The 288,358-nt window shown below is 42.7% G+C and overlaps 3 protein-coding genes and 3 long non-coding RNA genes across 17 annotated transcripts; 5 read left to right on the top strand and 1 right to left on the bottom strand.

The window, feature by feature from the left end:
• The first annotated feature begins 48,683 nt into the window (after positions 1-48,683).
• On the top strand, positions 48,684-50,514 carry LOC121078839. The gene is made up of 3 exons (XR_005824761.1): positions 48,684-48,772; positions 49,434-49,517; positions 50,288-50,514. It is a non-coding gene; the product is annotated as an uncharacterized LOC121078839 (long non-coding RNA).
• Positions 50,515-57,866: 7,352 nt separating this feature from the next.
• LOC121079225 lies at positions 57,867-68,684 on the top strand. 2 transcript variants are annotated; one of them, XR_005824944.1, is made up of 5 exons: positions 57,867-57,953; positions 64,178-64,350; positions 66,647-66,781; positions 67,373-67,424; positions 68,602-68,684. It is a non-coding gene; the product is annotated as an uncharacterized LOC121079225 (long non-coding RNA). The 2 variants fall into 2 exon arrangements; XR_005824943.1 differs by lacking the exon at positions 57,867-57,953 and adding an exon at positions 63,496-63,661.
• Positions 68,685-79,856: 11,172 nt separating this feature from the next.
• On the bottom strand, positions 79,857-85,612 carry LOC121079205. Its single transcript, XR_005824934.1, has 4 exons — positions 85,554-85,612; positions 82,369-82,460; positions 81,432-81,520; positions 79,857-80,221 (listed from the first exon to the last, which is right to left on the bottom strand). It is a non-coding gene; the product is annotated as an uncharacterized LOC121079205 (long non-coding RNA).
• Positions 85,613-86,942: 1,330 nt separating this feature from the next.
• SALL4 (spalt like transcription factor 4) lies at positions 86,943-101,915 on the top strand. 5 transcript variants are annotated; one of them, XM_040575963.1, is made up of 5 exons: positions 86,943-87,309; positions 95,308-97,839; positions 98,459-98,766; positions 99,774-99,872; positions 101,353-101,915. In XM_040575963.1, exons 1-5 carry the CDS (start codon positions 87,240-87,242, stop codon positions 101,356-101,358), a joined length of 3,015 nt encoding a protein of 1,004 aa, XP_040431897.1. In that variant the 5' UTR covers positions 86,943-87,239; the 3' UTR covers positions 101,359-101,915. The 5 variants fall into 5 exon arrangements, with proteins under 5 accessions (XP_040431897.1, XP_040431894.1, XP_040431896.1 ...); XM_040575964.1 differs by lacking the exon at positions 86,943-87,309 and adding an exon at positions 90,111-90,360; XM_040575960.1 differs by having other exon boundaries at positions 86,980-87,309; positions 99,774-101,915.
• Positions 101,916-113,344: 11,429 nt separating this feature from the next.
• ATP9A (ATPase phospholipid transporting 9A (putative)) lies at positions 113,345-174,858 on the top strand. Its single transcript, XM_040575821.1, has 28 exons — positions 113,345-113,533; positions 122,286-122,430; positions 123,201-123,314; positions 126,698-126,806; positions 132,919-132,977; positions 133,832-133,883; positions 134,458-134,552; positions 135,851-135,931; positions 137,288-137,363; positions 140,278-140,354; positions 140,960-141,120; positions 141,867-142,009; positions 143,116-143,228; positions 146,012-146,224; positions 151,301-151,462; positions 156,569-156,661; positions 157,498-157,581; positions 158,473-158,643; positions 160,598-160,696; positions 160,950-161,039; positions 161,160-161,304; positions 162,143-162,207; positions 162,968-163,123; positions 164,489-164,553; positions 165,400-165,508; positions 166,798-166,855; positions 168,805-169,008; positions 170,172-174,858. The coding sequence occupies exons 1-28, from the start codon at positions 113,466-113,468 to the stop codon at positions 170,306-170,308; spliced, it is 3,144 nt and encodes a 1,047-aa protein (XP_040431755.1). The 5' UTR covers positions 113,345-113,465; the 3' UTR covers positions 170,309-174,858.
• A 2,901-nt stretch (positions 174,859-177,759) lies between these two features.
• NFATC2 (nuclear factor of activated T cells 2) lies at positions 177,760-286,906 on the top strand. Of its 7 annotated transcripts, XM_040575534.1 has the most exons (12): positions 177,760-178,693; positions 180,227-180,412; positions 187,600-188,133; positions 204,922-205,431; positions 206,813-206,981; positions 223,187-223,389; positions 224,758-224,930; positions 234,836-234,976; positions 249,217-249,272; positions 250,319-250,445; positions 251,988-252,683; positions 280,812-286,906. In XM_040575534.1, exons 4-12 carry the CDS (start codon positions 204,935-204,937, stop codon positions 280,865-280,867), a joined length of 2,118 nt encoding a protein of 705 aa, XP_040431468.1. In that variant the 5' UTR covers positions 177,760-178,693; positions 180,227-180,412; positions 187,600-188,133; positions 204,922-204,934; the 3' UTR covers positions 280,868-286,906. The 7 variants fall into 7 exon arrangements, with proteins under 7 accessions (XP_040431468.1, XP_040431466.1, XP_040431464.1 ...); XM_040575532.1 differs by lacking the exons at positions 177,760-178,693; positions 180,227-180,412; positions 187,600-188,133; positions 280,812-286,906 and adding exons at positions 195,611-196,048; positions 276,231-276,281 and having other exon boundaries at positions 204,405-205,431; XM_040575530.1 differs by lacking the exons at positions 177,760-178,693; positions 180,227-180,412; positions 187,600-188,133 and adding an exon at positions 195,612-196,048 and having other exon boundaries at positions 204,405-205,431.
• Positions 286,907-288,358: the final 1,452 nt, after the last annotated feature.

Here is a 288,358-nt window from a genome sequence, read left to right as displayed (position 1 = left end):
TTTTATTGTTTAAAATGTAACGAAGCATGGCATTTATAATCTGCTGGCTGGGAACATCTTACTTGTGAAAAAAGAGGCCACAGTATACCCTGCTTTTATGGATGCTAGCACATCCACCTCTGTTCCCATTCCCTGGAAACTGGCCACAGAGGCACGTGTTCTGGTCAGTGCCTGGTTACCCTTGCAGGGCAGACCTGGTGTGCCCAGCTGGGACACTGGTGCCCACAGCCCTTTCCCAGCTAGGTGGTTCCCCAGCTGATGAGAGCTACAGAAGCTGGACTGATGAGGAACTCAAAAAGGTACAATAAGCGAATATGCCAAAGAGTTAGTACTAGTGAAAAGTAGCTAATTTAGTTCTGCAGGTACTGAATGTAGTGGCTTGTCTGCTTTGTTTATAAGCAAAGTCCTCCAGCATCGATGTTTGTGAAGTTCCCAGGCTTTCCTGGAGTAGCCTCACACCGGACAGTGGTGTGCTCTGGGTTACATTACACTTGGTTGACACAAGCTTGCTTTTCTCTAGTGTAAAATATACTCTGCTGAAATTTGGAGTGTAATGTTAGTTTCTTTAAATATCAGTAGGCCAGGACCCTTGAACTCTGTGCCAGACGACACTCTTGAACAGCAACAACAAATTCCTCATGTGAACTTCATTATCCACTCCTAATTTTTAGAAGTTATCTAAATTCTATCTATCATAAACCCTTGGCAAAACAACTGCTAAGTTTTGATAAATATTTGATAAGCCTCAGGATTTACTAGGAAGATTCATGAGGGTCCCCTCATCCCTCCCACACACACTATAGGCTCTGGAATTCTCAAAATATTTGCACAGGTTGTGTGCAAGCAGTGCGTGTGGACACGTGGCTGCCCACTGCATGGAAAACCTCCAGCTTCTCGTCTTTGTTTAATACAAATGGATGCAGTATTTTGGCTTGCCAAATTCTCCAACCCACTGTGTACTGAAATAAGATTGGGAAGGTGAAAAAAAGTTTTGTATTAGTTTAAAACCATGTTTCTTTGTCCCAGTTGATGTTTTGACTAGTAAACTTAATCTGTGCTCCATGCAAAATAATAGAAATAGTTTTACCTTCTGTGTATGTCAGTGAAGTCAGATAATTTAGTAGGCTGAAACTGTGATGTAAAATACCTGTTTAATAACTTGTCATACCTGTTTTTATAACAGGTTATTAAAAATAATGATTAAAGATATTTTCAGAATGATATGGAAACAAGAGAGAATCTTGCTCTTGGTTTGGGAGAGATCTTTGCACACATTCAGCATCAGTTACCATCCCAGGGAAAACAGTCAAATTCTGTGTAAAAGCAGGTGTCATCCAGACTTTTCTTTCTCTTCTTGATGAAGGCCCAGATAAAGACTTCCCTCAAGTCTGACAGTTATTTTTCTTGGGAGCTGATTCCAAGCTTTATGCTTCAGAATTTGATCAAGCAGAAAGGTTGTCCAGCATGTTTGACTGCAGTGCCTCAGTGCACTACAGGCTGCTTCACAGGTTCTACCTATCTTGAGGTAGAAGCAAGAGTTTTTCATGTGTTGCTCATTAAATCTCAATAATATTCAATGTAGTCTTACTTAGAAAAAATATTTTTTGAAGTTTTTATTTAATGTATTCAAATTTCTGAATTTTGAGTGTATTCACCTTTTCCAAGCATCTTAAAAGACTTAGGATCACGTTAAAACTCCATTTCTGTTGCAATAAGTAATGGACTTAGGGAAACTCTTGAAGAACTTGGATCCAGCACTACAATTCCACTATAGATCTATTATAAGAGCCCACAAGCTTTTGCTGAGGACTGCCTGTCCTCCTGGCCAAGGACACTAGGAGTGGGAAGACCACAGGGATCTCAGTTTCCCATAGGGCATTACATGATATTTAATACGAAAACCTAACCTGGTAGACTAAAAAGCTGAGTAATACATTGCAAAGTCTGAAGGGGGAAACTTTGCGTCTTCATTTCAGTGATATTGGGGATGAAATGATTTTAATACTTAGGACAAATAGTAAGTGGGAGGTCAGTAGGTAGAGATGAAGAGCGCTCAAAAGGTCAGCACATCTTACTGTGGAGCCAGGAAGAAAGTAGATGAAAGAGATAAGAGTGCTAAAGAGTGAGATGTTTGCTGGCTCCTGATACAGTACGAGCTGCCTCTACAGCTGCTTGAAACATAGCCCTATCAGGGCAGTACAGAGTTACATAGATCACAAGAAGAGAGCAGTTGTTTAACAGAATTTCTTCACTACTACATTTGGATTAATTGAATCCTGTGCAAGACCTTATCAGGAAGAGCTGTCAGCAAAGAATTCCAATAATCCAATCAGGAGGTCACAAGTGCAAGAATAAGTATCTACAAATCGGATTGGGAGAGCCAAACCTGAAGCCAAGCAATATTCCAGAGATGACAGAATAGATGATTTCACCACATTGCTGATATAATTAACGGAGATTGATAAGTTCATCACAACACCCACATTTTGTTTGTTGTGCTGGTAAAGGTGGTAATCTAAAACTCTGACAAAAAGGCAACAGAACAAAACAAGAAGAGTAAATCAGGTAAAAATAGCAGCTAAACAATTGTCTGTCGTTAGATATGTCATGTCAGAAATTATGAATATCAGATATTTTTAAGCAGGTGGGCCCCATGCCAACCACCACATTAAGTACAAAGATAGAGTGGTAGATGAGTTAGAGATTATAATTAAGAAAATAAAATAATAGGACTGTGTCAAAAAGTCATCTAAAATCAACAGTTACTCTGCAGTTTAGATATTTATGAATATTGTATCAAACTATTCTTGGGAAGGAAGAAATATTTCAAGTGGATGACTCAAACCTTAGTCACTTCTCACAGCTCCTACGTGTTTCCTGTTGTATATATCAGAGAAGTCACTTATTCTGAGATATTTTATATAAAAATAAGGCTGTCCATAACTGAATGAAAAACAGTAAATCCAACTTTTCCCAGTCTGTTGATGCAAGGTGTTTTGTTTTTTCTTATAGAAAAGGTTAGTCTCAAAAAGGAAAATGCAAAGTGTGCTCAGGACCGTGTCATGACTAATGAAAGCAATGGTAATTGTGCGTATAATTTTTGGCCCAATTGAAAGCTGGTATTCAACCAGAATGTGGGGATTCCTGGCTTGAAAGGAAAGGAGGATAAAAGCTCTCTGATTTGGAGCAACGCTAGCTCCGTGAATTACCAAGGTGTAAGAAAATGACATGATATATGCTGTGAATAGGTCTTCCTTGACCTATGTTTGTTGAAGCAGTATAATGTGATGTTCTTTAATTTTATGACTACAGATGCAGAAACTATAAACATACACCTACACGTTGTTTGTTTTATTTCTGTTTGAGTGTTGCAAGATAGTAAAACCTGCCTGTGCCAATAAAACAAAACGAACCAAACATGAGAACAAGGGAAATATGTTAAGTTCAACTTCACAGGGAGAGAGTAACTTTGTGATTTAACCCAGTGTGACTGAGGGGTGATTTGGTCTGTTGCTGACTGCATAAAGGTTTTCCTGATCCAAGAGGTGCCTCTGTATTGTAAAACCTTGTATTTCTAACCTTTAACATCTTTCCAAGAGTACTGTCCATTGCTTTCACATCATTATCTGAGTTTAAATACCTCTGATCTGAGCTTGTTCTTCCTTAATCTTTAAACCTTGCTTAGTGCTACCTTCATACTTAATCATTCTCCCACCTTGCAAAGCATTTGGGGATCATTCCGATGATAAATTTCAGCTTCATCAGCTACTGACCCACATACACTCTGCAGCCAGACTGCAACCGCTTGTCCCTGTAGGTCCTGGGGTAATGGTATAGTTAAAGAGCAGCTGCTGGCATATATATGCTCTGTCATCAAAGGGCAACTGATGTCCCACATTAACCAAATGGATCTCTAAGGAATTTCAGTGATAGAAATCAACTTTCCTTCCCAGGAGAAATTATAGCACATCTGCTTTATCACGGCTGGACACTGCGCTTATCCTGACAGTTGTCTCATCCAATACTACAGCTGTGCCTATAGGTATGGCACTGAGGTTTTGACAGTACACGGGGACCTCCATGCATCTTGCTAGGGTTCCCCATGACTGTCAGAGATGTTTCTCTGTGTGTCACCAATAAAATAGTGTGGTTAATAACACGTATTTATCCATCTAATGATTAAAAATAATGGTAGTTGAATTTAAAATGTCTTTTTATATGTCGACAAAAATGCGTAAAAGAAAATAATCTTGTGCTTGGTATATGATTAACCTGTGGAATTTACTGCAGTGGATATTACTGAGGCAAATAGTTTAGTAGGATTTAAGGATTAGACACATGAATAAGAAGAGCATTTGCTAGTTACCTTCTCTAGATTTAAGAAAGGTAATTTCTTCCTGGTGCAATTTGATACATAAGGTGAGCAAATGATCACTACATAAGGCTGGGTAATGTCTTCTCCAGCCCATGATTCCCAGCAGGTCTCCAAGACAAAGGTTCTTCCTTCCTGGAGGAGGAAAAGGTATCAATGTGCTTGTCAATCAGGCAAAATACTGTACTGGGTGCACAACTGCTTTCTTCTGTTGAGGGATTATTTTGTGCCTGTGGGTCAGGTCAGGACTATTTCACAGCTCCAGCAGTTCAGGGGTTTGCCCTCCCACCTTTTCTTTTTCCTTTCATAATTTCGGAAAGCCTGACAGTGTGGCCAACGCCCTTCCTCAACGCTCATTATAACTAATGGACAAGCCTATTTATTATAAAGTCTGTTAAAGAGTAGTTAACAAGCCCTGATTTCTATTTAACTGTCACTCTGTAACCTGCTTAAGAGCAGAGCTGCACTCTAAACATAATCATCTCTTAATGCTTCTTATTTATTTATTTAGAGCCAGTATAAACACCATAGGGCAAAACCTCGGCTGATACATCAGCGCACCCCCAGCAGCAAGGGTCTGTTGAAATCAATGGGGCTTTGCTGATTTACATCCCCTGAGAATCTCCGCATAAAATAAATTCCGTCCAGGAGGTATGAGATACATGTATATGCAGAAGTCAGATAAATTGGTGTGTTTGTGTGACACACAGCCGTTTCAGGGTCAATGGTATGTACAGAAATCAGAGTTCCTTTAAAAGAAAACTTAACGACTAATCCAACTTATTAAACCTGATTTATGTTTGTTAAAAAACAGTCAGGTGACAACTAACTGATGCATATCTTTATTTGCTTTGGTGTAATCCTGCATTTTTGTTTTGCACTAGTAGATATGATGTTTCACTGTTTTAAGGTCAGAGTCTAATTTCAGATGTCACAAGAAAGGTAGTGTACTAAAAAGCACACTGCAGCTTTGTGTGCATGCAAAGAAAAACAGATATTTTGCAACAACGAACTTCTCTGCAGTCACGGTAGATATAAACTGTCCTGTCAACCTTAAAAACAACAAAAATACCTTTAAATCAAGAACTTGCAAAATGTTTTTAAAGCTGTCATCCTAGCCAGCCAAATTTTTAGTAACTTGCAAAAGTACTAATTTATTTATTTTACTTGTTGATGTTAGTCTTCAGAAAAATATGTGAAGATTTTGTTCTAAGGGAAATGAATGTGCGTCCAGTTTTTGGGGGCCATGGTCCATGACGTGCACAATTAGAAGTGTAAGTTGAAATAGGTGGATTTCTATGAAGTAACATTACCATTGTATATATTAAGTATCTTAACTGACTAATTTTTCTGCTGCTTCCTCCCCTCCCCCAGGAAGAAAAGACAAACGGAAACTTTTGACATAATTATTTTTGTGTTTTTAGTGATATAGCCCTGACCCTCAAAACATGACTACTGTACTATGACTTATTATAATGCCGTGCCATGAAACACCTCATAAAAATAATGTTATTGCCTCTGCTTTCTTCTGGACCTTTACAGGAAAATTGCTCTCAGTCTGCTTAAATCCTGTTACTTTTCATAACAACCTCCTACAAATAAAAGCAGTGTAGTTAGTTAGGTTGACATGCACAAAACAGAAAAATAAGGTAGAAGTTTGAATTTTTTCCCCGTTTTGTTTATTGCTTTGTCACTAACCAACAGTTGGAAGAAAAAAAAAAAAGTAATTGGATGTTTTATAATTTGTGACCATTTAAAAGAATAAATGACCTGAATCAAAGGTCAAAGTCTTTGTGCTTTCTGCAGTAGAGAGGTTTTTGTTTTGTTTTCCCCTGAATCTTGTTATACTGGAAAAAAAAAAAATGAGGCAGACTAAAATAAAAATCTCCCCTGTGCAGATTCCCTCCCAAAGACAATTCATAAAGGATCTTTAAAGCTTCTGATTGAAACGCCTTTTTCCTTAAAGGTTGCAAATATCAACAACATTCCTGCACACTGTAATCAAATACTTTCCCAAAAAGCCATGGAATGTGCCATAATTTGTCAAAGATCCTCACTGACAAGTTTTTAGTAAAGTCCACTACAGCAAACCCTCCTCGGCCCCCTTGACCCACGTAGCAAGAGACCTTTGACCTGATTTGGGCCTCTTTTATGAGCTTCTTTCACTCTGACCAGATGGCTAAACTATCAAAGGTTTTTATGAGTAAAAACTGCTTTTCAAACTTGCAAGTTGTATATTTCTCTCCATGTTAATGTGAACTATCAACCCAAAGGCTTTAAATTGAAAACACAAAAGGTGCTCTGCAGCTGCCCGCTCTGCAGCAGCACCTCGCATTGTGCTGGCTGGGTGGGGATGTTTGCAGAGTAAACAGCTGATGTCCAGATGAAGACAGTTTAAGGCCAGATAGTTTAAAAAACACCCATCGAAACCCTAATAAATTATTTCTTCCCTCCTCTGCCTCCCCCCCTCCGGATATTGTTTCGAGCCTCTAATGTTGTGTTTGCATATTCATTCACAGCTACTGCCAGCCCACCCTCTCATCTGCGTAGAGACCACTACCGTGAGAGGCAAATTGGGACTAATTAGACCAAATCGTGTCAGAAACAAAAATAGGGAGATTACAGACTTCTCAATCAGTTTGAATTTCAATACAAACATCTCTGAACACCTGGGCATCGCTTTCTTGAAGGCAACTGCGCTGTCGCATTCCTTGCTGTCTGTGTGTTTTCAGAGAACCTCTGGCTCTGATTTTTGATCTAAGATCAATAATGGAGGTTTGTCATTACTGTACCATTCATCTGGTCCACATTATTTCTTTACAGAAAAGAAAATCAACATCTTTTCAAAATGTATTATACTTTTATATAAAATAGTAATATACAACATATATTTTACAGCATCTGACCTTCCTTTTTTTTTTAACAGATATTTAATAATTTTAAAATCAAGCTAATATAAATCATGGAGGGATTAATAAAGAATAATCATACCTTCATAGGGTTTCCCAAGAGAACTAGAAATATAATCTGCTCTTCCTCTTTCTCACAGGTTTCCAACAGCTCTTTTTTTAACCCTTCAGGTTCTGGCATGCTTTTCTTGCCATGTTGTATTTGTGTTACATTACTGGAAAGTCAGATATTGTCAAAGTTGCATAAATGCACGTAGTACAAATTTGGGAACAACCTTATTTTAATATTGTTAATCAAATGTATCTCGGGAAGGGTATTTCTCTAATTCAGTTTGAAATGAGGGCCTTAAATAGTTCTATATTTTTAAAGTCTACTGTCCTTTCTCTTACTTTAAATCACAGAAGGTTTTGTTCAAAGGGAAATAATGATGTCAGAGTAGGATTAAAAAAAAAAAAAAAAACAGTATAGGTAAGAAGTGTCTGCTTAGTGAAGCCAAGGTGGCTGCTAACATCACGCTCCTAGCTCGTACAGTTGTCCATGCATTCCAGAACCACGTAGACCATTCCTGTGTCTTCTCTTCAGTAGTTATTCAGACCTACTGTACTTAGAGTGTCAGTCATGCCAGCATATTACAAGTGACAATAATGTAGAGAAAAATGTGTAAAAATATTTTTTTCTCTTACCTCAGAGAAAAATTCAGCTTATCCTTACCTTCTGTCTAAAGCTTTTCACTTTCTCAGATTTCTTTACATGTGACTTGTTAATCCATCAGTCTTGTTTATCCAACCAGGTTTATTAATGACAAATGTTGCTGGCCTTGCTGAGTTATGACTGTAAACTGAAAGAATATGAGGGCCAAGGTGAAAAGGTGATTTCTTTATAACAGCTGTAATTTATCCTGGGCTTTGGCCAGGCCTTTGATTTTGGACTGGCCCTGGATATAGTATTCCTACTGATTGCATTAGAATAGCCCTCAGGGGTCATGCTGAATTCCAGGGCCCTGGAACCAGTTAGAAGAATGGAAGATGACCATATGTGCAGGGTTAGAGAATGATAATAAGGTGCAGCACAATACAAGCCCTGGTGTTGTGGAAATCCTCTGCTATGCCTTGTGCATGCTGTCATTCATACAAGCATTGCATAAGAAATGCATCCCAGCTTGGGCAAGAGGAGGAGAAAAGAAAGCAGGAAAAAAGAAATTAAGTCTCTTAGTTAGTCTGTGGGTTCATTAAATGTCTCCTGCAATGAGAAGTTTTAAGTATCGTGTTACTTCTGTTTAGATTTTGAAAGGATGGGAGAGGCCAGCGCCACCTAAAGCAGTTTCAGCAATTGTTTCCAAGTGTTGCTTCTTGTGCAAAAGCCATGCGGTCCTTGTCCTGCAAAGAAGGAAGAGATGGAGAACATGAGGGCCTCTTCTCTGGTTTTCACTTACTTTGGTAGTCCTGAAGTCAGGTTATGTCCTGTTTTATTGCCAGCGCTTGTTTTAGAGACAGGACCTGTCTGTCTGGAGGTGATCCTCTCCATCCTGCCCAGCTGTGTTTCTTCACTTGTTTCACTTCTCATAGAGTAAAAGGAGAAAACAGTTGCATGTATTATTGTACTCTTAGTTTTCCTAACTAGGGGCTAGGGCACTGTCTTGGGAGTCTTGCTTCAACAAATATTTACATATTTTTATTAAGCAGTCACAGATAAGTTACCACAGGAACTTTCTTCATCTTTTAATGGTCCATTCTAAGCAATAAAGTCATAAGAAACTTCAGGAAACAGGTCTGGGCTCACCTGTCCTGAAGTCAGCTGGATTGCAACTTTGTAGGTGCAAACAGATGATTACACTGCCCTAACAATTGTACAATTCAATGATACATACTACCATAGACAAGTTTTCACAGGTGCAAGATTGCCTTTGAAGAGAGATCAATCCAACCTCTTAAAGTACAGTTTTATTAACTGTTGACAATTCCCATTATTTTTCAGGCATGGCTGATTACACTGTCACTTTTGGCAAAAGCTAAAATAGCTCGTGATCTCTGCAGACTTCAAAGGCTTTGGAGCAGGGTAATACTGTACCTGAATTCTACAAAATGCATCTGGTGTCTCAATGAGGGCAAAACTGTTAATTGCAGGACTATAGGTCTAGCTCTCTGGCTACGTACATGGTACCGCTAATCCCTCTACCTGCCAACCTGTCATTAAGTGTCGAAACCATGATTTGCAGCCATCAGACATGCTTGCCATGACTCAAGTGACCACTTTCACATGAGATCAGTATTGCAGTCAGTCTGTATTATGACACTTCATTAGCTCTTCCTCGTATAGGCTGCCTTTTAGCCTCTGCAAAGTTTTATCACTGTTACCATACATTAAATTATTAATGGTCCAGACTTTACCTGCCGTCAGTGTGAACCTACACTTTCTAAGTTCTCACATAGTTGACCTTGGCAGGAAGCATCTGAACATCTTCTAGCAGTGCAATAGTAACGTCCCTCATTGTCATAGTGCATTTGTCTTCCTCCCTCCAAGGAAAAACATAGATGATGGAATAGCTTGCTTTCAGGATGGAGAGAGAGGTTTTTTTTTGAGAGGTGGGAAGGAGAGGGTAAATATTCGTAGTGTACTTACTGCAGTAATGTACTTTACAAAGGCATTCAAGCCTTTGGACAGTTCCTAAAAAAAAAAAAAAAAAAAAAAAAAAAAGGCTACTGCCCACATACCTTCCCCCCAGATGCTTTTCTGATCCTGTGAGAGGTGTCAGTAAATGACAAGACAGAGATATGAGTAGCAGAGGGAGAGCTGTACTCGAAGAGGCATGTGATTGCACGGGCAATTGCATACTTCATTTGCACAGGATGACTCTTTCAGCTCCTGGCGAAACAATTGCTCTTGCAATGTGCCAGGAGAGCAATAAACAGCTGTGGTCATTGTTTGGGCCAAATGCTAGTGGTTGTGTTCTTCACAACCAATATTTCAGAAAATGCAGCTTTGAATTCCTTTGTGTTCAGAGGACAAAATTAACAGTAAGGCATCAATCTTCATTGGCAGAAGCACTGCAAGTCATTTGAAGTTTTGTTAAAAAGTATATTACGGCTATAGGTTTTCATCTTAAAAAAAAAAATAAATAATTCTAATGAAGAGCACTAGAAAAACAATAACCTTTATTATACATTCCTCCTTCTGTCCTCTCCTATTATCTGTAGTACCCACAGACTAATGGCAAGGCTATAAGGAATACCTGAAAATTTGGAGAGTGGACACAGAATGATCTTGCTTGCTGGAAATGCTAGACAGGAAACATGTATAACTGATCCAAGTATTAACATCTTCTGTCAGGCATCATTTTAAATCATGAGATTTAAAAAATGACTCGTATTTTTTTACTTTGTTCTATCATTTTTGAGCCCTTTCTTGATACATGTTACAGTTTGTCTTTCCATCAGGCATGCAGAAAAGATCATCTTTCTTTTTCTTAACAAAAACTAAAATTTTTAATTCACTTTTGCACCAATTCCTCTTAAAATGAGGAGAGTTAACAGTGCTTTGGTACAATGCAGCTATGTTTCCAAACCATTGTACAATTAAGGTGTAAACGAAAGTACCTGAACAAGAGCAGGCCACAACTGGGATGCCAGAGCTGCAGTAGTCAGGACAAAGAGCACTGACTGACAGATTCTTGCAGCCCAAGCCTTTCCTGCCGGCTGCTCTTGGTTGGTGATAACTAGTTGAGAGGTGGGAGCAAACAAACAGGGGTGGTAACTTCTCCAATTATTTCAGATAGATCCATTCAAAAAGTGCCAGCCTGCATCCTGATGTGGGCTCAGTCTGTTGAGACTTTTTTTTCCCCCTTCTCTGAATTTTGTAGCAACTATTTTAAACAGCCCTTAAAAACAGCAGTAACAAAACTCCATTTCTCAGTTCAGTTCCTAGGAGAGTTCCTAGGAGGGTTGGGCAGAATACTGAAAAGAATGAAATGAAATCCCTCCACAGGTAACTGCACCATGGGCTCACATAATGCGAAGCTGTTGTTTTATCTTCTCATCTGACATACCACTAGCCTTATTTGCAGAAAGCTGACCTTGTGTCAAACAAGATGATCTGACTGACATTTTCTATTTCTGGAAATGATTAATCTGTTTATAAAAAGTTCAGCTAAGAAAATCCTTGATGTTTCCCTCTACATTTTCATTGATTTCTTAAAGCTTGAGTTACATTTTCCATTTGTTAGAAGATGTAGAACTCATTATTCAAAGAAGTGCTGATCCCGGTGCTCGGCACATACGATGACTGGACGGCTGCTCTCTTACGCTAGGGTATGAGTTACTTATCCTGAGCAGCCAGTTTGTGCCAGCACTATGACACACTTCTCCATAACCAGCAGAGGCTTTTGGGTTCCAAGCATGGTTGAAAATTTCACAGTGAAACACTAACAAAAAACATTCTGTCCCCTCATACTTGTAAAAATCCCACTTGGAAGTTAATTTGTGTAAGCCTGTTGACTACACTCAAATGTTCACAGGCACAGCTGGATCTCTTGGACCATGTCCTCTACAGAGAAACTCAACTCTTGTCTGAGGTTTGCAGTCATGTATAAGGAATGGAGCTCCTTCAGCATTTGTCAGCAACTGTAGCTTTATTTTTATCTTTGTATACAGTCTGGATAACAGTCCTGTCTACTCAAAAGCCATGTGGTGCCTCCTTCACCCCACAGAATGGCAGTATGTGTTCTCTTCAAATTTGTTCATATTTTATTTTTTAGTCTCTTCTGAGCTATAAATACTCTCAGGATCCATTAGGCTCATTTGGACTTATTCATATTTCCTCCTCTTGTGGCATTCCAGTTCCCAGCTGAATCTGATAAGCACATTAGTCACTGCTATGTCAGCAAGGAAGAGCAATGTTGTACCTTAATATTTGTCATCGTTACCCAACACACTCATGCAAAGCAAGCTGTGAGGAATGCAGGTTTTCATGCTTTATCAGCTCTAACTAAACATCTGGTTACTAAAAAAAAAAAAAAAAAGAATCACTCAAAGTTAATGAAGGTTATGATTTCATATAATCCCTTTCAAGCAAAACAAATTCCATTGGAAGAGTATAATAGATTAACTGTGGAACTGAATCAATTGAGGTTTTAACATCAGTGTTATTTACAACCCATCCATTTTCCATTCTAAGCTCAAACTTTGTTTTGTCATTGTCAGCAGGGCTTTTACATTTCTCTTTAAAAGCCCTCTAAAATGCCTTCATTTTGTAGTTTCTTAGAAATATAACCTCTATTCTAACCGTGAGTTCAAACAAATTAATTCACTTTGCATTACTGAAATGCTGACTTAACAAAGCAAAAGAAAACACCTACATTGTTTAAATTCAGGTCTTGTGCATTCATGGTGTAGGGTCCAGCTGCAGATGAGGAGTAATATGGCCTTGCGTAGCATCGCTAATCAATTTGAAGATCTTAGCGATGTCCTGCCCACATGAAGAAGGAAAACTTAACTTCCCTTTTGTAGGTGGCAGGAACTGGGGCATGTGCTGCAAGAGGTGGGAATGGCTGAAGCTGGCAGAGCTGTGCAAGGAAGGAGGCCGCCATTCCCTGGGGACATGAGGTGATTGTACTCCTCATGTGTATGTTCGTGTGCCCATCTCCCTTATCCTCCTCTGCACTGCAAGACTTTGGCCAATTTCAACCAAGTTTGAGAGACAAATAGAAGTCCCAAAAGAAGATCAGTTTCCTAAGGTTTCTGTGAGTGGAGTGGAGGGAAGGAGATGACTTGTTAGGGCAGTGTGCTGATGGAGGCAGTGGCATCTGTCTGGGTTTTCCTTGATAGAAACAGAAAAAACACACTGGGGAAAAAAAAAAAAAAAAAAGAAAAGCATCTGTGTTCCCTGTGCATTTGTGTTGTTTTTAGTTTGTGGCATGGCAGCATTGTAGGTGCTCGAGGTAAGAATCAAAGGCAAAAGCCCAAGTGACTAATTGACCAAACCCATCCCTCAGCTGCACCCTGTAATTCCATTCCCAGCCATTGCTTCCTGGTCCAGGAGAAGCTGGGAACAAGCACATTTATCCAGACATCTCTCCTTGCTTTTAGTGAGTACAAGGGGATTGTTGTGACATGGAAGGAGGTAATAGCACAGAAGAGTGGTACAGCATCAAGGAAAAAGCTGCTGTGAACGTGTATGTGCTGCTGGGAAGTCAAGGGCACCGCAGCATTACACATTCTTCCAGCTGTCAGCAGAAATGATGGCGTGTGGACTGGTAGTTGATGGAGTTTCACTTTGCTACCCATCATTACAAATTGGGAAAGCAGGGAGATATTTCATGCTGCTGCTGTGTAGGAGGTGGCTGGAAGTGTTAAAAGAGCAGAAGAGAGGATAGGCAGTCTGACGGTAGCCTTGAGCTGGGCAGGAACAAATGGCAGTGTCATGGTTTCTTTTGTGACAGGGAGCAAAATAACAGAAGAGCAGCCTTTTAATTAAAAAGGGATGTAAAGTACTTTAAAATTATAAAAAAAAATATTTTTTCCTGGAAAACTGGTAAGAAACAATTCTGGAAGATATGGCAGGGAGGAAATCTACTTCAGCAAAACCCTTGACTTTCACTCATTATCAAATTATGATTTGCCTAAACATACCTTAGACTATTAATTTCATTTATTTTTAAAGCAAAGCTGTATGAAATTACCAGTTTCTTAAGAATGCTGCTCTCTGCACCCCTGAGTCTGGGATTTAGCAGACTAATGGGATCAGTCATCTCCTACTTAAATACATCCTGAGCAGCATTCACAGGAATGTCCTTGTTTGTGTCTAAAATGCGCTGATGTCCTCTTTTTAGCATCTCTGAAAATAAGTGAAAATCACGGCATCTGTAGGCCACACCAGGTTTTGGCAGGCAGTGCCATCCCAGTACTCCTGCAGGAACACCTCTCCCACCATACTAGCCTCTGTACCAGGAGACTCTGCTGTCCTTGGCTTATCCTTGCAGCTCCTTGGGGTTTATAACCTGAGTTCAGCAGGCCCAAACCCTTCCCTGTAGGCCCAGATTCTTCCCTGTACATTGCTGGTGTCACAGTTTCAGACATTGCCCCCACTCTGTACTGGTCCCAATGTACTTGTCACAAGTGGGGCCATGCCAGCTGCCACGCTGGGGTGGGAGTAGGTAGGTGACAGACATGAATGCCTGGATTAGGAGATAGGCAACAGGTAAAGCCTCCGTGCATAATGGTAGGAAAAATGCATTGGCATCCACTCTGAAAGAGAAAACACTTCCTGAGTCCTGATAAACTTGGCTTGGCTGAAACACTGGGTAATTTATGTTTTTAAAAAAAAGTTTGAATACACAGCAATTCAGCTTCTGATCCATAGTAGTAAACTAGAAGTTCTAAGCGGAGAAATCCCACTGGGCTCAGCTCTGCCTTGTCGTGCTGTGATACAAATTCAGAATAGTTTGTTTTAATGAATCTGAGGACAGAAAAATGTCATTCAGCATCAACTGAAATTAATTGTTTAGTGGGGAAGCACAAAAACAAATAGATTCAGGACCCTTCTGGAAGTAGAATATGAGCCACAAACGTAGACATGCTTTAACAGCCACCTTTTGCTGGATAGAGTTTCACATCCTCCCAAATGACACCCAGTTGTCTTCACAGCATAGCAAAGATCTCCAACTTCTTTCACAAAGCTTCCATGACTTATCTATTTTTGTTTTTTTCCCAGCTGTTGTTGTAAAATCTGTTATCTTTAATGTATTACCCTGAAAAACAACACACCTTTGAGAAGGCCAATGGACTGTGACATAATTAGATGCAAAATGCACATCTAAAAGCTGTTTACTTCCTGTAACACTAGGATAACTGCTAATGAATCACCGACTCTGGGGATTCTCAGTTTGTAACTGGATACTCCACAAACTTCTTATCAGATCAACAATGATTTCTGTCAAAAAAAAAAAAAAAAAGAAAAAGTGGGGGTGGGAGGTTTTTTCTCCCTCAAACCAGAGTTTAGCCTATATGCACCAATTCTAAAGCATTTTTAGCATGTCAGGCAGAGTAGTCATGGTGAGTTTGAAGGGATAAGGGAAGATAAAGTGTATCAAAGCAGGATCTGACATTCGTGATGCTATGCAGACCTTTCTTTCTGAGAGCATCTTGCAGGCCGGACTGACAGCAGGGATTAATCCATGCAATGGCAATAAACAATAGTTGAAGTGGGGTTGAGGCCTAACACCTGGATGTTATGTTGCCATCAGTAAAGAAGCCTGTTTCATGCTGTGGATGAATATATAAATATATATGATCCTGGCACTGTTGCTTTCTCAACGACAGGTAAGGCTTCTCAGATCTCTTTTGTGACTGATATTTTTTTCCTTTTTACATGTGAGAAAGCTGCAGGCTGTCCAATTTGAATTAAATGCTTCAGGATGCTTTGTATATGACCCTTGTTGCCAGGTATGAGCAGCTTAAATTCATGGGCCAACATTTTATGCTTATCTATATGCATGTATTTATTCTTTTTAAACCAACTCTCGCCAAATGAGAAGGAGCGAGCATTCCCTTGCTGGACATTCACACCTCCAGGTTGTTCAGGTGGCTCTGAGGGGCACATTTGGGGTTTTTGTGCAGGACACTGGGAATGTCCACCCAGCAGAGCAGGCAAGGCGTGCCAGAGCCACCAGGGCCACAGCGTTGCATTGTCCTCAGCACAAGCGAGTTTGGCACATCCGCTCAAGCGTGCCGGCATTGCAGAGGGACGAACTAACGACAGCATGAGGAAATCTTCCCTTGTTGCCCTCTCACTTAAGTTACCCTTTTTGGCAATAAAACATGCCCAAAATTTATGTAAAGAATCTGAGAGGCCTTTAAAAGGACACAGAGAGGTTGAAACTTATCCGCGAGCCAAGAAGCTCTCAGGAAGTCGTGGCCCAGCAAAACCTTGCCAGGACGTTAGCCGCATGGGGGCCTTTTTCACTATTTTTGACCTCATTTACTCTGGTGTATTATCTCTGAGTTCTCAGGGTCAGCCTATGTAGGTCAGGGATTCATTGACATAGATGTTCATCTCTCTTTTTTACAAGAAAAAAAAAAAGGCAGGGGGAGAAAAGAGAAAGTGGGTTGGACAGATTGACAGAAGGCCCCAACAACCATGTCCAGAAACCAGGGCTGTGAGAGGCCATAAGTGCAGGCATGGTTGGGGGGGAGGGCATGAAGGAAAGGAAAACGTGCTTCAAGGGGCCCTTTGAGCCAAGCAGTGGAAAAAAACATGCATGTGGGAGCTGATTGGGAAGTACTTCACCTGGGCCATCCCCACACAGACCTGGGCCTACTAGCCTGGCAGCACAGAACTGGAGACATGGCACGCAAAGAGCGCCAGCTTGCTCCTATTCTTACCATGTCAGACTCTCATTTGCTTTATGAGAAAAACTTATCAGCCAGAAAACTTCCAGGTAGAAGGTTGTGGAGAAGCAGAAATGTCAGTGAAGGTTTCTCAGTGAAACACTGCCTCCTCTTGGAGCCAGTTCTGTGTGCTAAAATGGGAAAAATGAGAGTGGTCCTGCTTTGAGTTTTGAATTTTCAGATGAAGAGACACGTATCTGATGGTGCTATAGGGTTTCAAATCTCAAAAGCAGACACAAAAATCGCATTAAAAGGATTTGCTATTTTACAGTGTGTTTTCCAGAAAGCAGAAATAAAGCTCATCTCGTACAACATGTTTTATGAGCTTACTCAAATGATGGATGCTGGTCCAGATCCAGACTGCACCAAATTCCTAAATGTAATTTCTCATGTAGTTCATTTTGCAATCTCTTGGCAATGAGCTGCCACTAGTCGTGGCCATGGACGTGGCAGTCACTGCCTGACTGGCCAAGCAGACCTTGGTCTGTGGTGCTCTTCCAGCTAGCTGGCTTCAATAAAGTTACGCAGAGGATTTAATTATCCTAGCCATGTACTAGGTTATCCCCTGTGAAAATAAAGGGAAATGCAATGGATTTGTCAATTTTGTGCTTTGTTGCAAACATGTTTTGCATTCAACATCCCTAGACTATATTTATCAAAGGTCCAATTTTGAAGTTGCTTGGCCAAGATCAAGGAAGATTTTGCTTAGAAAAGTAGGGAATTAAAACCTGATTTCCCAAAGCCATGCACTAACTCCACCCTCGCCAGTCGGGACTCACCCACACTAAATATAAATCAACATTTAACAAGGAACAAGATAGCTTTCAGCCATAGTTGTCATCAAGAGGTACAAATGGCTCTTCCACTTTCACCTATCTCATCTAGCTCTTTATAACTAGCAAGTCCTTCATCAAAAATACCACTGGAAAATATTAAATGTGACTTCTTTGTGAACTGTTCCATTTGTGCCAGCTCCTGCAGAGTCATTCATTTAAATAAGTAGCTATGATGTTGTTTTCTTCCAGACAGATACTTAACACAGTTTTGCCTCCTTCCTCTGCTAGTTGGCTGGTGTATTTAGATGTTACAGAAGAGATTTTAAACATTTTGAATGCTTTCGAGGGCCAAGATCTCAGGTTGGTAACCACTGGGGTATCTGGAATATAGAAGTCAGTCTGACTAATTCAGTCCTGCTCATCTGTTACTGGAAGCCTTTCTGCTAAATTCAGGCTTACGATCAGCCTGATAATGTTTACAATGTGGCTCTTTTGGAATAGATGGGAAGGATTTGCAAAGTGAATGTGCCTATAAAATCTCGTATTTACATGCATCATTTGAGTGATTGTGTGTGCAGAAGGACAATGACGTGAGTTGTTTCCTATGCAGTGTATTCAGCAGTCTTTTTCATGCAGCAGCGTGGGCACAATGGATTTTTCGGGGCATTCATTGTGCCCTCCTCTGTAACCTGCCTCACACAGCTTACAGCAACTTGATGCCAGTGTGTTAGATTTCCTCCATGCAGAGCAAAAAAATGCACCAAGCAAGGCTTGGAAATCTGGCTAGGTAGGGCATCGCTGTAGCACCTGGGCAGGCATCCCATCGACTTCTGACAAGGCTGTCTGCAGTGGATTGTGCTCCGGCCCTCCACATCCAGAGACAGAGCTGTATGGCTGCTGTCTGCACCTCTTCTGGGTCTTGGGGTTTATTTTCCCCAGGTCCTTCAGTTGTTTAAAAGGCTGTTTTTAGAAAGAGTCTGTGCTTGGGAAGGGCACATCCTTGTTGTGGTTATGAACAGGGAGATCACTGCTAGATGAGAGCCAGGTTCAGCTGCAATTAAGTAGTAATCACGCTGTGAAAAGTCCAGTGGTGAAGCAGAACGAGGACCCTGGTGATGTGGGTTTTATCCTTGGCTGTTTTCCAAAACACTTTGTAGCTGAGGTACCAACTCATGCCCTCCTCCTCTCCCAGCCTTTGCCTCTCTGGTCCTTCCGTGAGGACACAAGATGGGTGGCTCGTGCTCATTCACATGGGCTGAACGGCACCCAGCACACAGAAGCTGATCTGAAAACTCTGGAAGCTATTGTCATACAGGTAATATATTTGTAGTATTGGCCGACCATATATATCTAATGAAACCTTTAGGCTAAAGAAGCTCTAGCAGCAGATAGATGCAAATCTCACTCTCAAAATTTTATATAGGATTTATTTCTTGATCTAATAATAATACAGTTTCACAAATCTATAATTCTTTTTCTATTCTGTTCCAAAATACTTTCAAAACATTTATTGCTAAGGTCTTAAACCAGCCCTGAATGGTAGATACCCATCTCATTCACTTACATTAATTGATCTACTGTATTAAAAATAAATAAATAAATAATCTGCATTCAGTTCTACTCAGTGATGAAACCCTCTTGTCACTGCAACGGAAATTAACCTTTTGTCAACAACTGTTAACAGGAGGTTTGCAAAGACCCTGACTTTCCAAACTGCGGAAATAGCAGAGAAGCAGCAGTACTCTGACATCTGAATTTTAATACACCAGCTCCTTAGGAAGCTTATCAGAAGGGTAGGGGGAAGTATTTGTGCAAAATGCTTTTATTCGACTGTTTTCTCTCCATTCAAAGAGAGTAGTTGCTCTAACAATGGCATGAATCCAGTGTATCGGTGAGTTGTATCCCTTGAACTCCAACTTACAGAACAAAAGACTTCTAAGAAGCATCCATGCAGCAGATGTTTAGTTATCTGAAGTGTCAGAATGCCAATTAGATATTGAACATGGCAGGAGGAGGGTGGAGTTTCCAAAACAAATGAATGATGAATAGGAACAGTTCCCAAGTTTGGTCTAAAGTCCTGCTGTTCTTTTGTAAAATGATTTGTGGCAAATTTGTTTTGTCACTGAGGCATAGTTCCCCTTCAGGATTTAAGTGATTTTTATAATCACTCCAAGGAAACTTTTAAAAAATAATAATAATAAAAGAAAGAATATGAGGATAAAATACCCTATTTGTTCCGAAGAACAGGCTCTAAAAATGAACGTGATTTAAAGTGTAACCAAATAATCCTGTCTTCCATGTGGTTCATACATAGGGGCTACTCCCCCACAGTGAAATCCTAGCCTTTTATTGAAATAGAGGATTCTTTTTGGGGGGTCAAACATGAATGGATTTAGTGAAAATTCTTTGTTTCAGAGATTAAATTTAAAATTTAATTTTAATTTGGTTGCTCCTCAGTGCCAGGGTAATCTTGTACAGCATGAAGGGGGTTAAAAAAAAATCAACTGGGTTACAAAATGCCTCTATAGCTGACTTGTATTTTTATTGTCATTGACCTCAGTAAATCATTGTTAGAAATTAATATAACGTAGACATTTTTAGTTCAGCGTTTTACGTGGCATTGGGTTTAAAATAGTCTTCTCTGACTTGCAAAATGCTCTGGATTATTCTTGCCTAATAATCACAAACAACTTGTAAATGTACTTAGGACAACTAGTTCTGTGTGTGTCTCTGTCAAATAAGAATAATACTGGACAGTATAAAATACCAGGCAAAGCAGCAGAGAGGAAATTGGACTTGCATTGACTTAAATAAGCAAGTGCTGTGACAAAATTGTTTAGTTCTCTTTTGACCTTTTGAGGTCACGTTTGACTATTTATGCTATCTCCTAATGCTCTACTTCACCCTGCCTGGTAACAATTATGTGTTTATGCTGTTCTTTGCCTTCCCAGTTGGTATATTAAACAATTGCTAATTACTGCATAAAAATATACATTCCTGTTTTGGAGCTTCCTGTAAACAGCAAGCTACTTCCTAATACCCTATTTAAACAGCTGGATGAAAACCTTCATGTTTTATCTATTTGGTTTATTTTTGGTTTATTTGTTTAAAATTACATATAAGCCAAAATATTAAAAATTGACATAAATTGATTTTCCATGCAGGTATTGACTATACAGAATTAATAGCAAAAACTATTCTGGGGAGGGTGGAGACAAACCTGAATGATTTAGGCAGATCGAGATTTTGTTCATGGTAGTGTTAACAGAGGAAAAACTCAGCTGAACACAAGATTAGCATATGTTTTGTGATCATCTTTATTAAGGGAGGTATTTGGCACTTTTTCCTAAAGTGGAGTATTGCTAAGTCTGAGTGTAAAACCTCTCTTACAGTCCTATGTATGACCATTCCTGTCAACCTCAATGGAAAAGGCAATAAGAATTAAAGGTTTCAGGACTTTCTTTAAGAACTTGATCTTATAAAGTGCTGAGTTCGTTCTACTGTTTCAGAGCATTCTCCATTCCCATTGACTTCTACAGATGTCACTTAATTCAAAAGGCCACCAAGCCAAAGCTTTAAAGTACAGCTAATTTGAAGTTGGATCTTGAGACTCATATTTAAGTACTCCAGTGAAAGAGATTTGATATTTAAGATATTTGGAGATCTCATCTTCTACTAACTCCATAAAAGCAGTTACCGAATACTGGTAATACTTACTGGTGATAAGTTTTATGTAAGGTATCTGGAAAACTTGATTTATTTCTTCTTTTTTTTTTTTTTTAATTATTTTATTGTGTGTCGTGTAGTTCAGTGCTGCAATTTTAAAATTGTTCAGGCAACTTATAGTTTCTCCCATCCAGAGCCAGAGCCAGCAATTCCACCAATCTCAGTATCTCAATGCATTTCAATAAGATTGTTAAGCACCAAATGGGTCATGCACTTTGCCCACCTGGTTCTTTGTGCTAGTGCTTAAAAGCATTGAAGTCTCATGGAAAATTGTTTACAAAATACAAATTCTTTTCTTGCACTCTTAGTTTATGGACTCAACTTCCAAACTGAATGTTCCTTTAGAAAAAATTAGTTTGTGAAAATGAAAATGCCAGGTGAATCATCTGCTTCCTGGCTAGACTAAATCTTTCTGCTTTTACTTTTAAAAATGTATGCAAGGGCAAATTGTTCAAAGTGAGCATTAGTTGTGTCTAACCAGCTCAAACATGTCTAGTTTTCCAGTTAACCACATAAACAAATCACTGTTGAAAACTGAACATGTCTCTTGCTGTCTTGTACTGAAATTAAATCAACACTGTCTTTTAATAGATCATCTTGGTAATACAGCAGCAGAGAACAAAGAGATATGACATGCACACCCCAAATCAAGTATGCCAACATAAACTGACAGAATCTCTGCACTCGATGACGTTACAGTACGTAAAGCAGTGAAATGGGACAGGAAAGCCATTTCCCATGCTATTTCCTGATTTCCTGCTCTCTGCATTCCTGCACATAAACCTTTAATTCATTTCAGAATGCAGAGGTCATGACAAAAAGTCAGAGGATAAATATACCCTTTTGACAAACAGAAGGTTGACAGCAATTTTTACCCAAATGTTTCTGAGGCCAGGTGTTTCCCATATACTGTATTGAAATGTGTACCTCTAAATGTGTTGTTAGTATTTTAACTGTAAACACTCTTAAGCATTATGCTCAAAAATAATTTCTCGGTGGAAAGCAGTAACATTCACATCTGTATTTGTGCAAGACCAGTGGTCTATAATACCAAAGAGATCTGGTGCTCCAGTGACCTAGGGATTGCATGGTATAAAACAAATGTCCCATTTGAACACCATGGATGGCAACTAATTACACACATAATGTTCTCTTATTATTAATCAAAGCAAATCTGTGAATATTTTTTGAGTAGCACAGCTGCTATCATGAAGGAGATACCACTGTTGAAAAAGAAGCACCCTGTTCTCACCAGTATTCTGCCGCTCCTGGGGTCCACAGAAGACAAACGCGGACTCTAGGGCAGAGTCCCACAACAGTGGGCTCTATGTACCCTTTGCAGCCTGTCAAGGCTTTTATAAATGCACAGAAAATAAACTTTTAATTGTGGAGGCTGTGGCAGCTACAAGGATTCCCTGGATGTGTCTGAGAGGCCGAGGCTGAGAGCCATCCAGGGAGCACGCCGGAGCCCGGGGTGTCCTCCCCCTGCGACCAGGCTGTTCACCCATTAAATCTTCCCCCTGTGTACAGTATTTTGGAAACTTTTGTTGGCCTTCATGTCCTGCACAGCTTAATATCTCAGCAGCACTGCACATTGCAAAACTGCATTTGCCTCTGTGAAAATATGGCAGGGTGAGAAAACATTCATTTTGTCAAGATCGGAGGTATGTGTAAGATGCACTTGTTGGCAGGTGTCACAGAATCATGCCTGCTCTAAGGAACCTGCTTTGGCGGGGGGGTTGGACCCGATGATCTTTCAAGGTCCCTTCCAATCCCTACAATTCTGTGATTCTGTGAATTTACTGCATATATTCCATTTCCATAATATCCATATTTAATTCTACTAATAGTAACTGCAAGACATGCTCTCCTAAGTCTTTATTTTTCTCCCTGTTTACAGACTCTTTACTGTCCACACCTGCAAAGTATGAATGAAAAATGGGGTAAAATAATAACAAATCCAAATGAAGGAGAGGAACCAGCTAAAAGTTTGCTGTGATTGCCTCACATGACAAAGAACTATCAAACGCTTTCAGTATATTGATCTTTGATTGAGTTTCAGCATAGCGAAAATGATTTAAATAATATAACTTGGAATCCCCAGGTCATTACATTGAAGGGTTTTTTTTATTCTGGTTCCTGGTGAGAACACTCTTGTTCTCATACTCAACAGGAGGATGCATACATGCACCATCCCACTGCTGTCACCACAGTGAAGCAAACGAAATGTCGTACTTGCAGCGTGGTCCTTTGCTACCATCCCCTATAGAGAATGGATGGCAAAAGAAAAATGTGTTCATAATCTTTACCTGTTCTATTTAGCTTCTTTTTCAACCTTCTCAGGAGTGTATATTTGTAAAGCTATCCCCGTGCTGAGGATTTACAGCCATACATGGGACACAACTGAGTTTCACACAAGAAGGGAAGGGTGGCTGGCAGTGAGGAGCTGTTATTGCCCAGATAATTGCGTCCTGCAATCAAAACCCCTGAACTTTTCTTGAAATGAATTGATAGCAACTGTCTGAATGTCATTGGCTCCCTGGCATTAGCCCTCCTAGCATGCATCTTCCAGAGTGACTTTTCCCCTTGAAAATTAAAGACTATTATCCTACTTAGTCTCATACATTAGGTCTCCCAAGGAACATCTGTGAATTGCTGGGCCTTAATTTGGCAAGGGTGTTTGTAATGACTGACCTACTCAAACACCCTCTGCAAAAGGTAAATCCTATGTATAGCTCCAGCCTGTTTCAAAACTTGTTTGATGAAGCCTGGAAAATACTATGGAAATAATAAAACAATACTCTTTGCACATAATTATTATTTGCTTTAGAAGTCAACTTGGTTTCATTAGATACCAAAGTTTGAAAGCAGCCTTCAAAGACAACCCTCCTTGCCCCCATTCCCAAATAAAATGTGAAGGAGATAAATAGATTAGGGTCCTGTTTGCATATTGATAAGAAAAAGTACATTTACATCAATGTAACCACATATCTTATCACAGCCATTACAGACTTCAAGGTCTCTATTAATATGAAGGGAGGGAAAATCTTCAGTGGTGAAATCAGTTAATTCAACAGGGTGGTTTTGGTTCTCTTCAGTTTTTATGATGTGATGTGAATTACTCTGTCATAGGTTAAATGAATTTGTGGTATCCTCTCAGATTATTCAACTGACCTAAGGCTCCTTAAATTCCTCATGTGCTTTAAAATGACTCATGCACAGAAATGTTTCCCCTGATTTTTGCAGCAGGGCCACTCTGGTTTCTGTGAGACTGGACCTGGTGTTTTGTCTGTGCTGTAAGGAAGACCTCACAGCCTCTTCCCACAACGGTGGGCTTTGATTTTTAAAAGATTTTCAGCTAGTAGGTGACAAGGGATATACAAAGGAAACATATATGATAAACTCCACAGGATAATGAGGAACTACATGAAATTCTTGCATATTTCTGGCAATTTTTAATGGATTCTAATGGCTGTAAAGCAGGATATGGAGTGTTATTTGGGGTTTGTTCCTCTTCATTTCTTATGATTTAAATCCAGAACCTTGAATTGTGATGTGATTGCTTGGAATGCATTTTCAAGTGTTGTGTCAAATTTTGTGAAACTAGAAAAAGTAGAGAGGGAGAAGACCTACTAGATTAAGAATTTTCTTTTCCTTTCAATACCATCTCCAGTGGTCTGGCTAAAGAGGTGTGAGGGGATAAGAAGAAGAGGACTTCCTCAGGTGGTACACTGCAGCCTCCTTGGTGACAGGGTTAGGCTGAGGGCTAGAAAATATTTTGGTTTCTTTAAGACATCTTATGACATCTTTCTGAGAAAAGCCACCGGCCTCTAGGGACCAGGTGCCTTTCTGAGCACTGTTTCTGTCTTGTCAAATGAAAAAATCACTATAACCCCTTTCCCAAAACAAGACATTCATAGAGGAATAACTGTAGATAGGAACTTGCTGACATTATTAGGTCTCTTCTTTGAGTTTGCTCTGGACATGCAGCAATCCCTGAAAGCCGTTCTCATTTTCTTACTCTTTAATGGTCTACTCTAAGACAATGGTAGTCTGATGCTAACTGCTGTGTAACATTTTTATTGTTGCTGTTATTGACAATTTTATTAGGGAGTTTATGGAGTATTAAACAGCTTTCTTCTCAGTGAGGTGAGGACCTCTCTGGGACAGGACAAGTCAGACTGACCTGAGGGACTGTTGTCGTTTCTAGGTACATAATGCATGCTCCATCTTTAAGCTGCCAGTTTAGCATCTTTCGTTGCCATCAGTTTCTGGCCATTTTTTTTTCCAAATGTCTGCAATCCACAATGTGGTTATTATCTGACCCCAACCTCCTCTGGAGTAATATGTAATTAAGAGGTGAGTTACAGGCTGTGAAACAGTTCTGCTGATGCACTCTGGAATAATAACTTACACTGGGAAAGCAAGTCTGAAATGTTTTAGGTGCTACCTGTAGAACTGGCATGACAAGGAGGTGCTTTCCATGACAGACTCTGATGGCTTAAATATACCAGCACAATGACACTGTCATGAAAACTGTGCACCGGGTCCGCTTACTGCCTTGCATGTCTTCAGCTCACAAACTGGTTTTAACTATGAACAAACCCCCGTGTTTGCCCCTGGCAAACAGCAGTTTATGACATTGACATAAACCATCAAGCCTTACCTGCTACAGAGAAAGGACAAATAGATTTTATTCTCTGCTCCTGTGCATAAATTTGAGGTTCTGCTTTATTCTCCATCTAACCTTCAAAACAGAGAGGTGGTCCTGTTGACTGTAACTTCACGAACAATTGTGTAGATGAGAAAAGCTGTCCTGCATATATCCTGCAAGGCTAAAAGGAGTAAAACTGTATCTTAGACACTGGAGTAATCAGGTACAACTTAAAATATGTTCCAAAAGATGGATTGTGTCCCATATTTGGCAGGAATTTGGCACTGCGATTCACAGAAACCTACTGAAATGAGAATAATGCTTGTAAGGTCTGAACCAGGTGCAAGAAACAGAACTTCAGGGCACAAAAACGCTTCATTGTGTGGCTGCTTCTCAGAGTACAAACTCTGTAAAGCAAGTTCTTCTGTTAATTTTTGTAATGCTGTAAGGTAATGTCAGTACTGGATAAGTTCCCAATACAGTAATTTAACTTCAAAATGCACTTAGTTTATTTCTCTGTAAGAAAATTATCAGCAGCACACAGCTCTGTTCCCACTGTCACAAAGGCTAGATGTCACAACTTATCTTCTGAAGGAATAGAGTTAGTTTTTCTATACATATTAGTGTATTTCAGAAGATTAGCACATCATTGAAAATGCACAAATTCTATTGCTTCTGTTGGCTCCAAGAAATCATTGGGGTACCGTCTCCTTCGCTAACTCTTTAAAGGAAATGTTGTGTAATTCAAAAACAAAAATGCATGGGAACTAGTGGTATATGAGTCTTCACAAGCTCAGGGCTTGTATCCACTGTAGATAAGTGTGTTTTTCCCAAATCTCTCAACCTCCTGAGTCTGCAGAATTGGGCCAGAAAATCTCATATTGAAAACAAATGGTTGTTTTTTTGTTTTATTTAAGTTTAATAACACATTTTAGATCCAGACCAAATAGCATTCTCTCATCAAGTTTCAGAGCGCATGTAAATATGAAAGTGGTTTATACCTGGGCTTCACCAGAGCTCAACCAGAGCTCACTGAAATTATGAAAGCATGACAGCAAAGACAGATCTTCTTCAAAGAGCTTTGGGACAGCTCTCTGAGTTTTCAGACCTCCAGGGCAGGCTGGTAGTTTCACTCCCAAATTGCATAGACATTTCCCAGACCAGTAAATGAGGATGGAGAAGGGGAGTTGCAAAACATTGCTTTAATTCAAACTACAGAAAACCATAAGGGGGATAGGGGAGAGAAATTTCCACTTCATTTCTATTTCCCTTTCTCTGCTGAGGTCCGTATTATTTTTGGACGACCACTCTGTGAGTCTTGGCATTGAACATCTGTAGCTGTACAGGCCAGCTGTACTGGGACCAGGGCAACTGGGACTCCTGGTTCCTTCCCACCCAGCTGGGAGCCAGGATGAAGGTCTCCAGCTCAGAGCAGATCTCTCTAAATCTCTTTCCCCCTTCCTAGAAAACAGGAGAGTTTTTTCTACCAGGAGGGTAGCCAGCAGAGCAGCATCTCTTTCATTCAGTGACTACTTAAGACTAAGGCACCCTGGTTATGTATTCAGGATTTCTTTTTTTTGGAGGCCGAAGGGAATTTAATGTCTTTGGGAGAGGAATTTCTAAATCCCGGATGTCAGTGTTGCAAGAAGGAAGTTGTGGGCTTTGTTCAGCTCTTCATCTGACTTGGTTTTCCTGTCCAGCCACCTCTACAGCTTCTGGTTTTGTTCTTTTCTCTGGACAGTAAGAGATTTGGTGTCCCTTCTGTGCATTATCTTTCTCAGCTCCAGTGGTACAAACTGAGTGCAGCATTTCTATGCAGATACTGTTTTTAATGTCAGTGATGATTTCTTTTAGTGTGGATTGTTTTCTGCCTGAAACAACCACCAGGAGCTAAACGATAACAGTTGGTGGTTTTTGTATTTTTGTTGTTGTCGTTCTGTTTGTGTGTGCGGTGTGATATTTAACATTCAACGCAAGAGCTGTAAAGAAATTACTATCTAGGAAATGGTCAGACACGAAAACAAGTTTTGTGACCTTCCTTCTTCCTCTCTCCTTCACAAATTGGGTAACACAAAGGAATTCAGCTTAGGGCCTGCACTTTAAACATTTGTGACAGTTTTCAATTTCCAAATTTCCCCTGAAAAATAATGAAGTGACTGTAGGAGTGTTATGGGTTCTGACACAAAGAAAACCTGCAAGACTGCTCTTAGAAAAATGATAGAAAAATAGGTAAAAACAAAACTTGTCTATATTTAACAGAGAACTAAAAACCAAACCCCATGTATCAACAGGGGTTGATGTGTCAGCCTGTCCTTTCCAAAACAGATCTGAGTGAGGAGCTGTCCTGGGGAACAGCAAAGCAATGTTTTCAAAGTTTCCTTTTTCCGTCCTGCCTCAGAAAATCCGGGACTCCAACCTGAATGATTGTTTCATGCTAAATAATATTAGCATTTAAATGGCCCAGCACTGTAGTTCACAACAGGGTGAGAGTAATAGGAGGATGGCAGCGCTGGGTTCACACCTCTGTCCCTGGCCCTTGGTCTGGAGATCACTGCCTCCTCCTACCCTCAACCATGTACACAGGAGGCAGCACGTCTGCCCCTTTGTTTGAGCTTTTTGCCGGGATAATGAAGATCCCACTGCAGCTATAAAAGGCCAAAATCCTAGCCCTGTGTTTAGGTTTTGCTTACAACCATGTACAAGCTCATGTCTTCTGCTTGAGATATTGCTCTGATCAAGTAACTCACAACAAACTGCTTGAAAGATGTTTCAAAATTCTCTTTTTGCTTCATTTAATAAGCTTGACATGCTTTTGCCTATAAAGAGACTACACAGAATACATGTATACTCAGGTGTCCTTATTGTCACGGTTAATATGTTGCCATGGAGGAAGGCTGTTAATAAGAGGACATTAAATTAGATCACCTCTGTGTGCATTTGTCTGCACCCAGCACAGCCCCAGTCTTAAGGAGAAGGAGTTCTTGTGGGAAAGCAATTAATAGATGCAGGTGCACAGAAAAAAAATGCATTTCTTATACACCTCAGAAAGATGCAGATGGTATTCGGACATATGCTGCTCCTTGGCATGCTAATCACTTCACCAGATTTCACAGATACAAGGTGGTTTATCTCACACAATTTTATAATTAGCAAAACTTTTTTTTTTTCCAGAGTTGTCTTCAGGAGATAACAGAGATGCAGTTGTTTAAGAATGTAAATCATTTGCAGTTTGAGTGGAAGCCTGCTAAAGACATCATAGTCTTGTCTGATGCAGTGTCCCACAGCAGTCTGTTGGATAAAAAAGGTGTCCTGATTCCAAAAAATCCTGAGGTCTTGGTACAGCTAAGAGTGGTGAGGGCAACCTGGGAAAGATTTAAGTGTGTGATTAGCAGGGGAGAAGCCTGCATTTAAAAGACTATGGGTCTTCTGAAACACGGACAGGAGCCCACAAGAAGGGTCTTTGTGTCAATGAGAACTTCCTGCCTCAGGTCTATGGCCATGAAGATGAGACATGGATGAAATCTAAACCAGATCCTCAATGCAGATATATCCAATGCTTTTGTTTCTTTCTGTCGCATCTTTAGCAGCATCTCAGCCCATAATATGTGAGTGTAAAGCACTGGCAGAAGAATTAATCCCATGAATGTGCAGCTGATAGGCTAAAGCAGAGGACTGTTGTCCCAGCACAGGCACCTCATGAGTGCAGGCTTGGAGCAGATGTGATGGCCGCAGCTGGCCGAGAAGTGTGCGACAGTGACTGAGCACGTAGCTGTTCGTTCAGGTTTCTAGATAATATGGGGAGCAGTAACCCCTGGCCCAGAGATCAAAATACCAAAGATTGTGGTAGTCGTGTCTTTAATTATGTATTTTTTAGTAAATAGGCCCTGAGCACAGTTTCACGTGACACTAGCGGCCACAGAAAGCGGTTACAGTGTATCTGTGAGGAGAGGCCCTGTGGGACCATCTCACCTATGTGGGGGTAACCAGCGGCTCCCCTGCCTTAGGAAGAGGGGACTGTAGGGTGTCCAGACTGCAGATCAGATCAGGGATTGGGCCAAGCAATGCTAGCTTAACATTAATACAAAATTAATAATTAAATGAATATGTAATTAATACACAGTGGCTCTCCAAGGAGACAGTTAACTCACTAAAATGGAGGAAGATGGTTTTAGGAGAAAGGTTTTTCTTGTTTGTCTGTTTGTTTTCCTTCCAACTTGAAGGAGTTAAATTTGCTCCTGGAGTGGGCAGAGCAGGGCAGGATCCGTCCCTGGGAGCGGGACCCTCCTTGGCGAAGGCCACCCCTGAGCACAGCGCCCCGGTGCCCAGGCGCCTCTGGGAGCTGTTTCATGTATGGATTTCCATCCTTTTGATTCCGTTAACGAGGTAGGGAGACTAATTATTAGCCTTTTGAATCTCTGACCAATCAATTCCTAGTCCGTGACAATGATTAGCACTTATTTTGCTTCATGGAACGACAGATGAAATATTTTATAACTGGAGGAAATTGCCCTCAGTTTGAAAACAAGAAAATTGAACCCCAAGGTCACCAGAATGACAAAGTCAGGTACAACACAAGGTTGTACATATATGTGGTAAAAACTCACATCGTGAACTGCGAGCTCAGTAAGAAATGGAACAAACCGTTTATTCCAGAAGTAAAATCAGTAAATTATGAAAAAAAAAAAAAAAAAGCAAAAATCCTTAATTCATACCTAATACATATATTAATACATATGTTACACAGTAACAGTGTTTTAACAATGAGCAAATACAATAGGTAGAGCTGATTTAGGTACCTATGTTTCCCTAAAAATTAGCAATTTTTTTAAATGCCTCTTGGACTTCTAAGTTTCTTAGGATGTGTACTTAAATTAACTTGGTATAAAAGAAATGTACAGTATATTTTCTGAGGTTTTGTGACAAAGGAGAATTAATTAATGGCAACTTTTCTTTCTTTCTCTGCTCAGGCGTAATCCAGTCAAAATCTGTACAATAAATTTAGCTTCTGGGCTGAAATCCTGTATGACAGCTTGCAGCCCAGAGCGAGATTTCAGAGATGAGCCATGTAAGCCCTGAAAATAGGAGCTGATAATGATAACAATCACTGACCAACCTTTAACTATGCCTGCGCTAGTGTGTCACTATAATACAATTTTGTATGTTAAACAACAGATGTCAAACAGAAGAAAGGAAAGAGGCCTTTGCTTTTCTTCTGTTGTGGACCTTGTTCTTCCAAAGCAGCCATTTTTTCAGTTGCCATGACAGTGTTAATAGGAGTTTATCATTTTCCCATGCCTGCTGCATACTAATGAGGGATCAATTCATGAATGTTATCTGTAAGGCTAAGAAGGGTCCAGCACCACAATCTCGGGTGCATTCAGTGCTTGGCATGCCACCCCTGTCCGCAGCCCTTCGGCTGCAGCACAGTGTTGCACAGAGCAGAGTCTCTGCTCCTCAACTTTTATTCGTGGCAAGATTGGGATATGCAGCAGACCGACTGAATGACCGCATTGACCAAAAAGTTTGACTCACTATTTCCTGATTTGTCATGGGGAAAAACAGCTGTGAAGTATTCACAAAGATAAGGGAATGGCTTCAGATGTATGTCAGAGGGAAAGCCGAGATTTCTTTCATTTGGGCATAACTTTGGGAGCTGGAAACTTTTAAGTTTCTGGTATTTGAGCACTTCATTTTAGGTGGTCAGTAAAAAAGCAAATCACACCTTACGCAGGAAAGCACTGAGGCCTCAGATCATGCATTTCAGCAGTGTATTGTGTGCTGTGGGATTGATCCTGCCCCTGCCAGCCATTTTCCTTAAATCCCAGTGATGAAAATAGATGAAGAAACCCAGAGATTAGGAGCTGATTGGAGAATTGGTGGAGGTGCAGTTAAGCAATGATAAGCAGTTTTTCTCTAAAAGTTAAGGAAAATACTGCAAATTCCACACTGCAAAACACAGCATAGCAGCATACACTGGAAGAGCTCTGTCCCACATAAAGGTTTTGGGATTTGTTTCCTTCATCAGTTATCAGCTGCCCTGAGAAAAAGCTTTTGAATTAATTATTATTCATAATGAAGTTATAATGTATTATAGGTAGCAAACTGAGAGCCAAATGAGCTACATAAGACTTTTCAAATACATTTTTTATTATCGTATTTCTGATTCCATTGATTCCTATATGTAAACCTTTCAGCTGTTTCCTTTGTGAGTTCTGGTTATATGGTTTTGTTTGTTTGTTTGTTTTTGCTGTTTTGGTTTTCCTTATAAAAAGCCAAAGAAGTGAGGGGACAGAGGTTTTCCCTTTTCTCCACCCATCACCCCATCAATTATTTAAAAAGAAATCTTAAGGCATTTTGGGCTTTTCTTTTTTTGTTATTTGCAGTTGTTCTTTTATCATTATCTTCAGGAAGCAGCATTACCATGTTGCAGATAAGAGGCACATCCAGATGTGCATATCAAAGGATGAACAACTACTTATTAAGAAAAACTTCTTTTACGCCAAGCAAGGTTCAAAGGAATAGTAAAGTCTATGGCATAAGCGACAAAACTGTCTGGCAATCCTGTGCATTGTCAACCTAATGCACAGAACTGGGAGAGAAAACACTTTCATCAAAAAGAAATGGTGGCGAAATGCATGTAGAAAGAAGAAAAGGCACTCAGCTTAAAGGGCAAACACCCTTCTAAGCAGTGACAATATTAGCCATTTTCTTAATGCTTGTGCAATTAAAAAAAAAATCACCATAATTTATATTTAAAAAAAAAAAGTTAAAGTACCTTTGTTGAAACGTTTATATATATATATATATAAATTAGTTTTAACAGAATGTTCTGAAAGTATTTAAAGTCTTTCATGCCTATATCAAAAGATGTGTTACACCCACTTTAACTATACAGAATATTTATTCATTTAGGTGAAAGGCAGATTAAGAGACTTGTATTCTTGTTTGTGTGATACTGGGAAATGTATGAGATTGCAATGAATGTACGCATATGTATGCAACATATTCAGGTATTATTTGTCATCTTCAAAACAGATTGCGTTTTCTCTTTAAAACAAAAGGAAACACATTTAATTGGATGCGGAACTATGCAGCTCTGTAATCATGGCATAGGTTGGAGTTTAGGTCCGGACTTGGAGTGATCTGAAACAGGGTGATCCCTTCTCCAGCTCTGCTGAGTACAAGCAGTGCCTTGGGTGCCCCTGACTCTGCCTTGCTGAATGAGCACAGCACACAGACAAGGTGATGTTAAATTGTTTTACTGATAAATTGGTTGCAAACACACTTTTTTTTTTCTTTTTCTTCCCCACCTCCTAATAAGCCACAGACAGTGCAAGAAAACTCCTCCTCCTTTCTTTGTGGTTGCCTATCACAGGCGTAAGGGGACAAGGAGAAGATTTAAGGAAGTGCTGCTCCTTCTTATTCACTCCCAGGATTTGGTCACTGATATAGCGTTTTATTTAGCACACTCTACTTAAACTGGAGCGAAAGTAATGAATTAACCTTCATTTCATGTTCAGTGTTAGAGGTTTAAATTTGCTAAAGCAGGTGAAAAATCAGTTTTTGTTTTTTTTTTCCTCTCTCTGTTTCACTGTATTCAACCAAAAGGTTGGGAAGATGTCTGCAAGGAGGGACTGTATTGTATTAGGCGGAATCACTGCTTTCTGATAGTCTTTCACTGTCGGTGCAATAGCTGGACTCTGAATGTCCAAACTGACATGACACATTTAGGGCCTGATGCATGTAAAATTGCTGTTGGGGTTCAGAAGTCCAAGATTTGCTTTGGGGGGGATGCGTGTTGAGGTGAGCAGAATACACTCAGGAATCATCTTGCAAAGTGCTGGGTGAAACTCAGTTGCAAGCAGACATATTGTTCATAGCTATTTGAAAGACCTTTTAACAGATTGATCGTTTGTAATCAATCTTTCGTTGTGAGTAAATTGAAATAAAATCATATTCAGATTCCCATCCAAGCAACAGCAGAAAATACGATAGTTTAGCACCTGGCACAATCATTCCAAGTTCCCAAGTTGTTGTTTTTTTTTTTTTCCTTTTTAGCTCTGTTGAAAATATGAGATTGCATAATGCACTGCAGTTTATATAACATCTTCACATGGCTTTACATTATAATTTCACATCAGTTTTACCTCAGAGTTTCTAACAGGTCAAGTAACCTTCTGATTTCATTTAAAGTTTCCATTATTCTCTCCTGAAAGGGAAAATCTAGCTCTTGTTTGGACAGCTTTGGTAACTCCAAAGAAAAAATTGGGCATTATAGTGAATACAAAAGATTCACTTTCCATGCATTAGGCTTTTCAATTGCTTTCTTAATGCAAAGTTGGACAGGAGAGTATAGGCAAGAAAAAAAAGATCATTTTGTGTCCATGGTCAGATGTCAATATTGACAAAAATAAATGGAATGTAACAATAGATTCTTGCGAAGATGAAGGTCATATGACCAAAATGTCTAACTAGACCTTGCACTATAGCTGTATCTTATTGCTGTTTGTGAAAAATTGTTATTTTTTGTAGTTTTCCCCCCCGTAGTTTAAAACATGCAAAAAGAGAGCACGTCTAGAATTTTTAAATTAGCCCACTTTAGGCAATAATATTGAAGGCAAATCAGAAATGAAGTACTTAGAGAATTAAAAATTAAAAATTAAAAGAAAAAGAAAAAAAGCCTAAGAAGATCAAGAATGTCCATCCCCATTGAGGTCTGTGCACATCATTCCCATCTGCATTTTTCAAAATTTCTTTCTTCAAAACTTCGATGATGCAAGCTGCTGCCTCTGCCCTGGGGGAATGGGCTGAGTTCCAGTTTGTATATTGGCTTAATTAGTGATAGTCTGAAGGGTCATTGTGTCTTAAACTGAGCGTTTTCTTCACTTCAGATTTTCTTGCCTAAGTCAAGTGAAGTCTAAGTGAAATCAGCCTTTGAGATTCTTCTGTTTTTTTTTGTTTGTTTTGTTTTTGTTTTTTAGTTAACATCATTGTTTTAAACTCAGAACACAAATATATTACTTAGATGCTGTTCAGCATTCAAGCCTTTTCCCCTAGAGATATTTCCCAATTGTGGCAGCAAAATGTAGCCCTGCATAGTAGCTTCAATCTGGCTGAAATGTATGTCTGTGTAGATAACTTCTGACCACATCTGTAGTATCACTGAGAGAGTGAACAAAGATTACATGTCAAGCAAATCCTGCTTTGGTTCACAGAGGTAATAGAAAACTTCATTCATATTTACAAATTATTTGGGCCCTTTGATTCAGAGACTTAAGAATTTTGAAGTGCTGTAATTTATTTAGTATACAAGTTCAGTTTCTCTCCTTAGTGCTGCAGCATCTCGTCATTGCTGTTCCTACCTCTTTTTCTCTTACTATGTAAAGGCCTATAATACAGGCATCACTTGTTTATCTGAATGCTTGGATATCTCTTGTGAGACTAAAAAATAAACCCTTAGATCCCCATTGTTCCCTGTTCAGAAATATGGATAGATACACAATGTAAGCCAATTTTTAAAAAGGACTTTAATTTGTGGCTGATTTAAAGATTTGATGAAAGCTATTTTCTCAACATGAAATATTTTTAAAAAGCAACTTACTAAATTTTTGTTACCACTAAAGTCTGAAAAGTTCCTTGTGTCTTGTCTTGTATGTGGAAAAATCGACCATCAACTTAACTCCTGAGGACAAAGCAGTAGGAAAGGTTTCCTAACCATAGCATTGTCCTTCCAGAGCACTGAACAGCCCCACCAAGTTTGTTTCAATTACGCTGCCATTTCCTAGCTGAATCCAAAATATTTCTTCAAAAGGCTCGTCTGGTTGAGGGTCATGATCATAGGTGGAAGGTCAGTTAGTCATTTGCTGAGACATTCACTTCTCACTCTTAATAATCTTTCATAAATCTTAAAGGAATGCAACAGTTTATGCCAGAAGTAGGGGAGGTGGATGGGAAGACGGGGTAAAAACATTTATACAAAACACATTTCTTCAAATACAGTAAGTATCAGTTTTTCCTCTTTGTTGCTGTGAAAATGAGTCTGTTTTCTCACTTCCAAAAATGAAGCAGCTACATTGCTCCTAAGAACAAGAAGCTTCTGTCCAGCACAGGCAGGGTCTGCCTGGAGGCTTAGGTCAGCATGCATATATTTGCTGGTTACATGCACATACATGTGCATACAATTGTGCTGGTTTTATTGTCCTAGTACAGCTATCCTCATGACATACAGAAAAAAAGACTGTGGGAAAGATCCACCTGATAATTCAACAAAAAACACGTGTGCATCCTTAACCAATGTCATTACAGGCAATGTCAGTCAAGCTACAAGGGGGTGCTCCAAACTGCTACCTCCTCTCCCACCACCAACCGGACCTCAGATACTATTTTAACAGTGCTGCTAATTAATCATTTTGGGTAGAAAAGGGTGCCTGGTTTCATCCCTGATGGGAATCTTCGATGGGAAATTTCCAAGTACTGCCAATTTTAAAGCAATACCAACAGGCTTTTCAGACAGCTTCATTTCTCTGCTTCTGAATTTGAATAGTAACACTACAGGAAATTCTTATTCTAAATGCGACCAGTCTGGCTTCTGGATTGCAGTAAGTGAGCCTGGTGCTTATCTGATCTTGGTGTAAATACTGTGTGTCTGTCCTGGACGCCAACCAGGCTGTCACTGAATGACAAAAGAAAAGCATGTTAAATAGATGGTAAAATAAACTATTTATCAGATGCAAATAGCAGAGGAAAAAATTCTAGTGTACTGCTTGTTGTCCTGGAAAATGTACAGAAACTGTCTCAATGTTTCAGTTTTCTCATGTAGGTAGATTTAATTATATTCATTTTTATATTCATTTCACGTTTGTTTGTTTTTTCTCACATGCAATAGTTTGTAAAGTTTGTTAGATGAAAGCTGCTAGAAAAGATGTCAAATATTAGTACCAATATATCAGTATAGGCTTTGTTGCTGAAAAAAAATACTGACTTCATAAATCTATAGCTTATCTATACTATAGATTTATCCACAGAAAGCAGATTTTAGTTCCTCTAATAGAAAATATATGGGCTGATTTCCTCCTCATGATTATCAGCAGCATACAACAAAAGAGTTCTCCACAGTGTTTCTGAGCATGAATTTGATGATGAGGTGTGAAATGTTTCAGTGATTTGTTTTGTGTTTGTTCCTTTCATTTCTAGATCACTCATGACAAATAGCAATGTATCAGCCGTACGAGACAATTTACCACTGCATGAGCTAAAAGGTGAAAAATGTTCCATACATTTTATATTCCTTTTGTAGTCACTATACTGCACTAAAGATGACCGTGGGTCACAGTGCTTGTACTCAGCATAGTTTATGTGTTAATAACTTATTCGGATGATCTCACCTTATTTATTTTAGGGTCCTTAGATAAGGATGACTGTTGCCTGGGCTTTCTTCCATAACAACCCCTTTCTTGACATGATTCAAAAGAAAACAACCTGGGCTGAAGTTTTTTTTTTTTTTCCCCTTCTCAACTAAATGGATTTTTCCTTTGTTTGTACATGACAATTGAGGGGGGGATTTTACGCTTAGACTACTCATGTGACTAAGTCACACGCACACCAGCTACAAAAGGAGCTTTGCCATGTTATGTGTAAATCTCCATTAATTGAGAAAATAGGAAACTTTTACGTGACTGGTATGTTGTTCACAATAATTAACTTATTATCTATCTCAAACCACAATACAATCAAGGTCAAAACAACTAGGCAAACAAAACATTGTGGTCATGCTGTGGTACCTACAGGAATAGCCTGCATTAGTATTGTCAGTCTCTAGTTTCATATCATAAGGTAAGTGTTTGTAAATTTAAAGCCTTTTGTTCTGATTTATGCAGGAAAGGGGAGCTGTGTGATAACACAAGCTTTCTGTAGACGTTTCTCTTCAACTAACTCCAGAAATTGTTTTCTGGTCTGACCTAAGTTAGACAGAAGCAGAAGCCTCAGAGATCACGGCTCATTTAATGAATCGGCTGGATATAACAGGACATCTCTACTTTTGGATTGCAGAAAGGGTTGTAACATGTTTACTTTTTATTGGACTGTAGACTATCCAACTGCATGATATACAGGAAACCTTCATTGCTTTAAATGCTTGTGCCCAGAGCAAAAGCTGAGTGAAAGGCAGTGGATAGATGTCCCTCCCAGTCTGGGGCCTACTAACGAGGCTACAGCTCTTGGCAGCTTGTCCTGCAGGTCCTCTGATGCCCCCACGAGCAGGTTTGGCTTGAGTTTTGCTAGCTCCTGGCTAGCTGGCTTCATCCTGAGCTCAGCAGACTGCAGTGGGAGGCCTACCTGTGACTCCTGTGACTGACCCGAAGGAATTCCTCATACAGAACTTTAGGTAGAGATATTTACTTATCTCTGTGTTAGATATGCACACTCTGTCTTTAGAGGAAACAGAAAACCCAGTTTTCAACATGGCCTTAAATCTGCATGTAACTGTAGAGACCCAGACTTCATCACAGGCTGTTGTACACCCAAACACGTGCACAGCCACGGAGCAAGGATGTCTGATGCCTCCTCCCCTGCCTGTGCTGGTCACCCCACGATGAGAGTGTGACCAAGAGCACACAGGTCTCCACCTGGTTGTCTCATTCAAAGTCCCAATCGTGTGCTTGTGCTCTCATCATAAAAAGACACCCTTATCTTGGTGACAACAAAGTCCCCAGTTCAGACAAGCTTGGAAATCTGGACAGGTCCAGAGGCACATGAGTGTGCAGTAGAGTCCCACAATGTCGGAGGTGAAGTGTTCATTCCAAAGTAGGCCATAATCACATCTCCAATGTAAATACTCTGTGTTATTAGTTTAAAAGTTGTCTTCTCTAAATAATCCCTTTTATATCAACAGCTGCTCTTTATGTGAGGTTTTCCCAGCAAGCAAATCTCTTACAGGAGGCAAACACACAAGGACATGGGGACAAACAAGTAAAATTGCCATGTATTTTCTTAATTTGAAGCAAATACTGAGGTTTGTTCCCAGCCCTCCATCTGCAGAAAACACATGAGCTCTTTCATTTCCCACCACATAAAACCAAAAAGAAGAAAATTACTGAAACAGCTTGGCAGTCTTCAATTAATCTATTAGCATTTTACATTGATTTTAAGTTAAAACTTTGCAAAAGACAAGCCCCACTCCGCGCAGGTAGCCTCTTCTTGGTCACCCACTGTAACTCTGCTGTAGGAAGCTGACTGCTAAGGCAAGATTCCTGCTTCAATATGATGGGAACCCACCACAATTTTCAGTGGTTTTTCAGGGCTGAAGTACTGCTCTAGTGTTTTAGGCTTATCAGGTTTGTTTTCCCTCTTTCGGCAGAGCATTTATGTCGGCCTGCACTCGCCTCTGTGTGCGTGGATGGAGGTCTCAGCGATGTTACTCTTCCAGACAGAGAGAAGACCGACTGCTTCAGCCAGGTACCCAGATTTGCTTTCCCTTCCACTTGTGGCACAGACGCTGTAGCCAAGTGGTTGTTATTAAGCTGTAAAAGCAGGAGTCCACATGAGAAGGAAATGGGCACATAAAGCCATCCCATACAAAAGGTGACACCCTGAGATTATTCCTGCTTTAAGAGTCTTTCTAATTTGTAGATTGGTGAAAGGAAGCCCAGCTTTTGTACAAAGGTTGGGATAAATCTTTTTACAACAAGCGGCACTAAACCTGTGGCGGGGGCAAGTCCTGTGCAGGTGTGAAAAGGGAGCGTGCCCAATGGAGCCACGCGGAGTGGTGTCAGCTGAGGGTACCAGCTCTGCTGGAGAGCTGAGCAAAGTACAGCCTGGCCTCCAAACAGCTTTGACAAAACAGGTTTTTCTCAATATCACGGCCAGGGTGGGCAAGTCTCAGAGACAGGCTTCTGTTTTCATGACATGTTAATAATGTTGGAACAAGGTTGAATCAGGTGTTGAAGGTGAAAACTAACGAGTATGTGTTATCCCAAGCAGCCTGTGTCAGTGTCTGCACAATTTCCACTTGCAATGAGTTTGCTCTAACACTTGTGACTGTAATTCATTGCCAGTGGTATGACACAGTCTGCTTGTGCGTTATCCCCAGTGGGAGTTGCAGGAGACGGCGCACCCTTCCCTAACTGCATGTTCCCTAAAAACTTGGGGGACCACATCCACCCTACTACCCTTTGAAAATGGAGCTAAAGCATGCTCCTTTGTGTAGGGAGGGAATTCAACCGGCGAGCAGACTGTGGGTAACCACTCCGGCATTCCCACGCATTGCCAAGCACCAGCAAGCCTTGAATTTACGAGCTCAGTCTGAGTTGCAAATTGAACGAGACCTGCTTCTTTTGAATTTCCTAGCTTCATAGTTTTGATCCTTATGTTTCATTGCATTAAATCCTTTCTTGTTTGGGACAGTATAAAACTTCCGCTTTCTTTTTCTGCATTAGCAAGAAAGAATCACTTTGTATTCTGGGCGTTTTGCAAAAGAAGTTTAACTGAAATTGTTGTTTATAGTCATAACCGAAAAGCACTGCCTTTCATGTTTCATTTTAAATGCAGCTCTGATGCTCACTAATAATAAAATACAAACTCATCCTTGCAGTTGCAAAAGTTGGTAAAGCACATAAGCAATTCTGGGATTTTCTTGTTTCCATTAAAAATGCCCAATGTCCTGTATTTGCATGGTTGCTAACATGATTTAGATCTGGCCTGCTAAGCTCTTTTCAGCATACTGTAGGTCTAATTGTACAATTTTCCCAAAGAGGAACACCAGCTTTTCCCCTTTCTGTGACAGAAACGCTCCCGCTGTGAACCTGCAGCAGGGCTCAGCTCCCTGGCGGGGCACGGGGGGGCACTTCCAGCCCCATTTCCTCCGCCAGGCAGGGAGCAGGGGGTCCCCAGGGCTTCCCCGGCTCTCCTTGGGGCTCTGCCTCACCGGCAGTTGCCAGCTTGCAGCCACACCTTCTCAGGGCCACTAAACTGTTTTATGAGAAAAGCAGCTTAATATCTTCCAGTAAAAATCATTTTGGAGGTTCCCTCCCCCAGAGCCTCCTTTTCCTTTCACCCCTGCCTCTCCTGCAGGCTCAGTGCAAACCTAATTCCCCGCGAGCGTGAACAATCCCATCTCTGGTTTTTATACATTTGGTATAAACATTTCCTGAAGCTCATAAACACCTTTGTCATTTATCAGTGCAGTGAAAGATGTTTATTGCCTAAATATGAAAACTGTGATGGGATTAGTGGTTAAAGAGGCTCGCCGCCTGATCCTGTATGGTGATGTTCTCCAAATGAGGGGTGACTTTGGGGACGGGTTTTCATTGTGAATACAGAGGCCCCCACTTTTTAATTACTGGTAGCATTGATTGCAACTTCCAGCATTAAATGGCGAGCACTGTCTGAGCAAAGCTCATTTTACAGCAGTTCTGGTATGTACCAAATTGAAGGAGGTAAAGAAAATGGTCGGGTGGTGGGGGAGGAAGAGATCTATAACTGGCATGTTAATAAAACTCCAGTTTGTCACTTCAGCAGCACACCCTGAGTGTAATAACTAAGCTTCCTTTCTATACCCCCTATGAGTCCCTTGTATTGACAGATGCCATTTGTTCATTTACGACGTGATAATAAAAACCTCAGTTTTACTGAATGTTGTTCTTTTCCTCCCCTGACACGGGGCACCAAATGGTTTGTACTGCACTCAGCAGGCACTTTTCATTAGAGATCATGGCATGAAAATGAACTGTATTTGAAAACCATTTAGTAGCAAAAGTTCTGGTATTGAATAGGCTGCATATAAATCTTCCCTACCTAGGAAGCGGCTTACTAGGTGCCTCGGCACACACTAGCACGCATTTACAGATGCATGCTGAAATAAATGGGTGTCTTTATGTCAAGCAGCGCCGCTGCATTTGAGAGTCCAAGTGCTCAGATTCCTGTAGTAATGATTGTATGTTGGTATCAGTTTCCTGTGATTTTTTTTTTTTTTATCTCCATCCAGCTTTAAATGGCTCAGAAACATTTCTTTTGGTTTATCTGTATTTCTTTAAACTCATGATTTCAAATGTTTCCACAAGTTTTCTCACACACACACACAAATTAAGCCAAAACTGTAAATTCAGATGTCTGGAAACTAGCATCTGAATTGATAATTAAGCCTTTATTCAGGAATGCTTGTAAACATCAGCTCAAAGTTTATTTTTAAGCACTATTCAGAACTCAGGCTTACAACACCTAAAAATGTGACTTGGTTTTCAAAGACACTGAATGCTCAGCATTCCCACTGACCTGAAAAAATATAATGCATAACTTGTGTTGATTCACCTTTGAAACTGGTGGCCATAAATTAGAGATATTTTGTCCAAAATGTAACATTATAAAATGAGTATAAAAAAAAAAAAAAAAAAAAAAAAAAAAGATAAGCAAAGTAATGGACATAATTTGTTCAGTTTTTTGTTGGTTTTTTTTTTTTTTAAAAAAGTTTGGAGGATAAATAGTATTTCTTTCTCACTCTGAAAAGAAGTCACTTATAAATTCAGTGGCTATCTATATGTTTTTCTGTGAATAGTACAGTTAAGTTTATCATAACTACTAATACATAGCAATAATCCATATTGGTTATTCACAACTGAACCAAAAATGTGATTATTAAACCAAAAAGAGTTTGGCCAAAGTGGAACACAGCCACATACTGTGCTCTTTGTGTGCTAATAAGAGTGTTCTCTGCATTCTTCCCAAGGCAAAATTCTAGCAACATATCACAACATTCTGCAATATGACAATGTTACTCTTTTTAATTATTATTTTATTTGAATCCCTCGTATTTCATTGCATTTGGCAAAATGTCTGTAAAAGAAATATGTACTAACCACAAGAAAGGTAATAATAACTGTTATCATCCTTCCCTGATCATCCAGGAGAGACTTTTATCACTAACATTATCACTTGTTGCCAAACAAGTACAGAGATGTTAGCCCGGAGGATGAAATAGTTTAATCATGGGGAAACAATTTGCAGTGCACAGATCTCAGCTGGTTCCCCTTTCATCTGCTCTCAGTTACTAAGTGACTTCTGAAAATCTGTTTTGTAGCTGTAATAAAATTCATTCTATGGTCTCGCAAGCACACACCAAATGGTTTACCTAATTCAGAAGTGTTACAATCATCTGGAACAAAGAGAGAATTCATAAGTTTTATGGGGGGTTATTTTTTTTTTAAATCAAATAAACATAATCCTTGGTTTAAAAAAAAAAAGAAAAGAAAAGGAAAAAAGTAATGGGGGGGCTGCTTGCTTCTGACTCTTTCTGAAGAAAAGATCTGTGGTGAAGTTATACAAATTGCTGCAAAGCACATCAGCTTCAGATTTAATGTGGCCTGAAAATCTCAATATTCATAGCTCATAAAGTGTCACAGTAACACAGGATTTTAAGTATGTATCAACACATGCCCCTTGCAATATATTTTCCATATTAAATAAATACCATATTTAATCTAAAAAAGAAAAAAAAAAAGAATTTTCATATTCCTAGTACTCCAGAAAGGCAGGAAATTTCAGGTATTAGCGCAGGTAAAAACCTATGTGAAATCTCTGCCCCATCTAGAATTCTGTGGATTTCTTCACAACTTTTTTTTGAATCTGTGCTCTTGGTGTTAATCCAGTGCCAAAACATCTCCTGACTCAAATGACAATATATTTTAATATAGCATTTGTACTTCAGCTCTGTGTCCTTCATTTGAAGCATGTAACTAATTTCTTAGCTTAAGAACCTTGGTGAATTGGTACTAACCCAAGCATATCACGCTGACAAATGATCAGAAAGTGCTTCTGTTGCACTGGAAGCGAAGCTTCCCTTGGACTTCATCTGTCTGCTGCTCACTTGAAGGGTTTTTCTGTGAAGTTAGCATGGTTACATCAGCTTAACAAGTGGTGCTTTTTCTCTGTTTCCGCATGTGGTATCGAGCAGACTGCCATAAAATTATTTTAATGTAATTTTTATACTATATTATGTATCATTTAGATTAAAGCTTGTAACTTAACAGTTTGTACATGAACTTCAGTCCTGGTACAAGTCTTGCAGTTGTTAAGTACATTGGAAGTGCAGACAGAATGAGGAAGTGGGAAATGTGCTCATGGATCATTTGTCAGCAGGTAGGTTTGGGTTTGGTTTCATAGTTTCTCAATAGTCTTCACTGAAAGCCACCAACACCGAGTGTGTGCCTTGAAATAACCAAATGTTGAGCTCTGATACCCTTGCATTGAATACAACTTCATGTCAGAAGCAACCCTGTTGAATTAAAAGCCTTTTTTTGTTTGCTTGTTCACATAGAGAATAAATTGTGACTATTTTTTTTTCATTTTTTAGCCAAATGATCATATAATCCATATTACATGTGTTACCTTCTCTGTGTGGGTTGGTTTTGACTACTAAAAAATGACAGGTATATTGATTCAATAGTTATATTTTCTTTGGATGCCCACAAATACTTACTTATCTGAGAGTTTTTGCTAGAATAAAAAATATTTCAGTTTAGTTGGAAGAGTCTATTAATTTCTAATTTACTACCTGAGTATGACTGTATGTCTTTCATAATGCATCTTAAGAAATTGCACTATAATGCTGTTTAAACCAATGTACACATGAAAACAAGAAATGGAAATAAATGTCTAATGTTTTTCATGTCTTATCTCTTCGTCTTGCACAAAAATGACTTTTGCTGAGCAATAGATAACATCTCTCTCTGAGCACAAAGCGCTGGGGTTAATTCAAAGAGTTCCTCACTCTTCTCAGGCTCAACTGCTCGTCAGCGTACTGTAGGCCGTTATTGTGGTCATGCAGTAACCAAAAAGAGAAAGTGCTCAGTGCACCCTGAAAAAGGAACTGGTAGAAACCTATCTGCAACAAATCACAGATACAATACTGCAGGTAGGACCTGTGTACAAAGGAGCGCAGAGGGAACCTTCTAATTCTTGCTAGCAAAAGCAAGGAAGTTCAGTTAGGTCAGGAGGCCTCTCCATCGTCAGCATGTCAGTTTGTGTCTATGAGTTACATCAGTCCCTGAAGAAAGATTTATCAATTACTTCTTTAAAAGGAGACATATAAGATTCATATAAGAGCAGCATTTTCTATCAGTTACAGCAATACAGCTGCCTTTACCACACCCCATGCCTTTTGTCTCTTTATCCACCATACTTACACTTTTGAAATCCTACACTGAGTCTCCCAGTGTGATGATTTCAGCAGTGAAGATAGGCAGGTCCAGTCCATGACTGACTCTTCCAGCTGTATAAAACACAAACAGCAGATTATTGACAGCTGAGCAGGAAGGCATAGTCTACCTCTCAGTCTGCATGGGTGTGTTAATACCAAATGTGCTGTTAAAATCCATGATTTGCTCACCACTGCGTGGGAGGAGTCGTTGGGCACAGGTTCCATATGGAACATGAATGGTGTGCATAAGGGACAGTGGGAACCTTCTGTGGACTTCTGGCAGCAATTTGCCCATCAGATATAACATCTCCATGTACTCTACACAGCTCACTAGACACCATCATTAATGAAAATCTCACAGGCATTGGTTTAGAGAGGAAGAGCTGTGCAGCGAGTGGGATGTTGGCTGAGGACTGACAATTTCCTGGGCAACTTTGAGCAAACTACTTGTTCTCTCCTTGTTTGCCCCAGTTTCACCGTTTATACAGGGAAATGCACAGATTATAATGTTTCCCAATGTCAGTGTGATGTTGTGACACATCATAGTCAGATACTGTGTAATGGGGACACTATAAATTCCATAGCTACTTTATCTGATCCAGCAGTCATGAGGCTGCCTGTCTGAAAGTGGCTGCTGTTGATAAGAAAACATTCCTGCTCTTGAAATTCCTTTTTGAGAAAAGAGTAAGGAAGGTCTCAGTCATGTTCTGGTGAGCAGGTGCCTTTGCTGCGGCAATGTAATGGTCACATGCTGTGTGCTGTCCCACACTTTGCTGGGTGAGAGTCTCTGTATGTGTGCGCCAGGGTCACCTGGAGAAGGGGAAGTTGTTGGGGAGGCATCTTCTGCAGGGCTGAGGTGGCCCTGGAGCCCAAACCATTGCATCATTTCTTTACAACAAACTGTGCAGAAATTTTAAGGAACTGTTCTCATGTTTTTTTTTGTTTGTTTGTTTGTTTTTTCTGTTTGTTTGGTTTTGTTTTGGGCGTGATTTTTTTTTTCTGAAATAGCAAAACAATGGAAATTGATTATCATAATCCCACTTGAAAATTATTTTTTTCTGTATTTAAATATGTATAAAAGGTCTAGTCGTACAGAGTCATACAAAATATATTTGCTCTATTCGTAGCAGTTTTGCACCAAGTTTTAGCACAATGCAATACATCTATAATCCTCTGAATGTCTTTGTTCGTTATGGGCTGACAGCTGACTCTTAAATCTAATATGGTGCCCTATTATTTATCCTCTGGTGTCAAACTAGCCAAAAGAATTCCAGAACACACACATATATTACTGTATGTGCAAACAAAAAGAGGTTTCCAGGTTACAAATACCAATGGCAACACTGGAGGATTCTCAGCTAGGCAAACATCATGACAGTGACCATTCAAACACTTGGAGAAAAGCCATTAGTTCTACTTCTGTGGAGTCAAAGAATTGGCAGCTCCAATACTGTCTGTACACCTGAGTTTCTGATCCCATGACAGCAAAGTCAGAGAGATTTGTAGTTTTCATATGTTTATTACAAAATTCTCACCTTTCCTCTCTGTCTTTTCATTTCATCTTCATATAGCGAGCCCTACAGGGTTAATTTAAATAACACATTTATTACTTCAGCAGTTCACAAGAAACATGACTTGTCTAGTTCTGTTTATAGAGCATGTAATCATTAGAGTAAAATAACAACAAAGATCAAAACTCTTAAATCACCATCTGTATTTAAAACTGACCTCAAGTCTTTCCTGTAACAGAAATACTGCTGTGAGCACTTCTGAAGCTTTTGGGACCTAAACTACAGTATTTTCCATTTTTAACAATATACATCATTATCTTTTGTTATGGTGGATTTTGCTATGTACATTTATTTATACTTTGTTGCTATGGTAGTTGCTACTGGTTTTGAAAGGTAGGGATGTATTATCAGTCAACTAAAATCAGATTAATTGAGCTCCTTCTGATATAAAGATCGCAAATCAATACAGTGTTCCCCCTGTAAAATGCCCAATTTTTGTGTTTTCTTTCATGCCTCCTGAGATCCGATGCATTAAAATCCACGTGGAACTAACTTTTCTTTCTCTTCTCACCCCCACACTTCCCCATATGTGGTTCTGATTTTCCCCTCAGGGTACCTATGGGAGGTCTGGAAAACTCTTGGGAGCTTTCACAGAATGTTAATATGTATAACACTGCATTTTTAGTTTTAAATAAAACATGTAAAGGTTTTTCTTTCTGAGGATAAACAAGTAAAACTGCTAGTTAAAAAACTATTTGTGAGAGAAAGTTCTCTTTTATCATAAAAAGCTTAATAACAGTTAATTGTATTTCATAGCATTTGGCACCCATGGTATTAAGCATTTACAGTTCCTTGTAAAATGTCTGGGCAACACTGGCTTTTAATTCTCCTGATTATTTTTTTTTCCCCTCTTGATAAGAAATTTCTACCTAATGGTCCAATCTAGCATTTGCTATTCGCTCCTTAAGCATTTTGTTTGCCTAAGAGCAGAATCTGCTCCTTGATATCTACACTGATTTTTATAAACCTCATCTTTGCTGTGATATTTATTGTGAGTACCATGACTGCAATCACAACTGGGAGCAGAACTTTCTGCTATAAGTAATTCTACAGTTAACAAGAATAAGCATTTACAAGATCAAACTCTCAAGCTCAAGCACATATACCAGCACTGAGACACAGGCACCTCTGGGTAGATGACAATTCTTTGGTGGCAATCAACATGCATTAAGTTATTGGTTATAGCTGCACTCCCTCATTTTACCCTCACTTGAAAAGTTAGCTAGTCAGTGCTTCAGATAAAGGCTGTGAAATTTGATCACTGGAACTAAAATGGATGGCTTAGCTGCCTAATCTCCTCCATCCCGTTATCATCAGCTCCCAATCCCCTCCCCACACCATCTTCAAAATTGGGAAATAGCCACAGACTTATGGGAATATTGTGCTGAGCTAAAGGAAACAGTTCTTCAGGATTATGCAGCCTCAACCAGTACCCATGGGTGGACCTGATGATGAGACCCAAAAAGGGAAAATTGACTGTAGGAGAGATATCACCAATTTGTCTGTCAGATCAGCTTGTTAAAATTGATAACTGTGTTGATAGTATCAGAAAATATCTGATTATATATTCGTAATTTGTTTAATCTGTGTTTATTTGAGCAAATGAGCTCTGAAGACTACATTCTGACAGAGAATGTATGCCGTTTTCATTAAGAATTTTAGCCAGGAGAATTGAAACTGCCTCATCGACCCAGTGCACCCATCTGTGCAGCACATGGATGGGGGTAGAAGACATGTTTGGATGTCTTTGAGTGGTGTCCCACAATGGAGATCAGACTGCGTTTCTCATGCATGACCCAGAAGCAGGGGGAGGCCCAGCTGCTCCCCTGGTACTGCTAACGGCACAACCAGGGCCAGGTCCCCACCTCCCGCTGCAGCAGATGCAGAGCACCTGGGGGCTGGCCCCTAAAAACAGCCACTGTGGTACCCACAGAGCCATCTCTGCCTCCCCAGCCCCTATGGCTGCTTCTGAAGCCCACCAGAGTGTAAGAGTTCTGTGTGCCCTGCAGGACCAATCTTGCTTCTCTGCAAAGTCTTTTCTATAGATACAGCAGGAAGTCCTAGACCTATGGAATCCTTCCTCATTTTTTTTTTCCAACAGAAACTATTTCTCTGTAAGTACAAATTAAGTTCATTTTGTGCACCATGTTGGAGGACCATTCCTTCTCAGTGAATACACAAAGAAGCCAAAATTAAGGTGAGGAATAAATTCTAGCTGTGTTTCACTTCTGAGCTTCACTGGAAGGGATTGTGTGCACTCATACTTCTTCCAAGGGAAACTCTTTCCAGCTTTGCTAAATGCACACAGACTTGCTATCTTGTCAGTGCATTTGTGTTGTTAATGGAAGTTCATTTACCAGAATTGCTGAACAAGAAGACAAAATAATAAAATTACTACTGACATCACATCCATTTTACATTCATAGACCTTACAGAGGTGATAAACAGTTACTTACACTTTTCTTGATATTGTAAATTGCAACTAAAATCCCAGTTTAATAACAGGTGTTTATTCCACACTGTAGCAGCACACGGGCACTCTCCTCCCACATTTAAACTGTGTTAGATGCTGGAAATAATTATAACAAAAAAGTGTTTCATTTTCCAATTAGTTGCAATCCCTGAATAAGATAACACAGTAGGACAAAAAACTGATGGATTGGGCTAATAGTCTGAACCTCTGGAAGCTTCAGCAATATATATACATTTATTATTAGGTTTTAACAGGACATTTTATTGGTGATAAAGTATCACCCTTTACATTCTGTACTAAAGTGTTTCCAGAACATGTGAGCTGCTGCTAATTAATCTCGTTCTGATTATCTGAAGTGTTTTTACAGTAATGTTATTTTTGCCAGTTTGCCACTGGTCTGTCAGGTATGGGCTCCTGCTTCTGGCTGAGAGCAACAGCTGAACTCCGGACAATAGTGAAAATCTCCCAGGTAAATGTGTAATGTTGAATGTGGAACTGGGGAGTTGGCTTTAGTCCTCACCTGTGGCATAAGGATTACTGTGAGAGTAAGTAAACGATGGTCTATTATTATTCTACCTTTTACATTCTATTTAAATTCAAATTGAATGTCCTTTATCAAAAAAAAAAAAAAAAGAGGTATTTCCTACTCTGCACTCCCCATCCCCCTTACACAACCAAGGACATTTTTAAAACTTAAGGGCAAATGTTCCATAAAACACTGCCCAACCCTTTGCAAATTCCCTGCATAACTCTCACATGCATCCTCTAACTTTAGTCCATCCCTACTCCAAAGTTGTAATTTGCCCTCCAGTCCTTTTCTCTCTCCCTCTCTCTTTTAAAACAATCTTTGAGATGGCAATTAGCTCAAGAGAAGCACTTAGAGCTTTGCTTCAATTACAGATCCTTCCATCTCAAGTTATATGCTTGGCTGTTTTATGCTAATTTGAATGTCATTTTGCATGAAACATCACTCTGAATTCTCTAATTGTTCCCTCCTTATCTGAGATTTGTCTCATGCTTTCCACCCATGGGTGTGGTGATCTACATCCCCCATAGATGCAAAGGCTAACTCCTTCACTCAAAACTAGGTTTTGTTAAAGAAAATCCCTTTAGGCAGAACTGCTAAAGCTAAAGAAGAAATAGAAGTATTAGCACTGACCATTAATACAGTCCTTTTCTCTCTATAGATCTAACAAAGCTTCACAAAGAGAAGTAAATGTTTCCATCTGCATTTTACAGGTACACAAAGAGGGGAAGAGTACATCTGGACCAAGACAAATCTGATACAGAGTCACAGAGGTTTGGGGTATTCATCGGGTTTGAGGACGCTTCTTTAAATGATTATACTTATCATAAGGGTGATATAGCTGGGGAGAGCTACCATGGTTATCATGATTTTCCTTTCTCCTGTATGCTCAACATTTTTTGTGAGTTTTGTCTTAAATACATGCATCTGATAACTTGAATTAATTGTTATTCATAGTGTGAACCTCAAAATTTCTGTCCAGTTTAACTCTATCAGTGCTACCAATCCCACTCTCCAAAGATATCCAATATTTCGTTCCATGAAAACACCTTGGAGCAAAATAGATTTAAGTAGTGTGTTGGAGGAGAAAATCAGGTTGGGATACCAGGTATTGGGTTGCCAAGTGCTGTGAAGCACTCACTGGAAGAAGCAGTATGAGATGTCCTTGGGAACTTCAAGGAAGCAAAGACTGCCTGTCTTCATGGCAGTAATCCTGTCTGAGAAAAATGACACTGGAGTTAAAATTGTACGTGACACTTTCATTCTTGGTCTTCCTCTTCACCCCTCAAATTTCTGCTGCTGTATATTAAGTACCCCCCTTGTGAAGTTAAAGTAGCTCATAAAAGTGTTAAGTAAAAAGTCAAAACTTACATGGGAACTGTTACATTTTCTCTGTGTGGCCATAATGAGGTTATTTATGGTACATGTAGGAAAGATTAAAGGTTTTCATAATAAAGGAAAGCAAGAGCTCAAGAATTGGGTGCCTCCTAACAGCACTGACTCGCAAGACAGGATAAATCACCCAAGCAACCATTAAAACTTCAAGAAGATTGCTTGTAAACCTCCAAGCAATGCCAATAAAGCATATTCCTTGCCATATAGCAGTCCATATGGTGGAGCTCAGCAGTTTTTCAAAACTAAGGGCTATTCACAATTTAACCCTACTGTCTTTTTTTTTATAGGGCATAGTGCCAACGAACCACTATCAAATCAATGCGATCTTTAAATGTGGGAGGGTGGGGGACCTGGGGAGCAGACTGCAGTCTCAGGAAAAGTTAACTTATCGGGAAGCAGGCTTCCCGAGACCAGGAAGATGTTTTTGATTCCTGTGTTTAGGAACTCAGCACCATGTTTCATTATGCTGCTTCTTGGGGGTCTCACATCATAACAGAATATTAGAGGCACATTTTATGGGCTAACAGGAAGCTAGGAAAATAGTACAAGGCCCCTCAAGGTTCTGGTTCATTTGCATTTAAAAAAAACTCAAGTCTGCCTATTCCTTCCACTCTGAAAGGCCAAGGTAGTGAAAACTGCAATAAATCACAATGTAAGCTTGCGTGTGGCATAACATCAGCAACTGCATTGGACAGAGCCAGAAATGACCCCTCTAGTTTTACAGCAGAGGAAAAAAGGCCAAAGCTAATGATATTCTTTCTCTTTCTTATTCTTTTATTTTTTATTTTTTTCCTCCCAGTACTTATCAAGAACCTTAGACCAGGAGATTTGATCCCACTAGCTCAGGCTGTATGAAGGTAAGCACTGAGGAAACTGATGTAGGAAATAATATGGGTCAGCACTGGCCGAAGTGATGCCCAGAGATGGATCACACGGTTTTGCAGACCCAGGGGATTTTATTTATTTTGTTTCTTTTTCAATCCTTCCTCAAGGGAAGTTACCGAGTGTGATCTTCATGTTATTCATAACCTTAATTTAAGAGAGTACCACAAATTTATTAAGAGTCTTAATTCCACAGACTCCAGGCTCCACGTGATGATCTCCAGTATGTTTCTGGGGGACTTCTCATAACAGAGTTGTTTCCCACATGGACAGCTCAATTCTCACTGGAGGAATTTCTAGTGTTGTTACATAATAAATAATGATGATGATGATAAAATAAGGAATACCTAGTGGTATTCAAACAATGCAGATTTAAGCAAATGCTCAGCTTATGAGAAATGTTTTTTTCCAACCCACTTTATAAGAAAAATATTTTTGGAGGGAAAGGAGTAAACCTAAATCTCATATGAATACATCAATATTGGACACTCATGTAAGTCAATTGGACTCAACATCAGCTGATATAAATTGTCATCATTCTGTTAGTTTTTCATCGAGTTATTCTAGAGCTGTGCTGGAGTAATTTTCTTAGTCAAAGTCAGTGGACATATTCAAGCTGTGACTTTGGTGCCTATGTGGACTGGGATTTATCTATAGGAATCCAAAACTTCTGTCCATACAAACTAGACAGTAAAGTAGTCTCCAGTGCAATCTTCAGATATTATTGTGGTTCCTACCATAGACTACCTGCAGATCTGACTTTAAAAAGTAATGAGCTTTCAAGCCCCCCACACTCCCAGCAAAATTGAGGAATGCTTTAGGTGTTTAAACCTCTGTAAATTGGGTGCTATCATGATAGACTAATCAAGCCAGAATCCTGCATCTGCCTGGGAAGGAAAAGGAAGAAACATCAGAGCTGAAATTGTCAGGTCTCAGCATGTGTTTCTCTATCCACTGTCAGCTTGGGTACCAGTACCCCTCTGGGACATGATTGCAGGGATCGTACCCGATCTGGTGATCCTGAAGGCTGTGGGGGGATACCTGGGAGTGAGCCTCCCCAGCAATATCAGTACAGCAGGGGCACTGAGGTGGTGTGGCTGGAGGGGGCAATGGCCTTGACACTCCAGCGATGCTCTGAAGTTCTGTTCTCGCCATTGCTTGCGCTAATCTAGTCCAGCACTTATCATAAATGGGAAGAAAATTTCTTGTCTGAGGACACCAAACTGCATTTCAGGCATAGCCGAGGTGTGTTTTCTTTGTCTGTGGGAAGGTCAAAAGTACTCAAGGGTCAGACCTACAGTAAGACCAAAGAAGGGGAATGAATTGGGAACTAATATTAAAAAAAAATGTGGCAAATGTGATGCAAGTCCACTAAATTCTCATTCCTATTTATTTCACTCCCCTTACTCTTCAGAAATCCATGCATTCCCAACACAGTATCTTATTCTTTTTATTTTATTTTTTTAAGTGCCCTTCTGAATTAACCATCTTATTCACACAGCAAAATCATTCAGCTATCCATCCAGAAATGCCCACGAGATTTGAAGTTAGCCTGGAAATCTTTCAAAGGACACCAAAGATAACTACACGGGTCTTCTATTGCATTTCCATTTTATGGCATCTTTTTATATTCTGTAGTAGGCTTTTCTGAATAAAAATGAGACAGCCTCTTAAGAGGCCTTTTTATTATTTGCATTTGGCAAAAACAGCCTTAATGAGCTGTTAAGAGTCATTCCCCAGTCCTATTGTTGGCGATGCATGGGAGCCTGTAAAGTGTTGAAAAGCCAAAAGACAATTTATGATCCCTGATGCTATCCCTTCCTGAGACAATTCTTCAGAAAGGAAGATATCTGGGGAGTAGGAAGTCCCATTATTTTAAATGCCTGAATAACTTTTACTGGAGTCATAACTGTGGAATTTGCTATTTTAATTTCAGACCTGTTTACACACTGTGTTCCCTAAAAGCAGCAATGTCATGCGTGCACTGCATGGTCATTCAGATCTGCAGCACTGGAGATTAGGAAGATGACTCAAGTAAAATTCACCATTCATTCCCAGGACTGAATAAATAGCACAAAATTCCAAGCAGGCAATAATCAACTTACAGAATTCTTAATATTTTTTTTTTCAGACACTGCTCATGCTTAGTATCTGGAGGCAGTGGTCCATTTGTCAGCGCTAGTTGTATTAGCCTGGTCCACACAGATCTGGAAAGTGTAAAGGAACTAAAATTCACTGACATACGGGACAAGCGGGTTATTCAGAACAGTGGGAAAAAAATGAAACAAAGAGTTTCACAAGTTTCTGCAGCAGATGGATGTGTGGTTCTTGGCATTGGTTTGTTTTTTTTTTTTTGAAAATGGACAGCAGCCAGTGAGTGTCGGAGGTGTTTGTTATTGACTGAGGGTGCTGAAAAGACAATCAAATATTTGTGACAAAGGCAAAGACCTTGGATGTTATCGTTGACACCCAGACATCTCAAGAAAAGAGCAAATATTGCATTCATTGTATTGTCTCTTCCTGTAAATGGCAAAATGACATCTTTTACCAGACTCCTGTATTGATCTGCTTCAGCCCTTACTAACTTAAATACTGTAAATGGGTGAGGGATAGGTTTGTCTGTTTGACTTTAATTAAGTGATATTCTCTCTGTCTGAACAAAGGGATGACCCAATGAGGCCTTAAGGTAGTGCAATTTTTCCTGTTTTGAGAAAGCAATAATCACCTGCATTGTTAATAAAAACAAGGAAGGCATTAAACTAGTGCAAGATTAAAAACTCTCTTTAAGACAGCTTTTATTTGCAATATATTCTCTTTCAATACAATATTTAAAAAGAAAAAATGAACAGTATCCTCCACTGTGATATTTCCATTGCATGCCTTGCCATACGATCTCAGCACAATGCAGGTGTACGATGAACATCCTGTACACAGATTTGAGGCATGATATTGAAGGAGAGGGAAAAGTCATTTAGAAGGTTAACTAAAGCACCCGGGAGAGCTTGATACAGTGACTGGCCAATAGGTAAATAAAGAAATGACTTGCCAAGAAAGAAAGGAAAAAAGAGAAAAGGCTCCAAACACTCTTCTGCCTCTGACAAGAAATTCTCTACTCTGATCAGCCAGGTGAGGATATCTGCATGCCACCCCCAGATGCTGAGTGGGCAACAGTAAAAAAGAGAAAGAAAGAGCAGAATGAATCCAAAGCTGCTATAAAGGGGATTTGTAGCCAGCTCCAAGCCCCCCAGCCAAAAAGGAGGTGGTTCATGGCCTGATTCTGGCGTGTGGCTCTGCACCCTCTGGGACAATTACGATGCAGCATGATAGGAAGAGCCCCAGCAAGCAGGAGCCCTGGGGTGAGAGGCAAGGGGGACCAGACCCATGCCTTCCCTCTGCTCCTTCCAGGCAGTGCCATCTCCTCTCAGCAGGCTTTGCGTACCGTCCTGGCAGGAATTAAGGCACAACAAGAGCTGGGCAGTGAGATTTCAGGCCATTGTTACATTCAGCTTTTCATCTGGTTTCAAAAGGCACGCCATGTGCTTTATTTGGATTTGGACGTATAATGTACAAGCTATTTTTGACTAAATAATCAAATGTGTGTAATTTGATTGCCTTCCTTTTATTGGTACACATAATAGTCACTTATGTTCTACGGTAAGAGAACGAAGTTTCCAAAAATAAAGCAACTTAGTCTTACTAAAGGTGTCAGCATGGGTACTACTTTTTACTCCTATCTGCTAGGAGGGCCAATAAAGTATGCGGTCCTGCAGTGACTCCAGATCAAATTTCAATTGATTCTCACCTGTGCCCGATATCTTTTTTTTTTTTTCAGACACAATCATGTTTTTCTCTTTGATTTTTGAAATCCCTTGAAATGTTAGGGTCTGATTCTGGCCTCACGTCTTAAAATCAGAAGAGTGACTTTGACTCACTTCTTCCATTAATAGCAATATAACTGCAGTATAATTTTTCTTCCATCGGGGAAATATTGCCTTGCTGTTTTGTTAACGCTGGAGTCCTTTGTCTGAAATGTAATCATCAGCAATTACCCATGTGCAGAGCATTTTGTCACAGTTACTTACTGCTCACAAGCCAGCCGTACATAGTAAACAGTCAGACCCAGGGCCAGACTCTTGCTGGTGCAAGCGGCTGTAAGAAGTGTGACAATAAAGCTATGCAAATTTGCAACAGCTGGATTCTTGGCTCCTCACTTGGCTTCTGATTATTTAAAGATGTTCTTTCCTTCTGTAATTTTATTTGCATAAAAACACAACACAATAATTTGACGACTACTCACCCTCACGCTGTGCATAGAAGCAAAACAGCTTATGACTGAACCGAGCAATCAATTTTTATTTTTTTTCTGAAATAACACATCTTTCACTTTCTTTTCTATGCTGTGACTTACAAAAGTGACTTACAGTGCAGCTGGGTTATGTGGTAAAATGAGTAATTCGGAGTTGTTAAAAGAGAAGGATTATTCTTCTGTTAGCTCATGGAACAAAGCTTCCCAATAAATGTCGTATTCTGCTGTGCACTGAGTGCTTTTGTCCAGTTCATAGCGCAAATCATACTGTTCCCAAGTGCTCATCCAAAGCAGTATTCTTTAATGCTTAACTCAGTGACCTCACAAAAATAATTGGTGTGAAGCAAATTTACTTAGCCCTCTGCCTTTATTTGCAGACTGAATGGCTCAGAGAATTGTGCATATTGTTTATGGAAATGAAGAGGGAGAAAAGAAAACAGAACATTACTCTTCAGATAAAGATGGGCCCATGCACAGAAGGAACACAGGGGCTTAGCATGATGTCCCTGCCTGCATGAGAGACACCTAATGAAAGATGCTGATAGACTAATACAGCTGCAAATCAGTCCAGTGACTGTGAAAAATCCAATCCAGCTGCTCTGAGTTAAAACAGTTAGCATTTCTGACATTATTCCTAAGTTAAAATTTCAGGTTTAACTGTGAAGTTTGACTAATAATTATCCCCCAGATGCAAACAGCAATACGTTATAAGCAGATTTCTGTTGCCTTGCAGGTGAAAGGACAGATTCTCACTTCTCTGTATAAATCTGAAAAAAATAAATCCTAGCATAGCCCTAAGTGAAATTTTGGGGATTTTCAGCAAAAACTATGTTCCAAACCCAGGCCATTGTTCCCAACTTTATCTTCCCTCTGTGCTGCAGCTGGTACCAGCGCATCTGGCAGCTCCTTGCGTACTGAGCTCCTGCAGAGGAAGGCAGAGAAGGGGGTAGGAAGGGTGTTGTGGGTCAAAACGCTGGCTATTTGTGTGCATCTATATTTATGTGTATACAGATGTAAATCTTCCCTATGGAAAAAAAAATACAATCACACAGTTTAGAACAGGGTGATAGACATAACAGAATAGTTGCGCTTGATGTGCATGTGATATAACCATAGCACAAAAGAAGCTTACCAAACAGCTTGCAGAGATTAGCTAACAAGAACTAAGCTATTCTTTTCATGAGGTGTTATTAGCATATTTTTCATCAATACTATACTTAACAGCTACTACATAGCAGGAAGTGGTATTTAACCTCTTGTTGCAATGTAACGAGATTACTTTGTATGGTTATGTTACATTCCATTCATAAAGGCCCTCCTGTGTCCAGTTAATTAGATTCACTGTTTGGCAGCATTAGGTTGAAGAAAATGTAACAAAATGTATTTGGAATATTTAAATTTTAAGCTTTTGTTTTGCCTTTCTTTCTCGAAGGCTATATTGACAGCTATGTAAAACTTGATTTGGAGAGATTGGCATTCATTACAGCCTTCTGCCAGGGGCTGATCAACGTGGACATTTAACCACTTAAATCCCCGAAGTTTAAAGGAAAACTAATCCTCAAAGTTACAGTCATCCAAAATAGATGACGATCACCTGATTTCAGAATCAAAACCAGGTGAAACTATTTTTTTTTCCTTGATTTGGCTGCAAAAGTGTGAGCAATGCTATGAGTTAGAGGGGACTTTCTTGCCTCAAGTTTTGCTTTTCAGTGAGTTCAGGCTCACTTTGGAAAATAGTCGGAGTGTTTGGAAGAAATTGATCTGAATTCAGAGCCTGGAGTAAAAGAATAAACCAGGTGAGTCTTGTGGAATGTCATATTTCTGTTTTAAACAACTTCTGTGGTCCTGGTAATTTTTCCATGAAGAAATGACTGTGGGGTGCTTTTATTTTTTGTTAATTTTTTTTGGTCATCTTTTTCCTATCTTCCTAAAGATTTCCTTGGTTGCACAACTAGTGCCAGGAGTGTTATTTATTTAAAAGACCCAGTATTAGTTACCAATAAATAATTTAAAAGAAAAAAAATAAACATGCAACAGCTGCATATAGTTCGGCAGAGAGTTACAGCAAACAAAGATGAATCAGCATCTCCCTCTTGCAGAAGCTGTTCTGTGCTTCTACAACAATAAAAAAAAAATCTTGAAAAATAGTTAAGGCTGTTTTTTCATATTTCTGTAAAAACATGATTTTACCTCTGAGTAAAAAAAAGGGGGGGGGGCGGGGGCGGGGAGGAGGGGGGAAAAAACACTAATGAAATTCAGCAATCCAGCTTAACAATGCCACTATTTTGCTTTTTGGCCATACAAAGCATGCCTGGCTGCAGTATTACAGGCAGCAGTTTCTGTGCTGCGGCACAAAAGACAAATCACTTTTTTTTTTTCCCCTGCCTTCCGCCCACCTTCCTAAGACTCATCAGCACAGCCTTTACCCTCTATACTTTTTTTTTTAAAGCTAAAGAAAAATTTACAAGAGAAGAGAGAAAACGTGTTTTCATGCCTAAGATTTAAAAAAAAAAAGGTGGGGGGGAGGGGGAAATAAAAAGGAAAAAATGCGTAGCTGAGATTTTTTTCTGAAAACCTGAAAAACAGATTTAAAATATTGATTTGTCTTTAAAAAAATATTCTGAAAGTGCTAGCATGCCCTCATGAATATTACGTAGTGCCTCGTTGGGTTGCACAGTTAGATGAGCTAAGATGAGCCAGACAGAGATTCACCTTTTAGGAGCACATCAGTGTGGATAGAATCCACAGGCAGATTCATGCCCTCAAGGAAGGGGATGAGTGGCCACGGGGCTCTGCCTCTGCAGCCTGCCCTTGCCTCTGTGTTGTCCATCTCCCCACTGACAGCCCCTCTCAGGCAGCCCCCAACTGCAAATCACCACCCCACAACCGAAGGGTCTTGGGTTCCTGATCCTTTCCAGTGCAAAGGCCGCTCAGTCTGGCATCCACAGTGACTCTCGGGGCTGCTGGATGGAGGCCTGGAGGCCGAGGGGCATCCTGTGAGAGGGGACCCGTGGCCAGCAGAGCCTCAGCACCCTCCCAGTCTGCCCTGCCCCAGAGGGAACCCCACCAGCATGGTGAAATGAGCCTCATGTTTGTGTTTCACGCGCCACTGCTGCCAGCAAATGTCATAAAGCAAAGGAGCTTTCACCGCCAGCCTCCCAGCTGCCCCACTTCTGTCCTCCTCGCCCAGGCCGGGGGACATGGGTGGGTGGCAGAGGGCGCAGCCGGCAGGCCCTGCGCAGAGCCCTCACGGACTTCCTTCCCCAGCACGGCACGAGCCATGCAGGGCAGCAAACTCCAGCTTTGCCACTACTACTTGTTCAGATAAGAAATTTGTTAAAACATTTTGTTTGTGTGCTTCCAGACTGCAAAATTAATTTAAAGGGACACTGCCAAGGTTAGCATCCTCAGAATTTGATTTGACCAACTGGGCATGTTTCCTAATAACTTTGAAAAGTCTGCACAGTTCTTTATATACAGTCCTTTATTTTTATTTTTTTCCTTCTCTCTCAAGACAAAAATATTTCTCTAGGGAAAATATATCAAAGCTGAAGGTCTGTCTGTCTTCATGGGCAACCCTGCTAAATCTGCCCAGTGTTCATACATAATAGACAGAAACCAAATTAGAATGAAAGCAAGCTTCCCTTTCAAGCCTTCCAAAGGAGTGAGTTTATTTTAAAGAGGGAAAAAAAAAAAAAAAGCTGAACCAAGAGTTAGATTTTATAAATGGTGTACAACTCTTTAAGCAAAACTCTTTGAAATTTAAAAACCAAACAAACATAGCAAGTATTTGTCAGTGGATTATGGGGCACTTATTGACTCCTATAGCAGTTCCCATACTTCCCAGGGTCACACTCAGTCTCCCATCTGCTTCAGCCTTTCCAGATATAGCAGACAAATCCTGACATCCACACTTCTCCACTGTAATTGCTGCTTGCAGGACTTATCAATTATTCAATCGATAACTTGTAAGATGTGCGTCCTCCTATATGCAGTCGCAGAAACTTCTTTTCCGCTGCTACTGTGACGTTGCTTGATGAAACAAGATGGTGAAGCTCTGGGGTTCCTTGCTGGCCTTGCCCTCAATGCATGTACTCAAACTTCATTACGTGTGACTTTTAGCTCTGGAAGCATACACCATCTAAATATTTTACTAATGGCATGGTTGTTCCAGCCAAATGATTGCAGAAACAGCCTGCTTGAAATAACAGGGCAAGCCATGGAAACTTCCTAAAGATAAGGTGATCTGCTCTTGAACTGTGACATATCAAAGAATCAGCTACAAATAACATCATCTCCAAGGTAAACGTACCTATTCCTAGGGCATCATTTCAGAATGGAAAGTTACCAAAATATGTTCACATAGTTCAATTAAAGAGGTAATGTTACCTCTACCACTTCTGAATTTTCCAAAAGCCAGTAAAAGCCATTTTTCTATAACATTTTCTTACAGCTTTTCCAGCCATTTCCAGTATCTAGTTTGTGGCGGTGTTTTTTGGTGGTGCTGGTGGTGTGTTTTGTTGTTGTTTTGTTTTGTTTTGTTGAATGAAATAAGGACCAACAACAGGTAGGTGCATAACTGAGGCACCTGCTGAGGCATTTTGAGTCCTTAGCATCTGTACTAGAACTGTCTCCTTATAATATGGATGACATGTTTGTTACTTATTTTTCAACTCTGTGGAGTATAGATATTATTAACAAATTCAATGCCTTGTAGTACTTCATACAATGCTCTAAGAATTGTTTCCCAAGTTTCATCTCATTTCTCAGGTCTTTGTACACAACCTGTTTCTCTTAAAAAAATAGCACTCACGTTGCTCCTGTTGGTCAGCTCAGCAAGCATCTTTTATACACTATTTACCAGGAGCAGACCCACACTGTTTTCTCTTACATCAAGATAAAATATTCTGCTTCTGCAGGTACAAAACAGTACTCCAGAACTGTTAGAAACACTGCAAATGAAAACTGTGAAACTGTGAATTTCATTGAAAAGTTCCCTTTCAAGTGAAAATTTGTTATTTTTCCATGAAAAGGATGATCAAACTAGATTAGACTCTAGCTTTTCCGTTCTTCTTTCCTTTTTTTTTCTTTTTTTCTCATTTCCCTGTTCTACAGTGAAGATAGGAAGTAAAAGAAAACACTTTTAAAAGACCTGCACCTTTTTCTTAAAAGAAGTAGTACTATTCTTGTAACTTCTGAAAATAAGCTTCAAACCAAATATCTTCACTTTGCTTTTGAGACCTCACATTTATTCTTTGCATTCAAAGTACGGCCAAATCCTATGGAATTCTTTCTGTAAATTCACAAAAGCAGAGCACCCTTGCTACCTTTCCATCTGGGTTCTCTTGCAGCTGCCAGTGGGACACGCAATGGGCTGGCACGGCACAGCACAGCTTCCCGGGCGCCGGGCAGGAGCTGTCCAGCAAGGCCCAGGTGGCTGTCAAGCTTTCAGCTGCTCCTGGAAGCCATCGGCACACTGCTTGGCTGCTTTATACCAGGCAATCGTCAGGGAGTGTCTGTGTTCATCCGCCTTAAATTTTATAGAGTCGCATCGGCTTCCCAAAGCAAGGGAGACGATGCAGGGTGTGAGCTCTCTCTGTGAGCGTAAACGTGCAGACACCGCATGTTTACAGCATCGGTGTTTGTGCTGAACAAACGTCCCGCAGCCCCTGCTCATCCTCATTCAGCCTCCTCTTGCACCGTAAATCATTCCTCAAAGGGAAGTGTTCACCTGCATGGCCACTGTGGGAAATACAGTTCTGTTTAACCTTCTGTAAAACCCTCTGTAATTTCATTATAGTTTTTCAAAGGCTTCATTGTATCATGTATACTAAAGGAGTATCTGAAGGAGCTATCTGTAATCCTTTTCTGTAGGATTTTCTCAAGTATCTTTTCTCCCACCTAGGTTTTAAGACCCTTCCCATTTCACCTCAGACTGGTAAACCATTAAGCTGAACATCAAAAAGCAACGTGACTGCTCCACTTGTCCTGTGAAAGATAAGGGGTAACAATATAGGTTGGATCAATTATTTGGCTGTAATTCAGGAACATACCGAGTCACGCACCAAAATTTAAACACACGTGTTCTGCTGGGATTGCTCACGTGCACTCACGTTGGGCACATGAGTAAGTAGTTTGTTGAATCAGGACCTAAAATGGCATGCTATTTCTCAGTATAAATTATAGTTTAAAGCTCATTCTAGACCACCATGGCAAAATAAATCTTTATCTTAGCTACTTAGTACTAATGAAAAACAATATTATCGGTATGTTTCCTATAGCAATTCACTTAAAGAGAAATGTTGTACAATTACAGAGAATGGCTAACCGTGCTTCTTGATCAACCTGATAATTAATAGGAATAGAAGAAAAAGCCCTGTATTTCTGAGTGCCGATCAGGCAGCAAAGGCACTCCAAACATCTGAAGAAAAAACAGTTTGTTAATTGCTGTCTAGACAGTTTATTGCTGCAATAAGATCAAAACACAGAATACTGAGGTTTGTGGTATGAATCATGCAGACTAAACAATTGTTTTATTGCATTTACAGAGCACTTGATTTATAATGCAGTCAGTTTGGTAATAAAATTCCTCCATTGTATATCCTGAATAATTTCACCTCTTTTTGCATCTGTCTTTAAATTCTATATCAAGATGGTTTAAAAACGTCTGTATGGAGGGGGGACTACTGTCATGTGTATAGGAGGTTACTTATCTTGGATCCCTGTTACATCGTCACCGAGCATACAGCACTCAGCTGAGCCTTGATCAGCTGGTGGTATTATGGGCACACCGAAGAACAGATTTATTGGGCTGCAGTGAGCACACTAGAGGAAAAGTAAGGCTGTCCCATTGTAAGAGGTTTTGTTCCACTTGAACCAAAAGGGATCAATCAGGCAAGTGACTTTTTTTTTTTTTTTTGAAAAAAAAAAAAAACCCTTTATTACTCTGCAAAACTTTTTTCCTGAGAGGAGTGATTCATCGCTCCTCTTCTGTGGTTATCTCTGGAAGACTGAGGTTTAAGGGAATTTCTCTGTGAAGCCAGAATCTTTTGGGATGAAGAAAGTTACTCTTGTCTTTACTGAGTGCCTGAGCTGGGATAGGGGAGTAGTGGCATTAAACATTAAATTTTCCTGGGAACATAAAATATTGTTGTCTTCGTATAAGAGAACTTTGTATTTTTTTTTCATATGCCAGTTTTGACCAACTATAATCATCCACGTATCTATGAAAAGCAAAGAAATATTGGATCAGAATGTAGTTCTGGAGCAAAACCAAAACAGAGCCCTACAGCTTGATGTTCCTAATTTCACAAATTGCAGACTGAAATCCTGGTCCCATCGAGTTTGGTGGAAATGTTGCCATTGATTTCATTGGGTCACGGTTGCACCTACAAATTTAGTGAACTGCTTATTGATAAATCTGACAGTGCTGGGGGGAGCACAATGATATTTGTCACTTTATAAAGACCTGTTTACATAAGATTTTGACCTGAAAGTTGTTTGGGTAAGTTTAGATAAGTATCTTTTGTACTTTGACTTAATATTGGGGGGGAGGTGGGATCCTTCTGTGCAGTAATCCCCTGATTAAGGAGATCTGTTCTCTCTCATTGTAATATCTTAACTTGAATAACCTCACTGTAGTTGTATTTGAAGTTAAGCTCTTTAAGAAGGCAGGCCAGCCAGGTTTGACTAGTACGATATGTCTGAAGTGGAGGTGTTTTTGCATATACCCACACTTGGCTTAATTCACCCCGGTAAAAGCTGATGTTCCTGGTGGTCAAATGAAATTACTTCTGATGATAGCACAAGGCTTGTACGGAGCCTGCTCCACCCACCAAGTGTACAGTACAGGCTCTTCATTATCTCCTAGTACAAGCTGCATTCCAGAGAAATGACAGAAAATGCTCTCGTATAAATTTTGACCCCAGCTGCCCATACTCACAGTGAGTGGAGATCAACCCTAGCTCTTTAAAACCTCCAAGCATTGCATTGCCTGTCTGCCTTGTAATTCCTCTCGCAGCCATGCAGGAAGACCTGAGTGGCCCCATTTCAAGCTGTATTTGGACCTCAAGCTTCCACCCAGGGCAGAACAAACCTGCTGAACGTCCCAAGCACATGAAGAGCTGAATTTACAGGGGACAGATGGAGACGTGCACTGGCCAGAGTACAGGGGAGGAGCCAACCTAAGAAAAGGTAGGGCTCTGGGGACAACCCAGACAGCTTCTGACTTGTAGCTGATCCTATGGACTTTGTGTGTCTGCAAGGCAGGAATCTCAGCAGCACGCTCAGGTGAGGAGCCTGTGGAAGGCAGGGGGCTCATTCAGTGCACTTCCAAGAGAGACCCAGAGCAACTTTGACACAGAGCTGGGTAAAGAAGGGAAAGACGTTCAGGCAGGTACCATGTTACACATTTCCCAAAATACCACTCCATAGCCCCCTTCCTTTCTTCTCTAAATGACAGAGGAACATACAAGCAGAGAAGAAGGCACCTTTTTACATAGCTGGTTTATTTAACAAATAGGTAGTGATAGTTGTAGACAAAAGCAAATTCTAAAAGCCACCATGACAGGGCAGGCCAAGCCCAGTGGGCTTCCAGCAGCATAAATCAATGCACAGCGAACAGAGAGAGGCTGAAAGAGTGCCTGTGATGCAAACAGCATTCAGTCATCTTGCAAGCAATCTGGTAACTGATCATTTAGACTTGGAAATTTTCATGAATAAAATGGTAAAGTAAATCTATAGCACTGATGCCAATAATGCAGAACTACTGTTTTCCAGTTTGGAGAGTCCAGGTAAATTATTCGGTCACTTTCTGCAGAAAGAGAAAAGCTGTTGCTGTTTGAGAGGATTTGGCATAAATTACCTTGTGGGAATAGCAGAAGAAGCTCTTTTCAGAATCCAACTTCTCTACTGATATTTTTTAAAGCTGAGCAAATACTTCTAAAAAGGGTGCCTTTCCTCTTTATGGTAGGACACTGGTCTGCACCACACAAGGGAGGTAGCTGCCAGAGCGTGTTGATACCAATTCAGGCAGTTTTCTCCTCTGGTTCTCTAATGCTTCATGTGCAGCAATACGTCAGTCACCAGCATGTTAAGACAAATTTGGGGTGCCATTCCTGTACATGTTGCCCAAGATGCTCCAGAGTCCATCCCTTAGTGCAGAGGACCCAGCAGATGGCTCTTACCCCCTCTACTACGAATGGCCAAATGCACTGACAAGCATGGAGGTATTTGTATGACAAACTTTAAGAGAAAATGTTAGGAATTCATTTTCCTCACTTTTTGGTTAAACGTCAGCTCACTGGCTTTAGGTGTGTTGTTCTGGAGGATGCATTTCCCCACCTGCTCAGTGTGAATCCAGGCAGAAGGGCGGCGCAGTGGGCATAGACGAGGTGTCCTCTGCTCCAAAACCACCCTTGGGACAAAGAGCGGGGGAATTTATGGTGGGGAAAGGCAGAGCAAGAGAAGGGTTATGTCTAAGAAAAGGCACCAAAATGCTGTAGATGCTGTGAGCAACAAATGCAGATGCTGAATGGCATTGGGGAGCAAAGGCCCGGGGAGTTACAGCACAGCAGCCAGCATGCAATCCCCCCAGACAGCTCTGTGCCCCCCTCCTCCAGCAAAGCACCTTCTCTCCCATCAGTGCTATGCAAGCTGTTACAAGCACACGTACTCGAGGCAGTCAGCCCTTTGTGCTCTCTTTTACATGGCTTTAAATGCTGCTAGAAGTATTTCTGTTGTTTATTGCTGCTCAATAAAGTTTTATCTTGTGAAAGTCATGATTTATTTACTCCATCTTGCAGAATAGACATGTGCGCTCTCCCACCTCAGCACCCCTTTACCAGATTCATAAAATGTGTTAACAATTCATTTAAAATTCATATACAAGCCAAGTACAGTTCCTTCACAAAGCTGCACCAAGTAATATAAAGCAGCACGTGCCCTGACATATGGCATACTGTCAATGTGTGCTCTTAAGGCCTCCCTCAGCTGTAAGTACTTCAGCGTGCTCTTGTAATTGCTCGTGTCCAGCCAGTCAAACAGCATCTTCCCATTTTCCAATTACCATAGAGTTTTTTTCTATTTTTCCCTCCCAGCTACCAAGAAAACACAGGCTGTGAGGATAGGTGGTTTAGAGAGAGACTAGTCAAAGTTTATCTTCAGCTTTAAAGTTTATAAACTGCCTGTTTAACAGGGGCTTTCACCTGCCCAGACAAGACATGTCTCTTTGCTGGTCTGTGTGAGTTATGCAAGGAAAAAGGTAAGGTGAGAATCAAAATAAGAATTTCTATCCCAGTGTGCCCCTCTGGGAAAATCATCTTTGCTGGTAGCTCTTGTGACAGTCCTCATTCTGAAAGGTGCAGTCACCATGTGCCTTCAGTCACCTTTTGCTAATAGCCGTGAAACATCTCTGGTTCTTCCCTTTCCCTGGTATAGTCAGTTTTCTTGCAGCAGACTCACTCACATTGCTGTTATTTTCATTTCCCAGCACCGAAGAGCTGTGGCTGCGAACCTGACTCAAGCACATCTCCCCTCTGGGCTCCTCGCAGCAAGAAGCCCTGCTCCAGTCTGCACCAGGAAAAGACAGCTATGGGGACGTAACCTCAGGCTTCAACATCCTCTGGTACCTCACAACATTTGCATAATTCCCAACTGAATGAGACGCAAGGGATCTGTGGTGTCTCTGCCGCATGCTTTTTTGTTTCTGTTCCTATTTTAATAGTGCCATGCACAGGGAAAGGCATGTTTGGGGATTCCAGAGAGAAATCTATTGGCAGTTCTATGCTGGCCCAAACAGTAACTATAAAATGTTGGGGTGTGGACAGGTCCCAGGCGTGTGCTTCAGGCCGTGGCTCTTCAAAAGAGCACCCAGCTGGGCGGCTCTGCTCTGTGTGAAGTTGGGCAGAGTCCTTGCTGCATTCCTCACGATGTTGCTACACACATTTGTGCAATATTTGGCTTATTTGTGCAACGTAATTAATGAAACATGTCTCATTGGCACCAACATCCCTAGAGACCTAAAGCAAATGGGAGCCTTTGAAGCCTTAAAGGGTCTTAAAAGCAGAAAATATTTACCACAAGTTTATTAAATCAAGCTTTACTGGTAATAAATTAGCAGCCTGTAGACGTGCCTTTTTCTTGAGGATCTGACATTAATCTTCTAGAAAAATACAGTAACGATTTACAATTTTCATAACACCTTTCCTTCTTTCAGTTCCCAGGCATTTTGCTTCCAGAACTCCTACGTTTGTTCAGGTCTCCCTATGGTGAGTTTCCTGCAGAAAAGGGTGATGAGAGAGGGACCCCCGTTCGTATGCCATTCTCAGGAAGTCCGTGAGAGACATCAGGCCTTACAGCGTGCTTACAGGCGCATGCGAGCAAAACTCCACACATAATACTCATGTTATTCCTTTTCACGTAGCCGCTGATCCATGACACTGGAAGTATTTTAAAGACATTGACCCAGAGTCTCTGTAATGGAGCTGGGGGTGGCTGAAATGCCCATTCTGCTCCTACATCTGCAGTTTAGGTTATGTGATCTTACCGTGCTGTTTCAAACCCAGAAAACACTGGGGGGGTGTTTACAGATTTGCACATCTCTCACACTGCGCCATTGTATGGTAAATTACATTGGAGCCTCTCCTGAGCTCATTAACAAAAGCCCATTGTATGAGGGTGTTATATATCCTGCGTGCTTAGCCTAGGACTTATACGTGTGTCATGAAAGTGTTGGTGAGCTCGCATGAGAACTGCTTTCTAGTATTTCTGTTTGGATTTTTAACGACATTTGTGCAGGTGCACAGCTTATAAAAGGAATCTTTTCTCAGTCCATGGAGTTGTTCTACAATTCAGCTGGAGCAACAGGCATTCTTAGCAAATCTTGATTTTTAGTGGTGACCTCCAAAATTGTTGCTGCATCACTTAGAATTACTCATTTTTATTTATTAAGGGTGTGCTTGAGTATCTTCCCATTAAAAAGGGAATATTCTGTATACAGCTGGGGGAGCGCTTGTCCAGTTCAACGAAAGCTAAATCAAGACCAGGCAATTGCACTCGAAGACACGAGCAGATGTGAATAAGCTTACCTTTTCAGCATAATGCTGTTTTACAGTAATAGATGATTAAGTTTTATTGCAAGATCAAACCTTCTGTGTCATGTAGTATATTCCTGGCTGTGTTTGACACAGCTTGATAACTGCTCAGAGGGATACCTGTGGCATCTGTGAGCTTAGGGGACATGGTTTAGTGGGTGGTAGGGGGATGGTTGGCCCAGATGATCTTGGAGGTCTTTTCCCACCTTAATGATTGTATGATTCATGCTTTCATGACAGAAAGGGCTCAGTGACAGGACTGGCCTCAACTGTTCTTGCCCAGTTACACCTTCCCCAGTTCCCACCCCAAGCTGGCTCTCCACCTTTATTTTTTTTCCTGTTTACTTTTAAGTTGGATCAGTTCCCTGAACTGGACCATAGACTGGTTGCCTAAGCAGATGGACCAACACAAAAAGGACTGTGGTGCAGAGAAGAGGAGAAAAGAAAAGAAAAAAAAAAAAGCAGAGGGAGTCCTGGATTATTGGAAACCACAACGGCCTCAAGGGTCTCCGTAACGTGAAACTGCAGATAAGGTTGGTCATAGCCCGTGACGTGCAGCTGACAGCTGAGCCCATGGGAGAAGAGCCTCCCAGCAGCATTGTGCAAGGGACTGATACCGCATCCTCCTAAATCTTGGAGAGCTGAAGCTTATTTGTACAACAAACAAGGCCCGACTGGAGTTTACTGTGCAGAATTGTGCCTCTGTAACACAGTTCAGCTGTGTGTGTATTTCATGGCAAAGAAAATATAGTGATGACTTCCACTAGGTTTCTTCATCAGTGGCCATTGCTTTAATGTTCGTTTGACTTGTTTAGGTTAAAAGAAGTGCATTGGGCAGGATTCTGAATAAATGTAAATTAGAATTGACTCATTAAAATATTTGGAGTTACAGGCACAAACGGGATCAGAGTCAAGCCACTTGTCCTAGTTTCTGTCACACAAACACTAACCCTTTATAAATCATTAATTTCCAGACTGTTTATTATCCAGGGGAAGTAACAAAACAGTAGTATCACATAACACATCCTAAGAATGCCTTGTTCATTTTAAGAGCAAATAAAACTAAATAGCACCAAATTGTTAGTGATGCAGCCTACGAGACCAAGCAGAAAGACAAAAAGGGGAGCTTAATCAGGCTGAGGCCACAAAATAAACAGGGGAACGGGTTTAAAAAAAAAAAAAAGAAGAAGAAGAAGAAAGAAAAGTAGTACAAGAGTGACTTCACATAGAGTATCTTCACATAGATATTCTTTGTTTACTATCACATGGAAATTCCCTGCTCATTACTGGGGATGCCACAGCCGTGCTATCGGAATGTGAATGCTTTCCACAGCTGCTGTTACCCTTCGTCAGCTTTCTCCACAGGCAGAGAACAGAGTGAAGCCACCCTTTCAAAAAATAATAGTTGAAATTAATTACTCTGTCAAGAAAACAACCTTTTTGTTGTTTCATTTACTAGCCCCCTCTTCTAATGTGTTTGTCACGTGTTGCCCAGAAGCCACCCGTGATGAGGAAATGACATTAGTGCACAGCTGAGGATGAGGCAGAGAAAGTGAGCACCACGTCTGTCCTCGCTAGGACTGTACTGAAGTTCACGGCTTGCCTTTCCATGGGGCAGAGGGACCTGCCTGGCCGCAGGAGCCCACCCTCTTGTGCCATAGGAGCCCACCCGGCTGTGCCAGGCAGGCTGCTGAGGCTCCCAGCTGTGCAACCTGCTTGAAAGCACAGGGATGGAGGTGCAAGTACGAAAGTGGGAGTTAGACAAAACAAGGTTTTTCTCATCTATTTTGTATCATTTCGATGGATAGTGCTGACAGCTGAGAGTGCACAGCTATTTATTCCTTGCACTTTTGCTAATAGCAGCAACGCCAGACACCGTACTGCTTCAGTACCATCGAGCCTTGCTAGCACAGGCTGTATTGGCTTGTTGTCAATTTAGCTTAAATCTGTTCCCAGTTTCACTAGTAAAAAGCCCTTTTCCAGCCAATATTACTGAGCTTATATTGAGCTGGCTTTTTTGCTAGCCTTACTTGTCAGTAAAGTATCGTACTTCTAAAAGTGATGTTAGCAAAACCGTAATCCAGGCCTCACAGATGATTTGGGTCCATATGTTATTTATTTTAATCTCTTAAGGTTCCAAAACACTATATATTTACAGTCACTCTTTAAAGTTATTGTTAGTTACAAAATATTAGAAACATAGTTTCATCTATAAAATGCGTGATTAATTTAATCTTTACCATATTTTTTTTCCATCATACAGGAAACATTTTAGCCTGATGAATACCGTGGATGTATAATTAGTACTTTATACAGTAAACTTGATTATAACTTACACTGCCCACCCTGGCTCCAAAAATCCCTGCAGATTTTAATTCAATTGCTGCACTTTATCTGGATGAAAGCATTTGAATTCAATTATTATTATTCTGCGTGCATTTCTGCCTTTATATAGGTTAGATGTGGTAGTAGTTTTAAAACAAGTTTAGTGAAAGTCTCAAATTAGGCATTAGAGTCTATATTTAGGCATCTATCAGATTTTAAATGCTGACCATCTGATTTTCCTAGCTGAGGTTTGCTTAAGTCGGGGTTTAATGGGCATTGAGACTGGAAGATAAAATTAAAGGGAAACAAATTTTGAGGTGTTTCTGAATTTTGATGGGAATTAGGCACCTGACCTGCCTGGACTATTGTGAATGCCCCGTTACCTGCTTATCTGTACCTGTCAATGCTCAAATACCTTTAAAATCTTGGCAGGATGCTTTGGATATCCACGTAACAGCAAACCCATTAAAAATCTCCTTGCTCATTTAATTTCTTCTTTCCATGGCTGAGAAACTTTTCGACATTTTTGGCATCGAGACATCTCTTGAGGTAACTCTGCCCTTTTTCGTTTTAGCTGAAGATAACCTAGATGTTTTCGCAAGTTTAAGACATTTTTAAAAACGGGATCCTCAAATTGGCCACATGCTCCTGTATTTAGCTATCTCCTGGGTTTAAACGCTGGCCAAGGGGCCAGATCTGTGCAGGCTGGTGCCCTTGGCAAGGAGGAGGCAGAGGCAGCAGTGCAGCAGCCTGGGCGCTGGCTGCTAGAGGAAGCAGAGGCAGGCCATTCATTCTCCTATTACAGGCCATTCCTGTGTTTATACCATCTTGTTTAGCTTACTCCTAATGCACATCCTAAGACGTACCTCTAATACACATCCTAAGACATGTTTATGAAAATTCTTTATAAGCAAAATATTTTACTTCCATTGAGTAAGTTCAGATACAGAACAGCCTCAGCACTGCGCCTGGTTCAACTGCACTCCTGCTCTCTCTCTCCCCGTGCATCTTTTCTTTGAAAATTCAGCCTTCAGCCCACCCACATTACCACAGCAAGACCCAATAATTGTAACATATGGATTCTCGGCCAATCTTGTTTTGTTCTTGCTAACATGTTTACAAGCAGTAATTATTGTTCAGAAGATTAAATACTGCTTAGGGCTGCAGAAGGTAAGTTGTTAGCTGGAGAACCAGCAACTGGATTTTGGATCCATTTTTGGTTTTAATTCTTTAAAGGCTTCTTCAGAGCAGATCCCATATCCTTTCATGAAGCACATACTCCCTAGGTGTGATCCTCAAATCAACGGCATCATTGAACTGGCTAAACATAAAGAATATGCCTTGGTCTGAAAAAGATTTTGAACATTTACAAAACCCATTGACTCCATTTGTGGGTGTTCAGCACTTCTGAAAATCAGGCAAGAAGCTTTTAAAGAGAAACAATAGCCCGACTCCAGCAGGAAGGAAAATAATTTAAAATTTCAAGAGAGACACATAAAAAGGGGACATGACATTCAAGAGATATTTTATTATGTTAGACAGCAAATTCATAGGAAATGCTTTTTTCTGTGAAGTGATTTATAGTTCTGTGGGACTCATGGCCACAGAGACAAGGATTTTAAAAGTTTCATGCGCAGACTGGATGACAGAACTATCTTTGTTTAACTGTAATTGCTAATAGCATTTCTGCAAGGGTTGTTTAACCTCAGGCTTCACAGCCTAATCTATACTCTGATTTTCAGGTCAAGATGAAACCTAATGTGGTGGCTGATTATCTTGCATCAACTTAATGCAAGGTCTTTTACACTGTCTGCTCTGAGCATCCACTGCTGTCCAGTATCAAGAGTGGTTATTGAACTAGATAGGGACCTCCCCCCTTTTAGTCCCACACAGCAATTTCTGCTGGTCTAAAATCAAGTGTTGGTGTTCAGACGCAGCAGGGAAGGTACTGTGCAAATTCCCTGCAGAAGGATTCTGTCTGTAGGAGACAAGAGATTATGAGCTCTATGAGCACAGCAATACCAGGCTACTTAGATAAAAGTTTTCTGCCCTGCATGCTGTGATTTGTCCTTAAAGTCTCAGTCCACACAGGCCCGATCCCACATGCCCAGATCTCACATTCATCATCTCACGTTCAGGTGGGTGCAGCTTCCCACATTGCTGAACTCAGCCTTTTCCTACATTATTTATGGTTATTCTGTTTGGGGGAAGAAGAAAAAAAAAGTACAAATATTTTACATCCTTTTAAAGCTCATAAATATAATGAATCAAAGGCAATTTGGCAAATCTGCTTTATAGCTAGGGACCTTGGATCTGCTCACTTAGTTAAACTCAGTCTTGCTGAGGCATCTTTCTACGTCCGACGAATCTGTCGCTTTGAGCCAATCGATCATGGTGACGTGCTGTTCTTCCCCCGTGTCAGGACGCTTGTTTCTTTTTATTTACCCATTACTTCACTTCCTGCCATCTGGCTCCTCTGAGCTTTCTTTTCCTTATTTTTAATACCTGTTCCAAGTTGTATCGCCACCATCTATTTGCCCACTGTGATCATCAGACTAAAAGCAGAAACAGACTGAAGCTCCTATTGCCATCAGGCCAAAATCTGATTTCCTGTGCCTTTTTTATTCATGTATCATTGACAGTATCTGGAAAACTGAATATGCACTGGGTTTGAATGAATACATCTCACATAATGGTGAGATAAACATAGCATTCTGCCTCACAGGTATTTTAAGAAAAAAATGTGCAGGCTTGAATTAGCTTCAATTTCCCAAAAATCTCCACAATAAGCCCTCTGAGATTTATACAAATATATGTAATGTTCTATTTACTTTCTGGGGGTTGTGACCTTAGGGTGAACCCCGCAGAGACCCCACATTTTCAAGATTTTCTTTGTTATCATGTGTTTTAAGATTACTTTACAGATCCACAGAAGAAAGGCTTCTCATACAACCATTTGTTTCTCTAGGAACTCCAATTCTAAATGAAACATCAAATATCGTGGGAGTTAGTAACCTGAAACGGAACAGCTCCTATCAAGAAACTGCTTGATACAACATTGAGTGCTCTGAATAGCAGTCATTCATTTTCAGAAGTGCCATCAGCTGAAGTGCCATGTAAAAGTCGGGTCCCAAAACTACAGAAATGTTCAGAAATATATCCTCAAGTGAATTTGAACTTTTTCCCTTTTTTCTTGTGAATGCATGGATGGAGTTTCCATAACGTTTTGTAGATAACAAAGAATTCCATGTAAGGCTTGATTAAATAAAATCAGCATTTCTTGAATGAATGTTGAAAGTAGGGAGCAAGGTGGGAGAGCAGCTGACGGCTGTTGGTGCTGGGGCCAGAGCTCAGCTGTTACACCTGATGCCACTGATGTCGGAGCCCATTTATACCCACACCCAGGCCCTAGGGGTTTCTTGCTAAGGACCATGCCAAAGGGTGGGAGAAGGTGCTCTTCTCTGGCTGCAGAGGTGTGTCCCAAAGGAAGAGCTGGAAATTGCCTGCCTTGGGGTTTGTGAATTCACCTGCACAGGTGAATTTATGGGTGGTTTTTTTTTTGTATTCTCCTCTTGTATTAGTAATGTGCTTTTGCTAGGTGAGCTAGCAAGAAACAAAGTACGCTTGTGGTTTTCAGTGGTGCAAATTCAACCCAGACCTATGCAGAGACTGGGGGGCAGGCTATAACACCCCTGGGAAAAGCAAACCTGGTGGCTGCACTATGGCATGTACGTGGGCTTCAAGGCTGTCAATCCTTTCTTTATTTCACTAATTTTCAAGTTCCTTGTAAGTTTTTACATAAAGCCTTATTTTGGTGTCACTGCTCCTGATAAATCTCAGTAGATACCTAAATATTCAAAAAGCTGCTTAACCCCAGGAACACCCCCAGTGCCTCACTGGAAAAAGATGGGGCAGGCTATTTAAAAAAAAAAAAAAAAAAAAAAGAAAGGAAAGAGAAGAAAAAGGGGGGGAGTGCCCATACTATACAATTTACTATACAATTCCATGACTTGAGGTAAATCCACCCTAGCCCAGGAAACTGTATCCTGGGTTACTTATTCAGAGTATTTCTTCCTGAGAGGCTGGTTGTTTGTGTATGGCTGCCCCAGGCTATTGCAGCAAAATTCCTTGTGCTGAAGCAACTCCATTCATACAGGCAGGGCCTGAAATAATGTGCACCAAGGCTAACCCACAGTTGATCCTGCTCGGGGAGCTGCAGATTTGCATCCCAACTGATCTGACTGCAGTCAGACACAGCCCTATCAATGGAATTGAAAATAGAGAGAAATTCCCAACACTTATATCTACGCTGTGCATCCAACAGCCTTCTCTCCTTTCTCAGAAGGTTACAGAATGTATTAATTGAGCTTCAGAGTGACTGCTAATTGCCTAATTGCTGACTAATTTCCCTTTCCTAGAGGTGAAATTACATTAGTAGCAAAAAATAAAATAAAATCCTGCACAGCTTCCTCAAAACTGCTCCTGGATACAAGACCTGATCCTGTCCTGACTGCAGCCATGCTGGTGAGAACCTGATAAAAGTGAGAGAATTTGATGGGAATTTTTCTGGCTGGGTCCTTTCTGTGCTAATTGATGCTCTCTGCCTTGCTACACCAGATCTGTCTCAGGGATGTGGCAGGAGGCTGCAGCTCATGCCTAGCCTAGCCTGCTGTACCCACAAGATTTTTTTTTTTGTTTTGGTGGTTGTGGTCTGAGGAAATAATCCAGTTGAGTTATGAACTCCTTACTGGCTATTTTTCAGCCAATGCAGCATAAAAAGAACAAAAGAGGTGGGAGCACCTAGCTATGCTGCTGTTTAGGGCTGCTACTAAATGTCACCAAGCTAAACTGGGAGGTCTTGGCTCTGTGAACAAGAGAACCCATCTGAAGTCTTGTTGCCACCCAAGGGAGAAGGCTTTGGTCTTCTCCCATCTTTACTCTGTAGCTTCACCCTGAGAGAAAACACCGGGTCTCCTGACTGAATCTTTGTCCTCTTCTGTGTTTATACAGTCCTGAGCGTACGAACTGCCCAAAATAGCAGGGGATATGCAGGTGATAGACTGCTCGCTGGTTATTGTAGGTGGCTGTGCCATTTCTGAGACCTGATGTGCCACGCCACATGCAGTTCCCTTCATTGCCTCATTTTGAGGGAAAGCCCTGCAAGTTGATGATGCCTGATCAAGTCTTTCAACCCTCAGGCAGCGACAACTTTATACCTTCTTTGATACAGCTGTAGGCATGATAAATATACGTGCATTTTTTAAGATTATTTCAGGTCTCTGAAAGCCCAAACTTTCTAATCTTTTGCTTTTCTGGAAATAATATTACATAAAGGATTACCTCCATCTTAAAAACCTATCAGGAGGCCTATTGCTTCAGACTCAAAATTGCAACTTGAGAAGGTTTGTAAGGAAACAAGTCTGCAAATGTATTTAGTATATGAAAAATGATTTTCTTAAAAACATACAAAATGTTCTTTCACCTAATTCTGTATTGATTCCTGTAGCAGCATCATCTTTTTCTTCTCTTAATTCATTCCTATTTCTCCCAACACACAAAAAAACTGTTTCCTTTACAAAACAGAACAAAGAAGTTTTCCTTCCCAATCAGTAATTTTGTTTTCTTTTGTAATTGTAAAAAGAAACTCTTGAAAAATCAATATATCGTTGCCAAGCCATACACAATCAGGAATGGAACAAGCTTAGTAAATAAAGGAAATTGCAATTTTTTTCCTCTCTTTGGTCAGCCTTTAGTACATTCAAGGTGACTGCCAATCTCTTCTGTGTTTCTGGCTTGTTCCTCCCTGCAAATTTAAAAGTTAATCTTGGAGATGAAAAGAAAAGTTTGAAAAGAATTGTTCTTGGAGTCAAAATTCCTGATGTCCTAAATTACAGCAACCCCCACCCCGAAGCGATTGGCTCCTTGAAGTAATCTGACCTCTCTCAATTAACTAGCACAGAGATAAAGATTGTTCATGCTAAAGTTGTCACATAACACCAGGCTTAGAAATTGGAAAATCTCAAGTAAAAGAAAGATACCTTTTCAGCTGTATCTGTAGTTTCAGCATATATCAATATTTGGATTTGGTTTACTCTCTTGATGTGCAAAATTGAGGGAATTTATGTAGTGAAACCTAGCAAAAAGGACTTTTCAGTGAATAACCATATTAATTAAAATGTAGAAGAAAGCATTTACTAGCTGAACGTTTGCGAGCTGGGGTCTATGTTGTTTTTTCAAGGCACAACTGTCACCTGCAAAATATATGCAGAGTTTTGGAGCTCAGATGTGAACTGCTTACAAACCCAAGCGGGGGGAGAAAAAGATGTTTTAACGAGTTGATTTGCACCTGCAATTAAACAGACACACAGGCTAGTCTAATTTACACTGAAACTTAATTGCAAGCATAAATCTTGTGTATACATGTGACATAAATAAAACCTCTCCTAGCTATTCATGATCTCTTACAAAAGAGCCAAGAATCCCATAGCTCTTTTTTTTCCCATGGTTATAGGTCTCATTTTTGGATTTGGAATTGCTTTAATGCATTTGTCTTCTTCCCTGAAAATACTTAAATGTGGAGTGTCAAAAAAATAAATCAGCATACAATTTGTCTTGGAGTACCTCTAAACACGGGTGCCACTAACAGTTAATCAGCAAAAGTATGGGGAAACACAGGCATGTGTGCTATAATTTATCAAATGTAATTCCAGCTTCTTTGAGCATCCTGCAAAGGTGCTCTGCTGCTTTTGCATATTTGTGGAGGGAGCCAGGATTGAGAGTTACAGGGAATGGCTGAAGGGATTATAGATTTGCTGAGGCCACTTTTATCTTCTAAACAATATTTCATGTGTGGAAAGGCACTTTGAAACTCCTAGGGTGAGCAGCATATGACACTGGGTCAGCAGTCTTTACACAAGTGGCAACTTTTTGATGAAACCTAAAGGAGAAAGTATAAAAGAAACATCCAAAAATCAACAAGAAAGCAACCCAAGCTGGGTGTTTTCACCCAAGAATACCTCTTGCATAACAATTTATTTCCGTATAAGCTTGAATTTTTCAAGGCTTTTGAGGAGCCTAGATAAGGAGATTGAGGCTAAGATGTAGAAGGCTCAGGAGACCTTAAGTCTGGACAACAATGGAGCACCATAGCCACCCTCTGAATAATGTTAATATCTTTATGGAGACTCCTATAGAAATAGAACTAGACACTTTGAGGGTTGAATTCTAACTTCAGTTTTGAGAAATGGCCAGTCAGTTAAGAGGCTGCAGATTTGTTTTGTTTCTCTTGCAAAATAAATTCTCTACGTTTTTCCTATTTGAATTGTGAACCTGCTGTTATTCTGATAAGCCTGTTTATGGTGTGACCTACTTAACCAGAGCTCTGGTGGCTCAAGGCTCACAGTAGTGCAAAGACTAAAGGCCCCAAACAGGAAAAGATATCATATGAAAAAAAAAAAGTTTTCAAGCCTTTGTCCTTTACATGCTGCAAGGTGTCAAGCACTGAACCAGCGCAGAAACCGTTGTTCAACCAACTGCTCTTTTCAAATGGAAATGTCTGCAAAAGCCATGTCAGCAAAAGGAATTCGTTGCTTAAACTGTGCCTCCTAGCCTATATCCTACAATAAAACCTGTGGCGTATTAGTCCATACTTAGGACTTGTTACTAGGTTTTAAAGCTCCTTTCAGGCACAGTTTTAGCCTAATCTGGCTGGATCACTAGCACGGGCAAGATTACGAAACTGCAAGGTTATGTTGCCTTTGACTTGTGAATGTATGTCAAAAGTCTGGTTTATAGTTTCCACCAACACAATTGTCTTTTAAATAATATCTTTCTGCTGAAGGCTCTGCAATGGTACAGGACTAGCTACATCTACACAGGAAACAGGATCAAGGTTTTCCATAAGTCTGTTGATTTTTCAGCTTCCATGCTCTGAAGATATATTTCCTTTGAAGTGTCTCAAATAGGGTAGTATCCAATTATATTTGTAATCCCAATCTAATTCAATCAGGGACTCCAATTATAGCTGATCTGTCTTTTAATCTAGTTAAAGTCTGTAGAGTAGACTGCACCTTAGCTAGCATAACAAAATTAAAATTCAAGCTGTTGAACACTTGTAATCAGGGATAACCAAGTTACAGATGCAACTAGCTGAGAAGTGGGAGGCTTGCAAGGAAGAAAAGCCTATCTTCATTTAATGTCCTAACATCGCATCAGTTTAACTTGAAGCTTGGCTGAGAGCTAGCTGCTAATTACAAAGGACTGTAAGAAGCACTTTTGGATTGAGCCAGATACAACAACTTTTTTTTGCCTAGTTTTCTTCCTCCAGAAAGCTTCATCCTGGCTCCTCAACAGTGGGCTGAGGAGCAGTAATGCAGCACCACTTTCACAAATGCATCACCTTGCAACTCTCCGTAGCAAATGGCTTCGCAGTTGCTTGGCATCTTACCTGCTTACTGTAAGGCCACAGCATACCTGGAACAACCGGGCAGACACCCAGGTCTCAAATAAATCCACCCTCTTCTGCACACCTCCACTGAAAAGCCTGACCTGAAAAGCCTCTGTGCAGTACATCCTGAGGGACAGCAGCTGACCTGACATGCACAGACACACATGGTGATGGTGCACCATTTACATGAGGAGAGGGAAAAATCAGCACTAAGGGGCTTGTAGATACAGGAGGAGACACTGTAAAAGAGCTGAAAGGGGAGCTTTACATATGGAGACAGCTCTGCTAGCTGGTCCTGCTGCATTGGTATAACTTCAGAAAATACATCACTTTAGTTAATTAACCAGTGTTGAAAACAAAAGGTCCTAAACCAGTCTGATCATCCAGTGTAAATGGGGTTACAATGAAACAACCGAGCTTCCTAGGCAGAAAAATATTAGAGTTTATTTGTTTGTAATTTATACCAGAATTGACTGGCTGAAGTGACCTTGGCCAGCAAAACAGCAAAGATATCCTATTGTGTTTAATCATACTCGGGGACAGCTATTAAACTTAATTAGTTCTGTCCCATATCTCACTTGCTCAGTTTCAGTGTATTTATCTACCAATTCCAGGTCCCTTCTTTCATTTCTAAGGGTTGTACTTAAACTGCCTTGATGATGACTAAAGTCTGTTTCAGCCATTTTGGGAGATGATGCATGAACCATGTATGACCTAACACTAAAAAATAATTTTCTTTGAAGAGAAAACTGAGTAGCTATACTTTTTTTTTTTTTGCTTAAAGTGGTGTTTGACAGAAGAAACGCTTTGCAGAAAGTGGCAGTTTACAATACTTTGGCCTGAATTTTCTGATCTGTCTTAACAAAATACATATGCTGTAATTCTAAAATACAGTAATGTAGACACATGGCTACACAGCATCTAAACTGAATATTCACTTTCGGCTTTAAATCTTGGTGATTTATTTTCTTGTGTAAGGAAATTCCAATGCAATTTTTAGTTGTCCTATCTAAGCAGAGATACTGAATAATATCAAATGTGGAGTCTTATCTTCAGTGGGCTCATGGTTCACTGCTGTGCACTTCAACATCTGCATAATAGCCAGATCAAAACCAAAGAGTTGCTCGAAAGAGCGTTACTTGCAGCAGGCAGAGCTTACTGCCGTCTTCAAGACTTGCCCAAGAATCAATCTGTAAGAAAGCTGGAATAAGGCAAAAGGGTGACATTCTTCCAAAGTTTACGCTCAGCACACGATCCATAAATTGTGAAAACAGTAAATTATTCAGACGTTCAAGAGTGATCATACTGTTATATCCCCTCCATTTTCCACCTTATATTCATAGTGTAAGAAGTAGAGTACTAAGCCTAATCCTGTTAGATATTTAATTCATCATTCTACACATAAACTAACACTTCACAAGAAGTGCAATTCATAGATTTCTGTCCCATTTTCTTTTAGGCTGTCATTCAGATAGCTTGGTGTTGGCTTCATTCTATCCATCGTTTTAAGTGTTAATGTTTACTTATTTTTTCCCTTGTCTTCCAACCATAACAACCAAAACCAGGGTGCTTGGTTGCCTTTTTTTTTTTTTTTTTTTTTAAATAAAAGCTGAGCTATCAAAGACCAGATAGCACTCCCAAACCTGCTAATGCTCTGAATCTCCACTAACAATTGGTTGTCAGCCCTTCATTAGGAATGGCATGAACCAAAGTCACCCACATGGAAACCAGCCAAATTTAGGACTAGGATATAACTGATGAAAGTAGTGGAAAAAAACTGCTGTAGCAAAAGAAATGGAATTAGGTCTATAACATCAAATACATATATTACTAATAATAGTCATAAAAGCAGAAAGTGAGAGCTAATTTTACTAAGTAGAAGATCCCTGTTAAGTGGTATTTTGACATCTGAAAATAACTCAATTTCGATCTTGGTGCTTCATTGACATGAACAGGAAATGCATAATTCTCTGAGCTGTTGTTTCAAGCCTACCCTGCATAAACTCACAAATGCCCAGCAGACTTTCTTGGCAACCTGGTAGGGGTCAACCCTTTGCCAAGACAGACATTCATGAGCCTTTCATAGAGTGCAGGGAGCTACTTTTTGGGAATCATAGAATCATTTAAGTTGGAAAAGACCTCTAAGATCAAGTCCAGCTGTTAACATAATGGCACAATGTATTGACAAGTTATGAAATGATACCACATGCAAGTCTCTCATGGTTATTCAAGATGGTAAGTGTACAGGGGAAATCATCCTAATTAGTTACTTACTGAATAGCATTTAGCATTGCCGCCAGATTAAATATTTTACAATGATATTTGGATATGGTTTGCTGTTCATTCAAAAAAAAAAATACCTCATGATCAAACCCTATTGGGCTCAATTTGTAATTCTGAAGGAGACTTACCACTGAAAAATGCCAGCCCTGAGGCAGCTGTGATGGCCTGGACGCACGGTTAATCTGGGGCCCCCTTACACCGCTGCCTGCATTCTCGCCTGTAAAAGGGACAATAATTAGACATTTCTGATGGCTCCATTACAGCTTAGTGTTAAAAGAGTTTGTGTACCTTGTCTGGAAGGAAGTGATCTCACAGGATTCCTGTTACTATCTGGGATGTATCATTCGGTCATGAAATTCAATGAAGGCAGCACCACAATGACAAGTTACGCTTGCCTCTGATCTTAGTGTTTATTCAGAAGCAACTAGGTGTTTGCAAATGAATAAATATTGCGGAGTGGGGGACTGCTATTCACTTAACACACAGTTAATCCATTCTTTAAAATATTTGGTTTGTATTCTTGGGCAGAGGTGTATCCCTCCCTCTCCAGATTGCATCTGCCATCTAATACAAGATATTACACTAGGACACTTCTCATGCTGTGAGAAATAGAGCTGATAGTGTTTACTCTTGCCTAGATGAAACACTTGGGTATTTTAACAAACATCCACAGATTTGTTTGTTTACCTGCCTATCCCACATGCCTCTCATTCCTCCAGGCTGGGGAGCCAGTTGGTGGCTCTTTCAAAAAGTTACAATTCCTATGTTATTCCTCAGCTTACTTGGGACATGTAACTTCCAATCAAGCTGCTTCCTGCGTCTTCAGTCAGACACATCTTTTATAAAATGCATTCTAGATGTAACAGCACAGAACCCATGGGAATCAGCAGTCCATTAGCTGCATTAGGAGTACTATTATGAAGGTGGTACTTCTGTTGTGTTTATAAAATGTTTTAGAATTAGCAGCGTGGTCAGCTTGAGTAGGAGAAACTGTTTACAAGTAAGGAGGGAGGGTAACTATGAACACATCTTACACACACACCATTGTGCTTCTTTCTCCTTTACCTTACCACGCTCTAATGGAGGTGTGAAGATTTCACCACCTCAAGACTCCTCATCCCCTCTTCAGCCCCATCATCCATGTCTAAATATTGTTCCTAAAACATAATGCAAAATAATATAATCTCTTCAGGGAAATCCCAGCTAATGGAGCTGGAGTAGACACTGGGAATGGGGGCAATCAGATGGATATGCAGAATCACAACTACTAAAACAGGGTTTGTTCCCATCTTTAACATGAGCATTAAAATAGTGTGAACATTGGCTCACACTTAACAACTTGTTATTAGTGAATAACCGTTCTCTGATGCTGTTACCTGGACACTACATTTAGTGTACAGAAAATATGAAGCTCTGTTAATAACCTGGTAGCAGCTTTCATCACTTTTACTTAGTATTTTAGCTCTTAAATGTCAGTAATGCCAGTGTCTGGATCCTTTTAGGATGTTCAAAAGATTTGGCCTCACAGATTTTAGCCCTGTGTTTGAGAAACTGGAAGCAAATTCAGGAGTTCCTAAATTTAGCTTAAAGTTTATTCATGAACAGGTGTACCCCTTAATTATTTTGCCCTGCAAATGCATATAAGGTATTGTTCTAGTGAGGGTAGTTGTATTAATTCCTGCACAAAAAGTACTTAAGCTGTGTACAGTGCCTGTATTAACAGGAGCCATAATAATTGGCCTGATAGGTCGATAAGAAAGCTGTCCCTGTGCAGCAGGCTAAGGAAGCCTGTTTCTAAAGCTTTCTGCTCCATTATTCTCCTGTTCCTTGGTGTTTCACCTGCTCAGTCCTTGATGTGTTTGGGTGGCTGGTGCCAGCATGTGTGTGCAGACCTGGAGCTACAAGTTGGGTGGTGGGCCAGCAGTGCTAACATGCTGCCTGGCTGCCATGCAGGTAGGGGTTGAACCACAGCTCTCTCTTTCAGTGAAGACATAATGTGCATCTTTCCTCCCTGTTTAGATGCTAATTGTCACACAGTTTCCAAGAACTCATGTTTTTTGAAACTGCTATCCTACTGTCAGCTTGGACAGAAACAGGCAGCAGGCTCAAGACTCATTTGAAAGATTGGATGAATAGACTGTAGAAAAACATAATGTTTATTTTGTTAAAAAGTAGGAGAAGAAAAAAACATCCTTTAATTATCATAGTTATAGTGGTATAAAAACAGTCTCAAGAGTGTATCTCCTCACTTTGGATTCCAATAAAATCTAGTTTGGGAGTCAAAAATACCAACATGGAATTTAACATACTTATTAACCAGCTCTGAATTTGAATGTCTGGGACTCAATATTCAATCCTGATTAACTGCCCCAACAATGAACATTAATTAGCCTGATTTACATTAGCTACAGAGCTATGGTCAACTTCATATCAGCAAACTTGAGGCTTCCTAAACACGTCAAACAGGTAACATTCAAGTCATCTTCCATGTAGTGGAGATAAGCCCTGAGAGCCTGCAGTAAGGTGTGGTGGGAAGAATACAGGAGGAAAGTGAACTGGTGTGCCTCAGAGTATGTCAAGGCTTTTTTCCCTCCCATCTCCAAGCTTAAAAAAAAAAAAAGTAGGTAAACCATAGCACAGCTTAGAAAAAGACATACTTGTATTTTAAGTCTAAATTTAGAAAGATTACGTTGTAAATGTGTACATCCTTCTCAGAAATAAACTGAACTGATCAGAATAGGATCAGCACAGGATTTAAGAAAATATTCTTTACCTTGGTGGGAGCTAGTGTGTATGTATGGAGATATATATACACATGTATACCAACATGTATACATAAATGTATGTATCACCACAAACATACTTGTCAGATCTGCCACAGTCCCAATCATTTGGCAGTGACATTCCTGAAGAGAGGAATTTTCCAGGGCTGGGCAGAGCCGTGGTTCCTGCTGCTGGAAGCAGTTTCTTGTGGCAATGAATTCCACGTGCTCATAATGCACAGCATTAAAAAAGCTTCCTTTTATCAGCCTCGAGGGTGGGGCTGGGCTGCTGTTGGAAGTATGCCTATCACGAATGATGCCTCAGCTCTGTTGGTGGTAGAAGCCCAGAGTTCCTCTGGACTTTTCTTAAAAAAATAAATAAATGTCAAGCCAGAAAAGGAAGCCTGCTATTTTTCAAATCCAGAAGCTGTAATCATGCTAATCCATATGATCGTGCTAAAGTCAAGTAACATGCCTCTTGCATATGATGTAATCATGCAGCACAGCCTATTTACAATCACTGCTAGCTGGAGGTGCCTCCTGAGAAAAGTTTTTTGGTCACATTTCCCCTCTTCCTATATTTTCCAGTCAGTTGTGCTTTCTCCTACTTTTGCTGTCTTCCCAGCCTTAAATACAGCAATGTGTATTGCTTTTTTATTTTTCATGTTAATGCTTTCCAACACGCCTTCTGCTCTCAGTGTGATAGAGTCATACCAACTGAAATCCCAGTACTCTGAAATCAATACCAAAACTTCCATTGATTTCATATAATATATTCTTTTAAATTCAGTACAAATTCTCCACATGAGACGCTTATTTTAAATATGGATCTACTGTACAGGGCTGTCTGTCTCAGCTTGATACATAAAACAGCATGTTTAATAAATTCGCTGGTGTAGGCTGGCAGCATTATGTGTAATAAATGAAAATCTGTTGGTTATATTGAGCATATCAAGTGTAAAAGGAGAAAATTCATCAATGTAAATACCTATCTGTGGATCAATTGCTATCAATCTTGTTTAACAGTCTATTTCCTCAGGACACACTTTGGAAACAAAGAGCATTTCAAACTGCTGGTTAAACAAACAAATATATAGAAGCTCTTTGGGAAACATGAGGGTGGAGTAATCACCAGATAAAAATGGTCAGAGTGATTTCAAATACCTGTTAATCTCTTCTATTTTATATTAGTAAATGCAAAGTTTCTGATGGAACATGTCCATTCAGAGTACCCCATCAAGAGTAGGGGTTTGTGAGACAATGATTTGCTTGCAGAGGAAATGGCAAGAAAAGTGGCCTGAAAAACAAAATTTGTCCCCTGACCTCCACGTTCAATAATTGTCCAAGGAGGAGGGCGATACCTTCTGCTCTGCAAGAATTTTTCTAAGATTTGTATTATCCTTAGCTAAATAGACCCCCTTAAGAGACACTATAAAAACAAAACCCCAAGAGGATATATAACTAATGAGATCATGATGCACTGTTTACCTTGCTCTACGACGTTAAGATCTTTTCATGGCTGTCATGTACAAACTACAGCTCCCCCCTCCTGAAGCATCACAAAAAAAGTCAAACCTGAACTATACCGCGGGCACTTGGCATAACTGTATTCACAAACGCAAACTTTAGGATATAATAAATGTACAAAACGCAGGTTTTTTAAAGTTAAAAATGCTGATGAATTAACCAGTAAAATGAGACTGTAGTATTGTGCAATTGTGTCTGTGGCAGTTGCGTGGCCTCGTTACGTACCATTGTTTCCTCCCAACCTTCATGCTGTCTACCCAGATTCAGGTTTTCCACCCTAAATCACCCTCCTGACACACGCACACAATAATTATAAATCCATGCGTGGATGTTTGCCCTCACAACAGCTCTGCAGCTGCGGAAATGCCATCCTCATTTTACAAGAGGGAAACTGAGGCACAGACCCTAGCAAAATGTGAACGCACTGGCAAGTGCATGTCGAGTCTGACTTTGAACCTAAATCTGAATTCAACACAAAACCACCTCTCAGCCAACCCAATATCTCACCGAAAAATCCCTGGAGATGATTCAATAGGAAAACAAAAGAAATCAAGTCTCCCCCACAGATTTTGCAATCCCCATCTCCAAATGCTTAAGGAGCCTCACACTTTTGCTTGTGCAATGTCCAGCTGCCTTCAGTGGGGATCGGAGGGGTGGAGGTGACCGCTCTGTAACTCTCTGGGGCTTTGCAGTGAAGTAAATCTGAGGCTCAGCAAAGCGGGGTGCAGCAAGCCGAGGGAGCCACAGGGACTGTGCCTCCAGCATGCCACCAAACGCCAGGGGCCACCCAGGTGGCTCTCGTGGGGAGCATTTAATCGGGCATTTTTACGTGGAATCAGACAAAATGGAAATGACCCACTGTGTGCTGACCCAAGCAACTTGGCTCCCGTGGCCACTTTCAAAGCACAATTTTTTCACTTGCTTCAAGTTTTTTTTTTTTCGCGTGAATCTTTTCCGTTACTAACGTTTTTATTTGCTTTTCAAAATACTATCGGTTCAATTTTGTCGGTTTCCCAGAAAGTGAGACTTAAAAGCAGATTTTGCACAAACGCCGGCTGGAGCCGCCTGTAAAGCCCCTTAACTTGCCACATCGGGAGCCCGGCTTCGCCTCCCCCGGACAATCGGGGCTCTTTCCTTTCCCACCTTATCTCCCGCTTTGGGATTAGCGTTGTCCCGGGTTCCTGCTCGCTTTAGGGAGAAACCCCAAATCTCCCAAAGTACAATATAAAAAGCGCAGGTGAGATAACAAAGGTATTGTCCCTCGGCAGCCCGCCGGCTTGCTTGTTTACTCGGGGGGCCGGATCCTGCCCCTTCCCCGCAGCCCGGGGGGGGGCTGCCCCGGCCCCCGGCAGGACGCACGCCTTTGTCGGCCGGGCCGGGCCGAGCCGAGCCGAGCCGTGCCGGGACTACATCGCCCAGCGTGCCCCGCTGCGCCCTGATCAATGGACCTTATTTGAATAATCTGTGAGCCCTTGGACTCAGGCCAATCAGCTGTCAGGGACCCATGATAAATCGCAATGCATTATTGATAATCATAATTACTCTGACATGCGCATTCCGCCCAATGGGGGTAATTTCCCAACTCTAGGAATTTGTTGTGAAGAGGAAAAATAATTGCTACTATTTTGCTCCCGATGCTGGTGCACCATGTCGCGACGGAAGCAGGCGAAGCCCCAGCACATCAACTCCGAGGAGCAGCCCCCAGATGCTGCAAGTGGTAAGGCGCGCAGCCCCGGCGCCCCCCAGCTCCGCTGATGCACGGAGGAGGCAGAGGGGCTCTTGGTGTGGGGGGGGAATTTTTCAACCCTCGTGTTTCCCCCCCCCCCGGGCTCCCACAGGGTCCCTGTTGGCTTTTTAGGGCGCTTACATCTCTGGAGTTGTTCCGCGGGGCTGGGGGGTCTCGGTGTTTCCCTAGGGGGTCGGCTTGGGGCTGCCCTGCAGCGCTGCCCGAGGGGGTCCCCCAATGTCCCCCCCTCCCCAAATCCCCCCACGGGGGCACCCCGGTCCCGCGGAACTCGCGCGGGTCCCTGCGTGGGGTGCGCGCTCGGGGCGCAGCCCCATGGGGGGCGAACCCCGAACCCTGCCTGAGGCGGAAAGGATTTTTTTTTTTTTTTTTTTGGGGGGGGGTTAAGAGGGGAAAGAGGAAGGAATTGCGAACCGTCTTCTCAGGGGTAGGAAATGACTCGAGGTAGGTTTCCCCGATTTCTCTATTTAAGATTTTCTCGGTAGTTCTATGAAGATTTTTTTTGTGGGGTTTTTCGGAAAAAAAAAAAAAAGCGTTCGGACTATTTTTGTTGGAGATCACAATCGCCCTGGACCTTTTGTAGCTTGACCTCCAGCCATCTTTGATTTCCGACTTCCTAAAATAACTCCGGTGAGCTAATGTGGGGTGTGCGTGAGCCCTTTGTATTTAGGTGGCGGGGGGGGGCTTTGTGCTCCCGCAAATCACGGTGCCTCCTTTTCGGGGAGCTCGCAGCCCTCTGCCTTGCGAAGGGAAGAGGAAAAGTCTCGATTTGAACTCAAAATTATCCCGGAGCCCTGGGTGGGCGTGCAGGGGAAGGGGTGGAGGGGGGCGGTTGTTTGCCCCTGTCCCCCACGGGAGCGGGGAAGGGTCGGGGCCGCCGTGCCCCGCAGCATCGTCCCGGCACCCTGGGCTCGGGCAGGGGCTCCCACCCCTCTGTTAACACTCTTGTGGCCGGGGGGGGGGGGGGGGGCAAGTTCCCGGGGCACTTCCCCGCGGGGGGAGGCTGCTCGGCCCCCGGAGCCGCTGCGACCCCCAGGAGGAGCGTGGGGGGCGCGTCGCGGGTAGGGAAGGGGAGGCTGGGTTTTAGCAGCCCGAACACTTCTGTAGGTGCCCCCCCCCCCAACTTTTGGGGGGTTTCTGCCCTTTTTAAAAGGCTGGTTTCGTGTGGGGTTTTTCCGTCCCTGGAGTTGATCGATACCAGTGCACGTTCCAGGAGCTGCTGATTCCCAAACCGCAGGAGGTTCGGGCTGTTGTTATTATTTTTTTTTCCTCCTCCCCCCTCTCCTCTTTGATTCGAAATGTGCGATTGTTGGGTCCGGTTAATGGTGACTTAAGAATCGGCAAGCTGGCCAGAAGGCAATAAATCCCATGTTTAATGCATGACTGTTTTCCTTTGTGCATATGGTTAGGTTGGGGGATGGAGGTGATGTTTCCACATGTAAATCTCTGCCCACTGCTGGAAAGGCACCTCCGGGGCTGCGCTGAAACAAAAGGGTTAATAACTCCTGATGCGGCCCGCTTGGGGCGGGGGGGCGTGCGGGGAGGGGAGGGAGGGTCGCTCCGCACCGCTCTTCTGGGAAGCTGCTGTGCGCTTGGTGGGGGGGCTTTTTTATTTATTTTTTCTCTTTTTAACAACAAAACCCTCGATGAAAATTACCCCCCCGTTCTCCGGGAGCCGGAGCAGTGATTGCATGGGCCGGGGGGTGGAGGTAGGGGGCTCCTTTTGGAGGTCGCGGTGGTCGCCGCAAGGGGAGCGGCGCTACCGGGAGCCCCTCGGGGCCGGTGCGGGGCCCCCCGGTGCCACCCCCGCTGTCGGCGGCCGCTCTCGGAGAGCCACCTCGCGGCTGCGACACCCGCGGCTCTTATCGCCCTCAAATCTCCCTGCCCGGCCCCGTCTTCCCCGCTCCAGGTGTGTCCGTAAATACCAAGTGATGAAGCTGCATAACAAAGTCGAAATACCCCAGGGATTTGTCTGGGACATTATCGGGTATATACACAACCGTAATAATAAAATCAAGCCCTTATCTCCTTCTTCGCAATTCGCAAGTGCTCCTCTTTTTTATTTTTGTACAAAGCGATTTGGGACCCACCTCTGCGAACAATGCGGCGCGTTGAGAAACGGTTCTGCTAACCTGAGGATCAATTAACAGGTCAAAAAATCAGCAGGTGGTCACCGGATAATAATACTACACAGCGAAAATTAGCATTTTCACAAAGGGCTTGAAAATGCCCATTGTGCTGGATTGCTGCCGTTTAAAAAAAAAAAAAATCAGGTTCGTTCTTAAAAATACAGTATGAACCGGCAACTTTTTTTCCGGGAAAAAAAATTGGAGATTCCCTTTATTCCAATCCTAGGTCGAGCCGTGTTGATGCTGCGAGGGAGGTGTTGAGCGAGGAGGAGAGCGAAGTTGCTCGGTAGTGCTGCTCTGATTTTTATTAATTATTATTATTTCTCGGAGCTTGCCCGCTGGCCGGGCTGGGAACGGGACAGGCACGGATCGGGCCGGGCCGGGACAGGGGGGACCCAGGAGCGCTGTGAAGGGTGAGGGTGCCCGGGGGTGGGCGATGCCCTCTTGTTTTTCCTTTTACGTAAGTGAAACATTAGAGTGGTTGTAGTGCCGGAGCCCGGCTGGGCTCGGCGGCATGTGACGTTTTGACAGAGCTGCTGCTCTAACCTTTGCCTCCTCCCGCTTGCCGTGGGTGGTAAGTTGATGTCAGGCTCACAATTAGGACTCTCATGCAATTGACCTTGGCAGCGGGGTTTGCGCCGTTTAGCCGGGTCTTAAACACTGTACTAGTGTTAAGTGTGCTCCGGGGCCGCCCTGCTTCCAGCTGCGGCCGCGCCGCTGGGAGGACCGAGAGCCGCGGAGGCTCCGCCGCCGAGCAGGTAGGGCCGAGGGCGGCCTATACCGCTGCCTCCGGGGGGGAGGCTGCTCGGCTGCCTGCAGCCTCTGGAGGACCCCCCCCCACTTTTCCGTAGAAGCCCCAAGAAGGGGGGGTGACGCTCGGGGATGCGGAGCTCAGGTGGGTGTGCGGCGGGAGAGGCTGAGCCCCGGGGAGGCTGAGCCGGGGGTCCCGGGGGGAGGCCGCGGCCCCGTGCGGGACGGGATGGGACGGGACGGGAGTGCCCCCCGCCGGCCGGCCCCGCCGCTGGGGCCGCGGTTATGCCCCAGCAGGTAACCCGCAGACATTTTCAAGGGGGTTGTCCAGGAATTTTGGGGTTTAAAGCCCTTTGAAACCTCCTCGGAACGTGGAGCGGGGCTGAGGGCTTGTACTGGAGGCTGTGCCCGGGGCTGGGGGCAGTGTTGCTCGCCTGGAGCTTTCCTCGGGGTTTTAGGGCTGCTTGCTCACGTGGGGCTGTGCACCATTATTCTGTCCTCTGTTCCTCTGTCCGGGTGTTCCTCTTGGGTAGGTGGGTGAGCAGAGCTCAGATGGGCGACCCGGGAGGTAGGTAATGAAATGCTGCTAAAGCCTGGACAAAACCTGAAAACACAGGAAGCCCTAATGGTTAGGGGCAGCACAGCGTGTCCTTGGGTGGAAAAGTGCTGAGATAAATTCAGGATGCAAACCATCGAGGCCTCTGGAATAACTCTATAACTTACCAGCCACGTATTTGCTAACTCAAACAAGTGTTTATTGGTTATGGCTAAAACTTGAAGTGGAGTAGGGGAAGAAGGGAAATTTTGGACAGTTTAATGTTCTTGAAATGCCCTAGCTTTTCAGCTGGGAACAGGGGAGGGGGGAAATGCGGGAAGCACCCCGCCTGAGGGGAGCGGGGAGCTGATGGCAGAGCTGGGCCTGCAGTGGGTGCTTACTGATCCTTCACAAAATAATACTCAGGTGGAAGTGCGTTGTTACAGTAAAGCATTAGAAATTGATCAACCCTAGTCTGTGGGGGGGGAAAGAGTAAACTCACCAGAGGTATTAAACTATTAAAAAAGGGAAAAAGAAAGACAAAAAAAATAGCTTTTCCTCCTCATTCAGGTGAAATAATATTCTCACAGTAGAAAAAAATTAGGTTGCTAATTGCTCAGATGAGTGGTAGACCAGCAGCACCCTTTTGAAATCAAATCAAACCAGATAAGACTTACTTCACTCTTTTACTCATTCCCTCAAAAAAAATGAATTCGAGCTGTGTGGATTTTATCAGCCCTCCTTGTCGATGACCGCCTTGTCCTACACAATAGTGGATTTTTTCCATCCATTTGCCAGTGATTCAATCTAACCCCCCTGCTGGGTTTACTGCATTCTTCTAACTTATTGGATAACTAGATGCTGAGAGATAACATTCCTGAAATTCGGGGGTGGGGAGATAAAAAAAAAAAAAAAAAAAAGTGCTATCCCTGGGAAGTCTTTGGAGAGGGTTAACTTGAGTGCACGAGCAATTGTTCTGGCAGGGCTCTCGCTACTCCACCAGTGTTCTTACAGTATTTGGGCTGAGCTGGCAGCAGATGCACAGGGAGGCTTCTGGGCAGGGAGGTAGCCTGCGGTTAAGCCCACTACACCCGTGTGTGGTAGCTGGGGTGAGTGGGGTGCTCTGCTGGCTGCCTAGCACTCCTGCAGGGCTGGGTGGACTGGAACAGGCTCCCTAGGGCAGTGATCACAGCACTGAGCATGCTGGAGTTCAAGAAGCACTGGGACAACGCTCTCAGACACATGGCCTCATTTTTTTGGGGGGGGGAGGGGGGGTGCGGTCCCCAAAGGACTTGATGATCCTTGTGGGTCCCTTCCAACTTGGATATTCTATGATAAATTGAGATGAAGAGTTTATAGAGATGGGTTTTGTAAAGAAACAGTCAATTGCTGTTTTGTTATTACAGCTACGGCACAATAAGCAAGCACCTTGTTCCTACTGACTATGTCTTTTAAAAACAAAATGTTTGAGATAGGGGAAGCATTATGCTCAATTTTGCTGAGGTGGGAGGGAAAATAAGGCATAATGCTTCCCTGCTTGTCGCGCAGCAAGTCACTACAAGCTGGGAATTGAATTCGTTTGGAGTCCTCCCTTAGTGCCTTACTGTCAAACAGGGGAACTGGAAACTAAAATGTGACAGTGACAGCGCTGGTGGCTGCAGGTGGGCTGCTTTCCCAACACAGGTACCTGCAGCTTACTGCAGATGTCCTCTGAGGTGGCAGCTCATTTATAAAACCAAAAAGGTCACTTCTGGAGTTCCTCAGTGTTATAAAAATGGGGAAGGTGGACTGTTGTGTGGAGGGGGAGGAAAGGGCTTTGCATTTAGTATGGTTTTATCAGTGGAAAAATAAGGTACTCCCAATGGAAAGGGATAAATAACGATCATGTGTTTTGAAGCAGTTAAAGTTTGAGGACTTGTCTAGACATAGTTACCCTGGAATCCATAGTTATCCATATATATATATATATATATATATATATACACATAGTTATCCTTGGGGTGGGCTATAGTCTTTCATGCAGCCGTTTCTGTTCCACTTGAAGCATTTTGCATTGCCACCACGGAGGTGCAAACTGCAGTGTGAAATGCGTGTGCTCACAGATAAGAGACTGGAAGAAAGCTTTGTGTTTTCTAAAGTAAAACCTAATGTTACTGTGCAACACAGGGAAAGTTAAAACCTTAAAGGATTTGGAAAAGATGTTTTGGTGTTTTAGGCTGTGGTCTGTAAAGTACCTGTTGGATGGGAATAGTTGTGAAAATAGTCAAGTAAAGACCTGGAGTCAGTGTGCAACATTCTTATGGAAACTTCTTGTCTTTTTTTCACTGTCTAGTACTTTCTTTCCCATTTTATCTGCTCACACTTCTGCAAAGATGGGAGTTTAAAAACGTTCAGTCTTGACCTCAGTCGACCCTATTTATTGACTAAGTTCTGCATCATGTACTTCTTGTACTTAAATAGTCAGCAGAGTAGATTTTGTCCATAGTTAAATTAACTTCAGAGACATCAATTTAATATTTGGAGTGGGAAACGTATGCAAAAACCACTCTTTTCTTCCCATTACCTTCATTTATGAGGGTTGTTTGGGCTGAAGGAGGGAGGGGGAAAAAGTGTTTCAGTCTCCCTGTAGGACTGTTTGGATATGAGTGATCCAAATGGTTATGATCACAAATGTACCAAGAACGTCTCTTCTCCTCGTTCAAAGGCAACTTTGACTTGTAACCTTGAAATTTGTGGTTAACAGAGTTATATACGTACAGATTTGGATTTACTGCTCTGCAGACTGTAGCATAAGGGGCCTCTATTTGTGTTTTGTAGTTGATCTATTTTTTAAAAGAAAACTTTATCGTGTACTTTCCACCACTCAACACATTAAGCGGTTGAAGTTTTGATTAGTTCGCTGTATCTATCCATCTATATAAAATATGTAATACTCTCGTTACCCTTACAAATGTCAAAGTTTACAATATCCTCCCCCACAGAGATTTTACACTTCCCCGAAACAGTAAGTGAACGTGCTCAGGTTGTTGCTTGGACATGCTTGCCCTCCGCCCTGCCATGTACAGGATATACACTTGTATCAGATGTGTGGTTCAGTTACACCTTTAAAATGAAAGCCGCAAATAGCTCCTGTGCTTGCAGAGTCTTTGGTTCCATTTTTGAGACAGTGTGGGCTAGCAGCGTGGAATCGGAGCTGAGCCCTGGGGTGAACTACTGGAGGTGCAGGCCCCAAATATGAGGCCCCATGGTACAAATTTTCTGTTGTGACTGAGGCCTGCAGAGTGCCCCTGATGCCTCCGTGTGTGGGAGGCGAGCAGGGGCAGTGAGGCACTTGGTTACTGCACCCTTGACACCCATTAAAATGGGACCAATTACTGTGAGTTACAGGACGCTTCACCTAGTGTGGGGCTGTGAATTATCCGAAGTCCTCCGTGCTCTCCCCTCAGCTGTACGAGCCTCAGGCTTTACCCCCTGCATGCTCCCAAACACCCACCCGCCTCGAGCTCAGTGTGAGTTTGTTTGAAAGATAGCTAGATTGAGCAAAAACATCCTGTTTTGGTTTAGAATTTCTCTTAACCTCTCTTCCCATTCTGGTATTTCCCTGAATCATGTTTTCTGCATGTCCGCATGCAAGTTGTGCTCAGTCGGTGGGGCACTGGCAGAGGAAGGGCAGGAGTGGACTTGCAGGCTGGCTTTGCTCTCCTTCCCCCTCCCTAAAAGGGGGGGCAAGTTACAAACACAACTAAATCCAGCATCCTTACCGTGTCCGGAACTGCTTTGTGAGTGTTGCAAGCAGGGCCTACTGCTTGGCTCGCTAGTAACTGTCAGTATCAACATAAGCTTATTCCTGCGTGTTGGATTCTTGTAAGTTAATCATCTTTTCTTTACTGCTGTGACTTCGTAGAGGATTTTTTTCATGCAAGTTGGCTTTTGAAGTGTTTCAAAGCTAATGTTGGGCTTGAATTTTGTTTCTGTCAGCCCTCTTTGGGAGCAATTACCTCCATAACGGAGGAGTGAATGTCATTTAATGTATCAGTGGATGATTAAGAACTGCGCTGAAGTTCTTGTGTTAACAACCATATATGAGTTTCTGAGACTGTTAACTATGAATTCTGAGCTGATGTTCAAAAGAAAAAAGAAAACCAAACACACAAACTAAGCTTATGAGAATCAGGTTTTTCCTATGTAATGATGCCTTCTGTCTTGCTTGGGTCATGTTCCATTTAGCTGTATTGCAGGAACTAGCTGACTTGCTCCACTGTTCCATTTCTACCTGTAAAGGTAGAAAAAGGGATTTAAGGGATGTAAAAGGGATTTGCAACAAACTTCTTTCCCTCAAGCCTTGTGAGACTTTTCTTATTGTTTTTATGGAAAACAGAACTGCGGTGTAGATTTCCTTGGGCTGCCAGTGAACTGGTAGCAAAACAGCATAGGACTTCAGATCAATCTGCAAACTTGATTTTTGGCACTTGAAAAGTGTCTTGTATCTTAACTTGAAATTCTGGTGAAGTCATTCTAAATTGAGCTATTAATGACGTGACTTTCTTTTATTTTAAGGGAGTCCACAAGACGTCCCAGGTGACGGAGATGGTGAAATGAGTTCCAAAAGGTGCCGAACAGAGGAAACTAAAATCTGTGAGAAATGCTGTGCAGAATTCTTTGATCTCTCTGAATTCCTTGAGCATAAGAAAAATTGCACTAAAAATCCACCTGTCCTAATCATGAATGACAGTGAGGGAGCAGTACCTCCTGAAAGCTTCTCTGAAGCTTCTGTAGGGAGCTTCCCAACCGACCGAATGGATAGCAGGACACGCAAGGACACTCAGGCAAAGGGCTGCACTGGCTCTACGGAAAAGAGAGAAGGAAAAATGGATGCTGAATCAGTAGGAGGAATGTACCTTAAAATAGAACCCCCTGCTGCGCCTGCGACTCCTGGGCTAAGCTATCTACCAAAATCCAAAGTACCAAACACTAATGTGACTTTGCAGACAATACGTGGCACTAAAGTGGCTGTGAACCAACGTACCTCTGATGCCATCACTTCTTCAGCAGCCAGTTTTAATGCTATTCCGATGATCCTGGAGCAGCTCGTGTGTTTGCAGCAGCAGCAGCTCCAGCAAATCCAGCTGACGGAGCAAATTCGCATTCAGATTGCCATGATGGCTCCCCATGCCCTGCATCCTTCTATAGCTGCTGCTGCTGATCCGCTGAAAGCTCTGGGTGCTCACATGTCTCAGCAGCTGTCGGCTGCTGTTGCTTTAATCGGACAAAAAGCTGGAAGCCAGAGCCTATCACTGGAATCCTTGAAGCAAGGAAAACTACCTCATTCTAACACTGGCGTTGCGGCCGCTGGCTCGCTGGCTGCCGGGCTTTCCTCCTCCTTCCCCTTGAAGCCGGAGGCAAGCAGAAGCTTCCCCGGCTCTATTTCTCGGTTCCCGAATCCTTTGCTACCTCAGTCCTCCCACTCCGTCATCTTCCAAAATCCACTTTCGGCTGTTTCTTCTGTAATAGATTCCTCAAAGAGGGTGAAGGGGAAACCTCCCAATATTTGTGTGTCTGAAAGCAAATCGAATGCAGAAGAGCCGTTCTTCAAACACAAGTGTAAATTCTGCGGCAAGGTCTTTGGCAATGACAGTGCCCTGCAGATTCACCTCCGTTCGCACACCGGTGAGAGACCCTACAAGTGTAACATTTGTGGCAACCGCTTTACAACCAAAGGAAACCTTAAAGTGCATTTTCAGCGCCACAAAGACAAATATCCCCACATAAAGATGAATCCGTACCCGGTTCCTGAGCACCTGGACAATGTTCCCACTAGCAGCGGAATCCCCTATGGGATGTCTGTGCCACTGGATGAGTCCAACCTAATCGTGGATAGCAAACCTCTCCTAACAACCCTGCCTACCTCTGTGGCGACCAGCACACCTCAGAATGTCTCCAACCTAGCAGGCATTAAGGAGTCCCTGCCCGGTACGTTCTCTGGTGACCTGCAATCAAGGCCTTCTCCAGAAAGCGAAGGTGGCTCTTCCTCATCAGGGGCGGTCGGTCACGAATCGGGAACAGAGCAGAGCTTGAGTTCACCACAAGCTGCCTGCAGCGGGAGCATCTTCCACGCGGGTGGGTCCAACGAGCAAGGCTCTGAAACGTCAAAGCTTCAGCAGCTGGTTGAAAACATCGACAAATCCACTGCTGACCCCAATGAGTGTCTGATCTGCCACAGAGTGCTGAGCTGTCAAAGCTCACTCAAAATGCATTATCGTACTCACACTGGAGAGAGGCCGTTCAAGTGTAAGATCTGTGGTCGTGCCTTCTCCACTAAAGGGAACCTTAAAACTCACTATGGTGTCCACCGAGCCAATACTCCTCTGAAGATGCAACATTCGTGTCCTATTTGCCAGAAGAAGTTTACGAACGCAGTTGTGCTGCAGCAGCACATCCGCATGCATATGGGGGGACAGATACCTAATACACCCATGCCCGAAAACACCTCTGACAACACTGACGTGGATCCTGCTGCGGCTGAGAAGAACGGAGACATCAGTCGCCCAGATGAGAATGTGGAGAACATAGAGATGGAAGAGGACCTGGAGTCTCAGGATGGCCCTAGGAGTTCCTCAAAACCTCCTACTCCATACGATGCACAATCAGAATCACCAGCCACGGCATCTGGCTTCTCTGGTATTGCAGCACTGGAGAATCAAATGAAGATTGTCAGCTCTACTTTGAACTTGCAACGGCAAAGCAGCTTGAAGTCCAGCGACAATGGCTCGGCAGAAAGCGATGGCATGACAAACGATTCATCTTCTGTGGCAGGAGATCCAGATTACCAGAACGGCAGGAGTCCTGCTGCCTCTGAGTCTGCATCCCTCCAGGCTCTGTCCCCAGCCAACAGCCAAGCCGAAAGTGTGAGGTCGAAGTCACCTAGCTTCAACAGTCAGGAAGATGCAGGCACGGGAAATAAATCTGAGGGTCCTGAAAATGCTTCAGGAGAAATGGAAGGAGTTGTTGCTTTGGATTTAACTTACGGCAATATTGGTCGGAAGGTCATTAAAGAAGAACCTGGCTTACACTTTGCAAATGGAGAATATGGTGAGTAATTTGAGATGCTGGCAGTAACTTGGGGTGGGGGAGTAGGACTGGAGGAAATCCTTCTCTAAAAGGATCAACAGGAGCCAAAACCACCTTGATTTTTCCCCTCTTCCTTCTCTGTTAGCAAAGGAGTGCACGCCCTGGAGAGTTTTTGTGACTCAGACTCAAAATTAAAAGACTTAAGTGCTGTCCTCTCCTGCAAGGGGGAGTACAGAGGTACTAGAAGTAGACAGGGGCTATGCACTTACTGTCTTTCATGGACTTGCCTGATACCTCCCTATAGCTCTCTAAAGATACACATTGGTGTTTCCTGGAAAAGAATTTAACCCGAGTGTGGCATGTTGCTGGAATGTTTTGTGGGGGTTTGAGCTCTTTACCACTGAAAGACCTAAATTTGATCAGAAAGTGAAGCTTCTTAACTTTTAAGCTCACTAACAAAAACAGGGATAAGTCAACGTCTTCCTGAGCCTAGTAGCAGCCCTACTGCATGGCTTTACAGGGCTCAGCAGGTGTGCTGCTCAGGTATGGTGGCTCCAAAGGCAAGGACTTCGGTATCTCAGCCAGATTTAAGCTTGGCCACAGATGGGATAAGTGTTATCTATCTGTTCTTTCTCTCCAGGTCGAACTAGTATTCCAGCTGCTTTTGTTAGGGCCCCGCCAGCCCTCATAAAAATGGAAATGCCGAGCGAGCGTCCCATTAGCACTAGCCATTTCATTGGCCCACCAGCTCTCTCCCCTGGTGTTGCCCCTCTCCTCGTGCCACGACCAAAATTCTGCCGTCCAGCCAAACAGCACATCTGCACTACGTGTGGGAAGAACTTCTCCTCTGCCAGCGCCCTGCAGATTCACGAACGGACCCATACTGGTGAGAAGCCATTTGCCTGCACCATCTGTGGGAGAGCCTTTACAACGAAAGGAAACCTGAAGGTAAGCCATCTCTTGGGTTGTGATCCCTTTTTGTTGGGGAAAGTCTTACTGGAGTGGAAAAGACTATTGCTAATGTTTGTCCTGCCTTTGGGGACAACTTAGATATTTCCTTTAGTTCTTCAGATGGTCATCTTTGACTTCTGTCCCCTTCCTGAGTTTGTTCAGACAGCTGGCTTGCTAAACTGTGCAGAAGTCTGCTGCTGTCCTTGATTTCTTTTCCTTTCTTGATAATAGGGGAGGTTTAGCCTTTACTGAGCCAATTACTTGATTTCTGTTTGGATTTGAAGATGTCAAGCCAGTCATTTTGTAGTTTAAATGCTACAGAATGATGTTTACAGAATACATGCACTTCACTGCATGGTTTGGAACATCATGCAGGACAAGTTAGAGAAGTACTGCAAGTCTGTATTTATTGTCAGATTAATCTATTTGCTCTGACTTGCAGCTCCCTCTCACACAGTGGCTTTTCTGTTCCCATGAGAAACCCTTTAAAGCTCTTCAGTTTTCTTGCATAAAAGCTGATGGGGAGGGAGGACTTCCAGCTTTACAGTTCGTGAGCAATTGCTTGCGGGAAGCAGTAGCAGTGTGTTGTGGCACTGAAACTTTTAGTCTAGGTGTAATGCTTCTTCCAAATTACTTGGTGATTTTTTTTCATCAACTAGTATCTTTTTTTCAGTGCAGTCTGTTCACAGCAAGTGTGGCTCTTTTTGGGTGGTTAGAATGCCAATGTCATTTACAGTAAGTGTAAGAAACCAGTCCTCCAAATATTTCAGTAGTAAACTCTGAAGAGCCGTGGTGATATAAGCTCTCTTACACATGAATGGCTCTCTTACATATGGAAGGATGAGGACAAATACAAGAACTAACCAGCCTAAATACTTACCTGAGTGCACACTGAGGATACATATCTTCTGAGCAGCTTAGCTGCAAGCAAAGTAGAACTTGGGTTTGTCGTAAAAGAACTGCAGTGTTAACGATTCTCTTTACTTGTTTCCCCCCTCTGAAAGGTCCATGTAGGAACTCACATGTGGAATAACTCTGCCAGGCGGGGAAGAAGGCTTTCAATTGATAACCCCATGGCTCTGCTGGGGAATGATCCCAAGAAGGTATCTGAAATGTTTCCAAAGGATATAATGCCTCCTTCAGTGAGCATTGACCCCACAGTATGGAATCAGTATGCAGCGGTACTCAGCAATGGCATAGCAATGAAGACTAACGAGATCTCAGTGATCCAGAGCGGTGGCTTACCTACCCTTCCAGTCACCATTGGGGGTGGTTCGGCAATAAATACTGCTACAGTTTCCAAAATAGATGGGACCCAGTCTGGGACTGGTTCTGATACGGAGAAGGCCAGTGGTGCTGCTGCAGACAATGTGCCAAAACATCAGTTCCCTCATTTCATGGAGGAGAACAAAATTGCTGTTAGCTAAAAACTCTAGTGAAGTTGACGTACAGAAAGAACAAAGATATATATACACAAACATATATTTTTAAGAGATTCCACTTCAGCCTCCTATTTTCCTATTGACGTGCAAATGATTTTATGGTTGTCTTTGTAAGAGTTGCCCAGAGTACAATCATGATATTGCTTTGCAAATAGTAAATAATAAAGAATAGGATTTCCTTCTATTTGGAAAGATGCGGGTCTTGCAAAGTAGTTCTTACGTGTGACTTTAATGTGTACAGCCTTACAGAAGTTTCTACAACTTGAAATTCCAAAGGTTAGAATATTTACCTCTTTGTTTAGAGTGAAATACTTGGGGGTTTTGAATAGAGTGGAAACAACCTACTGTTCATGGAAAAGCTTATATTTACTGATGAGAAATGAAAACTATTAATGCGGGTAAATATCCTAGAATGTCTGCCACCCTCTTAGAAGTAGTTTTTCTGTTTGGATTTTTGGCTCTGTGTGGTTTTGAATGTACTTTTTACTATAATGGCTATAAGAACTACAAAGTCTTTTTTTAATTCCTTTTTGCCTCAGAAGTTCTATGAAAGGAAGTTGCTGTTTTTCTTTAATCACTGCTTCTAAGGAATTGATTCTCTGTATTGTTGACTGCTGCTTATTTAATACTACTACTAGGACAGTCCTCCAAGTGTAGTGCCAAAACTCCTACTTCCAAAGATGTGCAGTTTTTTCTAGATGTTTTATTTCAATACCAAGAGCCCCAAACAAACATGGGTGGGTATGTATATACTTTTTTTTTCCTCTCTTGAAAGGGAAGACTTGCCTTGGGAAGTCAGGTCTAAAAGCTCTGCAAGGAATCTCAGGTGACTGTTGCAATTAGGCATGGGAACTGGTTTCCTTAGCAAGAGACTTCATTTTTTTTTTTTAATTTTTTAATTTGGGTAATTTAGAAGATCAGTCTGTGTAAACCTGTATTTAAATATGAAGTATTCATGCTTAGGTTAAATGTTTTGTGGGTTTTTTGGATGGCATTCCTACTCTGGTCATTAAGTTTCTTGGTGGTCTGTGAACTTGCATTCTGCCAAAATGGTAATTAATGATCCATGTGTATTGTATGAAGGTTGCTGGGATGGTCATCTGGATTCTAAGTTATCTACCTCATTTTTTTCCTTTTGTAGATGTAGTGTCTATTTTTCTATTAATGACCACTGTAATGAACTGAGATTCAAGCAGATGCTTCCATGCACTATCTGAAACCAAAACCTGATGTATTAGTGGAAGCACCTGAAGACTAACTGGACTGACCTTTCACTATTCCTCTAACGTCTGCTGGAACTGTGTAATGGGATCTAAACCAGACTGGAAACTGAGCATTTGGTATGGAAGGACTGAACAATGGAAAGAAGTCTCCTGACTGCAGGAAATCAAGTCCAGTCTCTGTTGTGGAAGGCCCCAAAAATGCAGATTACCAAAAGCTTGTGTAATGTTGTTGCACCTGATTCTTGCTTATGATCTCTGTATGCCGAGTTGTGCCTTTCCTGCTGGACTTGTAAGTAAGAACATACCAGTACCTGTTTACACTGTAAGATGGATATTGTTACATAGAACATGCAAAAGGCATCCCAATTGTCAAGTTTTCTGCATTGTGAATGTATGACTTTTAAGAACTCTGTAGTTTTGAGTATCTACTGATGCGTTTCTGTTGACATTTTGAGAATAAATTTTGGGATGGCTTTTTCACACTCTTTCTGGTAATGCATTTGTCTCCTGAAGAGCAAGTTTGGTATGTGGCACCCTGTCACAGTCCCTTGACTATTCAAATTCATCATCCTGGGTTGTGCTTTTTTGTTTATTACTTGCAGTCCTAGATCAACTATTTAAGAATATTGGGGTTCAGTTAAAAGTGACAATACAGGGTAGGTGTGCAGGAAGGTAGAAAACACAAAACATACAAATGGTCTACAGCTCCAGAAGACAAAATAGTTGGGGGCAAGAGAAAATGACCTTTTTCAGCTCAGGGAAACTAGGTGATTACAGCCTGAACCACTGCTGTTGAGGATTATAATAGCAAGAGGTCTTTCAGTGGTGATAAGTAAAAATAAACTAGTCCACGCACAGTAATACTAGCACAGGTACTGTGGTCAAGCACTAGGAGCAGTGGTGCTCTGGGTGCCTTTATGAGCTTGTGGCCAGAGCTGATGCTACAGTTCTGCCTGGTTGTTCAAGCACCTTGGGCTGGGCACCACATTTAGGGCTGATTTCAGCCACACTGGGAGCAATGTGGTGTGAAAGAGGAGGCAGTGGGTTTATGGGACTAGTAGGGCAAGTCTTTTGACTGTGAACTAACAGGGAAATTGATTTCTAGCAGGGGCCAACCAGGGGTAGTGTGAAGGGGGGGCTCACTTCACTAAAGGCTGTATTAACAAGGCTGGCTTCTAATAAAGGCTTGATACAAAGTGGTGTCATGATGCCATGGAAATATGACAGCAGGAGAAAACAGCTGTGCTAGGAGGAAGACAACCCAACCTGCCATCTTGGGGCTTTGCACTGTAGTAGCTTTGGCTGTGTACTCATTCACGTGGATCCTGACGTGGGGTCTCTTGTTCAATGCAGCTTCTGAGCATGTCCCATGACAGCAAGCTGTCATTGCAGCTTTACCACAATGGGGGCTCTGACTGTCTTTGCATTACCCTCTATAAGAATGTGTATTTGGATCTCTGCTGTCTTAAATTATATTGGTGAACAGGTGGGAAATTGAGGCTAAATGAGTGGGAAGGAGTTCAAGCATAAGCTCTGCTCTAGATGAACTAACGGGGTACTTTGTTGAGAAACCAGGGCAAGAGTTTTGGCAAATAGTTCTCCCTAGCCTGTGGTTGCCCAGGGTTCACGGTGGATGTGGCTGGGACCTGCTACAGCCAGGCGGATGGCTGTGAGAATGAACAAGGAGGCCTGGCAAGCACTGCTGTGGGGATTTACCTTTCAGGCCATGGTATCAAGCTCTTGCTGTGCCTGCAGCTGGATCTCGCAGCTGGGTGATGAAGGTGCTAGGGACTGGAGCACTTGCCCTGGCTCTTATCACCGGACCTGAAGAAGGGCTGGGACCTTTCTGATGACTGTCACCATGCAGAAAGCAGTTGGTGCAACAGAGTTTGGGGTAATTCTGCTATATGTGGTGGCACCAGAGGCTGCGTTTCTTGAGCACACAGGGCTGGGAGTTAACTGCTGTCCTGCCCACAAGAGCTGAACCCATGCTAACCACTCAGCATGCTGGAGCTCACCCACTGGCAAGTGGGAATGCTTTAAAGCAACACTTCACAATTAAAATAGCTGATTCTTTTCTTCACTATGTTGTTGTAAATGAGGGACAAGTTTACTGAAGCTAATAAAGCCACACTGGTGTGAGCGCAGACTGAGCACGGTATGTGTACTGTCTCTGCTCATCAGCCTCTCTTCTTGCCTGAAGGATTCTCCTGTTCTTGTTTGTTAGTGCTTGCTTAGCTCATTGCATAGAGGATTTGGCTGTGCTGTTGAAAGCAGCATACTTATGCATGTGAGCTAAGGTAAAATTGGCTTATTTAAAAGGTTAAATTTGAACTTGCAGGTTGCATTGATTTAAAAGAAGTGGAGTGCACTAGGTTTGTAATATATGGGCTCTGTTCCTCTAGAGAAATGTTTCCCTTGACCTATCCCTTTTGTCCAAAAGTTTCCAAAAAGTCAGTGTGTGCTTCAAGGGGCAAGATTGTCTTTAAACCACGTAAATAAGTGGCTCTCCAGGCTGACCTCAGCGACAGCTGATCCAGCAGCTGGCAGTGGGGAGGCAGGAGCCTCCTCAGGGCTGATAAGTACAACCTGGAGCAAAGTAGGAATGGCCAAGGAGCTTGGATCCACAGAGGCTGAGGTGCTTGAGCCACTGGGAGGGCAGAGAAGCTGAAATGAAGGAAAGGGGATGGGTATTGCATTCATTTGTAATGTTTTCCTGTTGAAAACCATTGTTCTTATTGCAGAGTTTGTAGTACATTTGGAATTAGGAAAAACAACGTCCTGTGTTAGTGAAATAACAATTTAGGCAGAAGGCTTTGTTAGTGTTTGTGATCCAATTCCTGCTCCAGTGCTGAGGCTTTCTCAGTCTCTTGTGTTGGGCTCCGAGGGCTCCTGTGTGTGCTGCCTGCAGCCACCCTGCTTGCCACGAGTGCTCTCCTTTGGTGCTGCGTGGGCGAGCGCTGGACTCACGTTTGGCTCCATCTCACATTCATCACTGACCTAGAAAAGTGTCTCTTACTGCACACCCAGCAGGACAGGAAACATAACTCGGAAGCAGAAAATGGAACCATCAATTCCACACTCCTGCATGTTATAATATAATCTGTTTTGTTGTTGTGTTTTCTATTTTCTGAACTTTTAGTTAATTGCTATAAAGGGTAGTATTTTTGGTAGCATTCTGACTTCTGTTAATGCCACTGCTACTTCAGAAGGTGTCTGACAGATGCTGATTTATTGGAAAGCATGCTTTTTAAAGCCTATTATAACTGAATTATGTGCTGGCCATCCCAGCCAATCCAATGCAGCATCCCTCTGCTTTCACAGTTCTTTATTAGCCTCTCTGGCTGTCGCATCTTGCAGCCCAAAGCTTAACTTATTTGATTAAATTACTTTGTGCAGAAAATGTCTCAATTCAGAATGAGAACAGGTGGATTTCACTGTGTGTCTTATTTTCCAATACTTTGTTTAGGCAAAATCCAGACATTATTGAAAGCTTGTATAAAAGCGTCTCTCTAAAGAAAACTGAAAAACAAACCAAGTAAAACTCAGAGCACCTAGCGGTATTTTATATAATTAAAAGTACCCATTTGAAACCACTGTGTGAGGAGCACTACCGTGACTGTTACATATATTGCCTATTACATACATTGAGCTGACTATTTTATGTATTAAGCAAGGATCCTTATAAGTAATGAAAATTCCTGTCACCTCATGCACTTTTTGTCTTTAGAGGTTGTTGCAGTCCTTCCTCATTCAAATAGCCAGAGGAACTTGGAAAGTCACTCTGCTTAGAAAACACCTTTTTTTTTTTTCCCAATGTAGAATATAAATATGTGAGGGAAAATCAGGGGTACTGTCTGTGACATCAACACAATACCTAGAACTACAAAAGCAAAAGGGAAGAATGGGGTGAAACCTAAAAACCACAGCCTCAAGCAGGGCGAGGAATACAAACGCACCCAGGCAGCGTTTGTGTCTCTGAACAGGGAGCACAGTCACTGCTTCTGTGCACTTGGAAGCGTGAAAACCATCTTTGCTGAAAGTTTGCTGTCAAACTGATGCCCGCTCAGGGACTGCTGGAGGAGGGAAAGTGAGCAAGCTGAAGCCTGCCTGCCTGCCTTCAGGGAGATGTTCCTCGGCTGCTCGCAGATGCCAGGGGCTGGCTTCGGTAGGTAGATACCGCAGGGAGTGCTGGCGGTGTGTCGGGATGCTTCTGTATTCCCTCCCAGTCTGGCTGAGCTAGACACACTGAACAACACAAAAAAAGCCTTTTTGGAAAACTGATAACTGTTGTGTAAAGATGATTCTATGCTTTTGCTTAGATAGATTTAAGGGCAAATATGATGCAGAACATAAATAAGATACCATTTTTATTACAGCTGGTCTCAGCCATTTGTCTATACTTCAGTCAGCTCATTTGAGCTTTCAAAACGAAATTAATGCTGTGAGCTGACCAAAAGTCAAAGCACCTGGTTTATGAAACTATGGGAAGCTGAGGGCCAGCTGCACAAAACGTGGTGCGTGGTGAACAGGAAGGTGGTGCAGGAGGAATGCATGGGGCTGATAGCTGCCTGACAAATAACTTGCATTCTTAGTGCAGTAAGGCAGAATCTATCTATCCAGAAACCTTTCATGGATATTATCTTCCCAGATCCTCAATGGCTTTGCAATCCCACGGACATGATAACAGAGGACGCTTTTTAATCAAGTTAACTGAATTGGCTTAACAGCCCCTTACACTCCTGGGGCTTTGCAAATTTGCTTCAGAAAAAATAATGTCCCTACACAGTCTGTATGTTCAGAATACCAAGCGTATAATTTTTTTTGGCCACACTAGTTGTTTTGGGGAAGCCAGTTTGATTTCTTAGGTTCTTAAGCAGACATTCAAATGATTTGCAGGTTTGAGGTACCTGAATCTCTGTACATGTTCTCAGCTCATGATGTCCAGATTTGGAAAAAATCCAATTTCCTCATGATCAATTCCTCTGTTCTTCTTATCAGTTCTTTCAAACTGACATAACCACTTCAGGTACATAATTTTCGTAAAATTTTCAAACATAAAATGTAAAACAAATATTGATTTATTCTCAGTTTAAAGCTTTACTTTTTTATTTTTAATCACACACACAGCATGTGTAACAAATAAAAATCAGTATGGTGAGAGCTTATAAAACAGATAAAGCTAATACTAAAATCATTTCAAGAGCTAACAAAATGAAATGTGTGTTTATTTTTCTAAAAATCAGCACCTTTTTCTTTCTTTGTTTCTTATATTCAACAGCCATCCTGGGTGAATGGCAGTTTGACAATATTCTTGTTTTGAAAATTAGGTACTGAGGGGTTTTCCTCTTGATCTACAACATATAATTGTGCAGGGAAGAAAAAGATCCTATACAAATACTGCACTTCCTCAGCTCAACATGAAAAGTATCTGTTCTGCAGCTTCATTATGAGAATGCCAAATGTTCCCTCGATAACAGAGCCTATGGCAGTATGAGCTTTATTGTAGTTTCCCTTAGCAAGTGTTGATGGATTTATGGAGGCCTTCATTAAATATAGGCTTAAAGGATATCCGCTATCGCCCACTTGTCAAAAGAAAAAATAATATCAAAGCCATCCGTGCAGATCAGAGATGCAGGTGTTAACAGTGCATTATAATCTGGTAGTGTTTAACTTGCCAATTAATTGCAGTAGTCTTGTCTGAGTTCAGACGCTTGACAGATAAATTTAAAAGATGAATGCATCTCATGTAGGCTTAGGGCACATGTACACGGATACCATATTGCTAATGATTCCTGCTTTGGCATCCCTGTTCACGTTTGCATTTCTCTTACAGAAACGCTCCTTCCTGGCAACGACGGTGTGCGTGTGCAGCCGGTGCCCCCCAGGAGCAGGCAGTTCCTGCATGTTTGCTCTTGTTTTGAGTGAAGGCAATAGCCCGCGTCTGTCCCAGTGCTGCCTCGCAAGGGTGATGTTTCACCTCACCGAAGCTGCCTGTTTCCTTCTCATCTGTGAATCAGCAGCATGGGGAAGGCACGCAGCGTACGGGCTGCCTGCTGCACAGCTTCTACACACTGGCGAGTTTGCAAATCCCTGGCAACCCGGTCCCTGCTTCTGCACTCCTGCCTGCCTTGCAAATGTTGCCACTGCATGCACAGCTCCGAAACGAAGCTGAAAATATCATCTGCACTCGGTTATGTTTTCAGACTCAGAAGGCGCATCCTGGTATTTGTAAAACATGCAGTTGTGAAACAGGTAATAATAGGTACAAAGCATAGTGTTACAATTTGAGTTGCCTGTGGAATCATTGGCATTTTGTGCAACCAGTTACACATGAGCCATCTCCTTAGATGTCAGAATTACCTATAATTTGATACTTGGGTGTGGGTGTGGGTGTGGGTAGGGAAGCAATAAACAAAATAAGCAAAAGCTAATGTAGTCCCAAATCTGTATTGCTCTTCCAGCATATAAAAGGTCAAATATTATTGTGACCTTTTACAGGGTTCATCAGGTGAAAACACAGGAGTCCTATGCATAAAAGACTCCATCATTTATTTAGTAATGCAACCAAAATTGAATAAAATCTATGGCATATTGTGCTAAGTAGGTAGTGAGTACAATCTGTAAATGTGCCGCCCAAGCTAACATCCACAGTTTGAGTGGGGAACTGGCACTAGGGCTTGCTGCTTGGAGGAATTTAGGCACCACCCTGTAAGAGCTTATTATTCACATGTTCTTTAATTGGTGGAGGGTAGAGACTTGGCTCCACGTGAGGGCTGGCGAAACACTCGGTGAAGGCATCACCTGCGGATGAGCAGCTGGGGTCACAGGCAGCAGATGCAGAGTCGCGAGGAAGAGGAGGTGGCAGTGCTGCGTGACGGGGTAATGGAGAAGTAGGGGAGAAGGGCAAAGGGATGAGGCAGGAAGGCTCTCTTCCAAAAACGGAGAAGCACTACTGTAAGGGCTTGCTTGATTTTTCTCAATGTACAGGTGGTTCAAAGCATTTGGAGTCTAAAGTATTTGTGTAAAATAATTTTTAATACAAATTATGTTGCTTTCTCAGCACTTGGTTTGCATTTGCTGTTAGAAAAGGGGACTGAAATGATCAGGTTATTTTAACTTTATTCCTTTTATGATCTAGGCATCGGTGGGCAGTCAGTCATGTACGCAGGCTGTTCTTTGCCAGACTGAACTTTCACTTGTCTTCACAAACTTGAATGGCAGACCACAAGAGACTCATGACTATTCAGGGCATAAAATATAATCCCACTTGCAAAACAAGTGTGCTTGCACTGCCTGCTCTGGGAAAAGATGCTAAATCATTCTAATCAACCACCTGGCAGTTTTGTACAGCCCTTTGCATTACAAATGGGGGCTCAACCTTGGACTTTCCGATTTCTGTTTTTGAAACAGGGTCTGTAATGTGCAGTGACAAAAACACCGGCACTATTAGATAAACTCTGCCTACAGGACAGACCCAGAGGAGACCAAGTGCTCCAGATTTGGCTCTACAACAAAGAATGCAGGGGTAAAAAAAAAAAAAAAAAAGAAAGCTGCTTGCTATGGTCTTCATTTAATCACCTGGGGAAAAAAAAAAAAAGTTAACAAATCATAGATAATGATTTAAAATATGAAAAACAAATTAGCTTCTTTTAGTTAGCAGTTGTCAAATTCTCTGCTTGCAAAAATAGAGCATCAACTGAACGAGCCAGTGTCATCAGAGAAACCAAAATAGGCTTTATTTCACTTGATTTAACAAGCCTTGAGAAGTTAGACTGGAGGCTTTCCTTTGGACATTCCTTCTCAACAGGCAAATGAAAGGTTTGGGAATCAGGGGAGCACGTACCTGCCATGAATGGTGAGATCTGATGCAAAATCTCTATAGCAAGGCTAATGCTACAGAAGAAATATATCAAGGAGTGGGTTTAGTCCACTGTGCTACAGGCTAGTCTAGATTGTTCCCTGTGATTTTCTAACTAAAATCAAACACATTACAACACAGGGCAGAAAATGAGAGTGCCCATAAGGAAGGCTCTGAAAGCTTGTTTGAATCCTGAGATGCTGTGGGAGCAAGTCTGCAGACTGCACAATCACAATTGCTTGATTTCTGGCACTGTTTGCCACATTCATACTAGCTGATTATGCAGGTACGTGTAAACCTGGCTGTGCATCCCTTTATCTACTCCATGTAAAGGAGCGATGGCATTCATTTCTGTCCTGAATCACACAGGTGTCAAGGGCCAAAATGTGGTGCTAAAAAAGAATGCTGGCAACATTAAAATTCAGTGCCACTTTCACCTCAGAACAAGTAACACTGATATTTGAGAAGTTTTATTTATTATACAGACTGAGACTAAAGGCTTGAGGCTATGGTTATCATTTCAGCCAGTCACAGCATTGGGCCAGTGGTTTTGTGGCAATGGTGATAACATTCGTGACAGTTTTGGTTACATAAAACATCCTGTTTAGGTGCTGCAGTTGCTCCTTTTATTACATTATCATTTGAAGTGGATTCTATCATTGTATATTTTCTCTCATTAAAAGAAAAAAATAATATATATATATATCTTTTTATTCCTGCAGTTGAATATGAGAAAAACGGAGCAAATGGGTTTCATGAGCTGAAATGTCTGTAGGAGGAGAAGGGATTTCTACTTCTATTTCTATTGCCCCCATGAGTGGATAAAAACGATAGATTGAGAAGTAAGAAATTAAAACATGATACTACTATATTGAAATACAGTATGATCTTCTTGGCATAAGACTTCCCTAGCTCAAATAGCACTGAAAATATCTACCTAAACGGTCTCAGTGGTGGTGCCTGAAACTGGTATAACTATTAATTACATTGCTGAAATGTCCTCGTTACAAAACGTCCGGATGACTGCTGCAACTGTACAGAAAAAAATTAAATGACAACTGCAGTTTTTGTGCTGTTGTAATCCGTAGTATGACCTGAGCTAGAACTCAGCAAGGACAGGAAATCAAACAGAGCTACCCTGAAACGCTGATGGGGCTCACTATTCTTTGTTCTTCTTTTCCTTTTTTTCTTTTTTTTTCTTTTTTTTTCTTTTTCTTCTCTTTTTCTTTTTCCTTTTCTTTTTCCTTTTCTTTTTCTTTTTCTCTTGCGTGAGAACTTCTCATCTTAAAAAAAATATTCTACCTATTTAGTGTACGCTATGCTAACAAATGTTTTTTCGGTAGATGAAATTACACCATTAGTGAGATGCTAATCAGAGTTTTCATTTAAGTGTTATTAGTCTACATCACTCTGATGTTAGGCACTTTCCACCAAAAAAAAAAGCACAAGATCTAAGAGTTAGCACTTGTGATACCACTATGCATGTCTTCTACTCATGTTTTTCTCTGCGTTCTTGCAAAGCAATTCTGTTCCTTCTCTAGGAGAAGAATCGCTCATATTTTTGCAAATAAGTATTCATAAAAGACTAGTAAATTATTTAAGAAATTAAATATTAGTATTATAAAGAAGTCATTAAATAATTTTGAACAACAAAATGGCAGGTCACATGACTTTCTCAAATATTTCACATTGAAAATAGGACTTACCACACTGTAGGATGTAAACGTGGCACTGAAGGATTAGGGTGCATGTTGTTAGCTTTGGGGACAGGTGCTGCATCCTTCAGAATACATACATTTTGTCTCTAACTGGTATTTTAAAGACTGTCATTTAAATGCCATAGTTTTTATATTACTATACACAACATGCTGCTGCTTAATAATGAGACTCATCATTTTTATCATGTATTTTTCTCGCCCAGGATCCCAAGATGAAATGTGGCAGGAAAGTACAGACTGTAAGTAACGTACACTTTGAACTTACACGTGGTTTACTCACACTCTGCTCTTGGTCCCTGTCATTGTGGCATTTTAGCTGGGCAGCACAGCGAGCAGCTTGGAGCAGCCGTGCAGGCAGATGCGTGCCAGCAGCCCGGGCAGCAGAGAGTGGCATCGCATGTGTTCATGGCACAGCTGCATGCGTGCGTAGGCACTGAGTTTTTGCCCAGTGAACATTTCCAGGAAGGTTACTCATTAAGGGAAAGGTTTTGCCACCAGCCTGCCAATGGAAGAGGAAAAGCTGGCCTTGCCCTAGAAAGAGGTTCACATTTTGTGGTGGTGACCAGGACTGCAGTATAAGAGGCTGCGATGGATACGTAGCTCTGTTTTATACGATCCTTATCTGCGCTGGGCATTTCCTCCATCTGTAGAGGTGCACCGGTGTAAATCTTTGTGGTTTCAAACAGGAAGGAGCTACACTGACACAAACAACAGCCTCCAGCACATTTGCTGCGCAGGCGGCAGGAGCAAACTTCGGGCAATGGCCAGGGCAGCCGGAGCGCTCTTACCCAGCAGTAACCTTGTCGTCAGCTGGCTGCAGTCAGCACCTAGGGCATGGCCAGTGCTCAATGCAGGCAAGGTTTTGGTTACAGCCAATATCCAACACCCAGGCTGTGATTCCCTGGGAGGTGAGGTCCTGGTGCAGCAGCATGCTCCCTGAGCTGCTCGGCTGCCCGCAGGCTGTGCTCTCATCCAACTTCCCATGGGATATGAAATAAAGAAATAATGGCACTCTCCCAGACAGATGTTTTTTGTAAAAGCAGTCACTTTGCCAAGCTGATTTAGAGCACTGCCACACAGCGAGGTACGTGGTACAGGGGCATGACGAAGCAGGAGGAAGCGATGTGTAAAGGGTACGGGCTGGATCTGCACTGACCAGCTGTGACACCGGGACACGGAGCCATCGCCTCGCTGGTTACAGAATTTGAAGTATTTTTTCTTTGTTTTTATTACTGAGATTTTTCTCAATCACTTGTTGGTTTTCTTCGCTGACTTTCACCAAGCTTCCACCAGGCTATCATCACAATTTCTGGTGGCTGACCAGATACCATTAGCCCTGTTAGACTTCCCTATTTGCTGCTTTCTAGATATTTTTAACATTTAAAAAGGATATTATTTGTATAGGATTGTATAATGTATATTGTATTGTATAGAAACAAAGGATTGTTGTATAGGAGCATTTGTCTTGCACATTTTTTTTTCACAACATCACTAGCAATGTATACATCATTTAAATGGGACCACGACAGTACCACTTCACAGTCTTCATTATGAAATACATCTTTGCCACTGGGAATTTTGTTTTTCATGTGTGAATGAAGAACAAGGTCAGCAGCAGGAAAAGTGTGTGGGCTGCAGGTGAACAGGGTGTATGGGTTTTCAATGATTCCTTTGCTTCCTTGTTTATGGCAAAGAATGTGAAGATATGGAGATGGCAGGCGGAAAATGCAATGGAGATGGGAGAGGTGGAGTGAAGCAAGATAGATGAATGGAGAGGACAGAGCAGCTGGCAGATGACCTGTTGGGCTGGGGCAGGAACGTGAAGCAGCTGTGGGAAGGCCTGTGGCTGTGTCCCTGCTTGACAAAACACGCACAGGCCAAGCACAAACAAATCTCTTCTAAGTCTCAGCTGCTGCCGTCCAGCACGTTATTGGAATCTGGTTTGTACACCCAGCTATGATGGAGAGTTTAAGTGATTTTTACAGAAAAACTGGAAGTCACAAACAGAACGGACATGTCGGAACAATTTCTGCCTGAATTTACAGAGGAAATCCGGGTCAGGACCCAGAAGCGAGCATTGCCACGCGTGGGTGACAGTCCCCGGTCCCTGCACGAGTTGGGTGCGAGGTGGGCGCAGGCTCGGGGCGCCCCCCACACCCCTGCCCGCTGGGGGGGCCTCGGCTGCGGGCACGGCGGTGCCGAGGGTCGGGGCCCCGAGGGGGCGAGGCAGGGGGCGGCGTAAAGCAGCGGGGGCAGGCCGGGGCCGAACCGGGCCGAACCGGGCCGGGGCCAGGCTGGAGACGAGGCGGGGCGAGGCGGGGCGGGCGGAGCGGGCGCGGCACCTGCGTGCTGCGAGCCCGGCCCCTCGGCGAGCCGAGCCGAGCCGAGCCGAGCCGAGCGAGGCGCTGCTGGGAAGCGCATCCCGCCCCGCTCCGCCCCGCCGGCCGCGGCCATGACCGACAACATCCCGCTGCAGCCCGTCCGGCAGAAGAAGCGGATGGACAGCAAGCACCGCGGCGGGTGAGCTCTCCCCGGGGGCGGCTGCTGGGCTGCCTTCATCCCCCCCGCCTTCATCCCTCCCTGCCCGCTGCCTTCATCCTCCCCCGGCCTCGTCCTCCTCCTGCCCGCTGCCTTCATCCCCCCCCCGCCCGCTGCCTGTGCTCGGGGTGTGGGTGGGGGGCGCCGCGCCCTGGTCCGAGCCCGGAGGAGGAGGTGAGGATGAGGAAGATGAGGAGGAGGCGCTGACAGGTTGCTCCTGACGCCATTGCCGCGGCACGCCCGGCGGAGGGAAGGCTCCTGCCGGGGCCGGGGGAGCGCGGCCGGTCCCTGCGTGGGGAGGAAGCAGCCCGGCCTGCCCTCATCCCCATCCCCGGGCTGCTGCAGCCCGCAGAGCCCGGCGGACAAAGCGGTGCTGGGCGGCAGCGAGAGCCCCCGGGGGTCCCCGTGTCCCCCCCCCCCCGCCCGCCCTCCCCGTCGCTTCCCTGTCGGGTGGGGAATGGTGCTGCTGCCCCAGCCCGCGGCCTCTGCTTGGGGATAGTGTTGGCCCAGCAACAGTGTTTGCGGATCCGTGACAAAGGTCTGGGGCTAAACGCGCTATAACTGTATCAGTGATAGCAATACAATGTCCCCGCTCGGCGATGTTGCAGCGTTCCGAACGTGGGATGTGTTCCTAGAGATGCCTCTGGGTATTCATGCAGATATTTCCACCCAGGAAGCTAAATAGGAGCGATGAGCCTCGAACACTGTTTGCGTAGGAAATGGCCCTGCTGCCAGACAGGTTGGTTTGTACGCAGCAGAGCATGCAGGGTACCGAGTTACCTGGCTGTCAGGAATTGCTGTGCAGGCCTTGGACATGTGTGCTTCTAAATGTGGTGAGTGATGGGAAAATAAAGCAAAATCTCCAGGGAAATTACACCTGTCAGAACAAGAGGAAATTGTTACTTTTTCCGTTGTTTATTTTTTGTTGGTTGATGGTTTTGATTGGGGTTCCTTTAATTGAAGTTGTTTTCTGTAGTTTATTTGAATTATTCCTTATTATCAACATTGTTTCTATTAGCTGGCACGGATGTTGCCACATCAGCCTAGGCTGAGCTGAGAGGTATGTGTGATGCAGCAAATAATTCCCCAGCCTCTGTGTAGCATGCATGGCTGGACAGGTTCCACAAGGTGCAGCCACCGTGGCATTCAATTTGGTGATGTGATTGAAAGGGATCAGAGAGAGGAGGCAGCGGCCAGAGAAATTTCTCAAAGGTTCTTGAATCATTTGGTTTCAGAAAGTGCTCCAAGCTCTAGCAAGCCCCTGTTAGCAGTGTCTGACCGAAATAACCCTCATCTAACCTAAGCTACAGTTCATTGGTTATGGACCTTACCTAGTGAGCAGTCACAGAGATGATGCTTCCTGTGCTAGTAAGAAATTTTGGCAGCATGAAGTTGTGAAGGAAGATGAACATGGGATTTTTCTTACTAGCAGTCTGAGTAACTGGGATTTGGGTTTTCTGTTTGGTGCAGTAACTGTTTGGGGACGTGATTACATCCTGGGAACTCTTGTCTTGTTTTACTGATCAGTAGGCTGTGATAGGTCAGTAATTCAATTGGATGATAGATTGGATTGCATTGAGGTGAGGCAAATGCAAAAATACTGTTAGCAACTGAAGGAGGAATCAGCCAGCAAGCTGAGAAGGGTCCTGGGGTCAGATCCAGGATGGAGTCCTGGGAGCCGTAAGCCATAATCAAGACCTTCTTACTTCCGTTTCCTCTGAGAAGAACACAAACAAAGACACTTGAAAGTCACCTTCGTTTATACATATGAAAACCCAGTGGTAACCAAGCCTAGAAAGCCTTCACCTTAACATAGCCCTGACTGCACTTTGTAGAGTGTCTATTTTTCCCCCAATGGGGACAAATTCTTGGGCAGATTTTGTTAGCTTGGTCTTCTGGAGTGGGAAACAGATTTCTCTTCCTGTACTGAATGGCTTCATAGAAATCCTTGTGTGTGTTAGCAAAACAGAAACAAATGCCTAATTCTCCCATTGGCAGCCAGGGGCAGGTGTCATCCAAGCACAGCTTTGATTACAGCCTCAGTCTCTAGCGTATTTTGAAGAGAAGCCAGGGAGGAACTCCCACAGTAGTCTTGCAGAGATGAATAATGGTCCAGACAGCTGAGATCTGTGTCAAAGAGAGAAAGCATGTGCTTAATAAACCAGTGGGAGTAGTGGTTATCTGTTCCTGAGCATAACTTTAATGTGGGTCTTCCTGGCCACAATCAAAGACTGTGCTCTGTGTTCTCCTTGAATTCAGCTGTATTCATCCAAATGCTTTGCAGCACTCTGAAAACCACTATGAAGTATGTGCCAATTAGGAAGGAAGGATAGCATTAACTAATGGGACTGCTGGTGCTGTGGCATGGGAGCCTGAGCTTCCCAGGGGCTGCGCTCTGACGGGAAGTGAGCTTCAAGTTCCTGAAGCACCCCAGATGCTCCGTTCAGTGCATGACACAAGTTTTTCCCTAAATAGCTTATGGTCTCAGTCCACAATCCTGCAAGGCTTTTTTTGAAACCAGCAAACTGCTGCGCTCACACTGCCTCTGCAATGGAAAAAGGCCTCGATCCAGAAACACGGGGGGAAGGACAGGGAAGGAGGAGCTTTCCAGCATGCGCATGTGGGCTCTTCTGGTCTGTTTAAAATGGCAAATTCCATTTCAAAGTCAACAGAGAGAGACGGGAGCTCCTGGCAGCCACCTGCCTGCGTATGGGTGTGCCAGGGCAGGGCCAGGCTGGCTGCCTGCAGTCGGGGGGAGCTGCAGAGATGCAGTGCTGCCTGTCCTTCCCCAGCTGCCCTGAGACAGGGCACCCACCCATTGGGTAGCATGGAGGTGTGTGAAGATGTGAGGTGGTCATGCACAGCTTTGATTTCTTTTTTCATTTAAATTAATGGATAATTCTTCATATGCTTTTACAATAATGAAATGTAGGAGATGGGTTTGTATATTAAAGGTGCTAGGGGATTAACAGCACTGCCTGTGGGAAACGTAGAAGCATCATCTGAGAAATGTGATTGTTGTTGTAGGAATGATTGAATGCATGGAGGAACTTCAGCAGTAATTTGACCAAAAACTATCACCGTATTAAGAAAATGTGGCACTTTTTTCATTAGGTTTTGCTTTCATAAGCATTTTTAATTTTCTCTCTAAAATATTTCTCTGTCAGACATGACACATTTATAAATAAAAACTGCCTCTTGGTGTAGTGGCTGTTAGTTGGACATCTGACAGTCAATCTCTCATATTACTGTTTCTTACATCATTACTAAGAATGCATTTTTGTAACCGAATATACTCCCATGTGAAATACACAGTAAACCTTTCTGATCTTTACCAGCTCACGTTCATTCAGATCCCTGTGCAGATGAAAAGCCGTATCACCTATAGGACTCAAAGTTCAGGATGCTGCTCGCATCAAAAAAGAGATGCTTTTGAATGATTTTGGTGACTTTAGAGTGTTTTTTTGTTTCTCAAGTTGTGATTTAGAATGTGAATGGCATGATGCTGTATAAACTTCCCCATATAAATTGTCTTCATGCACTTTTTCATGTTATTTCTGTAAGATACTCATTTATAAAGTTCATGGTATACAGTGGTTTGTTAATTCGCCACACTTCAGGAGCTCTTACAATACTGTCCTCCCATACTTCAGTTGCAAACCAGAGTAAGAGAAATGTTTAGAAATGTTTAGAAATATTTAGAAATGCGTATTCCTAAACTTTTATAGAAAATTGCTCACGTTTCTGTAACTTTGATTCCTATTCCTGGAAAGTGCATGCTAATTTTATCAGTATCTCTGAGCAGCAGTGAGGAAATGATGTAAGCTGTTCTTTAATAAAATCTTTTTCTCTTTTCAAGGATATAGTCCCTTGACTTCCTGCTGGAAAAATATTTTATTATTCCTAATAATGCAGATAATTGTCTCCTACAAGAAACAGACAGCTTCCTGCAGTGACACTGACCTTGCCCTGAACACAAACTGTGGAGTAACGTGATGGCCTGAGCAGCCCTTTCCCTCAAAGTATAGGGCCTTAAGCTTGATACCCCAAAATAGGGATGGTGTCCAGAGAAATGGTAGATCACAGAGCTATGCACGGCCAATAAAATTATTAAAGGGAAGAACAAGTAAGTCAGGTAGAAAAGCTGATAGCCCCAATCTAAAGGGTTTATTTAATGAGCACCAGGATAATCTGAAAGTACATTTATGTACTTGCTTGTGTGTGCCCAGAGTACTTGATTAACAAATCCTTTCAGTTGGACACCAGAAACAATGTGTGTGTGTTTGTTTGTTTTTTTGAGGTTAAGTTTACTCTTCCCCTCTTCTCCTCCGGGAAATGAGTAGACTGCCTGAAATGCTTCTTCGGAAGTTCACCATCAGTCTTTTGCATCTTTTTCCCCTTTTGCACTTGGTATGAGTTGTTTTGTTGATAGAAACCCTGTTCTGTCATCCAAGTACCTGGGTATTCCAAGTTTCATATTGAGGAATGTGCACCCGTAGCATGGCAATCTCTTCCCTGGTGCAAGCCCTCAGCAGCTTTAGGGTTTTTGCTTTGGCGGCTGTACATGCACAGCAGCGGTGCAGCAGGGGTGAGCACTGTGCTGTCACCCCACGTGCTCTGCCAATACAGCCCGGTGCAGTAATAAAAGTGTCCATGAAAACTGGTGTTTATTTACTTCGTAACATCGGCACATGTAAGACAAAAAGGATTCGGGTGGTGAAATTGTCCTGCCTGCACGTGACATTGGGTGCGTTGATGAAACCTGCCATTGGTCTGTTAAAACACAAACTGCCATTGCAGCCACTTCTGTTTGTGTAAGGCAGTTTGTAAGGATCACATATGGTGTATGGAGGATTTTCAGTCAGAACTAATGAGCTCAAATATGTATTCTTCATTAATGAAGTTTAAACACCATCGAAGAGTTAAATAAAACGATGACCCTTGAATATCTTTTAGGTTGGGGAGATAAGCATCGGTCTGTAAGAACGAGCACCTTGTTCTGTTCTTGAGACGTGTGTATCCTTGCCAAGAGCTCCATTTCTAACATTGCAACAGGCTGTGGGCTGGCACTTGCACAATTAGTGTGCAGAGATAGCTGGCACCACCAGCAGTCCTGCCAGCCCCGGCTTTGGGCTGTGGCTTTCTGCTCAGCCCACTCAGCAAAACAGGCGGAGTGCAGGCGGTTGGTGGGACAAAAGGGAAAAACAAGGTTAGGGAATAGACAAAAGTTAAATGCCAGCACTGGGGTTGACAACATGCTTTCATTAAAAAAAAAATAATATATATATATATTTATCTTTGGGGATCTTCTTTAATATATGAGATAAAGATCAGCATTTGTACTGCCAGGGTTTTCAGCTGCGGGTGCATGAGTTCCCAGCTCAGCACTGCACGCCCTGGAAGAGGCTGTGAGGCAGTGAGGTAGCGGGATTCCTGGGTTTGCTGATAAACATCCCTGCAGTTGTTGCAACATGCGACTTTGTTATTGCTGGTTGTAGTGCTGTGTTTCATTGGCTGGACTTTTTTTTTTTTTTTTTGGACAAATTCCTTTACGTTGCATAGGAACCATGTGTTAAAAGGCTATGTAGAAGACTTTGTGGTAGAAATGCTGGATATTCTTTGCTTGAGCATTGATACTACTGATAATCGCCTTCAAAAACTTGTTAGGCAGGAAGTTTTTCTTTTGTTTGTCTAATTAGGTTTTCAGTTTGCTTTCCCTGTAATTCAGGAGGTTGTGAAAACTGTGACTGTAGCCAGGGAGGAATTTCACAAAACTGTTATTTTACACAGCAGATTCTCCGATGCCCTTTCTTGTTTATACTTAGAACTGCATTATTTTTAGACTGATTCTCAAACCTTATCGTAACACATCATTTGGAAATTAAAATTCCTCCAGCAACAGGTTTCTCTGTGGTGGGAATGCTGTGAGAGGTCATGGCTTCGATTGCAGAACATGTGCTAAATTTGGGGTTATTTCACTTTTGTGAAATTGCTTTGTACATCCATACTTTCACGGGTGCTGTCAGTCTTGGCTGCCATCTCATTTGGGAAAGCACAACTGTAAACAGTTTTGCAGTGCTAGGTGTTAGTTTTCAAAGTATTGAATTCATAGTTATTTGGAAAAGAAAAGATTAGGAGCATTGTAATTGTATGTAAACAGCTGGGTGGAGCACACTCTTCTAAAGGTAAAATGTTCTGCATAGCTTGTGGGTTCATTTGCCATTTTATTTTACATGCATGATGAAACAGGCTGATAAGTTATTGAACTTCCTAAAATGTCTGGAAGTCTGCTTTGGAAACTTAAATATTGGCTTGAAAATCTGCCCTGATATTTAGATTTTTTTTTTTGAGCTTACAGATGAATATTACATTGTAAAAATTAGCAGCACAAGTAAATTATCTATTAAACTCTAGTAGTACCCTGTCAAAGCCTTATCCTATAGTGAATATTACAATATAGGTACCTAGCTCTTTCTGCTGTTCAGTAGGATCCTGAAAAGAGGCCCAACCTAAAAAATAAACAAAGGTAACTGGTTTCAGATGTCTGACTGGAAGGGCTGAGCAACTCCCTCTGTAGTTGGGAAGCACGTCTGATGAAACCGGGTGTGTGAACACCAGGTTTGCTCCCTTGGGCAAAGCCCCTTGTTTGGAGCTTTATCATAGGGGTCATTCTAAATTCACAGTAGTTAAAACATGAAATCAAGGCTAATCTTCTGTGGTTTTCTCCATCATGAAAAAAGGGAAAATACGTTTTTTCTATAGACCATATCAATTTTCTATTGCAATCCAAACACAACCATTTTCGTTTAAAATTGGAATACAAGTTTCTCTTAAAGCGACTATTGGTTTTAGCTCTTCATTTGCAAACACAAAAGGGAACTGCAAATAAAAGTTACCAAGCTACTAAAATATATTGCTGGGGTAGAGTTTGTGAATTGGAGTGTGTAACACCAGCTTTACTGTTTGTGCCATGTTGGTGACAGCTTTTCTGATGTGGGTATTATACACAGTCATGTGGGGAAGAAGAATTTTCTCTTTAGTTTTCTTAACAAGAAAAAAAAAGTTTGTGTATTTGACAAAAATCAATAGTTTCAGGAGCAAGTGTAACTTTTGGAAGTGGGTTATATTTGGGCTACTGGTGTTACTTAAATTTTTTTTATGGTACTACCTGACAAATTGTCAATGATGGAAGTTCACTGAGAAATATTACAAATCATAGGCAATGTCCCTGCGTAAAGGTAAGCAGAGATGGCAGCAATGGTGCTGCAAGTCTGTAGAAAGTCAGTTGCCTCTTCTAGATACTCGAACATCAAAGCATCTCCAATTATTTTATTCCAGTAATTTGATCTAGGTGATCATTACTATTAGCCTTTCGAGCTGTTCTCATTACCCACTGTGTTTATTTTTGTCAGATTTACCTGCGTTTTCTCTTCAGCAAATGAACAGTTTACAAAGTCCTCAGGTATTGAGGGTTTCGCTTACCTGGAGCTGGTAAGCAGCTATTCAGCACCATCCAAAATTTGTCATTTCCCAGTACCGACTGTGTGCTATGTAGTGCTCTGCGATCCTGTCAGCGTCTGTCTGAGAGCTGCTCTGAGTGAGAAAAGCATCCTTCCCGTGTCTGCTGGCAGCTCTGTGCAAATGGCCTAGGTTGGTCAGGCTGGAGAGCCCACCTCTTCAGGGCTCATCTGCCACTCTTCCTGAAATGGAAAAATGTTAATGTACTTTGATTATGGGAAAAAAATTAATAATAATATCTTTTGTATGGTTTTAAAAGCTTATGAGGAAATTCTCCTGCAAGTCAGCCTTGTGAGGTTAATACCTGTGTATGAAACACGTGAGGAGACCTGTTCATTACTTCTGGAAGCAAAGTTGACTTTTATTACCCTATGTACTGAAGGAAGTTACTTAACTGATAACATTTCTTTCTCTTTATTTGCATCCAGCAGGTACAGACAAACAAACAAACAAAAAGCTATTCTTGTAGAAGACCACATTCTGTGTGGTAAATTGTAAACTGTTCCTCATGCTGCATGCATCTTTCTGGCAAGACAACAACTTCAAGAGCTGAATACTTTGTGTTCTTGCTTAAATAGTTATTTACTTTTTCATTTAGTTAGGTGTGTATTCAACTAAAATTCTGCATTACAGTGCCATGAACCAAGACAGATCTTAGCAGTGTTTTCTGGAAAGACTTTTTGCAAGAGCTCTGAAGCTCTTAGTTCACAGTCTGGCTGGTGGTAGCTTTCCCAAATGTCTATGAAATCCAACAGGACTATTTCTAAATAGAGGGGGGAAAAAAAGTAGGAAAACAAGGGGGATCAGGAGGAGATTGGCTTTCAGTGAGAAACAGTGACAATAGAACAATGACTCTTTCGGGGTTTGGGAGGTTGTAGTGCTGCCATTTTGAACAGAGAGCGTGGTGCTGGGGCCTGCATGGCTCTGTGGCCATGTTTTGTTTCAGTACCAGCTCCAGTCCTGCCTGAGGTGTTGGCTCATGGCCCGGCAAGCTGTGAGGCAGGTCTGCAGGGCTCCAGCTGGCAAGGAGTCAAGCTCTTGGCTTGAAGATGCTCATAGCATGGCGGATACCTGGCAGATGAGAGGTGGCTGGTGATGGATCAAGGACCAATCCTCAGATGTTCTTCCCAGCTGGTGGAGAGGGTCTGGAGTGCGTGTGTGTAAGTCAGGATTAAAGATTTACTTCTTGATATAAAGTTAGATGTTCCTTCCATAGGTGTTGTGAGTGCCTAAGATGCTGCGGGAGAAGAGACCCAAGGCCTCGTACGGTTTGGCTTGGTCATCCAGAGAAGAGAGACCAGAGATACCCTCGCAATGTTATCAACAATCAGAAATACAACTTTTTTACGTTTCTCCCTGGGGTAAGTGTGAAGAAAGTTGCTTCTCATCCCACCCCAATGCAGTGCCCAATTTCAGCGCTTCTGCAGAAGGGAAGTGCAGAACCTGGAGCTGGAGGAAATGAATAATGTTCACATTGCGTTTGGTGGGCCTCCTGCAAAGGCTGAAGGGAGCTGTAGCAGGACAGACCCATGCCTGGTGGGATGAAGTGGTGAGGAGGGCTCCACCACTCTGCCTGCACCAAGGCCCTGCCAATGCTGAGAGAGGAGCCTGGGCACATGGTATGAGCAGCAGCTCCTTGGTGTCCTCTCTTCCTGGGAGGAGCATCTGGATTATCCATCTTATGCATTCTTCTGGTGGCAGCAGGAGAAACAAGTCTGGTTCACTCTGCTTTTAAAGTCAGAACCCAGTCACTGACTGGTTGGGTGTAAAAAAGAGCCGTGCTCAAGTTTTCTGAGTTAGCTGGGTTCCTCTAATGTCTACAGCATGATTTTGCAAACAAAAATCCTGTAGCTGGTTATGTTTCTGTTTACTGTGAGCATCCCTTTGCAGAGTGGGGATTGTTAGAAGTTTAATTTAAAAGCAAAATGATTTATTTGTGTTAAAGATTTAGGCCCAGCTACATGGCAGTGTTATTCAACAGGCAGAGTAAGGTGATCTTTAGCAATGAATTTCCAGACTACTGTAAGTGAGCATTTAGACACCAGAGGAGCAAGCAAAAATGTTTCAGATTTAGTTTAATTTGTATAACTTCTGAACTCCATAATGTTTTTCTTTCTCTTTTTTTTTTAAGGTGTTATTTAACCAGTTCAAATACTTCTTCAACCTTTACTTCTTGCTGTTGGCCTGCTCTCAATTTGTCGTTGAAATGAGGCTTGGTGCACTTTACACATACTGGGTTCCTCTGGTGGGTAGCTTAAGGTTTATTTATTCCAGAAAGTTTCAGTGTTTGACTCAATTTCTTTTTGCTGCATTTTTTCTAGGGTGTAAATCTACACTTCAAATCATGTTGTGAGCTTACTCTTTCAGGCTTATCTTGTACGTATTGTAGGATAGATGCCTGTTTTGGCTTTAAACTTTGTTTTGTAAAGGTAGGACCAGGATGAGAGAGGACTATGCCTTCACCTTGTTTGTTGTCTTTTAAAGATAAAAGCCATATATAAAAATATATATAAACATACTTGTACAGCCTCATACTTGCTTAAGGTGCAGATACTCATTGCTTCCTGCAACCATTTACCCTTTTCTTTTGATAGCTATGTGTTTCACCTGCGTTCGAAGGAAATCAATAATAATCAGCTTTGAAGCACAAACTCCAGTGCTGTCAAAGGATGTAATGAGGAATAGTTGTGTGGGCTTGTTAGATTTCTAAAATGTGCTGTATGAGCCAATGAAAACCATGTAAATGCTTAAATAGAGGTAGCTGTATTTTTTTTTCTTCAGCTTTTATCCTAGTTAAACTATTATTTCTCTCTTTATGTAAATATCTTTTCTGCTGCACTTACGCTTATAGCGTTACAGAATAATTTTGATTCAGAGGCACCTCTGGTCCAACTGCCTGCTCAAAGCAGGGCTGTCTTTAAACTTAGGTTGGTTTAACTCATCTAACTGAGTTTTGAAAACCTCCAAGGATAGGCATCTTTTTTACTTTAAAGAAATGACACAAAATCAACTGAAAGTTGATTATAAAAGCACAATGTTTTAAGGCACTACTTGTTTGCTCTTTTGTGAAATGGTGGTGGTAAAAATCTATGGCTCAATTGAGGCAGGGTGAGGAGGGGCAAAGAAAATTTTTCTTGCCTTTCAGACTTCCAGTACAGTGAAATCCCTGGCAAAAGTCAGAAAAGGTGTAAAAGGGCAGCTTCAGGACATTGCTTCTAAAACTCTGTTTGTATCAAAGCCTAGATCACACTGAATTCTCTCTCGAGCATGTGCTTAGAATTGTATTTGCACTATGAATTCAACACGACTTTCCCAAGATCCTGTCCTATAAATAAAGTACACAGGAGCTCCCTTTCTGGGTTTTGTATAGGCAGCTGCGAATTGTCTGTGCCAGGTGAGCAATTAGCGTTTGGCATATGAGTTGCCAGAAAGCAGCATAAGAAAGGTCTTTGTTCGTTACTGGCTGCTAGTATGAGTCCTGGGGATAGGATGACATATGTGATGGCATAGTGAGACTGAACATGTGGGAATATTTTGAGGTTATTATTCAAAGACTCTTTAAGTAGCTAAAACATAAGCTGAAAATAGCCAATACTTTAAAAAAAAAAAAAAAAAAAACAGATAGGAATTTCTAGGTAAACACACAAATGCAGTTTGCATGTGGAAGAGAAATGCTCATTTTCTCAATTTGTTGCTTACCATAATGAGAGAACTTCTGTGGTGGTGCAAAACATGCTGGTGATACTGAACAGTGGGGTGAAATGCTTCTCCGAAAAGACTGAATTTCTTGTCTTCTTAGTTTCAGTGTTTGTGAAAGCAGCACTGAATACCTGCATTAAAAAAAAATAATTAAATGCCTTACTTGTGACTCTCTACATGCAGTTCTTGTTAAGGAAACCAGGCAGGCTTGCAGAAAAATCGGACTTACACATGTGATCCTCATTGTTCTTTGTATGGCAGAAATGTTGTCTTATATTTGTTGTAGGAACTTTCCCTCCCAGTTGATAAATATTGTCTCTTCCCAAATGTATATATGTTGTTCAAAGGCAGTAGATGCAGCTGAAAGGCTAGGGGAATAATATTTAAATTTCATTTTAAGGCCATAAGGGAAAGAGATTTAATTAAGACAAATATAATACCCTTTTGAAGGGTCATTTGCATGCTTAGATCTTCTTTATTTCTGCATTTTTAAAAAGTGCCAAAAAATACAGCATCGCATTTCACAATTAACTTTATTTTTCCCTGATCTAGGTCATGCATTTTGACACTATGAATATACTAGAACTAATGAAATTTAGTTTTATTATAGGACTGTACGAGCAGGAAGGTGAAGTGTATCTCAGTCCCTTTATTAATTACAGAAACTGCTCTCTTGCACTCTCAGTAGCTTTCAGGTCATTCTTCATTGTTCTCCTTTATTTAAAAATAAAAAAAAAAAGTGAGAATTTGAATTCTTACTGGTTTGGGTAGTGTTGTTAGCAGCGCTACGCAGCAAGACTTTCCTGAAGTGGTCGTGGAGTTCAGGGTCACAAGTTCTTTGTGCCTGACTTAAAAACTTGTACACAACTTTTTTTGGAGGTGTGTGCACAGCTGTTCTTTCTAAAAATGAAGTTAAAGTTGGAAATTCCAACCCATTGGCCAAATCTTCAGTTTGGATAGGTTGATGTTTACAAACATTTTCTTAAACGTTATTGAAAGAGCAACACACATGTTGTTGACAGAGATAATGAGTGCATGGTTGCAATTTTGTATAATACAGGCTGTAAAAAGTTTATATTTCTTTTGTACAGACGCGTTTTCACTTTTTAGTGAGTCCAAGCTGAATAGTGTCTAATAAAAATAACTTCATGGTACTAGTCTCATAAAGAATTATTTTGCATTAAGTTAGTTTTTTTTATAGTGAAGGGAGTGATGTGGGCATTTTCCTCATGACATGAGGAAATGACCTCCACAGAAGTCATCCACAGAAAACTAGGACTAAATCCCTAATCAGCTAAATAGGTAATTATACAACGAGTATTTCATCTCGGTGTGTTTAAGGTGCTTATACACGCATTCAGTTTACCAGCATGAATATGTACACAGGAATGTACAGACACATTATATATGTGTATGTGTGTATATATGTTTATATATATGTAAAAATCTGGGATATATTAAATCTTTATGTAGATTATATAAGCATATGAAAAAATTGCCGAATTAGGTAAATTAACTGTAATTGTTCTATTTTGGAAGGAGAACTGAGATTTGAGGGATTCTGTCTTATACTGGACTTGTGTAACCTCCTTCAGTTGTGGTTACTCACCTGTGAAGTGAAATGAAATATTTTCACACTTAGAAAAAGTGCACAAAGATTGGCATGGGAAATACTGGCTGATCATCACAGTAAAGGTGAAAAGCACAACTGCATTTTTCTTAAGTGGCAGGTCTAGCGTGCATTTGCTGTTAGGAGTCCTGAACAGCACCACCTATCACTGTAATGATTTAGCAAGAGAAAATAGGATAAGGAAATGCGGATTGTTGACATTGGTGCTGATAAATATCATGCATCGCTCTTATTAGAGGCAGATGTGTTTTTTCCTGGCCTTTTCATCCATTCTCTTTCCCCTCCCGTGCTCTTTTCAGGGATTTGTGCTTGCTGTTACCGTCATCCGAGAGGCCGCAGAGGAGATCAGATGTTACATGCGCGACAAGGAAGTGAACTCGCAGATCTACAGCAAGCTCACAGCGAGAGGTCGGCTCTGTGGCTCCAGCACGGCCAGGGCTCGCCGCTCGGTCGCATGTTGCTGGGGCTGGCCAGGCTGGGTGGCAGCGGGCGCTGGGCTTTGGGGGGCTTTCCTGAGGAGGCAGAGGGCTGCTGCACTGCTTAGTTGTTTCAAATAACTGCCCAGCATCATCTTGCAGCGTGGGGGGCTCACCGCAGCCAGCCCCCTGGGCAGGGAGGATTTCCAAGCAGCTGAGGTTTCCCTTCTGCAGAGCTGTGACATGAGAGAAGCGCTCCATAATGGTGCATGGGTGAAGGCAGGAGAGGCAAACAGCATAGTAGGAAGAAAACGAGTGGGGCTATAATAGATATGTTGTTTGGATTCTTTTTTTTGTTGCTTTCCTTTCCATTTTGGTAACGATACATCTGTCTTTCCCCTCACATGTGTTTTTGCTTGGTCACCATGTGGGGAAGAGAAACAGATAAAGGAGGATTCCTATAAAGTAGCACTTCATATTCCTTAATGGAAACAACAAATGTATGCCTAAAAAAGAGAGGAGGATCTACATCGTCAGATTACTTGCAAAAGTACTTTACTAAAAAATTAAACTGTGAAATTGTCAGAAGATGCTTATGCAAAAGGAGATTCAGCTAATGAGGGGGTGAAAGTGGGCTGTGTTGTAGTGTCTAATACTGGGATCCCCTTCAGCACAGATACTGCAAACCATAGTTAAGTACAAGTATACTGATGGAGCTTGGAAGTGCACATGTTATATTTAGGGCGACTTGCTTGACATGCTGACACATTCTGTCCCTTAATGAACATGCAATACCAGTTGAGTTTCATAGTTCTTTTTGGGTTGTACCTGACAGGGACTTGTATAATGCAAGTCCTTTGCTAAAAGAGTTTGTGCATGTCTGCTGTTACCACATCTTCTGTGTCTTTCTGTTAGCAGCAACTGAGGTAGTTCCTTAGTATTGATAATATCTTCTCATGTATTTTTGTACGCATCTTCTTTAGCCACTTTCTCCAGCAGTGAGGAATTCAGAGTCCCCAGGCTGCTATCAGCTGTGTCTGCTCACTGGCTCTGGCCACTGTTTACAACTTGGTAGCACCTAACAAAGACATTTAAATTCTCATTTGAAAAATTGAATGCTGCCTGACTATGGAGTTGCTGCTAATACCATGACAATGTCGGTGAGGCCAGGGTTTTGTTTTTAAAAAGGGAATGAACTGAATTTAAGCAACTGTTTTTTTTCATTTCTAGTTTCTTTGTTATAAAAGTTTATACCCATGAATTAAGATGCAGTGAACTAGGTGTATTAAAACTACGCTGCTTTCAACACTTGCGTGTTTAAGAATAAGCCTGCTTTTTAAGCATAATTGCTTAAGGCTGTATATATTTCACATGCCAGGAATTATGAGACAACTCCAAACTAGGGAATTTGAGTTTCTGAATATTAAATCCCCCTTTAATAACATGTTCTTACTACAACACTTAAAATGCTTGGCAACCAACAAAAGCCCCATCCAAGAGGGGTGTACTACGTCTATTTAAAAATATAAAAGAGTTGCCTTCTGGATTCTATTCAATGATCTATAAGGGGCCTGACCTCTCCTTTAGTTCTTTTCATATTGCTATTACGTTTCCCATGAATGATTTCCCTCCCCCCCGTCCTTTAACTTCTCTAATTTTGTGAAAGAAACCAAGGAGGATTGGCAGCTGGGCACTGGCAGAAAATCTTAAGCCACTTTGTTTTTAACACACATTTGGTGTAGAAACAGTAATGAGATGCTAGCAGTATAGCCTAGAGTAGGAAAAATACAGAAAATTATTTCTGATTGCCTAGTGGCTTGGGGAGCAAAGCCACTTTCTGTCTCTCACTGCCTCCACTTTTTCACTGATTAAAACCTTAGCACCTCTGAGAATTATCTATGAATGTGGGAGTAGCTTGTGATGCCAACATGGTTGGGCAAAGGTTAGGTGTTTTATTTTTGTGTGCTTATGCCTATTAGAACAGAAGAAAATGTAGGCAAGCTTTGGAGCAAGGGCTTCATTGGGTCAGAAGTAAAAGCAGTTAGTACCAAAGTTAGGGTAAGTTGAGAGCAACTGAACTTAACCATTAATTTTCAATGCAGCTGACAAATCTCCAGGTAGGACTCATTTCCTTTTTTGTTGCATGGCACAGTTCATGCTTCAGGAGGTTGGCACAGCCCTGTACTGAAAAGGGGCATTGCAGAAGGGTGCACAAAAACTCTCCGAAATGTTGCTGGCTGGGCTAAGCCTCACAATAGTTTCACCTCTAAAGCCAGTGCTTAGGAGGGGAGAGATTAGGTGAGGCCTGATGCTGAGCACTGCTGTTCTTGGAGATTGGCTATAATGGATCTAATGGATCGCTGTAGCTTTCTCCAAGCTATTTTTATTTCCCCTGAGTAATTGCACTAAGCTGCCATTAAGGTGACTGGAGAATAGTTTTCCAGTCCTCAACCTCAGCCTCCCACCGCAACCTCAGGGCTGTAAATACATTCTCTGCTCTAAATGAAGGCGGGGGACTTAAGCACAAGCTTGTATGCTCTTTTGAATAAGGACAGAGGTAAACACAGATATGAGTGCTTTCCTGGATCGGGATCCTCAGTTTCCCTTGGGTGTGCTTGCCTGTGCCGAGTCCTGCGGCAGGGGTCCTCCAGCCCCACTGCCAGCCTGCACCCCACTGCTTGGAGCTGCCTCTGGCACACAGCATCGCTCCTGTGCGTGGGGCTTTGTGATGCATAATTCCTGCTCAGCTTTGTAAGCTTCACGCAGCTGCTTTATTTGTAGAGAAGGAAGAATCCTCTTTGGATAACCTTTTATTTTGAATATAGTTGCTAAATTGCAGCGACTGTAGTCTTTTTGGAGGCCAGCGTGATGCAGAGCCAGCAGGTATTTTCTGTGTTCATTTATTTTACATAACATCATAAGGAGAAAAAAAAAAAAAAGCACCCTGAACCTTTCTTTTCTTTCTACCATTATGATCCATTTATGTTCCAAAATGTTGAAACCAGAAGGTTTTTTTTTAATAGAAAGCTCTTTATATAAAAGACAGTTGTTTGGATTGTAATAAAAAATAATCAAATTTCAATCCCCTATTCATAAACCTACAAGCCTCCTTGTGTTCAAAAGTCTGTGTGCTGACTTTCTGCTTGATAGAAAGCTAGAACTGTGCTTGCAAATTCTTGGTTTGTTTTTCTTCTCTCTCACTCCCCCTCCCCGGGTAACACTGCATAATAGAGAGAAACTCTACAGAAAGCAATGGGAAGAGACCTCCTACTGAGGGGTGCTACTTAAGATACAGATCATTGGCATTTACCAGCCATATAAAAACAATATTTTCCCAAACCCTCTGAGTCCTGCTCCACAGTTTATACAGCATAAAGCTGCAAAAGCCAAAACTTTGTTGCAGCACATCCAAACCACCCTTTTGTTTCTTCAGATGCATTTGACTTGTTTTAATAAACCTCTGGCTTAATCTTTAATTCCAAATTAAGTATTTTGAACCAAGCTGTAGAAGCTGCGCATATTTATTGTGAGATCTTGACTTTAGTACTCACATGGTAGAAAAAGGTTTCTCTCCTGGCTAATATATTTGATACTTTAAATAATCTGCTTTGTTATATCCCTCACACTGCAAATTTTGTGGTAATTCCAAAGGACATGGATGAAGTTGGAACAAAGTACTTGCACTACATTGTCTCCCTATCTATTATCAAAAAAAAAAAAAAAAAACAACAAACATCAGAACATAGCAGAGAATGAAACAAGCGTCAAGCAAATTTTAAGAACTTAACTAACTTAATTTAACATAAGAGATCAAGACTTTTTTTTTTTTAATTTTGTTAACCACTGACTTTATTCTGATTAACTTTTGAAAATATGAACTGGAAACAATGTAAGTGCTAAATACACCTAGGTGTGTGTGGAAGAAAGCACTTCTAGATGTATTTATAAAAGCAGTAATTTGTTATTACAAAAATATTTTAATAGTAGAGCGATATTGAGAAATGAAGCAGTTGTGTTATTAGTATTATTAGCTAGTTTCTTAAACACGTGTGAGAAAACATCCAATGTTTAGGAGCTAGTTTCCCCACAGAAAGAAAAAGGAATTACAGAATTCCCAAGATCAAAATAAAACTAATTCAAGTAAGTTGCTTTATGGGAGTCCTGAGTCAAAGGAAACATCTGGTCCTGCGCCTTCTTAGTGGGACATATGGTACATACTGCAGAGATGTCATCCACGAGAGTCCAGGAGTAGGGCTGGAAAAGCAGAATTAGCTTTGCTGCCTGAAAAGGGCATCTCATGTATACAAGAGTTATAAAAATGCATATTGGTTAGAAAGGTCCTCTCCTTCTTTTACTTAAAACCAGCTGAGGTTGGGAGGATAATTGACAGTTATCGATACAAGGCAGATCTGCTCCAGTTGCCTTTTTTTTTTTGAATGGAAAAAATTTTGGAGCAGTTAACATTGTTTTCAGAACAGTGATCTAGAAAGCCCTTTACATGCATAACAGTAGGAAATAATGGTATTGTAACTTTGCCCAATTTTATTTTTCATCATGAATTTATTTCATTAAGTGATACAAAATTTTCCGTGCCTGACCCCTGCAAGTAGTGCTGCCTATACTGGCAGTCACTAGCTCAATCCTTGTGATCTTTAAGAGAAATACATAAAATATGGTTGAACGCACCTATACTGCCAAGAACTTTTCTTAGTGCAGTGGCGCAGGAGTTGCGGTGCCTGTGTGCAGAGGGCTCGGTTCGTGTCCTCCTTTGCACAGAAGAATATTCAAAAGCACTTTTTGTTGTTTCATGAATAACCGTATTAAAAGGGGAGGAAGAGATGTTATCTGTCAGACCCTTTTAGTGTCAGAGTACCTAACTTTGTATAGCCCATACAGAGGACTGCCAGGGATGCTTTTTGGGATCCTCTCTGAGTGCGGCTTTTCTTTTCAAGCCTCTGCGTAATGGACTCTTAATCCCCCGTATGCTTCCTGCCGCAGCAGAGATGTCTTTAGCCCGGCATTTGTTTTGTTTACTTTTTTTCAACTAAAACTCTCACAAGGCAAAACCCAGAATCTGCAAAAGACCTATGAGATATTTGTGAAATGGGCCATGACTGCTTATAATTTGTAGGAATAATTACAGCATGTAAGGAAGTCTGCATTTATTAGCAGCAGTGATGAAGCATGTTGTTAAGCCCGCAGTGTGTCACCAAAGCAGCAGGCTGCCGGGAGCCCAGAAAGGCTTTCATTGTTAATTTGGAGCAGAAACACTGAAGCATATCCTGAGAAGGATGCTAATGAAGGGACTGCCAGTAGTAAAATCCTAGTGACCTTTGTGCTTTGTGCTAATTTCTGCTCCCCTCCCTTCCCCCTTCTCCTTTCCCCCTGAGCTGCTATCTGGCCAGTTAGCCCCTGAATTTGGAGGTACAGTAGGAGTGTTGTCCGTGCCGGGGTGAGCTCCCACGTGCCTCCCCCACTTCCACTCAAATCACAGCAGATTAAAGAGGCTTTTGTTGAAATATAACAGACAGACACTTAGAGGCAGGGTTCAAATTAACTGATTATAAATCACTAGTTAGTCTGCGAAGTCAAATCTAGAGCTGGCTAATGATTTGAAATTACTAGCCAATTGTGAAATTAATCCCCTGTTTTAAAGCAACTGGGAAATGCTTGAGAGCTGCAAAGAAATACATAGGTGTTTTCTGGGGGACTCGTGCTCTGTGGGGTTTGTTCGGGCTGTGTCCACACAGAGGCCGAGGAGAGGAGGTCGAGCTGAGCCAGACACGAGAGCTGTGGCGCAGGAGGAAATGAGCCTGGTTTTTAAGATGTGCCCCTTTTAATTGTGGCTTCCAGGTCTTGCTTCGGAGAGTTCAGCTTTAAATTTTCATCCACTTGGGGAAGAGGGGTCATGAGCTCATGGTTCCCTATTGTAGCTTTCCTGTGTTTGCACTATTGTCTGCCTGGCGCATGCTGGAAGTGTTTTCAAATTCCTGGGTTTGATGGCTTGTGTCAGAGTTGTCACTAGAGGGTGACAGGCAGCACCCCGAGCCCCGTCCTGCTGCTGCAAGGCGTGGCTGTGATGTACCGGTGTCTTTCCTCTGCAGGGACTGTGAAGGTGAAGAGCTCTAATATACAAGTAGGCGACCTCATCATTGTTGAAAAGGTTAGCCTCTACATGTCTGTCTTTTTTGTAAAGTATGTTTCTTGCAAGACCATTGAAAATGAGATATTTTGAAGTTGTATTTGTTTTATGGTAGGTTCAGAATATTGAGTGTTGAACATTAGTTATGATATTTAATCACTTTTCAGGGTCTCTCCCTTTTTCCCCCCAGCCCTGGAAATAGCATCATTGTCCTTAAAAATGAGAGCAAATCTGTGGATAAGCTACGTTTTCCGATTGCACTATAGCAAGATAAAGACTCTCTGGCCCTTACCTTTGACTGTTGGACACGGGTTAAATGCCTGATACAACTGCAACATCATAATGTTGCTTGGTGTAACCAACACAAGTATGGGGAGAGGGATCCATTTGCAGGCACTGGAGTGTACAAGTGTATTCTCCATTTTGTACAAGTTTGTGGTTTTTTCATCCATTTATTTTCTTCACACGCACACTCCGTGCAAATATCTATGTTCTCTAAAACTGTTAGGATGAACATATTCAGTCAAAAAAAAAAAAAAAGAGCTGGTACCTGTAGATTTCAGATACTTGCTTTCTTCTAGCATAGGGCTTCTTGGAAGGAAGCCGGCATTAGTTTGAAATTTCTTCTTCTAGAATTACTCACTAGCTCTTTTGTAAACCTAGACATTGGCCAGTCTGGTCAGTGGGAGCTGGCACCAGTTATTATTCTGCAGGGAAGCAAATTTAGGATTCACAGCAAAATGAACACCAACCTTCAGTCTGACAAAGAAATACTTTCTCCTCCATAGCCCCTTTGCTTGTCACTGGGGCTGTGGAAGGAGGCTGCACATGCGTGCAGGGTCTATGCACAATAATGGCCTTTCTTCTTGTAACAGAACCAGCGGGTCCCTGCTGACATGATCTTCCTGAGGACGTCGGAGAAGAATGGTAAACATCTGGAACCAATTGTCAAAATAGCCATTAACCTTTCACTGGTTGTTTAGAGAAAATTATCTTTTGGAAATGTGAAAGAAATAGATAATAGTAAAATTTTGGAGCGACCGGGAATTCAAAGGCTTTGATGGACTGCCAGTTTTCAGGATGTTACACTCTGGTTTTGTTTGCTAATCCAAGAATGTAGTTATTTGAACCCAGAGTAAATGAATGGGGTTGCAAAATGCTGTGCGTTATAGATGTAAATCATTTTACTTGCTGTTCAGGTTTGTTTTGTCAAGTGTGGGATAAGGAAATGCTTGATTGGAAGGTTTACAAAACATGACTAATAAGAATATTTCAAATGTCTTAAAGATACAGAGCAGAGTCTCACTATTTTGGACTAGTGGAAGGAAACGGATGTGTGATGCAAGAATATAATTCCTTGATTCTTACCTTATTAATAAGTACTACTTTAAATCAGATACCAAAAAAAGAAAGGTGTGCTAGGAACAAAACCATTTCAAGAGCTATAGGTGTACATAAGGGAGATCTAGGAAGAGCACTAACTGTTGTTGAAACTCCCCAGGGTCTTGCTTCCTCCGCACTGACCAGCTGGATGGCGAGACAGACTGGAAACTGCGGCTGCCAGTTACCTGTACTCAGAGATTGCCAACTGCTTCTGTAAGCTGCCTTTTTAAAAATACTCTAGTTGTTAAATATGCATGTCTGATTTTCCTGAAAAGTGTTCAGATGCTTCAGTTAATGGGCTGTTTCGAGAAGCGGGTTAATTTAGCATTGTTTTGCACAGGGCTCAGTGCATGTTCCAGGCTAGCTCTGGCAGCAAAGAGTGTCTGGTACTGAAACTAAGAGTAAAACAGCTCTTCCTGAGCTCCAGGCAAGATGTCAGGTAAGGTGAAGCTGGGTGTCTCGGTGCCACACAGCTGTCACTGCAAAGCTGCATGGACAGAAGGGCGCTGGGGCTGGCAGCTAGGGAGTGGCTTCGCAGCAGGAGGTGACTCATGGCAGGGTGCTCCTGTTTTCTTTTTACTTTCCAGAGACCATTGCAGTAACTTACTACAGGGTAGGTCTTACTGCGGCATAGGTACCCTTGTACTTCTCAAATTCCCACTTTCATTCACTGGAGCGCAGTATACTGAGACACAAGTCATCCAATTTCATGAAGTGGCTTCAGAAGTTAAACTTGCATTACTCTCTGCCATAAAAGGAGGGATTGTCACCATGGATGCTCCACTGTATGATCCAAAACAAGTGTATAACCTCCATCAGACATGCTGTTTCCTAACTAAACTACTCTCTAGCTAAAGTAATTTACCCTAGCTGACTACTCTCTAGCTAAGGAAGTTTGTGTCTTTAAAAAAAAAAAAAAAAAAGAAAAGAAAAAGGGGGAATCTGTGTACCTGTTTTATTGATGTTCCGTCTGTAAAAAGTGCAAGAAGTTTATTTTATACCAAGACTTTGAAGAGAAATGTTCTCTCCATGATGGAGTGAATAGTTCACAAGTGTAGGAGTCAGCAGTGGAAATTCTTTTCAGAATTGGCATGTCTCTTGTCACCGTAGAACTGTTCCCAGTGACACTAGCATCTCAAACTGAATACCTAGTGGTAGGATGTTCCTTGGTTGCCTTGGAAAACTAATCCAAATCTTTTTTTGATAAACAGTAGTAAGTGTTTTAGGCTAGCTTGATTACTCAGGCTGAAATTGCTTGTCTGGGGCACCAACAACTAAGTAGTTCCCAGGAGCCTTTGTTATTGTTTCAGTAAATATTCTCAGATAAGTACTTTTCAGTAAAGCTGGTATAACAGTTGTATTTTCTCTTAGCTGAACTCAAGTAAGGAGTATAATTTAATTATTATCTTAACTTGATTAAGTAACTCTTGCTCAAAGTATTTTGTTAGAAACATTGATACATTATTAAAATGTGGTTATCTAACTGCCTGCTAAAACATGTCTGTTTTTAGGACCTACTGCAAATCCGATCCTATGTATATGCAGAAGAGCCCAATATTGACATACATAATTTTGTGGGGACCTTCACAAGGGTAAGTCCTACTTAGATATGCTTGAAATAATGTATGTAGTGTTTTCTGTGCAAACCTGCTGAATCACAGGATGCCAGACTTTTTCAGGAGAAGTGGTGAAGTCTTGTCATTCCTTGTACCCTTTCTTTGTTTTTGTTTTTGCACCCTCCATAAAATACACGTAATAAATCTGACATAAAAATATGCTTATTGAAGCTTTGACTTGGAAACAACATAATAGACTGTTTGAGATTAGGGTTCTTACTCTTAAAGTATTAGGTCTGAACGTTTGGACTAAGATTGGTAGTTACATGTGCATGGTGTTCAGAATGAAATCTGGACCACCACAATCACTGCGGGATTAAAATTGTTTACTGGTGAAAAAGTAGAGGTTCTTGGATAGATCAGTCTTAATTGTGAGTCAATTGTTTTTTTGCCTTCAGTTGTTGCATGCAACCTGTGTGAACTTAGTTATATCTGCCCTCAGAGGGCAGTGGCTCAGACCCTCTGTGAAATATCACAGAATATGTGTCTTTTGACTTCTTGGGAAGATGTGCTGCCTATTTGGGGCAAAAGGTTGTGGTGATTTTTTTTTTTTTTTCCCTCTCTCCTTCCCTCCCCTCTCACTGGGATTATGAAAACATTAAGAAATACATCTAATACCCTTGGGAAATTTTCAGAGGGCAAAAGCTTTTGTAACAAATGGGAGACAGTTACAGCTTGTAGAAGTTGTTTGCTAGTATTTCAGTTCAAAATTGTAAGTTTTGCTCTTTTTATCTCTGAGGCATGGTTTAATCTGATCAATGGTGGTAGTATGGATTAGAAGTTTGGGTGGCTTATTTAGGCAGTTGTTGTATAAACCCTGGGCATATATTAATTTACTTGCTTATGCAAAAGTACGGTCCCGTAGAATTAATCTTTTGGTGCCTAAGAGGAATCAGATTTTCTTGAAACTGTTCTCTGGCATGCATCAGACAAGTTTCCAGGCATCACTGAGCAGTCCAAACTGGATCTCAGTGAGGTCTCACAGTAGAAGGCAAAATGCTATTAATCTGCGTGGACCAAGTGAGGAAAACATTTCCCTGTAGTCCCTGGTGAGCTTCTGACAAATCCCTCTCTCGTTTCTGATTCCCAGGGTCCTTCAGCAGGAACAGGTATCTTAATAGATTTATTTTTTTTCCACCCCTTCCTTTCTCCACTGAAATCAAGTGTTGGTTTTTAACCTAGCCAGAGATTTAACTGTGTTTCTGAAAATCCTCAATCTTATCTAGAAGCTCTCTACCAATTCCCCCAGCATTGCTCTGCAAACACCCGTGTGTAACTCTGTCATCCAATAGTCTTTTAAATTACTGACATGTTTTTTTATTTTTGTTGTAGGAGGACAGTGACCCTTCTGTGAATGAAAGTTTAAGCATAGAAAACACTCTATGGGCCAGCACAGTGATTGCATCAGGTAAGATGGAGGCATGTGTCAATTTTTTTTGAGGGAATATGTTAACAATTTTTAAAGGTCTTTTTGTAATGAAATAATCTCTGTCAGTTGGAGAAATTAGCAGTCAGAGTGAGGTTTCCCACTTGTCCTAACACCTCTGGGGAGCAAGACTGACATCTAATTGCCTCTTGGACATTCCTAGATGAGAAAGAATTGGAGTGGCCTTTGGGCACTTCTTTAGCATCTAGGACCAGAATAGCACTTAATTGCTCTCCGCATTGACATCCTAATCTGTAACAGAAATGGTGTCAAATAGATTCTGGTAACAGAAGCTAAGATGAAAGATTTCCAGGTAACTGCTTCCATTGAGTTTGTCTTAGTATTTTTAAAAAGAAAAAAATAAAATCTTTGACACGTTTTCGTTACGTATACAATAAGCTCGCAAGGCCTGAGATTAATCAATGCTCTCTTGTAGAGGTCTGTCAAAATAAAAGCCTTGCTCTTCTCCTGCCTAGCATGCCTGCAAGATTTACAGGACAGTAGCTGGAGGAGAGTGAAATTCTGTAATGCAGTGGTGGAATTGAAGCTGTTGAATGGAGGGACTTCAGAGTGCTGTATCAAGGTGTACATGGAATTAATAATAATGGGAAGGAACACGAACTTCAAAAGACTTTATGAAGCATTGAAAAGATTTTGATTTGCTCTTTTAAAAAAGCAGAATATAATAAATAGATTTTATTCCTGTATGTTTCCATCTACACCTGCTCAGACTCCTAGTTGAAACACATCTCAATATTGTCACAGGATGTGACCAAAGGGTCATAAAAATCTAGTTGGCCAAGTATTATTTAGTCAAGTAAATTATATTTAGGGATGAGTAATTGTTATGCAGTAGGTAACCTGCCTTCCTCCCTTCTGAGTGTAAAACTACTCAGATGTTTTGGGACTGGCAGTTTCACATACGGAACAGGCTGCTTAATGCGTGAGCCTCAGTCCATCCTGCTTTGGAACAAATACATGGGAAAAGAAAGCCACTTTCCTTGTGATTCTGACTTGTATGGCAATTTTCCCCGCAGCCCCCTTTCCCACAGGGGCTTTCTTACCTCTTGCGTGGGAGCTTTCGGGCTGATGCCACAGCTGAGCATAGCGCAGGTGTGTGCTGCCACAAGCAGTGCAGCTGATGGGAGGAAGATGCTGTCCTGCCCTGAGCAGGCTCACAGCCAGGCTACTGAGGGTGAAATCTAACCCTCCTTTCTGAGTATGAACAAAGTTATTTGTAGATAGATATCTTTGGGAGTTCAGCTAGTAAGAATAATGTTTGCAGATGTTCTTGTAATTTCATCTGGTTTGTACAATGAAGTCTGTTTTGGATAGCCATAAAATGATTAGAAACACTATTTATACACATACCAGCATGTCTTCAAGCTGTTTTCTAGCCCCGGTACTTTTTTTCCCCTTATTTTGACCGACTTGATCAATTTAAATTCAGTTTTGTTTTTCCTATGGCAATAATAAATAGCATGGTGGAGGTCATTTCTGTAAGGAAAACCTATTGGTTTGGAGAAAACGTGGATATCATTTTTCTTCTTCTGTAAGCAAAAGCTGTCAAGTCATAGTGATGCCATCTCACTAGGGCAGCTTTTGCTTGTAAGGTAAAGCAGAGCTATGTGACTTTCTCCATCTGCTGCTGTAGTAGGAGCGGGTCTGACTCTGCAGTTGATTTGGAGTAGCTGTGCCATCTGCTGATTTGAATTGTGATGATCTTACCACCTCCTGCCATCTGGCTCCAGTGACTTCTTGTTGTGCTGTTTTTTTTTTTTTTTTTTTTCCAAAGGAATGTTTCCCAGCATTTTTAGAAACCACCTCTTTTGAATTAATCTTATTTGATAATAATTCACTTGCAGCTTGTTAAAACTTCTGTCGCTAATGGGAGCAGGGGAATAGTGGAGTATAAAATGGCAATGTATTAGCAACAGAGCAACAGTGCTTTTTTTTTCCCAGTGTTGTTTTTATCCATTTTTATAGACCCCTAACATTTTCTAGTAGAAACTTTGACTTCAGCAATAGCAGCTTTAAAACTCTTGACATTAGCTAGCTTTTTCTTAATGGCTTTTTGCAAAGGCTTTAAAAGAAACCTGTAGAAAAACAGTGGTTTATGGTACTAAACTGTATTATATTTCTGCAGTAAGAAAAGAGAGCAAAAGAGAGCTCTTTAGAAACTGTGGAACATAGCATTAAAATACATAGATGGGCTCCCAGCAGCTCCATCTGTTGCAGTAAGGTGGGAGTTGGTATGATTTGCCTTTCTGCTATTAAACAAATACTTAATTTAAACTAAAACGTAGATTTTAAAATAAGGTAATTCTATCTATAAAAGCTGTTGGAAATAATTGGTTTTATTCTGATTGTGGCAGACTTCACCAATAAAGAACAACTACAGTCCAGAGCACTAATTTAGACGCACTTACAATGGAGGACCGCTATCTGAAGTAAGGCAAACTTAGCACACCTGAGTGAGGTTCAGAGTGGTGGGAGGAAACACAAGAAATCCTTCTTCCTCAGCAGCTTTTATTTATGCTGAGGAATAACAGCTTACATCAAAAGGGGTTAAGGAGAAGCCAAGAGAGCAAAACTCTTGATTTCTCTTTCCGTGCTCTTTAGCTGCTACAGTCTGTCCAACCCAGTTGGAACAAGTCCAATCATAAGGGCAGTGTGGTTGAAGACTTGCTGACTTCCAGTAGGATGTCTTCTGTTCAGCATCTGTTTTCATGGATTTTATATTTCAAGTGCTGGCCTTTCTACTCTGATTGTTATTGCATTAGAAATTAACCTGCTAAAAGTCCATTTCAACTGTAGAGCATGTGTATCCAACAAGCATTTTTCAGAGAAAACAAATGGAGATTGTTTTTCTTAGGCTGATGTATGTTTTGTTCAGGTACTGTTGTGGGAGTTGTCCTCTACACTGGAAGGGAACTGCGCAGTGTGATGAATACTTCAAACCCAAGAAGTAAGGTAGGGTAAGGGTAATAAGTAATAATTATCTTATAATAAAAAGGGGCAGAAATTTAACATTTAAAAAAATATATATATATATTTACAAATGCTATGCCTACACACTGTAGGAACAACATCCTACAAATGATTTATATCTTCCAACCTGTGATTTAAGATAGTTACCATTATCAGAGACCTATTTTATTTTTTTGATCCTAACTACAAGTATCTGCTCGCTTTTTGACAATGGTAACACTTTTATTTTCTGTGGCTATAATAAAATAGACCCAGATAGAATGGGAAGGTTTATTTTGCTGCATTCTTCATTATAGCAAAGTTAAGACAAGGTGTGGGTATGTTTATATAGTCTGCAGCTTTTGACAGCATGAGTCTTTCACACTTCCTCATGCACTCCTCAGCTTCCAAAGGATGGAACTCTTATTTAGTAAGCTGGAACAGTATCGTTTATAAATTTAAATATGTTTATAGTGTTTTATATGAAAAAAGTTAATGACTGTTGAGGGACAGCTCGTTGGATATAGCAGCTCGTTCTCTTTGTGAATATTAAATGGAGCTAACACCTGCATTAGTGTGATTGAAATGTCTCAATTTTATTTCTTTAGATTGGTCTCTTTGATTTGGAAGTGAACTGTCTTACCAAGATCCTGTTTGGGGCTCTTGTCGTGGTCTCACTTGTCATGGTGGCCCTTCAACATTTTGCTGGCCGTTGGTATCTTCAGATCATAAGATTTCTCCTTCTGTTCTCAAACATTATTCCTATTAGGTGAGTTGACTGCTAGTTCTCCCAGCAAGATACTGCTTCCTTTGCATCCTCCTCCACACTTCTAATGTGAACAGTCATGTACAGTCTTATGTGTTCCTCATTTGACAACTAAATAAATTTAGAAATAGAAATCAAATTACTGTTAAAAGTTGTTTTGTTGTTTCTGCTGAATTTGTTCAGTGTTTTAGCCTGTCTGTGCTTGCTAATTTAGGCTGCAGATTAGTCATTTAAGGCCCCTGTCTCTGTGTTCAGGCTGCCTGGTTACTCTGATAAGAGCAAAAGTAGAGGAGAGAGATTTATACAGCATGTAGTATAATAGGATTCAACTGCCTTTAAAAATGGGCTGAAATTTTAATATTTAATTGTGCTATATTAATAAGCAGATTGTTATTTTCAGTGTAGGTCAGGGATTCGTTTCAGTTCCACTTTTAACCTGCTGTCTGCTTATCAATCACACTGTCCTTATGTGTCTGTGTCCATCATCCTCTCAAATTATATCCGTTCTCAATGTAATTTTGTCATATATCCTTTTGAGTCACAGTACCACTGCAGCAGTGCACAGTTCTCCCCATCTGCCATTCAACCACTCATTTTGAATATACTTCTCCCTAAATTCCCTCTTTGGCTGCTCAAACTCAGTATGGAAGGCCTGTCCTTCTATTGCATTGTCGCAATTCACAGTGATTTTTTCCAAAGTTTTAATGCAGATACACTTCCTTTTTCTTTTTCCCATTCCTCCTGCATAGTTTGCGTGTGAATCTGGACATGGGGAAAATTGTCTATAGCTGGGTGATCCGCAGAGATTCCAAAATCCCTGGGACTGTGGTTCGATCCAGCACTATACCTGAGCAGCTGGGGAGGATATCCTATTTGCTCACAGACAAAACAGGTATGTGTGTAGAAAATACAGTTTTGAGTCGTGGTATGTTGTTCTTTTTTGTTGTGTTTTTGACTAGCCACTGATCATAATGTAGGATTTCTTTGGGCTGGGAGAAATATGCACTTTCTGCCACTTTGACAATATGATTTCATCATTTTAAAGTATTTTTTTTTGGATTTTTTGTTGTTGTTCTGAACACGTCGTAAATAAGAGAGGACAGGAGTACTATGCTACTTTAAAGAATGCTTCAAGTGTGATATTAAACCAAAAGTAGAGGTTAGACTTAAAATCAAAAGCAACTTTTAGAGTTAATTTTAAAGCTGGATGAAGATAACTTACACGTTTGGGCAGAAACATACCATCAGTCTGCCTTTTGCTATCCTCACTTTTTACAGTTGAGTTGATTACAAAGGACTAATCTGTAAACAAAAGCTTTGTCTGACATAAACTCCTGGTTCTGTTGAAGGTGTTCCCAGAAATTTTCTTTGGTTCCAGCAGGACCAGAGCTACACCTGCTGCTCTTTCTGGCATCAACTTTTGGGTGAATGATCTTATCATAGAATCATAGAATATCCTGAGTTGGAAGGGACCCATAAGGATCATCCAGTCCAACTCCTGGCACTGCACAGGTCTGCCCAAAAGTTTAGACCATGTGACTGAGTGCACAGTCCAATCTCTTCTTAAATTCAGACAGGCTTGGTGCAGTGACTACTTCACTGGGGAGCCTGTTCCAGTGTGCAACCACCCTCTCGGTGAAGAACCTCTTCCTGATGTCCAGCCTAAACTTCCCCTGCCTCAGCTTCACACTGTTCCCACGGGTCCTGTCACTGGTGATAACAGAGAATAGGTCACCTGCCTCTCCACTCCCTCTCGCAAGGGATCTCATTCTTTCTTACTGGCACAGTGATGTGTGCCACAGCTTCCCAGGAGATTCTGCCCTGAGTTTTTTTAACACTGTCACCTTTGGCCTCAGCCTCTGCTGAGAGCCTTGTGCAGTGACTGATTGAGCTTCTGGACCAGTTTCTCTTGGAGCTGGGATACAGCAAGGACAAGAACATGCCCTGGGGGATAGACGTGTTGGTTCATGTTCCATGTTGGTGCTGCTTCTGTTACAGGAACTCTTACACAGAATGAGATGGTCTTCAAGAGACTTCATCTGGGCACAGTGGCTTACGGCCTGGACTCCATGGATGAAGTGCAGAGCCACATATTCAGCATATACACGCAGGTAGAATTAAATTGGGTTTCTTAACTCTTTGTTAAAGTTTTCTAGATCACTGGGCTAATGGTCAATTAATGTCAGGGATCTGCCTATTAAATATTATTTATTAAAATAAAATTATTTATATATATATTAATATATAATATATATTATATATTATATATAATATAATAATATAATATATAATATTATATTATATTTTATTTTATTTTTATTATATATTTATATATATTTATTTTATTTTATTATATTTTTATATTTTTATATATTATTATATTATATATTAATATTAAAATTATTTATTAAATATTAAATATTATTTTTTAATGGTATATGATGTGTAGTGGATTAAATTGCTGTTTGAAATGCTGTGTACTGGGGAAGTAATAAAGGAAGAGGAGCCATCGGTATTCAATAAGCAGTAACGGAGAACAGTGGGCCATTGCTGCTGCTCTAGGCCTGGTGGTTAAAAAAGAAAATGGTGAAAGTGGGATTATTTCAACAGTGCACCAGTGCCTTCTGAAAGTCTCATGTGGCACATAACTGATGTGTGCTTTGAAAAATATCTATAGCTAAAGAAGGTGGCAAAGTCAAGATATAAAGTATAGAACAGGAAAATCGTGGTTTGGAAATCTTTCCCTTGCATTCCTCTTTCAGTGTAACTGGATGAGTGAGCATCCAAAAAGTCTTCATCTTTGGATGAAATTCTAAGAATAACTTCTTAGAATTTATTTGTTTTATCTGATAACCAGGTGGTGCCATGAGATCTGTCTGGATCAGCAAACTGTATTTCCTTAGCATATTACAGTGGACATTTATCAGCTGAAATTTCATATAGATGCATGACGTTCTTTCTTATAGCAAGAGATGAACTTTTACTTGAAAATACTGTAATATTGGGGGCTGGGGAGGGATCAGCTGTCTACAGCTGATGTTCCAGCCACCCCTCTGAGCAGTACTTATAAAAAGATTTAAGAATTGTCACTAATAACGTAATCATGGAAGCATTATTTTCCATTTTCTGCTAATGACTGTTTTCTCAACTGTAGTTAGAAATAACTTTTTTTGTGACTTAATGACAGTTGAATTTTTTTTGTAAAATGTGATTCAACAGAAGCAATCTGCGGAGGTTAGTGATGGGTTACTAGTCCTGCATTGTGTCAAGCCTTTTCATGTCTCAATAGTTGTGGTATTGCTTCGTTCCTACAGAAACCACAGAAGTGGTTTTCAAGGTACCTGTGCTTTTCCTTGAGCATGAACACCCCGTTTAGTGAACTGGATTTTTCGTGTCACGTTGTTCTTGTTTTGTTCTAGAGATTTTAGACTCAAGTGCATTGTCTGTAACCCAACAAACTGAAACATGAAGCCAACATTCTTGCCTGGAAAAAGGCACTACCATAAATAGGATTTTTATTTTTTGATTTTATTCATGGTGGTAAAGATACACAGCATTTTTCCTTGACCTCAGTAATCTGTCTGGTGGCCTAGCTTTTTTTCTGGGCAGACTGTCAGGCTACCGTATCCTTTTAACCAAGTATATTATGATTGCTAAATACTTGGTATTTTGAGTAATTATCTTTTTCACTGACATGTGTCTCAGGTAGCTTTAACTCCTGTAGTCATCTCTCTCTTTCCCTCCTCTGCTTTCACAGCCCTTAATAGCATCTGCTTCTTCTTTTGCTGTTGAGACTCTTAAATGACTGAACTGTACATTTTTTGCTAAATACAAAACAACAACAACAAAAAACTAACAAAAAAAACAGACTTCAATTTATTTGCCATCATTTTGTACTCAATCTCCAGAGAAGACTACTGGTTAATTATTTGCCAAACTATTCAATATTTGTTAAGAATGTTGTGATGACTGTGAGTCGTCCAGTATGTGAATAGTTGTACATCAATCTAAATGTACTTGAGCTGAGGGTTTGCTATTGTTTGGTTTGTTTTGCCTGTTGCAACAGCGCTGATGCGCTGCAACAGTAAATTTGAAAATCTTGTGTGTCCTAATCACTAGAATGTGGAAAGTAGCACATGGAATTACACTGGTAAAGGACGTGTCTCATAAAACGTTTATCATTACAAAGTCAGATTTCTTATAATGAGAAGCATTTGCAGGCAATGATTCATTTTGAACTGTAGTTCTTATTCTGTGCTCTTATTTTTACCACGTTGTGGCCTTTGACCTGGAAGCGAAACTTTTGTCCTCTTGACACTAAAGGTTAACAGACCAGGAAACTAGATCACTGTGTGTCCCCTCTTCAACCAGGATAATTTAGTAATTGTGCAATTATCTGAAGAGTCCCATTCTGATACTAAAAATAGTATTAAAAATTAAATGAATGTAATTAAGATTTTCTAGGTCCATACAAGTCATCTGTTTTCTGTTTTCAGCAATTATATGCTCTTGCGCATGAAACCCAGCTGAGGCTAAACTTTCAGAGCCATTGGTCTTTTGTGGAGCAAAAAGTGGTTTCACCAAGTCCTCTGACTTTGGTCTTGCATCCACTGGTGTTTGGTAGATCTGTAACAGAGGGCCCTTTACTCCATGTACCATTCTAAAAATTTAGGTGAATTTTTTGTGGACACCTTCCTCCACCACTAATTGTGATACATAAATTGAATTAGTGTATTCCTGGTCAGAGTTAGAGGACAGTGAGCACGTCTCATTCCAAGGGACATGAGAGTCTGCAAAACTACTATAGTACATATATACTCTTCACTGAAGTAAAGTTGCAGTTTGAATCTTTTTCTCTCCAATAAGACTCTATTCCTTTTTTTTTTTTTGTAAGCAATCTCAGGACCCACCTGCTGTGAAAGGCCTTACCTTAGCCACCAAGGTGCGTAAAACCATGAGCAGCCGAGTGCACGAGGCTGTGAAGGCAATTGCACTGTGCCACAACGTGACGCCGGTGTACGAGTCCAATGGGGTGACAGACCAGGCTGAAGCTGAAAGACACTACGAGGACTCCTGCAGGGTGTACCAGGCCTCTAGTCCTGATGAGGTCAGTTTGCGGAGTTTGGTTTGTGTTTCTGCACTCGTGATTTGTCCAGGATGTATTTTGTAGGTCAGTATTTTAAGTTCCGCTGACGACATTTAGCAAATTATAGGCAATGGTGTCTTGGGAACTTGTGGAAGGTGGTTGGAGCACTCTCATCAGCCAGCTTGTCCCTCGTTGGCAACGTGTTCAAACTTCTAGACGGAGTTCAAAGTTGGAAGTCTTGCTGGGTCTCATGTCTTACCCAGGAGGCATCCCTTGCTGCGCAGATGGGACAGATCTGGAGCCTGAGTTAGCTCTGCAGGATAACCAAAGTGAACCAGAGTTGGTCTTGAAGCAAATCTGTGCTGTACCATTTCTCCACCAGCACCTAGTCCAGCCAGGTCTACGTGTAGTGGTACAGCAGAGGGGAAATTTGCAGTTCTCCAGAGGATTGATGGAGACTCCTACTGGGCACTCTACAGAGCAGATTGAGTACATAACTGATGATATAGTGCTCACCGCTATGCTCTGCAATATTTGAAAAATTAGTGCTAGCGTATGATTACTGTGACGCATCTTCTTGAGTGCAACTATGCTAAAACAATTTATCTGTTAACTTGTATAACTACATTTGGTTTATGCCATTGAAAGACTGGAGTTTTAAACTTTCCATAAGAATCCTACTGAGATCGTATCAGCCATTGGACTACATTTGGAGGATTCTTCCATGTATTGCCTGCCCCAGATAAAACAAAATTCCCTCTGGTAATAAACTTCTCACCTTTGACATCAGAAGAGAAACTAGCTTTCCTTATAGCTAAAGACGAGAAATTGTTTGCATAGAAATCAACATATAGGTAAAAATTCTCAAATAGACGGGTTTCTGAGATTGTTGTGTGTGTATTATTGAAAGATTGGCATACAGAGCTAGGCTCCCCATTTTGTGCCATTCAAAACATTCCTTATAGCGTTCTTCTTCCCAAGCATGCAATTCATTCATTTCATGTAATGTGGTTTTGTCTGTATTATACAAAAGCTGCATCTTTGTTTTTTCCCCCCACTCCGTTGGTATGTCTACAGTGACAACAAATGCTTACCCCTCCCTGGCTTTGAGCTGGTGAGCAGATCCCACACCATGACCAAAGTCTTGTGTTTTGCTTACCTGCTTTTCTCCTCTAATGTGTTGCTCTCCCCCATGAAGGCAGCTTTACAGAAAGCAACTGCCTTTGGATTGAAATGAGATCTGAATGATTTCCAGATGGTAATTTTTGTGATCTGTATTTAAGTTTTTTCTTTCCTTTTTTTCCCCCAAAGCACTTACTGGCTATTTTTGCACATCCTCTGTTTATTTACATGTATGCTGTGGTATATAGTGAAGTCAGTGATTTTTCTTTTCCTTTTTTGCTTTGTATTATTCTGTCTTTAAAATATTTATGCAGCAATTTGTCTCAAATACCTAAGGGATTATTGTTTGTTTGTTTATTTCACTATAGCATGATAACTAATCCTTCCAACATTATTGTTTAAATTCTTTTTTCTTTCTTGTGGTGTCTTAAGTAGAGAATTACAGTGAGTTCAGAAATCAGATATGCTTTGCTGCATTGAGGAAATCTCATCTGTAGGTCTTAGATATACAAATATTGTTTAGACGTGCTCTGTGTATGTCATACTAGATGGTACAATATGCAGGATCAGCACAAGTCAAGTCCTAGAGAAGAGAGCGATGCTGTTAAATAACATTCCCTGTAGGGGAATGGTTTTGGACTCCTGTTAAAGCCAGCCTTTGAAATTCTATATCAATAAAATATTACCATGGCAGGGAAGGTCAGTTTATGAAATGAGTACAAAAACTTGTATTCTCTTTACTTTAACAGCACGGGTAATTTCTACCAGTTGGCATAGGATTCATTTCCTGTAACAGAAAGCAGGATTTCCTAAATTTGTTTCCTGTGCACACTGCTATTTAGAAGACTTGAAGTATCTTTATTCAGATATCAGTTACAGCCTTGGGGCTCTGCAAGCGTGTCAGTTGTAGCCATACAGTAACTAACAGGGGAAATGAAATAGATATAATCTGATCAGAGATAAGAGTGCCTGGGATTCCTGGGCAAACAGTCTTTAACCCTGACAGCCCACCACAGCTGCCAGGACATGAAAGGGTGCTCCGATCAATGGGTTTCTGCCTGTTGTCTGTGTGCCTAGGCAACCCTAAATGGGACATTTGTAGAGCAACTCATAGCACAGAAGGATCAATTTGTCCCTTTGGAATTAAATTTATTAGTCGATATCCACTTCAGTGGTGGCTTGGGTAATTTAATTGTCAGAAAGAGCAAAGTTGAGGGGATGGTACAGCGGGCTCCTGTAGCTGCTCTGTAATGCATGGATCTTTGTCTGACTTGGCCAGGACAGAGCTACAAACTCCCAGCGTGCTCTCAGGAACCTTGCTGACTTCTCATCAGTCAGCATGGGCTCATGAAAAGGTGTATGAGTGTTTTCCATCCTGGTTAAAGCTGCCAACGTATCTTTGCATCTTCCATGTTTTGCATCTTTTTGCTGTGATCAGGAAACCCTCCAGTTACTGATTCATGGGGTGTGGAGTAAAGTTCTTCTGTGCCATGCTGCTCTGGGAGCGCATTGCCTGGCCAGGTGCCCTGGCCCTGCAGGAGAACTGGTGGCTTGTTGTCCTTGGTGTCATCCCCCGGTGTTCAGGGCCGATCACATTGTGCTTTGTGGTGAATGGGGATGGTAATTTCAGTGCTTGTAGTGGCTCTGATGGGAACACTTCAAAATGATATCACTTTTCCTCTCTGGTAATTCATGAAGCACTGCAGAGGCTGGGAGGTGGCAAGTTAAAAGGGGTCAGCCCCACTTCCCCGTGCTGAATGGGCTTCACCTGGAGGGCCATTAAGGGCTGAAAGAAGTAGAGCTCCTGGGCCCAGCAGCAAGGGAGAGGGGGGATTTCCTTCATTATTCTTCCCCTTCTGCTGACATGCCTTTTTGTGGTCTCAGGGCCATCCAAAATGAGTGGCGGCGCACAATGAAATGCAGTCAGTTGTGGTATGACGTGTGCAGCATAGCAGGTATCCTCCGCTGCTCTTCCAGTTGCTACTGTGTGCCAGGCTTTTCTTTCAGGAGGTTTGAATGCTTCCTGACATAAAATTGAAATGAGATGCTGGCAGGGAAGGAGGGATCTGTGAAAGAAAGTAGCAATGGAGATGCTTTAACAGCCTGAGGTAGGAGCAGAGCTTTACGTCTTCAGACATTTGCAGCTCACCAACATGGGCAGATGAACATCTAGTGCTATGTACACCAAGCAAGTCTTTGTAACATCACACTGTGAAAAATTCTCAATCATTATTAACCAGAGTATTAGAAACCTGAGCTCAATCTCTGCTCTGGGAAGTAGTTAGGAGGATTATCCAACTGCATACTTTAATGCACTAAGGATGTCTTGAAGAAACTTTTGAAAAAGAATCTTGAAAGATCCTTTGATTTGTTGTAACCTTTGTGAATAAGCCTGCAAAAACTTGCTAATATTAAAACAAATATTGATTTAAAGGCCTTTAAAGACAAAGCCAACTCAGCTATTTTTTTTTATCTGATGATTTAAGACTACCTTAAGAAAGAAAATGATTTATTTTAGGTTGTTTTTTAAACCTAATTGTGGATGAAAGGGAGCCGAGATCATAAAAGATTGCCTGATTAGACCAATTGTATCAACTTCCCTAGTAAAACCTTGACTCAATGCAAGTATTTATAGATTTCATTTCTATCTGTATCTAGTGTATGTGATTTCCCAAAATAAATCCCACTGTTACGTAAGGTATTTGTGGTAATAGGCAGTAAAAGCAGAACCTGAAATGCCCAAGGAGTAATTAACCTTCAAGTCAGCAGCAACCATGTGCCCCGCATTCTCACACTGCTGAGAATGTCACTGTAAAATACTTCTAGCATTTTGTATTTGTTTGGGGAAAGTATCCCTTGATCCCTCCTGGAGGCACGTGATATATGGGCTTATGTCAGCTGCTGCTCCCATCCGTTACTGCCAGGACAGCTTCTAGAGCTAAATGCCTGTATCTCAGCAGGATCATTCCTAGATGGCTATGTCAGCTGAGGTGGGGAGACGGGGGCAGCGCTGGGGGAGCAAAATGAAGTCTTTGGTCTTCTGTTGTGACTTGGTTGTAATTTAGTGAATGCTTGTAAGGAAATCAGTGTTGCAGGTCCTCAAATACTGAAAGCGGCAGTCAAAATGATAGTTGTATAAGCTCAATTAAACGAGTACTTCTGTGTGTTGAAAAATCTATTATTATTATTATTATTTGTTTGTTTTAATGTGTGGGGCGAAGGAGCTCTGCTAAGAAGCACCTGCGAGCCAGCCTTCAGCTGCTTTGCTGCTCAGTACAGAGATTGCAAATTGCTGATGAACTGTTTTTACCAGAGTACAACACAGCTCATTTTCCTGTGTTTTTTAACATGAATTTTTAATGATCTCTATGTTAGCGTTTCAGATTTTGATATTGTAAATCCAGGGTGAAAGCATCATTTTGAGTTCTTGATTTCATAAACAGCAAGCTGTGAAACAGCACATTCAAAAAGTTAGGTTTTTGTGAACAGATTTTCCTAATGTGCCCCTACAGAGGTTTGGGTGCCCTAGAGCTGGGCAGAGGGTACCGGTGCCTCCATTTGCTGAATGTTTTCCTTCTGGACGCTGCAGCCAGAGGCAGGGAGCTGGCAGCTGCCTCCTGCTAAGGGCCTAGGAAGGCTTTGCAGCTGACTCAGGTGCTGGCCTGCCCAAACCACAAAATTACTCTTAGTAAATGCTCAATGTCAGGAAAAGCCCATTATATTGAGCCGTATCAGAGCACCTGTGTAAAAAATGTATCATTAACATTAGGTGGAGATCTCAGCATTCTGATCCACAGCCCACCAGTTTTTCTGGAAAGCTTGGGCTCCACTTATGTGCCAGACCCAGAACCATGGTTAGGGTGCTAGGCCCGGACAGGCATTTCCTTTTTTGCCTCGGTGAATGGGAACGGTTTTAATTCATGATACAGCATAAGTTTCAGAGCAGATTACAACCTGCTGGGCCTTTCCTCTCAGGTGGCCCTGGTGCAGTGGACCGAGAGCGTGGGCTTAACGCTGGTGGGCAGAGACCAGTCCTCCATGCAGCTGAGGACACCAGGCGGCCACATCCTGAACTTCACCATCCTCCAGATCTTCCCCTTCACTTACGAGAGCAAGCGCATGGGGATAATCGTCCGGGTAAGTGGCTTCAGTTCACACTTCTGTCTTTGTGATTCTCCTGCGAATGTAACGTGGAAGGTACAAAGCATTTGCTCTCAGGAGTGGTGTTCCTCCTCAGGCTATAAACTGGTTCTGTGTTTTGAGCTAATAGCATCTTGCTGCTGGGTTAGTTTGGTGATGTATGCTTTTACTTCATCTTCAATTTATTGAACTTTAGTCCCTCATTTAAAATGACAGCAAAAGGGAAGAGTGAGCTGACGCTTCAGGCACTGTGTGCATGTGTCCTCCACGGCTCCATCTGCCTCTGGCTTCTCCTTCCTGCTCATGTTTTTAATTTCTATCATGGATTTCAGCTGTGGGTCCAGCTTGTGCTTGGTCTCCGCAGCAGTTGTGGTGGTACAACAGGGGGAGATAAAGACAGCAGCAACTGGGAAGGAGTGGGGCATTGTGGACTGATGCCACAGCAAACAACTTCAGCAGATTGGTAGTAGTAGTGTGGTGCTGCCCTGATCTCTGCCAGGCACTGAAACTCTGTCAGATGCTGTGGAAGTACAAGACTGCTGGAGAGGGCACTTGCTGTAGAGGCAGGGAATGGTGGAGGTCTTTCTGAGCTGTTTAACATCTCAAAGCCATGCTGAGAATGTTGTATCATGAGCAGAGTTTGAAAATAGCTCATTTAAGGTAAAAGGGTACATCTGTGCATGCAGGTAATTTTATCAGCAGGGGCAGGCACTGCACAGGCTAAATATGTGCTCAGCTGAAATTGTGCACGTACCTTTGTGATTCTGTCTGCAAATGCAATAGAAGATCACACTTCCAGAAGTTAATTACCTTGAAAAAGAAAGAATAAGAAAGCATGGATGTTCTAAAAACAGTAGAAATGAGTTTTCACCATTATCATCATTAGTTTTCCAGATACTGCTAGGGAATCGATGTTAGAAAAATAAATCAACCCAGCTGAAGCAAGGCACTTCCATTTTCCTGCAAAGCAAACAAGGTGAAGCAGTTTGAATATTTCTTTTGGAGATAATTAAAACATTGCTGTTATTTTTTACTGAAAGTACAGACATATAATTGGTACCAGGAATTTAAAACATGAATAGGAAACCTATAATCCAGGGCAAGATATGATTTACTGTATCATTGCATAGGATCTACAGCCTTGTTATTTAGGGTGGGGATAATGGGTAAGATTGATCCTTGCCTCCTTTTGCTTTGTGCTAAAACTAGGTTGCTGCATATTTATTTGGGGGTATCTGGAAAGAGGGTGTAAGATTATCTTCTGCCTTGTATATTTTAAGCTACAACAGTAGGTGGAATAGCCTTTGTTGTCCTTAGAAGCAGTTGGGACCAGTGTAGTGTACATGGGCCTCTTCTATAGCAGATTTATTTGGCCTGCTTCATTGGCTGATGTTTGGAGGCTTCACAAATCTGAACTTCTCTGGCTATCTGGCAGAGCACAGCCTCTGTCAGAAACAACATCATGAAGGAATAATGTCACGGAGAACTTCAAATGTCTCAGTAATAGGAATATTGGTGATAAAGATGGAACTGTAATATGTGCACACAACAGCTTTTGCAAACCCATGCATGACAATCTGTGTTTCATACAGATTGAAGTTCATTAAAGCTCATGCAAATGGCTGTATTTGCATTATTCCACCTGAGTATTTTGAACCTGGATCTCCTGTTACTCAAGGAACTGCTTTTAAATGCCGGATTGCAGGCCTTAGTACAGTGGCACAAATACGTATTTCAAGTTGTTCCAGGCTTTGGAATATTAAAATTTGCCTGAGGGCAGGAATGCTGGTTGAAATGGGCTGATAGGCTGAGCTTGTACAAAGTAATCAGTGTGTTAAATCTGTGAGTCCAGAGACCTGACTGTGTTTGAACATAGAGTCCCACAAATGTGTCCTGCTGCATGGGATATGATAGCTGCAGCAAGGGTGTACCTTTAAATACAGCAAGCATAATTTCTTCAGATGGATTATTTTTTTTATGGTGAAAGTGATGTGGAGCCTTCAGGCAACCTTTTTGAGTCCTAAAAGAAAAAGATGAGCAATAAAAGGTAGAGGAATAAACAACCTGTCCCCACCATTGCTTATGATAAGTACATTTTTTTGAGAAACTGTTTTATCAAAAGTTTAAGAAGTGGGCTAACCATCAGAACAAGAGAACGCTTCTTTTAAATTGTGTTTGTGTGCTCAACAGAGAAACAGATGCTCTGAAATTCTTTCTCATCTAACAAAAAGTAGAAAAGTAAGTAGAAAGATCTTTTTTCCCCCCTTTATGTATGATAAAATGACAAGATGCAAGGCAGTGATTTGAAGCTTGTGCCTTTTAAAACAACCATTAGCTACATTCCTCCCATTTAGGAAGAAAAAGTTTCCTATTGTGCATTTCTGTATTTAATGTAGTACTGCTGAAAAAAACAGCAAAACTCCCACTGGTGGTCAGTGGGAGCAATATCAGGCCCAGATCCTAAGTCTGTAAGACAGGTTTGTGTTGCTAATAAAAGCACTGCGTCCATCGTGCTTGTTAGCTAAGTGTATTTTGCAGCTGGTGAGCTGCTGCTAAGCCACTGTACAGCCTCCTATACACCCTTTACGGAGCCTGCTTTTGAGTAGCAGATGCTGGCTGGCTGCCTGCGTGCTACCTTAGCATGTTCCTGTATACTCCAAAATATTATCTTCGAGCAGGGTTTACATTTACATTAAAAAACAGTTTAAAAATCAGTAACTGTCAAATAAAATGTTCTTTTATTGAATGTGCATGTATGGAGGTGTAGGCAGTCATGTTGGTTTTGATACACAACTTGCAAAGGTGGTTAGTTACCTCTTCAGCAGATCTAAAATTGTACTACTTGTCCAAGGATCAGAAGAAAGGGAAGGGAAAATAGCATAAAGTGTCCAGAAGACAAGAGAAGCAGTGTGCAGGAGGGGAGAAGAGAGCAGCTGTAGAATGAAACCACACTCAGAAATGCAGTGAGTAGAATTAAAATGGTAATATTTTCTGCTCAGCCATACAGATATTGCCCATTCTTAGAAAATGCCATTTTTCCAGCTAGCAGGAGCCATTGCGATTGTCTTGCCAGCATAATCTGGGTATAGAATTTCAGCAAGTGATTCATGCATCAAGCTCAGCAATGCTGTTACCAAACTCTTTGGCAGGGACGCCCGTCTCCCCTGCTGGTCCAGTCCTCTCTGGCTCTCATAAAAAGATCTCCTTCAACACACAACTTTTAGTAAATAAAATAGTAGTTAATATTGAAAACAAGTAGCAGATGTTGCCTCATTTGGGATATTTTTGCAATATCTGCTAGTTATATGTGATCAAACTGTCATCTCTGTAGCTGATTATTTCAGTTCTAAGAAGTCCCGTTTTAACAAAGCACCCACTCTTTACAGTACTGTTTACTTACTTATCTTCTTGAAAAGAGGCCTGTTTGTTTGACCACAACATTTTCCATTCTTCTTTCTCTCTGCTTTTTTCCCCTTACCCATGTGGAATGGTCTTTGTTGCAAAGCGAAGATAGTGCTATTGTCATATCTGGAATTGAAAGAAGCCTTTGAACTGTGGCCAGAATCAGACCACGGTGGAAAAAGATGCCTCTCCAAAACAATATAACTGGCAAATCTTTGTGTAGATTTATAGTGTGATCTTACCATAATATGAGAACGCACTAACCTCCTACTGAACTCGGTGAGAGGAAATGACTAATGCAAGGAGATAGCTGATACAGTATTTATATTGGACAAAAACTCTAAACTGTCTTAAGCCAGTTCTGCAGCACGGGAAGTAGAGTCCTTATGCAGTTTCCTACAGAGATGTTGTTAGACGCTTTTTAATCAAATAATTTAATAGATAAACCCTTACCTTTTGCCAGTGCCAGAAGTGTTATGTTTTATTTAAGCAGATTCTGTTTGTTTTGGTAGTTGCACGCATTCTGCTTTGGGGGAGGTGGGATGTGTGGGTATCAGTATGCGAAGGCTAAACCTTTCAGGGCTTTGGAAAACATTCTTAGGCTTAATCATAAGAATCTTACCTGTGAAGATCTTAGAGCTTGGCAAAAATGTTCAGTAAAGGATCTTCATTATCCTTGTCCACTTATTAATTGCCCTAGCCAAGACACTTATTTCTCTTCCTTGGGTTTTTAGTATCTGCATCAGGTGCTGCTTTTTCTTGCTGTGCAAGTAAACTGTTTTGCCACAGGACGTCAGGCTTTTAATCTATCGACTTGTACTCCTCGTGTGTGAGAGCCTAACCACTAATTTCTGTAATGGCAGAACAAATTGACACCTATATTAAATAGTGTAAAAACAAAGCAGTGTTCATTGTGCTTTTCTTTCATTTCTCTTTTTACCTAAAGTATTTCTTCTCCTTTGTTCATGGCTGTCTATTTCCAGACCTTTCTAGACTTCTTGCTCTTGCGTGTTAAGTTTATTTTCTTCCTATCCCTGGTGGCTATCTTCGTTTACAGAGCAGTTTGTTCCTTACTCATTGTTTTGTCTCCTTTGAGGAAATTGCCAGGGTTTCCATTAGCTTGTAATACTAATAGCTGTGACCTCCTTAGGTATCTGCCTGGTTAGAAGGGATTTTTTAATTTGTGGTAATGTAAATATGCTTTGCTTGCAGCCTACAAATTACTTCTATCAGATAAGGCAAGCAGCAATCTAACCTTTCTGCGGCAAGCATAAACTTTAATTATGCTTATGTTGTATAATGTAACGGAGTAAATCGAAGTGACTTTTACTCTGTTAATTTTTGTGCATCTGTTTTATTGTTTCGGGTAAGTATGAAGCAGGTTTTCAGGGTGAGGGCTAGAGGTTATTCCAAAGGCACACGCTGTTGGGATTGAGAGGTGGCTGCACAGGGATCACATGTTGCTGATTAAGAAGCTGATCATACTTGTCTAAATTCCTGCTGCAAGTAACCGAACTGTAATTGAATAGGCATCTCCTTCTGGCCCTGAGACAAGATGCTGGGCCAGATGGACCTTCAGCCTGACCCTGTGCAGACATTTTTGTGACTGTTGTGTAAAAAACCTAATCACTTAGCTTGCTGAGACCACTCCAAATGTGCTAATAATGGCCCAACTTTGACTCTTCTGTCTCTCAACTTCAGGATGAATCAACGGGAGAGATCACCTTCTATATGAAGGGTGCTGACGTGGTGATGGCTGGGATTGTGCAGTACAATGACTGGCTGGAAGAAGAGGTACGGGGCGGTCTCTCTTGGTACTGAGGGTTCCTCCGATGAGTGCTTTTCCCCTTCCAGGGCAACACCTGACAAAGCTTCTGTTGTCAGTGTGCCAAAATGGACACAAGTGCTAAAACACCTGCAGGCCAAAAGACCATGTATCATGGTGATCCACTGGGTTAGTCTTCAGCTTTGTTACTTCAGTAGTAACAAGGAAGTCAGGTGGCAGGTTCAGCATATTTAGTGCAGAATAATTTCAAAAAATAAAATGGATTTTGCTCCAGACGGATTGCCATTCAAGATCACCTAATTTGTCATGGGCTTGATCCTGTGTCTGGATTTATTTTAGACTGAAAGGTCTGATTTCAAAACTCCATTTGGCAGCTTTGTACTTGGATGTGTTTGTCAGGTTAGCAGTAATGTCGACAGAGTTCATAACAGTAGCTTCGTTTACTGGTATTCTTCAGCCCCACACCCCAGGGTTCATAGAAATTATGGTCTTATTTTAAAGAGTTTATGGCCAAAGATTCCAAGTCCTTAAACCAAAGGCTTGTGTCCTTTTACTTAGAGATGGAGAAAATGAAATCAATGGGGCTGTTTTTGCCATGTTGATATGGCAGAGGGGACAGTTTTGTTTCTGATCACTGGGATAGATTACAAACCATTGCAGATCTCCTTTTTTCCTCTGGAGTTTATCATGCACTTTATCAGATGTTATAGACCTGCTGGGGTTGCTCAAATGGTACGGTTATTTTCTTAACCTGCTATCTTGCATTGCAATCTCTGAAATGCTGTGCATAAATCATCTTACTTGAGATGCAGTTTATGGTTTACAATGTGATACTTCTTTCCAGTGTGGTAACATGGCTAGGGAAGGCCTGAGGGTTCTCGTTGTAGCCAAGAAGTCTCTGACGGAAGAGCAGTATCAAGACTTTGAAGTAAGTTCTTTGTTTGTTTTTTTTTGCTTTGTTTTTAAACAAATAATCACTGAAGTGATTCTCACAGACCTCTAATGATAATGCCGCCTCTCATCTCCGTACTCCTTCTGTTAGAATTGCCATTTTTCAGTGTCTTGCTGTTCTTTTAATCAAAGTGCCTTTTAAAGTGATATGTAGGAAACTGAATCCCATCCAGGACTCTCCAAAACAGTTCCTGAATCCTGCCTTCTAATCTTCTGTGGTTATAAATTCTGCAAATATCCATCATATGTTAGACAAGTTGTGTTTGTTTGAGGCAATGTATTGGCTTTTAATTTTCATTGTTGCATTCTGGCATCCAGGGAAACTACAAACATCCCACATATATATATACATACATATATACATATATATACATACATACATACAGCTAGGCTTCACGGAAACACAAGCTTCGTGCGTGGGGTTTGTTAGATGGGTCTCTGCACACAGTGCTAACTTTTGTACCCCAAGCAGGCAAAATGTGAAGTAAAAGTGTTTGGTTAAATGCAGAGGCGAGATGGTGGGAAGGTTTAGGATTCTTTGTGGCCCTTGTTTGGAGACGTGTTAGTCACAAAAGCAGTGGTTGGACCTGTGGTGTGATGGCATCGTTCCCAGGTCTTTGTGTGTGTGCCACACTGTGAGCTTTGCCACCTGGCTGGCGTGGGACAGGGGCGGAATGACAAAAACTTCCTGAAACGTTTTCTGGCCCATTCTGTAACAGCATCCTGTGCTCGTGGGCCATTACAGGTGACACCTCTGAATGACAGTCAACAGATAGCCAGCATGACCCCCCCCAGAGCCAACCCTGTATTGCACAAAAATGTAAGCTGACCATTCACGTGGCTGTGGCTACCTCTGCCCTGTCCTCAGGCACGCTATGTGCAGGCGAAGCTGAGCGTGCACGACCGCTCCCTGAAGGTGGCCACGGTCATCGAGAGCCTGGAGATGGAGATGGAGCTGCTGTGTCTCACTGGCGTGGAGGATCAGCTGCAGGCGGACGTCAGGCCCACTCTGGAGACCCTGAGAAATGCTGGCATTAAGGTTTGCCTAATTTAATATTACCCCTGACAGGAACACTTAGGCTCTCCGGTGTCTACTGTCCTGCAGACAGAAAATGACGGTTTGGGGCCCTGTCGATTAAATGTTCTAGCAAGTGCCCTTTAGAAGCAGGAACAGTGAGGCTGGCTGATGCATTTGAGCACGACTTTGGGTACAGAACATGCGGGAAATGTTAAAAGTTAACTGAATACGTGAGAGCGTGTCATCTTCTGTGCTTTTCTTCCCCTGGCCTGTTCTGGCTCCTTCCGCCGAGAAACCGGGTGCATGTGCAGGAGGGGAGCTGGAGGAGACTTTGGGGGTTGCATGAAACAACAGGGCTGTTGTGGGGTTTAGTGGGTGACATTGGTAGTAGGGTGATGGTTGGACCAGATGATCTTGAAGGTCTCTTCCAACCTTTATGATTATGACTCCGGCACACGGTGGAGCTGGGGTGAAGCGCTCGGCTGTGGAGGTCAATGCTTTGCAGCAGCCACTAGAGGGTGCCTGAGCCAAGAGAATGAGAGGCTGGAAACCCTTCCATTTTTTTGGGCTCCTGCATCTGAGACGCAGGCACTTATGGCCCCAGCTGTGCTTGGCAGAGAAGGATTCCTGCTCAGTTTTCCTCTCTGAGAACTTGTCATTCAGATTCTGGACTTGAAAAAGGGAAAAAATAAAAAGACTAAACATTCAGATTTGGGCAATAAAGTAGATAAAACGTTCTGCCTGTGGCTTCTCTGCTTTAAATATAAAAGTGAGCAAAATATTGCGCTGTGCTGTAAATCCAAAAGCAGGGAGGGCTGTGTGTTGAAATTTAGATAGGAGTCAGAATTCCAGGCTTAGGACAGTGTTCCAGAAGTGGTTTCTGTTTGGAGCCGTCCCTTTAAACAACAGGATCTCAAGCTACAAAGTGAGATGAGCAGGATAAAACAGTCACTCAGCAGTGCTGTGGCTTTATCTGATATAGATCTGGCCAGTAACTCTGGAGCAGTTTAATTTTGTCTTCTCACCTTGGCTGCAGTGGGCGTTGTGGTGCAGCGTGGGTCATGCAGGGCTCTGCTTCTGCCCGCTTGTCATGGCGGTATGTTCGTTAGGGTATGGCATGCAAAAAGCAAATCAGAACTGAAGGCAGTCTTGTAATTCATTACAGGGACCATCTTGTTAAGATCAAATCATTTTCCAACCTCAGATTATTAAATAAATGAGTCCCTGTGCATTTTTAAAAAAGTTTAGTTAAATATTCTTAGGCGTTGTCTTGAAAGAATAAAAACACCGAAACACCGGGGGGTGGGGGGGTGGGGAATAGAGGAAAAAAAAGAAGAAAAGAAAATATATATTTACAGTATTGAGGGAATTCCCTGCCAGATTATAATATATTATTGTTGCTGAATATTGCTGCTGACATTGCTTTCAAATGCCCCCCCACCAGCAGAAAATAAAAAGAGCAGTGTGTGTGTATATATATTTAAAAAAAAAAAAAAAGAAAAAAGACTAACACAAAACCAACTCAGTCTGTTCCAGACGCACACATCAGCAGTGAGCTAACCCCAGTTGCATCATCCACATTTGAGGCAGGGCCATGAGGGATATTTCTGCAGCGAGGCCTGCTTATTTCAGCGTACAAGAAATAGCTGGGGTGGGACACATTAACACACGCATACACATTCTTTAGCTTGCATTTTGTGGGTTTTATCAGCAGAATCGTGAAATATTGCAGGTGGAAAAATGCTATTCAGCTTGTAACCTCTTTTGCAATTCAGCCTCTTTAAAAGCTTTGCTTTTTTTCATATAAGAATTTTCTTGTACATATTAAAATAGGGCTTTTTTAGAGAAATAATTTGTATATATATATTTCCTAACAGTCCTTTTCCATGCCTGAACTGGTAGGTGGTAATTTTAGATGTCTTGCAGACGTGGTTGTTAAGTTTTGTGTTTAATATATTAAATACTTGGATTTTAGGTGTGGATGCTGACAGGGGATAAGCTAGAGACAGCCACGTGTACAGCAAAGAATGCTCATTTGGTGACGCGGACACAGGACATCCATATATTCAGACTAGTGAGTAATACCCGTGTACACCTCTCAAGACCTGTTCAGGTCACCAAATTCCAGGACAGGAGGGGTGCTGAGATCAGAGCTCTGTTCCAGCAGCAGACCCAGACTATTTATGTTTTTTTGACCCAGCTTTCTATCCCCTCGAGGTTTTGTTTATCAGTGTGCTGCCTGTCCATATTGCTTTTGCTCCCTTTGAGACTTGTTTGTTTTCACCCCAACAAAGCAAACTCTTCCTCCCTGCCATGTTTTTCTCCAGGTGACTAACCGTGGAGAAGCCCATCTCGAGCTGAATGCCTTCCGCCGGAAACATGACTGTGCACTTGTTATTTCTGGCGACTCGCTGGAGGTAGGCTGTGAGCTCCCCGGGCTGCTCAGGAGCAGCCCCAACACCCTGTGGCTGATTTTTGATTTGTAAAGAAATATAGCACAAACGTAGTGATTGATGCTTGTGATCTCTGTAAATTAGGTGTGTCTGAAATACTATGAGTATGAGTTCATGGAGCTGGCTTGCCAGTGCCCTGCCGTCGTCTGCTGCAGATGTGCTCCAACGCAGAAAGCCCAGATCGTGCGTTTGCTGCAGGAAAGGACTGGCAAGCTCACCTGTGCCGTAGGTAAGGGGCTTGAGAGAAACTTGAAAACAGTTTTGCCTCCCTTTTAGTCTGCTCAACCTCTTGTTCATACATTAGGCAGAGTCTAAGATTTTGTGTCTGTGGGGACATCTGTGGCTGGTATGAAAAGACTGAAAAGTGTTTAAGCAAGTGAACTGTTGCTTTTCTTTAAAAGCCTGACTTATGTCAGCTTCAGGCTGCAAGCAGCCAGAGGTTGAAGAAAAGTGTGTTTTGGCTATGCAGCTCTGCAATAAGAAATCTGTTATACCTGTTTCAGAAGCAGCGACCACTCTAGTTAGGGTTGAGTGGCCATGTAGGATGGAGTCTTTTTTTTTTTTTTTTTTAGTGTGAACAATCCTGTGTCATCCTGTAACATCTGGAAATGCTGAGCTAAGGAACAGGTTCTTTGTTTTTTTTCTGGGGGGAGGATGATTGGTAAAATCAAGTTTTGCATATGGAAACTCATAAATATTTGGGGTGGTACCTTTGCAGAACAGAGTTTGAACTTTGTCAGATACAGTGCTATTGTTAATGGGAGCTTTATTTAATCATTGTATGTAAAATGGTACACCTACCAGTCAGATTAACTGATCACTGGCCTTGAATTCATACAGGTCTATTAGAAAAAAAAAAAACAACACAAAAACACACACACAAACAAACAAATCAAATCACTTCTTTAATAATTCAAATTCCCAATTTCTGTTTAAATTCCTGCTTTTGTTAATAGGGTTCAGTGTTTCTTCTAGTGTTACAGCCTGGCCCAGATGCCTTTGGTTAGGTTGCAAGTTGCATCTGTTGCTTAACTACCAATGTCATTCATCTGTGCTGTGACCTGCAGGTGATGGAGGGAATGATGTTAGCATGATTCAAGAGGCTGACTGTGGTGTCGGAGTTGAAGGAAAGGTGAGATTCTCATGCTCAATAAAACTTCCTATGGCAATTCAGAAACTAGTTAGCGAGTATCTCTTAAGTAAATCCTCAGAAATTTGTGCAGGAAAGTGAGAAGCTTCCACAAGAATAATCATCCAACCAAAAATGAAGTGACAAATAGTTTAGTAGAGTTGAAGTTTCTAATTTGATTCTTGGGAGATTCCTTGAACTTGAACCACCATGGTTAATTTGGGGTTTTTAATCATGTGTTTGTGCACCAAATGCTGGAGTTATGATTGCTCTTAGAATTAAAAATGGGTTATATTTTATCTGTAGAGTGTGTATTATTTTAGAAAGCAAACTTCAGGTTAGAGTTCTAGTTCCTGCATGTGGAGTTGTTTTGAGCGAAAGGACTGAATTTAATGGGGGTGGAAAGACTCTGCTTGCAGTATGCCAAAACATTAAAATTGAGTGAACTGTTGAGACTGAAAATTTGTGTTCAAAACTGACCTGGTATAAAATGAGTGTCACGTTAACATACATTCGTGTTGTGAATCATAGTCCAGAGGGTTGCTTAGAATCAGAGGCCAGGGTTCAGATGGGAATTCTTTTCATATTTTTGCTCTTTAAGTAAAGGCTGTGGTGGAAGGCAGAAATGCTGAGGTAATACTCTTACCCACTTAATGTATTGCAATTTTTCCTGGAAATTCTGTTGTGATAACTAATAAATTATATATATATATTTCCAATAATAAAATGATCTCCTTATAATTTTGCTTGCTATTGTACACAGGAAGGCAAACAAGCATCACTTGCAGCGGATTTCTCTATCACTCAGTTTAAACATCTGGGTCGTTTGCTGATGGTGCATGGACGGAACAGCTACAAGCGGTCAGCAGCTCTCAGTCAGTTTGTAATCCACAGGAGCTTGTGCATCAGTACAATGCAGGTCAGTGGGCTGTTGTGTGGGCTTTTCCATTGAAGAGGTGGATAAAAAAATCAAAAAGCAAACGTTCTGCTTTTCAGATTGCATGCAGCTATTTCTTCTTCTGAAAAATTTCTTGGGTTGGAACTTCAGACTGTTACTTTGTTATGAAAACACACAAGCTCTTGGTATTGGGTGAAGATCAGTAAGTTTTCCAAAACTGGACAGACAGTATTCTGCCTTAGGAAACACTGCTGTGATACAGTATGGCATTGCTTTTTCTTAGTAATGCACTGAAATACTGAAAATCTGAAGGAGAACAATATTCTGCTGAGCAACAAGTGCACTTACTTTCAGGTGTGTTTTAGGTAAGGACTTCAAATAGTGGGACTGTAGTTAAGCATCTGGCTGAGGACCTGGCTCAGAACCTGATGAGGTTCCCGAAAGCTTGGTCTGATGTGGTGCAGAGTGTTCCCAAGAGGCTGCTGAAGCACATATTAAACTTCCCAAGTGCTCAGCAGCTTGCTAACAGCAATGTGGAGGCAGTCTGTTCCAGTTCATTCCAAAGAGAGCCTTAGAAACAGATTTAGTAGTCTCAAAATTTATGTTGCTCGTGTGTGCAGGGTCCCAGTGTAACAAAAATGCAATTGCCAGTTGACAGGGAGAGCTGAAAGAGTTTTTAAGAGTTCGTAATCCATATTCTGTTCTTAGCTGTGGTGACTTGAGTGAAAGTTGCAGTTAAGAATGGAGGTTGCTCTTTGGGACTTGTATTGCCACGCTGTAGAGTATAATTGCATTCCTTAAAAATACTAAAGCTTTTTAGTAAAGCACTTGATATTTTTCAGAAGGCTCATTCTTCCTTTCCACGTTTTTTAGAATAAATGTGTTGAAGAGGGATAACTGGAGACAAAAGGCTCAAACTTAAGGGGATGGTCTAGCTTTCCCTGCAGCAGAGACAACCTAAGAGACATCCCAAGCTAAAAACAAGATCAGAAAACAAACCCATAATTTCTGTAACTGACAAAAATTATTTTTACATTGTGCAGGCATAATCTAGGGAATGAGGCATAAATAAGTATGCACCTGTCCTTCACAACATCTGGATGGCTTTGATCAAAAGAGTGGGCTTTGAAGGAAACTCTTTATGCTCTTTTCTGTGGAATTATATTACAAAAAAATTTCCAAGTCCAGTTCTTCAGCGTTTGCTCTTAAACATAGTTTTCATCCAAGGTTTGCGTAGGAATAAAAGGGTTGATATTACATTCTTTTTAGTTTCAGGAATTTGGAGAACCCACTGAAAGTACTTTCCAGTTTGAACAGGATATATTTTTAAGCTGTTACATTAACTGCATTATTTAATGCCTGAAAAGTTTCTGTTTTCTTTTCTAGGCTGTTTTCTCATCCGTATTTTACTTTGCTTCAGTTCCTCTCTACCAAGGCTTTCTCATCATTGGGTAAGAGCTCACTTTTTTTATTAATAGTGTGGAAAACATATGTGTGATGATAGATTTGGGCTAATTAACATGCAAGGCATGCTCGTCTCTGCTCTGCATATTTCACAACACTGCTTCAGAAGGCAGGTGTGATCTGTGTCCCTCTGTGCTGAACAAAGCCACTGAGGCAGTGCAATCACATCTAGAAGCCTTTCCAGAAGGAGAATGTGTCAAATTCAGAATATCAGAAGGTTACAGCAGTCCATCTTCCAGGAGGAGCTCCTTCGATCCTGGTAAAAGTAGAGAGACAGTCATGGTGCTCTGGTGGCTGTGCAGCAATGAGAGCCAGTGCCCAGCTCCTGACAGTGTCATTTTAAGGGGACAACACAAAGTCTTCAATGGGAGGAATCAGCTGATACAGTAAACTGAGAGATACCAGTAAAATATACTGGTATTGCACTTGCAATCCCATGACTCTATTAGCTATCCATTATGTGATTAAAAAACAAACAGCAAATTCATCTCCACTCCCTTCTGGTGCAAACAGGACTCAGCCCGAACTGTGGAGTGGAATTTAGGGTGGGGACAGGTCTGTCCTTGGCTCCATTAATAAACCTATAACACCAGTTGCAGTACTTGAAACAGTCATCTAGCTATGAATGTTTCTAATCAAAAGCTATTCAGAAAGCAAATCCTGCAGGTTTTTCCTACATGCAAAACTCTAGTGTGTTCCATTTGCAAGTTTTTGTAATACAGACATTATTTAATACTTTGAGTTTACTGTACTGTACTTTCTTTCTGAAGGTTAGCATTTTTGTTTGCTCATCTAGATCTTAGATAATTTTTGGTCTTTAACCTTCTTCACAGGTACTCCACAATTTACACAATGTTTCCAGTGTTTTCCCTAGTCCTGGACAAGGATGTTAAATCTGAAGTTGCAATGTTGTACCCAGAACTCTACAAAGATCTTCTTAAGGTGTGGGAGACTCTTGTTTGTCCGTTTTGGTTTCAGACAAAATCCATGTTTTGATTAGAAACTCTCTAAATGTTTTAAATCAAATGTATTTTCAGTAGATACAGAACTCATCATTGGGCATATCATATATTTTCAAGCAAAATTGTTTTAAAGGCAAATTTGAATTAACGGATATAACCAGATTTCCATGCAGTTTGCTATTGAATGCTACATAAAATACAACTTATTAAAAACGGCTGGGAAATAATAGTTGCATTCTGCAGGAAATTCAAAGTACTTAATATTACTGATCTGTTCCAAAATAAAGGGAGAAGAAAAATTGTCAGGGAATTTGCACTCTCCTGAAGCCAGAAAAGGGGGTGGGGGTCATAGGGGTAAGGGATCTATTAATTTCATGAGGGAAGGAGGTTATCACATAGTTTCTTGAATGGAAATTTGCCTTAAGGATCATCTAAGGGGATCACCTAAAAGTTTGGTTGCTGTGCCTTTTGTTGTTGCCTGAGCATGAAAGACAGAGTTCCTTCTCCTTAGACAAAGGAAACTTTATTTGATATTTACCATAGAAATATCGGGAAGGTAAATCTTGTCTTTGGTTCCCTTTTTTTCTTTTCTGGAAAATTTTTTGAATAACTGGGTATGTGGACTGGGAACATCTTTCTTAATTGAAGGAAAGGATGGACTGAGTCTTCAACAGATCCTTTCCCTCAAGGATTTCTGTTAAACAGATACTCTCAGAAGCAAAGCCTGTTTTTCCAACAGTCTGAATAAGTCTCCATCTGGTTTCACTTGTATGTTGTCTCTGATGTCATAAACCACTAATTCTCCAACCATCCTTAGGCCTGGTCTAAACATAGGTTTTTTTGTACTGGTATAGCTGTGTTGGCTGAAGAAGCTTTTTTTTTTTTTTTAAACCTATCTGCCTTCAACATGATGTGATTTGTGTGTTTATAGAAATATAATATTAATATATACACATATTTGTGTATACACACATCTTATATTTCACAGTACAGTGACTAAACTCATGAGAGACATCTTTTCATTGAATTAATTGTGTGTGCAGTAAGGAAGAGGTACTGTGCAAGCAGTGAGCTTCCACAGTCCCAGGCGTCCTCTGCACATCATGAAAAATGAGAATAAAGAGACAGTACCTCAGGGTTGGTTGGTATGGTTTCTTTCCAAATCACCTTCAAATTCCCTTTTATTAATTGGTGGGTTGACCTGTAAGTGAATGTTCATAAAAGAAAACCCTAACAGAGCTTTGTCTTTCTTTTCATTCCCCCTTTTAGGGACGACCGTTGTCATACAAAACATTTTTGATATGGGTCTTAATAAGCATCTATCAAGGTAAGAAATCAGCTTCTGCTTATGCCTTTACAAGTTTTGATGAGTACAGAATATCTAATTGTTTATACTGTGAGAAGCTAAGGAAGTGAATTTAGCAATGGATCCTTAGGTTATTGAATCAATATTTTTTTTGTTTGTTTCAGAAAATTTGGGTAGCATTCCCAAAGCAAAAAACAATTTAAAGCTAAATACTGGCAGCAACTGATCAACAATGTCATAGTGGTGTGATGTCGAAGTTCAAAGTATTGTGCCCTTTTCCATCGGGACAACCCTTTGTGATTTTGTGAAAGTTCCTTTTGGTGCTGTAATTGTTCCATCTGTATAGTACAGCCAAACTACTATAAGAAAGTTTTCTCTAAAACTCTACTCTAAGAGACTCTTCCTTTGTTTTGAAAAAGGTTTCCAAATGTATGGGTTATGCTGGTTAGTCAGTATGCAAAACAGAATCTGTGGATTAGTGTATTTTATCTAAACCCTGTTTATTAGTAGTGGCAATAGTTCTGGTTACTTCATAGCCATTTGTAATTAAGGATTAGAGTAGAGCTCAAGGTCTTGATCATATCACATACACTCTATGTAGCCTGCTAAGAGAGTTGAGCAAATGCCTTAATTACAATGCATCCATTTTACAAAAGTGGATGTGGTGATTGGGTATATGACTCTAAGAAGTCCTTTTCTTTCAATTTGTCTTTTTTTTTAAATTAAGTAACTTCAAACTCCAATACTTTAACTGTTAATCAGGGAATCATGGAAAACGTGTACATAATGCTGAGCTATAAAGCTAAAAATGGTAACATGATCCTGCGACAAAATTTCTTGTTTTCCAAAACTCCTTTATCAACAACAGTCAGCATAAATGTGCCAAAATAAGCAGCTAGTTCTTACTGATTTAAATGATGTTACCATCCTCTGTAGGGAGTGAAGCCAAGAATACAAAAGCTCTCTTAGCATTATCTTCTGAAATCTAATACAGTAGAACCCTTTGACAGGGCTAACGGTCTTCTGTTGCTGTATAAATATGATGGCAAAGCCAAGGCATTTATAGAAAACTCACAAGTGGTGGAAAGCTACAGCCAGAGGGTGATGCATTGAGGGAAAGATTTATCCTTGAGCTAAGACCACTATCTCATTACAATATTTGGTTAAAGTGACTTCACTTCTGATGTGCTAAATAACTAAAAAACATCAGGCCAAACAATTGGACTAGTTGCTAGCAGAGATGAGCCTAACCAAAAACTTGAGCAGCCCTAAATTTTGGAAAGTTCACAGCTGGATTTGAACTCTGTGGCTCGAGCTCTAGTCACTTGCAGGTTTTCCCTTCCGAAACTAGCCTAGTGTGATGGATGTTGGTGCGGATTACTCATGCTGCTAACATGAGTTATTTATGCAGGTGGCTGTGCAGGGTGTTTTGAGCATTCCCTGGCTTATGGCTAGAATAGAAGCACACAACAATACATCATTAATGGTGTGCTTTAATGTGCCCTTCTTTTAGGGGAAAGTGTCAAGGGGAGAGAACTTGGCCAAAGTAGTGCAAAAGAGAAGCTAACTTGTATCAACTGAGCTTCACAACACCTTTCTTCCATCTGGGCACTGAGGCAATGCGGTGGGGTTTAGAAGTATTTGATATCTTTAAGCTTCTGAGTAGTGACCAGCTGTTTTTCTGGAAGGGTAGAGTTTCGTGATGCTAGAAGTCACCAGCTGCCAAAATAGTGTGCGTTAATTTCCTATTTCCATGTGTCTAAGAGTATGATAGACTATCGTAAAAGTCTGGGCACCTCTGCAGTAACTTTTCCTTGTCTTATCAGTTGTCTCCTAAATAGTAACTGAGTCATTGTCATTACATTTAACAGGTTTCATGACTATGTTACAGCCTTTCCAAGACCTGGCAGTGGGTTTTAGAGCTTCAGCTGGTGTTTAAAAAATATCCAAATTGTTCTACTCTTTTGCAGGTAGCATCATTATGTACGGAGCACTCCTCCTCTTTGAATCTGAATTTGTCCACATTGTCGCCATTTCCTTCACATCTTTGATTCTCACCGAGTTGCTGATGGTAGCATTGACAATTCAGACGTGGCACTGGCTCATGATAGTGGCTGAGCTGCTTAGTCTCTCCTGCTACATAGCTTCCCTGGTCTTCTTACATGAGTTTATTGGTAAGGTTAAATGCCTTTTTTCACCAACCAGTTGCTTCATGACCTGGATAGTAACAGGACTGTAAGGACATGAACTCAATTTAAAGGCTGTTGAGGAGGTTAACATGATTATAATGACAGTGGTTCTGACCAGAACAAGCTCTCTTTGATTTTTAAGGATATTTTATGGTTCCTTCTCATAGCAAAACACTAGAGGAGAAAAAGGTAAGGTAGTCAGTAAGCTTTGTGCTGCTCAGTGAATCTCATCCTTGCTTTCAGAGCTCCACTGCATATCACTTGTCATGTGCAATAGCGGTTTTTTATTTCCATGTGGGAACTGAACTTGAAACTAAAAATGTTATCCTCTCTTGTTGGTTTGAAAGATGCCATCTTCTAACTGGATGAAGTAAAGTTACCCAATTCTATCTCCTTCAATGGGGGCTCTTCTCTTGTGTTTTTTGTTGTTGTTTTGTTTGCCTTTTTTAAAAATTTACCTGGAAGACAGCTAATCATTTTAGTTCCCCTGGCTAAAGGGAAAAAGGCGAGGAATTCTAAATTTCCAGATTTACTCTGGTAGTTGTCTGTTTGCAAGTATCAGGTCCATACAGTTTGATCCAGGGTTTGTTCAGGAAGCCACAAGATGTCACTACTTCTTCCATAAACTCTTTGCGTCCTCTGAAGACAATGAGGATAACTTCCCAATGGGCTAGATCTGTGTGTCATGAATATGGGTATACCAGCTCTATTTTGAACAACACTTCAGCTATTTTTGTAATGCTTCTGAGATATCGTGACTGAGTTAAGAGATGTATTTGCTGGACTACCAGCCACGTAGGAGAGGGCAAGTCCCAGAATACAAATAGTCCATTTAAAGGAAGCTCAGTATTGCCAGCAGATGGATAGCCCAGTTTCAGATGGGGAATATATGTGTGCTTGCCTGTGATGGGTTACATGCCCTGCTGGAATCCTACAGGGAATGTGTTATACAGAAAGCTGAATCTTCTGTGAAAGAGAAGGGCAGAAAAGTGAGGAACCAGGGACTGCAGGAGCTTTGAAATTCTGTGCGTGGGGAGAAGGTGAGGCTGTTTAAGCTGCATTGTTAGATTGTATTGCTTTTCTGTACCTCTTCCCAGAATATGCTTGCTTCCCTTCTTTCTTGACTCTGTGCTCTTCTCTTTTTACAGATGTTTACTTCATTGCAACTTTGTCATTCTTGTGGAAAGTCACCGTCATCACTCTGGTGAGCTGCCTTCCCCTCTACGTCCTGAAGTACCTGAGGCGAAGGTTTTCTCCCCCAAGCTATTCAAAGCTCACATCTTAGGGCTGCTTTTCTTGCACACCAGAGACGAATATTGCACATGGCTGAGAGACAAAAATCATGTAGTTGTTACTATAATGAATACGTCTGATATTTGCATAAGGATCATGTAGTAATCTCTATTACATGCTGCTTTATTGAAAAAGACTTCACAACTACTACAAACGGAAACCTAACGATACAAGGGAAGTATTTTTTGAGGGTGGAGGCACTTGTTAGTTCATCCACTTTTTGTCACTTTTGTTCAACTTAACTGGGGTCAAATGCATGCAACTGCAATGATGATTGGTTCCTCATGCGTGGTTAAAAGTACCAAAAGCTGCTAACTGACCTTGGAACATATGTTTGACAATTTTTAAGTTACTTTTAAAAATATCTGTGGTGTTCCTTGCATTGTGTAACGTAGTTTTATTATTTATTTTTTTGATTCAAGTAGGTACATTCTTTTTACATCTTGGAAATCCCTTAATGTAGGTGATACACTATACTGCTGACAGCTGATTCCTGATTTATGGCATGCTGTTCCCATAATGGGGCTCCAGCACGTCGAATCTACACACACTGGAGAATCTGAGCATGTCTGAGATTTTCCTTCAGATGAAATGTGGTCACCCTAGTGATTTTGGTGGTATCCAGCCATGGATAAATACAGAGAAATGTAATCTAAAATGAAGAAATTCAGTTCTGTTTAGTTCTTGTGCTTCCTGTTAAAAGGAGATGGTGACATAATAACTTTACTCTGTATTTATTTGTATAGGAGAAAATTATCTAAACTAAAGCAAATCGTCTTTGGAAAAGAAATTTGCACTTGATCAGACTTGAAATGCGTTGACAACGTGAGGAGAGACTTGTACTGTTCCGCAGACAATGTGGCAGACATGTCTTGAATCCTTGGAGACTGAAAGGAAAGGTCACAAAGCTGCTACTCCTTACAACTATACAAAATCTGTTTCCTGTTAGGGTGAAACAGTGAAGATGAGCTGCAAATAAGCTGAGGCACTCCTAGGTGGATGTCATTCTTGACACCCTCCCTGCAGAGGCAGTTTTTGAGAACCTTGCACTTGCGTTGCTCTAAAACCAAAACTTGAATGGGAAGCAGGAGCAGGGTCTATACAAAGGTATTAGGCTCATGTGAAGAGCAAAATACTTGTTTTGAATTTTCAAAAACTCAGTTAGTTTTGTTTTCCTAATAAGCATTGATCCCCATTATAACACAGTGAGGAGGGCAACACGGGCACAGGCTGTTCAGGAGAATGACAGGGTTGCAGGAACCGTTCACCATTGGATCTGTGCATCGAGCATGGCTGAGCTTCTATAGTGGCAGCCATCCTCATCTAATGGCTGTTTAGTCTGTGATAAATTAGTTGCTTGCTGTCTTGTTCCCACATCATAAAAACCACTGTCGTGGCGGGCACAGCCTGGCGCCGTTGCTGGTCAGCTGCACAGAGGGACAGGGAACGGCAGAGCCCAGAGCCTGAACTCCCTCTTGTCTCTTGAGGCAGCCCCTCCAGGTCTAGGCAACAGCGCTGGTGTGAGGAGCAGAAGCTCCGTGGTTGCCTCTGTGCCATACTGAACCCCTTTAATGGACTGCCAACTTCTGTTGCCATTGCTACAGACACTGTCGCAAGCAGCACAGTGCTGCATGAAAAGCTCTGGTGTGAAAATCAGTGGAAAATCCGAGTGTTATTTTAAAGGGAGAGCTGGAGTCTGCATTGATCCATAGCGGTGCATCTTGGATTTTCAGATCTAAGATTGCTGTGGCTTATGCGGTTGATTTTTGGTAATTTCTCTGAGGAATGCTTTGGACAACCTGACCTGCCTTCCTTGTTCTAAGTTACTGAGAGGAAATACGAAAGAGAGGAAGCAAGTTCCAAAAGCTATATAGAGAAATTCATAATGCATGTAGCTTGGGGTGAGAGGAAGGTGCAAGTCCATATGGCCATGTCATTAGTTCATGTGGGGGAAACCCTCGTAATTTAGGAAGTTATGTTTCAAAATCCTTCAGGAATAAGAACAGCCAACACCCTTTAATCTAAGACAATGTTTTTTTCTTTTGTGCCAGTCTTCTGATTAGGCACTTGTCCAAAATCCTAATACATGGCAACCACCTTTAGAAACAACCTACTGACCAAGGAAACGTAGCTAATTCTTAGCAGTCACCTTTTAATAATAATTTGTAAATTTGCCTTTCATTCTCTTCTAAATTTTTCCTAAAAATAGTAATAATATATATTCCTACTCCTTTGACATGCATGTTCATATTGGGTAAGGGCTTCAAAGTCCTATACTTCTCATTGATTTGTCTCAAAGAAGAAAAGCAGTGCCTGAACAGCCCTATATTGGAACAGTTGGGCTAGCAGCCTTTTGTGAATTATGGCCAAAAGGTACCTCATATTGTCTTTATTGTGACTCGCTACAGTTCCTGAATAGTGTCAGACATGCAGCTGTTCTGGAGTCCCCAGTCAACATTTGATTTAAATAGGTTTAAAGACAAGAATCAATATTTTTTTTTGGCAGCTTCTCGTGACTGAGAAGTCAAGTACCTCTTGTCTTTTGGAAAATGCATCATGGTACACATCTTTGTAAAATCCCTGTCCCTATCTAGTGTGTATTAGTAGTTCAATGTCCTGCAAGAATAACAGTGCCATGCTACTGTATGTAAATATTTGAGACGTATGTGTGGTAAAATTCACTGTTTCCTGAAGTCAATACAGTTTACACTGAGTGGACCATATTCGCAAAATATTAGCTTACACCAAGAAAGGGAGTGAATTGTGAATTCAGTAATATTTATTGAATCATAACTTTAATAACGAATGCGTATTTAGTGGCATTGAGACTAATCTGTAGCTGTGTCCTGGGGTGGGGATTATGTTTCTTTGCAGCTAGTTTTTTTGCACAAGATTGTAAATCCAGAAGTAATTTGTCTCTGAGTATACACTGCATTTTTTAAAGCAATCAGAAAATTAAAACTGCCATCTAACAAACAGCAGGAGAGAGGAATGATTGTTGTATTTTTCAAGTTTAGCACTTTGTCTGAAATCTATTTCTCTTAAGTTATTTAAAAATGTTTTTAAAAGCAAAGTTTAATACATATGTTCATACTTACTGTACATCTGAATAAATGTATTCTCTGCTGGAAATTTAAATTAATCTTTTTCATCTAGTACGCTCATCATTTGTGCTTATTGAGAGTGAAGCATTGTTTTCTTGTATGTAGTATCTTGTTTGTAGATTTAGTGTTCTTTTTGTTCCTTTTTTGTTGTTGTTGTTCTGGTTTAATGTACTGCAGCAGTTCGTATAACTTGTGAGCTTTGGGACTGCGCTACAAGTGATGCTGTAGGATAGCAGTGTGTGTCTTGGTGTGTTCTTGTTTCTCCTGGCTGCTGTAGGGAAGCCTGTGCTCTGTGATGTGCTGCTTTGGTGGTTAGTTACGTGCAGATTTTGTGATATGCACTGTTCTCTTCTTGCATCACTGCAGTAATTCCAGGTGCAACCTCTTTTTTTTCTTTTCTTTTCTTTTCTTTTCTTTTCCTCTTGGATGTGTTTCCTCTGTAGGGTTTGCCGTATTTCTCTTTGCAAACACTTGCTTTGTTCAGCTCATACTGCAATTGAAATGCAACATTCTTTGTTCAGCAGCTTAAATCTGTGCAGGGTCTTATCAGAACTGGACTGGGGAGTGATGAGTGGCATCCCTGGTGTCCCCTCAGAGTTGAGAGCTACATGCTGAGAGGTACAGCTGTGGTCGGACCAAACTGAGTAGCACCAAAGGTGTTTTTCTGCAGTCTGCTGAACTATCACAATTAAATACTGTGACAAACTCTCTTGCTCTCTGCAACTCTTGACGGAAATTTTGCTGTGGATGGGCTGTTTGTCAGGGAGCCCTGGTGAGTTAGACATGTGAATCCCTAAAGCTTGTATTCTGGCTTTATCTTTTAAAGAGAGCATCTGCATTGTCAGATGCATCATAAATCCTTAGTTTGCATAGGCAGTGCTCTGAATCAGGTACGTGAACTAGATTGCATGCAGCTCACCATCACACATTCTTTGTGCACAGCTGTTCAGATGGGGATTGACTCATCTCCACAGTTGCATAGCTAGGGCCAGCTGAGTGCCCTCTAGAATAGTCAGTGTGAGCAGGATGGGCTCTTTTTATTTTTATTTATTATTAGTTATTTCAAAGTTAATAAACTCTGATTTGCACGAAATCCTGGGTTCTACAGCTTTGCCAATATGGTCCATTACTACTGCCTACTACAACTTGTGTACTTATATGCCTTTGAGAACATTTTTAATTGTTAAAACTTGTTAAAAATTAATGTTAATTTAATTTAATTTTTAATTGGGGAAATGGATTCTGTTGTCAAAAGGATATTTACTGTGATGCTGATGTTTTGTACTTGTCATCTACTTAAACAACATGTAAATACTCTTGATTCAAGAGAAATATGAATGCCAATTATTTATTGTTCTGTGGAGTTATGTTGCAGATGTGTAAGAACTTAAAAGGGAATGTTGTAAAACAAGATGGAAAAATAAATTTTATGCAACTTCTCTATTTCATCCATATATGCCAGGTATGATGCACCTGAGTTAGTCCTGCATTGATCAGTCCAAGATGTGTTTTGACAGAATTAAGTGTAGAGATTAAGCTAAATTGTGGCCCTTTAATGTGGCTACATGGGAAAGGCACACGAGAAATGATCAGTGCTCCCTGCTGATCAGTGTAGACCTGCTTTATTAGTTTTTGCTATAAACAGTTTGCTAGCAGTCTTCACAGGAAGCTTGAAGTGTATCGGAGATGGCAGCTTTTGCTGTCCCTCGCTTTATCAGTGGCTTCTTGCAAGACTGCAGCTTCATGCAGGATTGCTTTCTGCAAGCTGTCTAAGCTTTGTATCGCAATGTAAAGGTATTCATCAGCCCTGGGGAGCGTAGGAGCGGCTGCAGGTGCCACCTGTGCTACAACAAGGTGGAAATTTGGGTGCCACTGCACTCCTGGCCCAGGCAGCCCCGGGTGCCTGCCTGTTTGAAAAGCCATTTTCAGGAGACCCGGCTTGTTTGGGAAGACTCTGGTCAAGTTAGCCTCAAGAGTTTTTTAAGCTGGTGTAACCCCAGTGAGGGAGAAGATGGTTGGTACTGGTGATTCCCGCTGGTGTGAATTAGGAGGCGCAGGCCTTTCATTTGAAACATGTATGTGCTGCTCTTGGAAAAGCAGTGACGCAACAGCAGTAGGAGCAGCTATTTTTGGCATGTTCTCATCACTCGAACGTTTGATTAAGGAACTTGCTCTGCACACAGCAGTCACACATAGAGTTGGCTGCCGCGTTTGTGTCAGAAATGAAGGGAGAGGAAGGAATTTAATGCTGAATATTCTCTGCAGAGGAAACTGCAATAACATTAAGGACACAATGCAGTGTTTTTCTACCAAAATGTGATAGAACTATAAACACTCTCAAATAAAAATGAAAAATAGAATTAGATAAAGTAAATCCATAACTTGGGAGATTATTTAACTCAAGCAGTGATTAAAAACTATTCCCTCAGAATCCTAAATATATATTAAAAATCTTTTCTTTTAGATTCTATAGGAGACAGATGCCAGCATATTAACCTCTCTCATGATCGACATTCTTTTGTGTAAGATAGTTAATGCAGATGTTAAATATGCAGTTTTTTTGTGATGTTTGCACACATCAAATGAACGCTGTGGACTCCAGAAATTACAGTAACAGACTTCACTCCCAAGTGTTACCAATTTCCCACTCCAAATGGGTTACATAAGCCCTAGTTAGTGGTTCTTTTAATTTATGGACGGTTTCTTTTTAATGGTGAAATGTGTAATTAAAAAAAGCTAGAAATAGTTTTTCTAAACTCACTCTGGAAAGGGAAGGAGAATTTCTGCAATTTTTTTTTTCACCCAAACATTGCATAATAGTAGAAATGTCAAAGATTTCCATGGGGTTTAATTTCATTCTTCATGTGGCTGTGGTCATACAAGAAGTTTGAACACTGCAGGGGTTGGCAGATTTTTGGAAGATCACGCATCCTGGGATAAGTTTTCAGCTTAAGCTTTACTAAAGAATGCCAGTGGCCTTATTTTTCAGATTGTGGTTGTATTATATACTAGTGTCTTTTTTTCTTTAAAGGGAGGGGAGGAGGGCAAAAAAAAGGTGCTGGCTGGTAATTGGGTTTCGTGTTATGGCCCTGAGCCTTACGTGTGGTATGAAGACATGCAGAACCTCACCTTAAGCCATTCATAAAGAAGAAAATCTTGTTGATATGCCCTCTGTCTCTTCCTTCCGATGGCTCCAGTTAATGACAGCTGTACTTCTGTACTCTGCTGCTTCTACATTGCATTAGCATGGCATTAAATATCATTGTCATGATAACTGTTTACTAGAGGAAGGTAGCTGCTGCTGTTCCTGTTTCACAGATAGGAAATGGGGGCAGGCACAGAGAACCTGGGGTCTCTGGGCTGTACCCAAAACCCACGGCAAAGCGTGGTGTACAAAATTATTTTCCTGTTTGATTATTGGACTTTCTCCCCACCTTAGAGTCAATCATATAGGAAAGATACTTGTTCCGTGGTGTATCCAAATGCTTGTTTTTAAATTAGGAATGTGATTGGAAGTTTAAAAAAAAGCAAACACAAAACTACTGCTGTTATTTGGACTTTTGATAAACCTCAATTTAACAATTTTGCTGGCTTGTTCTGTCTTGAAATTGGGACTGCGGATCAGGGCTAGTGTTTTGCAACTCCATGGTAAATGGTCAGTTTGAGAATGTGAGCAGCAGTTAATTGCAGAAATGGCTTTGCTGTAACTGCAAAAAGGTAATGCAAGGAAGAAGTTTGCTGCACGTGGCAGCAGTGATTAGCAGCACTAAGTCCTGGTCCAGCACTTACGTAAAGTCGGTAACAAAACTGCATCAGCCTAATGTCTGCTTAGCTTCCATGGCTTCCGGGGGCCACAAGCGAGCACCTCCTTGCCCTAAAACCCTGGGTGGTATGGGGCTGTCTATGTTACACAGTGAATCTCTTGAGTTTCTGCTTCTTGTAATTAAAGTTTTAGATGATCGGCAACTTGCAGGATTTGGCCTTCAGAAAAATGTCCTTCCCTCTTCTGCTTTTTCTCCCTTTGTGGCCTAGGACCTAACTGTTATTCACTGAGTGGGTTACAAAAAAGGGCTTTAAAATCATAGCATTCCCACTTTAAAGTCTCCTTCTCTTGGCTTGCTGTAATTGTGCACGTAAGGAGGAATATTGTGTGCTGTTCAGATTCTCTCACAGAAAGAAGTAGTAACAAGAACAATCTGTGCGAAAGAATTTAGCGCATTAAAGATGGGGGTAATAGTCATTCTCATTTGTCCTTTTATGTGAAACAGATTTTATTTTAAATGTACACTCTGAGTAGTTTAAACAAGTCTCTGGACATGGTTACCAGGGTAAAAGTAGAATTACCCACAATATAAATTAAGAGTATTGAATAGAGGTGGATTGATGGTGCTACATGATTCTGCTTAGTCAGCTCAGATGTGCTCCTGGGGCACGCACCTTGGTGGGCACGCGGGATGGGGGCATCTCCCGTGCTCGTGATTTCATCAGACAGTATATTTAGTCAAGTGTTGTGCATCTGCTCCAAAAAAGTTGTGTTGCAGCTCTGCTGTAGGCGTTGTATTTCTCTGCCTTTAGATATGGATCTGTCTTGTGCCAGCTCTTACACTTTTAAGACATGTCACTTCCGATTTATGTTGTACAGTGGCAGACTTCACCATCGTGTAACTTGTCAAAAAGCTATACAAATCGCTATTGATCAGATTTCCTATTTAAAATGAGAATTGTTGTGACTATTATATGAAATACCACAGGTCTCGATGGAGCACGTTAACCCGTTCCAACTGCCATGAGAAGAAATGCCGTCTGGTGCTGAGCCTATCAAAAAGGCCAAGGGGATGCTGTCTGCAGAGGTGGAATTCCTCTGTACTGTTTGTAAGTTCAGTATAAAGGTTGTGACTAAAAGGCACCATTATACGGATCGGCATTGCCTCTGTCAGACGGCATCTCTGTCCTGACACAGCAGTCCCCGGCGCCTCACCACACCCTGCAGCCGCTGCTGCACCTGAGGCCTGGGCCAGCGCCACAGGGCCTGTCACAGCGGGCAGCAAGCTCTGCATCTCAGCTCGCTCTCCTGGGCACCTCAGGGTGCTGATTCACATCTGGGAGCTTGAGTGGGTTGCTCTTACTGTGTTTTATTCCCTTCGGTCTCGTTCCAAGAGTTGACAAGATCGGACCTTTGAGGAGAGGCCTGGGCTGCGGCGGGTGGTGAGGCAGCTCATCATCGTCCACTGAGGGCTGGCGGCGCTGCCAGCGGGCCTCTTGGCCCTTACGAGGTATGATCTTTCTTTGCCCTGGAGATGTTGCTGGAAATGTTTATTGCTCTCTCCAGGTGCACCTCTATTAGGCTCCATCCTGTTCTCCTTATGTTTGACAACCAGCACACCCTGAGCTGTAAAGTTTCAGAGGCCCAGTGAAGAGCAGCCAGTGTTTTAACCACTCTCTTGCCAAGGCTTCCTTGGCGCGAGCCTGCAATGTGAGCGAGGAGGGAGCATGCTGTTGGAGCTGCTCTCATGGTTAGTAAGCCCCAGGAAACACCAGCACCCACCCTGCCCAGCCAGGGCTTACCTCCACGGCTGCCCTGGGCTGTGGTGTGGGCATCAGTCCTCACAGGGCTCCTGCCCGGGCACCAAGACGTATTTACAAGTCACTCAGTCTGCACTCAGGATCTTTAATTTAATTTTTGAAAGTAACTGGAGCAGTCGCATCCTGTTGTTTATTAATGTAGCTTTAAATATTTAATAGGCCATCTTGGCTTCTTTCTAGCATGCAGCAATTACTTCAAGCCCAATGACAAACAGAAGAGTGATTTTAATGTTTGAAGGTGAATAAAATTAAACAAGGGCAAGCAATCTTTCCCCCTGAAGTGTGAGCTGGAAACTAATAACCAATTCTTCCCTTCATCTCTATTTGTCCACGTCCAAGGTAAGTAAAATCCCTGGAGAAGGAGAAAGAGAAGACAAGTTTTAAATAGGTTCCACGCCATTGTTTTCTGCTGAGAGCTACTCCAAAGAAGCATTTATCAATGATGCACAGAGTGGCATAGAAACTTGGGCCTTCTCCACCCTGATGGCTAGGCTGTAAAATGAAGAAGTTTCTAAAAGGCAAAGGTTAGATGTTCTCAACCCTCATATATTTTTCTTTCCCCAGATACACCCCTTTCTAGTCTTTAGCATCCTCCTTTTTGTTTATCTGAATGTATTGCTGCCTTTTAGCTGGATCCAGATATATTAACCCGAGTGACAGTTTACATTTTAGGTTACAACCAGTGCCAGAATTTCTCAGGCAAATGTCTATGGGCTAAAGTTTGATTCAAAGCTGCCCAGTTTTGCTTCTAGGCAGCCTCAAGCTCTTGCTGATCACATTTTGACATCTGATCTTTCCTATATACAAAGAGAAATGATCCAGAAAACAAATTTGCAAAGTAAAATTGTTATTTGCAACACTAATCCCTTAGGGAGAAAATCGTTCCAAAATCAGATGCATCGACAGATGCATCATGTTGATATTTTGGTGGAAGATCCGTGGCTAGTGTGCGCTGAGGGGGTCGCGCTCCTTGGCACCTCCAGGGAATCTGGCTGGTTTTGTTTAAGTTTAATTCTTTTGAGTCCTTGTTACTGAAGTGTGGAACTAATTTTTACAGGTGCAGCGCTCACCATAAATAGTCTTCAACAGAAAGAAACATCTTGTATTTCACATCTGAGTGACAGCTATTTCCTTCAGCAGCCCTCATGTCTTTTGTGATCTTTCACCATAAGGATGCATGTGGGGCAGTGATTTATAAATGTTCCCGCTCTTCTTTCTTTCAGCTCCTGTTGCCATTCCAGCTTCGAAGAACGTAATGTGACAAAGCCTTCAGTAAAACCAGAGCCTGAAGGAAATATCAGGTGTTAACATCCAATAAAAAGCTAACACGCTTGAATGAGCTAGGATTGCAAGGCTTGTATGGCTCAAGCAAGAACTGACCAAATGCAGCATTTTTATGATGGTGGCAGGTAAGCACTAATTATAGACCCTGGACTCCATCATGAGCTGACTTGTCAAGTTAACTTACTGTCCAAAGTACCTGCAATTATATTGTGAAGGCTCTCTACTTCTTTCTATAACTGAATGCAGTTGCTCCTGAAGAAACATAGGGAGTAAATCTGAGGTGCTGAAAGAAATACTGCACTAGAAATTACTCTGTAGGGAACGTTTTATATGCTTTGGGGTAAATTAATGACTGGGTTTGGATTTTTTTAGGAAAAAAACAACTTTGTGCACAAATACATACTTTAAAATATATTTTCTTTCGAACACCAACCACTTTAACAACAGTGTAAATCAGATTTTACAGACCACATATTTCAAGTATGAAGTTCATTAAATGTGTGAAATTCTAGATTAGCTGCTGGGTGTGGCCAGAGCCCCAGTAATGAATCGTAAATTGTGTTTAGGATGTAATATCAGATTCCCTTGCCCTGGCGGCAATATTAAAGGCATAGAACCACCTTTTCAAAAACAGTCATAACCTTTCTTTATTATCATTATTTAGTTTAGCCATCATATGATATAGTAGCTGATTGCATCAGTGTTTCCATCCTAAACTTACTGTGCAGGTGTCTAATTGGATTAGTTCATTGTTGTTGTTATTAATAAGCCAACTTCAGACTTAATGTAACTAAAACTAATGCCATCTATTTATACCTGTATTTTTGCCAGTGCCCTGATAGCAAGTGGTAGTTTTGTATTTAGATACACTTTAATCTACAGTTTACTCTGACCTTGCGTGAAAGAATCACTTTATGTAGTGAGACAGCAGCGTGATGGTTTGAGTTATCCACCAGCACAGCTGTATTCTGTGGCTGAGAGGTATGGGTGTTGGAGCGCAGGGGTTCTGCGAGCATGGTGGGTTTCGTTGTCTAGGTTTGCTGAGTGAAGTCCTTCCTGGGCTAGCTTTCAGCCGTGAATGCTTTCCTTTTCTGAAAGCTCTGCAGGCCCTCATGCCAGCCCCGCAGGGCAGCTGCTGCTGCAGCCTGGCTCTTGCAGGCAGGTCACTGCAGGATCTTGGCCACACAGCAGGCAGGGGAGGGTGCCCAGGGTCCGCCAGCCCCTCTGCTCTCAGCTCCAGGTGTGCAAAGGGCAGCGGTGCAGAGGGTGTGTCCTCTGCTGTGCAGAGGGCAGGAGGTTCACGAGGCAGTTCTAATCCTGATATGATCAATAATGGGAGTTTTCCAGGTAGCAACTTGATGGGGCTAAAAAATCCATCATTAAGGATGTTTCAAAAACAGGCATTCACCTGTGTGGCTGTTTGCTGGAAAGCCCAAAATGTGGCCTGGTGACTGCTGTCACAGGGGCTCAGGCTCTAAAAGAAAGAGGTAAATGGTTACGTGCTGTTTACTTGCCATCCCTGCACAGAGAAACACCTCTCCAACTCCCAAACATGACTAATGTTCTTCCTAATTACTGCAGTGAGTAATTGCTCCTTTCAGCCGTCTCTCTCTTCTGAACCTCAGCTTCAAATCTTGGAAAACAAAAACAAAGAACGCCCTATGGTTTTCTTTTCTTAAAGAGAAAATATCTTTGGCAAGAAACCAATATCTTTATGGTGTTGTCTAGGGTTCTTATTTGCTTAACTAGTCTTGCTTAAAAAAAAAAAGAGTTATAGTTCAATTTTATCCTACCTGCTTGTTTGCAAAGAGCCTCAGAGCTGCTAACCTCGTCATTGATAGTGGTTTTTAAGGCAGTGCCAATCTGGAAGGCTTAAGTGTTCCCTGCAAACAATGTTTGATGTTTGGATAAAAGCATAAATCATGGCGCATAAACATCCGTCTCTGCACAAGTTTGCTAAATCAGGGCGCCAGGAGAATTTCAGCTTTGGAGAAGACCTAGTGCCACTTACAAGGCAGTAAATCAATCCGTTGCTTTTATTTCCAAGCTGTTGTGTCTGGGTGCTGCATGCAAAGTTCACAATCCACCTGTACCTTCCCTGTTCCTTGCCCTTCCTGGCTGACTCCCTCATCCTGCCACAAGCTAAATCTTCCCTACTGAGCATGGAAATCCCTTGTAAACCTGCAGGTTTTTGGCTGCGTGATTGGGTTTGCCCCTGCCCTGGCATGTGCAGGGGGTGGTGGGGTCAGGCTTGGTGCCCCCAGCCCCAGCTGTTCCAGTGCTTCGTGCAGTGCTGCAAACTCCTCAAGGTCAAAAAGAGCCTCCCGGGGAGAAAATTGTTCCCTTCTGTCCTACCTAGGGTCACTCCACCTTGTTTCGTCTCTCATGCAAATGAATTTCCACGCCTTTAAAATTCCCTATTTGAGATTCAGTGTAGGCTCTCTGCAGATCGAAGGGGCCAGGGTCGATCTGAGTGGGGATTTCAGTAAGAGTTGGGCTGCGATGCTGGGTCATGGTGGGCACGTTTTGGGGTGCTGGCGGGGCCGGAGGATGCCATCCCAAAGGGGACAAGTGCCGGTCAACTGCCCTGGGAGCACCTGTGCTGCATCCGGGCTGTGTGGTTTGGCTTTAGCCTTAGGGGGAGAATGAGGTTTCAGGTTTTTAAAATCTAAAATCATTTTTTTAGGAGGCTGAAGCTCAGAACAGGTTTTTCTGCAGGTGCAGATCCGTTACTCCTTTCACAAGCTACCTGACGTGATGGTGTTAGACATTTCCGTATACAAGTGGTTCTGAAGTCATGCAACTGCTTTGCAAATATGCTTTGCTGTCTGTCTGGAATCCTAAATACTTCTAGGAGACAGACAAGGTAATAGGTAAAGCGGAACACTGAAGCCTGGGATGGAATTGTATCGGGCCAGCTGAAATAATTACATCTTCCTGGTCCCATAAGAGAACACTAATTCAAGAGCTGCCTGACTAAAGACAGTGAGAGTGGGGCCCTATTGTTCTGTGAGTGAGTCGAAAGACATTTATTTTTTCCTTTACAGGAAACTTTTGAGGGGAGGGGGAAGAGAAAGAATGTTCTCTACACTTTCTTCAATATCTTTTTTATTTGTGGTTTTGTTTTCTGAAACTGCCTTTGTTGAGGGGGAAAAAAAATAAAAATCATTCTTCACTTATAAGAATTATTTTTAATTTTCACGAACAGAATCCTTTTACTAAAAGCCAGTTCTTAGGAAAAAAAATAACACACTATAACTCAAAAAATAGCCTTTCGGTTTATTGAGTTTTTATAGAAAAAAAAAAAACAACACAAAATTTTGACCAATTTTCATTTTAGATGAAAAGCTATTTTTCATTTGGAAAAAATGTTCTGATGGGAAAAATTCAAGCAGCTCTAGTTCCAATCTCTCGGAGCTGTATGTGGGTGGATTCCCCGGGCCACGTGGAGCTCATTACAAGATCAGACACTCCGTTTGTAACTTAATTGAGTGAGTGAATGTTATTCAGACAAGTGCATTGTCAGAAATAAGCTGGTACCGTGCTTTCTGTAGTCACGATGCTCTAGGACTGTTATGAATACGGAGGAAGATGCCAGTTAGCACTGCTTAAGCAGGCCGAGCTGCAGCTAGTGAATTGTTTGGTCCCTGTCGGGCTCGGTTTGGGAGCCCGGGCGCTAGGTGCAGTGACGATACCCAGGTGCCTAAATGTGGTGTTCGGGCACCGCTCTGCCTACGGCCTGCAATGCATCGAGCTCAGTGTGTGTTGTGCATTGTGGCAGATTCGGAGAGAACTGTATTTACTTTGGAAAGGTGATCAGCTTTTGTCAAAAATACTTATTGTTGCTGTGAGCCTGAAATACCTTTGCAAGTGGAAAACAGAGATGTCTCCATGAAGTCTATTATGATAAACTCTCCGGGCAGCTGCCCCGATGGCCTGAGAGCACATCCTCAGGAAGCCTTGATGTCTTATCTCCTGGAGAGCATGAGAATTTGTGTTTTTTTTTAAAGCTATTTCATTTTTACTGCCGATCAACAGCGTGGAGCCGACGGGGCAGCAGCATTCCCTGGTAGGAGGTGCAGCGGGGTGACGTTGGGACCCCCAGGACCCAGCTCCCCGCTCCTTGGGCCAGCTCCTGGCTCTCCCCAGCTGCCCGCAGCTCTCCTCTCACAGGCAGGGAGCTCCTTGCTCAGCCTCCTCGGCTGGGCGCCCGGCACTGAGGACGGGTTGCTCCCGGGGACAGCAGCGGTTTCCAAACCTGCCTGCAGGCCAGGGCTGGGAGATGTGCTCCCTCCCCTCTGCTCTGTCCCCCAAAGCCGGGCATCCTCTTGGTAAATCCTGGGGGCTGCCGTGCGCAAGGTGGGGAGGTGGGTCTGTTATTGGGGGGTAGGGATGCGGTCCAAAATATGCCCCTGAAAGGAAGAGGAAGTATTCTCCTAAAGAGGGAATAAATAGTTATAAATATTAGCTATTAATAGCTCCCTACCTCCAAAAATAAAATCCCTTAGTGATACCAAAATAAGAAAGCAAAGGAAAGTCGGAGGTATTTGGCCTTCCTTTGAAAAGGAAGCTAAAAATAACTATATATATATAAAAATCTCTCGTTTCTAGGGAAAGTCTCTGCCCCCGCATCCAGCCTGCACAGTTATATAAGACTTGAACTATATCCCCCTTCTCCTCCGCGGCCGCTCACAACGCGCTGCGAGCCGGAGCCAGATGGAGAAAGGTTCCGTCAGGAAAGTTTAACTCAGCGGGGAAGCTGCAGCCAGTGGAGGACACGATTCTCTCGCTGAACTCTCCAAAAGCCTTGGAAATCTTACAGTTGTGTCATATGCTGGTTTGGGGAATGCTAGCAGTCCGGAGGCAGCCGCCAGCCCTCTTTCACTTCTTTCTTTATTTATTTTTTTTTTCGCCTTGCACTGAGTTTAATTTGGGTAGCAGGATTCAGCATTTTTAAGTTGGAAAAAACTTGGTGGAAGAAGATATTTTAGGAAAACCCTGTCATGTGAACTAGCGGGAGCCGATCAAACTGAGCTATTAAAAGAAAGACATTGTATTTTTAAACGGTCCAGACTAGGGAAGCCAACCTGTGTGCCATAACCGCTGAGCCGTGACTGCTCCCCCGATTATAGCTCAGCGTGGGATGAGGCGAAGCTTTCCATCGGGGTCGCCCATTCTCCGCTCACTCTGGGATACCCTTGGCAGGGACTGGTGCCCTTGGCCCCCCCAGCCTGTCCCCCCCCCCAGCCTGTACCCAGCTGCTCCCTCTGCTCGCCCCGGCTGTGATCCTGTACCCCAGCTCTGCTGCAGTGCTCCCCCTCGCCTGAAGCCCCCTCCTCAGTCCCTCTCTGCATTTCCCAGTGCAAGCATAGCAGGGGATGCTGGGGGCGGTGGGTAGTGCTGTGGTAAGGAGGTTGGGGGCGTGGGGGTGCAAGTCATGCAAAAATAGTGATTCTGCACTTCTCTGCAAGCAAGGCAGTAATCTCGTCACCCCCTTAATGTTTGGAAATAGAAACCACGTGGCTCTCACTTTGCTTCAAGTGATGCAAATGGTGGATCTGGTCATGAACTGGCTTGGAGCATGTGCCAAACCAGCTTTAGGCATGAAACTTCTCTCTGAAAAGGAGCAGAGCTGCTGGGTGCAGCAGCACCGGCCCCATCCTGCAGGGGAGCTGGGGGTCCAGGGGTGCACTCGCACCTACCTCTTGGGGCCAGTGCGTGGGGGGGGGTTGCAGGATCTCGCTCCTAAATATCAGGGCTGCTCTGCAGCCCGTGGGGAGGGCTGGTAAAGGACAAATCCTCCAGGGTGAGGTTTGGTGTGAGGCACAGCTTTTTGGTGCTTCCCTGCCTGCTGTTCCATCCCCCAGCACCACGCTGCGTGCCTGGGGCTTTGTGATGGCTTCGCTGTGCGGGTGCAATGCGAAGGAAAACCTCTGCTAGACAGCAGCCAAAAAGCGAGGCCTGCAACCAGCTTTGCTGCTCAGAGAGCAGTGGGGTCACGGGGCTTGGCCTCTGCAGGATGAGGAGGAAAGGTTTCCCTAAAAGCCCCCCGCAGCAGGTGGGTGTGCGAGAGGGATGCTCCCCTCCCGGGGGGGGGCTGGCGCTCGCTGCGAGCCCCGCTCAGCCCCACGGGGTGATGGTGCTGTGCCGCGGGAGGGGGCTCCCCGGCACCTTCAGGGTTCAGTGGAAGCACATTGCATTAACAGGGCGAGGAGCTGGGGAAGGTATTTCCGCCTCTGCACGTCCAAAAATGACAAAGGCTAGGAAAGTGAGGTGTGCTGAGTTTCCCTGGCCTGCCTGCAGTTGCTAGCCTGCGAGACAACAAACTAGAGAAGCAGAAAGTTTGATTGTGATACCTCCTTCGAGTCGATTTTGGGACTCAGAGAGTGAAAAATGGAAACGCCGTGCGGGTGCCAGCCAGCCCTCCGTGCAGCGCCGGGCCAAGTCCCTGTGCAGTGACTCACTCCCCGCTGCAGCCCAGGGCTCCAGCTGACCCCGGCAGCCACCCCGGCTCACAGGGTACGTTGCAGCGTTCGGTGGGGTTAGACACGAACACCGAGGAGCTGCAGAGCTCTCCCGATCCCCGAGGCAGCAGTTTACGTATGTGAGCTCATGATCGCTTCTGGAAAAAAATATATGCAAGTCCAGTTGCATGCAGGCACTGAACCCGTACAGAATCAAGAGGCAGATGCTTGTTAACACGCCAGTGAAAACTATACATTGTGAGACAGCACACGGTTCGCATCTCTGACTTTATTTTCCTGTTTTCTTTTGCTTTATTTTCCTGTTTATACATAGTATGTGTAAACACACACGGGTTGTCTTGGTTTCAGAGGCTTCCTTGGCTATTTCATTCTTGCTAAGCTCCACGTGTATCAATGGAAATCCATGGGGTTGCTCCTCTCTCTTCTAAATGGATCTAAAAATAGAAACAGAGAGAGGTCTGTGAAATGCCACTAAACAAATTAACTGATTTTTTTTTATCTTCTCCGTGAAGAATTGAACCAGCGGTAATTAGAAGCCAAAGCCTGTGCCAGTAACAAGATGGGTATTAATAGGGTGCTGGCAAATTTAAAAGACGTAAATACAAGCTTGGGACCTGAGTTTTCTGAATGATTTATTCAAAGGTAAAAGCAGCAGCAGCCCGAGCTTGTCTCTGCTGGGAAGAAGGAAAACTTCTGCACAGAAGCCCCGTTGCTTTGAAAGGCTTTGCAGTGCCTGCAAGTTTTGTTTAAAAAGCACACACTGGGATTTTTAACATCATCCATATTTCTTTCTTTCTCGCTCTCTAACTTTCTGCTCAACAATTAAGTGCTTGTGCTGCAGACTGAGAAAGCCGCAGAGCTGCCTTGGCCCGGAGCTGGAGACGTCATGGATTCCTGAGTGTGAAGCTTGCAGGAAAGCCCTCAGTTTGGGAGATGGCGGCCATCCAGGAGTTTCCATGGCACTGGGATAAACAGGAGGAAACAGTGAGGGAATCCCGTTATTTTACAGCATTCAAAGACTATAAACACTCGGAGCAGGGAAGGAAGTGGCCTTTCCCTCTCTAGTAACCCTCATCTCAGAGCAGAGAACTGACTTCACTTCAGGAACAAGCTCAGCCCAGTTCGGATCCCTCTTTGCACCTCCAAACACTTACGGAGGAGGCGAGCAAGAGGGGTTCCCTCTGTCTGGGCGGCACTGGTTGAACATGGTTTAAAGAAGACTTTTTTTTTTTCTTTTTTTCTTTTTTCCCTGCTATTGATTTATTTTTTATTTTTTATTTTTATTTTTGAATTCCTGATGCAGAGAGAAACTGCCTGCAGGCTGGTACATTACCACCACATCATGAGGTCTATGGATCAAGGTAGGGTCTTATTCGGGTGCTGCGTGTCTGTGTGCTGTGTGTGTGCCCTCCCGTGCCTTTCCCTTTCCCAGGGCCGTGCGGGGGTCTCCCCGTGGACCAGGTGCCTCCTGCCGGCTTTCGGCTCGCTCGGCAGGGTGGGCAGGAGGGCTCTCAGGGCGACAAGGTCCCTCGGGGCAGGGACGGGACTGGGTTTGGGTTTGAGTCGAAGCGCGCTTTGTGAAGACGCTGCAAAGCTGCCTGGAGAACCCTCCTTTAAACCTCAGCCAGGGGGACTCCTCTTGCAAGCCAGCACCCGAGGAGCTCGCTGACACCCCCCCGGGCCGCTTAACCCTTCCGCCACTGCCCCCGGCCGCATCTCCGGGCACCGCCGGCGGCTTCCCCGGCACCGCTGGGCTCGGGCCGGGGATTGCGCGGGGATTGCGCGGGGATTGCGCAGGGATTGCGCGGGGGGCGCCCGCGGCTGCCCCAGGGGGAAGCAGCGGGGCCGGGTGGGGTGCGGGCTCGTCGCCCCCGTTCCTCCCGGCCCCCCTGCGGGCGGCGGTGCCGGTGGATGCAGGAGTTAAGCGCGGCGAGAGGCGGAGCCGCCCCCGCCGCCAGCGCTGGGTGCGCGCCCCCTGCGCGGTGCGCAACTTTCCGCTGCGCCCCGGGGCCGAGCCGGCAGCCCGCGGAGATGGCCCCCGGCCGCCCTCCTTTGTCCCCTGCCCCTTTCCTAGAGCCTGGCGCCGCCTGGAAGGGGCTGCGGCATCCTCCGCGGGGTCCCCCCCATCCCATCCCCGCGGCGGCGGGGCTGGGGCAGGGCGCGGCCTCGCGGGAGGGCGCGGAGGGGTGCAAGGGGCAGGGGGTAACGGGGCACGGGACAGGGCTCCGGGGAGGGGGGGCTCCGTGCCCGGAGCTCTCGGGAGCGGGTCCAAGCGGAGGATGCTCCGCGCTGGGAAAGCCCTCCCCGGGGGAAAGCACCGCTGGGGAGGCCGGGGGGGGGGGGGTGGAGGCGGGGGCCGCCGGCTGCTCCCCCGCTCCCGCAGCCCCCGAGCCGCAGCGGGGGGGCAGCGCAGGTGAGTTGCGGTTTTCGAAGAGCGGCGGGCTGCCGGCCCGCGGGGCTGTGCCGGGAGAGGGGCGGGAGGCGGGGGGGGGGAAGCGTTTTTCCACGGCCTCGCTCCATTTTAGGTCCCGCCCGGCCCCGCAGCCTCCCGGCCCGCTCCCGCCCCTGGCCGCCAGCGCTGGCCCTGCCGCCGGCCGCTGACTCAGAGCCGCAGGCTCGGGCGCTGCCGGGGCCGGCGGAGGGGATGCTCGGGCTACCGGGTAGGAGGCGTTTGAAGGGCTCTTAGCAGCGGCTGTTTTATTTTCTCCTGTCTTAGCGAGCTTCCCCAGGCACCTGCCAAAACACACTCGTTAACGCGTACGCCCAAAAGGGCTCATCCGAGCACTCGCTAGCGCCAATGGAAAGACTCCGACTGGCTTTGCACCGCCTTAGGATCAGGCCACCGCCTTGCCTCCTGCTCCTCGGCTTCCTCCAGCCACAACTCCCCCTCTCCTGAGCACCTCAGCTGCTCTTAGTCACTCTCACAACACCACAGAGAAGTTATTTTGCTGCAGAGAAGGCAGGAAGGGGGAAGATGGGAGACTTCTTGCTCTTCTGGGTGTTGGCAAGGTCACGCTCTCACCTCCTGTAGGGTAGTGGTGTACCAAAGCACAGGGCAGAGCTCTGATGGCACCTACCACAATTTCTTCCGTTATTATGCATCCCAGCTTTCCCCAGGAGCGGATGTTCCCCAGAGCCCTGCAGTCACCGACTGAAAAGAAAAGCACTGATTTTTTTTCCAGATCAAATATTTGAGACCACAGTAGCCAGACAAGCAGTGCAGTCAGCTACACGACACAGCCTGGAGACGCTCCAGAAAGAATATGCTCCTGGGCCCAGGCATGTGTTTTTCCCTTAGGCAAAATGCTTGCTTCTGTCCGTGGCACAGCAGCGATGGGAGCAGAGTCTGACAGTGACTCGGCTTCGTGTCTGGCTCCCAACCTGTCCCCAGAGAAACAGCTGCATGAAACTGCTAGGAGTGAATAATAGCACGTGGCGCTTTCAGGATCAGGCTCTGGGTTTGGGAGGATTTCTGCACCGACAGCACAGTGCAGGAGTCTCAATAATGTAGGGTGTGTAAAAGATAGGTTAGTAACTGTGGGCTCTAGCCCCGTTTTATTAGAGCAGGTTCAGAATGGGGAATGAAGATTTTGCATAGCCTAAGGCTGTTAGCAAAAGGATGCTTCAGCAGCTTTGCTCCCCTGTGCTGTGCTTCTGCAACTGTTAGCAGGACGTACTAGACACAGCAGAGATTTTCATCAGGCGACTGAGTCCCTGTGTCATCCTGTTTTCCCACATCGCTTGCTGCTCTGTCGCTCCAGGTAGCCCTTTCCTATGGGTAAGCGTGCAAGGCGAGACAGTTACACCAGCTAGCAGTCAGTGAATCATTTCAGAGTCTCTTTTACAGGGCAGAAATCACATTCACAGATGGGACACTGACATAATTGGAGCACTCTTTTATGACATTCCAATAGATATTCTAACTGAAATGTTTCATCATTCATTTTTTGGAAGTAGCCAAGGATAATAATATCCTAGAGCTTCTTTTCCACTACTGGCTTAATCTATTTTTTTAAACTATGATATGTGCATTCCTTTGGTTTGCACAGCAGACTTCAGAACTTAATGGGAACACGGAGATATGAGCAATTTTTCCATTGTCCTTTCTTGCCAAACCACTTTAAGCCTAAAATTGGGGGGTAATATCTCTGACTCAACCTGACCCCAAAATTGAATAGTAGCGTGTGCATGTGTGTCTTTTAAAGGAAGTACCAGAATATTTCTCCCTGCTCTCTCTTTTTTTTCCTCTAATAGCCCTCCCCACACTCCAGACTGAGCAACCAGTCACTCAGAGTCTGAGCTCATTTTAAAGACCTTGGATTAAGTCCATCTACAAGTTTTAGCTGCCTGTTAAATTTCTAATGCTTGCCACATACACCAGTAGAACTCTCAGATTTTTTAAGACAATATTGACTTGTATTTTCTCTGGGTTTTAGCTGCTAAATAGCGGTGCAGCATTTTTAATACATTTTTTTCTCAACTTCTTTTTCTTTTAAAATGTTTAATATGAGGCTTTAAAATACAGTTTTACAGATCCAGTTACATTTCATGTGGTCCACATAATAATTAGCAGAGTCACCATATTTCTGAGAAGATTGCCTAAATCTTTCTTCAGCTTGGAACATCATCCACTCACTTGCATAAGTGAAGTTATTGGTGTAGGAAATACAATGGAACAGTGTAAGTAGAAACTGAAAATTGGAAATGATAAATTAGATCTGCAGTGAATTTAAACACTGAGAAATACGTGAAGCACTTTTTAAATCATAGTTTGTATTACACTAGAAAATACTCTTTCTTAGCTTTGTTTTTGGACTTCTCATCCCCAAGTATCTAGGTAGTCCAGTATTCACATACTTTTAAAGTTTATTAAAGCAAAGCCCTGCCAAGGGCAAGCACCGATCCAACTATGTGGAAAAGGACTCCTTCCATTCTCCAGTTCCCTGAAATGGCAGCGCAATGTATTTCCAGTTCTGCTCTGTGTAGAGGCTGCTGCAAGTATACGTGGCTGCAATTTTTGTTAATGCTGCCAAGGACAGATTTTGCTTAACTTCTTGAAACACCTTTCTGGCTGATGAAAATGGCTTTGCAGAAAGATAGGAGTTGATGCTGAGTCCCAGAGCTCTCATGTGGGTGCTACGGGTCCAAGTGGAGCTGTGAGTGAGGCTGGGGACTTGTGGCTGTGTCGCCTTTTGAGAGCAGTGAAAGGAGAAAACATGGAGAAGCCTTGCAGAAAGGAAGTGTTCCTGATACGGAAAAGACTGAGAATTAGGGAAAGCAGCTAGTATTTCCGGTCCTTGGACGCTGTATTCTAGCCTTTCTCTCCAGCCTTAATGGAAAACAAGCACTAGGAAGTGTTTGTCACATTGTTTGGGTTTTTCCTTTGATTTGGAGTGGCTGGATGCCTCTTCTGAGTGCATGCATTGAGCAGAAGAGTCCATGCACTACTTAAGCCTAGTAGCTTTCCTGTCTTTTCTCCATTGCTAACTATTAATGACAGACTGAGGGCAGTATTTGTAAGTTATGTAGTTATAACAGCTACAATTTAAACAATTTATAATGTTTTATTCTCACTGTTGGCTCAAGAGCATGTTTTGGGTCTCAGCAAAACTATGCTCAGTCCTTAGAGGTCTCCAAAAACTACAGCTGTCACTTGATCTGAATTCTGCAGCTGCTTGCACCTAGTAATGGTTTCATGCATTTCTATTTAGGCCAGATCTGTATTTTGTGGATTTGGACCACTTCTGCTCACAAAATAACACATTGGTAGGTTCCAAGGCAGCCCACAGGGTATAACATTATAACTCACACCTCTACGTACTCAGAGTCTGTGGAAACTGCAATTCCTGTATGATACTGCTCAGTGGGCATATGGGACCAATGTCCTCACGTGCCCCGTGAGCTGCAGAAGGAAGCAGAGGAACGCAGTCAGTTGTGTGCCTGGTGGCTATTGCTCCTTGACATCTGTCAGGTTGTCTGCTGGGAGAGAAAAAAAAAAAAAGTTGAATCCTACAAGCTGAGCTAATTCCTACGTTTCTCTAACACTTCTCTCATTGCTGTCTTGTCACCCTAATTCCTCGCCAGTGTCAGAATTTATGATTCAATGAATTAGCAGTGAAGCTATTTCAAATGACATGGTCCTCTTGGAAAGCAGAAGGTACATTTTCCGTTTGTGGAATATTACTAATTCTAGGAGTAGCTAAGGATAACTTTAAAACTTTAAAACTTCTTAACGGATTGCAGGCAAACTAGGAAATATAGGATGAAGGATCGGATAAAGATTTAGCAGAAGTTGGGGTCATTTCCCCATGCTCTCCTGCCAGTCACCCATATCTTATTTAAAAAGGCTAATATTATCATTTACATATTTTCTTTTTGTGGCTAATATAAATGATGCTATCCAATCATGCTCCATGTGTTGTTAGGTGGAAGGATGACAGCTCTCTTTAGTGCTAAGCCAAGATCAGCAAGTATATTTAGTTTTTCTAATGAATTTTAAATAGAAGGGCTAATGATAAAAGGCTAGTGCTCCAGCAAATGGTAAGCATCATTTTAGAACAGATACATAAATACACCAATTTAATATATTTTTTCCTTCAAATTTAAACAGTTCAGAAGGAATCAAGCCCTCAGACACAGCAGCACATGTTCCCCAAGGAGCCGGCAGCCTGCCGTTCCCCATGCACGTTCCTGAGGGTAGGAGCTCAACCCCATCTGCAGCTTCCTGGGGTAGCCTCATTTCTGAATCCCAGTAGCCAAGACCGCTAATCAGCGGCTGCGCAGGCTTCCTGGTCTGTGCCCGGCAGCAGCAAAGCCCCGTCTCTGGCTGAACCAGTAAGAAGCTACAGTGCGAGCACCTCGTATAGTATTAAGAAGCGCTGCAGCAGATGAGGTAGACTTAACTGTGGTCTCCAGCTCAACCACAGAGAGAGCACTGGCTCCTTTTCAAAACAGGCTTTAGCAGTCCCTGCACCAGGCAAGCAGCCACATCGGGCCAGGAAGCAGCGTCGTGTGGCACAAAGGGAGATGTACACAGCCTGTGGGCTCTTCACACCGCTTGTACACATGCGCGTGCACACACAAAGCTGCCTGCTGACCATGCGGAAACCCAGCTAATTGCTGTTCCTGGCTGCTTTGGCAGGGTGCGCAGGAGAAAGTTCAAATAGCTTGGTCCTAGGAAGCTATTGTATTACTTTGTATATTGTGTGTTCACGAGAAAAAAATATTGTCCTTTTAGTCTCTGCTGAGTTAAAACCTGGCACTGACTGCAGTGAAATCGCTCATTAAGCTGGTGGCTGTGAATGTGGACTAGTGGCTTTCCTCTCCCTGTTCAAATTGCGCCCCAGCGGTACATGTATAGACAGAACATACCAGCAGGGATCCCGGTATTTCCAGCTAACCATCTCCTGTAAATACCTTAGTAAAAAACCCAGCCCCTCAGGTCTGATGGATCGCCTGCCGTTTCTGGAAGTCTGCTATCCCTATCCCTTGCCACTTTCAGGCAAAGAATTAATGCCATAAAAGCCTAATTCCCGCCTGATTGCTCCCCACCTGCCTTTATGCAGCCACAAAAGCAGAGCCCTTGGAGTTACCCTCACTCTCCCTTCACGCCAGAAAGCCTGGTGCAGTGTTTCCAGTCGCCAATAGGTGCCTCTTACACGTCCCAGTAGCCGCCGCTGGGCGACTGGCTGGTACAGGGCTTGCTGCGGGCTTCTGCAGCAGCTCAGCGCAGAAAGTGGCTTCAAAGCACAGAAGTCCAGTTCTCGCACTCTGAACTGGCAAAGGATGGAGCAAAAGAGTGCGATGAGAAGGTGATGATGTGGCTGGCCATATTAACGATGAAGGTGGCAGGTTATAAGCCTCGACATAGAGATTCTGGTTGATGTGAGCTATGAAACAGACTTTAGGCAAGTAACTTAGGGTCAGATTTGTAGGCTTTTTAGGCTTAGCAAATAAAAACAAATTGAAGTAAACACTAAAATACCTTTTTAATGGTCTTGGTCTCTCTGCCTTTGCCTCCCTACCCTGTCTACAGACTAAGAGCGCTTTTCAAAGCCACAGACCCAGTGACAGCAATCTGTTCAGTAATAAAGGGAACCATACAAACAGGTAAGCGAGGGAACAGAGTCTTCTGACCACAGATGCTCTAAACACACAAATTTAGGATCTCCAGGTACCCGTGAGTGAAGCCTGCTCATAGCAGCAGCCGTCAGAGGGGCACAGGGCTATTGGCAGGAGGCAACCAGCCCCTGGAAGTGCCCAGGGCAGACAAGATGAATGCAGCCAATGTGGCCCAGGTGGCTGAGGGGTACCTGGGGAAGCTGGCAGCACTGGTGCTGTGGTCAGCAGGGAAGGCGGCGAGGCCCACTGGGTGAAATGCTGTTTGTGAGCAAGGCAGGGAAGAACAGAGGCCTTGTGCATGACAGGCTTTGAGTTTTTAAAGACGTTCTAGTGAAGGGAGGTCAGTCTGTGCCTGCAGGAGCTGCTCCCAGAAACCTGCCTGTGGCGAGGGGAAGGAGCACATGGCCCGGGATGTGTGAAGCCTGGAGGAGGCTCGGGCAGCACCTGAGCTGCCCACAGCCCCTGCCAACCTCAGCAGCAAGCCTTGGGGTAACAGGGCAGGGAGCAGCTCGGGCAATGGGGCCTCCCCAGCACTGTGCGAGGCCGTTTCCCTGCTCTTCCCTTTCCCCGCGCTTCCCTTTCCCCTCTCCTTCCTCCTCCCAGGGGCCCCGCTCGGCCACCAGCACCCCGGCCGGAGCCACCCTTCCCCGGGGCCGGTGCGGTGCAGCCGGGCCGGGCTCCTCCTCCGCGGGGGCGGCCCCGGGCGGCAGGTGGCTGCTCGGGAGCAGGAAGCAGCCGCTGCTCATCTCGCCATCCCCTCGTGGGCCGCCGCAGGGCTTCCTCGCCCGCACCCCGCCGTCGGGGGCAGCCGCGCCGGCCTCTGCGCGACCCCTGCGAGAGTTTTTTTTCCCTTCCTTTTTTTTTTTTTCCTCCCCCTCTTTTATTTTATTTTTTTTCTCTCTCTCTTGTTCCCCACCCTCTCATCCCCTGTAATTCCTGTAATTCTCTCCGCTCGCTGTTGAAGGCCACCTCCGGGGCTCCCCGCCGCTGCCCGCCGGGCTCTGGCCGCGATGAGCGCCGCTGCCCGGGCTCCGCAGCCCGACCCGCAGGAAGGGGGCCCCGGGCCGGGCCCCGGGCCGGCCCGGGATGGCAGCCCCCAGGAGGAGTTTGACTTCTCCATCCTCTTCGACTACGACTACCTGAAGCCGATCGAAGGTTGGTGAGGAGCCGGGCGCCGCCGCCTCGCCCCGACGGGGGTCGCCGCTGCCGGACCCAGCGGCCCCCGGGGACCGGGCCGGGGGGAAAAGGAAGGGGCCGGGGGTGCTGCCGGCCCCTGCCCGCCCCGCCGAGCCCCTGGCCGGGATGGCGGCCGGGTGCGATGCCCCGCTGCCTCCCGGTGCCGCTCTGGCCGCGCCCGTCCGGGCTGCAGCAGGCGGCGGTGCCTCGGTGGTGGCCGGAGCGATGCTGGGACTCGCCTGGTAGTGACAAAGTCCTGCCCCCGCGGATCGCAGGGCTTGGGGAAGGAGAAGGAGAAGCGCCCGGCTCGGTTGGTTTCCTTGTGGCCGTCCTGACGGCGGCGGAGGGTGCGCTGGGAGCTCCCTGCCCAGGAGGAGAGTTAGGGAGCTGGTGTGGGGCTGCCCAGCACGCTGGGGCGGCAGGGAGCCCTGCCGAGCTGGTTGTCAGTTTGGGTTCAAACACCATAAACTTTGGTTAAACTGAAAAAAATATATTTGTTTAAAAAAGTGACAAGTTGTTCTCCTACTTTCCCGACTTTACGCAAGTCTGTGGTACTAAAAGTATTGTGACAAGTGTTCCCTGACTTTCTAAATGATGATTCTGTCTGCTCATGATGCTAAAAAGTGATACTTCCAGCTTCATAAAATACAGATCTGTGTAAACCAGATGAAAGAGACAGGACCCAGAGGAAAGAAGTGCTGGGATGTCGTTTCTAAGACACGCTCGTTTTGATTCTGAACAGTAGAGGTGGCGTTTCGGTAGGGCGTTTGAAGAAAGAGATGCTGTCTTCCTAGGGGATGGTGCAGGTGAAGGAGACCCAATAGGCCTGAACTGTGGCATCATTAGCAAAATGGAGAGCAGTTACTGAGTTTTAGTCTTTGTTTACATGCGCACATATACAAACGTGCACCAGCATGGCAGCTGAGTTAGGGTGGCTAATGTCATCCAATGTCCAAAGCTGAATTTTCTTTCGAGGTTTAATGTATATCAAACCATGCTAAAATAGATCCATGATGGGAAGAGGTCAGCGATTTTAATGAAAATACATTCGCTCTCAGTGAAAGTTTCAGATACTATTTTTTTCACATCTTTGTAATAGAGAGTACTGCTGTAAGGCCTTAGGTGGGAAGTTCCACAGAATATAACAGTGCGTAGGTGGGGGGTAGAAAGTTTAATCTTCTCAACCGCATAAATGCAGAGCAGTGTACGCTTGTAGTAGAAGTAACTTCCTTCTTGAGCCTGCTTTCTCCACATTTGAATGACTGGAAACCATAATTAGTAGTAATTTTGTTTGTTCCAAAGATGGAAATCATTAGCATAAAAAAAAATCACAGTCATATATACTGGCATTGTAATCTGGAGAACATTCTCTCTTGCTTTGAAAAGGCACCAGCTCGAGTCTGTAAGCAATCCAGTATACATCCGTGACCTTTAATGTACAAAAGATTAAAGCATGTTTACACGAGAACAGAAAATGTTCAAATGTTAAGGAAGGGCTTTATCCACATGCTGGTGGTAAATGATGCGTGTTGTTCATGTGAGATTCTGGCCTCATCTGAACTGCAGTTAGGAAAACAAGTCCCTTTCAGTGGAGGATTCAAAATGGAACCAAAACCATAGGAGTGTCTGAGCGAGGATCCCCGTATTTGAGTCTGGTTCCTATGTTCAAAGCCCATTTGAAAGAGGCTCTGGTTTCCTCAGTCTGGGCAGCTCCACCCACAGCTCACGACAAGTCCTGTAATAACAAATCTCTGCAAACATGCTAAAAGTAATTAAAAATAGTTAATGAAACAAATGGAAATCTGGGGCTCTAGAAATGGATTGGGACAAAAGTTTATTCCTGATAAACAATTTTTTAAAAGGTGGTGATTTGACAGTATCCACCTAAGCTTGTGTTTTAAAAGTAGGATCTATATCACAACTTGTTGCCATGGAAATGCCAGAAATATTCTTACTGAAAGCAGTTGGCATTCAGGAGTGCTTATGTGTGCCTGAGACAACAGGAACATGGACTGCTATAAAAGCAACAGAGGAAAAAAGGGTAAATAAAAATCCTACGGTCAATATTATTAATATTAGATATTCCTCTTGAAACCAACCATTTCCATAAGCAGGAGTGTTGTACACAGTGCCATTTTCCATGTGCCTTTTACTTTCACCCTTACTTGCCAGACTTTAATTAGCTATCTTCTCCTTGGTATTTTCAAACCAGACATGTCTGCCTTTAGCAGGCTGAACTCCAAGAAGTGCCCAGGTGAATGGCTTTGGAACTTGTGCAAAGCCGGTGTCCTGGCTGCTAGGTTGAAGTCATGGTTTCGCTTAGGCATGGAAGATGCTTACTGTCCTTTTAAACTGTGTGTTAGATTCATGCCCTTCAAAGAGACACGTGGAGGCATTGCTAGTGGTATCCCAAGTTTTATCTAATTTCAAATTTGAAAGGTGCTGAATATCTTTGTTTCTCAGAGGGGATTGACAGAAAGTAGTTGCACCTGCTGAACCTCCCAGCAAGGTTACAACTCCTCTGCAAGAGGAATGGCAGACCCTAAATGAGAATTTGAACTAGCTTCTGCAAATAGGATTCCCTGATGAATATGTTCTGACAAACGTTTTGTATGTTATTCCATACTAATTCCATAATGTCTCTCCACTATGAGAGACAAAAAACCTGAAAACCAGACCTCTGCTCTGCTCTGCTTTTGCAGGTTAATTCTTGTATTTTTGTTCTGTGTTCACCACGGGATGATTGATCCACCGATAGATAGCACTAGCACATCTTTTTTTGATACTTGAGGTTAACCCTTCTGTGAAGTGATCCTCTGAGTGGAGTTCTGAAACTTAAAATTCAAACAAAACCCACCTTTTAATAAGGTTCCAGAGAAATCCTGCCCTAAGAGTGGCGGTCAGAAGGAGGATTTTCTCATAGGCTCAAGCCTTTGCTGTAGTTTAGCAGCCTTTACATTGATTCTTGCAATAAGAATCTTCAAGCATGTGGCTATGTATATTATAGAGAGGAGAAGCAGGGAGCATCTGTAAATATTAATATTCTTCCAAATGCTTGTTTTCATGTAGATAGACTCACAGGGACATTGCTACCTCTTGTAGTTGTCAAACGCTGTATAATTTGATTGCCTCATTCCTTCTTTTTCTCCCCAATACAAATCTATTAAAAGGGGAAAAATGCTTGCTGGTAACTGCCTCAGTAACACAGGACGCAGTGTTCAGCAGCAGCCGTACAGTAAGGAAACAGATATGCACATGTAACAGAGAATACCAGATTTCACTCAGGAAACCAACTTTCACTTTGAGCTTCCAGGCAGCTAGAGTAAATATCAGAATACTCAGCTTTTGAAAAATGAAAAAAAGCTCCGGACTGGCCATGAAATTATATTAAGTAATTAAAAATTTTTAGGACTGTCTTACTTATGCAAATAAGTAACTCCATTTAAATCATAGCAAACGGGTGTGAGGTCAAAACCGAGCTTCTCCCCTGCGTTCCCTTGGCTCCCTTGTCCCGCACACGGCTATCTTTAGCTTTTCTTAGATGATGATTTGTATGAACCCATTGTGGAATGCAGTTGTTCTGGTGATCTGTTATTCCCTAATTTCATGCTAATTGGCAAGGTCACATTTGGCTGACTGAATGGCTTTGAAGTTGCTGCCTTGTTTAACAAACAGCACAGGGTGGGCCGCTGCAAACCCATGTGTGCACGCACTGGCGTGCGTCGGGCCAGACTTGGGAAATCTCCTGGGCCCAGCAGGCCTCAGTACAGGTTTTCCTCTTTCAGAGGTGTGTGAAAAGTTAAATCCTTTGAAACTTAAATCCATTGATCTTTTTCACCTTTTTACTCTTCATGGTAATTGCTCCCAATGTGAGCACCTGGGGAGGTGGCCCAGCCACCAGATGGTTAGTTGAGCTGCCTGCAGCATTCATGTGTCTATAGGAGCTGGTGTGCTGTTTATTTATAAGGTGGTAGCATACAGAGTTCTGCTTCCATTTCCTATTGTGAGAAGACGAAAGATCATCTTGTGAACTTTTAACTGAATAAAGACTGAGGAACAAAGCGGGAAATAAAGAGCTGTCAGCTTGGATGCGATCCCTCCCGCAGGGCTTGGAGGTAGGCCTTCGCTAGCCATGAGGCTTGGGTACCAGAGGGGAGTAGTGAAGTCAGTCTGCTGACAGTTTGCACTGACGCTGACTGAGGATGTGGGGAGGCACCGGTGCTGTTTGGATGTGAAGCTTTCTTTCTTTTAACTCCCTTTCAAGCAAGAAGGATATTTTGTTAGTGAATCAGAGGATGAGTCAGCAGTGAAAGCTAAGGCTGAGAGACTGAGCAGTGCCCAAGTGAAGGGAGGTGGGGAAGCCCTGTAGTGACAGGGGCAGAAAGAGGGGTGTCAGGGGGGCTGTGCTGTGCTGCTCTGGGTCGCTCCCTGAGATGTCTGTCCAGCTGTGGTCAGAAAAGCAGTGGAGAGGGCAGTCCTTCACAAGAAGAGCTCCGTCTGTGTGCTGGGATGCTGGAGTAGATGAATCCTTGAAGGTGGCACAACACTGGGTGCAAAGCTGTGCCACCAGGATTTCCACACAGGTTGCAAAGCTACTTCAGTTCTTGTAGAACACGCGTGCTAGGTCCATTGATCATAATGGTCCCCTTGTAGGGGGATGCAATGGCCCCTCGCCTCCTCAGGGAGCCCTGCAGGGGGCTGTCCTCTGCTCCTGGCACCCCAGCCAAGCTCATGGGGGCAGCTGTTCCTCCCCATGCCAGGGAGAAGCATCCATGAGATACACTGCCATCCCTGGGGCCGTGCCTGGGGCCGCTCTACGTTCAGGCTGGTGCATGTGAATGCAGAGGGAAAGCAGGAGGGGAACAACCTTTCCCTGACCCCTGCCTCCCCTGTCTCCTGACATTGTTTGGGAAAACAAACTCCCATGGCACTTGCATGGGGAAGTGGGATGTTGGCTTGCGTCCTCCCCTTCCCCGAGTGGATCCTGGGCATATCGGCAGCAAGCTGAGCAGCCAGTCCTGCTCCTGCTGAAGCATGAGCCAAAATTTCTGCTGCTGTCAGTGGAAGAGCCGTTTATTTCAGGAAAGCAGCACTCACTGCTTCACCCAAGCGCCCCTTCTCCCTCCCCCGTGAAGTCAGAGTGTTGCCTTGTAGCATCACAGGCGTTTCTGCGGCAACAGACTGTGACGCCACAGGCGTGGGCAACAGCGCCTGGGACAGTGATTTCATTGTAGCTCTGAAGCTACACAGGCCTGGGAGATCTCCCAAAAAAACCTTCAAGCCCCGGGTCCAGCAGAAGCCAGGCCGATGCGTCAGGGCCCGGCAGCGTCTCCAGGCCGCACGGAGCCGCCCCCGCCCCGAGCCCAGGGGCTCCCTGACCTGACGCGGGCCACAGGCTGAGCCGTACTCGTCTGCAGCACTGCCCACGTCCCAGTGCTGCCGCCCGCTTTATCGATAATTCAACATGTGTGTATGTGTGTGTATAGCGGGGGGGAAGCTAAATATTTTTGCTCTGAGGAAGGCTGTGGGTGTTGTCTGCTTGGCAAAGGGTGCCTGCCTGGCTTACTCCCGGCTAGCGAGGGGTGAGCAATCCCGGCTTGCGTGGCCTGTGAAGCACTTTGGAGTGCTCTGGGAAGAATGCTGCATGAAGGCACGGTCGTGTTGCAGCTTGCTGTTGTGCCGAAATATTGTCATTAATATCTGGGGCATGGATCCTCTTGGAGGGTGGATAGCCAGGATGAAAGTGCTTGTATTGAAGGTGCTTAATAACACATTATTTCAGGAAAAAGGAAAGAAAAAAAATATAAATCATCTAAAGCCTGTTTTTTAATGAGCAAAATGCAGGATGTATGTGTTTGCTATTCACAAAACTTTAAAAGTTACACATGCACACATAAATAGGTTGTTGTTGTCCCCCTATCCCCTTGACACAAATCTGAAGATGCTGACTTCACTGCATAACATACGTTGTGAGGAGCTGTTGTTATTTCCCTCTTGTATGTTTACCTGGCAGCTAATGGCATAGATAGTAGGGTTTAACGTGTGCGGTGGGGGCAGCTATTACAGCAGTCTGTTGAATGGGGAACTGAAACGGCCGCCTGTTCCTTGATGTGAAGCTGCTCAGCCTGGAGAGCTTTTTTGCGATTACTGATTGCTGTGTGAATCCTGTCTCGAGTCTTGATGTCAATCTTTGCTCTGTTTGGTGCTGATTTTGCTTGCTTGCATCAATTTGAATCTGAATGATTCTTCTGAAAGCAGTGGGAGTGATGTTTTGTGTGACTGTGAGGAGGCGTGTTGCTCTGTTGAGCCCTAAGGAGGGATGAGTTTAATTCACAGTGAATCATAGCACCAATATCTAGGCATGATGTGACAGAATTTGAGTGATGTGAATGGCACATGAATTCCTGTGAATGCCAAAGCTCTGATATCTGAGATAACGGTGCTAAAAAATGTTCAGCTCAAAATTCAGTTACTCGTTGCTGTTTTCCCTATTCCCCAAGCAGCTACGTGCTGGGATTAAAAGCCAGAAGGAACCTTAAGGACTCTGCAAGCTGGACTCTTCCAGTTGTCTCTGATCCTGTCATGTAGAAATTCTGTGTGTTGGTTTGTTTGGTTGGCAGGCTGGTGTTGTCCAATAAACACTGAAGTTCAGCATTTCCTGCTAAATTTTTCTTTAAGTGGAGTTTTCTCCAGGTTTTGCAAAACTTTCAGCACAAAAAGTAGTAGTAGTAGTCCACACTGAGACTCTGTCTTCGTTTACACAATCTTAAAGCTGAGTTAATTTTAAGAAAAAATCCCTAATGGAGCTAATGACTAGGGAAATGCTGCCACTTTGGAGGAGAAAAACAGGTTCATAATCAAAAAATAAAGATGGCTTTGAACTTTTCACTACAGACCCAATCTGTGGTGGATTTTGCTTTCACATTAAGAAGGATTTAAAACTGAAAGATACCAGAAAACCCCTGAAATTAAATGACAGTCTCTGTGTAGAAATTTCACTATGGCCTTTTGCTGCTTTTGCAAAAAGTATGGTTGGCTCCTACCTGGCTTTATGGACAATGCTATTGCTCAGAGGAAATGCTGTCTCATGTAGGACTTAGAGAAAATGTTGGAACCAAAAAACTCTTTGCCTGTGACACATACTGATCTGTGCCCAAGGGTGAACAGATAAAGCAAATTAATTTCAAACCATGCTGTTTCAAGTATTTCCTGCTGGATACATTAAAGTCTTTAAAAACATAAAATTCGTGGTGATATCCTGCATGTTCTTGTGTAATGACAAATATTATTCAGCTCCTAGGCTAGGGAAACTACTGGAGCTGATGTTCATCGAGGAGTCTGTCCCGGGGATACCTGGCATGACTCACTTTCAGATGCCCCTGGCATTAAGCGCCCGATGGGGTGCTGGGACGAGATCCAAGCTGGGCTCAGTGATACTGGTGGGAATTCTGCTCTTGCCTAGAAGCATCCCTATGCTCTGCAGTCTGGGGGCAGTTTGCAAAATGGAGAATCTCTAAGAATTGAGAATTTTTGTACCAGGAGTGAGGGTTCCACTGAACACTTACCTGTTTTCCTGTACTTTATAATCCTCCTCTGAGCTGAAATTAGAAAGTGATTGCCTGTAAACATGGGTTGGATTCTCTCTCTTTCTTTTCTAACAAATCTTTGTGAATGTGTTTTCTGATCATCCGGTGCTTTTTTATGTGAAACCTGTTACCAAAACTTGTTGACGTGGTATGGAGCCAAACAAATCTTCACACAGAATTGACTTTTTAATGCTGAGCTTGAACTCAGCATTGGTTTCATGAAACCTTTTTTGGCTGGGCTTTACTGTGTAAGAAACGTTTTTCTCTTTTCACCAAAAGCTGTTCCTTAACCTTTTGGTTTTATGTAGATCTATTTGGAAGGGGTTTCATGATGTGATGGTCTCACTCCAGCTTGTAGCTGACAAAAATTGACTGGCATCACAACATTTCAGTTGATGCTAATGGACATAGTCGGCAAAATGAGTAGGAAGGCCCGTGTCTAAATGGGCAGAGAGGCTGATGTGCTGCCTACCCTTCCAGGTGACCCCTCTAGCTCAGGTAGTGGGAGCCCGACAGGGCAGCGTGGAGGAGTTTGCAGTGCTTCTGTCCATGCTGCATCTGCTCTGAGCACTTGAGCTTCCCTGGCTCTTAATCCAGTACTTTTCACAAACATTAATTGCAGTTAAAATTAAACAAATATTTACCTAATATCAGATCACAGTCAGTTTATAAATATGCATATTTTAATCCATGATTGCTCAGCTTCTGTAATAATATTTATAGTCTTAAAGAGACCCTTCTTTTTCCAGAAGAACCGACTCCACATAAAACCAACAGCCCACCCTCTGGAGTTGCATACGCTCATGATGTCTTGGACTGTGGCCTCAAGCCATGCCCCCTGCCTTTTTCTAGCCTTTCTGCAGATCCCATGGGCAGATATGGACAGCCAGATAGCATAGGGACAACACCTACAAACCCTGCCAACGCTGCAGGGGCCTCTGCTCCGAGCCCTAGGATTGAAATTACTCCATATCCTGAACTGATTCATTCAGGGGGTCCCTACCGCAGCAGAGACACAGATGTTCTTTTGGTAGAACATCAGTCAAACTCAGCTACCGCTAGCCCGAGGGTTACCCTGCCTGTCCCTGGCTTTGAGGGCTACAGAGAACCACTGTGTTTGAGCCCAGCTAGTAGCGGCTCCTCTGCAAGTTTCATTTCAGAGACAAATTTATCTCCTTGCACATCACCATGTGTTTCACCAAATAATGGTCCTAGTGATGACCTTTGTCCGCAGTTTCAAAACATCCATACTCATTATTCTCCTAGAACCTCTCCAATAATGTCACCACGAACAAGCATCACGGAGGAAACCTGCTTGGGACAACATTCACCATCACCCCGTCCCAACTCAAGGTCTTCGTCACCAGGTGCAAAACGGAGGTACTCTTGCACTGAGCTCTACAATACTCAGCTGCCTTCCACTTCTCCACGACAGTCAAGGACCCCCTCTCCACAATCTTCTCCTCGCATCTCACTGAGGGAAGACAGCTCTTCAGTTACTTACACGCAGTTGCCCACCGCTTCTATTTCCATGGATGCTATGAACAGCCTCCCTACAGATCCTTCCTGTGGTGTTCCCACGAAAATTTGGAAAACCAGCCCTGACCCTTCGTCCATGCCTTCCCACAAAAACAGCATTCCATGTCACGTCTTTCAGACTGTTGACTTCCATGGGCCTTGCGAGCAGGAGGACAGGAGAAACTCAGCCCCAGAATCGATTTTGTTGGTTCCTCCATCCTGGACAAAACAACTGATGCCGGCAATTCCTATCTGCAGGTATGTAATGCTTCTTGTGGCTGTGTGTTTTCTCATGGTATGATGCCCTGTCTAGTGTATGATGATCCCTAGGGAGTTTTCCCGTGGGCCAGATCCTGCTGCAGAGCAAAGTTAAGTGCTCAGGGATGGCCCTGGTTCATGTGAACCCAATCCCTCCAAGAGATAAAGGATCTGGGTTTGGAAGAAGCATCATCAAAGTGGTTCATTGGTACCACGTCATGCAACAAATTCATATCAGTTTGCTAAACTATTTATATAAAAAGCAGATTCCAAACAGCCTTTGACAAAGGGTAAATGTTCTCATTCCATCCAGCTACTTTTAAAGAGAATGGTTTGGTTGTTTTTTTAAATTCAGCAAATGTCTTGCTTACACATTTCCACAAAGGATAAAAATACTTTAAATATTTCCCAAGTCAGAATAGAGCATGCTGCTCCAAGTCAGACTGAACATTCGTTCTACTCCAAGTGACTTATTGTTGGTTGTTAATTTGTTAATTGCCGTCTAACCAAAATCTCGGTCACTTGCATGACCCTCTTTAACTCCATTATCTGGCACTGGCAGCACTCAGCAGCACACCAGTTTGGACCCTGTTTGTTGTGTATCTGCCAGAATGGTGATTTCCAAATTTGTGACTCCACCTCCAGTCGCATCTGGAATCCCATCAGACCTGCCATCCCTTGTGTCAGCACAGTTGTCCCCACGCTGGGGTTACCCCGTGCTGCTCCGGACCTGGGAAACGCAAATTGCAAGAGGAAGAAGTCACATAGATTGTGATTTTCTGTGACTTGTTAGATCAGTCCTGGCAGCAGTTTATACTCACAAAGTTGGAGTTGGTTAAAATGCAGTGCAAGTTCAAATTGGATGTTTCACTGTATTCATCTCACGTGGTAAGCTCTTGTGTATTTTGATAACAGGAGAACTATTATCGGGAAAGACTATTTTGCACTTTATTCTTCTGCATCTTATTAGCTGTGAAAATCATACAGTGTTACTAATTTACACAACTGGTAAGTAATGGCAAATGGAGATAATGTTTCACAGTGCGTATACCCATGTTCAAAACTCAAGACGCGCAGCAAAGTTAGATAAAAGAGGGGGATCTTTGAAATAATGCGACAGGTATGGATATCTCTATTTAAGAACATGGAGGTGCCTTACTTCTGCCAGGTGGGCCCACAGAAATTACTGTGTTTGTCCTGAATTTCATCTAGGTTTGTAATCAAACGTGAGCAGGACAGCATGCGATCACTGAAACTAATAACAAACTCCTGAACTTGTTAGCAGGAGCAGCCCATTGGTGTTCTCGGAGGACAAACAGCTCAGGTCTTTGGGAAATAAAGTGCTGAAAGGCTTCAGCTTATCTGGTCTCTCTCTGCCCAGTTTGCCCGTCCAGTCGCTCCCACCCCTTGAGTGGCCTCTCTCCAGCCAGTCCGGCTCCTACGAGCTGCGGATCGAAGTGCAGCCCAAGCCTCACCACCGTGCACACTACGAGACGGAGGGGAGCCGAGGGGCAGTCAAGGCACCGACCGGAGGCCATCCCGTCGTTCAGGTAAGGGTCTGGAGATTACTTGCATGGAGAAAAAAAATGGGGCTGGCCTTATTTTTGAAACTCTTGCTGGGGGCTTTTCCCCCGAAACAGGGGAGCTTGTGGTACTGCATGTGTTTGTAGTAGGCGTGCGTAAAATGTCTGAAGTTGGATGGTGGTGAATTTCTAGAAGTTTGGAAAGTTAGTTTGGATTGGCTTGTGGAAGCTTAGAAACTGAAACAAAAATATTTGCTACCTTTTCTGGGCTAGATGTTAAAAGTCCTGTGACCTAGCTCTGTCATAAGGTGTCCAGATGCCCTGTATTCCACCTGAACCCGTTTTATCTTGAGAACAGACTCGTCTGTCCCTGCAGCAGGGAGGTGCTATTGGTATTCCTGGCTGTATTGAACTTCAACTCCTCTCCGGTCCATACAACCAAATTGTATGAGACTCACACAAGTTCCCTTGAAGTTTAAAGGAAGGCAAAGCTGCCCTCTGGCTGTAGGGCCTTCTCTGACCTACATTTAAATGGGAACTTCACTCGTGTGGGATCCAAGCACTCGGCACATCCATTTCAATCCTCTCCTGTTTTTATGTCACTTGCTTATGCTGTGTCCCACCTTGCATGCTGTTCTGCTCATCATCTGTGGTAACGCTGCCTTCTTTTTGTCCTGGATGTGTGACACCAATAGGAAATTGCACTAGCTGTAGCTGTTGTGTGATAAGGAGATAGGAGGGCAACAAATTATGTAGCAGTGGGGATGAGTTCAAGAAAGTTTGGGCTCTATAAAGGCTGTGACTGCAGAGAGGATGTGTTTAGTGACTGTAACTCTGTAGAGAAAGGGTGAATGAGTTTAAGCAGGAACTCCCTCCTGAATTGGGCTGATGTCAGTATAGAAACAAAATTTTATCTCTCTGAGGTATTACTTATTGCTACTAGGAGTTCAGTTCTGGTCCTAGCTATGCTTGTGAGAAGGGAACTCATGCTACTGAAATCAGTGAACAGAATCCAAGCTGACAGGCTGGAAGTGACAAAATTTGGCCCTCTGAGCTGATTCATTATTCTGCTGAAGAGGGTGAAGGGGCTTTTCCTTCACCGTGCAAAGTCCAAGGTACAAAAATGGCTGAGTAGCCCGACGGTAGCCATTTGGGGCCACATCAGGTTTTTTACTCATTTCCTCCTGATTTCAGACAGTGCCATTCCAGAAGGAAAGCCAAGCTTTTGGCCAGGGTTGCAAGGTGTTCGTGTGATATTGCTGGTAATCATGTATAGCAACTGTCCAGATCAGCTACAGCTTTCAATAAGCAAAGTCAGAGTGCATCCTACAGATGTTCCCATCACACTCATGACTTTCTATAGCAAGCCTGAGACAGGAAAATGCTGAAGTTTACGCTCAATTTTAAGCATGTGATCAATACCAGTAATTTCACTGGTTTGATTTGTGTTTAACTTCAAACACTAAATATTACGCTGCCGGCTCAGCCCCTTTTAAAATCAAGCCATTAATTGTTAAATCAATGAATTTGTTTATTTCTGTTGAGCTGGACTTGCACATATGGACTGGATACTTGAGCAAAGGGTGCCGGATAATAAATAGTAATCACATTTGCCATAACTTAATATATACAATTTTTTTAGTCCATAAATCTGACAAACCCACCACAGTGTGTTGGAAGCTACATGGAAACATGAACTGTATGTCCAATCAGCACTTGCTCATTTCTCAGTTTGCTTACATATAATACCATTTACCTTCCCAATATGTTCCTATCAACCGGATGTTTATTACAGCGAATGACTTTCTTGTCACATGGGGAAATAAGTGTTTTGTTTCCTTCCTGTAATCAATATCTGTCAAAAAAGGGATTTATATTTTCTGTTGGAGATAGGAGCTGATATTCCTAGTTTTATCACAATTTGCTATCCAGCTTAAAGATCTTAAACTGTAAATACAAAGATCCACGTTAAAGTCTCCCAAGCAGATGTGCCTCTGCACAGCTGTGCCTGCATGTGGGGGGGAATATGGACAGTTTCTTTATGAAGGTTTATTATAAACCTGGAAGTATTTGTTGGGTTTGTGTTCACTTTAACATAACAGAGATCATATGGGTACTATGAGCAATGAGATAGTTGCACCTGTATGGTTTATGACATCTGAAACTCATGAAGGCTAGTAAAATCCAAAGCTTTCATGTCATAAGTTATTTGGCTTCAAGCTTCTCTTCTTCTTTCCCCTCAGTGCATTTTAACTTTTGTGTTCCTGTCAGATTCCAACAGTACAGCAACAGACAAAATGAAACAGGAGAGATTTTTAAAGCTGAGGAAAGCCTGCTTGAGTTAGAGGCAACTGGTTGCAAGGAAACTAAATTATATTACTTTTCAACAAGTTGTATCTGTTTTCAGCCCCAGAGCAGGAATGGCAATGTTTACACAGGGATGACGGGGCTGCAGTTCTCCTGCGTGCTGCAGACCTTATGCTGGGAACTTGCTGCACTCTCAAAATGTCAGACATGAGCACACCAACCACCTTTTTTTTTTTTTTTAATTTTGGTTTGTGTTTTTTTGTTTGTTTAGTTTTTTTTGAGCGCTAGGACCCCTCCATGCCAACTTTCTTGAATCCAGTGCTGTCTCTTAAGCATTTGGACTTAAACACTGAGAAGCCAAACTTGCCCCAAGTGTGAGAACCCCACCAAAGCGGTGGGATTTATACTGAGGCTGAACATCCCATTCACGTTACTATGTTTTACAACCACTTTCAATAGACAGCTTATTTTGATTACCTTTTCTAAAACATAATGACTTAATTTTTTTTTCTGACTTTTCTGATTTCCCATAAAATTAACCCTTCATGTGACTATCCAGCCGAGCCTTCTGGAGGAAGAAATGTTGACTAGTTTTTCCAGCATGATGTTAGTTTGCAATATTTATTTTTTGAAAACTGCATTTTGCATGCAAGTTTCTTCTTTTGGGTGTGCTGAAGCTACAGACCAGCAGATCTCATATCCTCTAGGCCTTATCTTGTGGTTTATCTTTCTGATGCTGCTTCCTCTTTTTCACGTGTCTAGCCCCGAGAGTTTGTGCTCTGCACCAAGTTGTGCACTCCAAGTTTGGCAGGAGAAGTGTCTGATTAATCAAAATGTCTGGTTAGCTGGGCCATACGGAAGAGGCCATTTACTTTGTTTACCTGGGGAAGGAAGAAAGAAGCCATTCATCCCATGTAATGTTCACACCATCTAACTTCAGAGACCTTCTAGAGACATGGAGAAGTGTAGGCTTCCAGTTTAGGTGTTCTGAATCATTCTTTGGGGAAAACTGCAGTTTGCTATTAACTACAGAGAAACTTAAGCTTGCATTTTAGAGATGTTAGTTGAATGCGAACACTTAGACATCTGGTGGACACACACTGGCACATCGCTGAAAACAGCAAGGAAATCCCAAGTAGCAAGGATAAAGCTGAAGTTTCCACGCAGTTACCTTCTTGCAGGGCCATCCAGTTGCTGAAATAGCAGAGGAGGGGTAGACATGATTGTTTTCTTCCTTCCCAACTCCTTTTCATTAAAGTTGAGGATTAACTGCTCACATCAAGACTCTGAAAGAGGCTGTCCACTAGGTAGAGGCTGCTTCTGCGTAAAGAGTTTGTGGATGTGATGGGGTTTGAGATGGAAATGCAAAAACAAACCTAGCTCAGTCCAAGTTCACCCCGCAGTAGTGCTGCCTGCTCAGAGGAGTACAGTCTCATTCTTTGCATGCTTTTAAAACATCTACTAAGAAGTACATGGATATATTTGTATTCTGCTTGGGACAGGAGACATGAACTAGATAATTCCATGAGATCTCACCCAGCATTATAGGAACTCCCACCTCTTTGAAGAAATCAAAATTTTGGTGTTGTTGGCATTTCTTGCTATCCTGTTTTCAAGAGGAAGCAGGACATGTGGTAGCACTTGAGTAACACTGGATGCTGGCATAGGTGTATTTCTACTGCACACAGGAAAATGTCACAGTAAGAACCTCTCTGTTTCAGGGAGACAGATGTTCAATTCTTCAGCAAAGGTTCTCCTGTATTTGAACTGTTTAAGATGGTGTTGAAAAGGAAAGACCTTTTCAGTAGCAAAGACTGGATATGAATGGACTTCACCCCATTGAGCAGAGCCTCTGGTCCCTTAAAAGCCATAAAAGTATTGTTTTAAATATATTTGGAAAGCTTGGTGGTTCTGTTTTTGTCCTATTGCTTTGCATGGAAGCAGACTTTTTTCAAGATGGAAATTAAGTTTCACACAATAGTGTGATATTTCAGGGCGTTCTAAGTGGAGCCCTTTTCCTTTCCCTTTCACTTGCCTTGAAGGAAAGACAAGTTTTAAAGGAAGATGAGCAGTTGATTTATGCAAATAATTGTGCACGTACTCTGGATCTGTACTTGCTCCATTAGAAATGGTTGCATTTACATATGTTGTGGTCCACGTGTATAAAAGACAGTCCCATTTCACATAATTGTTTTCCCACATTCTGAAGTACTCAGGGTCCTTGCAGTTGATCAGTGCTGATAAATGTGTGATTTACTGCTGCATATAATTGAGAGCAGTGGTACAGGGCATCAGTTTCAGTTGTGTATCTGCCATGGTCTATAGAGATGCCAAAGTATATTATTTTGTTGAGAATCTGTTTGAGAACTCAGCTAAGTCTTGGGGGTCAGAGAGGTAAATAAGATTTTTTTTTTTAAACCCTTTGTTTCTAATTTTTCCCTCAAATGCCTGTGTGTTTTGGACTTGTCTTGCTGTAAACAGTCCCCAGTGTTTTACACAGCTCTTCGGCGCAGTAATTTGTAGTAATTTTCTCAAAGGAGCATGCCTAACTCTGGTATTTTGTTTTTTATTGCCATCTTAGCAAAGCCTTCCCTGATGTATTAACTTCTCTAATTTATCTTTACAAAAGGCTCAAAGCCTTCTGAATGAAAACAAGCACAGAGGTAATCGGTAACTTACTTGCATCTCTCACTTACTCTCACACTCTCGCTGCATTAACTCAGTTTTTCATCTACAAACCCGTCATTTTCCACCGCTTGTGTCAGATAACTGAATCGATTCAGCACAACCAATTTGCAAAGCAGCCGAGCACGCTTGTCTCTCGGGCCCCCATTTTTAAAGGCAGCGCCCTATTCACGGCACACAGCCTGACCGGAGCAGCCAGCCGGCTGGGGCTGGGGCCTGCTCGGTGTTCGGGGAGAGCAGAGCCTTTGCAGTGAGCAGCCGTGGCGGCCTGTCTGCGAGGCTGGCGCCAAGGGCCGAGTGGTGCTGGGACCGTGCTCCCGCCTCGAAGTCGCATCGCAGCGGTTTGGGCGCTTCCCCAGGAAGTGGCAGCCCCGCGCTTGGGCCCAGCTCCGCTGCAGGGCTCAGCGGCTTCACATGCGCACCCCACGCAGCTTTCTCCTGCCTCCTCTGGAGCCCTCGGCCCCTGTGGGCAGGGGAACAAGCTCCCTGCGACTGCTTCCACTGCTGTGAAGTCCTGGGGTCAGTGTTGAGTCGAACATGACGGGTTAAGCTGAGCAATGAGGCCGAGAGACAGGAGGAGATCTGTCCTCCAGGTCAGAGCTTCGGGGGCACCTCCTTCCCCCACTTCCTCCTCAGAGCGGGGTGGGGAGAAATCTCAAGTGCTCTGAGACTTCAGCCCCTGCCAATATCCTCAAATCACCCAGGAGTTGTATTTATTTAACAAGAGCCCTGCCAGCACAGATGTCTAGGACACCAGTGAGGTCCTCAGTCTCCTCTGCTCTTGGCACACACAATGTCAGAAGCTGCTGACAGTTCCTCTGACAGAGGTTTAGGAGCAGTGACCTCCAGCATGGCAGCAATGGGCAAAGTGGGCACAAGATGGCCCTCAGCTGTGTGGAAATGGATGTCCCCTGTGGGCCTCATTTCAGAGGCCAAGTGGGGGGAGGTGATCCTGATATCATTGAGCTATCATCCCACTGCCGTAATTACATCTCCTTTATGGGCTTGATTATAATGGTAAAAATAAAATGTGTTACCCAAATGTTGAATTTAGTACAGCATCCAAATATAGACCAGGTCTACAAAGCACCAGTGCTGGGACAGAGGCAGCGCAGGGACCCGTCACAGCCGGTGCTGTGCCACGCGTGCTGGGCTCCTCCTTGCTTCTGGTCTTTTAGGCAGGGAAGCTGCAGGGAGGGTACAGAGGGGGGGACCCAGTCAGCACAGTGCACCCCTCCTCCCCCTGGGTTTTAACTTTTAAAACTGTGGTGCCTTTCACTGCCTCTCTCTCTCTCTCTTTATTGTTATTTTTTATTATTAAAAAGAAGCTGTAATTGTGGAGTTGTTATTGGAACACACGGGAGCTGCTTTGAAATAACAAATGTATGTTCACTTTCCTTTTATATCTGAATTTTGCCGTATGTGTTTTCTTGTGGTTTCCAAGTCAAAGACGACTTTTGTTTTCTAGGCTAGGCTTCCCATGGGGCCTTGAGTTGTGTGTGTGACTTCCAACATTCAACTAATTATTTTGCTTATTAGTGAAACCAGAACCTTTGATGGAAACTCAAAACCAAATCACAGCTTGATATCGTAATTCACACTCTCACAAGCAGGGCTAGATTAGAGATGTGTTCCTGCTGAAATGAAAGCTAGCCTGCCCAGATGATTTACCGCTGGGGACATAGGGGTGGTTGGGTTTCTCTTTCTCTGCCCATCCTCCTGTTCAGTGAAGGGGAAGTCAGAGGTCCAGGATGAAGGGGGATGTTTGCACTTCCGTAAGTGTTTGGCCTCTGCAAGCTGCCCTGGACGTGTGCAGCTAAGCTGGCTCGTGCTGTGCCATGTCTCCGTACTGATCTTGTTGCCTTTACTTCCTTTTTGTAGCGAGTGGGAGCCTTGTGTTGGCTCCTCGCTGCTTTTGGACCTTGCAGGGATTCTGCCCCCAACTTGAGAACAGAGTGTGACAAATTGTCTGCATGCATCATGCCTAATTAGCCTGCAGGATTACTGGACTTGTTTGCACAACTGTGGTGATTGATTGTATGTGCCTTTTGAGCTCTGAGCTGTTGGTTCGTGGGTACATTTACTGTGTTTACATGTGCTATTGCAGGGATCGATGTGCAGTTCTGAAAGTGTAGACCTTGGTTTTAGGAATATCTGAGAAATTCTCTTTAAAACTACTATCCTGTCAAATGCATGGGGAGATGAGTTGGTACCCCGCACGCTGTCGTGGTAGCGTACTGGTAGCGTGGCTGTACCTTCGGATCTGTCTAACTGAGAGTTTGCTGGAAACACTGAGGAAATTAAATTACTAGATAAATCGGAAGTAGTGTAGGAAAACATGATTGAGCCTGAAAGTGGCTTTTGTTAAGATATGGGACTGGACTGAATAATAGGGAATATTAAATATGATATCTAATAAACAAAGATAAGAGGAAGAGCTGGCTCATATGCCTTCTCTACCATTAATGCAAGAGGAGAACTGCTGGACAACAGTAAGGATAATTAGCTATTGGGAGAATTTACCTGGACTTAAGCTGCATCCTCTGTTGCTTGAAGTTGTTAAACTGAGTCTGCATGTCCCTGTGAAAGGGATGCTGTCCCTCACAAAGAGGTTATGTGCTGAATGAGTGCATCTCGCCCCTAGCAGAGAGCCAGGGAGGATCGCTCCCTTTTACAGTTGGGGTGCAGAGATGCAGGTGACCAGAGAACCACATACCTCAAGGGAGCAGCTGGATCTTACCATGTGTCTTGTGTTAGAGATGACTGAATGGTTCTCATTGCAACTTTTTGTCTCAAAATGAAAATGGAGCCCAAGTCAAAATACATTGCTTTTGATGGAAAGTAATTTTGGCAGAGGTGAGGGGAAGGCAAGTATACCAGCCAAGTCTGAGGATGATGCCTGTGAGATGCAGGCGGCCTCAGTTATTCCTTGTCCGGATTAGGCAGATCCAAGATTTAGGCTACTCTTTCATGTGTGCTTTAACTGACAGACTGTACATGCAGGAGTCAGTGTGCAGCAAACCAGAGGCTGAATTCGTGGCTGTTTGCCATGAATGTGGACACATACAGCAATAACGCCTACAGAACTCATCCTGTTCAGGCTGCGCTCAAGTATCTGCAGAAGTTGTTCATGCAGAGCAGCTAGCATCCTCTAAATTCACATCTGGGCACTCTGTGCATGGGCTCCACCATGCAGCAAAGCCTCCAGTTTCCCTCTCCTTCTCTCAAGACCCATTCCTATTTAATAGAAAGTGCCTTGCTCCGAGCGAGGACCTGCACGTGGGTGTCTGTGTCTCTGGAGAGAGTCATGTCACTGGGCTTATGCCTGCTTGGAGGGAAAGGGGCTGGGCTCCTCCTGGAGCTTCTTGGTGAAAATTTTCTAGGGTCTCTTTCTTTCTGAAACAACTGTTGAAACCTTGAGGCTTCCAGCAGATTCCAAGATGCTCTTGCTGCTGCCTCTGTCCCATTTCTCCCCTTATCTTGGTTGCTCTCAAGCTTTGTGCCACCTCTTGGTTGCACAGCGTGCTCTACCTGGGACTGTGTACTCTGCCAGGAAGGGCAAAATAATTGTGGCAGGGGAAGCTGCAGGGTTAAGTGACAGAAAAACATCTCTGCTTGCTACCTTCATTCTGCTCCAACCTCGTTGAGGCCGGTCCGCACCGAGCCTCCCGCAGCTGGCAAGGAATGACATGGCTAGCTGGTGGCAGAGCTCTGTGCTGGGAGATGGCAGTGCAATTCTGGTGAAATCAGCAGATTTGTACCCTCTGCTTTGCTTGTGGCAGAGTTCTTTCTTGCTCAGGGAAGTTGAAATCTTTTGTCTTGAGTGTGCATGGAAGCTGACTAACTACGCAGATGGTTTTCTTAGTATGAAAAAAATCATATTTTCACTCAAATATAAAAATCCTGCCTTCCCAGTCTCCATATCAGTGAGATGCAGTCAGATGCATAGTGTCTATTTTTTTTTTTTTTAAACTTCAAGCAATGAAAGTCAAAGCACCTTGAAAACAAGCAGCTCTTCACAGACATAGGGAAATTGAGGCACAAAGAGGCAAAAGCTTGCCCATGTTGCAAAGTGTGGTCAGCGTCAAAATGATTTGGAACCGAAGCCTGCTTTGACCCTTAAGTGCTTTTTCCTGAGACCTGCCTTCTCTGCCCCAGGCTGCTGTTTTAACCCTTGGTGGAAGCAGAACGCCCAGTTAGGCACTGGGAGCCTGGTTGTCATTTACTGTAAGGAACAGCAGTGTAAATGAGATTCAGTCCTTGGAATTCTGACAAAATTGTCACCAAAATAAGGGATGTTTAAAATCAAATATAATAAAAACTCATCATTTAGCAGAATCAGATGTTCAAAGGATTATCTTCTGAGGCCTTTTTAGACTGCTTCAGTGAGGAGTAAAAAGAACCGAGGCAGGGATTTCCTTCTGGTTTGCGTTCTTTTGCTATGTCCCAAGTACATCAAATTGAACAAAAACATGTGACAAGTTTCAACTTTATTGCTCAATGTCAGCTCAAACGAAAGCAGGCAGGCAAGCCACTACGTTACAGTGTCTGGATGAGGTCTTTGTGTTAATTACTGACAGCTATTGATATGCCACTCTCCCGAGACAATATAAATTTCCATCTCAGAGTACTGTTGAATAAAGACCCCCCAAAAAATCCTTGAAATTGTTGCAGCCAAAAAGTATTAATGATAGGAATTAATGATCAAATCCAAAACACAAAGTTCCTTCAACCAGGAAACCAACTGAAGAGGCGCCGCAGAAATGCTGTGGCAAGCAGGGGCTACTGAGACAAGCACATCTTCCTCTGCTCTCCTGCGGATTGTCCTAAAACGCTTTCTGGCATGGAAAACAGCATCAGGGCTGATGAAGAGTCTGGGCAGGGGAATAATTTGTGGTATCAAATCCCTTGAGGCACAGGCTTAGCTCTGCAGTCTGGCTGCTTCAGGAGGAAGGTGGGAGTTGGGAGTGGGGGCTCCTTCCTCCAGCAGCCGGCGCCGAGACCTCATGCTGCTCCTTGTGCGCCGAGGGGCGAGCCTGTAAGTGCTTTCTTATCTTCTCCTATACAGCAGGAAAAGGGAAGCAGTAGGAGGAAGCGATTTCTCACGCGGCTTTGTATTTGGTTCTAATTAAACGTTGCCAGTCGAGCTCTGTTTTCCCACTTTTCACCAATGGCTGATGACCATCTCTCTGAATCACCACGGCGTTATTTTCAAAGCTGACCACACACATGCACACCCCGTTCAGAGGGAAGCTGAAATGACTTCCATGGGGAGATAGCAAGTAATATGCAGCAGTTAATAGACCAAGCCTCTTGTTATGGTGAGGTGCAACAAGCAGGAGAGCTGATTAGTTTCAGGCAAATAAAAACACCATGGCTAGTGAATTCATTCCCCAGTTTTATACTCTCCTTTTGGCAGTAGCTTGTGTTGTCTAGACAGGAAGATGTGCACAATCAGCTTTAAAGATGCAGCTTTATACCCCACAGGGGAAAAAGACCTCAATCCCTGACAAGCAAAACTCTGCTGGGTTGGATGGGAAACAAATTATTCCATTCTGCTCTCGAAGGCAATCAGAGTCTGTAGCGCACAGACTGCATCACGCAGGTTCTCAATGGGGCTCTCCGAAGGTGCATTTAAGACTTGCAGATGCTCCTGCTGTTGTCTCACAAAGTCCATCCCTGTTTGCAAGCAGACCAGATACCTAGCTTGCAGATGTGCAACACTGAGCTAGAAATTCTCAAGAAAATTTGGCTCTGAAACCTGTCAATTAAAAAGGGAAATGCGGAAACTAGCAATAATAGCGGAAAACAAGGTTGTACAGCTGGTGAGGGGTGTCAGCACAATCAGTGCTCATGGTAGAAAGAGGTTGGCAGCCCCTGCAGTGAAGCAGAGCATGGCAGGGATGGGACCTCTGGTTTCTCACTGTGCTAATCCCCTGTGGGGCCTGGCAAATCACTGCATCTCTATGCCTTGGCTTCCCCATTTAAGAATACTTCCCTCCGTCTGCTCTTCCTATCTCTTGCTAATAATGCAGTTCTCTATATACTACATTAATATTTAAATTCAAGTACATATGTCCAAGATTCAAAGATCTAAATTCCAGAGTTCCTAAGTTCCCTCTTTATGTGCATATGTTGTATCTGTTGGTGACCACCTATAGAATCTTAAGGAATTCACCCTTCTTTTTGACTCTGCTGTCAATTTATCACTCAGTTACCAGAAAACATAGCTAAGCAGTGTTGCAGACTTTGCTTCTGCAAAGAGATTTGCTGTTTACACAGTACTGCAAAGGTGAACCAATGTTTTTAAATCCCCACAGCCAGAGATTATGCAAACTGCAGCTGCAGGGTTTGTTTTATCTGAATACTGGAACATGGATTGATTTAGACTTGATTTTCAAACTTTCTCAGTAAGTGGTTATGTATTTGGGGCCAGGCTCTCAATTTGTAAGAGGACATGAGTTTAGAAATAGTTCAAGAAAAAAAAAATCATTCTTTCACATGCCTAATGCGCGTGGTCTCAGTGGTGGTCTTAATGGCTGTGGTTCCCTGTACCATCACAGGAATTGTGTTTGGGTGGGTAGCTGGACTGCTCACGCACAGCAGCTAATGGTATATCTGCTCATGTTTTGCATGCAGAATTGCATATGTGCCATTCTGAAAATGGCAGTTAACTACCCCCTCTCCCAAATTTGACTGTTATTGATCCATGGATGAAGTGTAGAATGAATTAATTTTGTTTATGCAGAGGTGAGCTGATGATTCTGATCATGCCACAAATTTCCATTTTGTTTAGAAACCCAATCAAAGCAGCAAACCGAGCAAGAAAAGTCTCCTTGTTTTCTGAATGATGTTATTTGTTTATCTGCCAAAGTGCTTTGCATTTCCTCAGGTCACAGACCAGCCCATGTCTGGCTATGTTAATATTATAAGAGTTATGCAAAAGTAAAGTTTAAGAAAAATCTTTCAACTGAAAGAAATAGGATCTTAAAATCCCAAAATAGAGTATGGAAAGGTACACATCATGTCTGGCTTCTCTTTCCCCTTGTGGCAAATGTGACTCAAAGGTGTTGGTTTTTTTCCAGCTCGATCCGTATACAGTTTGGGGGAGTTTTATTGTGAATAGCTCACCTTATAATACACAAAATTATTTCCTTCCAGAGTTCTCTATTCATTCTCACTCTCTCAAAACTGAAATCCAGATGAATTCTTTTTCTTCACTGAAACAAGTGAGAAAGATGGTAAGAAAGCACCTTGGCACAGTGCTGGTCCCCTGCTCTTGTCTGTGGTGAATCTCCCACTTCGCCTGAGTGAGCAGCGAAGCGTTGGGCGCTCCCCTTGGGCAGTTGCAGCTTGCTGCAGTGCGTGCTGGGCTCTCCCTTTCCGAGAGATGAGCAAAAGAGTGGAGTGGGAAACGGAGACGTTACAGGGGCTTGGTTGTTGCTGAGGAAGGAAAAGATGAACATCAGAGTTGTTATTTAAAAACATCTTAAGTCTTTGCTTCTCTGTAGGGTTCTTTCAGGGTTGCTTTTTCTCCTTCTTTGTGCCACCAAAGGAAGGATCGGCTTTCTGGTTAAGTTGTAAAGTAGCTGCCTAGCGTGGCGGAGGTGAGTGTTTGTGGAGAGTAGCAGTCTCTCCCGGTTCAGTTTTGAGGAAAGGTGTATCTGAAACAAAGCCCTAATGTGTTCTTTCATTCTAGCTCACAATGAATTTCTCTGTATAAAAATGCAGCACAAAATATTAACTCCTTCCTGTCCTCATGAAAAAGGGTTAGCATCACTATTGCCCTGTTACAAATAAACAGAGAGGTTATATGACATGACTAAAGCTATATAGTGAATTATTGGCAAAACTGTGTGTAAAACTCTGACTTTAATGTGCCTGGAGCAGTTCTGTGAGCTGTCCATCTTCAGTCGTTGTTCCTAAGTCATCCTGATGTATTCTTAGCATATGAATGATAGATGGAAATGTTTATGCTAAAAGATCACCTTTACTTATTATCCTTTAAAATGTAAAATATAAACAGTTAAGATAAGGACGTACACTTTTAAATTGGGGTGCCTGATGCTTTCTTGTATTTTTCTCGTTGTATTTGCTTTTTATAATGCTATTTTGATTTTATGGTGATGTCATCCCAAAGCATTGTCATAATGTCATAAATTACCAAGTAATTACCTTACTTTCTTCCACTGATCAAGCGATTTATTTAAAGTCTTGTTCTGTGAAGGACCAGAAGTTCTTTTACTTTGTGTTTTGTACCCCCTTGTCCCACTGGTGACACAGATGTTACCATATGAACAGACAGTCGACTCCTTTCCTTTTTTTAACTATGTATACATTTACACAGACACACAACTACGGACATTCTTATTATTAGAAGACCAGGAATAGTTTTTACCTTGGGAACTCACTCTATACATGAGGAAAAACACCACTTACAATTAGTTTTAAAGTTGGCCAGTTTTAAAACCTGTGTACGTTGCCAGTTCTGTTACAGCTGCTACTGACTGTGCTCACTTGGGGCAAATTTTCTTTTGTAATTTATTACCTGTTTTCTTCCATTCCAGTCTCCCATCAATAACTCTGGGGTTTTGCTCTGCCAGTTTGTAGACAGAACGAGTGCTGTGTTGCTGTCGCTGTAGCCACTGTTCCAGTCCAAAGAGTCCTCTTGTCATCCCAGCTGGATTGACAATTATTCCATCAGGCATGACAATAACCATGCTTAGTACTTAAAAGCTCCTCCTCTCTTCTCCCTCTCCCCTTGTAAAGACAATATGGCCTTTTCTGATACAATGGCTTTTCACTGAAGGCCAGGAAATTTTGGATTTTGAAAGTATTGTGCTTAGGCTGGGTTTCAGTATGGCTCCCAGAGCACCTGGGCTTAGCAGGCCTCCTCATGGGTAAGCAGGGGATAATTTGTACATTCAGGTCTGTTCCCGATAGATCTGTCATTGTGACCTCTGACAGCTTTAGTCCTCTAACTTTTCACCTCACTCGGCACATTTCTGAATCTCCTCATGGCCGTCATTCTTGGCAATGCTGCTCCTTCAACACCAAGACTTGCCCTTGGAGCCCAGCTCTGCTCCTCCGCCACCTCGCTCTAAGAGCCTACCAGCACATTGGTGCAGACTTGGATCCTTTTTTCCCTCCTAACAGCCTACTGAAGTACTTGTGTGACTGAGTTATTGTAGGTGTATGGTCTGTGGCAGGGACGGGTTCTGTAATTCTTTCACGCATGACCTGTTCTCAAGGCCTGTTGGCTTCAGTGGAGGTATTCATGTGAATGGAGGCTGCACATTTGGGCCCTTGGGTTGCAAGATCTCTGGGGCGTAGACCCTGTCTTTGTGTGCCTTGCAAATATGTGCTAGATAATAATGATAGCTCAGAAGAGTGAGTGTCGCTTTACATTTGCCATACTGAAGGAAGGCTGCCAGGATTGCATTAATGCTGCATGTGGTCCCCTTCCGGGGGTGGAATTAGTCCTTCTGTGCAGAGATACCTCCTGCTGACTGGTTAAAAAAAAAAAAAAAAAAAAAAAAAAAAGGTTTGGCCATGAATACCATTAGCTTAATCTTCCTTTTCTGTGATCTTCCAGTACTATTTGCTTTGTATGGCTTCATCAAGGTTTTGTATGTGGACAGAATAATTGAAAACAAATTCAGTGAGTCTCAGACCATAAAGTTCCCTTTCAGCTAGATCATTGGCTATGTGGTAAATAAATGTCTGTTTTTCATTTTTGGTTATGTGAAAAATTCAGAATGGTTTGATTTGTGATTTTGAATGTTAATAGAGAAGAAGATATTTCCTTGTCTCCTGGCCTATGGAGAAATTCTGGCTTTATTGATTCTCTTGCAGCAAATACTGTTTAGGAGCATGTCATTTGGTACAGAAGAGTCTGTTAATGTCTTTGAACTGTAGAGGTCCCCACCTCTAAGGTCAACCAAGACCTCCTTGTGTCACAGAACAAAAAGGCCATCTCTACCTGTACAGATAGTATTTTAGCGTAAGGCAAGAAAAGTGGCTGAAGGCGAATCATCCTGAGGGAAGAATGAGTTGCAAGGAGCAGTGACTCAAGCCCACATAAGTGATTTCATGAGAAAAAGAATATATTTCCTATTAAGACTATTTAAGAATCTTGCAGACAGAGAGCTTTGTAGCGTAGAGATGTGGATGTTAAAAGGGAACATCCTCCCTGAGGGAAGAGGCAGGTGGGCAGAAAATACAATGCTGTGAGCATTTGAGAAGCTGATGCTGGCATTTAGGACTGGATTTGGGAAGTCTGGGAAAATACGTTCATAACTGGGTAGAAAATGAGAGGACAAAGAGAAGGGCAGAGCTATGAAGATGAAGGCAGGCATCTTGTGTCAGTTGTGAGGTAAACAGGGAAATGGGACAGCTGTAGAGTTTGCGCCTTGCACATGCCAAGGCCGGAGAAAGAGACGTGACAGGGATTGTTAATTTCTGAAATGTTTATACATAGTTTAACATTTCAGTTCTCAAAATCACAGACACAATTGCTAGATACCTCCTGTTTAGGGTTTTTAAAAGTATTTTTACAGCAGTTGAAGAAGGAATCATAAGCTGTGCAGAGGCAAAGTCATTTTACTGTACGCTAGGCTGGACAGACACCAGGGTTTACAAGTTGAATGTCACACAGGGCCCAATTCAAAGACCCCTAACTCCAATACCTTTAATAAGGTCTGTAGAAGGTACAATTTATACCTGCAGGAGTGTAAGCAGGGGACTCTGTTCTTGCTGTGTTTCCTGCTGACGGGAAGCAGGAAGCCATGCCCAGGGCTGCAGGTGCAGGGGACCACCTCTGCTTTTACAGCTTTATCCACCCCACAGAGAAAAATCTTTTGAACCTCATTTAGGATTCAGTCACTGCGAAATACACAAAAGTACTAAAAAATGTACCTTTTGAGGGTATTTATCAAAACATTTTGGAGACAACCAACAAATTTCTGGTAATGGAGAGCTTGTCTGGAATTTTTTCCTTCTTGATATATCTAGTATTATAACCATTATTTTCCATTAACTCCTTTCCCTGGTACAATGTACAAGAAAGTACTCTTAAGAGGTTGTCTGTCCCTGAGAGCAGGGAAGAGTCTGTACTACATGTGTAGTTCTATCTATCTATATCTCCATGTCTGTGTAGATGTCTGTAGATCTGTTTAGTTTCCTGAAATGAGAGCATTGCAACCCCCATGTGTGATAATAGATTTTTAATGTCTTGCCAGCTTCATGGTTACATGGAGAACAAACCCTTGGGTCTTCAGATCTTCATTGGGACAGCAGACGAACGGATACTTAAACCCCATGCTTTCTATCAAGTCCATCGCATTACAGGAAAAACTGTCACCACCACGAGCTATGAAAAAATCATAGGCAACACCAAAGTTTTAGAGATCCCACTGGAACCCAAAAACAACATGAAAGCAACGTAAGCATTTTTATTTTTATTAGCAAAGTTGTGGCATGTTGAAATTCCTGCTCCTATGGAAAGCAGTCACTTAAATGAATAAAGATGTCTGCTCTGGAAGGACTCCCCTTTCCAAAGCATGAATTTAAGACTCTTTTTACAAAGGTATGAACAGACGGTTACAAGCACCTGGTTAAAGCTGCTCAAAGAGTTACCATGTATGCACTTTTGCTATTTGCCCCAACTGCTTCAGGAACTGCACTATAATTGCCAGTCATATTCAAAGTTAGAATGGCTTGGTATGGCACTGAGGAAAATGAGACATGAATCTCAAGTCCATAAAGTCCATATGCTGCAGGGACACAATGAGAAACAAGGAGCAGTAAGTAGACAGTGCATGAAAAGTGTACATTACATTTTACAACAGTTAACGGAATAGAAAACATCTCTCCTGAACTCAGCCAAGTGCTCTGGCCATGAAATCGCACTCTCCTGTTGTAATAGTTTACCAGAAAAGCAAGTACAGGCACATCTTTAATGTATTATTTCTTCCAGTTTTATGAAGGCAGAGGGATGAAGTGGGCACCAGTCTGAAACTTTGGGCTTGAATGTGTGCCAGGCAGCACGAGAGTGATTGCTCTGCAGAGGGAAGAGCTGTATCTCCATCCTTCAGAGGATACTGACAAACTTGGCAGAGCAACTATGTTTTTAAGCCCCCCTACTTCATCGCAAAATCCACATTCTTTCTTTGTATATCTTTTTTTTTTTTTTTTCCCCCAGAATATATACCTCATTTCTCCCTTTCTTTCAGGCTTATCCTTCCCTCTGCACCCAAGGAAATAAATAAAAGCCCACATCTCAAATTTAAGAAGCCAAGTGCTAAATGGAACGTGATTGTCTGTTCCTAACAAGTAACCATGGAATAATAAAGCCCTGCACATATACAGTGGTGAGGAACAGTGTGGGTGTAGGAAACAGCTCGGGGTGTATCCTCACCAAATGTGATTTTAATTCATATGAAATGTATGGTGTCTTTCAAGTTGATATCAAACCAGTTTGGCAGTGCCTGTTAATACTCACTGCACTCTCTGAGGACTGTTGCTGAGCTCAGACCCTGTAACTGTTAATTGGTGCTTCTTCTTGCCCGGGCTCTGCTGTAGACAAGTTTGCTAGGCTATGCGGGGCTCCTGAGAAGTTAACCAGTGTGTATGTACTGGTTAATGTTAAGTAGCAATGCTGGTTTCAGCAGCCCTCATCCTCTCATTGCCGTTCAGCCCTGTCCTTCTCCTGACATCCTCCCTTTGTGAAGGGCTGTGGTGAATGGGAGCAGAGAAGAATCTTCTTTGCTACCAGGCTGTGCCTGCTCTGAATAGTTTGTATGTTTGGCAGCATCGACTGTGCGGGGATTTTGAAGCTGAGGAACGCGGACATTGAGCTGCGTAAGGGCGAGACAGACATTGGCAGGAAGAACACCCGCGTCCGGCTCGTCTTCCGCGTGCACATCCCCGAGTCCAACGGCAGGATCATCTCTCTGCAAGCAGCATCAAACCCCATTGAATGCTGTAAGTACCTCCTGAGATTTGCAGGCAGCCAGTGTGGGTGTGCATATGGGGCTTATATGCATCCTGCCTGTTTGTGCAGGAGTGTGCACACTGCCTGCCTTCCCGGGAGTGGTCATATTTGTAGTGGCGGCACAACCAGAACTTGTTATCTACAAGCTGGTGGTTGGAGGCTTTGAATACAGACATGGGGTGGCAAATGAAATGGAGAACAGGTTGGATTTCAAGGCTTGAGCGCATACTGGTTGTTGTTTTTTCTAGATGATGGTGCTGGGGAGTGTGCAGCTCAGGAGGCTGCAGCTGAAGGAGGGAAAGCCCAGGTTATTCTGGTATTCCCCTGAGGGACAGAAGAAAGCTTGCAGTTTTGATTTCTGGGGAGCAAATTCTATAAGTGTGTAAACTGAGAAACCTGCACCTCCCACTCATTTTAACGTACTGGATCCTGAGAAAGACAGGCCTCCAGCAAGGTGCCCCCAGGGTCGAAGTCATTTCTGGAAGGGCTCCACCCACTGCGCTGGTTTATGTGCATCCTGTGATGCTTTTTGTTGATAAATGGTGCCTTTTCAGTGGTTTGGGGATTTCACAAATACAAAATGAACAGTTTTCCTGTCCCTTTGCTGAATGACTCACCCCTTTAGCAGAACCTATCTTGCCATAAGTTATGTGAAGAAAGTCATTGAAGAGTTTCTCGTGTGTATTTATTGAGATGCAGGCTTTACTTAAATAACAACTACTTATTATAAGAGAGGAGCCAATTTTGGATTTAAAATCAAGACAAATTGTGACTAGTGAATTATTGAAAAAAACAGTAGAAGCGAATAAACAAGGCAAGACTAAGGAGAGGATGATGGATATGTATGATCTCTTGGCAATTTTTTTGAGAGGATACCAACTCTCAGCATTTTACCATCTGTGTGAAGGCTCTGGGCACTGTGATGGGAAGGGAGAACAGTGGGGGTAGCCACAACCTGTCTCCACAGGAAACAAGATCCTCTATGGGACCAGGTGCCTGAAACAATAGCAGCCTCCACCCCAGATATGTACCTGCTGAAACAAAGGCCTATTTGCTAAAGGAAACATTCAGTAAACTGCAAATATTGTTGATAAGAAGGGAATCGCAGTGAAGGATCACCTGGCTTCTCCCTCAATTTCTTTTCCAAGTGAAAGCAGCCCATGTCTGCCTGCAATGGGGACTTACTCGGGTGGGGGAACTCTGGGTGTGACTTTTACATCCACTGTACAGATAACCAGCGTGGGTCCAGAGCGGAAGGTGGATGGGCCCTGGGTTGTGTGTGAGCCCACCGATCACACCCGTTATTCCAGTCTCCTACAGTAAAAGCAAACACTGCTTTCAGGAAGAGTGAGCTAGGCATTTCTAGTACCCACGACAGCACACTGTATTTGTGCCCATCATCAAAGAGCGTTCAAGCAGAAATCCGGTCACGGTTTACAGAATAAGATCACATTTTCCGAATGGTATGTGCACACCTCATTTGCCTGTGCAATGACTGCTATTTGCAACGGCTTGTTTAAGATGTCTAGGCACTTATTCTGAGATGTGTTTGCTTTGATGAGTCCTAGAGGCATAAAAGAAGCCAAGAGTCAGGTTATTAGTTTGTGGCTTATTTATAAGTTTATTATAATTAAATTGAAATTAAGAAAATGTTGGGCTGCTTAGCAGACAACAAAAGACATATGAGAACTGTGCTTTTCTGAACTCATGGAAATAGAGTATAAAGTAACCTGGAGAAGTAAGCCTCTTCCATTTAGAATGTATGTTACACATTTACAGTGTTTTTGCACTTCGCTAGCACTTTCTGATCACAGCCAGGTTCTAGGAAGAAGGTTAGAAATATTAATTGGTTCAGCCAGCGCTAGTAATGCAGGCTAAATCACACTAGAGGTCATAATCTAAGTTTCTCACAGACAGCACTGAGATAAGCCCAGGAGACCTGCTGATGAGCCCTGGTGTAGCAGAAGGGGCATGCTGGGACTTCGAGACATTTTGTCCTTGCATCCCATCCCCCCCCTTTCTGTGCTGCTGGGATTCTCTGTTTCATCACTGTTTGCTTTTCAGTTTTTTGACATGGCCACTTGGGAGCCCTTGTCCCTGGAGCCTCTCTCCTGAGATCTCTCCTGTCTGGTAGCTGTTAATAACATCCCACTGGGAAACCCTCAGTAAGTAGCAGCTTTAAGATAACTGGCCTCACCAGTGGGGTTCCCTCGAGAGCGCTGTTGCTACCAACATCTGAGTGCTCTCCTCAGCAGAAGCAGATCTCAGCTAAACACTCCCACTGGTGTCAGCAGATCATTAGCTGCAATGAAGCAAGAACGGCGAAGTATCTGCTTTTCTAGGGGGCGATTTGGTTCCACCTCATCTGCGTCACATTCAGCACTTGACAGGTTTTAGGAGGGGATTTCACAGGTTCAAAGAATCATCCGGAGCAAGTTCCTCCCCAGGCAGCTGTGTGGGAGGACCATGGAGGTGCTATGTTGTTAAATGATCAGTTATGCCTCAAAATGGACCTCATATCCAGACATGCCTGCACATTCAGCAGCTTGCAGCTTTTCCCTCCTTTTGCCTGTTGATTCACTCTGAAGCCACTGAGGAGACAAAGGCATTTGAAAGTCCTCTGATAATTGTAGCAACAGGCTATCACTCAGGTAGGGATAAAAAAAGCCACTGTCTTTGAGGTGTGGTTCTGGAAAGGTGAGAAAAATCTCTTTTCCTGGTCATTGTTCCACGCTGACACCCTGCAATGGCAGCAAGCCCACAGGAGCTAGGTGAGTTGTCCCCGTAATCTCAGCCATTGGGTCCGTGCAGCATCATGCAGCATGGCCCCACTCCCTGCCTGTGCATGTCTGCAGGGTTATTCCTGCTGCAGCTGTACATGTCCACATGCACATCCCTGACTGTGCAGATCTGTTTTAGGCATATGGTTAACTCATGAGGGTGAGCTCTTGCTGGGACAGGCAGGGCTCGCTCTGAACCTGGTGCAGAGGCAGGGCAAGAATGCTCCAGCAGCACGGGGTGCAGGTGCTTGCATGTGAGTATCCCCTGGCCACCATCCTGTGCTGCAGTAAAGAGCTGCTGCTCAGGCATAAGCTTCTTGGATCTGAAAACTTGACAGAAATGACCTGAAGTCTGAGTCTAAATGTGAATTCTAATCTCTCAATGTCTTGAAAATATAATTAGAACTAAGCAGTTTGCAATCACAGTTCTTTGGTGCCAAAATACAATATTGTCATCAGCACCGCAGCATGTCTGAAATCTGAGTGGCTATCACAGAACTGCTAACACACAGAACTAACTCACTTGCTGTGACACAAGGGATTGAAGGGTTACAGAGTTAACTTGTCCCTTCACATGCAGCCCTAATAAAAAGCCACTCAGTGAATTGCCGCAGAGGGTTTTTGGTATTTGCAGACCTGATCATTATTCTCAAACTATTCAGACAACATCTGCAATATTAGTTCTGTTTGTTTCCTTTGATTTGCTGTTCAGTGTGAGCTGAGGCTCGTTTCTTGGTGAGTATCGGTGGAGTCATGTCTCTACTCCTCAGCTGAAATATCCGTGGAGCAGGAAAGAAGCAGCATTGAAGGGATTTCAGAGTAGCCACATAAGCACCCGTTAGGCTGCCTGGTTTACTCCATGCTGCTGGCAACCAAAAATCGCTCTATGCAAATGTCTTTGAGATGTGAATGTAAGATGAGGAGTACCACTCATACTGTGTCACAGTTTTTATTCTAGTGGATTGTGCTTAAAGCTTCCCAAAGTGTCTCACAGTTCTTGTTTCATATAATCCACGTTTGCTGAAACTAAACTGTGCTCGTGAATGCATTAAAATGCAAATGATGGCACTTGGCATGAGAGAGAGAAAGGTTCTAAAATCTTGTTCTTATAATAGATATTCCACGGTGGTAAAAACAAAACAAACAAAACTTATTACTAAAGAACAGTGTGTCCATCCGAGGAATTTAAAATAGTTTCTATTATTGACAGTATTTTGTTCCATTAAATTGGGTCAAATATCTAATTTCCCTTTAATCAATTTCCCTGGAAGTTTCCTTTATTTTTCTCTCCTTCTAGTAGATTTTCCCATCGTATTAGACAATCTGAGCCTATGATACTTGACACATTAATAACTACAGAGGAAAGAGCTAGTCATTCAAAAGAATGTTGTCTTGGCAAAGCAGGGAGTGCTTTTCCTCGGCCGTGAGTTGTGCTGGTTGGAATACAACGGCAGGCAAGAAGCAGGTCTGGTTTACCAAAATAAAAAAGCAGAAGCAAGTGGTCTATTTGCCCCTGAGAGGTGCCCATTGCAATTTTACCCAGAAGCAAGATTATTGTGAGAGTAGCATGGTTTCCAGATGAATTAAAGGAATTTTTTCCCCCTTTCATTTCAACTTCAAGACAGCCATGCAGTTTGCCATAAATACAGCTGACACAAAACCTGGTGCCTTTCATAAAGTAAAATTTCTCTCTCCTAATTTGAAGTTAATTCTGACATCCTTTGCCACTTTTAACATGCCATTGAAAGATTTTAACCTGAAAAGTCTGTCAGAAGGAAAATGCTCACCCTTTTTGCAGTAGTGCTGCTGGTAAAAGCAAGCGACCCAGCTTATTACGCAGACCATGGATTTCTGAGCATAATTTAAGCTCAGCAGATCTCCTCCACAAGGGATTAAAGGGAAATGCTGTGCATGCCCGCAGAGATGATCGACAGAGAAGTGAACCGAGGCCATGGTTTTCCTGTCATTAATCACATGCTGTTTTGGTGAGCTGGCTGCAGTTCATAGAAAGTATCATACTTATCTGACACTGCTGCCATCAGTGCTTGTCACTCCTCCTTCGCAAGGGCATCATGAAATAAATTATGTGCAGAGAAGGAGGTGGAGAAAAGCCCTCTATTTTTGGTGCTTTTTTCTTGGATGGCTCTGTACAAACTGCTGATTAAGTCTTGCTGGCAACAAATTGGAAACTGTTGTCATCCCATATGGGGGTTCTTCTTTTGGTAGCATTTGAATCACATTTTCAAGGTTTCACATCACAAGGGCTGGGAGTTTGCTTTATTTACTTGATTCTCACTTAAGCCTTCAGCTCCCCAATACTCCTACCAGGAGGTAATCCTCCCACGCCTCCAATTACGAGGTTGTTCCTCGATGGGGTGCATTGCTGGTGCCTGCCTGCCTGCTAGAGATGTCTCCTCTCCTTGGTCCTCCCCCAGCTCCCACGCTGCAGCTCCCCGCCCTTTGCTTCTGTGCCCACCCTGAGAGCTCAGGGTGCTTCAGCAAGTGATGAATGGGATCAGAGTCTCTCAGGACGTTAACATGTTGGATAGGCACTGGGCACAGGAGCACTGCTCCTATCAATCCTACCGCAGGCAAGCAGTTCACAGTAAATAAACACAGTGTGACAAGAGGAAAGAGATATTTACTTTGGCTCATTAAGGTTTGCACTGAGGTGGAAGAATTAATCCCACAACAAATTATACTGCTGTTAAGGCTCTGCTATTGCTTCTAGAGTTTGGGATTTATTTATTTATTTATTTAACCATCAGACAGGCAGCTCTACTTGCCCTTCTCCAATCCAAGAGGAATCAGTCGCTTGAGCCAAGAGCCTCTGGGGGTTTGGAAAGACGTGTTAGGGGCAGTGAGTCACGGCTCAAAGGCTTCCAGAAAGCTGAGTGAGCCCAGGACAGGGTGTCCAAAGAGAGACCTGGACATTTGGCCAGGGGGGGACCGCTGTGCTGGGATGCAAGTTCTGACCTGCCCCCCCCCCCCTTTTGAATATCCAAGTTTTAGTTTACTTGGCTTGTGAAGGCAGTTAGAGGTAATTAGGGGTAATGCTAGCTTTGTCCTTGCTGCGCTGCAGGTGGTCCTCAGCCCTGCTCCTTGTGACCACCCAGAATAAGATCTCTCCTGAACTGCGCTCAACTATAGAGTCAGTTATAGGGACAACACGTCAATTTAAGCTCTGGATCTGGTGTTGCAGGTGTCAGGTGGCATGGAGAAGCTATTCTTTGGCCTCTGCTTACACAGAAGTCTGCATGGAGGTCTTCAGTCAGTCCGCAGACTAAGATATTGAGAAGCTGTGCTAATACATGGGGGCTATGGAGTATCTGCTCTGCAAGTGACCGTCAGACCCACTGCTCTGCGCAGAGTTCACAAGCCTCTTCCTCCCAAGAGGCAGATCATGTCAATTCCCTGATCTGGCCCTTGCTCTTCTTGCATATGCAGGGAGAAAGATTGCCTAGACGGTTCCTCTCCAGAGGCTGTTAAGATACATTTAGCTTCAGTTAAGACTCCTCATAAAACGAGTCAGCCTTTGGGCAAGACAAGGCAGTGCTTGGAAGCTCTCCAAATCGGTGGAAGGAAACATGATGCTCAGGCAGGGCCGGAGCTGCTCATCAAGGGGATGTGTGGAGGAGCACTGATGGGGAGCAAGAGGGGCTCTCAGGCAGAATTGCGATTCCCTAAGGGGCGCGTACAGGTAACACTCCCCTGGGGAGAATTTGGAGCCACAATAGATGTATCCAAGTAGTCAGTTGTCTCAAAATATCCCTTTTTCTTCCTCGAAGCCCAGTAACCTCTGACAAAAAAGGAGTGATTGTAGGTGCTGTGAGCAGGTGGGGAAGCAAGAAACACCACCTCCGAGCCTTGGCACATTTCTTGTGGTCAGCCTGCAGGCTTGTGCATCCCATGTGCATAACTCAACCCACCAGCCCAGATGTTTAGGCCGTCTTTACGCTTCCTCCACCAGCTGGCACAGGGATGGGGACCAAGGGGACAAGCCTCATGGCCTGGCAGTGACATGCAGGCCCCTGGGTGCTGTGGGCAGGGGAGGAGGTGCAGGGGCCACATCCCTCCTGGCTGGGGGTGCCTGGAGGTGGTGCAGTGGCTGGGACAGCAGCTGCCTTTCTCTCTCTCATGTCACTGTGCACATTGTGTTTCTTGGCACTGTGCATCCATGACATCTTGATTTGCAGACAGTCAAATAAAATAGAAAAATAATGTCCCCTGTTAATAGGTTGACACACTGCTTCAGGCCAAGTGTGAGTATTTCTATAGCATTTGCTTTGCTGCCTTATGTCAGTAACTGTTGCTATTGAAAGTAAACACCCCAACTGGTTAAATCAACAGCGTTTTGTTTATTCAAAGCTCATAAACTCCAGTAGCTGTAGGTCACTTTATGAAGTGCCAACCCCTGGGGGAAGAGAAGGAATAGTGTGAAATTATTGCATGCAGTCCACCCATCGTGAGCCTTAGAGGAAGGGGATTTATTGGCAATTAATATTTCTTGCAGAGAAAAATAAAGTGATCCTATTGAGGCAGCTCCATGCTGAACCTTGAGCCTCCTTTTTAGTGAAAATGGGAAATAGGGGGGTCTCCTTGCAGACCTGGGGGAAAAATAAGATCTTGGAAAATGAAATTTTTTAATTTTTAAATTTTCTTACAAAATGGTTTGCAAACCACCCAGTGGGAGAAGAGTGCAGACAAAACATGCAGTAGGAAGCCTGATGCTCAGTAGGTACCTGAATTCCTCCACCTTTAGCCCATTCCTCCCATTAGCATGATGTCTGCACTGTGAAACTCAGCTGGAAGATTTCTAAATGACATTGTTCTGCTGCACATCTAAAGCAGATGTGGGTTTTTACACCTACGGGTATGACTAATTCTGGGCCTGGGTGAAAGCACTTCTGGAGATGCCAGTAGCCTGCTTGTGCTGTAGCTGTGCCTGAATGTAGCTTTGCACCAGCCTGGCTACTGCTGGCCAGCATGGGGCTGCATCAGGGAAATCCCAACACTCCTCTGCCCACTGCAGGCTTCCAGGCAGCACTGCTTGGCTGCCCAGCTCAGCTGAGGAGAGCAGCAGGGTTTGGGGTTTCTGAGGAGCATGGATGCACAGGCTCCCCAGTGAACCTGCTGTCCTCCCCAGCTCCCTGGTAGGTTGCAGCATACACAAACACTGCGCTCTATGGAAGTTGGATAGAGACTTGGTTTTCGGCAGTGATTTCCAACTTGCCTAGTTCCAGATGTATTTAAGATGAGTCAGATGGTTATTTCCAGGCTAAAATTTGTCCTTCCTCATCCTGAAAAAGCCTTGAGAACCACTGGTCAGTGGGATGTCAGGTACAAAGCTCTCTATTAAGACACTAAATCTGCAGAAGACGTAGTTTAATCTGCAATTTTGACAATTTGAGACACTCTTGAAGTGAAACTTGTGGATTGAATAGGAATAAAGAGCATTCAGGGCAAAGTTTAAATACATTTTCTCTTGAGTGTTGTAGACATGGTTTTGGTTATTGCTATTTACTTGTAAGCCTTTGAGGTTACAAACCTTTGTGATAAATCCAATTATGAACTCATCAAAAGCATGAGTATTTAGGGATAGGAATTAATCATGGAGCCATGTGAAAGAAATTAGCAGCTTCTGTGAAAATAATCTGAATATATATTCTTAATTGGCAGTATCTTAGCCCAGCTGTTGTAATATATTTGAGGGGAACAATGAGTCATAAGGTTGTTTTAAATAGATTTTAAAAAATGCCTCTCAAACGGCACAAGAAAGTTACGAACATTGACTTATCTGTATTTCTAACGAGAGAAAAGCCTTGTTCCCCTCTCCCACAGACACCTGTCTACACGGTTTAACGTTTATGTTTTCCCACCAAATACCCCAGCTTTGTTTTTGATGCAGTGAAAGAGTTTGTGCAGCTCTTGCTGCAGCCAAGAGCTGTTGGATTTTCGGCTCTCTGAAGGTTTCAGAGCAGTAAAAGGGTGCCTGGACCGCAGCCTTGCCTGTGTGCAAGTGGAGGCCCAGCACTGAACATACAGGTTAACATTTCTTTAGTTTTGGCTCAGTGGTGAATGGTGTTCAGTGAAGGGAAGACACAAACGCTCGGGGTCTCTTGGGAACAGGCTCTTTGTCAGAGAAAGTTAAAACCCAGCCAAGGCAGCTGTTAAATAGATGAGCGGCATCCTCTGGAGGCCTTTCCAGTTGGGGTGGATGAATCTGGAGGAGTTTGAGTGCAGGTCATGAACTCGCAGTTCACCAGACCCGAATTGCTGCCCACCTGGTCTGCTCGCAGGGAAGCTCTTGATATTTTCCAGCTGTTTATGTTGCAGGGAACAATTCTCGCATCTTCACTTTGTTCAGCTCCTGCTGCTTGTTAGCAAAGAGTTGAAACAGGATCGTAGGGGTGGTAACCAGGACTCTCCAAAGCTTTCCTGACCATGCAAATGGCCATTTTAATGGGTTGAGAGGACCAAAGTCGGAGAGATGGTGCTGTCCTGGTTTTCTGACTGATGAGGAAAAGAATAATAAGGCTGGGGCCTGCTTGTACACATGCAGCTTTGTGATTGCCCCTCTGGTTGTGTGTGAGGCCTGCTCTGTGCACATGGAGACGGTGATTCTGTTGGCAATCAGACTGTGCCAGGCCCAACATTGGGCCTGGTCTCTGTGAGAAGCATTGAGCTTTTGTAGAAAGGGTTTATTTTTATTTTTTTTCTGAAGGAATTCAGTGTTATTCAGTGGAATCCTCTCTGCAGGTGGAATTTTTGGGCTCCAGGACTGTAGTGTGCCTGCACTTGAAAATTTGGCTATTTATTTGGAAACAGACATGGGCAAGTTCCAGCTCATTCATCCAAGCTGTCCTTTTTCAAGGACAAGGAGTAAGGCCAGCACAGCTGAATCGCTGCAGCCAGCTCCTGAATGTTTCCAAATAAAATGCCTTGAGTAAGTTTATTTTTCCCTCTCAAACCTAAATTTAGCACCCTGGAGAAGCTGCTTTGGCAGTCAGTGGATGGTAACGATGACAAGATCGATCTGTGGATAGTTCTGGGAAGATTTGGAAAGTGCTGGTAAAACAGAGTTGATTTCATTCATGTCTGTATTTTGTCCACAGCCCAAAGGTCTGCTCATGAACTTCCAATGGTTGAAAGACAAGATATTGACAGCTGCCTTGTGTATGGAGGACAACAGATGATTCTGACTGGACAAAATTTCACAGCAGAGTCCAAGGTTGTGTTTACAGAGAAAACTTCAGGTAGGGCATTTTTTTTCTTCACTTTCCCTAATGTGATAAGGCAAACCTGCAGTACTGTTGTGTCTCATGATATTGTTCTAAGATTTTTGCTCGTGAGTAACTCTACTCCAGTGAGTAATCCCATTCAAGTTCTGCCAAGTAAAACCAAATCTCTTGAGGTAACCTTGTGAGTAAAATTAGCCCTGGGAGCTCACATCTGTATCGTCGGCCTTGCAGGCACTGTTGGAAAGTAAATCAAAGCCATGTCATGGGGAAGGTTCACAAGAATATAGACATTGGGAATCAGCAGAAAAAGGGTACATTATCAAAGACATTAAATGACCGTTACATGTTCCCTTATGCTTATTTGATCTCATGTTTTGTAAACATTACTATAGAAATAACAATTGAAATGACCATTTTTATTGAAGTGAACTATAGGCAGAGGTTGGGGCTTCTGTCCTTAGAAGTCTGTGAGAGAAAAATGTGTGTAATATGTATTTTGATATCAAAGTAAAATTATTTTTATACACATATTGAGACACAAGAACACATTACTGCATCTTCCATATTTTTTCAGATATTTTCAACATTGATAGTTTCCACATTGATAGTTTTCATATCACTTCTTAAAAAGAACTCTTTTAAGCATAAACAGAAATATATATTTCCCCACAGTGTGAAGGGAAACAGTGCCTCCACAGGCAAATGAAATTCAAGCCTGTGAAACGTGCTGAGATTAAATGGAAAATAATCCAAAATGTCACAAAACACATATAAAAATATATTTTATTGACTAAGGGCCTGCTTCTGTAAAGCTTCTTTCTCTTTCAATTATCCCCAGGCAGGCAGCTGCTCAGCTCTCTGAAGGATTTGTCTCTAACTTTACCACATACCCCTGAAATACAGTTGAAATTTGCACTACTTCCACGTGTACAGGTTTGCATCACCTCAGCATTGCCATTGCAGACTGAGGCATCAGGTTAAATCATGCAGCTATCTAAACCTCTGCACACCCATGCATCTGTCCTGCTGTCTGTGCAGGCTGGCACTGCACAACCATGTACACCAGATACATGAAGAACTCACAAAAGGAAGGCTCAGACTTGTAGCAAAACAAATCAAATTCAATTCAGAGAGAAAAGTTCCCTGTTATAGCACAGTATTTTTTTTCCAATAGAGCTGCATGTTTTAAAATATGTTTTGCCAATTTTTGGGGGTATTATTGCTAGCTCTTGAGCAATCACAAAGAGGGAATGACTAGCAGATTACAGATTATCTCTCTTCTCTTTTCATCTTGGCTGTTTATTTGCTTAACTTGCACAGAGACAATACAAGATGGTCCCAAGCCCTAGTTGGTGTTGGATGAATATAAATAATAGGAATAATGACTGGTTACTGGGAGTTATTTGGTTGCCTAGCATCACCTCTACTGCCTTTGCTGAACTCTCTTCATTGTGTTTTCACAATGGCATGCCATAATAAATACCACTTGATTTCTGACTCAAAGAATACCTTACCCTAGAAAATATGCTTAGCATGGTCTAATGGTTCAGGTGGGCAGCAGAAATCCAGATTTTCTTGTTTACAGGTGGAAACACAAACAAATGCATTCTGCTGTAGTTAGTTACCTGTTTACTCAGAGCAGAATTGTTTCTTTTCTAATATCATATGCATACAGGCATTTCCTCTCACCTCACTAGGCAGTATGTGTATTTTATTGGATTTCTTAGGGCTTTTGCAAAATGACATTTGTTTCTTTGTAAATGGTCTGGACTTGTTTAACTTACCCTTCATTAGGCTTGATTTTTGTGTTTGGAATAATGTGCTCTGCAAGGATAATAACAGCATCCGGGGATCAGAAAAGCATCTTGCAATATGAAAGACCAGACTCTGCCATCCTTTACTCCTGTTTGTTTTAGTGAGACAAAGGACTCTGCAGTACAAAAGAGCAGCAAGAGTAAAAATAATAATAATAATAATAATAATAATAATAATACAAAAAGTAAAAGAGCAATTTAAATTTAAACTTCACAGTCCCTTTGCATTGCTAAGAAAACACACTGTTCCTAAGTTTTCTGTCAGTAAACTAAGGCAGAGAAAGCCTAAGCAATATATCCAGTGACTTGCAAGAAGGGATTTAAGAAATAGCATCACCCAAGTGAACAGCATGTGGGTGATTTATGGGGTAATGCTTTTGGCAAAAAGCAAGTCAAACATTAATATATGTGGGCATCAGCTGGTGAAGTGGGGGAACAAAAACCATGCTGGAGGTCCCACTTTCTTCCCACAGCTCCAGCAAGCCATGCTGTTTCCCAGCAAGAAGGAGAGCTGCTAGGCCACTAGGCCTCTGAACTGTGAAGGTTCTGATGAGCCTGTGCAGTCAGAGCAATTTTCTTGGCACCCTTTATTTCCTTTTAAGACCATGTATTAATTCCTTCCCACTGTGCTGCCACTGTTCCGTCGATGTCAGCGAATCGTGAAGGTGCATGGGAACATGCTTGGCAGCCCGCAACGGTACCTGTCCCAAGAATGTTTTGCAGTAACTAAAGGAGATGATACACTAAAAAAGAGGTAGCTCTTAATGCCATTTCGAGGAAACATCTGAAATGCCCAGCCCCTATTTCCATATGAGAGCAGAGAAGGCTTTGGCTGGAACAGATGTTAGAAAGTAAAAAGAACAACAACATTTTCCACACTAAATCTAAAGCTTTTCTTCACTGCTGGGGAAACTGCATTTTTTTGTTTCTTTTTTTACCTCCTGGTAGTGGAGAGCCATGGCTTATCCCAGCAGCAGTGCCCAGTCTGGAGCAGAGATTTGCATGCCGGTGTTCCATATCCTGCACTGCTCCCTGGCCATCTCTGTGGTCAGTCTCAGGCTGCCGGACTTTGAATAAATGATTGGCAAAGGGGGAATTTAGAGGACGGGAGACCTGATTCAAGGCTTTGGTCTGGATGAGAAGTGTGTGCATGGTGGTATGTAGTGTGTCTAGGGGACTCTGCGCCATGCTGCAGGCTTGATAGCTCTCTGTGTGTCCATGCACCATGTTATAATGTAGCAATGCCTCTTGCAGATATGCCATGAAGTGCTTTTAATGTGAAGATTGCTTTCTTTAATAGGTGTACATTAAGGCAAGGAACGTTAAAGCTTATCTGGATATGCAAATCACACAGGGGCTGATGTGACTTCAACTGACTGCAGTAGATGGAGAATTAAGCCTTTGTGCATGGCTTGTAGAGGTTATCAAGTGTCCCAGAGAGCCTGAAACTTAGGATCTTACACATCTGGGACTTTCAACTTCTCCCTTTATAAACTGTAGACTATTTTAATTATTGCCGTGGCCTTACTTAGTTGTTGTTGCATTAGACTACAGGAACACAGAACAAAAAGGGCTGGTTCTACAGCCCAGTTCTCAATTAGAAATGTCGCTGGGTGGAAGGAGGAGGTGGATATTGCACTCACCTCGGAGAGCTCGCTCGCTGCAGCTCCTGTCTGCACAGCACTGTGCAGAAAGCTCTGATAAGCTGCTCAGCAGCAAACTAAGCCACAATAAACATTCTGGTGGGTGGATAGCACGCTGCTCGCGTGACCCTGCCATTGTCGCGTCCTCTCCCAGCTCTCAGCGCTGCCCCAGGGAGCCTCAGAAAGAATTGTACCTCTGTGAAGGCAGGAAGGTGCACCACCTCTCGGGGAAATGCAGTTTTCTCTGAGTTTCTTTTTAATAGCTCAAAAGCCTTGTCCGTGCTAGAAAGTGGTGTTTGATTTCCCACTTTTGACACCAGTTTTAGCTCTGCCAGTAATGGCAAGGGAGAGAGCAGCAGTGTGGAAAAGCATCTAATAGCTTTCAGCATGTTGTACTCTGCAGAGGGCCTTGGCTAGGCTTGTTTGCCTGGTGTTTAAGATGAGAGTAGCAAGACTTTTTTTTTTTTTGTCCCTTAAAAAAAAACTCTGTGCAGCGAGATGTTCTCCTGTTCAGTGTTTCACAGACGCTCTACCATCTGGGTGTACCTTGAGCCTGGGGTCTGGATTAGTGTCTGCAACAATCCAGGTGCTGAGATTGAAGTCTCTGTGACTTACACAACTGAGTAAACTGCTCTTGGGTCTCACTGTTGTAAATTAGGTTTTACCCTTCAGATGAATGCTCAAAACATACTTCAGTTTCCTGTGGATTTTGTAGGCAATTCTTCACTCACTATTTTCGACAGAGAGAAATGTAGAACTGCTCATACTTGTGACCAAAATACAACATGCTCCTAAGAACAATAATGAATACTTTTTACTTCTCTATAACATATGTATATTTTCCACTAGAAATACCTGGAAAATAAAGAATATTCCCAAAATTACGCTGGGATGTCATTATGAAAATAGCTGCCTTTTTGTATTATACTAAAACTAGTGCAATTAACTCGCCACCAAGAAGTCTGTAAAAGACTCATTTTAGGCTTGCGACAGGAAATGGCAGCAGGAAGCGAACTGAAGGGGCTGGAGCTCAGTGCTTTGTCTGTGAGCAGGGGGATAAAGCACTTGTGTTTGAACTGCTGATGACTAAATGACATTAATTTTCTTAATGATAAGGTTTACCAACATGCAAGCATTATAGTTTTATGTTCTTTTTAAGGTTACTTATTTCTGATGAACAATTGTAATGCTCAGCTGCTGTAGGGCAGAGGAGCTCATGAATTAGAGTCAGGACAAAAAAGCAGAATTGGGTTCAAGGAGTTAGAAGATTTGAACTCAGAGAAACCTAACTGAGCGCATCTGAATAAAAATAGGTCAGGGGAAGCAACTGGATGGGATTGTACAGAGAGATTTTGGAAGTGCATGTATTCTTTCAGTTGTGATCTGGAAGAGAGAGTTTGGAAAGCAGTCTTGTGGCTGTTAAGGGTTTTGAATATGCTAAAGGTCGAGGGTGTTAGTTAGGGCCTGTATCTTACAATGCAGTAAAAAAAAGAAAAAAAAAGGTTTGGAATCCCCCTTCTTATTTGTTTTAATTATCACGTAATAATTTGCAAATCAGATGCAGTTGGTTGCATTCTGTTTATTCCCATTTGTGTACTGGTTACTGCTGCTGTGCTGTGAGTGATAGAGAAGTTTCGTGTTGGTCCAGGAGAAAAGTGCAAATGGACTGTGCTTTCCCCTGCCAAACTCTTATGGTGGCCACATGGACATCATGAATCATCGCTAGGACAATGTGGGTGGTGGAGGAACAACCCAAACAGAAAGCGTACATCTTTGGAGTAGATCCACCATAAATCTTTCAATTCAGCTACACAGTGTAAAGAGAGGAGGTGGTGCTCTCTGCACCCTTTGAACTGATGCAGCTGTCAAGGGCGCTGAAGCATGGACACTCAAAGTCCATTTAACAAAAATAAATCCTTCCAGCCTCTAGATTCAAGCAATGGAGTTCTAGTTTCTTTTTCCCTTGAGTTCCTTTATGTCTGTCTGTCACCTCAGGGATGTTCTTATGACTGTGGTTTCTTAGGACGCTAATAGGTAGAGCAGGTGAACATACTTGAACATCTGCCAGTTTCAGGAGACCTCACCGCAGGGCAGGATCAGGACTGCTGTGTTCAATGTGCACACCCAGCTGCACTGGAAATTGGTGTCCGTGGCAAGCTGAAGCTTTCGTCTGCACAGTGTGCAAAATGGAGGTGGGCTCTCTTTGCACGTCCACCTATACTAACTGCAGCGCGTCACGTGCGCAGAAGCACTTATGTTTTTGCCATGGCTTGCCTATTACTGAAATAACAATAATGCCAATAACTGTTCTAATGATATCTCTACTTCTTTACACTGTCTCTCTGATTTCCAGCACTTCTGTACATCTCTCATTGCAGATGTGCTTTATTTTAACTCTGGGCAAATCATTTCTTTGAAATATACTCCTTTCAGTTTTAAAAGCAAACAAGCAGGGATTGTTTTGTAGGGATTTTGCTCTTAGACTTGCACTTCTCAGTATTCCTTTTGCATTGCAAGCTAGCAGATTTTGAGATTTACACTCTCTAGAAAAATTCTTGTTTATAAAGCACAAGAAGTTGGACCCAATTATGCTATCAATCTGAGTCCAGAGTCAGTGTTGCTCCAGACCCAGGAATCCCAAGGCACATACTGTCTGACACTTTATTATGAGTAAAGCCCCTATTGCATGTTCTTATCTATGCAGTAGATGCCTTTTACAGCCCATACTTGTTTTAATTGTGTAAGTTGATATGTATCTGCTCGAAGTCAGTCAAATGACTTGGAGTATGAGACAGTCTTTTGGACAAGACAATTCGCTGTAGAAAACTGTGATGGGAAGGCATTATGACACATATAATGTGAAAAGAAGGTGGCTTGTATATTGGTTTTGATAATAGTGAGGAACCAGGGTTGAAGATTAGAATCTTTTGTGGGAGATGTGAAAGGAAACTGTAAGACTGGCAAGAGTAATGTTCCCCTATCCTGTTATGTCAAGTCTGAAATTTCTCACCGTGCCCTAAACAGGGAACTAGATGCCAGTTAGTAGTCTGACAATTTCGTGAATGATCAAAAAAATGTCCTGGGGAATGCAAAAAGTAGCAAACTATTTTCGACAATTATCTCTTTGAACTTAATGATGCAAAATTAATGATGCAATTTACTCAGACAAATTAAAGATAAAAGAGAAACCTAAAACCTTTTAAAACTTTCATTTTTTTCTCATATCCATCCAACAGAGATGTTTTCTGTCTGAATCCAGCAAATAACCGTAAATCTTTCATGCAAGCTCCAGTTCTCTTACTGAATTTCTAAACTAATGAACTGAAAAAGAAGATTTAAGTTGTGGAGAACTGAGGGGAACAGGACATATCTTAGAACCTGGATCCTAACTCAGCCACACACACTGATGAACATCCATTACAGTTTAGGTTTTTAAGGTATCTTAACCTGAGACAAAAGCCCAGCATCTGGGGAAAAAGCAAAGAAACAAACTACTGTGGTTTTCTTGTTTGTTTGTTTGTTTTTATGGAAAAGTCTGAGGAAGAAAGCACAAGTCTTTGGGAGTAGTTACAGAGTTAGCAAAAGCGAGAGTGGTACTGCAATCTGAAATTATTCCATTTGTTTGCAACACGAAGTTCTGTAGACAGTATATGAAATATATTTGCTATCTTGCTCTTTCCTTAGTAGTTCAGACAGCACACACGCACCACCACTTTCTCTGCTCTGCTCAGTTTGTGGCTGGAGTCTAGCATTTAAAGCTGGGTGCTGGATCCACTCTAAATCGACAGAGCGATGGATTGAACCAGTGGAGTACATTATTGATCTCTGTGTTGGGAGGCACATCTGATTTTTACATTAGCTAAAGGTGATCACCTTACAGGTTAATCTCCCGTCCTTATTATGCCTTGCAGTGCAGCACATTTAAGTGGCTGCAAACCAGAGCAGAGGACCTGCTTGGTAGTTGTTCATGCAAAAAGGTGTCAGAACTGAGGAGGGTCAGGATGGTTTTGTTTTCTTTGGGTTTCTGCTCTGTTTGCTCTTTCTAAGCAAAAGAGGAAGGCATACAGCAAATCCCATCATTTTGAAGAGTGACAAGTGTATAAAATAAGGCAGATTTGAGTTTTCCCTTTTTTGCTATGTAGATGAAAGGGTTTCAGGGTAAATGTGACACCTGCTTTTTCTTGATATTGCTGATGAAAGCCCAGCAGATCTTTCTGCCCACAGGTTTACCCCATGGCTGAAATGTGCTGCCTGCCCCAGGTGTTCTTGTAATCCCTCAGGACAATTGTTAGGCATTAAGCTGGGGATCTCAGAAAAACACTGCAAAACAGGAAAAAATCTAAGGATCACGCACACAAAAATGCAAAAGTGTGTGGCTGCAGAAACGGAGTTGCCATAGCTGTTAGAGACTCAGCGAGACAGGGTGGAATCCAGTGTTTTGGAAGGTTTCCCCGTATGACACAAGATTTTGGAATTTTACAGCTGGTAAATCCTTATTAACACAGGCAGCCACTACTGGCCTGGATTCCCTGGCTTGCTGTTTACTATGGGGGCGCCTAGTGGAAGTGTGCCTGGTCCTGATTATTCAGCTTTGAATCTTAATTGTTTAAAGAGAATATTAAATAATAATAACAATTCTGAGAATAAACAAAAGGCAGAGAGACAAGCTCCCATCACCTGTTGACAGAAAATTGATCATGTAAAAAGCTGGCACGGGGAGTGGAATTCCCTATTCTCCCACTTAGTCATCACATCCTGGTGTGACTCATTTTATTACATGGAGGTTCCCAGTGGTTTTATTTTGAGACGAGCTTTTGTTTAATAATTTATACACAGACACACACAAACACACACGTATAATCTTAAAAAAACAACAAATCTATTTTGATGAATTGGCATAAGGAATTATTTGGAAGAGCTCTGGGATGACAGACTGCCCCTGCTGCTTCACTGCTCAACTACTGTATTTATGTTTTATTTTAGTGTGAATTGAATTCCTCAACAATAGCTGGGGAGAAATCTTCTCTAGACTTGTTCTCAGTGTGCAAAATGTCAGATTTGGGGCTGGGCTGGATGGCGGATGACTAATCCATTGGCCTTTTACCTCCCAGACCTTGACTTGTATCTTTGGCCTTAGTGACTCAAACTCACGTCCTCAGTAAAATGAAGGCACTGGCCTCAGCTCACCATAAACAGAACTTCACTAACTGCAGTGGGCAGTCTCACTTCAGCAAGAAAAAGAAATCCACAGAAATCAGAGTCAGTGAAAAAGTCAATAGCTCTTCTTTTGCAAGTTGTAAATTCATTCATGCTGCGTTTGCTCTAAAGTTTGAAAACTATTCTGAAGTAAAAGCTTAGGAAGCAGCAACTGCTCAGGTGCAATGCTGAGCAACCTTGCACTGACATGAAGCAGAATAACTTCCCAGCTGAAACCAGAATTCATCCCCCAAAAGAGCAAGAGATTTTGTGTGCGTTTTCCCCTGCCTATAAGGTTTCCACATCCCAGAAGTAGTGTCTGTTTTTCTGGAAAGCATTCATTGTTACTAGCTTTGTTCTTGGGGTGGCTTAAAAAGACTTGCCTGTTTTCCAGAGATGCCTGTCATGTACCGATAAAACCTCACGGAGATAATTGCTGTGCGTTTTTGGAGGACTTTCCAAAAGTCACAGTGAATAGGGACAATTCATTGCAAGCCCAAAGGGAACTCTGCAGAAATGCGTAGCGAGGGCAGCTGCCCCACTGGCTACCAGGCTCCATTTCTTTGGGGAACTTGCATGGTTTGCTGCCTGGGAAAAAGGTAACAGGTTGTTCATTAAGTAATTTGTGTAATGCTTGACTGAAAAAGCAATGTACATTTTCAAGCATAAAATCACATGCAGGCACAGAATCACATACAGAGTCGGCACAATAGTGCACTTAGTCTTCAGTTGGAGAGAGCTGCAAAGAAAATTTCCTGAACCTCTCAGTCCATCAGTCATGCTTGTTCAAATAAAGCAGTAAGTTTGTTTCTCTGCTAGTTACTGACCCCAGAGTCATGAGTAAGGGATCGTGAATAATGTGTAAAGGCTGTAACTGGTTCAGAAAACCTTTAATTGGCTAATTAAAAAAAGCCCTATATGGGGCTGCAGAGAATCACCCAAAATGTTCCTAATGCAGACTGACGTTTTGATTTTCCCCAAAGTTTGGAGCAAGACTTTTGGTATGATCATGGTTTGAGCTAGAGAGGGTAGAATTACTTTCTTCCAACAACTCATTCATTCCTCCAAAGAGTGCTGACACAATCAGATCTCTCATCGGGGTTTAATGCTAAGTCTCATAGCCCTGAAGCAGCACAAAAATCTCTATTTCCTGAACATTTAACTGACCTGTGGTGTTAAAGACTTGCCAACTAAGACAAACCATTAAACGAGCAGGGAACCACAACAGTAAAAATATTGCGTGAGGCAGCCATGGCTGGTAAGACCTCAGGGTCCACATCCAAAAATATTTTATCATCTTGAGTGGAACTACCGCTCTTTTCAGAGACATGGATTGAATTCCCCATTGGGGAGGTGGAATTTGAGACACACCACACACGTGGACCTGGCACTGAGCTCCCACGTGATCCCTGCACATACCAGGACATCCTTGCAGTGCTCTGGCTGGCGCGTATCGCTCCCAGGACAGCCCAGCACACGCTCTCTGCATCTTTAAAATACTTCAGCAAAACTGATGCTGTTGTGCTTTTGTAGTTTTCTTACTTTTTCGCTGTTAGTGCAGGTTTAATTATACACAATTATCTGTACTTGTAGACTTTATATTAAGTTACCAGTAAAGCTGGGGATTAATCTTCTCTGTCTACAGGCAGGGAGAGGACCAGTCATTTACCCCGTATGTGGCATGACAGAATTATGGGATAATTAAAGCCAGAATGGACCTCCGGAGGTCGTTGAGCCCAGCCTCCTGCTCAGAACAAAATGCACATGCGGCATTTAGGCACCACTTGGGTCGCAACCCTGATGCTGGAGAAAAGGGCCTGCTCCTGAGCGTGCACATCGTGACGCTGTTTTTGTACTGGGTCCGTGCTCCACCATCATATCAGCAGTGTGGTTTTTAGCACATCCTTACAGTAAAAATCACATTTTTGCTGATGACTTCCTTGAAACATTCACTTTACTTTTCCCCTCCCTCAAAAAAAAACCAATTTATGCGCATTAAAAAAAATTATAAATGTGCTGACAGTTTGGTGCGAGTTTTCTCTGCTCAAAATTTCCTGTAATTGTCCTACAGGTGGACCTTAGAATTCTTCTTAATTTACTGTTCCTGCTGTCTGTTAACTGTCTGAGTGCGAGTAATCAAAAGATTTACCCTTGATTATAGAAGGATAGGTTAGAGCAGAGAGGTATTTCTGCATGTGCTTGTATTTTTCATCTTATTCACAGCTTCCTGCATCCTTCTGCTAAAAGCTCACTGTAATGTGCCTATCCAGAGGGATTAAAGGAAAAGCAAATACTAATTACCTCGAACTAAAGTTTGTACGTTCATAACTATAAAAGTGAAGCAGTGAGACAGATGGAGCCACATCATGATATTTAAGCATAAAGGTCAGCATGTAAGCTGTGGAGTGCTTATATTCAACAGGGCTTCAGAGCTTAAAGAACAGGGACGATGCTGCTGACAGACTTGTTAGGAACCTGTTTAGCCTGCTGCAAGCATGAATATATCCAAACAGAAGCATCCATCATCATTAGGATGATAACCCCTAATACATTTATTTCTTGTTCGGTTGGGCTTATTCTCATTCTTAATCCCCCTAGACTTTGGACTCTGCCTAAACATCATTTGATTTTTATGGTTGGCTTCATTAGTTTTTAGTGCAATTTCAGTGGCTCAGTTACTAAACCAAATCAACTGTGATTGTGGTTGCATGTGCTTCACAGGCCTCGTGAGTACGGCAGATGACTTTGAGGCCTATTTCTCCTTTATTTTTTGCATTTCGGAAATCCTTTTGATTTCTACCTTCTATGTGAAGTTAGTTCTGCTGCATCTGCACAGACTGTTTGAATTTAGCAGTACAGGAACAAAGATGAAAACATTCTGCCTGGAGGAAAAACAGTGTCAAGTATTCCCACTTGGCTGGCCTTGCTGTCAGGACATCTTCATATTGCATTGCTTAGACTGTTCCTGATGCACATCTCTATTAGAGCTCTTATTTTGTCGTGTCTTCTGGTTTTCTTTTACCACCTCTCTTCCTCAAAGTACTATAAAAATTTCTCTTTTGGGGTTGTTTTGGGGGATGTGGGGAGGTTCCTTAACAGCTATTGTGATGGTTTCTTTTCACAAAAATCATCTCGAAGGGGAATCCCCCCATTAAGTATTAATTGTGCTGTCATCAGACGGTGCATTTAGTATCTGCAGGATTAAACCCACAGCCTCCCACTTTCCCGAAGTGTTTACCATTCCAGCCACGGTGAAGCATTAGCTGCATTAACAGGGGTATGGATTTAACCTGGAACAGTCCAGAGCAGTGGCTGAAGCAAATGCTTATTATTAAATAAGGAATACTTTCCATTCATTTGCACAGCGGTCCTCTGGGATGTTAGGGCTAAACAGCAAACCAGGCGAGAGGCTTGCTGGCTCTAATTACACTGCTCGCTCTGGCCGTTCCTCCCCGCCTGCCGTCACCAATCCACATGCTAGCGTGGAGAAGACGACTGACTCACAGGGGAGGGACTTGAGATGCTGAAAAGAGAGAAAAGTCAGAGTTATTTTGTGTTTTCTCTGTGCACCAAAATGCAGTGGCAGTACAGGAGCAAGGTGTTTGGACGTCATGCTGCAGCGGTGCTGTTTTGTGTGTGCATGCAAGCAAGAAATGCACGGAGCTAAGGGAAACACCCGGGGACCGGGCAGGATTGGAGGGAGGAAGGGGCACACTGTGGGCAACTGATCCAGGGAAACCCTCCTCCTCCTCGTGAGTGTTTGGGGGCCGGAATGTAGCAGAGGTTTCTTGGGGATGGGATACCAGGGGAGGCATGGTCCTGCCAGGTTCACTGGGCACGCTGGGGCCCAGGGATGAAGCGATGGAGTGTCTGTGGTGCAGAGCAGCAGCTTGAGCCCTTCTCCGGGAGATGCTGTCCTGAGAGCCAAGCACATCTGTCAGCTCATTGTCTGCGGAGCAGAGAACAAAGAGAAAGCAACAGAAAAAATGCAAAATGCATTTAAAAATACTCTTTCATTTCCCTTTTCGCCAGAAGCAGAAGTGCTTAAATAACAGAGGACAAAAGCAGCTTTTGCAGAATTTCCAAGAATCAGGAAAAATAAAAAGTCCTCTGAGAAGTGTTTTTATGAGCCTTTACCCTGTGCTGCCAGACCTGGGCAAGCAGGAGGGGAACCCCCGCGATTTCCCCCCCTTTAACGCAAACACCAGCCCAGCGGCTGCGGTACTTCAGAGCCCGTCAGTTAGCCTGGCTACGTGTCCCCTGTTCATTTTAAAATCAAACTTTCAGAAAGGTACGAGGCAAATTTTTTTTTCCCATTGGTATTTTTCTTCTGAAAATTGATTGGCTGAAAGACTCAGCAGAATTTAAAATCAAAGGGGTAGAGATTAAAATCTAAAAACCAATAAGGAAGGCATTGCTAAGAAGTATTTCTGGGAATTGTGAGCGACAGTAGATTTCAGAAACCTTTGTAGCCAGGCGAAGCACCCTGTCTGGGTACAAATGTCCTGTGACTGCTCATGTACTTACAGCACTGGGTTACTTTGGCATTACATACAAGGGGATTATATTTTATTTTACTTTATAAATACCATTTTGTGTAACTCAGAATGGGTACGAGCTGCAGTGTAATTAAGAGCAGGAAGACTTCCTGAGGGCTGAAGGCAGAGGCTGTTGTACGTGTCGTGAGGTGCTTTTACTCCAAGCCTGGTGAATATTTGGTCCTGTGCAGGGACTTCAGGCAGGAGTGCTGGTGGCTTTTCTGTAGCAGTGGTGGCAGCACAGAGGTGCAGATCCACTGGTGGAGGTGTTGGGCTTATTCCTTGGTCAGAGGAGTTGTATTGTTTGGTATCGTGCACTGAGGTTTCATATTGCACATACGAGAAATGAGTATAAATAGTGAGAAGGCATGCAAATAGAAATCAAGCATCCTACGTATCTGGTTTCCCAATTACGGCAAGAATCTGTCCCTGTTGAACTACTTCTAGAAAAACCTAAGCTCCGGTGAGAATTCAGAGCATCTGCCAGTTTCACTGTGCACCAGCTCTACAAGTCAGCCCCGAAGCGGCTCAGTTTGCATGCTTCAGTCTCCATGCAACCGGTGCCAGAGCTGGATTTCTATCTAGTCCTTTCTTCTCCTCCTCACCCAGCCTGTCTCCTACCACACTGGTGGGGAGCTGTGTTAGCTTAAAACAGCAAAACGTTTGCTGAGCCCTTGACCCACTATGACCATTAATGAGTTATTTGACCTTCTGGTGCCCTTCATCAAGTAAATTTGGCTGAAATCAAGTCTGGCAAAAAGCAGATGGTGCACCTGTGCAGAATGTTTCATTCCTCGGTTTGCTTAATTTCTACATAAACATTTAATTTTAATATGTACGTAAGTCTTTTCCTGGCGAGAGAAGTGTTCAATGATGTGTTTAAATTAAATGCTGTTCCTTTTGGTTATAACTGGGAAGGTTCTTGAAATTAAGTAAATTTTGAGAGCTTTGCTGACCTGATGCCCTTAATTTGTCCTTGATTTTTTTTTTTATTTTTTTACTTTTTAAGTCAAGCTTTATGATTAAAAAAAAATAGTTACATTAATACTGTGATATTCTTCCAGATGGACAGCAGATCTGGGAAATGGAGGCAACAGTGGATAAAGATAAGAGCCAGCCTGTAAGTATGCAAAACATTGGATGTCCCCTCGTTGAGCTTCTCAGACAGCAACTTGTATTCAAGGGATAGTTTTCAAAGAGCGTCTCAAAAGCAGAAAGAGCAGCTATCTGACTGCTGTGATGACCAAATGTCAAATGCTTCAGCAGTAGATGTGTTGCAAAAAGAAACTATTCATTTAGCAGTAACCCACAGCAAATTGAATAACTGCTAGATTTTGTGTTCTTGCAGAAGACTCTATTGTATCAGCCCAGTTTTGAAAGAGTCTTCTGCAGGATGCTGGCTATACTGACTTCCTTTCGCCTGTATGGAAGTCTTGGGTACTCTGTACTGTGGAGGACAGGATCTGCACTATAGTATTTAAAATTAACGTTGATCTTTCAAGGGAATGGGCCTCATTGTTCACTTTGCGTAATGGGACCTTACTGTAGTTGTTCAGTGCATTTAGGAGCTAGCACTTGCATTGCCATGGGCCATGCCTGTCCTTGCGGAAGAGAATGAGACGCTGTTAATTTCCATGGAAGCAGGATCCGGCTGTCTATAAGTAAGAAGCCTATAGAATAATCTAGTTTATTCTAACACATGGAGGGAGATCTGCAATATTTGTTGCATTTGCCATAAGGAAATATTTTGTTGCATTTCCCATAAATTTAAGGGGACAGTTGTCTTGGCAATGGGCTGATCCGGCTTCATTCGCTTGATGGGAGTTTGCCAGCAATACTTGTTTATCAAGCACAGAATGGCTAACAGCACTGCTGTATTTACCACCATTCTGTGTGTTTTATTTGTAGCTGGGACTTCTCTCTCCAAGTTCAGGACAACATCAAGTACCACAGAGGATACAGTACATAGAAACCATAATGCCAAAAATCTTGCAGTTTTTCACCATCTGCCCTTTTTTCCTTTCTTCCTCACATACCCTTCTTTATAGGGATGAATTGGAAGGTTTACCTTCCTTTATCTCTGGACATGCAATGTGAGAGACATACCCAACAATCTGCTGTCAGCCTCAGTTACTAACTCTGTACTGTCACCTTTCATTGTTTCAGAGCATGCTTTTTGTAGAAATACCAGAGTACCGGAACAAGCACATTCGCACACCTGTGAAGGTGAATTTCTATGTCATCAATGGTAAAAGAAAAAGAAGCCAGCCCCAGCATTTTACCTATCACCCAGGTAATTGTCAAGGACAGAGCAAGTGGTTGCCTTGTTCTCATGAGCAAGATTTTATTTTCTGCTATGTTGTTTTGTTGCCATTATCTGAGGATCTAAATGTTACTGTTTTAATCAGCTGAGTGCAGCTAAGCATCAGCTACTGTTTGGTTTAAAGGGTGCATGTGATTTAGGATCAGGAATTTCCCATAAATTTAAGGGGACAGTTATCTTGGCAATGAGCTGATTCTGCCTTATTCACTTGAAGGCAGTTTGCCAGCAACTTCAGTGGGAGCAGTACACAGTTGACGTGTACGACAGTAAGATAACATCAGATCTGGGAAAATGTAACAAGGGCTTGGTGTGGAGGAAGAAGAGCAATATATATTCTTCAGAATGAGGCTGGTTGAGAAAAATATGAATGCTTTTCTGATGTTCTTCCTCTTGGGAACTGGTGAGCAATCTCACAATAAACGCAACAGGATTACTAATGAGATTCCCAGAATTTCTCAGCTTTGGCTGGGATAAAAATATTGTGAGAAAATTGGAGTATTGTGCTTGTGGAAACCAGAAAGCATAAAATAATAGTACCAGATTTTTTGCAAGCTTTAAAATGATGTCTTAATTTGGCTGGTTTCTAAGGACAGGCAAACATTCATTCTGGTTCTTATTTCAGTTTCCTCTAGCCTAAAAATTTTTGCTCCTCTCCCCAAATTTAAGAACTGTATTAGGACATCACTGATATAAAGGTTTCATATAGTTGCTAAATTGTTCTCCTATAGAATAGGAGAACAGTATTGAGAAGTACAATACTATTTCAATACAATCTCTGAAACAGACCACTTCAGAGTAGAAAACCTTATACTTCCCCAAAATAACCCTGTTGCATGACCATTATATAGTTTCCATTGCGCAGTATTTCTGTATCAAATTTTGATGAAGATTTGACAGAATAAGCATTAGAAATGTCAGAATTTGTCTTTAGAGGACCATTGTTTATCCACACCAAGATTCATACAACTTGTAGTAAATCATAGTCTTTTAAATGATGGTGTCAGAAAGGTCTTCAGCTCTCAGTGCTGGGGAAGTTACATGTAACAAAGGAACTAAAAGAAAGCCCTAAAATAATTAAATTCTGCTTTTGGTCACTAGCTAAATGTTTGACAGAAAAATTAGTAGTTGTTGATGTCATAGGATTTCTGTTTACTCAGTCTTCCTTTGAGATGCAAGTACTACAAGAAACACTTATCTATGGGCTTGTTATTTTGCATATGTTCCAGAATGGCCCTTCAATGAGTTAATATATGAGCTAAAATATTGTACTTTTCAAATTTCAGAAATTTGTGGTTAAATAGTTGATTAAAGATTTTCAGGAATATCTTAGTACAAAGCGCTTTCAAGAGAAAGCTTCCCTTGATTGCATATTTATTAAGCTCAATGCCTGTGAGATACGGGCTCGCACATGCAAATCTTGTAAATGGCTTAAGTCTCTTATTACTCCAAGGAAAACCTCTCTGTTCCTCATCAGCCTGTTACAAATAACATCCTTTGCATGCTTTGTTCTAGTACCATCAATCAAAACAGAGCCCATTGATGACTATGATCCAGCCTTAATCTGCAATACAGTACACAGTGGTCTGGGAACAGTAACACAGCCATACTATTCACAGCACACAATGGTCACCGAATCCCCTTCCTGTCTTGTGGCCACTATGGCTCCCTGCCAGCAGTTGCGCTCAGGCCTTTCTTCTCCTGATTCGCGATACCATCAGCAGAATCCGGCTGCTGTAATATACCAAAGAAGCAAGAGCCTTAGCCCAAGCCAACTGGGCTACCAGCAATCCAGTTTGATGGCTACACCAGTTGCTATTTCAGATGCCCATAGGTCAGTGCTGGTGCATGCTGGTTCTCCAGGCCAAACTTCAGCAGTGCTCCACCACTCTCCAGGCAACCAGCAGTCCTCTCCAGTGATTCACTATTCTCCAACCAACCAGCAGCTGAGGTGTGGAAGTCACCAAGAATTTCAGCACATCATGTGCTGTGAAAATTTCACATCCAATGTTGCAAGACCCAGCCAGCCCCAAGTTAGTCAAGCACAAAGGTTAAGTCCGAGTTCATATCCTACCGTGATCCAGCAGCAGACAGCTTCAGGCCAACGAGCAGCAAAAAATGGACCACCAGTCAGTGACCAGAAAGAAGTATTACCAGCTGGAGTCACTATTAAACAGGAACAGAACCTGGACCAAGCATATCTGGACGACGGTAAGCACTGCTCATCTCTTTTACGGGTTCGTTGGTTCATTGGAGGGAGGGTGAAAGTTCATGACTTAGAGATCCCACCTGTTCCTTGTCACAAAAACAATGTGGCCTCCTTTTGATGTGTATTTGCTGTTTGCTCATAAAAGTAAGTTTTGGTCTTTCATCAGTTGCATTTTTGGTAGATGGCAATGGACTCTGGCAAATGAGCGAAAAACAGAGTGTTCTGCAGAAACCGTCTGTCTTGCTTTGTGACATGGAGTGAGCTGTCAGGTTTCAAGCTGTTGCCATTTTGTTTCCCTTTGCCAAGCATTAGTTTGGAAAATGGAGAAACTGAAACAAAATGCACTTTTAAATTATTTTTTATTATTCATACCAGGGCAAAGTACACTCTGTAAAACGCTTTTGTACATTTCATACCAAAAAAAGCCCATTGAAGAGTCTATCAAGGCCTGTAATGAATGGGGTAGTGCTGCAGGCAAAACTATTGCAGATGTTCTAGATGAACAGTAGGACATTGATAAGTAAAACAATGCTGTTTCTTTGTGGTGAGCCCAGCAGATTTAGACTTTAGGAATGAATATAAGTTAGAGTAAAGCTTTCTTTGAACATATCCTGCTTATTCTTAGGTAGGCAGCTATTGGCAAACTGGTTGATTGGTTTTTTCATTAAAGTAGTGTCACTGTTCCTTGCAAGAGGAAATCAATGCAAAGTTAGTATTTGCAGCTGGCTGCTGCAATCATAAAGGCGAGTAGCAAAACCTACATTGATTTTAGTGGAGCAGAGTGCGGTTGCTGGATATATTGCTGCAAATATATGATGCTCTTACTCATAGCATACAGACCTGACTTTCACATATATTCACTGCTCCTGTCCTTACAGTCTAGGTAACTGCATGCATGATTTGATCCTGTGAAGGTGCACAGTTTTGTGGTTTGCAGGCACCCAGTAGTCTGGGATTTTTCCTGCAGTTACCTACCTAGAGTTGTGAAATTGTGCCTGTGGAAGTTTTATTTTCTTAGATTCAGGTACTGAGTGCTCTGTGGTTGTATCATCTACAGTCTTCCTTGCTGCTTTTGTGGGCAGAGTAGAGCCCGTTAGTCGAGCAGTTGAGTCTGTTTCTCTCTGTTTGAAATGCAGGTGATACATTTTGGGTGCCATGACTGTAAAATCTGGAGAGTTTTTACTAGTATCTTTGTCTGAAGAGAAGTGTCGAATTGGGCTTTAACTGTGAATTTGATTTAGGAGATTTGCTAGATCTGCAAGAAAACAACTAAGAAAAATCCACTTCCCGTTCAGGGAATGGGGCATGATAAGAAAGCAAGATAATCTTTCTGATGATAAAACTGAACTCTCTGTTCTGAGGTACTTTTAATATGAGAAAGTGAGAGCTTCTTCCACATTTCTAGAAATACTCGGTACAAACCTTGTAAAAGAAATAAAAAGAATGAAACTTGAAGTTAAAGCTAGCAGACTTTAGAGTAGAGCCAAAGTCCACTTAAATGAACTCCCAAAATGGACTGCGAAATTAATTTCAATGGGTTTTGAATCAGGCCAGAAACATGTAAATAGAGCATGGCTCACAAGGGATGTGCTTGACCTCTGCTAAGAGAAGCCATTAGGCAGAATAGCAGCAAGTTAGAAATGAAGTTCCAGGCTTCTGCTTGGCTGACGGGGTCATTCCGAACTGATTTCAGACTAGAGATTAATTTATCAATTCTGCCACTCAAGTCGAGCAAGGTGAGTTTGGTTACATACAGCCTCCTTACTGACCTCAGTGAGTTTACATTAGTTAGACGTCTGACTCGGAAAACTGTGATTTACTTTAGGACTTTGCAAAACATTTGATTCTGAAATGTTCAAGGCTTAAATTGAAAAGCCACTCTGTTTGCTGCTGGGGGAAAATGACTCAGAACATAACAAAAGCCATATTTTTCCTAACTAGAAAGTTTATTTTTGTGCTTTATAGTATTAAAAGAAACCAAACCCAAAGGATTATGGAGGCTTTACCCTCAAATCCCTTTTATCCAGAAAGCTATTCTGAGATAAAGTGAGCTGTTAGGCCTTGTTGTGATTTTTCATGGATAGATGCTGAGATGATGGTTCCCCAGCTAGGCTTGGCATGAGTGCGCTGCAGTGCCACTGGTGTACAGACTCTTAGGCAATGGCTGTTTTGGTGTCTCTCGCTTCCCTTCTCTCCTCTTCCCTTCCCCCATCTTCCTCCTCCCTCATCTTTGTTCTTCTTTCTCCATATTTCTGCTGACAGTCCAGCTTTCGACCCTCTCTATAGTTCTGACCTCCTCTTCTCAGCTCTCGTCCTTTGCCTTCGTGGTTAGCGCACAGCCCTGGTGTTCTGGGCTTTGCTTCTATTCTCAGCTCTGCCATGAACTTCTTGTGTGACCTGGGACGAGCCCTGCTCCCTCAGTTCCTCATTGCTGGAGCTGTTCCCTCTCACAGAGGGTACAGTGTCCCATTGTTTGAGCTCTCCTGGAAGTGACCAAGAATAACATCTCATAGATAACACAATTACTGTTTCTATTTACTTCTTCCAACTGCCATTGCTGGCAGGACCCTTCACTATTTTCTTCTCTGCTGCTGCTGAAAAAAAAAAGGTATTTGGCCTTCTTTCTGAGCCCATGGTTTGTTCTTTTCTCAGAGTCTTCACTGCTCCACGGGGCACATAAGATTCGGGGCTTAGCACGCCTAATCTCTCTTTACATCCTGCCGTGTAAAGATAACAGCCAGTTCCACCTCCACAGGAGGATTACTGCCAAACATGTGACCATAGCTCTCGAGGCTGTAAGCTCTTCAGGTCGAGTAGCACAGCTGAAACAGCGAGGACCTTAAGGCAGGTGATGGCAAACGTTGACCTGTCTTCTCCGGTTGGTTGTGCTGTGTGCAAGGAGCTCTGCGCATAGCAGCTGCATAACTGGTGCCAGCCATACTGGCTACCTTCATGACAACTTTAGCGTGTCTGTAACACATTTCTGACCATACTGCAGATGTGGGGATCTGTCATATGCTTTGTTTGAAGGAGACCTTTGTCCTTTTCTCCTCTTACCTGTGCTTCCTTAGGGCAGCAGGTGCCCTGCCCAGCCTATGCAGCCCACTTGCAATTTCTCACCTTTCCCCTGTAAGGCCAAATGGCAAAGTGTGTGGTTGCTGGAAGGAAGGCTGGAGCTCTAGAGTCCCAGAGGCTGGGTTTGGAAAAGCAGCCAGCAGGGAGACTGATGCAGGTTGGATGTTGCCTCCCATATGTGTATCTCCATATACATATTCCTGCATGCACCATTTCTCTGTCCAACAAACAATACATAGATAGATAGATCTGTAACTTTTTGATATGAAAAAGTGAACAGGGATCCCCAGAGGAAAGGACTACGCATGAAAGATTGGCAGAGAAGCATTTATTACACACTTCTGCTTCAGAGGCCCATTGCTGTTGGAAATATTTTGGGAGAGAGGATAAGCCATGGTCAGGAAAACCCTCAGGACTCAACAGGTAATGCTGGCAAGAAGCGATTAGTTAGTTCAAATGCAAGTGAATACCGTAGGAAAAGAGAGTGCTCAGCATGTTTCAGATGAGGCCTCATTTTCATATTGTTCATAACCAAAGCCAGCCACAGTGGTAAACGCTACACCACCAAGCACAAAACCTTAACAAGTAGAGCTGCGTTCTTCCGGGACGTTCAGAACAATCGGCTTAGCTATTTAAAGCAAAAGTCCTGTAAAAAAAATAATTATTTCCAACACCACCCAAAATCCATCGGTGCTGACTTCTGTAGGGGCAGGATGGAGAGCGAGGGTGACCGGGGCTGGGGGCTGCGGCCGTGCCCTGTGCCCCTGCTGCAGAGCCAGGGGTTTGCCGCAGAGCCAGGGGTTTGCTGCACAGCCTGGGGCAGCTGCTCAGCCGCCGTGTGCTGCAGTTCCCATCTGAGACACAGAGAGACAGCGATCGTGTGACAAGAGCAATAGGAGGGGAAATGCATCGCAGACAAAGCTCTCAGATGCGACACGATCTACAAGTGCCTCGTAGAGGTTCAGTGTAAAGCATGGGGTTAGGTCTTCCCATACAAATAAACGGACGTGTAGCTGTTGTCTTGCATGTTACCAACTTGCCTGCCTCAGATTTAGTCCTTCCTTTAGGTTCGGCTGTCATGTTGTGTGCTTTTTACTTTACAAAGAAAAACGATTGTCATTATTCAAATGATAACTATCTAACCACATCTGACACTCAGAACTGTCTGTTTGATACAGGATCTCTAAATTATTTTTGGTGCACCAGTAATCTTTAATGGGGAGGAGAGAAGCAAGGCAGATGGCTGTGTAGTGGTTAATCAGACTGCTGATCAGCAGAGATGCTTTAGAGTGAATTCATGTATTTCACAGAAAATTTCAGATGCAGCAGATAGTTCTTCAGAAAATGAATTTGCAGTGTGTGCAGTGTGGTGCCTGTAAATCACCCGGCACTTTCAATCACCTTCACTACAAGCAACCTGTTAGTTTGGGAGTTCTGCTCGCCACCTCAGTAACCATTGCCCTTACTCGGAATGTGCCAGCTCTCTCCTTTTTCTTTTTGTGTTCTTTCTTTCATTCAACTGCAAGAAGATGTGCAGTCTGAACCCACAGTGGCATGAAATCAAATGCAAATCTCTTCTTTCCTCCGTGGACAGGAAAAACCTTTTCCGAGCAGCTTTTCTCTCTGTAGCCACATAGCTGTCAGGCCCAGGGCTGAGCACCTCCAGGAAACCCCAGCTCCCCTGGGGAAGCAAAGCTACTGTGTCAGCCCTGCATAAGCAGCAGCCAGGCTCTGACCTCCTTCCTGCCAGCACTGGTCTCTCGCTGCCTACTCTGCATCTGCGCTGGTCCCACACGTGCCTCAGGAGCCTGCATCCACTGACACGTGTGTGGATGAGAGGAGAGGGTGAGCACAGGCTGGGGGAAGGAGGATGCTCTGCCACTGTCTGCAGGGCACCGTCCTCACCTCAAAGCCAGAAGTCTTTTGGGGTTTCAGCTCAGGCAGCAGCATGGCACGAGCATCCTCACCCTCCCCAGTCCCTGCATGGCGAGGGTGGCACAGAGCCACCAACCCTCACAGCTTGGTGCCAGCTGGGGATTTCCCTGTGCAGGGGGAACCTCAGCTGCAAGGTGAAGGCAATTTACACCCTCCGTGCATTATAGAGCAGCGGAGCAGCACTAACAGAGGGCAGGGATCCGGCCAGCTGCAGAGAAGCTGCCTTTCTCTTGTAGCACTGTATTGATCTCCTGGCCAGGAAGCACAGAAGATGGTGGCTGTGGGAACACGTTTTAGTTTGATTTATATTTGTCTTCATCGTGCATCTACGCTCATCAAATGCACAGAGGAGAAGAGCAATCCAGGGCAGGGGGGAAATGTTCCTGTTTCCTGGTGCTTTAGACAGGAGGGAATTTGCGTGTTGCAAATGGGCTGTCGTTCAGTAAGGGCAACAGTTTGCATCAAAAAAAGGCACGCTCTGTTTTTAATTAGAACTACTTTTCATAGAAGGTGTGGTCATTTCTGCTCAGACAGGGTTTGACTAAGAGTGAAGCATGTACGTTCTCCACCGTGTTTTGCTCAAGCACTCTAGCAAATCAGGGTATTCATCAGACTCATTCCTGATGCTCTGACTCACTTTATTCCAGATTTTCTGTTCTCTGCTGGGACTTGATGCCACTCCTTGGGTACACTACATGCTTTATGTCTGGATCACTGTTATTGTATGCTTGTGTTAGGACCTAAGTCCCTCATTCGTGTTCCAGAGTCTTGCTTTTGCTAGATGTGATGTGAAAAAAGAACAAAAAGGTGGCTCTGCTCCCCAGAGCCCGTGGTCTGCTGGTAGGAAGTAGAAGGATCTTTCTATCAAGAGGCAGGTCTCCTGGGTTGTGTCTGAGCATGGTCTTTCAGCAACATATTTTACTTCTCTGTACCTCAGTTTACCATTAATAAAATGAATCTTGTTATCCTTTCTTCTAGTACAGTTAAGCATTTAATTAATTCATGTTACTAAAACTCACATGGACTCTCAGGAAGAAAAGAAATGGCTGCATACTTGAATAAGAGCTAAGTATTAGTGTTGTTATGGCAGACAGGCATCTGATGTTGCTCTTCACCTCCTGAAATAATTCACTATTTGAAAATTCAGCCCTTTTTCAAAAACGCTCTTTTCCCAGTAGTTCTGAGTGGCTGTCCTGCCACCTAAAAACATGCAAAACAAAGAAAAGTGAGAAAAAAAAACAACACATACATCTAAAATCAGCAGTGGAGGAAGGAAGAAAATGAATCAAGTGATTAAAACCATAGTTCCACTGGCACCTCTTTGTTCTCGAGCTCAGGAATCTTTAATTGGTGCAGTAAGTGCCCACAGGCAAGTTGTGTTACAAAGCGTTTCCTGTTCAAAAGAACATGCAGACTCCATTAGGAGACCACAGGCACCGCCGCCAAGAACTGACAGTGCAGGATGGGTACGTGAAAGCTTGCTCCGTGCCTCAGTGGGCAGGGTCCCACCAGCAACCCATGCACCAAGACAATAAAGCCCAATCCTGGCGATTTGCTGGTGGAAGGCATGCCACCGTTTGAAGACTTAAACAGCGGACTGTTATCAGCAGAAAGCACTTAGTTTTCAGAAGGCATCAAGCAATTTTCAATGATAGTTTTGAAATACTGGCAGAATTACTTGAAAAAAAGAACTTGTTCATGCAGTTGGGAATTGAAAGCTTCTAAACCACAATAAAGTCCTTTCCCAGACTTGCTGTCCATTTACTCCACGCTCATGGCATTCCTTAGACGGTCTGAATCACAGACAGCAGACAGCTCTTATAAAGACGACCATAGACACCCATCTGTTGGAAGACATCTGCCAAAACAGACCATACATCTACTTTTATTCCTTCAATCCACTTTCAGTTTAAAGGGATAACAACAATAACATTTTTCAGTCCAGTGACACTGTTCGTTCAGTGCAGAGGAACAGTAATGAATTAAAACAATTCCACAGCAGAAAGAAGCAGGCAAGGCTTTCCCCCAGCTCTTACAAGTTGGACAAAGCGGGGGCATGGAGCTGCTGAGTTGCCCAAGGTGATGCAGAATGGCGCTGCTAAAACCAAACTAGCCTCGAGCATCCTACGCTGCCAGGTCCCCCAGCCACGTCCTTCCTGCAGATGTGGGGGTACCAACAGTACCTTGGGGCCATTGCCTGGAAATGCCCCCCAGGCTGTGAAAGCACACATGTAGCGACGGGAGGCATGGCAGAGCTACTCGCTCCTTTTTCTGTCTTTCCATCAGACTCACTCTTTTCATACCGTGTATATCAAAGCGTGCTATCCGCTTTCTAGGAGTGAATGAGTGACTGCTGGCAAGCAGTACGTTACCTGTCACTGAGAACAGGTGTGGCTGTTAGAAACACCCTCATTTCTTAGGGCAAAGCTTGGAGAAAGAGCAAAGCTGTCACACGAGCAAATACAGGGTGTAAAAAAAATGAATCAGTGGTCTTCCTGTCAGCTAGGGGTGACACTGAGGGCTCCACACAGAAAGTCTTTTAGTTCAGGCAAAGTCATGACTGTTTTGACAATATTATTTTTAAATGGGCCTTTGGAAATGAGACGCAAGAAATGTGCAGATAGCACTTTTATAAGAAAAGTGTGCAAAAGCAGGAAAGGGGGTTAACTCCTTCTAGAGCTGAATTCACCGTTTTGCCTTGAACTAGAGGAGTGCTTTCTGGAAGCCTTTAACAAGGCTTGATTTACACTTAGGCAGCTTACCACAGAACTATGCTGGTTAAGGTGGTTGATTTTTTTTCTTTTGCTAACACAGCTATTATGGTATGAGCCCTTGTATAGACACAGCTCCGTCGGTGTAAAAGCGCTGGGATCAGCACAGCTGGTGCCAAGGCAGGGAACCACCACCAGCTGCTCCACTGAAAGCCTTTTGTACATCCGCATGGGGAGGGCTTCACCGGCAGCACCAGTGCCGCTCAGCTGGCTGAGCTTGTAGGGGTAGCTGCAGCCTACGTAACCCAATGGATTCGCATACGCAACATGGGCAGTAATTGCACCAGCTCAGCTTTGTGCCTTTACCACCTCAAAATGAATCCTGATGTTGGTAACTCCCAGCAAAGATGATGCAACGTGCTGGATTCGTTTATTACAAAGATGCGCTGCGGGGGGGAGCTGTGCCCTCCCTGAGAGCTAAACTAGCAGCTAGGTGTGTACTTGTCCTCATGGTTTATCTTGTTATCTCCCCTTTAAAATTAGTACTATGTAACTGAATATACATGTGAACAGGCTTGCGTCTACATGGCAGCTCAAAGATTTTGCTCATTCTTTGCAATTTCATTGTGAGCCTTGGAATATTCTTAGTGATTTGAAGTCCCTGTGCAGGTGACTGCAGCAAAATATGAGAGGATTTTGCTCTTAGTGATCTTTTCAAATCTAAGCCAAGAAAATACAAAACATTAAAATTAGGAGCCGCAGTGTTTTGATCTTTCAAAACCCAGGCATGCAAAAATGATGCAATTTTGGGGGCGGGGGGGGGTGATTGCCTGCTTTTAAAACCAATCTCATGATTATTAGGTGCCTGACTCATGAGCCCTGAGCGCCTGCATTTGGCATTGCTGCTCTTTGCAGTTTCATTTGTTACAAATTGAGTTCATGTTAAGAATGTGCAAAGGTAGGAGAAGGAAGTTTTCTCCCCTTCCAGCACAGTATAATGGGAGGATTCTGCTCCCGCTGAGAGGGCGAGTGAAAAGGCAGCTCAAGCCATCTTCAAACTGCACTTCTGAAATCTTGCAAGCAGCTGCAAAGAGCCCTGCTGCTTTGAAAAATTTGGACAACATCTGCGCGTTTAACTATTGTGAAATAAGATGCCTGGCAAAATTAACCATCTTAAAGATATACAGGCTATTTATGGTGCAAGCTGAAAGCCAGTTATAAAGTCTAAAGCTACAGAAGAATAGCTGGATTCGCAGCGTTATTCACACAAACAGAACCCTTCCAGCTGAGTACTGCCAGGCAGCGTGGATAGCTGGTGTGGGGCTTCTGGTCCATATAGATTTTTTTTCACACAAGAATGAAGTCCTATAGGTGGTTAATTTAAAATTTTCTTTTTTTTCCACCTGGTTTTCATACTTTATTTCTTAAAAAATACAATACTGATTATTTATAAATCCCTGAGCACTTAAAAAAAGAGGATAAATCATCTGAATTTCCCATGAAACACAATATTCTTACAAGAGCTCTAAATAATGAGAGCTAATTTAGCTCTAATCAGTGAGAGCTTTTCTGCCCAGCAGAAGCTGCTATGGCCTTATACTCGCAGATCATTTTATAGTGCTGCTTACTCACCAGTTCCAAGAGATTTCTCTGCTGTAATTTGGATGCAGTGTGTTTTTAGAGGAATTTTAAAAGCAGACTGGACAAATGCACAAGAAGACAATTCTGCATTGGCTATGAGAGGTACTAAATGACCTAATAGGTCATTTCTACTTCTGTGATTTGAAAAACAAGCAGCACATCTGTAGTCCTGCCAGCAGGAGAGGCAGAGATAGGGGGAGCAAAGTAAATTTGTGAAGACCATGAAACTCCCTTCCCAGCATATTAGCTTCTAATTTGAATTTCCATCCAGCTGCTAACTTTCACACTCTTTCTCTGTGTTTACCAAGAAGAAAACAGAGGAAGGTAAAAGCCAAGCTAAAATGCATAAACAATGCAGTTGTGTCTGAGTCATCACTCCAAGTCCCCATGCTTCAATTTTGCAAGCACAGAAATCTGGGCGTACATCCAGCTGTGAATTTCACAGATGGATCCTCTCTCTGAAAGGGGTCTGTGCAAAAACCCTAAATCCAAGTACTCCCGACTTTGGAAGCTTTCCTGTTCTCCAGTTTAGGTGCACGTCTGCTACGAAGACTACATTCTGTTTGGCAATTAAACATCTGAGCTCTCTATTCACGTGACTAATGGCCTGATAACGTTGACTTTGAACCTGGGTTAGATTTAACCAGTGGATTTTGTGAGATACAGAAGAGTTAAATCTTCAGCTACTCTAACCTGGAGTAAGAGCACTGAGGATCAAAGGACTTCAAGGGTGATGCCCATGTGACTCAGCAGAGCAACACTAACTCGCTAAGTGAGAAGCTGGCCTAACACTCTTCATCTTCCTGCAGGTTCTCCTAATCCACGCAGTTCCCATTTTAATCATGCCATGTCCTTTCGTGGGTTTTTAATTTGGAGTCTGTTTGCATTCCAAAACACAGACTAAACTCTGCCCACAGCTGAACAAACACGATTTCTTTAGAGTGAAATCGTAATTGAACTAGATTTAGTGAGAAAACTTATTGACTTTTGCCCATGGACGCTGGAGGGATACGTTTGCATCTGAGGGAGAGTTTTTCCACGTGGATAATTGTCAGGTGTCAAAGTAAAGGTCAGAGCGGGCCGTGCTGTGCTGCCATCCAGCTGCCTGTGTTGGCCATGCCTTGACTCCTGGCTGGTGGGGGGGCACTGGCAGCACAGACATATGCCAGCCCTGTTTGTGCACCAGGGTGCACTGCTTGACCAGAAAACCTCGAGGCCGTGCAGAAATAACCAGGTGATATCACAGCAAAGTGACAGCATCATTTAGTCCTTTTTCAGTGCTTATGCTTGCTCTTCCTTTGTGCAGGGACTCTGAACCTTCACTTTTAACGCGCAAAGAATAATTTGGACCAGGGCGAAAGAAGCAGTAAATTAGAGGAGTGTGACTTTGCAATCATCCCCTCTGATCTTCTCTGCCAGGGGAGCCTAGTCAAAGATTCCCAAATTGTGGTGTGGTTTGGTTTGGTTTCTTAATGATGAATGACTTCATCATTCGTGAATGAATCGAGTCAAATGTAGGACAAATAGTGAGACACATGAATGACTCTTATGACATTTGCAGTGTCTCAATTGGTGCTGGTTTATTTAGGTGGTTTCTAAGTTTCTTTGGAAAGAGTGAGAATGACTAAATGAAGGGGGAGCCACTTCAGAAGTATGGGAGTCGGTGGTGAAAGTATTGTGACAGTTAAACCTCCCTGGGTGAAATGGCTGGCATTATGAGCAACGCGGCATCGGTTATTTTGTAAGAGCTCAGCTCCGGGAGCCTCGGGAGCCACAAGGCCAGAGGAAGCCGAGTGATGTGCCAGGCACTGCCTTGCTTTATGGTCAGACACCTCCCGGTGCTCGGGCCAGGTACTCACCAGCCCCCTCTGGGATTCCAGCTCCTACCCGGAGGCAGCAGGGCGCTTCTCGGGAGGTGTCTGTGAAGGTCCTGGTGTTGGAGGGCTCCTGAAATCAGACGCTCTGTGCAGCTTTCTGCATCCAGACTGCCCACGGGCAGCACCTTCAGCCTCTGCTTGCAGGGGAAGGGGCACGTGGGGCACAGCACCCAATTCACAGGTCAGCCAAAACCCCAAAATAAGGCCCAGCATTTCTGTAGCTAAGTGGTCGCCAACCTAGGAAGTTGTCTGTATGGCTTTGAGGAGTCCCCTGGTTCAAGTCCTTGCATATGAAGTAATTGTAAATTTGTACAAACTGGTGCTTGCAAAAGGCTGGAAATAGTCTGTGAATGTGAGCACTGACCACTCAGGGCAGGTCTGGGGAGCAAACTGGCTTGGCTGAAATCAGAGGACTGAGGCAAATCAGAGCAGAACTTTAAAGATTTGTAGTTTTTTAGTTATCTTCTGGTTTGGGCATCTTTTTTCTTTAAAATCATTTCAATTTTCCTTGTGCACAAGGAAATGCACACATACATTTGCTTTGAGTGGGGTGCTGTTTTCTTCCTTGGAAAGCACACCAGGGTACTGATTACCAGCGGACAAACTCTGGCGGAAGATTTTCGGCTAGGTGGGCTGCCTTGGGCCTCTCCTAAGGTCTTCCTGCAGCCTCATGTCTTCAAATAGCTTCTACAGACATTTTCTTTTAAAAAATACCATGGATTTCAATGCACTTTTTCTTCCATATAATTTTTATAGGTTATTATTAAAATAAAAAGCCCACAAAATGATTGTTATGTCAGTTTTTAAAATTACTACTTATGGAGCTTTGTTTTACACTTGTTGACATTTCATAGCTCTTCCCAACTTCCAGACTAGTGCAAGTTTCAGATCAAGATTAAGACTTACCCAAAATTCAGGCGGTTCTGCTAATGGTCTTGGTGTAGATGTAGCTTTTAGCGCTCCTCCAGCCTAGTCTGTCGTGCAGAAAATCATCTCTGCTTTTCAGAAACCACTGCTGAGCGTGAGTGTCCGTGCAGGAGGGCTGGAAGGAGCCTTTCCTGCATGTGACATTCCAGCGCAGCTCTCGAGGGGCCGCGTACCCCGGCCATGCGAGCAATCTAGCCCTTAATCACAGTTAGACTGTAATATTTACAAGCATTTCAACAGACTGTGGTCAATAGAACAAGACATTCATTTCCTCCCGTGAATGCAACGAGAGATGCACGCAGTTGATGGCTGGTTTATTACAGGAAGCACGCGTTGCCACACAGCCACGCTCTGCTCGGGCTGCCTCCCAGGCCAAGGAACGAGAGCAATTAGCCAGGGCCCGGCTCTGCCCCTGCCTCTGCAGCGAAGGGAGCTCCGTCATGCCGTGTACACGGACCAAAACCTCTCGAGGTTTTTTTTCTTTTTGAGATGCACACTGCCTTCAGCCGACCGGCAGATGCACCAGTTATCTGGGGAGTCCCTGTCTGTGGCACCTGGACAAAAATTCTCTGGCTGACAAAGAAGTGAGAAAATTAATTTTCTTTTCTTCAGAAAACAGTGCGCGCCATCGTGCCTGGATAGATCAAATTTGTTTTGATAGCAAAACAAGTTCTATGGAAACCATTGTGAACCCTGGAGTGAGGCTGCCCAGGAGAGTTGGGGAAAGCCGCTTTTGTTTGTTGTGCTTGGCATCGTTTTGCTCTGGATGAAGATGCTTTAATTTTGTGGGGAGACCCAAGAGAGCATTCCTCTTTTTCCATACCAGAAAGCCTTCCAAGCTGGCATAAACGTCCCCTCTTTCCAGCTGCTCCTTTCCAAACACACTGTGCCTCCTAAAGATAGTCTTTACAGTGGCTGGGGCTGGTGGAAAACATGAAGCCTGCATGGATTAGCACAGGAATTCATTTGGGCTGACGAATTGGGTTTCCCTCTATAAACAGCACTAGTGTTTTCATCTTCTGGACAGCACAGCAAACTTCACGTCCTCTCACTCCTCGGCCCGCCTCTCCCGCGCTGTGCATGCATCCAGGCCAGCCTCGGTGAAAGACACACAAAGTCCTGCTTATGGGGGAAGGCAAAGAGCACGCGTCCAGCGAGGCGTTCTCGACTGTCCCCCTTCTCAGAGAGGGTTTTTTTTCCAGCTCTTTAAAGTGATGCTGAAGTTATTTGGTTTTCTCAGTTTATTTTTGTTTCCAGGTAAAAGGGAAATTAAAGTAATCCCTTCTCCTCTGGGTTAGTGACCTTCCAAGCAGCCCACACTATATATTTACGCATTTACTTTTCAGCTTTGTTTATCTTCTGCTATGATGTGCTTATCTGCAGGAGGCAGGGATTCGCTAAAGAGGGTTGTGTCTACTCCTTTTCCCCTGGGACTTAGGGCACTCAGGCTGGGCTGTGGGGGCACATCCCTGCCTGCTGGGCTGTCCTACCCCTGCCAGGGATGCACAGGTACTGCTTCTCCAGCCACGTGGAAAACAAAGTTTGCTCTTTTCCCAGCATTTCTCCTGTTGGTTTGCAGGATAGTGCTGAGCACCCGCCTAGCACGCTTCTGAATGCCTCTCCTGCAACAAAGGCACTTGTACAGCTTATGCTTTCTCTTAGAGCTTACTTGGTAAATCTCATCATCAGGGGTTATTAATCACCCCACTTTGTTTCCATCATTGCTTGGGAGGAACGGGAAAGACATGGAAGGGCCGATGATGTGATCAGGCTACATTTAGCAGGGGTTGCGTTTACCTGACTGTTCAGTGCAGGATGATTTCGTCCATGTCACTGAGAGACTTAGTATAGAATAAAGTTGTGTGGATAAAAACTGGGTACTTGGGGTTCAGCTGTCACATGAAAGTTATTTCAATAATAAAGCCCCATCCCTTAACTTTACTTAATCACTGTGTTTTCATGTGTGTAACCCACACCCCATTCTAAGTTCATTCCTTGGAAGTCTCTGCACACTCTCCTGCCCTTTCAAGGCACTCTGCACGCTCTCCTGCTATTCTCTGGCTGTAGCAGGGATGTCTGCTCTGGGGTCAGGGGAAAAATGAGGATACTATTGTGGTCTCAGGAGAGAGCAGGCAACTGCAATGGGCGTGGGAGAAGTACTGGAAGGGACGTGTGCTGGGTAAATTCATCACCCACATTCACGTATAACCTGTCCTGCTGCTGAATCATGGCCTTTTTACAGATAACATAGATTATACTCATAACAGTATGGGATTAAAAAAAAAAAAGGAATCAGAAAACCTGCAAGCAATGCCACAGTGTTTGAAAGTTTATCAATCTGCAGTGCATTTATTATGCTGCATTTCATGGTGTAGGCATTGTGATACTTTCACAAAAAGCAGAAGCTGTTGGGGTCAAGATGCAGTTGGCTGCAGCCGAAATACTTTCTCTGCCACGTCATTTGCTGGAGACACCTACTGTGTAGGTCCTGACCACCTCGCTCTCCTCTTGTGTGGTTATGGTGGAGTTGAGCACCGTTCCCCTTAGGGTGATGAAGAGGCTGCCCCCAGGACCCCAGGAGAGGAAGGTGCTGGCTGGGACATGGACTTTCCTGCAGAGCTGCTTTAAGCAGGCTCACTGGCAGCTGAGGTTTTGCAGCTGGAGCATCAGCCATGCTGAACCACACGAGGAAAACAAAACCGAGCAGATTTCCAAAATACTAACAGCTGGATGCAGATGACATTTCGGAATGAAAAAAAAAAAAAAAAAAGAACAAACCAAACAAACCACTCTCGTGTTGCTCTTTTCCCCTTCTGATGCTGCCCCCATGCAGTTGAGTGCCTTGTCCAGGCAGGCAAACAAGAACTGCAACCAGGGGACGTTTCTGGGACACCCCATCTGGGAGAGAAGCGGGGAGTGCCTACTGGAGATGGCCAGCCTCTTGAACCATAAAAATTGCCCGTCTTTGCAGGTGAGAGGCTGCAGCCCTCTGTATCTAGGTCACCCTTCAGATCTCAGCCAGGGTCAGCAGTGACCAAACCCTCTCTGGAGACTCAGCTGGCTGTCACTATTTGCAGCAGCGATTTACAGCCCCAGTATAAACTGTGCCGTTATTCTCAGTGTTGCTTCCAGCCGTGCCTGGGGAAAGCTCCCTTCGTGACCTGCAGGGCATCACCCTGCATGCTGACGGCCCCACAGGGATGCCGGCTGCTGGCTTGGCTGTGGACGAAATGCTTGCTGCTCAGCGGAGCCCCCCGCAGGTGACCGGGCACCCGCAGCACGGCGTGGGGAGTTTTCAGCTCTGCGAGGCTCCTTTCACCCTCTCCCAGCACCCACGGCAGTGTGAGCCTGCTCTGAAATCGTTGTGGCTTCGCCACCCACTAAAACCGGGAACGTGTTTTATCTTCTTGGCTGCAAAGGGGAAAGACCCAGCTTCTTGGACAGTTTATCTTTTCCCACCAGTAATTACTTTCATTTTTAGGTCTCTTGAGGGGGCGTTTTTTCATACCTGAAAACTTCCCTTCCCTTTACTGGGCACCTGCCTGTTTTCCTGCTGCTGCACTCAGGTTATGGCAGCACTGTGCAGTGGCGGTCTGTGGTGGTGCTGCACTGTGAGCCTTCCTCGTGGTGATGCTGCAAGGAGCGTCCAAGGAGGCAGCATTGATTCAGCCCTTGCTGCTACAAAAACCTTCCCATCTCTCCTCGGCATCCTAAAAGACAACCCTCAGTTCCTCTTGTAGGATTTCTCTGTTGTTCACCAACATTTGTTCCATCTTCTCTGTCATGGTGGTACAGGTTGGGCCAGATTCTGAGGGGCGATGCATGCTCGTGTCTTTGTATAATTGATTATTTTTTAGAGTGGGTAGTTGTCTCATCCACAGTGATTTAGCTGACAATTAGCTACCCAGATAGCTTTAAAAATCTGGCCTTGAGGAAGATACCAGTGGCTTCATATTATTCTGTTATGCTGTGTGTGTTAGCCAGGGCATTTCATCCGTTGGCAATTGCTCTCCTTCTGACCCACTCAGAAAGAGTTATTGTGAGCTTGGGCTTCAAATTTGCTACTGCTGTGTCTTCCAGCTGTCTGTGGCTGGTTCCCCAACTGCAGGACGAGCAGTGTTCCCGTTCAGTCCACGTTCCTTGCCGAAGGAATGGCCTGCCAATTGCTTTTGAAAGTGTTCTGTAGTCAGATGGGATCATATCACACGTAAGAAAGTTTTATCTTTATTTTAGGCAAGAGGGTGTTTTATCACCATGTGGTTCCAAAGCCTTCGCCATTTGGTTGGAATTCACCCAGGAAATGTAGCAATGGATGGTTAAATGCAAACTAATAGGTTCAATATGAGCTACAGACGCGGGGCTCGTGAGCTGGCCGTGCAAACTCGTGCATAAAGGAGAACGTTGTCATACAGCTGATGAGAACTTGGGACGGATTAGGACAGTCTTGCTAGGTACTTACAGCGTGCCCCTGAGACGCGGCGCTGAGCAGAGCGCCTCGCATCCTGCCTGGGTCGCACGGGGATGCACACAGCTCGGAGACCTCACAGTTGGAAAATTCAGGACGGCTCATTACATCCGGGGAAGGATTCCCTGGGGCAGTCTCTTTGGGTGGTTGTTCCTATGTCTTGATCTAGAATTGGGATGGGAGGTCTGCAAATAATTGAGGACTAATGTCTGAACAAATGTAGGTTATTGCTATTGTGGTGAAGTTGGAAATTGCCCAGCCTCCATAGCTCTGGCTGCTCTTCAGCTAAAGATAGTCACCTCAGCAGCTATTGGACATGGAGGAGCTCAGCTCTGTTTCTGGTAATTTATATCCCCCTTCTCTTTTCTTTTCATATTGAGAACAAAAGTTTTATTGTTCGTGTCATTGACTCAAACTGAAAGTTTTAAGTCTACAGATGATGCACATGCATTTTTCTTATGTTCTCAGGCCATTTACTGTCAGAGCTTCCCGGCCTTCTTGAGGTGAGATGCAAAGTGAGCTACAGTATCTGCTCCCCGTACTCTTTGCACTCTGTTTGGAGTTACAGGTGTCTCTTATAATTAGTTCTCCCTCTCACTTCATCACAGTCTCTATTCTGTCCGTACGCTCCATAGTATTATTTTTATCATTGTATTTTGGTATGGTAGAAAACCCCTCATGGATGAGCTCTCCATTGTGACAGATGCTGTATTGACTCCTAAGATAAAAAACCAACACAACAACAAACAGTTGCTGCCTCAAAGGGCTTACAGTCAAAGAGCAAAATAAAAGCTAACAGATGGATGTGGGCCGACAGGCAGCATGTTGTATGTGGCACCTCCTTGACATTGTTTTATGTGAATTGTAACACTCTGTCAGTAACCACTTAAATACTTAATGGTCTGGCTTCTTTCCAGTGAACTTGGGGCGTGTAACTGTAGCCCCAAAGTTACTTGCTCTGTTGTCATGGGCTCCCATTACCCAGACCTGCAGACCTCCCGACCCTGTCCCTTTCCATCACCTGCAGTGCAGTGATCACTTTCCTGACAGCAGTGCTCTGAAAACAGCACTCACCACTCAGTGCCTAATGCAGAGGGGAAGAACCTGCTCCCGAGCATGCATTTGCTGAAGGATGTGGAATTGTGATAGAAAAGTAATCTATGCAAAAGTGATTTCATATGTCCCCATGCTCAGTGTTTTGCACTAAGAACAGTATGCCTACTGCCCCAAATCCTCTTTAAAATAAGGCACATCAGAAACATATGCCTTCTTCGTGCTCGCTGTTGCGAAGTTGTTTGTGAAAGCAGAGTAATTGCAAGCAGAAGGTCATTTGCATGCCTGTTGCATAGGAAGGCTTGGTCTGTCTCGCAGTTGTTCATAGGCCATTTGCGCATCTCTCCTGTTCCCTTGGACAATGGCTTTCTGCTGGCTGTTTTCTCCTGAGAACCAGCTTCAAAACTCAGTTCAGACACGTTCAGAAGGAAACCTGGTTTGCTGGAGAGGACCAGATTCTGCAAGAATCCACAAGCCCTTCAGCAGGGACGCTTACAAAGTTAAGACGCTGCAGAAGATAAGATGCCAGAGAATTAGAGCCAGTAAATAGTTGTCTGGATTAATAGACATAAGCACAAGTGCTCAAGGGAGGAAAATAGATTACATTATTGACTGTTCATCCCCTGCAAAACTGCCTTAAGGGAAGGGTAGTATGGTTTGTTTCTCCTCAATTAAATATTTGTTAAATGGTTTGTTTCCCCTCAATTAAATATTTGTTCTGGTAGTTCCTTTGTGACAGAAATATAAAAAGCAGCAGCATTGCCTATTCTCGTTACTTTCAACTAATCCTGAACATGCTGTAACTATTCTTCGGTTCCTACCCCCCCAATTATTTCCTGTAAAACATAGCTTTCTCCCATCCATTCTTTTTTCTCTGTCTGTTTTTCAAACACTTTGCTGAATGACTCATATCACCTCTCAGTAAATAGGTTAAGTCTAGGAGAACGATGAAACTGCAAAGTGCCATGTGAATAAACAGTGCTGTCTCTTGTGTGCTTTTCCTGCCGGCAGGTACTATTTTAGAGGCATTGCGGTATCTGCTACAAATTTCATTAGTGTTCAGACCACGAGGTGCAAGCTACTGTAGGAAAAAATCATCACCAACCTCCTTTGGTTTTGCTGTTTTTAATCTAAAAGAAATAGATACTAATACCAAATGGCGCTGCTTATCTCAGCAGTTTTGTAGCAAATTCACAAGGTCCAAGCCCCGCTCACAGAAATAGATGCGAGCACAGTTCCCCCCGCAGTGCTTTGCAGCAGCAGCCACAGAGTTAGATCAAGAGTTAGGAGTGAGAAAGTGGAGCCTCCTGCCTTGTATTTTTCAAGCTTCAGTCCATCAGTGTAGAATTTCTGTATTTGTTTAGCCAACTAATGTGGCTTAAGAAAATGAACTCCATCCCGTTCTGGTATAAGTTTTTGTATATGTATTTATGATGTGCATCTTCTGCTTGGAATATTTCACTTGGTCTCATTGCATGTTAACTAAAACTAAATACAAACTTCATTTTTTCTCAGTAACTTACTAACTATCAACTAGAGAGAGCCAACTGCATGACTCAAACACGTGTCCACCCCTTACAGTTTCAGCCAAAACTATCTGGCACCAGAGTATTGCAGAATGAAAGTCATATCTAAATATATGTGAGCAGAAAGAAAGTCAGTTAAAAAAAGACTTTGTTATGGAAAGCTACTACAAACCAAATCCACGGTGGCCTGGAGTTCCTCCTCACACCCAGGCTGATCTAGTTTTCCACTTTCAAGGTATGCTTCCCAAAGTGGCTACTTAGACTCCTGGAAGAACTTCACCAAGCTGTCAGACACTATGGAATGCCTTACACAGTGACTGAGCAGACTTAAAGGGTTTATCTGGTAAACAAACAGCATATTTATTGTCCTCTCAGCAAATTTAATAATACAAGAGTTTTTCCTTTTTATTCATATGGTTGCTGGCAGCGTCACCATTAACATTCAGAGGCAGTCCCCGTGTCAGGTAACCCAGGCGTGGTGCTGGGGACCACCCCAGTTGCCATCACTCGGATTTGGTTTCAACATGTGCAGTGCTGAGGAGGAGGCAGAAAAAGGGTGCTGAGACTGGTACTTACAGAAACACCCCAGTTCGATGGGGCGCCTCTCCTCATTGTAGCCATGCAGTGACCGAGATGGGGTACTCTACAGTAAGGGTTTTTATACCAGTGTGAAAAGTGACCCTGCAGATGAGCTCCAAAGGCTTCCTGCAGTGGTAGAGCTCCCAGGGCAGGAGGGAAAGTACACAGTGTTTTGCCTGAAGGTGCACTTTTCTCATTGCCAGCTGGCACAGATTCCTCCTCCAGTCGATGTGTAAACAGAGTTTGCACCTATCTTAGAATCTTCAGATTAAAAAAATGATGTTTAGTGAAATTCATCAAGCGAACAGGAAATCACACTCTGGAGCAAAATTTGCTCTTTCTCTTGCCATTCCAGTCAACAACCCAGGATGAGAAAGCTAGTGCGTGTGTATCCTGCAGATACCACGTAACCTCTGTTTCCTGGTTCATGGAGAAAGTGCCTAGAAAACTCAACTCATCGATTTCTAATAGACTGAAACAAGGATTCAACTGGGTTCAGTAGGAGAAACCACCACAGATGGCACCTGATCAGTCCTTGAATTCCTTCCTTCAGCTCACCTTAGTGCAACATTTGGTACCTGTTTCTCCAGGACAGAATGTCGTTTGTAGGCAATATAATTCTTCCATACATTGTTTGCACTTCTGATTTCAGTCCTCTTGTTATGGGGGTCTCAATAAACTGGTCTACCAGGGAATTAAACAACCCGTTAACACCCAGTTCTCTTCTTAACTGATTAACTGTGTGAAAGTCCTCTGGCCATGGAAGTGTAATGATTTTTTACTAATCACTTACAGGTTCAGGTGCAACTTATTACTGATTTACAAGATCGTAACCATTTGTGTAACGGGCTGAAGTGAAGCATGGCAAACCGGGACAGACCCCATGGCGTGTAGTACAGGGAAAGCAGCGCGGGTTCCACATTATCTCCACGCGTGCAAAGTGCTCTGTGTTCTTTCCCCTGGAACTGCTCACTTTGCTTTGTATCACTGGGAAGAAAGTGCCTGGAGGGCGCCGTTTGCAGAGTAACAACTTCTGCCTGAGGATTGTGCATGGATAAACAAAAGCAGGGGGATGCCCGTCTGAAGGAAGGTACTCGGTACCTGCTGCCCTGGGATGCCAGGCCCCGGCTTCCCACACCGTCAGTGGAGAGAGCAGCCAGCTTCATACAGTGGTACCCAGGGGCTGCCAGGACATGGCGTCCCCGGGGTGAGGGATGCTCCGTAGTCTCCTGGCTTTGGATGCCATAAAACGAAGCCAGATCACTGTCTTCAGTGTGCTCCTGGTAACCTATGTTGGCTCGATGTTGATCATCCCAGTAGAAATACTTAGGACCTAATTTTTAGAGATAGTGAGTGCTCCAACACTGACTGATGATTGTGGGTTTAGAGGCGTTATTTTGCTGTCTTACCTTGGTGGCTATAAGGATGCTTAGAGTACCTGAGCTCAGCACCTCATGCCTTTGGTAGTTTGGGATTCAAGCTACCTAAGGACTTTATAGCATCCCTGTAGGAGTATTTTGAAAATGAAGTGCTCTCCACTATGTCCACACGCTCCGTACAGGCTCATTCTGTGTCATCATCACACAGGCTCCTTTCCTTCCAGGTCATCATCATCCCAGGCTGTTTTTTTCTCTGTTAGACTTTTGTTAAATACTTCTGTGAAGTATTTAAGTTCCCCAAGTGTGACCTTCACAGTCTGTCTGCATTTTTCAGACTCAAGCAAACCTTTGATAGAGCTGGTCCTTTGGGAAAACTTTGGACTTGGCCAGCGCGACATGGCAAGATGACGGCATAGCAGAGCTCCAGGCTGCGAGTCCCACTGTCCAGTTGTGCCTTAACCACTAGGTCACACTTTTTCCTCACAGTTTTAACACAGATGTTTCATAGCAATAGGCTTTTGGTCTTTTCTGGAAGCAGGCTGACAATAGTGGAAGTGCTTAGAAAATCCTTAAAAGTTCTGGGGTGTCGTCATGGAGAGATTTGTGTTTTGAGTATTTCCTTCTTGATACTTTTGATGTACAGTGAATTTAGGACACTTTTTTTTTTAATAGCAATGCTATCTTTATTTTCTGCTCTTTTGCTGCAGAAACACGCAGCTTCCTGTTAAAGATTTTGGGTAGGATGGTACCATAGATAGCGATCTTTTTTTTTTACACCTCACTCTGGAAGCTTACTGAAATAGAAGGGGAGGTTAGTTAAATGGCGTGAGCGAAATACAGATCCTGTGAATCGCAAGGAGTTTAGCTATTGATTTCAGTTGGGACAGGCTTTAGCCAAAAATATGTATTTTATTTAGATTCTGTTTTCCATCAGATATCTATATTATGATGTTAAATTCATGGAAAGATGCCGATGGGTTTTCAGTCTATTGAAACTATTGTAGCAAAAATGCATCACGGGACTTGACTCAGTTTGGGGCTCACTTAGTTTGAGATCAGTAACTTCTTCCAAGAGTTTGCATAAGTAACAGAGATGACACGATTGCTGTTGAGCTGGATGGCGTTAAAGAGGCTTATAGTTCACACAGATAGATTACAATACAGGCCAAAAAAGTTCCGGGGTGCTTCTCCTGACATTATTTCAATAAGGAGAAAAAACCTTTGGAGAGGTGGAGATGCAATTAAAGCAAAGCTTTACAGCTGAGCACCTCTTGGCAGTTATCTGTCCCAATTTTCCAGAAAAAGCCTTTCATTGCTGTTGATTTATAAAAACATCCCCCCACCCCAGTATTTTTCCCCAAGACAGTTTGTTGGACTTGGGCTCCTTATGCCTGATACACCTAAGTTTGTATTTACCAGCCAATTAGTTGCTCTGCTTGCATGTGCAGAGGCTGATTTTCCAGGATGCAGAATATAAAATAGGCTGTGTACTGAGTGGTAGGTTCCAGTGTATGATACGTGGCTGCACAATCTGAGGGAGCCAACTAAAATATTTCTCTTCTATATATAGTCACCTGAAATCCAGCAGCAGAGGCACTTCTGAATCTTGTACTCAAAACTAGCTTAATTTTTAAGAAGCACTTTTTCCTCCTTAATATTGGAATAATTTTTTAATTTCCACATGGTTTTGTGGGAAGTGCCAAATGCTTTCATGATGCATTCAGAAGAAATCTAAAAAGATCAGATAGAAAAAAAAAAAGATTCAGAATCTTAAATATTGCCATTTTGTGAGAAAAAAAAAATCTTCATTTGTATTTGAAGGAAAGACTATAACTTGCATAACTTCTTTGCACATATCTTTCCTGTTCCTTACAACTCAAGCAAAGTGTAATTTACACAGCCACCGTGCTTAGATCTCTCATTTGAAAGAAGGGACTGACTTTTGATCTGGCATAAATGTGTCATGCTTTATTTGGGCCACAAAGATGATAATACAACTGAGTTTTGCAAAAGGCAGTGACTAGTCTTTGACCTGACTCACAGACACATGGACCTCCTGTGCCTCTGAAGTCTCAGATCAAATTACCAGCATTTCTCGTATGTTTTCTGATCAATTTAGGAGTGTAATTTTTTGCATACTTATTTTTAGATAATATCAGTTGAGAAAAGAGGGGAAAAAAAGTAAAATCTAGTGCTGGATCTGAGCAAACAGAAAGGTCAGTGGTTACGTTCTGCCTTATGTATTGTATATGCTGAAATGTCCTTTTAATAAATTAAAGCACAAAATGAAAGAGTAGCTGAAAACTGTAACATTTGGCCTTGCAACATAGGCCAAAGGTTACTTTTTTTTTCTCAAAAATGGTTTTGCAAATCTTTTTCAGAGCTGATAGATACACACCTTAGCTGGATACAAAACATTATATGAAAAAGAATGACTGTGATCTTTGATCCAAGCAATCAAAAAGAAAGGTAATTGGTATTTTTCTGCCTTTTCTCCAGCTGTGTGTTTCTCTTAACCTTTATTTATTTATTTTTTCAATTAAAAAGTCATGCCCCTTTTTATTTGGCTTAGAGGGTTTAAAATCTTATTTAATTTACTTTAATTTTTTTCATTCTTTTTCTTCCCTACGTGTGTACCACAGAGCTGTCCTGCATTAGCTGGGGCTTGGTGGGCAGGAAAGGAGAGACGGGGCTGTGCATGCTGGGCCGAAGCATCCTGCTGTCCCCAGGCAGCACCCAGAACCACGCTAGGACCACAGTTTGCCTGGTCACATCTTCATGGCATGCTAAAAGCTCAGGGTTCAACTTCCCTCCCTGGTCCCTGAAATGCAATCAGTCCCTCCCTGTGAGCCTTGTGTTGGCTGCACACATAAAATGCCTCTTGGCCACACTGGCAGAGCAAAGGGGAATGTGTGGGATCCGTGCCCAGCAGCGTGGTGCAGGGAACGACCCACAGGAGGTTGGCTTTGCCTCCTCCGATGGGACCTTCACTCTAAGAGGATCCCAAAACCCCAGACACTGCAGCGGATACAGTGCTGTGACAGCGTTGACTCCGCTGGTGTTATTCCAGACACATACACGGAATAACGCTAGTAGAGTTGTTATTCCAATGCGTGTGTGGATGTGTGCACGCGCACGCATGCATATGAGTGTGTGCATGTATATAATCAATTACAAGGAGCCTGACTCTTTGCCAGCTAAAACTGGAGACTGTTTTCTGTCTCTGGACTACTAGTCAAAGCTCGGTATTTAATACAACCCACTATCATCCCACAGGCGAATACACTCCAGATTTCTATCTGAGAGGATGCGAATTAGAGTCTTAAACGTCTTTGAGAAGCGGAGCCTGAGAGACTGACTGTAACCCATCAAAGCTGGGTGATTAGAATAACGCAGACATCCCTCTGTGATTTTAGCCAGTCTCCCAAGCTGACTTGGGGATCTCCAAGCACCAGAGCTGTTGCAATACCCATACAACAGCAGTATCTAACAGGATATGCTGAAGAGATTCAGGCCACGCTAGGCATTTCCTTGGTCTGGATGGCTGACGTCAGCTGTAATTTCAATACATTTTTTATGATTTAATCTTTCATAATCTTTGCATATGTCCTCATGTCCCCATGTAATTAGTTCTCGCTCATTAAATGGATCAACAACAGTGTGCTCCAGAGCTGCCACATGCCAGGCACCTTAAATAACATTTTATTTATTAATCATGTTATCTCTATTTATTTCCTCGCAGCTAGAAATGAGCAAATAATGAGAACCGATACTTGAGAGACATTTTAACCATGTTACCAAAAAAAGATAGGTGGGACTTCAGAATAGCAAGTTCCGTGCATGATCTCAGCTTCCTCTGAAGTTTAGATATGTCTCAGTTTGCTGGTTTTGTTCACCCTGCTATTGAAACCCAAGTCGCTGAGATTACACCTCAGTCTGGATCCAAGTGCTCCCAAAATCTCTGGAGCAGATGCGCTGAAGATGGGTGATGTCACCAGGCTGTGTGGAAGTGACTCCAAGCTGGGAAAGCGATACCTGCCTTGGGATCCACTTGTTACATGGCTATTAGGTTTAGGGGCTCTGGGTGTAGATTAGAGCTTTTTGTGCTTGGGCAGTCATTGACTGACACATCCTTCCCTTGGAGCTCCAGTGTAGCCGAGCCTAAATTGCCCCTCACTCCCCTCACCACATGGGTTTAGCTGGAATTCAGGGTGAGTACAAGACATTCAGGCCAACTGATGACAGGGAGCGACCTTGTCATTCAGATACAACAAAACCCCAATTTGCAACCTGTAAGAGCTCACACAGAGAGAGCCCAGCCGTGTCCTCGAGCGTGGTCCTGCAGCCCCTCTACAGGGCGGATGTTCCACGTTCCCCTGCAACTCTAGCTCTCTTCAGATTGCTGTCCGTCTACAACCTCAGCCCACAAAACCTACCGCTGACCTCCAAGGCAGCATGCAGGAGGGAAAGTGAAGGCTGCAGGCTGAGTAAGCCCCGTCACCACATCGTCCCACCTGCCTGGAGCCGCGAGTGGGACCGCGCTGGCTGGGCTCAGCGCTCGCGGTTTGCTATTGCTGCTCGACAGCTTTCGCTTCGCCTGAAGCTCAGCCTGAGAAATGCACCAGAAAGGGACCCCTCAGAAGGCTATGGGGTTAGCAAATGCCATTAATTACCTGCTCGTTCACCTAATATTTAACCCATCTTAGACCAAGATGACTTGGCTCTGATGTTTCCGTAAGTGGTAGCTGCATTGTATGAAAGGAAACTCGTACACAGCATTTTTGGTGTGCTGGCAGCTCAAACAAACCTGTCAATAAATAAATCGGCCTGCAGCCTCAGCCCACTTGTTTTTAGAAAGGAAATGACCCTGTGAGAGTGGGTGCCCACTTCTTTTACCTCACTGCTATTTTTAGCTGAGACTGAAAAATTTCCATTGAAGACCTGCTCCTCTCATTTCCTGGGTAGAGCAAACAGGAAGCTCTTCTGACTGAGCTGCAGGAGGGCTTGGCCTGAAAGTAGACCAACCTCACCTCCCTCTGGTTGCTTGCTTGCACTGCAGAGCAGCAATAACCAAATCCCCCACCGCGATGTGCTTCATGGGCATGGATTCACCCAAAAGGCTGAGGGCAGAGGCCACCAGGTGACAGTGGCAGCAGAAAGCTGGGCAGCAGGAGAGGCCAGGCTGTTAGACACCTATTTTTGGTCCATGTGCTCCTCAGCAGGCACCAATCTGATTGAAACCAGGCATTCCTGGCTGGAATGAGAAAGAAGAGCTGAAATCCAGGCTGCTCACAGGGGGATTTTTGAGCCCGGAGGGATGGAATGAGCCTAGTGTCAGAGCACACGGCAGAGACCAGGGCAGCTCACCGCACTGCTGTGCTCCCCAGCCCATGGGTGGGCTTCTCCAGTGAGACCCTGCAGAGCCTTCAGCCCCCTCCTCATCCTCCATCAGCACAGGGCATGGGGCACCTGGAAACTCAGAGGACTGCTGTCCTGCTCCTCCCACCCAGCACCTACACTGCTCTGTGCAGATGTGCAGTCCTTGAGAAGTACATCCAACCACACCAGATAGCTGTATAGCAACAGTGTTGAGCTTCGCATAAACCATAGATTTTATTTTTTTCTGAGATAAATTCCATTGTTGTTAGAAAGGAAATGACCCCGTGAGAGTGGGTGCCCGCTTCTTTTATCTCACTGCTAGTACTAGTATTAGTCTTACTGTTATAAATTAATGCATGTGTTCTCCCAGAGACAATACAAGATTGGGCACCATATTTACTTGTTGGTGAAATACTATGTTAATTACTATTTTTCGTAATCATTTGTTAGAAACAAGCTTAAGTGTTGTGGAGTCTTACAGCTTCATACCTGACAGTTAATCAGGCTTGGGTGAGGATCTGCTTAGCTTTGACTTAGTCCTTGTCTTAGCCCTGAAATATCAATGGGGTGAAATCATTTAGATTCGGGATCTGAAACCTTAGAAAATTTGGTCTTTGTTTTTAAGGCAAATTTCTTAGAGTAAATAAGCAGTTTCCAAAGTTGGCAATCCCCCCCTGCCCCTGTGAATACAGTGCCAAGGAGCTACATGGAAATGGAGCCCCCAGACAGGCAGTTCTGGAGTTTTGCACCAACACACTCATGTGTTAGGTCTCTCTCGTAACAAAATCACTGCCTAGAAAGAAAAGTTGTGCCAGGAGGTACCAAAGGGTACTTTAGGCAAGCATGTGAAAGGTGTACAGGAGAGGACAGCTGTTGTGTACAAAACGTAATACTGTTCAGTTCTTTTTAAACAGAGAATGAAGTGATTCAGTGTCTTCTCTTGAGCTTTATTTCCAAGCCTGTCCCCAGACTCTTACAGCATTGTATGGAAGTTCGCTTATGCTACAATCTACAAACAAACTAGAATGAAAATGTAGATCAAATAAAGTCTACAGTGAGATTTTTCAAAAGAAAATGAACACAAAAAAGCCAATGCTTTTTTGCACCTGAATTGCAGTCTCAGTGTTTTCAGTACTATCCACTATATTTCGTCCAAATCTGGCCCTTCTCTTTTCAGAATACTCTCATTTCATCCTAGTGAAAAATGTTAAAATGCTCAGACACTTAGAGATTTTTATTTATTTATTTTATGCGGGTAAAGGAAATGTCTGTGAAGGAGTTGTGTTACATAGGGGACGTAGCATGTACTGGACACATGGTACAAGTTGTCAGTTGTGTTTTCATGGTACTTGAAGCATGGCAAACACTGTGTAAACCCTCTCTCTCCTCTCCTTCCCCCTTGCTTACCAAAAACATGTAGCCTGCATTATTAGGCTAAAATTTTAACATTTAAATCAAAAGAATTATGTTATCAATAGAGAGGGGACGTTTTCAGCTTAACAGCAAACTGCCCAAGGATTGCTTTTACTTCTCATGACTTTGAAAGTGCTCTAACATTTCTTCCTCTTTCTTTTACTTCACAGTTAATGAAATTATCAGGAAGGAATTTTCTGGACTCCCTGCCAGAAATCAGACATAGAAGAAGAGATTTGTGAGACAACTTTTACCGAATCCTTCCATAACTGACCTCTTAGATCCTTCCAGTGCCCCTGCAACCTCCTGCTTCCTTAACTGTTCATCTCAAGGCAGCAATTCAATGCAAGGAACAATGTATTGGCATCAAGCTGACAGCCTTGACTAAGCAACTCGCCACCTCTCTCTGTAAACACCGAAAAGGACACCCTTCCTTTTGTCCAAAGATCGTATTGTTCTCATGTAACGGAGCATCTGTCTGAGGAAACTCTTCAAGCCTGCTGCAAAATATCTAGCTATGTATCAATCAATCTATCTGACTAATAAGGGAGAAGTAAGATGTCACTCCTGAACGCCACACAAAGCAAGGGAGATTATATATTAGTGCTTATTTGGGTGGGGTGGGAAATGAGGGAAGAAAGAGTAACATATTCCATAACAGAATAGCAACATTTTGCAGTTCACTAACAACAATTTGCCCTCCAGGTCACAAAGCCCTTCTGAAAAAATTTTTTGTTGTAGGAAACTGAGGCAGCCCAAGCTTACTCGGCCTTTATCCAACCTGGGAGCAAAAGCTGTATTTTCTGACCCTGAGCACTGTGATCGGTACTTCAAACAGTAGCTGTCAGCTGAATCCAGGAGTCTTCTCCATTTTTTCTTGTCTGACTGGATAGGAATTTGACGGAGAAGGATGCTTGCAGAGAACCAGTGAAAAGAGCAATTCATTAGTTGTAACACCCATCCCAAGGTAAAATAAACTCACATAAAACAGAAATTAATATATAGGAGTTACAGTAAACCCAAAGATTTTTATGATTTACTCTCATTAATATTTAGGCTGTGTATCAACACATCTTAGATATTTTCTCCCTTACAAATTGTTGCTGTTTCTTTTCACACAGAACCTGCTGTTGGCTGGTACCTTGTCTCAGCAGCTGTAATGTTTAACCACACAAAGCTGCAAAGCTGCAAAAATATTTGCATTTTACAGAAGCCATATGTTCCAGAAAAGTATACACTTCCTTATATACACCTTGTCTCTTTAGCTTTGCAAAGCTACCAGCAACTTCTGGAAAGGTTAAATTTCCACACAAGTTAGTATGTTTGTTATGTTTTGCTTCATGTGTCTGAATATAATGTAGTGACACATGCTTATCACAATAAGAGAGAACTTCTGCCACTTGCAGTTGTACAGCTAGCAAGTTTATAACATTTCGGTGTGTCTTTGGTACCCCACTGTTATAAAAAGGTATCCAGAGTCAATAAAAATCTGCAGTAAAAAGTCACCATAATATTGTAGGCAGTACATAGTAATCTTTAGTGGTTTTGTAGAAGAGGAAAGCTGGTATTTGTTATGAGTGCAGAGCCTGAGCTCTGTTCTAGAAAACACGGTGAAACTACCCTGTTCTCAATTGTTTCACAGCAGACTTTGCTGATTACCAATGTGCCCACATGCTCACAGTAGGAATTAGGTTATATGAGTACAGAAGACCAGCAGAGCAGCTGCCTACTCGCACAAACCCTACAGACTCAGTTCAACAGAAATCTTTTCAGGAGTATTGAGAAAAAAAAATTTCTGCCACTTAAAGGTGACACAAACTCTGCAAGGAGAGAGATGGAAGTGAGGGACAGAAGCATGAGACTTTCCAGAACATCCGACCCTAGCCGCAGCTACAATCTTAACCTGAAAGCTGAATTTCACAAGAGCAGCTCTAAGCTCTGGTTTCAACTAAGCCTAGATCCATAACCAGAGCAGAGCCATTCTTCATTGCAAATCCCAAACTCACATTAATATCACGGTTTGAGAAGTTTGCTTCTTTTCCCCCTTGAACCAGGCGTTACCTGCTTGGTGAGACTGAAATCTTTTGTCGCAGAACAAGTCCCCTGGCTCCCATTTCAGCAACACCAAAGAGAGGTCCCTGCAGGTCTCTGGTTGAGGATGACACATGCTGGTGCTCATGTGAGCACCAAGTGCTGCACCGGGAAGTACAGCTGCCAGCGGAGCTGAGCCTCAGCCTGTCACTGCAGAAGTCAATGGCCTTTTTTCTACTGACTTTTGCAGGAACAAAACCGAGGCTTGGACTAGCTGAAATGGCCTCTGTATGGGGGAGTTAGTGATTGTTAAACAGCACTTACACTGTATAGCATTTCAGCTGGCTCACATGCCTCAAATAAGCTATTTTGAATTGTTTTTAAACTGCCATATTGCCAGAATCTGCCATATATTATGGATTTTTAATGCAGTTTGACATTTTGGACAATTTTGAAAAATTCCTAAGGACAAAAGTTGCCTGTCAGAAATTCTTTAGTGCGGCTGAGCAAAAGAACAGTTTCACAGGGTTCACTGCCAAAAACGACCATCTAGTTTTCCCCAATCCAACCTGCAAGATTAAGGTATAGGAGAAATTTAAAAAACAAAACAAAACAAACCCATTCACAATAAATAAATAAATCCCCAAATAAGTGACAGAAACATTTCTCTTGCTGGATTTCAAATAAAATATCAAAGAATGTGAACTTCTTTGCAAATCTCTAGACACATAGATGTGGTCTGAACATATTACTGCTTATTTGGTGATTGCCAATAGTAACTGACTGTCAATAATCCTCTTTATACAGATGAACATCTGCTCTTTAAGTCAGATAGCTGCACACCAAATCCACTAGCAACTTTCCTCCCGCAACATGCAACTGTAGTATGTGTGTTCAGGATCTGGACTGACTTTAATTTTAAATTTTTGCCTCTGTCCCCCAGTGATCATTTAAGCATCCTTCTCCCCTTTTTTCTATGAAGCATAGTGTAAAGCAGACAAGAAAAGTACGGACCCATAGCAAAAGCTTTTAAGCTTTGAAAGGGATGCATGCAGGCAGATGCCCTGAGCCCCTGCAGTGCTCCACTGAAGCTACTGTGCAGGATGCACCATTAAACATGAGATCTACAACTGAAAGATAAGATATACACTGCTTGTATGTGTTCTTTCAGGCAGTTTGCTGTAGAGAGAGGGAGAGGAATTTATTTTTTTTTTAAATATATATGCTACAAGTGCTTTACTCGTGCTTGCACTAGCAGTATTTCTTCCTCATTTTTAAGGCATAGATACTAATCTGGATGTGTGTTTGTGTAGGTGCATATACATGCATAATTATATAATATAACCATATAAGTATATATGGTTATAATATATGTATACACACACTTATATGCTTCTGTATGAACACACACAGCATTACAAACTTGGATCACAATCCTACACAATCCTATAATTGGCTCCAGTCAGGCAGACCTATGCAGGCACATGGAGCCAGCTAGTGGATCAAGTGTTCATAAGATGTATATAATATAGACTACATTTTAGTGGTTTTATTTACAGCTACATGAGGTCAGGCTGTGCTACTCTATCTGCTCTTACGTGCCACCATTAGTTAAATAATACAGCTTTAATCAGCTTTATATTTATTTCTGGAGAAAAGGAGTATCCTCAGACATAGCGTTATGCATTGTTGTCTCTTTTTTTAAAAAGAAAACTGCTATGTTAAAATTATATAGCTAGGCTGAAGAACTTCAAAATATACAGTACTAAATTATTTCCTGTTCTTGCTGAGCAGTGTTTTTCCAGTATTAATATTTTGTTGCATAATACACCTTGCTCTCTTTCTGTAGAAGCATTAGCTTAACCTTGGAAGAGTTAATACCATTTTATGAGTAATTTGTTCTCACTTTATCTGGAAGATAGCCATATTTGCACATGAGGAAACTCTGTCTTTCCTCAGTTATCTGAATGTTTCACCACAGTGCCTTCCTGCCATTGTACCAAAGGCCTCCAAATATATTGTCTACAGGGTGAACAACTCTAATGCATTTTCCATCAAAGTTATACCATGTGAAGTGCATGGGGCTCATTGGAACTCAAAGTTCATCTCTTTTTTTTTTTTTTTTGTGCGTGTGTGTGCATTTTTTTTTAACTTCCATTTTTCCATCAAAGCTTTGGCTGCAAATACAGGATGAGCTTCTATAAACGTCTGCATCAAATATATGAATACGTAGAATAAAATCATCATTCATGATATGTAAACAGTCTAAGAGTGGAATGGGAGTGGACAGATATCAGGAAGATTTTTTTTTTTGTCAGTTATGGGTGTTGGAAGAACGGTTTGCCAGAAGAGTAATTGCTTGTGAAGATACTTGCAATGAAATATGAAGTCCTGTTTTTGTTTTTCTCCATGAGAATGAGCAAAATGTAAGATCTGAACAGCAATGGATTGAAAGTGTCTAATGTATGTGTTTTTATTGGTAGAAAGAATGTAGAAGAGCCATGGTTTTTGCACTTGCTTTATTTGTATCCATGTAAATATGTATCACTCCATTCTTCTGGTAGGAATACAGCATTTTCTGAATGTAGAATATTTCCAAAACCAGCACTATGTTATTCTCTATTGTATAAAATGCTGCTGCTTGATAACATATCTAAAACAGTTCTCAAATTAGCTAGCATGTTTTTAAAGTATATTTTGTAATCCATATCTTTACAAAAAAAGTCTATGCTTTTTGTCTGACCAAATATGCAACACCTTTTGGATTAAGAATAGTATTTATAAAGGATCAATTTTCATTTTTCTGAGTGTATTAATTTTCTATGCAATTGCTGTTGAATTGTTATTGTCCTAAAAAAATGTATTTGATACATTTTCCAAAGACTTCAAAGACAGCTTTAAACACTTTGGAAGTATGTTTCTAAATATTTCAATCTGACTTTTTTCCCTACGATTCTTTCCAAATTGCTTCTTAATAGCGAACAATTATCTGCCATCTGGGATTCAAGAAAATGAGTATCTTAATTTCAAATCTTAAGTCGATTCACATCTTCATAAATCTTGCACCACATAAAATCACCTGAAGTTCCAGTTTACCTGCAATTCCAAGTGTTTGTTATTTATATTACATACTCCTATGCAATAGGAAGAGGTGCCTACGTCAGGTGAAGAACGGGTGAACTGCAAATTCTCTAGAAATCAACTGTTTGTTTTCCTTGTCGTTTACATTGCAATGATTTCGTACATGTAAATGTAAGGCAGCTATCTGCCACCAAACATGGGAAATTATAGTTCTTTATTCATCTCAGTTCAGAATGAATAACCCACATTTTGAATGTTGGCATCGGTCTTTAATGTCTGCTACTTTATAACTGCAGCAGGTGATAGCCGGTAGTAATTTCTGCCAATCGGTATCTAAACCATTATGGTCTGTTTAAGATTTGTTTAACCATTTTCATTGTTCCTCATGTAGATAAAAAATAATGAAATAATTTAAAAAATGGGGACCTGACCCACGCTACAATAAAAATTTGAAATGAAGATGCTGGTACATCATATAATCTAATACTTCATAATAGGCTGTGAGTGAGTGGTTATCTGGGGAGAAGTTAATATTTTAAGTTTCTTTTCAATAACTCTCTTAAAATAGCGAAATTGGGTAGAAAGTTCTGGAATGACTGAGTCACAAAAATGGATAATGATCCCTGTGTTTGTATTATGTCAGACGTACCCAGACACGTGATGGTAGAATAACCAGTTATTCTTGCAGAGCTCTAAGGATTAAACTGCCATCATTTTACCGGTGCTGGTTCAGTGCCTTACTACAGGAGTGCGGTGAGACCTGGGAACATAGTCAAGGTACTGCAGAGTCTTAATAGTGGTGGCCTAACTGGGACCCGTGTGTGTGTGTGTGTGTGCGTGCGTGTGTGTAATTATGAATTGTTCCCCCCACCTCAAGAAGTCCAAGTGTCCTTGTTGAAGCCCTGCCCATATGTCAAGGAAAAACCCGAAGTTAACAGATACGCATCTCTCAAATTATTCTAACAGATGTCTTTTTAATTAAACTGTTTGTTTGAAAGACTAATTTTAAGAACTGAAAAAGGGTTTATATAATTCACATTCCTATGACAACATTGTTAACCTCCAATGTAATAATTTTTTTGCTATCATCTGTAAAATATTTTTTATATATTGCCTGTACTATGGTAGTTTAGCAATAAATGAGAGGATATCATCTGCTGCATGAGTGTTTGGTTTATTCTTAAATACCTTTATCTTCCTTTATAAACTAATGCCAAGTCACCCAGTCTTCTTGTCTTCACCATCCTCCTTAACACAATGGCGTGCCTTAGGATTTCAGAGTATAGAGTGCTTCTTTGTAAATGTGATGCCCAGTATCCCTGTGAATTAAGATCCCATTCAGCTTCTGTAGATGAGATTGATTCATAGACCGTTAACTTAATGAACTTCTTCATTTGCTATTCCCCCACCCCAGTAAAAAGCATGAGACAATCCACATCAGCAGGTACTCCACAGGGGTTTTGCCTTGCTATAGCATTAATTTGTCTGAGTAAGTGTCCTTCCATAGTCGTCTAAGTTTTTTAGAGACTGGGGATGTGCTCTGTTAAATTTTTGTTCAACTAAATCTTAATTCTGCATTTCGGTATTGGAGACACCAAGAGATATGTTTTCATACTGCTGTGCTGGAAGGATGCCCAGAGCCCATTATGTCTCGGTAAGAGTCAAGTTTATATAGCATACAATTAAAGACATTTACCTTAACAGAATCAATATTATCCTTTGCATTTAAAAACAGAGAATTCAAACCATATTTGATGCGTTTGTTGGACATAGAGCAAGCGCTTTGCTTTGCTTATTCACAAAAGCCTCAGAGCAAGAGCCATGTGGAAGTTCTTAACTCCCAGTACACTGTACAAAGGCTGGGAAGCTCATAAACCAGACAGGCTTCGCCAACAAAGAAGCTGTTACTGGCTAGGAGAGAACATTTTATGATGAGCAAATATATGGCACACAGGATTTTAGCTTTATTCAGCAACAGGAAAATTTAAGTAACTTAACCTGGAAATTCCACAGCTAAGGGCTGAGAACTTGAGCACCTGACCCGATACTCTGGCTTTAATTTATATCTTGGGTCCAAATTACAAAACTACCATAGTACCCCAGATTTTCAGTCTTAACGGGAAATTTCCTGGATTTTGTAGACTTAACTCACTCCTTTATACCCCTTCAAAATAGCTGACTTTTTTCCCAGTTTACTTTTCATGGTAGCAGCAAGGAAGAACAATTCACATTTCTAATGAACATCTGGGTTTCTTATGAGACCTTGCTTGCTCGCGTGCTCAATTGTGTAAATACATGATTTACAAGTTCTTTTTTGTTGTTGTTTTTAATACAAATGTAATTTACTCGATTTAAGAAGCTGCCTTTCAGCTTCATACCAGATTCTTTTCTAAATACATCATCACTGGCTTGCTCAGGTGGCCACACTCAACCACTAACAGTGTGTGGCTCAGAAAAGATGAGCTCCCCATGAACCTATTCTTGTCATCTCTATCCCTGCTGAAACCACTTCTTGTCTGGACCCTCTGCTCTGCAGGCAGCTGTCATCTCTGTGAAGTCATGTTGGACAGGGGCTGGAATTATTTTTATTTATGCAGAGACTTAG

The sequence above is a fragment of the Cygnus olor genome, chromosome 16, assembly GCF_009769625.2.
Source record: "Cygnus olor isolate bCygOlo1 chromosome 16, bCygOlo1.pri.v2, whole genome shotgun sequence".
NCBI classification, from domain to species: Eukaryota; Metazoa; Chordata; class Aves; order Anseriformes; family Anatidae; genus Cygnus; species Cygnus olor.
This window is presented reverse-complemented; position numbering and strand designations above follow the sequence as displayed.

Excerpts from the sequence above, each read along its gene's own strand:
- SALL4 (XM_040575960.1), top strand. The coding sequence starts at position 87,240 with ATGTCGCGACGGAAGCAGGCGAAGCCCCAGCACATCAACTCCGAGGAG. Across the intron at positions 87,310-95,307 it reads GCCCCCAGATGCTGCAAGTG|GGAGTCCACAAGACGTCCCA; the intron begins GTAAGGCGCGCA and ends TTTTATTTTAAG. Across the intron at positions 97,840-98,458 it reads CTTTGCAAATGGAGAATATG|GTCGAACTAGTATTCCAGCT; the intron begins GTGAGTAATTTG and ends CTTTCTCTCCAG.
- ATP9A (XM_040575821.1), top strand. The coding sequence starts at position 113,466 with ATGACCGACAACATCCCGCTGCAGCCCGTCCGGCAGAAGAAGCGGATG. Across the intron at positions 143,229-146,011 it reads TATTCAGCATATACACGCAG|CAATCTCAGGACCCACCTGC; the intron begins GTAGAATTAAAT and ends TTTTTTTGTAAG. Across the intron at positions 161,040-161,159 it reads TTTCTGGCGACTCGCTGGAG|GTGTGTCTGAAATACTATGA; the intron begins GTAGGCTGTGAG and ends TCTGTAAATTAG.
- NFATC2 (XM_040575530.1), top strand. The coding sequence starts at position 195,904 with ATGAGCGCCGCTGCCCGGGCTCCGCAGCCCGACCCGCAGGAAGGGGGC. Across the intron at positions 205,432-206,812 it reads CCGGCAATTCCTATCTGCAG|TTTGCCCGTCCAGTCGCTCC; the intron begins GTATGTAATGCT and ends CTCTCTGCCCAG. Across the intron at positions 224,931-234,835 it reads ATCAAACCCCATTGAATGCT|CCCAAAGGTCTGCTCATGAA; the intron begins GTAAGTACCTCC and ends TTTTGTCCACAG.